Source organism: Artibeus jamaicensis, unplaced genomic scaffold (assembly GCF_021234435.1).
Source record: "Artibeus jamaicensis isolate MK-2021 breed Jamaican fruit bat unplaced genomic scaffold, CSHL_Jam_final scaffold_754, whole genome shotgun sequence".
In the NCBI taxonomy this organism is placed as follows: Eukaryota; Metazoa; Chordata; class Mammalia; order Chiroptera; family Phyllostomidae; genus Artibeus; species Artibeus jamaicensis.
The window spans coordinates 2,622,331-2,910,688 of record NW_026522054.1 but is presented as its reverse complement, the minus strand read 5'-3'; the positions used below and the strand labels follow the sequence as shown (position 1 = coordinate 2,910,688).

General features: G+C 44.1%; 2 protein-coding genes, 2 non-coding genes and 1 pseudogene across 8 annotated transcripts; 1 reads left to right on the top strand and 4 right to left on the bottom strand.

The window, feature by feature from the left end:
* Positions 1–51,284: 51,284 nt before the first annotated feature.
* LOC119044473 (small nucleolar RNA SNORA32) lies at positions 51,285–51,404 on the bottom strand. The gene has a single exon (XR_005081625.2). It is a non-coding gene; the product is annotated as a small nucleolar RNA SNORA32 (small nucleolar RNA).
* Positions 51,405–70,055: 18,651 nt separating this feature from the next.
* CDC42BPA (CDC42 binding protein kinase alpha) lies at positions 70,056–242,280 on the top strand. Of its 5 annotated transcripts, XM_037138820.2 has the most exons (40): positions 70,056–71,402; positions 100,215–100,306; positions 119,474–119,557; positions 123,883–123,978; positions 129,400–129,548; positions 137,289–137,382; positions 145,367–145,567; positions 147,156–147,404; positions 149,664–149,743; positions 152,209–152,375; positions 159,319–159,441; positions 161,979–162,112; positions 167,622–167,864; positions 168,112–168,222; positions 178,342–178,589; positions 182,911–183,016; positions 186,913–187,037; positions 190,530–190,635; positions 191,047–191,195; positions 192,978–193,069; positions 195,319–195,395; positions 196,490–196,537; positions 202,422–202,460; positions 208,746–208,850; positions 212,544–212,627; positions 213,819–213,924; positions 217,176–217,312; positions 217,977–218,116; positions 218,983–219,064; positions 220,864–221,080; positions 221,863–221,925; positions 222,881–223,474; positions 224,975–225,072; positions 227,449–227,533; positions 230,081–230,204; positions 231,155–231,272; positions 235,911–236,096; positions 238,798–238,915; positions 241,493–241,650; positions 241,993–242,280. In XM_037138820.2, exons 1-40 carry the CDS (start codon positions 71,225–71,227, stop codon positions 242,122–242,124), a joined length of 5,538 nt encoding a protein of 1,845 aa, XP_036994715.2. In that variant the 5' UTR covers positions 70,056–71,224; the 3' UTR covers positions 242,125–242,280. The 5 variants fall into 5 exon arrangements, with proteins under 5 accessions (XP_036994715.2, XP_053515538.1, XP_036994713.2 ...); XM_053659563.1 differs by lacking the exon at positions 235,911–236,096 and having other exon boundaries at positions 70,058–71,402; XM_037138818.2 differs by lacking the exons at positions 196,490–196,537; positions 202,422–202,460; positions 208,746–208,850; positions 235,911–236,096 and having other exon boundaries at positions 70,058–70,914; positions 71,159–71,402.
* On the bottom strand, positions 90,854–91,041 carry LOC119044474 (U2 spliceosomal RNA). The gene has a single exon (XR_005081626.2). It is a non-coding gene; the product is annotated as a U2 spliceosomal RNA (small nuclear RNA).
* Positions 179,307–179,414, bottom strand: LOC119044475 (uncharacterized; annotated as a pseudogene).
* A 7,322-nt stretch (positions 242,281–249,602) lies between the features above and the next one.
* On the bottom strand, positions 249,603–287,950 carry COQ8A (coenzyme Q8A). Its single transcript, XM_037138817.2, has 15 exons — positions 287,843–287,950; positions 266,659–266,844; positions 263,082–263,492; positions 262,768–262,834; positions 257,127–257,201; positions 255,576–255,701; positions 253,461–253,546; positions 253,191–253,331; positions 252,784–252,865; positions 252,578–252,671; positions 252,160–252,301; positions 251,839–251,946; positions 251,680–251,745; positions 251,329–251,415; positions 249,603–250,687 (listed from the first exon to the last, which is right to left on the bottom strand). Exons 2-15 carry the CDS (start codon positions 266,833–266,835, stop codon positions 250,403–250,405), a joined length of 1,947 nt encoding a protein of 648 aa, XP_036994712.2. The 5' UTR covers positions 266,836–266,844; positions 287,843–287,950; the 3' UTR covers positions 249,603–250,402.
* Between the last annotated feature and the right edge of the window lie 408 nt (positions 287,951–288,358).

The following is a 288,358-nucleotide window of genomic DNA, read 5'->3' as shown; positions in this document are numbered from 1 at the left end:
CTATGGAGACCGCAGAGAGGCGGGAATGGAGGAACAATGTGATGGCTTTAGGCTCTCTCCCAACAGTCCGTGGCTCCTTGTCCTTTTTGCTTAGGCTGCTTATCTTGTCCCCAAAGCCTTGCTTTTAACCTCTTCTTGTGGTATCACCACAGAGGACAGAAATATTTTCTTGATGAAGGGTTTGAATCAAAGTGTTTGAAGAGGTCCCCAGGACCCCCGAGAGTGGAAACTAGAGTGATTTGTCCTTCACGGCCACCGCACCACAGTCTCCTGAAGAACTGGCTTGAAAGGATGTGCCCAGATGTCCAGACTGTTTGTTCAAGGAAATGACACATTATCCTCTTCCCAACATCTGGTAGTTCCTGAAAGAGCCTGGCCCTGATAATACTGTTGGCTTTCTAGAAGCATGTGCCTTCTTTCCCGAGGGAGGTGGGGGTGAACCAAAGAGGACAGAGTCTATTTTTGGGGACGCCTTGGGGAGGGGGAGAAGGGTCACCCGCAAGCTGTTCTGCTCTGGGAGCCGGGAACTCGGCTTCCTTCCTGTGCAGCCCCGAGCAACAGTCTCTTTCTTAAGTTTCGAATATTCCACAGAGAGCTGACAAGGTTTTAAAATGCCATCTCGGGCCGGAATGGCCTGGCACCAGGGCAGATGGGCTGATGGCGTGGGGAGAGGAGTCTTGGCAGCGCTCGGGCTGCGGAATTAGTAGCAGAGGAGAGGAGAGCTCTGTCAGCCGAGTGGCTGTGACAATGGGCGATAGTGGTTCAGAGGGACTCAGTAGCATCTGGCTGCTCCGTGGCTGGGAAGTGCATGCATGTCCACTCCCTCCAGCCCTACAGCATCCTCTGGAAGCAAAATGCAGAAAGGATAAGAGAGGAGCGAGTGGGGTGCCTTGCTTTCCCGGGATGACTGATCTCACCCAGGTGAGAAGCAGCAAAGCATTGAACTGAATCCGAGGCCACAGGGGCGGTGTCTCTGGACTGACCCCTATTCAGCCTTGAGCCCTGCAGTCTGTCTGAGAGAAACAGTCCTGTTCTCATTAAATTAGCACAGGACCGGGAGTGGGTGGTGCAGGGTGGGGAGGGCACCTCTTTCTCTGGATCGCAGGGCATTTGTTGTGCCAGGCCTTTGTTTTGTTCCAGCCGGGGCACTCTGGTGAAAGCATCCTGGGAATTCGGCCTGCAAACAGAAAGGGCATTTCCTTGTGTGGGTTTCCTGTTTAGGTCTGCGTAGAAACCCAAAGGCTTGCGCGGCCTCATAAATCCTCTAGACATTACTGATGTAGATGCTCTGGCTAGATGCCATGGGAAAACGGCACAAAAATAGAAGATAGGAGGAGGGCATGTTCGCTCTCAGGATTCTGGGTGGGTTTCAGGCCTCATGGCTTGGGGAGTGTAAATAGAGGGGGTTGGGTCGGAGGAGGTGATCATTAAGGTCCCTGCCAGCCTCTCAGATTCAGTTTCCCTCTGAAGGGTCCCCTGGAGTGCGAGCTGTCCAGCTCAGTTAACAAGGGCAGGGGGCGGGGGGGGGGGGTGCTGCTGAGCAACCCAGCCAACTGTCGCAGGACAGACCAAAGTTTGAGGCAAAAAAAACAGGAAGTTGCCCTAGATTATTTTTTGGGCTCCTTCATAGAAAGAAGGTACTTTTGGAATCTGGTAATTCCCAGACTTTCCTAAAGACTCAGTTTATTCCGAAAAGCACAGACGCGGGCCCAAGGGTGCTGCAGGAGTCTCCTGGCTGCGTTTCGGCGTAAAGCGAGTGCACAGAGCCAACCCCGAGCGGGCAGAGAAGGTGTGTGTTAGGAGACATCACCCACGTCGGGATTCGTTTTTACTCCCTGTTCCCCTCAACTTGTGCGTGTGTCAAACGGACGTTCCGACCAGTGGGTTTAGTGTGAACAGCCCCGTTTTCGTACTGGTTCTGTGGCAGGTTGCACCTGGGGTCCGACCAGACATCAGGTGTGCTGGGCAGACAGTGGGGAAAGGACAGGATGCCTAGGGCCAGCCCTGCTTTGTCCCCCTGAGGACGTTCTCGTTGTCTCAAACTGTACTTCCTGTGTTCTCGTTTGTCCTTCACTGGCAGTATTTTAAAAAAATTGTGCTGTAGAACTGTCCCTTTTAGGGAGGGAAGCACTGAAGTGATATTGAGTAACATGAAGTTAAGCTTCTTAGTCTGGCAGTGCAGTGTTCCAGTAGATTAATTGGATTTTCTACTTGAATGTGGATACCAACTGTTTATGTGGCCACATTGCTCAGGACAAGATTGCTCCCTTGGACTCTGGCCTTGCTGGATTCTCAGTTCTCTCGGGTGTGAGTTGTGCTGTTTGTCTATAAACCTCACTCCCTTGGAAAATATTCTCGCAGGCAAATTAACCAGCAGAGGAAAAATTACTTCCAAGGCCCCATTCTGTTCTTTTTGAAATTTTGCTTTTACATACTTGAACTATATCCTCTTTTCCCCCCCGCATTGATCCTGCACTGGCTCTTCGAGAATGAAGTGTGAAGGTAAAGCGATATGACATTCCGAGCTTTCTGGGTCAGTGCCCCTTCGAACACGGGTTCTGGGAAATGTACGTTCAAAGGGGAGTTTTTGCAGTCAGGTGTGTTGGGGAAACGCTGCTCTCTTTGAGGGTCCTGGGGTACCCTTAGGTGTTAAAAGCTCTGAAAATCTATCTGCAGTGAATAAATATGTTCAACTTTAACTCAGCACTTCCTAAACTTATCTGACCAAGAAAATCACTTTTTATATTATGTCTGTAGCAGCTGTTAATAAAGTGGAGGAGTAAGCATTTGGAGAAATGCTCCTATCAGCCAAAAAAGAAAAAGCTTGACCATCCTACGTTCAGCAACTGGGGATATGTTTTTCTCTATATGCTTATTATGTACAATACATCTGTATCTACCTACTGTAACAAGACTATTTCTGCTCTTTGCAGAATTTTAATAGGCAGTAGATTAGGGGGATCATAATTATGAAAACATTGTCACAGAAAAATGTTAGACACACCAAAATTTCAGTTGTGGCTGTTGGTGGCTGACAGAATGAGAGGTAGTATTTTTTCTTTTTTCCTATTTTTGTTTTCCTTCATATTTTTCATAATGAGCATGAATTATCTCTACATTTGGGATGAAAACAAAAATAAGCGTTACTTAAAAGATGAATTAATATGCGAGGTTCTTTTTGTATGTTTGTAAGTTTTGGGAATGCTGGGTTAAACATGGCCACCTCCCTGCAGAAAAGACATCAGGGGCATCCTCCCAGCTTTAGCCATTTGCCCCGTTTGCTCAGGGTTCTGTGGCACTTGCCTTCTAAAGACCTCTGTGGCCTCGGAGCATAGACAGCTCCTTCAGACTGAAGAGAAAATAAAGCAATTCACACACAGTGGGAGGGTCAACCCGAGGGAAGTTAAATGGCCCAATCAAACCTGCCTAGTTTCTCCTGGATCACGCGTCCACAAAAGAAATGTTGGCATACTGGTCAGAGTTCTTGGTTGCAACCAGAGAAAATCTCTTCTCATTGACTTGAATGGAAGATGAATTTATTGGAAGCTCACAGAATCCCTGGGAAGACTAGAGAACCAGGCAATGAAGATGAATAAAAATCATGGGAGGCAAGGCACAGCCAGTATCTTGCCACAGGGACGGTCATCCGAGGATGCTGCCCGTGGTGCTATCATCGCTGGACACTTGCCTTAAAGCTGCCGGGCTCTGCCACCGTGGGCTCTACCAGGCTGCTGGGCGCTCAGATCCACCACGGGCGCTGCAAAGGCTTCTGCCTCGCCAGGGTCCTGAAGTCCCAGATGGGGCCTCTGTTACACTGAGCCCAATGATTAGAGCTTTCTACCCTCTTTGGCTTCTCAAGTAGGGAGTAGTGCCTGCCTTTCTCCTACTCTGGGGTTCCCCCCAAAGGGGAAAGATGTCTAAGGCCTGCATAGGCAGAACAACAAACACACACAACATGTCTGTACTCAGTCAGGGTACAGCTAGGATCCCGGAGAGAGAGGGGCAGATGAGAACTCAACCTCTCGGAGCAACAAAGTGTGGTTTTCTTTCAACCTGGAGAATAAATGACCTCTCCTAATGAAAACTACACTAAATGATAAAATAAGAATTACCATTCTACAGAGGAACCAGGAGGCAACTATAGAATTCCCATCTGATTGTGAGGCTGGAGTTTGTTGCTTACTGTGTGGGGCACTGACTGAGAGAAATGAGGGAATAACAAAGCATTAGAAGAATCTTTTTTTAAAAAAGAACTTACAGTTTAGGGAAGCTTATTAAGTAGATGGGTATTATCTTAGAGAAAGGCCCTGTAAGTGCAGGGAATGGGAAAGGAGTGGAAAGTGTAAACACGAATCTTTTATTGACTTCCTTATTCGGGAACATAGCTTTCTGCTTGCAAATGGCTAAATGTTGGGGTTGAGTCCAGAGACCAGCAGATGAGGTCCAAGGAGAGAGGCAGGGCTTCTGCAGCCGCTGACAGGTTCTCAGATGGCAGCCACGTTCTCCAACTGGACCAACTGTGCAGGAGAAAACTGGGAGGGCTGGCCACTCGGAGCATGCCATCTTGGGACAGAAACTACAATCAGGATTAGAAAGTGATAAAAGTCCCCCTGTTTTGGAACTGGTACAGATAAGCTCAGCTCAGAGTAAGTGAGATATAATTTGAGAACCTCAGGAAGTTGACTTTACGTAATTATAATTTTTATTATAATTGTTTTACAGTAAGTTGCTCCTCTTTTGCTTCTCAATTGTCAGGACCCTTGAATAGCTTCCACTGTTAACTGGGACCTTCTGAGGACGTTCAGTACATTCACAGGGAAGGAGTTTCTGAACTCAGACAATCAATTTCTTCATTTGGACGAGGCCCAGGAATATACCTCAGAAATGCAAGCAAGAAAGCCAAGCAAGTTCATTATTTCTTTGGGTAGAATGTGTCTTGCCTATTTGATGATTTTAATATTCCTGGGAATGCGTGATCTTCCTGGGAGAAGATCAGATCTCTGGCTACGTGAGAAAGTGCCGCACCTTAGACCGTGTCGCTGTGCGCAGGTAGTCAGTCAGTCACCTGAAACTGAATCCCCACCTAGAACTGAATGTCACTGATATGTATGTAAGATTTACTGGTCACTATGCAAGAACATCTAATGGGTCATGAAAACTGAAGGTGTGATTCTTAAGAACTCAAGGGTTCTCTTGGCACTGGAGGTCCATCCACTCCTAGGAATGTCGAGATAGCCACCTGGGGCCCATTCTGCAACCCCAGCATTTTTCCAAGGAAATCTTTTAAAGAAAGAGTTACAAAATGGTAGAATGAAGGATTAGGGCGGAGACAGTGTGGGATGATGGAGGGGATGTTCTACTTTTCACTGCAGAGGCTCATGGGAAGAGATGGTAGGTAGAGTAGATTGGAGTTTCTCATGTCCAGTGTAGGGACAGTGTCATTTCACCTTTGGATGTGTCCTTGAGTGAGTGCACAATGAACAGTGAGTATAAGATCTCAGGGAAGAACTTACTACGGCAAAACTGCTGGAGACCAGGGAGTCTGGAGGCAGAGACGGGGCTCACAGTTCGTCTAACCTTTCAGACCTCTGGTCTGGGTCCAGGAAATAACTTTAGACACAGAAGTAAACCTCTTGCTTCTCGGTTGTATTAAAAAAAATGGTGTCTATAATCAGATGCCTTATATTTAATCCTAGCTCCACACCTTTTGCTAGCTCTGTGACTTTGGAGAAATTACGTAACCTCAGTTTTATCATTTGTAAAAGGTAGAGAAGAATATGACCTGCCTCATAGGATTTTCACGAGTATAAAATACATAATTTCAGGTAAAGTATTTAGAACAGCGACTGGCACATGAAATTGTAATCGAGTGATTGTGTGATAAGCACCAGCCTTCCATGTTATTATTGCTGGTCAGCGTGTGTCAGAATGAGGGTCACATTCTTAATCGACAGAGCTTGTGTGGACATCCAGATCAACTTTCACTTCGATTAGGCTAAGAAAATGCCACAGCTGTTTACTTTCATGTCACTAAAGTTCATCAGTGTCCCTGTGGTGGAAATAATGAACCTACATGTATAGTATTAACAGATCTCTAGTGTTAAAGTTTTATTAGCAGTGAATGCTTTGTTTCATTAAAGCCTTTCCTAGGTGGCAAGGCAACATGGTTGATGTCCTGAGCCTTCATACCGGGATCCTTGAAAATGGGGGCCTCGAGAGGGGGGTTTCCAAGGTTTCTTGAGGCCCTCAAGATTTTGGGAGAAGTTGAGAATTTTAAAATTTATGTTTTCACTAAATGCAACTTCAGTTCCTTAATTCAGTTGTTTCTCGAGCTGGGACCCGTGAGGATTTTTTTTTTTTCATTTCTTGGGTGTTAGAATGTTAATGACATTTGAAGAAGGTCAGTGTGGTGGAAAGGACATAGGCTTTGAAATCAGGTCCAGGTTCAACTTCAGTCTTGATTTGCTTGCTGGGAGACCTCCCACGAGCTGCGTGGCATCTCTGAGACTCATTTTCCTCATCTGCAAAATGGTGACAATAATTACCCACAGTCTTGTTATGAAGAGGGCCTGTAAATTATTATTATTTTTTTTAATTCTAGAAAATTCTCAGCTATTCTTTTTATTTTTTTTGTTTTTGTTTTTTTTTAATTTATTTTTTTAAATTGATTATGCTGTTACAGTTGTTCTATTCCCCCCTTCATTCCCCTCCACCCTGCCCCCCATCCCCACCATTACCCCCCTTTAGTTTATGTTCATGTGTCTCAAGTCCTTTAGGTTCTATATTTCCCATGCTATTCTTGCCCCCCCATCTATTTTCTATCTACTGTCTATGCTACTTATTTTCTGTACCTTCTCCCCCCATCTCCTCCTCCCACTCCCCTGTTGCTAACCCTCCTTGAGATCTTCTTTTCTATGTTTCCACTCCTGATCTAGCTGTCCTTTTAGTTTGCTTTCGTTTTAGGTGTGGTTGTTAATAACTGTGAGCTTGTTGTTCTTTCACTGTTCATGTTTCTTTAACTTCTTTTTCTTAGATAAGTCCCTTTAACGTTTCATATAATAAGGGCTTGGTGATGATGAACTCCTTGAATTTGATCTTATCTGAGAAGCACCTTATCTGTCCTTCCATTCTAAATGAAAGTTTTGCTGGATAGAGCAATCTTGGTTGTAGGTCTTTAGATTTCATGACTTGGAATATTTCTTTCCAGCCCCTTCTTGCCTGTAAGGTCTCTTTTGAGAAATCTGCTGACAGTCTGATGGGGACTCCTTTGTAGGTGATTGTCCCCTTAGCTCTTGCTGCTTCTAGGATTCTCTCCTTCATTTTAATTTTGGCTAATGTAATTATGATGTGCCTTGGTGTGTTTCTTCTTGAGTCCAACTTTTTTGGTACTCTCTGAGCTTCTTGGATTTCTTGGAAGTCTATTTCCTTTGCCAGATTGGGGAAATTTTCTTTTATTATTTGTTCAAATAAGTTTTCCACTGGTGGTTGTGCCTTTCCCCCCTTCTGGTACCCCTATAATTCGGATATTGGAGCGTTTAAAGATGTCCTGGAGGTTCCTAAGACTCTCCTCATTTCTTTGAATTCTTGCTCCTTGACTCTTTTCTGTTTGGCCATTATTTGCTTTCTTCTGGTCCACTCCATTGATTTGAGTCCCAGTTTCCTTTTCATCGCTATGGGTTTCCTGTGGAATTCCATTCATTTCCATTAGTTTAGCCTTCATATGTTTCTCTAATTTGTGGCTATAATCAACCAGATCTGTGAGGATCCTGATGACCAGTGTTTTAAACTGTGCGTCTGAGAGTTTTGCTATTTCTTCGTTGCTTAGATTTATCTGTGGGGCTTTGAGGTCTTCCTGCGACATTTTTGGTCTGTTCTGGCCCTTTAAGTGTGAGAAGCGGCGCCTTGGACTCCCAGGTCGCTGGGTTGTGACGCTGTATGTGGAGGCGTGGTCAGAGCGGGGAAATGGCGGCGCCCTCTACCCGCCGCGGCCGGTCCCACCGCCCACTCCCTCACCTGTCCGCTCTCTGGCAGATAGGCGACCGCAGTCAACACGCAGCACCGCCTCCCCACTGTCTCCTCTGCAGTCCCTCACCTGGTGGGTTGCTCGGTCGCTCACTAGGTCCAATCCTGCGTTTGGAACCCGTGCGTCTGGATTCGCACGTCTGGATTCCACGCCTGGGTCCGTCCGACCGGAGTCCTCCTGTGCAACACCTCACCAGACTCCGGCTTCGTCCCTTACCGGTCGGGCTGAAGAATTTGTTGTTAACGGACTTCCGAAAAGTTCAATTTTCCGTGTTCTGGTTGTGTTTTCTGATGCTAATATTTAGTTGTCCCTAAACTTGGTTGTGTGAGAAGGCACGGCACATCCACCTATACCTCCATCTTGGCGGAAGTCCGCCTGTAAATTATTTAACACATAGCGGAGACTCAGTAAAATTATCTCCCATCCTTTTGCCCATTTTCTTCTCCCTTAAAGAAAAAGAGAGTAGTGATTCTGCCTCCTTGAAGGAAAGTAAAGAGAAACTCAACTGAGATACTTAACAGGTTTGTACTGGAGACCCAGCGGTTGAGATGGTGGTGGTGTGGAGGCTGGAAAATGTGTGCGTTACCCCCCAGCCCCTCCAAAAAAAAGATAAATGTGTTCTCACCCCTGAAACCTGTGATATCATTTTATATGACAAAAAGGACTTCACAGATGTGATTGAGGAGAGGACCTTGAGGTAGGAGCCTATCCCGGATTCCCCAGGCGGGCCCTCCGTGCAGTCGTGAGTTCCTCAGACGAGGGATGTTTGAGCGCAAACAGAAGAGGCCAAGGCGACGTGACCGAGGAAGCAGAAATCGCAGCGACGTTGCCACAAGCCGATGACCACCAGCAGCCGCCAGCAGCTGGAAGAAGCAAGGGATGGACTCTCCCCTGGAGACGGCAGGAGGGAGCGTGGCTCTGTCAACACCTTGATTTCAGACTTCAGAATCAAGCCTCCAGAACCGTGGGAGAACAGAGCTCTGCTGTTGCGAGCCGCCATGCTTGGGGTAAGTGGCCACAGCAGCCCTAGGAGACTGGTACTGATGGTTGGCTTGACTCCATAAGGGCAGAGTAACAGGGAGATGGGATGAAAGTGGATCGTGCTCAATGGCAGAAACTAAGCGCTCTCAAGCAAACATTTCCATTCTCTGATCCAGTCGTTGGCCGCAAGGCCAACAGACATGCAGAAGAGAACATTCATTTTCATAATGTTTTGCACACTGCGGGTTGAGACAGTGAGGACAAATACAAAGCCTGACGCTTCGTGCCCCTGTCATTGTGAACCGTGTGTGTTCCCACGCCTTCCTGGGGGCAGCCATTGCCCATGGTCCCTCCTGCAGTCTCGTTCCTTCTCTGGCTACTCGGTCAGGGGCCCTCTTAAGCGTCCCCATGGCACCTGGTGCTGTCCTTCACTCGGGTTCTCCCCAGCTCGCAGCACGTACAGCTCGCCCACCCGGCAGGTACGGCAGGTGCGGCAGGTGCGGCAGGTGCGGTGTGAGTCCTCCTGCGTGGCAGGCCCCGCCTGCTCTGTCTGTGTGCCTGTCTGCTGCTCACTGGACAGCCGTTCCTCTCGGGGACAGCGTTTTAACTCTGTCCCCTCACGCGGTGCCCAGCACACTAAAGACCATGTTTATGACCACGCTTACAGCTCTCTGTGGTTATAAACTGTGGTTTTGGTTTTTGGAATTACGCTTTTAAACAAATTCAAGTGGTAGCTGGGGGAAGGTGACCGGGTAGGAGCCTGCCAGGTGTAGGCAGGGCGTTGCTGTGCAGGTACACACAGGCCTGACAGGCATGGACTTTCCAGAAGCGTGGCCATAGAAATCCCCCAGGTGGGCTCTCACAGTTTGGTAGCCCTTCAGCGCATCTGAACACAGTCTCTCTCCTCCCCAGCTCACCCCTTGCCACAGCCCTGACCCGTTCTACGGAAGGAATCCCTTGGCTGATGCAGAAATAGGAGGAGTGCTTTGTGAGCCGTGGGGGTGGTCTGGACATCCAGGCCAGCTGGAGAAGAGAGCCTAAGATGAATTTTGGTCATATGGGAATTTTTAAAAGTAGAGAATGCCTTACGTTTCCATCCTAGGCTCTTCTGCTAACTTACTGTAACATCCTCGTGTCCTTAAAACATCACACGTGAGAGACAAATTCCAGTCAGCAGTGTCTTAGGCAACAACCGCGCATGTAAAATACAGACGATGGCAGCACTGCTGATTCGGTACAAGGCACCCTCTTACGTAAACCTTATCTTTCTTCCTAAGGCGTTCAAAGTACACGACAGACATTATATAGTTAGTTCCTCAATACTTCCATCCAGTAGGTAGGAACATGTATCACTATTTCCATCTAGCATACATGTAGCCAACATTTCTGGGAATTTTTTGCCCAAAGCCCTGTTGGTGATAAGAGTAACTAGGAAGAAAATGACCGGAGTTGTAATTTAAAAAACAGAACTTCCTGTTGAGGCAACTTCAGGTCACAATACTGGGATATTTCTAATTTCAGGCATTCTTGGAGCACTGGGGCACACAAGGTCATTTCCCTTTGTTTGTGGGTGTATAGGAGGGAATAGGGTAGCAGACACCTCAAGTAAATCAGCTTAACTGTTGGCGCTTTTAAGTGTTCAGCATCTACAGGGAACTTCATACACGTGTCCTTACAATGATGGCAGTGGCGTCACCAAACATGGCCCCATACAGTGGGGCCAAAACCTGGACCCCAAGGGTGATTCTGTGGCAGTGTTTTGCTCTTGGAGATAATTCTATCACAGTGATGAAAACAGAGTTGTAAAACAGAGCTGGCGGGCTGGCTGTGACACCAACTTGCTGAGTGATTTTCGAGCAAATCTCTTAGCATGTCTGCGCCTCTCTCCTGTTTTGGTCTGCAGATTGGGCACAATATTTACTCTGATCTGTAGCTAGAAGGCTAAAAGGAGATCACATATGTCAATTGCTGTATAAGCAGTAAAATGCTATAGAAAAACAAAGTATTATGAAGGTTGGGCCACTAAATTGCAGCCCCTAATACAAGGTTATGTTTTCTTCCTGTGGGATCTATTTGCAATGGGTCGTCAGGGCAAGGAGCATGCCTTTAAATCTATAAAATATTATCTCTCTGAAAAATCAAGAGAAAAGAAAATGAAGAGAGGAAATAAGGCCTGGGGCAATACTTATGTTAAAATGTAAAGAATGTGTCATGTGTGAACTCTCGTCTACGTGGTGGAATTCAAGTATATGTATGCTATAGGGGGCAGGAAGCTTGGAAAAATAAAGCTTTCCTATGCCTTCTGGAATGCGGACCCTCTGTTCAAGAGCCACGAGGTAAAGAAATTCCATAGGAAGTATTTGTTTAATTAACTGTAGCCAGAACTTAGCTGTGGGTAGGCCAGAATCCATCATTCGATGTTATTGCGTCTCCAACCAAGATACATGAATACTTTAACCCAACTGCAAAACCCACAAGATTTGAACTCCTAACCTTTAAAGCACAAGGCAGCAACTTTGGCCACCAGGCATCCCAGTCCTTGTTTACCAGGACTGGGAGTTCTCATCAGACAGAGCCCCATTTATTCCATGACCCCGGCTGAATAACACTGACAAGCCCAAAGGAATATCCATTTTAAATAGTGTCTGTGGCCCCAACAGGATTCCGGGGCTCTGAATCAGCCCCTGACCTCACAGCGAAATATACAGCCCCGCAGAGTTAAATGAGAATCAGACTGGAATGTTCAGGCTTCTAGTTTTCTGTGATGACACATTGTGGGGAGGAAGGCGGTTGTTTGGATAGTCCTTCTAAAACCAGTGCACTTGCAGTGGTTGGTCTTGGGAAACGAAACTTGTCCAAAGCAGACCCAGGGCCCCTGCCCTCTCTGGGCGCTGGGACTTGGGGCCACATGAGCCGCTAGTCCAAGGACTATAATTAAAATCAACAATCATTCTTTTTACTCGGCACGTGTTAGCCTCGCCTCAAAGCAGTCAGAAAGTGGACTTGAGTACCCCATTCTTCCTCTGAAGTAATTTAGCGATACTATAAGAATTTCAATTTTCTGAAGCATATAATCTTAGACTTTGGCCCTAGCTACAAGTTGAAAGAATTTTGTAAGGAAAGAGAGGAAAAGAAAGAAGTGTGCCTGTTCCTCATATCTGACTGTGAAAAATCCACATACTATAACCCGAAAAGGAAAAATAAACATAGTCCTTGAACCTCTGTGGCAAAAAGGAATGAAATGTTCTTTAAAAAAAAAAAAACCCAACAACTGAACTGTATTCTCTGCAGGTTTAAAGGCCACCTTTGCCAAAATCTGCTTTCTGGAAACTTTCCTCTAGACCTGGCTCCCACCGACAGGGCTGGCTGCCGGAGAGTGGTTTGGAAGACTGTGGTTTGGAATGTGTGAATGTTAAAATCAGACATTGTTCCCTTTGCTTTATAACAACAAGTCTTTCGGTTTTGGCTGTGTGTGTGCCGGGTCTCTGGCCCTGCCTTGTTTCCGTCCTTGCTGTCGGTCAGAGCCGTGGAGTGGGTCTTGGTGTTATCAGTTCATTTTCTTTCCCACCCCCACTACCCCTTCCTCACAATGCCATGAGAAGCTAATAGGCACTGTATCCTGCTGACATGAAGAAGTGACTGAGTGCGTATAGAAGGACTTAGGAAAGGCCACACAGCAAGTTGGGAGAAGATTCTGGATTGGAACTGGGGATTTCCACGCCCTCCCCATGTCTGTAAACCTGGTCCGCTAAGCTAAGTTTCTCTAAGACGTTGAAGCTCACAGATGATGCTGATCCCCTGGGTGAGACTTCAACCTGGGCGTCAGCACTCTGCAGAGTGACCAGGTATGGGATACCTGCAAATAGTTATCGCCTGCTGGGGCAGAGTTATTGTAACTTCAAATTGTTGTTTTTTTTTTTTTTTTACCATGGGGTATTCTAATATATAACATGTTATAATTCAGATAGAACAAAGGTGATATTCAACCTAATCCCATCTTTGAAAAGTTCTGCCAAACAAACAACAACTATAAAAGAAATCATAGGGACTGTGTTCTCTGTCATATGTCACATACTTAAGAACAAGACACAGGAAAAACTGGGTCAATGGTTACTGTAGCATGGGAGCGAGGTTTTCAGGAAGCAGTACTCTACAGAAATCATTGGTCCTACTATTTGCTGTGCCTTGTTCTTAAGTATGTGGCGTAGGATATATAAACGACACATCCTAGTAGTCTCACAGCAGAGACGTAGGTAGTCTGTGTAACCCACCATGTCACACAGCGGCTGCTGGGAATGAAAAGGCGGTTCCCAGGAAAAGGACACGTGCAGAAGTCATTTTTACTGGACTTTGGAGGTGAGCCCATCTCCTTACATGTCGGTGGCACGTAGAACCACTCAGGAGGGCGTTGGGAATGTGCGTCGCTGGAACCAGAGAGCATGCTGAAGAGTCTGCTTTTGGGGGCCGGGGGCCACTGAGGGGCTGAGAATCCTCTGAGATCAGGAAATGCTTCCTGATACCAGGAAGGTTCACTGTTAGAGGAGGTCATGGCGCTTGGACTTCAGCTGCCGCGGTCCATTCGAGGGATGATGGGCCTTGGACATAGGGCAAGGTGGACAGACCTGAGAAGTATCCTGAAGATGGAATCAGCAGTATGTGGTAGTGGGTGGGCTCTTGTGAGTGAAGGGGGGGTGGTGGTTTGCAAACATGACTCCTCGGTTTGGGACTTTAGCAAATAAACAGATGGTAGTTCCATTTACTTAGATAAGGAAGATGGGGGTGGAGGATCAAGAGTTCAGTTTTGGACAAGTTAAGTTCAAGTTGCCTCTGAGATAGCCAACAGGCTGTTGGACATACAAGCCTGGAGCTCAGCAAAAAGGTCTGTTGTGGAGATAAAAATATTGGCGTTAACAGTGTTTTGTGGTATTTAAAGCCATGGGACTTGATGTGATCACCCAGGGGGGAAATGTAGAGAGAAAGAGCAGCAGGCTCAGAAGGAGCACTGGAAACGTCTAATGAAAGAGGCGGAGGAGCGGAGGTGGAGCTGGCAGAGAGACTTACACTGGCCTGAGCGGAGGAGAGGGGAGAGGGCAGCATGGCTGACCTGAAGCCGGAAGGGAGGGTGTTTCAATAATGGTGCGAGCAACCATGCCGAGTGCCGCCGAGAAGCCAAGTTGAGGTCTGGAAAGTATCTATTGCATTTGGCATTATCTTAGCAGTGTGCTGAAGCTCACTCTTAACCACCCCCAAAAAACCTATCGTGGGCCTCTCTTCCCAATTCTGTGCTTGGTGATTGACACATTAATAGTGTGAAACCAGCCGCAGTGGGAATATTTACACCATGGAAGTTGGCGAACACTACAAATTGGTCTTTCTTTTCTTGGAGAGATAGTTGTTAGACATACACCAGCATGTCACTGGCAAAATGACTCCATTTGTAATTAAATGAAGGCGAAACCGCCTTCTTTGTTCTCTCTGGTCCCATCAGAAAGTCTGTAGAACATCCCCTTTCATGAAAATGAATTCCCTTCAAAGAAACCAGCAGAGTGTCTGAACTTCCTTTGAAGTGGGCTTCTACCTTTGCCATGGGACTCTCTAAAGTCTTAGGCTTTTAGTCACTAACCTTTGCCAATTTAATGCAGACCAACAGGAAAAGTATTCAGTGTGGTCATATGAATAATTTCTTCCAACTCCGAGATGCTATAATTCTGAGTTGGCTGCAAGAAATTCCAGGAAGCATAAGCAGTAAACCACATTTCATTTACTTCTGGGTTTATTTACTCGGTTAAAAAAAAAATCATTAGGAGATTCCAGACTTCAGGGACTAAGAGATGACATTTTCTTCACTTTGCCTTTTCAATTAAAAAACAAATGCTGGCTAATTTCTGAAAATGTAGATAAGAAAATTAACTGGAAAGTAGAAAGTTTGAAGTTTTTATCCTTATGACAACTGAGTCAGATCATTTGGTAATCGAGTTAATTATTAGATAATTAGGTGTTAAGATAAAATCATTGAAAGAATTATGACATTTTCTTGACATTATTTGCTCTTCTAATGCTTTTGATATTCTTTTAGTCGAGACATGCATTCACCGACTAAATCCTGCTCTTGTCTAACAGGGAACTAAAGACTTAACTGAATGCATTTCGGCCTTAAATTTACTAAAGAAGTTGGCATGCAAACCTAGTTCAGATGGCCCTGAAAGTTTGCTCTTTGACACATCTCTACTCCAGACCCACAGCAATAATAAATGAAATTTATCAAGCTTCAAAACTAAATAAACACTTCTGTGGCCCAGAACTGGGACAGAAATACAAAGCTGTGAGCTAAGCAGAAGCCACAGGCTTACTGAGCTCTAGGTCTGGAACCAGGCAGCGTTAGCTAGAGTTTGGCTCTTCCAGGGTAAATTAAAATGAAGGAGTTTCATGCCGAGATGGGAGACTTGAAGCCAGGCTCACTGCTTGAAGCCAGAGTGAGAGGCAGGCTCCTCCTCCCCCCGAAAAGAGCCTGAAATATAAGCTATTCCTGCCTGGGAGTGCATCTTTTTAGCAAACTGTGGACTTAGGGGAGGACCCAGATACAAACTTGGGACTAGGAGAGCGGCAGTCCATTGTCCGAGTGGGTGTCTGCATCTGTACTGTCCTCATTATCACTGTGGGCTGGATCGCTGAAGCTCTCAGGGATCCAGGGAGCCAAGTGCGAATGAAAGCAATCGCAAAACCACTAAACCAGGAGGGCGAAGCACACTGGGAGAAGCAGGAGGAGGATAAAGAGGCACTGAGACTGGGGGGAATGAAAGCCTAGTCTCAACATGAGCTCCTCAACTGAAATCCAAGGCTGGAAAGACGGCCAACAAAGCAAACAAACAAAGAAGAACATAAATTTAATCCTGTTGAGATGAATTTTATAGAATCATCTCAGAAAAGGTCCACTATGTTTAGAATGCTCAAAGAGGCAAAGGAAAGAATAACTTCCATGAAAAGGAAGAGCGAGACTTTATGGGGGGAAAATGAAAGCATTAATAAAATCAGAATGTGTGGATCCTGAAGAGAATAAATAGAAATCTTGGAAATGAAAAATCACATCATTAAAATAAAAACCCAACAGTTGAGATAAACTCTAGAGTGAAGACAGTTAAAGAGAAAATTAGTGAATTGAAGAATACTAAAGATTTCACCCAGGAAACAGGACAGAGAGACAAGGGATAAAAGATTTAAAAGATGAGGGAGCAGTTAAGAGACAGAGAGGATCAGTGGACAAACTTCGACATACATCTATAGGGAACTCCAGAAGCTGAAAAGGAAAGGAATGGTAGAGAAGGAATTTAGAAGCAGAAATAGCTGAGAATTTCCAGGTACAGAAAGATTAAAGGGTCACACAGAGCTCCAAGCAGGATAAACGTAAATTCACACATCTTAGAATTTGTCTACAACGCCAGAGATAAATAGCAAACTTGAACGAAACCATCACCATCACAGGAGTGCGGCTCTGACTGAACGCTGACTCCGCATGGGCAGAAGCTAATGACAAAAAACAATGAAATAATGTCTTTATGGTGCTGAGGGAAAGTAGTGAGACCCTGAAATCTTATACCTCTTTAAAGTATTATTCAACAGGGAAAGCCAGTTAAAGGCATTTTTAAAAATACAGCAATTAGGGCTCTCATGAAAGTAACTAGCAGGTATGTATTTCAGCAAAACCAAAGGAAACAGGTTGAAAATGGTAACAAAGGTATTGATAAAGTAGATTAGGAAATTTAACTTTTTTTTAGAAAACCCACCATTTTTGCATGTATTGCAAGGATGAACTGAAGACAAAACTCGAGACAAAAGTGAAAAAGCTACAGGGGGTAAGGATGGGAACTGGTTAGGATTATTCAATAGGAAGTTAATGTATGCTAAAGTTGGTGTCATGTCTGCAAAAAGGATAAAAATTCTGAATAACTTCGGCTGTTCTTAGAAAGTGGAATCGTTAAATTATGTCAAAAATTTAAGGATTACTACAATAAATAAAATACTATGTCAAAGCCAGCAGCGGGGGGGAAAAGGGAATATAGAAACTGTTTTTAATGCAAGAGAAGGCAGGAAAAGTGAAAAGAAAAAGCAAAGCATTGTAAACATAAAGTAAAAAAAATAAGCGAGTTAAAAATAATTGCAAATATTACCATTAACCTCGGAAACCATAAATATTTTTAAATTGATTTTTTAAAGTATCAGAATGATAAAAACCAAAATCAGTTATATACTACATACAAGAGACATATCTAAAAGAAAGCCATGTGAAAAAATAAAAAAGGGGTAGAAAATGATTCACAGTAAAAATATTAATAATAAGAAAGCTGGTATAAAAATCTTAACAGATGCAGTAGAATTTAAAAAACATAAACAATTTAATAAAGAGGGAAACTATATATTAACATAAGATATACTACATTTAATAATCATAAACCTATAGGCACCTCAAAATACATAAAGAAAAACCTGACCATATTATAGAGAAACTTAACAGTGCACTGTCATGGTAATAGATTTTAACATGCTTTGATAGCTCAAGAAGAATTAGAATGAAAAATTAGAAACTACCCAAAACATTTGAATGCAAAATTTAAAACTTTGATCTAATATATATATTGAATACAGATAATACTCTGAACTAAGTAAGTAAAGAATATATACAATGTATTCATTTTAAGCATCTATAGAAATTTTACAAATGAAATTTATTACATACTGTTTTAAAAAGTAGTGTCAACAAATTTAAAAAAATCAATATCATACAGACTATGACCTGACTATAATTCAATGAAATTAGAAATCAACATTAAAATATAATTTCAATTTCTACGTGTTTTGGTACTTAAAAATTTACAACCAAATACAACCTTATTACAACCTTAATAACCTGATTAAAAATGAAATCATCCCTGGCTGGTGTGGCTCAGTAGATGGAGTGCAGACCTGCAAACCAAATGGTTATGGGTTTGGTTCCCAGTCAGGGCAAATGCCTGGGTTTCGGCCAGGTCCCCAGTGTTGGGGGTGCGGTGGGGGCGGGGCTCAAGAGGCAACCACACATTGATGTTTCTCTCCCTCTCTTTCTCCTTCCCTTCTCCTCTGTCTGGAAATAAATAAATAAAATCTTTTTAAAGAAATGAAATCACAGTGAAAAATCACAAAAAGGAATCAAGCAGTAGCTAGAGATAAAAGTATAGCATTAAATATATTTTTGAAGAAAACACGATCGAATGTAAACAAGTTGAACATTGCAAGTAGAAAAAAACAATAGAGTGATACATTAAAGAGTGGAGAATGTGGTTCACTAGCTTCCTAGGACTGCTGTAACAAAGTACAATGCCACACACCGGGCGACCTAAACTAACAGAAGTTCATTGTCTCACAGACTCAGAGAGCAGAAGTCTGAAACTGAGCTGTGGGCAGGGCCAAGCCGCCTGCGAGGCGCTGCAGAAGGAACTCTTCCAGGCCTCTCTCCCCACTTCTGGTAGCCTCAGGCATTCCTTGCCTTGAGGGTGCATCCTTCTAACCCTGTCTTCACCTGGCATTCTCCCTGTGCATCCAAATTTCCCTCCTCTTATAAGCACCCTAGTCATGCTGGATTAGGGGTCCCCTCCTACTCCAGTACAACCTCATGGCAACTTCAGTAATTTTGGGGTTGGCCAAAAAGTTCGTTTAGTTTTTTCCATACAATGGCTCTACCAGTGCTTAATTGTCTTCAATGTCATTCGAAACTATTTTGTTAGATTGTACATGACAGCGGTCATATCAGCAGTGCATTTTTAAAAATTTATCAAAATTGGTGACTTTTTTTTACCATTTAAAAAAAAATTTATTGATTATGCCATTATAGTTGTTCTATTCCCCCCTTCATTCCCCTCCACCCTGCACCCCTCTGCCCCCACCAGTCCCCCCCGCCCCCACCAGTCCCCCCCTTTAGTTTATGACCATGTGTCTCAAGTTCTTTAGATTCTATATTTCCCATATTATTCTTGCCCCCTATCTATTTTCTACCTACCGTCTATGCTACTTACTTTCTGTACCTTCTCCCCCCTTCTCCTCCTCCCATTCCCCTGTTGCTAACCTTCCATGAGATCTTCATTTCTATGTTTCCGCTCCTGATCTAGCTGTCCTTTTAGTTTGCTTTTGTTTTAGGTGTGGTCGTTAATAACTGTGAGTTACGCAGCTATTTTAATATTCAAGATGGAAGAAAATATGCAACATTTTCAGTGTATTATGCTTTACTATTTCAAGAAAGGTAAAAACACAACTGAAACACAAGAAAAGGTTTGTGCAGTGTATGGAGAAGGTGCTGTAACTGATCAAATGTGTCAAAAGTGGTTTGCAAAGTTTACTGGTGCTATTGACATTTTGGCCGAATAATCCTTTGCTGTGGGGCTGTCTTATGCATTGGAAGATGTTTAGCAGCACCCCTGGCCTCTACCCACTAGAAGCCAATAGTGGGAGACAAATGACACACTCAAAATATCCAAGTCAATAAAGTTATTGGTGAAAATGAAAAATATGTCTTTTAGTTTATGGAAAAAACTAAACAAACTTTTTGGTCAACCCAATATATCTGCAATGATGCTGTTTCCAAATAAAGTCACATACATCCCAGGTACTGGGGGTTAATGCTTCAACATCTTTTTTGTGGAAAGAGGGACACAGTTAGACCCATAAAAGAACGCATTAATAAAGATAAGAGCAGGAAAAGCTGAAATAGAAGCCAAAATCTTGCCCTGGCCACATAGCTCAGTTGGTTAAGAGTGATGTCCCAATATGCCAAGACAGGCTGCTGGTGGTTTGATCTCCAGTCAGGACCCATACAAGAATCAATCAATGACTGCAGAAATAACTGGAAAAGCCAGCTGAAGTTTCTTCCTCTCTCTCTCTCTCTCTCTCTCTCTCTCTCTCTCCCCCCCTTTCCTTTCTCTCAAAGTCAATCAATAATTTAAAAAAAACAACCTCAAGAAACTAAAACCTTAAGAGTAAGTAAATACAACTAAAAGTTACTTCTTAGGAAAACAATCTAGTATGAATACACGTCCTTTAACAAGACTGTTCAAGCTACAAAAAGGCACATGGCTTTGGAGGCTTAGTGACTGATTTCATTTTCAGTAAGTCTAGGTTTGTTACATTGGTTCCCCAACTGAAAAGCAAAGAAACAAAAAGCACAAGTAAACAATATTTGGAATCATAAAGAGGACACAGCCACAATACAGAGCAGATTTACAAAATCACACATCACTGCATCTGAAAAAAGCACTATGAGTAACTTTAGACCATCCGACTTGAAAATTTAGGTAATGTGGATAATTTTCTTTAAATATGGGTAAGTAATTTAATGCAAAGGTTGAAGACCCCATCTGACATGTGAATTCTTGTAGCAGTCTTTCACTTTGAATTGATCCTGACTAGATGGTGAACTCTATCTTACTAGAGTTCATGATTTAGACAGAGAAAATAAAGCAAAAGGAGGAAAGGACACGCAATGGAATCATGGATCTTTCGGACAAAAGGTAGTTAGTTACTCAGTCAATTTTGGTACCTAGCAATTAACCTCCGCTGGTTAATTTCATGCACTGGTGACAGTCATCTGTGTCTTACTAGATATCTGTGGCCCTAGGTCAACACAGAAAAAGTGGCAGCAGCCTAGATTTAAGGGCTCTTGCACAATTACGGGCACGGATATCAACCATAGATTTATTATATGTTTATTTTGTTCACATTTGTTTTTTAATGCAAATTCTAGAAATCTTGGAGAGAGTAGCACTTCAATCTATTTTTAAAACCTGGGTGGGTAGGTGATCACATAGTATCTCTATTTATAACATTTATGCCTCTTTCTTTGGCTGATATTGACCCTGTTTTTCAGGTTTTAGATGAAGATTAAGGGACTGAGGAATGTGCCCTTAGCCAGTAGGGAACCATGGAGTTAGAAAAGCAGTTTCTAGGAACTTCTCATTTTAACCATTAAATAAATATTTTCATGTGTTCGTATACACAGAGCATATGTTTTTACCTACTCTAATCTTTCTGTGTGGATGTAAATATATAAGTACAAGAAAATGATAGTGGAACTACTGACAGATGCTTTGGTACAGCTGCAAAATGGAAATATTTCTCACTGTATATTCATGTTCATTCAGGAATAGAGATCTACAAACCAGCTGAGCTGGTATTTCACTTATGCACTATTTTCTTTCTGCTTCTTAACAAGAGACTCTACATTCCACATATGAACTATATTTTATTTTAACTACTATGTTCTTGGCTTTGCTCTTTTCTTGTCGACTTTACCCTTTAACAGCCTGGTCAGCAGCGATTTCTCAGCTTCAGATGCTGACTTGCTTTTCTTCCCCCTCAGAAATGTCCTGTACTTTTATTTATTGTTTCCCTGAAGTGTGGCTCTCATTCATATTTTAATGTTGTTACATCATAAGGATTATGCTCATTCTCCAGTTATACTTGAAAACCATATTTAAATACAAATACATTGGCTTCCATTCATTCTGCTTTGCTTCTCATATTTGGTCTAAACTATCAAGACATTACTGAATGAAATCACAGTAGACCCTGGTTAGCCAAAGCAATCCTGAAAAAGAATGAAGCTAGGTGCATCATGCTTCCTGATTTCAAACTATACTACAAAGCTGTAGTAATCAAAACAGTGTGGTACTGGCATAAAACCATTACATATTTAACAAAATAGAAAGCCCAGAAACAAATCCTTGAATATATAGTCAACTGATATTTGACAAGGGAGCCAAGGATACTCAGTGTGGGAAAGGATAGTCTTTTCAATAAATGGTGTTAGAAAACTGGATAACCACATGTAAAAGAATGAAACCGAACCCCTATCTAATACCACTGACAAAAATTAACTCAAAATGAACTAAAGACTTAAACATAAGGCCTGAAGCCAAAAAAACTTTTGAAGAAAGCATAGGAAAAAAGCTCTTAATATTGGTCTTGGCAATGATTTTTTTTAATATGCCAAAACTACAAGCCACAAAAGCAAAAAATAAGTGGGACTACGTCAAACTGAAAGGCTTCTACATAGCAAAGGAAACAAGCTACAAAATGAAAAGGTAACCTGTGTAATGGGAGAAAATATTTGCATGTTATATATCTGATAAGGGGTGAATATCCAAAATTTGTAAAGAACTCATACAATTCAATAGCAGAAAAAATCCTATTAAAAATGGGCAGAGGAACTGGATAGATGTTTTCCCATAGAAGACACACAGATGGCCAATAGGTACACGAAAAGTTGTTTGACATCGCTAATCATCAGGGAAAAGAAATGCAAATCAAAACCACAATGAGATATCATCTCACACCTGTCAGAATGGCTAGCCTCAGACATACAAGACATAACTAGTGTTGGCAAGAATGCGGAGAAAAGAGGACCCTTGTGCACAGCTGGTGGGAAGGAAAATTGGTGCAGCTGCTACGGACAACAGTGTGGAGGTTTCTCAAAAAATTAAAAATGGAACCCCGGTATGATCCAACACTTTCCACCTCTGGGTGCACATCCAAAGGAAGTGAAAACAGGATCTCAAAGAGACATCTGCAGCCCCGTGATCATTGCAGCATCATTCACAATAGTCAAGATACTGAAAGAACCTACGTGTCTGTCAACAATGAATGGGTAAAGATGATGCTATGTACAATTATGTATATTTCAGCCACCAGAAAGGAGGAAGTCACAGAAGCACAGGATGGAATGGTGGTTGCCAGGGGCTCAAGGGGCTGGGAAATGGGGACATGGTGGTCAAAGTGCACAAACTTCCAGTTATAAGATGAATAAGTTCCGGGGATCTAATGTCCAGCATGGTGATTACAGTTAATAATACTGTGTTATATACTTGGAAGTTGCTAAGAGAGTAGATTTTAAGAGTTCTTGCCACAAAAATACATGGTAATTATGTGGTGTGATGGAGGTGTTGGCTACAGTCGTGGTGACAACCATTCTGCAATATGTAAGCGCATCAAATCAACACATTGAATGTACCCCCTGAAACATACTCACTGGCCCATAAAGCTGGGGGCAGGGTAGACATTACCAAAATCTAGCTTTTATTTTTGTGATGGTGGATTTCCTTTGGGAAAACAAAATTTTGGGTATTGTCTTACAATTATGTAATGTCCAGGAACAAGTTGTAACCTAGTGGTATTGCGGTCGTACTTGGGTATTAATTAGACTATTCAGTTTCCTGCACACACACCCTTCTATCACTGCATTTTTGCTTGCATTGGTCACTCCATCTGGAAACTGACTTCTCCTTTGCTCCTCTTACTCAATTGGTAAAGAAACTGAGGCCTGGAAACTGACTTACCCAAGGTCACACAGTTAATTATAGCATAACTGAGCCTACAGATTATCTCTGGGTGCTTGGTTTCCAGGGATTTTTCCACCACAGCCCCATTGTCTTTGCAAGGTTCAGCTCAAATACTGCCTTATTCCAGAAGCATTCCTAAAATCTTCAGATAGAAATAACCCGTCCCTTATTTGTACTTGTATTGTATAATACATGCTTTAATTGTACCCCTGTTTATCATGAGTATTACTTTATTTTGTATTATGCTTATCTGTGTATACATTTCCCCCCTCTAGGTATTAAACTCCCTGAGGAATGGAATCTGCTTTATTCACTTTTGTGTCTCTCTTGTTACCTAGCCTTGTGTTACTAGGTGCTCAATGTACATTTATTGAATTAATTAAACCCCTTTTGGATTTTGGACACCTTGGGTGATGCAGACCCTGGCCTGCAAAGTCTGTGCATTGTGGCGGCTGTGAACAAATTCACACGGACTACAGATGTCCTGTGGAGAAAAAGGGACAGCATGACCGCTCTCTGAGTGAGAGAGGGGGCCCCGACCCCTGCCTAGACAGGCTTTTATTGCTTTTCTGGGTACATTACATGAGGATGGTCCTCATTTACTGTGCACAGTTTCGCTGTGGGTGATTACCTTTTACAGATAACAAAGGAAAGAATGTTGCAGACCAAGGGGAAAGTGGTTGAACCAGTTACACTCCATGCTGCAGAGGTTTAGCAGATTTTAGGACGCTGCTTTAAAGATACACAGTAAACATTTTCTGCCTCAATCCAGGGTAAGGGAGTTTTAGCAAAAGCAAGCCTCATAGCAGCCTAGGTACAATGTAGGCTTGATTCCCCACAGGAAAACCTATCTGTGGGCGTAGGTCCTGTGTGCCAACTTGTTCCCCACTGGCCTTTCTGAGTAGGGGCTGGGCTACATTTTCCATACCACGCAGATAGGTTCTCTATACTTGTGGCCATGGAATGATTACAGAAACCAGTTGGCTTGAGGATTTTTTCATGCTCGGCTCTCCTGCCTCTTTCTTTATACTTCCATGGTTTTACATTTGCCCAAGAAAATTTTCTGTTATTATGGAAATGTTTCACAGCTGCCCTGCCCAGTATGGTCCCCTAGCCATGTATGGCCATTGAGCATTTGAATATGGTGAGATGGAAGAGCTAAAATTTTCATTTTATTTAATTTTAATTAATGTATATAGCCACATGTAAGTAGTGGCTATTACATTGAACAGCCCAGTTCTACATTTTTTTGTTATGCCATTTTAACAAATCTATTGGTCTTGTCCCTTCGAACTCAGTTATACAACTGCCTGCTTGGGGAGAAATGGCAATGTTGTCTTCTAGGCTCTAAGTTCCAGCTTCCACACTTGCCCTTCCTCCTTCCCCACCTCCCTCCCCAGGAAGAAGATGAAACTCAGGGTTGTCCAGCCTGTGGCTCTGGGCCGCATGTGGCCCAACACAAAATTGTAAATTTACTTAAAACATTACATGTTTTTTTTTTGCTATTACATGTCACAATGTATTTAATGTGTGGCCCAAGGCAACTCTTCTCCTTTCAGTGTGGCCCAGAGATGCCAGAAGTTTGGACACCCTGTAAGCTTTTGCTTAGCTCCCCAGTCTTCTCTGACCTTCCTCGCCCCAGGTTCTGACTGTCTGTGAAGTCTGCTGTGATACTTAGATGGGATGGGAGGGTACGTTGCCTGCTGCTGTTTTGCATCTTAGTATTCCCTAAGTAGATTATAAATTATGTAAGTGCAAGGACCATGCATTCTGTATCTTCTGACACCTATTATGGTGCCAATTATACTGTAATATTCCACAAATATCAATCAATCAATTGACGGAAGGTACAGAAAAGGAATCTACGATGAGACAGAGGGGAGGGGCCATGTCGATAGGTTTAGATTTTCCTAGCACCCTAAAAACTAAAGGACTTTTAGAAAGGACGTCTCTCATTCCCCATACTTGTTTTGCAAATGTCCCTTCTTATTATATACTAGTTATCTAAGGAATTCAATTCAAAACCTTCTGAGTACCTTTGTGGCAAAAACTATGGCGTCCGTTTGGAATATATTCCTTCCCAACAGGGTCTTCTATCAAAGGGACTGTCTAGTGCTATTTATGAGCTTCACTGTAGGGAACTTCCTGGGAGATTGAGAGGTGGCTGGATGCCGCAAAACAGCACACGTGGTGGCAGCAGGGTCAGAATTTGGCTGTGTGTTTGTTCCAAACTGCTTCTAGAAGGCAGGGTCTTGAACCTGTGTAATGCTGTCCTTCTTTGGTGGATAAGGAAGTCAAGACAAAGGCCTTGGTGTTGTGTCCAAGTCTATGAAAGGACTTTGGTTTACCTTTCCTTCTTCTGTAAGCACCCAAATTACACTCCAGCATGACTGGGTTCCTGCAGGAATCTAGCCTGTGGCAAAATTCCTGCTGACCACACCCTGTGTGAGACCGCAGCGGGTCTTTAAGGGACTCTGGCAAGAAGACTTAGTAAATTAATGATAGTCGCAAAGTTGAAAGGCCCAACCCTGGAATTCTCTCTCCTGCAGAGCCATACTGCCTGCCTCGGCTCCAACCACTAGCTGACGGTGCCCAAATAATGAAAAGAAAATAAGGAGCCAGAGGGAGTAGTCCTTGTGGAACAAGAATTTCAGCTGGCAATAGTTAATCACATCTTTTCCAGCTATTTTGACGTGTGTTATATAAGGGACCCAATTGCAAGACAGAACAGAAACTAAAATGCTTCTGACTCCTGAAGTGCTAACACAGAGTATATTAGATCTGACTTTTCCTTTTAACTTCTTATTTACATAGGATGGATTTGTTTAAGCAATATTTTTTTACTTCCACCAAACCACAAGTCTAGTATGTTATTCCCCTCACTATCTATTGTTCGTTTTTATTTCTGCTAATTTCCATACGTTTAAAATATGTTTCCAATTTGCGGAAAATACTTATGAATCATATGCACACATGCATATATACAGTAAATCACTTTTATGGGGCCAATCAAATCTGGCATTCTTTTGTACCTCACGGTGGGGTGCAGATTTTCAAGGCCCAGTTTTGAGCTGCAGCTTTGATGGTCGCAGAATAGGTGGGTCAAGGGTAAAGGCTCTGTTTACAGGTCTTTGACCAGACACATCTAGGTTTAGTCTGAGGGACATGGAAAAAACAACATCTGTTTCGTCCCTGTTTATATCAGGACTAATAAAAAAATGCGCTTGGTCATCTGTAGCCACACTGACCGATGCAGAAACAACAAAGGTAGCACTGATTACTGGTGGGCGGCGGTGTGGTTAGGATATAAAAATACCATCAAACTGCCGGTGAATCACTTATTATACTTCCACGTCTGACTTCTCCTCTGAACTCCAAGGTCCTACAGATCATTTTTACTCGAGTGTCTTCTCAAACTTGATTCTTGAGTCCAGACCCCTGAAACTTGTTCCTACCCCAGTCATTCTCATTTCTATTAACATCATCATCATTCACCTGCTCGCTCATTCTGTGAGTTCCGACAAATGTATACAGACAGTCTTGTAAACACACGCACAATTAAGATATGGAATAGTTCCATCCTGCCTGGTGTAGCGCAGTGGATTGAGCACGGGCCTGTGAAGCAAAGGGTCACTGGTTCGATTCCCAGTCAGGGCACATGCCTGGGTTGTGGGCCGGGTCCCCAGTTGGGGGCATGTGAGAGGCAGCCACACATTAATGTTTCTCTCCCTCTCTTTCTCCTTCCCTTCCCCTCTCTTTAAAAATAAAATAATACTATCATTAAAAAAGATATAGAATAGTTTCATTACCCAAAAATGTACCCTTGTCCTACTTTGTAGTTAATTCCTCCTACCTTCAGCCCCTGGCAATCACTGATCTATTTTCTGTTCCTACAGTTTGGCCTTTCCAGCATGTTTTATAAACACAATCACGCAGTGTGCAGTCTTTCTGGTCCTTTCACTTATCATGATACATTTGAGATTCATTCCTGTTGCAGTGTGTCCCAATAGTTCATTTCTTTTTATTACTCTAGTATCCCACGGCTCGGATGGACCACCGTTTGTATATCCGTCCACCCACAGAAGGACACTTAGGTTGTTTCTGGTCATCTTTTGGGTGCTTTTCGCTGATTATTAATAGAGCTGCTATTCACGTATGTACCTTTGAGTGAACACGAATTTCCGTTTCTCTTTAGGTGAATACTGAGGGGTGGCATTGCTAACTTGTGTGGTGAATATATGTGTAACTTTATAAGAATCCGTCAGACTCTTTCCAGGGTGGTTGTACTATTTTACACTCTCACCAGCGGTTCATGAAAGGTCAGTTTCTCCCTAATCTCACCAGCATTTCTGTTGACATTTTAAATTTTAGCTGGTGTAGTAGTGTAATGGGATCCACCGCGGATTTTAATTTGCATTTCCCTGATGGCTAAAGATGTTAAACATCTTGATCTACTACCCATATACCCTCTTTAGTGAAGAGTTCAGGTCTTTTGCTATGTTTGAAGTGGATTACTTTCTAACTGTTGAATTTAGAAAGGTTTTTAGCTGTCTGGACGTAAGACTTTCGTTGGCTGTGTAATTTGCAAAATTTTCTCCCGGTCTATGCCTTGCTGTTTTAAAAAAATATAAACTATTTTATAGAGCAGTTTTAGGTTTATAGCAAAGTTGAGCAGAAGATACAGAGATTTCCTGTATTTTCCCAGCACCGACACTTGCATAGGCTTCTTCCCATTATCAACATCCCCCAGCAGAGCGGCAAATTGGCTACAGTCGGTGAGCCTACACTGATACATCATAATCACCCAAAGTCCATAGTTTACCTTAGGGGTGACTCTTTCTGTTGTACATTCTATGGGTTTGGCTAAATGTATAATGACAACTGTGTCTTGTTCCTGATCTTAATGGAGAAGCTTTGAGCTTCTCGCCATTAAGTATTTTTTATCTGGAGGTTTTTCTGAAGATTTTTTAAATCAAGATGAGGACGTTCTCCTCTAGTCCTGGTTTACTGAGAATTTTTATATGAATGATTGTTATATTTTGTCAAATGCTTTCTGTATCTATTGATATGATTAGGTGGCTTTTCCTCTTTAGCCTGTTGATATGATGGATTGCATAATTGGTCTTCAAATGCTGAACCAGCCTTGCATACCTAGACTAAATCTCACTTGGTCATGGTGTCAATTTTTTAAATATATTGTTCAATTTAATTTGCTAATATTTTATTAAGGACTTTTACGTCTCTGTTCATGAGAGATATTGGTCTGTAGTTTTCCTATAATGTTTTTAATCTGATTTTATTATCAGGGAATTGCTGACTTCACAGAATGAGTCAGTGGGCACTCCCTCTTTCACTTTTGTCTGAAGGAGATTGTGGAGAATTGCTATCATTTTTTCCTTAAGTGTTTAGTAGAATTCACCAGCGAACCAATCTGGGCCTGGTGCTTTCTATTTTTGGAAAGTTATTAATTATTAACTCAAGTTCCTTAAAAAATACAGATCTGTTTGGATTGTTTATTTCTTCTTGTGTGAGTCTTGGCAGATTGTCCACTTCACCCACATTATGAAATTTGTGGACATAGAGCTCTTCATAGTGTTCCTTTATTATTCTTTTGATCTCCATGACATCTGTTTACTTTGGATTTAATTTGCTCTTGTTTTTCTAGTTTCCTAAGGTGGAAGCTTACGTATGATTTTTTTATCTTTCTTCTTTTCTAATATATACATTTACTGCTATAAAATTTCCTCTAAACACTGTTTTCTATTAAAATAGCCTCAAGTTGAGATTCTTTCCTCGGCTGTGCACAATCTTTTAATAAGCTTATCAAAAGGCATTCTTTCTGTAATAGTGTGGTTGTTTTTTAAAATCTTTAACATTTCTTTGTGGTTCTCTCTTAGAGTTTCTCTCTGCTTACTTTGCCCATCTATTCTTGGACACTGTCTACTTTATTATTAGATCCCTTAGCTTATGAATCATATTTGCTATAATTCTTCATCTGATAATTCCAACATCCCTCCCACATCTGATTTGGTTCTGATGTGTGCTGTGTCTCTTCAAACTTTGTTTTTTGCCTTTTAGTACGCTTCGGAATTTTTTCTTGATAGCTGGTCATAATGTACTGAGTGAAAGGAAGTGCTATAAATAGGCCTTTAGTAATGTGGAGGTAAGGTGTGGGGTGGGAGAAGCATTCTATAGTTCTATGATTAGGTCTTAGGCTTTTAGTGAGTTTATTCCTCTTGACTGTGAACTTCATTTCCCAGGGGCTTGTCAGTTCCCCTCCCTCCCCCCTTAGGTGAGACAAGGTGGCTAGAAGGGCCCAGAGTTGGGTATTTCCCTTCCTCAAGTTCAGTTAGGTTTTTATAATAGTCCGGCAGGTAAGGTGCTAGTTATGTAGTTTCTCCCAAGGATCCTCGTCAGACCTGGAAAAGAAGAGCAGGCTGGGAACTCTTCCTCCGGGGAGCACTGACCTTGCTTTTCCCTTCCCCACCACTTCCCCCAGGTGTGTCGCCTCTGCCTTTCTCCTTCCTAAGCTCTGAGGGCCCTTCTATTACCTATGTAACTTTCTTAATAAACTTTCTCTTATAATTAAAATTAAAAAAGGACAGAGTACTCTGTGTTATTTCACAATGGCTTCTTTCCCCTCCCCCTGCTGGAAGCACAGGGGGATTTTTCTCTGATATGCACTGTGAGCACCTGGAGGCAAAACTCACAAACATGTGGGGCCTCCCTATGAGTTGGTCTCCCTGGAATTTTTATATCTGACTTGTTCACAGTGAGCCTCCAGGAATTTGACAATTCCAGTTCAGGTCGTTCCAGCCGGCACTGCTTCCCATGGAGGCTCTTGCTCCTGAGCTTCTGCTCCAGGATGTTGTGATTCCCTGTGTTCACCTGTCCGTCTCTCCAACCTTGTGGGCAGCAATTTGTGCCGTGACCTCGCTTTTCTTATGGATCTAAGAAGAGTGTTTGATTTTTTTTCGGTGTGTTCAGCTTTCTACTTACCGTGGAGATGGAGGGGCGACTTTCATGTTCCTTCCATGTGATTCTGTCTTTTAATCCTCTAAACAGTGTTTCTCAAAGAGTAGACATTCTTCCTCCTTATCAAGTCCAGTTTTTCAATATTTTCTCTTACGCATCAAACTTTTGCATATTATATCTAAGAAATCTTTTCCTAACTCAAGGTCACAAAGCGATTCATCTGTTTTCTTCTAGCAGAGGGATCTTTTACCACGTAGATCAGATCGTACCACTCCCTAGCTTTAAATTCTCCAAGGGTTTTCCTTCACATTTAGATAAAATCTAAACTCCTTTTCCTGGTCTACAAGGCCCTGCAAGATCTCACCTTCTGCTGCTTCTTTGATCTCAACCCCTGCCCCTTTCTCCCTGTTAGCTCCAGTCCAGCCATATTCGCTTTCTTGCTGTCCCGTACACCCTCCTCGGGGGCCTTGTACTTGCTGTAGCCTCTGCCTGGATCACTCTCTTCTGAGGGCTTGACTCACTTTCAACCCTTAGGACTCTGCTCCTTGGGGAGGCTTGATTGTATTTGTGATGATCCTGTTATTTCTCTTCATTTTCTTTCCCTTAAAAATTGTTTTAAATTGATTAGAGAGAGAGAGAGAGACACATCCATTTGTCATTCGACTTATTTATGCATTCATTGGTTGATTCTCACATGTGCCTTTGACTGGGGGGGTCAAACCCATAACTTTGGCGTATTGGGGATGATGCTTCAATTAACTGAGCTACCTGGCCGGGGCCTCTGTATTTCCTTTGTGACATTCGCTGTAATTCCAGGCACTTTGTATCTGGAATTATTTTATGTATTTATTTGATCCCTGTGTTCTTTTTTTCTCCTTTCCTTTTTTTTTTTCTTATTTATACCTTAAAATGTAAGTTCTTTGAGAGCAAGGGGCTTTTTGTTGTGTTTATTACTGTATTCCCCAAGTCAGAAACAGTATCTGAGACAGAGCAGATGCTCAATAAATACACGTTGAAAAACTGAATCACACGTTACTGAAAACTACATCTAACACACTGGGAAACTCGAAATAGGAATCTTAGGATAAGGGAGAGAGCGAGACTGGGACAGGGTGGGGCTTGTTTTGAAGCAAAAGAAGAATGGAAAGTTTCAGTGGGACTCTTTGGAGAGAGGAAGTCTGCTGAGCAAGGGTGGAGCCACTTCCAAAGGACGGTGACCTGCGCGTGACTGGTCACCTAAAAAGGATCCAGAAATAGATCAGTAGCGGTGAAGGTGACGCAGGGTGAAGAAGTTGCCTTCTTCCAAGGCCAGATCTCTCTTAGGACCTCAAGCTTGGTGACACTTTAGGGGCCCTTTTGAGCTTCAAGTTTTACTACCTCTAGTTTAATTATTTGACAGGACTAACCTCCTTCCACCCATAATTACGATTAAAAGTTTAAAAATAGTTTGGCCTAAGAATAGGTGTATAACTCCATGGAGAAAATTAAGAGTTAGTCACTAAACTCTTACATTTATGATCAGTGCATTTTGCAAGAGGACCAAAATAATCCAATGAGGAAAGAATCGACTTTTTGACACTGGAAAAAACCCAGTGTTTGTGCTGCCTGTCATGTACTGAGCCCAATAAGCAGAGACAGGGATAGAATCTTTATGGGCGTTTTATTCAGATGGCCCTTGATCTGAAAAGATGGTGGGTTTGTACCCTAAGGGACTGTCTTAAATTCCATTTTAAATGAACTCTTTTTATAAGGAGAACAAAGTGTCTAAGGGGATTGGAATTCAGAGAAAAGTTAATTGGATTAAAAAACTGCAATATTCCCGCCCTGGGCTGTGGTCTTCAGCTGTGTGCTGGGTGGTGGTCATGGCACCCTGGAGCACAATGGCTCAGATTCCATCTTAAATTGTTTGCAGTCCTCCTGTGGCACAAAGGTGGAACTGCTTCTGGTCTCCTGGAGTCAGGGTGGGTCATACCTTCAGTTCCCGGAACAACAGCTTTTACACCCATTGATTACTAAGCTTATTAGCTGTTACTTCAACTAAGATTTTCCAACTCTGGAGTCCCCTATCACTTTCAACAAAAGGTACTGAGACAACTGGATGTTCACATGCAAGAGGATAAAGTTGGACCCTGCCTCAAACCACTCACAAAAAATTAACTTAAAATGGATCATAGAATTAAATGTAAGATCTCACTATATTCTTTTAAAAGAAAATATAGGGGTAAATCTTTGTGACCTTCGGTTTTTTGATATGATACCAAAGCACAGTGAGAAGAGAAAAAATATATGTATCTATAAATCAGACTTCATCAGAATTAAAAACTCTTGTGCTTCAAAGAACACCATCAATAAAGTGAAAAGAAGAAAACCCAGGGAGTGGGAGAAAATTTTTGTAAATTATATAGCTGATAAGAAGCATATCCAGAATACAGAAAGAACTCTTACACCGCAGCAGTAAAAAGACAAATAATGCAGTTTGAAAATAGCCAAAGGATTTGAACAGACCGTTGTCCCAAAAAGATGGACGAAAGCCAGCAAGCAAGGGGAAAGATGATAAAAATGATTCATCACAACCACAGTGAGCTATCACCGCACACCCAGCAAGATGGCTGTAAGCAGAACACAGGACAACAACAAGAGTCAGTGAGGATGTGGAGGAACTGGAACCTGTACACATTGCCGGTGGGAATGTAACATAGTGCAAACCATTGGAAAAGACTCTGCTCGTCCCTTAAAAGGTTAAACAGAGACTTACCAGAGGACCCAGCAGTTCTACCCCGAGGTATGTACCCAAGAGAAATGAAAACACAGGTTTGCAGGAAAACTTGTCTGTGAGTAAGGTAGCATTTTTCATAAGAACCAAAGTAGGAAAACAACTCCAATGGTCATCAACTGATGAATGAATAAACAAATGTGGTATTTATACAATGGGATAGTATTCAGCCACTAAAAAGGGATGACATATTGACACATGCATGGATGAGTCTTGAAAACCTTACGCTAAGGGAATAAAGACCAGCACAAAAGACCATGTGACTTTCATTGAGATGAACTGTCTCAGAGAGGCCCATTTACGTACGAAGTAGCCTAGTGACTGCCTGGGGCTGCTGGGGGTTAACAGTGGCAGGGAGTTGGAGTTGGGGAGGTGATAGCTAAAGTGTGTGGGATCTATTTCTGAAGTGACCAAAAAATGTCTAAAATTAGATTGTGGTGAAGATTGCACAACCCCGTGAGCTTATGAAAAGCCATTGAACTGCATACTTTACATGGGTGAGTTGTATGGTATGTGAATTATATTTCAGTAAAGCTGTTAACATGTTTTTAATAAGAAATACCTGGTTTCGGTATCGCATTTCTCCACCATTTACTTCTGTGTGCTATGTGCTGCAGTTGCCAAGACAGATACAATCTAAAGCTGCCCTTGAGCATCTGAACTCACAGTGAGGAATCCCAACGCAGAATCAGAGAAGTGGAAGCTCAAAGTGCCGTAGGAAGGCGGCCCCGGTTACTGGGCCCAAGGTTTGGAGAAGGCTTTGCAGAGGGGGCGATGTTTGTTTGATCTGAGATACGATGGACAAGTAGGAGCTTTCCAGACAGTGAAAGAGGAATGGGGGACCCAGGGGGGTTCCAGGCTCAGACAACAGTATAAAAGTATAAAATCATGGGAGAGCCTGGAGTGTTTGGGGAATAGCAAATTCATTTGGCAAGAGGGTGTGTGGATTGGGAGTGGTGAGAGATTAGTTATAATGATATGCAAAGCCAGGCTGTAGGAACCTTGTACGCCATTTTAAGAAACCCCAACTTCACCTTACAGGCAAAGGGGAGCCAAGCGAAATAGACAGTCAGCTTCTGAAAAGGAAGGTACAGTAACTCTTCAAACATTGCAGGATGGAGCTGAGCGAGCAGAGAGAGGCCGGGGCCAGGGAGACCAGTCGGAGGCCCTTGCCGCTGAGATGAGAGGAATGGCGGCTTGGTGGGGCTCAAGAACTGCCTCTGAGCTAGATAACAGAATGGATGGAGTGTGGTTATTCGGATGCAGGAGAGGGAGGAGTCTGAGACGACCCTGGACACAGAGTGGCTGGAGACACAATTCTCCGTGACAGTGATGTCTGTAGGAGGGAGAGAAAGTTTGGCCAGGGGATGCAAACTATTCGGTTTTGAACACGCCATGCTTCTGGTGCCAGCAGGATGTCCAGGTGGTTGGAAATGTGTGTCTGGAGCTCAAGAGAGCTATCTGGGCCTCAGACAGATTTGGGCGTCCTGAGCCTGTGGACACTGAAGTCTTGAAGTAGATGGATCATCCAGGGAAAATACAGGGGTGGGCAATAGCAGGTTTACAGGTGCACTGTGACATTTTTTGAGTTAATAAAGCTATCATAATAACCATAACCTGTACGTCTTTTTCCATACAAAGAACTATAAACTTACTGTTGCAAACCCATGTAAATATCAAGTGCAAGCAAGAAGAGCCGGTGAAAGACAAAGGAGGAACCATCTGAGACAAGAGGGAAGGGCGACCAAGCAGGGTTTGGGGCCATCCCTAAGGAGAGAAAGGAAGAAGAAAGTAAGAGTCAGGGAGTTGAAAACACATGTAAACATGGGCATTGAATGGATCAGGATGGGGGCTGGGAGCAGGAGGGCACAGGCTGGCCACATTGGGGCTGAGCTGAGCCACTGCTGCCCGGGGTGGGGGGGGTGGGGGGTGAAAAAAGTGAAGCAGAGCGGGGAGGTCAGAGCGCACTTGGTGTCTCTGCAACCTTGCCCCGTGTTGGTCTTTTTAAAGCCACAGTTTGAAATTTTTGTTCTAAGAATCTTCAGTGATAAATAAGCAGTCATCTTTTTTTAAAAGTGTTCGAGAATGCTGTAGAAAAAAATGCCTTTGAAAAGGCCTTATTGAACCTCTCCCACTTAAAAAAAAATGTTTGTGTAAGGTAAGAATTACAACAGGGACATTGAAATAGGTCGAAGTATCCTTTTTGTTGTGAACATTCGTCTGGTTGTTTCTCTACCCCCTTTTCTGCTGTCCTCTTCTTCCCGCAAGTCCCTCCACACGTGGGGGGACTGGCTTTTATTACCTTTAATTGTGCACAGCCCGGAAAAGCAGATGCTGCTCACGGAGGTATTTGGTCTTATGCAGCCACACATACGGGCTAAACTGCACCAGATGACATGTGGCAACACTGCTCCGTGTGCTTCCTAAGATCAACGTGACCAACGTGCTTATGGAAAAGCTTCATTTCCAGGAGACTAATTAATTACAGGATTAAGACAGCATCATTTGGGGGTGCAGCAAAAGAGCTGGCTTTTTGTGGCTCAGCTTAGACTTAAATGCAAATTTGCTACGTGACCTTGGCCAAGTCACTGTAACTTTCTAGCGTCAATGTCATTATGTATCAAATCCAGTGGTTGGATAAGAATCAGTGTTTCTGGAACTTTCCTGATGACAAGCATCTCCCCCGGTTCTTATTAAATATGTAAATTCCAGGCCCCAACCCAGACCCACTGGGTCAGAGTCTCTGGGGGAGGAGCCCAGGAAGCTGTATGCTCAACAATTGCTCTCTAAAGTTCCTCCCAGCTCTGCGATTCCATCTTTCTGCGATGCTGGCTTATGTACATCAGGGCAGAAGCCCGAGTGACCGGGAAGTTCCCCTTAAGCCCCACCCGAGTGTCACTGCGGAGAGGCCTGTTGGAGGTGGGGGCTAGAAATACGGATAAGGGTGTCATGTATATGCTGGCCACGTATCTGCATGTGGGGCGCCTCAGTCTAGTGACCAAACAGCGGCTCCTCCATTTCTATCTCCACTTCCTCGGCTAACCTCAGGCACGTGCCCCCTTTGGGGACCTGGGCACTGCAGCATGCAGGGAGAGACTTCCAAAGTAGAGAGCAACGTATTCTAAAGGGTGGCGCCGTGCTTCAAAAACACAGTGATGTCATTCAGTGTTCTCCTTCCAAAGAGAGAGGCCGTTCTGCTGGTATTTCAGTTCATTGAGTACGCTGTCCCTCATTAGGGTCCCCCACAGGCTCCACTCAGAATAGAGTCTTTAAGGACCCACTTGAGGGCCATGAAGCCATTAAAATAGGCGTCCTTTCCACCCTGTCCAAGCTCTCCATCAGGGTGGACAAGCACGTCAAAGGGCAGACAAACAGAGCAGCACGAGAGCGGGAGAAACATAAACAGAGACCCTGCCCAGCAAAGTAACAGGATTTGAAATATCCACCTCCCGAGCAGGGATGAGGTCTTGTTCTTATGTTCTGGGGTAAGAGGGTTGGAGCCAGGCCAGCAGTACGGGACTTACTCCGCTTTGCCAACAGAGATCGGATTATTTCCTCCCCATCCATTCGCGCTGTCTCCAAATTTGGATTCAAGTTTAAGTGTATTCCTAAGCACTTATTAAATTTCTCCTCTTTTTCTAGGCATTACACACCAGGGATACAAAAAAAAATAAGATACTTTTCTGCCTTTGGGGGGGGCTTAGGAATGACAAAAATGGGGGCAATGCAAGAAGAACTTTTCACTGAGAAAATATCAGGGACCTTTCTTATGAATTTGAAAGAACCAAAACTCCAAATAAGCGTGTAAATGTTTATGTCACTATTTAAAATCAACTTGGCCTCCAAGCTTTACCCAGAATTAGTTAAAAGCCCAAGCCAGCGGATTCCATGGGAATTGCCATAATTGTCTTATGGTAAATTAATTGGATTTTTTTTTGTGGGTCAGATGAGTTGATCTCATTTTTGACTGGAGACTGTTTTCTCCCTTTTCTATTTGCAGGAGGCAGCAGGCCTAAGTAGATCAGCCTGGGCTCGTGTACATATGGCTGGCTGATGTTTCTCTTAAAGGCTGTTTAGTTATGAAGGAGTCTGGACGCAGTTCTGCCAGGAGAGTCAAATGCAAACCTTCCCTGTGCCTGCGTTCCGCGCTTTTCTGACTTCAGGGGCCATCTTTTACCACAGCCGGGTCTCCTGTCCGTTGTCTCCTCTGCAGATCTGCTGTGAGAACCGTTAATGAGCCAGGGGCAGCTCAGGTGGACCTGAAGTCCTCAAAACAGCCCCCAAGGACGTAACAGCTGCCACAACCCAACATCGTTAGACCGTCTAATTGTGTTCATGGCAAGAAGCTGCCTACTGAAGATTGGCTGTATTTGGCCGAGGACATGATATAAATTTTTTCCATATGTTGGCTGAAACTTTATGGGCCTATAATTTGATTTTCTGAAATGCAATTTGCTTTCACTTGCTGCCTTGATTCTAGATTTGCCTCACAGCAAGCAGGAAGTTGGGTCTTACCCTAGCCTCGTCTAAAACCTTCTCTAACCCCTCCAAGCTGGGTAAGGTACTTCTCAAAGCTCCCGACATACCCTTTGCATTTCACTATTACTGCCTGTTCTCAGCCCTAATTATCCTAATTCATCTGACTCCATCACTAGAGTGTGAGCTTCTTGAGGGCAGCAGTATTTTATTGTTTACGTCCTCCTTGCTTGGCACGCGGCAGATGTTTAAATAAGTGGTTAACTACATGCATGAGTACATATGTGTATATATGAATGAATGAATGAATGAATGAATGAATCATGCAAGGATACAAGCACCATCAAGCACAATGGACTTTGGAACTTCTGTTGTGCTGCTAAACCCTCTCTAGGGGCAACCGATTATTAGCTGTGGGTGTTAAAAGGGATTTGGATCCCATAGGGCATGTGGTGCTCAATTTGAAAAAGATACACCAACTAAGCTGGTTATGAAGTGAGGTTTTGGATTCTGTGTCATGAATCCTCCTTTGGGGAGGTGAGTTCTGGAGAAGCTCAAGTCAAGGGAGAATGTGTTAGGGCACAGAGTCACACGAAGGGGGTTCAGGCAGAACACTGGGCTTTGGACCCAGTGGGGTTGAGACCTGGGGTTGAGAGTGGGTCAGAGGCCTCAGGAAGCAGTTCAGGGGTTAACGGGGAGGAAAAGGGGTCTGGGAGTTGGGGAGCCTTCTGGAGTAGAGACTCTTGGTTCCCAGGCCTTTGTTGGGTCATTGGAAAAGAAGTAGGTGATTAGGGGTTGGGACCTCTGGAACTAGTCCAGACACACTTGTGCTGGTGCCTGTGGGGACTGTCACAGCTGCAACCAGGTCATGCAGAGGTACTGCCCCTCTGCAGCCTTTCCAGACAGCAAGTGCCTGCCATCACCTGCCACCCAGAACACAGCAATTTCAATCCGCTGAGCTTAATGAAAAAGGAATTTCTCATCCTGAAATTGAGAGCCCTCAGGCAATTATTAGGGATTTAAATCCCTGCTTTGTTTACTCTGTAATGCTGAAGTTTGGCAGACTTTTTCCTTTTGCCACAGGATGAGGAATACCTGCATTAAGAGAAGAAACTACACACTCGGAGTCTCTGACGTCTAGCTGCTTACCCTTGAAACAGTGATTCTGACACTAGAAAGAACCTCAATGTGCAAAGAGCAAATATTCGACCCTGAACAAACTCTGAGTGTGTTATGGTCAAGTCCAAACCAGAGAGGGAAGAATGAGGTCTGCTTCTTCAAAAGGACCTCCACTGAGTGAAAATAATTCTACAGGGAGTCCTATGAAAATGGCGGCAATTTTATCCCAAAAGTAAATTATTAGGACAGGTTAAAGCAGACTAAAAGAATCACTGATATCGCGGTTCGATTCCCAGTCAGGGCACATGCCTGGGTTGCAGGCCAGTTCTCGGCAGGGGACGCATGAGAGGCAACCACACATTGATGTTTCTCTCCCACTCTTTCTCCTTCCCTTCCCCTCTCTCTAAAAATAAATAAAGGAAAAAAAAAAAGAATCACTGAGCCTCTAAGGGGCCTGCCTGTGCACGGTGAAAGTATAATTTGACACAGACCAGCGTATGTTTTCTTGTTACGGAGTATCTAGTTGTCTGGGCTTGAAGATTGTCTGCATTTTCATTTTGGATAACTAATTGGGCTCTTCCCTGCAGCTGAGTGGGCTCGTGGAAGGGGGTCAGATTTTATCCAGGGCGGCTGCCTGTCCTCCCGATCGCTAGTTCTTCGACCCCGGTGACCTCAGACCTTGAATCATTCCTGCCACTTTTACTAATAAATAATAGCCGCCCCTGTGAGTGTTTCCGGGCCTTGGTCATCCAGCCTGTTCTCCGTTCCACTTACTGCTCAGAAACCACACTGGGTTTGGGGAGTGCCTGGGCTCTGACGCAGAGAAACCGGTCTTATTTCCTTACATTTTTAATGCCAAGGCATGGGCTGGCGAAAGAGGATTGTGCCAGACCAATGTCATTTCCTTCTGTGCTAGAGGGGCAGGATACTTGGCGCTGGGTGGGGGTGGAGGGCGGGGCAGGGGGTGGCTGACTGTGTGCCTGTGTGTAAAGGGGTTGCTAAGCCAGAAGCTCAGATTCTGGTACCTCTGTTAGCCCATTAAAAATTCCTAAACAGAGATTATCAGCAATTCCATGGCAACTCCAGGTCACCCTCAGGGGTTAGTTCTTTATCAGTGGTCCAGATGAAGATATTGCGGTGTTCGTTAAAGGTAAAGAGGGCCCCCATTTTCCGGGAGGGGATGCTGTCCCCTTGAATATTAGGATTAGAAGGCAATGTGACTTTGAAAAATCAGAAATCTTGCTATTAATAACCCAATTGGCTTTCAGTCCCAGCAGAGGCAGGTGCGCGTTGACATCTTTAGGTGTCACGAGTGCAGGAGGAAGTGCTTCCACGTCAGAGTGGACCCCAGAGGGAACGAGTTAGCGATGCAGTCAGATCATTAAAACAATTTATTGTGCCGCAAGGATTAATGAAAGGGAGCCCTCCCAAAGAAAAGCCATCATCTCTCCAGGCCGTGTTGTGTTATTAGCACGTGGAGTCCATTCCTCAGTGACCCCACTTTTAAGGAGCAGACATTCTAGAGAAGCACACACAGGGCGATGACAGCAACGACACCCAGGAGTAAGAGGAAAGTGACAGCCCCTCACATCCGAGGTGCTGCTCTCGCTTCCGCGTCTGTTACGTGGGGTGGCTCCGGGGGACCCACAGAGGTATTTTGGGGTCTCCTTGGCAGGGCCAAATTTTACAACTTCGGAACTCGCTTTTCCTGAGCAATGAAAAACTAGGTAAGCTGACGGGCTAAAATTAGCCGCTAATTATTTGCGAGGCGCTCCTCTCCCTGGTCCTCCTCCTGCTTGCCCGACTTTTCTCCGTCCCTCACTGTGGAGACCGTTTATCTTTTCAAACAACTGCAGAATCACACAGCAGCGCGTCCTTGGCCTGAAACTCAGGCTTCTTTTCTAGTGTTTCTAGCCAATGACGGCTCTTCTCTAGAACGCTGAACTGTATATAAATAAGGCAGGTCGCGAAGCCGAGGTTCCCAGCCAATACTCCTGACAGTTGGGTCCTCCCAGAATCGCTGTTTGAAGTCAGTGGGGCAGCTGAGCTGGGCTGCGTGCGGGCTGCCTCTTTGGGCTCCGCCCTCCGCCACACCTCTACGACGCTCTCCTATTGTGCTGTGCGTCAGGGATTCCGGAACATTCAAGTCACCCTGGGGAATCTTGCTAAAATCCAGATTCTGGTTTAGGAGGTTTAGGGTAGGGCCTGAGAGCACGTTTCTGGAATCGTCCTGGGAGAAGTCAGTGCTACTAGTCCTGTGGAAAGTGCTATCAACTCTGATAGCTGGGGAAAGGTCTTTCGATCTTGCCTGAAAATGTTTGTATTGATTGCTTTGAGAGAAAGGGAGAGAGGTTGATTTGTTGCTCCCCTGATTTATGCATTCATTGGTTGATTCTTATATGTGCCCTGACCAGAAATTGAACCTACAGCCTGGGCATATCAGGAGGGTGCTCTAACCAAGTGAGCTACCTGGCCAGGCCTCTTTATCTTAAAAAAAAAAGCAACCCAACAACTTTCTACTGAAGCATGGCATACATTTAGAAATGTGAACAAATCATCACAGTTTGGCATATTTCCAAAAAGTGAGCACTCTTGTATAATCAGCCCCCAGAACAAAAGTTAGACACGGCCACACACCCCAGGAGCCCCCTCGTGCCCTCCAGGGACTCCCTTTTCCCAAAAGGAGTCGGACCCCTTTCACTCGAGCTGGTACCTCCAATACTCCAATGAACACACTGGTACGTGTCTGTCTACCCATGTGTGCGTGTTTCTCTAGGTAGCTAACTAGCCCCTTTCTGATTCTATTGGTGGAAATGGCGGGCAGAAGCATGGGTGCTTTGTGTCTGGGTTGGGGTGACACACTTTGCTCTTCGGATGTCTTTTGTCTGAGGTGCCAAAGGCTGGTGAGTGATTGATAAGTGCTGCTCATAGTCTTACGTTGTGTTGCATTGTTTTCATGTTGAGCTAAAACAAACAAACAAAAACACTGGGATCCGTGCCCCTCCCATGCCTGAAGCATGTTTGTTCTTCACATTAAGTCTAAATTTAGAAACTGTGACCCTATTATTTGTTGAAGACAAACAGGCCTGGAGTCTTGGAGAAATCTCCAGTGTGCTAGTTTATAACATGGGGACTAGTTTCTTTCTTTATTTTTTTGTATGAGGGTTTTTTTTTTTGCTTTTTTAAATTTATGGCTTTTAAAAATATGTATATATAATCTCTATTAATTCTTTTTCCGTTACCATTTAGTCCCCATACACCCCCTTCCCCACCGGGAGTATTTCCTGAAAATGGGATGGACAAATCCTGGTCTGCATTCTCAGGGGACATATTCTCCTATTAATTAGGGATAATAATTTGGCAAGGATTAGGATTCATAAATCAACATAGAGTTTAAATAATTCCGATGGCAGAACTTTTCTGCGGATTTTCCGATTGGGTAGCTGATCAGCTGCTAGGGCTCCATAATCTACAAAGGAGTGCCCACAGTTGTGGGAGTGCCCGAGTTGAAGACAGCAACTTGTCTAGTTCAGACATGATGTCTGCGCTGATACCTCTGTTGAGAAGAGGTTTACAGTGAACTCAGTGGCCCAGAATCTAATCTCACCATGATCTGTAACTGTAGGTTACAGAGTCTGTTATCATCTGATTCTTTGCGGTAATAATTAGGTTTTTTTAAAATTTTTAATTTATTTATCTTTAGAGGGGAAGGGAAGGAGAGAGGGAGAGAAATATCAATGTGTGGTTGCCTCTTGTGGGTCCCCTGCCAGGAACTGGCCTGCAACCCAGGCATGTGCCCTGACTGGGAATCGAACCTCGATCCTTTGGTTCACAAGTTGGCATTCAATCCACTGAGCTACACCAGCCAAGGCAATAATTATCTTTTAAAAATTGAAATTTAATGTGTCTATGGTTGACCTTTGTATATGACATTGTTTATCTCTTTGCCAGGCTGCTTTTGAGGGATTCACTTTTTGGTATGACTGCTGGTATGTTTTTATCGGTCTCTAACTGTGATTGAACTATGCATGGTTAATAGGTTCCCTTTTAATTCAGGTAGTGTCCTTGGAGATGTGACCTGATCTAAACTCTCTCAATAATTTCTAAAAAGTCCACAGCCTTGGCAGAACCATTGCAAACTTTGATGTCCAAGTGCCCCTAAATTAAGATCCTAGCTGGTGGATATTTAAAAGTACATAATATCCAGAGGACCAGCAGTTGCTTCCAGACATCTGAGGGATTGGCGTGCAGATTAGTAACATGATATGTGGGTACGTTCAGGGCGTGTTCATTCAGTGTTGTCAGGAAGCTGGATTAGGGTCATGAAAATGGTTTCTTTGTGTGTGTGTGATCACTTAGAGAAGGTGCTTCTGTTACCAAATGCACCCGGAGTTCATTTACTAATTTTACAAGGTCCCCTGTGTGCATGTCACGTGTCAGGTGCCCTGGCAGGCACCAAGGACACACAGATGACTAGGAGTAGTTCCCGTCCTGGTACGACCCACGGTCCACCCAGGGGACAGACTTGTCGGCAAGCCTTGGCAACTGGGGTGAGAACTGCTTGTCACATTGTGTCCCATTTGTATTAACGGCAGTTAATCCGGAACCTAACAAAGTAATTACTCAAGTGAAGAAGGCATATCCTCTAGATACAATGGTGACCAGAAAGGAATATTTATCAATGCAGCCTGGGCTGGGGTGGAAAGGCCAGAATCAGCAGAGTCTTCATAGAGGAAAAATGTGTATTGCTGGCGTGGGACGCTGATGAATCATAATGCCGCCACCCACCTCCCAATGTTCATGTCCTCGTGTCCAGCGCATGTGGATTATGTAGGTGCCAAAAGGGACTTTGCAGGTAGGAGTAAGTTAAAGATCTTGAGAGGGGGAGAACATCCACAGGATCCTTACAAGAGGTGGCAGGAAGGTCAGAATCAGCAGGAGATGTGAGAGAAGCAGAGGTTGGAGCGGGCCACAGCCGAGGGATGCGGGCTGCCTGCCGAGGGCGGGAAAGCCAAGGGGACTGGTCCTGCCCTGGAGCCTGCAGAAAAAACCAGCCTCCATGACACCTTGAGTATAGCCTGATGAGGCTGACTCGAGGTGTCTGACCTCTGCAACTGCAAGATAATCCGTTTGTATTGTGTTAAGCCACTAAGTGTTCCGTGTCAGCCTACAGTAGCAAGAGGAGGGGACTGCACTGGTTCACTCTCACTGTCTGCAACATGGAATTCCCGTGATGGGGTACACGTGGAGAGCGCTCAGCCAGCTCGCAGGATGTTCCTGGATATTCTTTCTTTTGGTGGTCTCTGTGCTGCTCCAGTCTCCCCTCCCCTGGCTGTTGCTTAGGCTCAATATCACTAATAATTGCAAGCCCCGTATAACTTTCACTTTCAAGACTCTCACTCTGACCAACCACCACTTCCTATTTTTCCGGCACTGTCTCCAGGACCTGAATCCCAGTACCCCTTCTACACCACTGGACCCTCCAGTCCACTGATCCCACTGGGTGGGATCCCACCTGTTCACTGTCCTTCAGCCCCCGGATGACCTTGTTTCCCTCCTGACTCAGTCCGGACTTCTTGGACCATCATTATAAACACACCCCGCCCACACTCCGGGCTCCCTGGCCTCTCGCTCACTTCGACATACCTGTTCGCCAAAATTCTAGTCCTGTTTACATCCAGTTTTCTGCCTACTTATCGCCTGCACTTGGACAGCTGAATGTGGCTGAAGGGAAACACACGACCGGGCTGCCCATCCCCTTTAAACTCACCAGCACTGACCTCCGTGGCCCCAGAGCTGCCGGGCCTTCTGCTCCAAGTCCAGAGTCCACCCTGCGCTCTCTCCTTCCCCTCTCTCCCAACACGCGCTCCTCCGTGGCTCCCACTCTGCTTCTGGTTTCACGGGGGACCCTCACACGCTTCTCTTACCACTCTCTCCCCACCACACCTCCCCCTTCCACCTTCCTGCATTTCTACCCCCTTGCTCTTTCACTCCCCTTTGGTGATTCTGGGTGAACTGTCAGTGTTCCTGCCTGAAGCCAGCCTCTCCACCTGCTGTTCCAGTTCCCATGCTGTCTCCCCTGCTCCTGACATCGTTTTTCTCATCTCCAAGGTCATTACTTCTCCCCTGGGTTTTTGACTCATTCCCACGTTATAGCAATGCTCCTTGAAAGCACCGTCTATTTTTGCTGTCTCTACCTTGGTCACAGATTTATTATAATCTGTGACCAGGGGAAGTAAGTTCAATAATGTGAGAAACAACCTGAGAAAGTAGTCATTACGTGGTTATTCACAGGGGCACTGACACAGAGGAGCTGGGTGAGTGGTGCTGTTAGACAATGGGCCTGCTGTTGGGTTAAGCTTTACAGACGGGGAGAGACTCCCTGTTGAGATCGTTTCCAGAGGAGAACCAGAGCAGCGGTAAATGAAATGGACGGTTTGGAGAAAGAGCGTAGTACGAGGCCACGTTCTGGGAGCAGAGACCTCTCGTATCGTGTGTTACATTCTTTGGGCCCACCTTTTTGTTCTAGCCGTTGCTGTGATGGTGACGGTATTCTGCGGGTGGCTGTCTGGCACCCTGACAGCCAGCACTTCCCTAGCCATGCGCAGGGGTAAGCAGGCAGTACGCCGCCTCTGCTATATCGCATTTCTCTCGCTTTCTGCCCCGTAGGAAGCCACCCAGCCTTTCTGACACATGGCTGTGCACACCTGGCAGCAAGGTTCACTTCCTGGGGCCCTTGACCCAGGGGAGACGCCACACTCCACACGGCCCCTTAGAGAGTTCCCAGCAGGGTGGAGCCCAGTGGCCAGCTTAACAACACACTTTTGTCTGGTTTTCCTCCTTCCCAGTTTACTCTTCCTGGCCTCATTCCTGCTCCTTGGGGATCACTTCCCCAAATAAATTACCTGTGTGCACATCTTTATCTTAGGCTCGACTTGTTATGGAAACTGAGGCCAGGCCATTTTGATCCAGAAGCACCCCAGAGAGCAAAACTGTGGAGTCTTGGCCTTTCACCAGTCAGGGACCCCTGCCTGGTGTTAAATGAGGTGACAGAAATGCCGGCTCACAGCGGCATTCTAGTCATGAAGAATTGACTAGCGATGGGCTGGGCCGAGACGCGGGTAAACCCACGGACATTGTCTCATGCCGTAGTCATGGCGGCTGAATGGTACGGGAACGGCGTGCATCGTATGGACGTGGAGTTGGCTGGGTCTTGCTAACAGCATGAGAAGTCGTGGGAAAGAAAGTAATGCTCAGATGAATCACATGTCCACAGAAGACGTGCTGTGCGGGTCAGAAAGCCTCCACGGTGGCATTTGAAAGACTCTATCTCCTAAACCCCAAGGCCAGGATTTAGTCATAAGGCCGCAGAACCACAAGAGCTAGTGACTGCACAGCCTTGACCAGTCACTTGTGCCAAAGTTAGAGCCCTGATAGAATGAGGGGGCCCCTGGGACACGGGGAGGAGACATGGGGGTGGATGAGCCAGGGGATCTTGAGCCCCCAGACTCCCCGCATTTCCCGGGTGGCAGAAGGAACTCACTATCCCACGCTGGAGGAAGGAAGACTCCTCTCTCCTGGAGACCCTCCTAAGATTTCACCCGAGGCAGTTGCCTCAAAGATGAGTAATCTTTTCCAGATTCGCTCCTGCTTCCCTTCATTGCCTTGAGACCTGGCTGGTGTGTACTGACAGGAAATGGGAAGGCTTATCTAGGAGTAAGTCTTGAGGGAGATGGGCCAGGGAGGCCAGGACCCAAGTCCGCCTGGGTGAGAATTCACTGATATGAGAGCATTCTATAAATAAGAGTTCCATGCCCTGGCTGGGACATCCAGATCACCCCTCCGGTGTGCTGGGCTTGCTCCATAAACACTGACCATGATGATGACCTGCTGTAAATGAGGTAGAGGTGGTGGAACCACTCTCAGATATTGGAGAGGAGGTTAATAGGCTGAAGGAGATGATGATATAGGAATGGATTTATTATGTAATACAGAGAGCCCATTCCTGACCTTGAAGTCCAAAGGACAGTCCCTCCACTGAAGCAACAGCATGTGCGAAGGGGTGAGCCACCAGTGCCATTGAGATGCACAAGGACAGTTGTCCCCGTGGAGCCGAGGTAACCTGGGAGATGGTGCCATGGCGCTGGGCACTCTAGTCTCAGTGGGGCGGGGGCTGAGAGAGCTCTGGACAAGCAGAGCCCAGGTGGCAGCACTTCACAGGCAACAGCAAGGTGGGTGCATCAGAAATGGGCAGCGAGGTGCGAGTCTCAACTTGGATGCCTTCTTTTCCAAAGTTTTGTGACAATGGCAAACACATAGACCATAGCGATGCTAGGGAGGCGAGGTAGCTAAAGTAACGCAGATACTAGTTTACTTACATAACCAGCCAAACTCGAGAGCGTGGTGAGCACAAGGCTGACGTCAACTGCAGAAGTGGAGAATCGTGGCCCCTCCCCAGTTTTCATACCTGAGCCAGCTCTCTCCCCCCCCCCGCCCCCCACACTGACTGAAGGATAAGCAAGGTCTAGTTGAGGGGGAACTCCACGGTGCCCCTATAGGAGAGCACGGTTACTACTTCCCTCATTCCTTTTTCTAAAGGGAAAAGGGGAGTGGCCTGGGGCTTTTGAGGGCTGCTGGATATGGGGGACCCAGGACACCCCCACTGCCCCCCAGTTATAGTAAAGACTTGTGGTACTCAGGTGGTAATTGGATTCCTGTCCAAGTCCGTCTTGCGGTGGATCCAGTGAGTCTGCAGACCCATCTGTGGTTATTGTCTCAGTGCCCAAGTGCTTGATGGGGATGAATATACTTAACTGCAAGCAGAAAGGTATCCTATCCTTGCATAGGGTACCTGATCCATGGAGTAAGAGATATTATGGTAGAAAGGGCCCAGTGGAGGTCCTTAAAACTTCCCTCCTCTAGCCAGGATGGTAAATCAAAAGCAAGAGCATATCTCCAGAAGAACTGTGGAGATAGGTGACAGGATGCAGGGGTAGCAACCTCCTTCACATTCCCATCAACTCACCTGTATGGTCCTTGTGAAAACCGGAAGGATTGGGGCAGGTGGTGGCTGGGGCCACCTGGGCGCAGCTGTCGTGCGTTTACTGGAATATGTCAGCGTAGTCCCGGGTACTTGGAGTGCAGCTGTTGATGTGGCGAATGTGATCTTTCTATTGCCCCCAGTAAGGGAAATATCAGACCTGTTTGCTTTTACAGGGCAGCAGGGTACACAGAGTCACTACATGGCCACAAGGCTGTGCTAACTCTTTCTCTTTGTGTGACAACAGGGACCTTGGCCATTTTGACCCTCTGGGAAAGCAGAACATCAGGCTGCTCTGTTGAATGAATGGCATGGTGCTCATTTTGATTTGGGGAGCTGGAGCGGATGTGAACTGTGGACATGCTGGTGTGAAGGGATGGGAGGCAGACACCTCAAGGACTCACGGATGAAAGTAGACGTAATTGCAAGCTCTGATCATTTACAGCGATCTTCCACAGAGGTCAGGTCCCCTCTGTGGAAGGCTGGGAGAGAGTGGTCTGCAATGCCCTTTCGCATGTTCTCCGAGGGGCCTCCTGGTTTTCAGGGAGGCCCACATCGCTGCTGCAACTAAGGACCAGGGGTGAGAGGCAACAGAAGGCTCTTAGCAGGAGAGATTCATTGGTGTGGTTTTGTGCCTCGTTTTCTAGGAGGAATCTGTCATCTTGTTGGCACCGTCAGGAAACCCACATTTCATGGGTTCCTTCGAAGTAGACAAGCAGCCACTCCTAATGTTGGGAGGAACAAGCAAAAAAAAAAAAAAAGATGCATCGAACAATAATGGGAGCATAATCAGGTGTGAACACGGGCATGATGGGATGGAGGAGAATGCTAGAGTCTGCCCAGGGGAGGCGGGGGTCCCAGGGAAGCGGGACACTTGCAGGAGGGGAGGGAGGGGAAGCGAATTGGCAGCACAAAGGGAAGCAGTGCAGGTGGACCAAGAGCCAGTGAGTGTGGACGAGAGGAAAGGCACGGATGGGGAAGAGGGCGCGGCAGAGTCTAGACGGACGGCAGTGAAAGAACAGGGGAAAAATAATCGAACACCGGTCTGTTTGGAAGGGCAGACTCCCGAGTCGATAGGGAGGAAGACAAAGCAACACGAAAGACTGGTCTCATGAAAAAAAATTATCAGTGCCTGGTGTTGAGGAAATACGGTCACAGAATTCTCCTAAAAACTGCTGTTGGCAGCGACTTTTATCACTTTTTTTTAAAAAGAAAAATTATGCTTGTTCATTTTAGGCATTTTGTAAAATATAAATTAGTGAAACAAAAAGTCACACCCATAATTCTACCACTCAGAATTAATAGCATTAATGTTTTGATGTGTACTGTCCAGAGGTTTGGTGAGCACGTATTCCATTTTAATAAAAATAGGATCAAGCTGCATGTGGCAATTTCTTTTAAAAATGCATCATTTTCATCTTCAAAAACACTAGTGCTTTCCTCAAGTCACATTCAATTTCTGAAAGGACCACCATGAACAATAGAAAATCTCTTCTGGGATTAGTTTTTATTCGAATCCTCAGCATCCTATTTTCTTCTTCCGGGATGCGCTGCATCACTGTACGGAGCCAGGGCCCGGGCGGGCTCAGCCCGGCTTTTCTCCCCCTCAGAGCTCCACAGCCTCCCTCCTATGATATTATTGGTAGCTTGCTACAGCTGACCCACATATTCAATTTATTTTAATAGAGCCTTTTTCTGGAACAATAAAAAAAATGTCCTGGGATATCTTCCACAAGAACATGAAGGACTGTCAGTCTTTGAGAACGGCAGGGCCCCGTGGCCCCAATACCACAGTGGGAATACAGCGGGTGAGTCTGGGGCTTCCGGCCTGTGCCCTCAACTCTGGTCCTCTTTAAACCTAGAAAGAGTAGCTGAATCGGTTTATGAGGCCAGCTAATACAGGGGTGTACGTGATGACTCAAAGTCATCTTGCCTTCTCGTGAACCATGAGATGTGGGGCAAGTCACTTACATTGTCTGAGCCTTGGTTTTCTTTCAACAGCTAATGGGAAGAATACCTACGCCAGGAAATAGTGGCCAGGCTAAATAAGACTGAATGGGTCAAAAACAGGCATTTCTGTAACATGCACAGAAACGACTCATTCCACCAACTTGCTCACCCAGAGTAAGGGTTTGTGGAGAGACAGGGGTCGGGTAGGTTACTCAAAATCTGTGCAACTTTGTACCCAAAGCCCCGCCAATGACAGTAACAACACCCATCCTAATAAAATACTATCACAGTTAAACTTCTCCTCTAAAAGGAAATATTAAGTAAATATAAGACTTGCCTTTAAGAAAAGGTGATGACTGCTTGATGGGAGAGGGAGCAGATAAGGGTGAATGCTGCCCAGTGGTGGTGATGAGGGCAAAACGCACCAAGATCCCGGAAAATGTCCCAGCGAGCACTTCCAAGGAGCAGAAAGGGGATGAATGGGCACCACGTTAAGCACTGGATCACTCCGTGACTTCCTGTGGTTTTCTAAAGCTTATTAAATGGTGTGCACTGAACTGTAAAATATTAAGTGTGCATTGAGCTGCAAAATACTGACAGGCTGGGGAAAAAATCACAGGATCAAAGCGATCTTGATTATATTGCTCTCCCCCTAAGTTACCATCTGTGTATGAACTAATTTGCATTACATCATACGTAGATGCTGGAGCAAAACAGACCATACCTAATAGGGTGGCTGGCTCACGGTGAACCCTCCTTAAATGACTAGGAAGTTATCTTCATCACTGTTATCATACTCATCATTAAAATATTCATCATGTATGCTAATCCTCACTGCTCAGAACTTCCGAATAGAGAAGAAAGTTGACAAACAGAACCAGCATGCATGAGATCATAAGGAAAACTCATCCTAAAGCAGGATGCTGACCCCAGCCAGAGGCTTGAGAATGTTCCTGCTAAAACAAGACCTGGTTCTAGGATGTTGTTGGTACTTTGAGTTCCAGTTGACTATAACATGTGAGAGTAGGACCAGATGGCTTTGGGGACATCCATGTGAAGATCTGAAATTTGTCATTTCCACTCATGGCAAAAGGGTCCTGGGGGGCTTATCTGTTCCAGTGATGAGGCTCTTCTGATTTTATTTTCACCGATTGTCTACTGCAGTGGAATTGTAACAAGGGTAAAGCAAGTTTACTGTCTGTTCTAGAAAGCTTCATGTTTAATCCTTACTGTGAAAGGTCATGGAAAAATAGAGAGCTCACGTTTCAATCAGAACTGACCTTTACGTAAGGGCCGCCAGTGTTCCTTTGCTTTTGCAACAGGCTCCTGTCCTGCTTCCTTATTAGTCAGAAATGTGTGGGCAGAGGCAATAATGATTTGAATGGAATAGCAATACTTCATATAGAATCTCCTTCAAATAGTAGTAAGAGCCTCAGTCTCAGGATCCACTTAGTGCCACATCAGCTCAACTGGGCTTTGGTCGACACGAACCTTTATCCCAGGCTGCACTGGAGAGGCACGATGGCCCAGTTGGTGGCAGGTTGAAAAGACAAAACTTATCATGGCACTTCTCTCTCTCTCTTTTTTTTTTAACGTTCCCAATAGGCTGGATGCTAGCAATATAGCAGAACAAAACCTAGTGAGAAAATGTTTTGTGGTCATGTCCACGGCAACTGAGAAACTGCATTCTAAAAGCCTTGGTAATGACCATGGTACTCGTCTTTATACAACTGTCCATAAGTGGTGTACCTGACAGGGGAGTCCAATCTGCAGCCCCGGGGCCACAGGTGGTCCAGGATGGCTATGAATGTGGCCCAACACAAAATCGCAAATTTACTTAGAACATTAAGAGATCTTTTTTTGTGATTACATATCGAAAGGTACTTAATGTGTGGCCCAGAGACACCAAAAGATTGCATACCCCTGGACTGTAACACAGCAGTGTTATGAATTTAGACATTCAAGAACCAGGAAATTCCAGAGTTAAGCTCCTTATGTTGATTCAGCTATATAGCACATTTAACATGCCTATTATATGCCCTAAAAATACAAACCATAAAGTGTTATGATATTGTAAAACTTTCAAGAGAGAGTGGGAAGAACCAGCTTATGGCTGCGAAGATCAAATGAACATGCTATGAAAATCTTCAGAATTCCTTATTCTTTGATCATCTGTGTCCTAACACATATGCTTCATGACTACATATTTTTTTCTGGGTTAATAAGGTAGAAGGTTTTCCAAAAGAAAAAGTGATCATTTTGCTAAAGTCAAGTCTCTAAATTACAGTTTTTTGAATCAGGAAGCCTTAAGTCAAAGTTCTTCCAAAAACCCATAAAATGTTCTATTTTGTGCTTCTTCTTAAATACATTTAAAATTTTTTTATGACTTTAGATTGGCTTGATTTTTCCTTTCCTCCATTGGGAGTACATTCCTGCCAAGTTGGAAGTGTCTAACAATCATTTTTTGAATGACATAAATGCAAAAAAATCCCAACTGTCTGTCTGCAATAGGAAAAATGATATTTCTTTCACCATTGTTTTACTGCAGGCTTATGAAGCTATTTTTATAAAACTATTTTTTTTCATGTGGGGGAAAAGTTCAGTGGAAATATGTTGACTTAAAACCCAAAGTAAGTTTTTTCTAGGAAGGTCTTCAGTAAATGAGTGGCATAGTATAGTCTTAAATACTACTTTTGATATAATTACTTGAACACCATTCCTTTTTTTTCGGTTTCAATTCATATTTGAATGATGTGGTCAAGGTGACTGGTGTTTCTTAACTTTTTTTTCCCCCCTAAAAGTAAAATTGACTATAGGTTTTTGAAGTAGACTACAGTAACTTATTTGTTGGTCAAGCAAGATTTCCCGACACCTTTCTTTGGTTCACATTTCCAGCCCTAGGTGTTCTTTCCCGGGGTTTCCTGATTCAGGTGCTAGGGAGAGACCTGAGGGGAGCTGGCTGTCTTCTCCACCAGGAGCAGAAACCTGTCTTCAGAAGAAGAGCATAAAATCCAGCAGAGATGTGGAGAAATGAGCAACCTACGGACTGAGGGCGGAGGGTGGAGCTGGGGTGAGCACTCGTGAGGGATCGAGAAAGAACGTGAGACATTCCTTGTCTTCCTTCCAGTCCCAGGAGCCCAGGTCCCCTAGTTCTAGATCAATCCCTTTGATCTTATTAATCCTGAGCCTCATGAACTTGCATGTTCCTTTTTATGCTAAAGCTAAATATATAGTTAGACTTGTGACATTTGCAACCCAAAGGGTCATAATAATGTCCTTGCTGAATGTATTATGTGGGGGTTGCTATAGGGCAGTGGGTCTCGAACTTGAGCCTGCCTCAGAATCACCTGGAGGGCTGTGGCGCCCCATTCTGATTCATTCAATCTGGAGGCCTGGGAATTTGCATTTCTGAAAGTTCCCAGGAGACCCTAAGGCTGTAGGTCCAGGGACCACGCGTTCAGAAACACTGGTGGAAAGGGTTAACACGGACCTGTACTCAGCCAGAGTTCCTGTGTAAGGAACAGCCTGCCTCACTAAGCCACGAAAATATGCAAGGAGCAGCTGGGTGAAGATTTGCAGAAGAGAGTTTGCATTGTGTGGAAAGTTATATTAAACCTCTAGGTCCCTTCTAGTAATCTTTTACGATTCTTTTAAAATTCTTCTAGGTGGGAGCAAGAGAACAGGGGAACACTCCATCTGTTTCTTCCAAGTAATGGAGGAACAGGAAAACTGTATGTGTTCCGGCCACAAATTCAGACCTGCTCAGCAAAGCAAACGCCACAGTGTGTTTCTGTGTTGACTCAGAAATATCCATTGCCATTGTGTGAGACATTCTGTAGTAAATCAGTAAACACTAATTTAGCTCCTCCTCAAGGCTGCTAATAAAGCTTTTTATTATGTCCTCACTCCCTAAACCCAATGTAACAACTCTACAAATCACATACATATATAACTATAGCCAGAGTTTATTTTATAATGTATTAAACGTTTTAACTTGAGAAGCAAGCAATTTCACCAGCTTAGGATTTCAGTTCTGGCACTATTGCCAATAGCTAAGGCTGGTGGTCATTCCACTAGAAATACATTGTGTGTGGGAAAAAAAAAACCTTTTATTTTCTCCTTTAATTTTTTAAAAAGAACCAATTATATGGAAGAAATATAATAGCAAAAATATCATAGCCTTACTGGGCATCATTGTATTTTCATTGGCATGGCAACCACCTCCCAGGATTATTTCTTTATTTCCAGCACAGGGCATTGTCTATTTTTGAACCAGACACCCACGTTCATGTGCAGCTGGTAAATCCAGGACAGACAGACCAATTCTTGCAATGCCTATCATGTACTTTTGCTATATGTTCAATATCACCTCTGAATAACCAGTTTTTAGAAACCATTCTCAAAGGCACAAACCTCAGCAGTAATTCTTTGATAAAAAAAATGAAACAATATAGGTTTTTTATTGTTTTTTGAGACTTTAAAAAATTTAGCCATGCTTTATTAGTCTTAATATATTTTTTAAAAAGAAACTGGCAAATCAACAAAGTCAATATTGCATGCTTTGGGAATCATATGAATAAACTTGTACCATATGGATCTGGCACTTGCAACACTCGTCACTTTGGGGGAATCTTAAGATTCCCCAAACTCCCCAGAGCTCAGTTTTCTCATCTGTAAAATGCAGAGATTAGATCGGGTGTTCTCTACATCCCTGTCAAAGAAAACATTCGTACAGTTGTGGAATAACAGATGACTCATTTACAGTTTTCTTTCAACACATCTCAGTCTATTGAAGTTGCTAGAATTCAGGAGTTGAATCATTCCATGCCTTTGTTTAGGAAAGAGAGACACTGAGAAAATGAGCAGTGTATGACTAAACTCCACAGGGAAAGGTTATTTCATAAAAGGAGAAGACCTGAAACTCCAGAACTAGAACTAGGGGATGATCTGTGTGTCAGATATTGTGGGCAGGTGGAAGTCCGACCCAAGAAGGAGGACCAACACCACCCTTTACTCATGACCTCCCCACCCCCAGAGCAGGGCATCACTGTGACTGCTTGGTGGATTTCACAGGATGCTCTGCATTAGCTATGTTATTAACTCCTTTACATATGGGTGAATGGAAATCAAAGGAGAAAGTCATTTTCCAGGTTTAAATCATATTTAAAAGCTTGAAATTTAGGGGGTAGATTTATAATCATGAAGATACTGTAGAGATAAAGCGTAGGGATAGAGAGTAGGCTCAGAGCTTTGGTGGAGGGAAGTTAGGGGGTGGAGGGATTGAGAAAAAAGAAGAAAGATCTCATGGACATGGACAACAGTGTAGTGATTTCTGGTGAGAGCAGGGTGGTGGAGGTGGAAGAAGGTATGAGGGGATAAATGGTAACGGAAAAAGTACAATAAAAATAAACTATTTAAAATGAAGTATAGAGGGGGAATATTAGCCATTTCCTTTTCTATTAATGTGAGAACTAAATAACTTCAAAATAGTAATTGCTGGGGAGCATCTGTATAATCACTGTTTACAAAAGAAATCACCCAAAGTGCTGTGCAAGCTCACTTCCAACTGCTGCTGAAATAAAAAACCAAACCCAGAATCACAAATGGAATTTGGTATGGTTCAGTATAAATCGGCGCAACTCCTGTGAGCACGGGTACAACGAGGGACGGATTGTGTGTCAGCAAATACAAGAATTTGTGCAAAGGACCGTCTCTGTATACTCAGTCAGAATTTCCTGGTTTGAAAGGGATTAACCAAATTCAATAAAAGAAAGGCCAAAGAAAACATACACTTTATCTGTGGAGAAAATGGAAAATGCTTAAATTTCCCCCTGATGATAACATAAGGCTGCAGGACAAGCAGGTCCTTGTGAGGATCCGCTCTCACATATTCACTTCATAATATAAAACACACCGTCTCCCACTCTGCTCAGCCTGGTGGCATAACTCACTGCAGACAGAAGAAATACATCCTTTGGCAACTTTTAGCTCACCATCCGGAGAGTCTGCTGTTTGATATTTTAATAAAACAGTGAAGCTTGATATTGTATTTCTCCTGAGCCGAAGTATCCCAAGAATGTACGGAGAGAAAATAAATAAGAATATGATTGTGGTGGAGAAATTGAAACAAATGTGAAGACAGAGGAACATCAGAGTAGGGGGAAAAAGCAGAGTCATTTCACATACTGAACATTTTAAGTGACTGGGAATTAATGATAAGTTGGCATTAATTTGGGAGATCATATATTCATAAATCGATAATCAAGAGTCTTTTATATTTTAAAGTAGATTATTAAAATGTGCTTGGATGTCATATGTTGTCATGTTTAGAAACAGATTAATGCAATCATTGTGGCTATAACAACTGTTTCAATAAACCCTAGAGTTTGAGCAAGACAGACAAGGCTAGAGGAAAGGAAAACAGACTGGACAGGTGGGAAGAATTTCAGCAGACTGTGCCTGTTGCCTATGGGATGGTCAGGAAAATGGAAGTTGGAATGGGGCTCTGCAGGCTTTTATCCACACTTGGTAGCACTGAAGTCTAGTATCTTTAAGTCTTCCCGAAGAATGTAGTTGTATTAGTATTAAGTTTTCTTATATTCTGTATTTTTTACAAGCAAATGTTTATTTAGAAAAGTCATATAGGTAGGAAAAGTGAGCCAATGGGCTGCATGGGCTCAAGAAACAAGTTACAAGAGCAAAAGAAGGGCCCTTGGAGCTTAGGGGAGAGAGAGAGAAAGCGAGCGAGAGAGCATGAGCTGGGAAAAGAAGCGAGCGGGGAAAGGCACGGGGAACTGACCCTCCCAGGGTGACGTAATTCCTAGAGATAGCTAAAAACTTGCCTGCCAGCACACCTTTGATATGCAAGCCACACTTCCCAGGCCTCTATAGGCCTTAGTCCACCGTGTCCTTGCTGCAAACCTTCACTTAGACCTTTAGTGATGCTGTGACTGTGATCGTACAGTGAACTGTTTTGGACTGCCCAGCAACCTTTCCAATTCCTTTGAGAAATGAGAAATTAGTTCTCCTTCCCCACATTAGTCCCTGGTTCGGTGCCATGCCTTTCTCTGTGCAGTGGATGGACATGCAATCAAATCAGGTCAGCCAGACATCGTTCCCCTGAATTGTGGTTCTTGCATCATTTTATACAAGGATCAAACATGTTGGATCCAATTTATCCTGTCACTGGCACTTGGAAGAAATGGTCATTAGTTCTTGCTGCCTGGATCCTACAGCAGTCCTGGTGGTTCTGCCTTTCCTTTGATTTTGTGAGTTATCTCTTAAGCTTCCAGCAAAGACGTTAAGTCAGAGTTGGTTTTTGTAGCTTGCAATCATAAAATCCCAGCCCAGGCTCATGAATACAGCATATAGACACAATTTATACAAGCTCGACTGTTCAAGTAAATTCACAGGGATTCCTGGAAGTTCAGAATGTGTTAAGAGAGTTTGTGCATGAAAGCATTTTTATAAATTGTCCACTGGTATATATAGCATGGGTTTCTAGTCTTCTCACTGGTCTTCTTCTTCACCCTACCCTTTCCTATACACCAAAGGCTAGTTTGGGTACAAACATACAGGCTTAAGGACAATTGGTTGGGTGCTATATATTTCAGTGGATGGAATTGGTGTGCTGAGCTGGAATGTTTGGTATGCAAGGATGAGTTGGTTCTTCTTTGGACCCTTCTTCCTAGAAAGCTAGAGAGTGAGATAAAGCCTGAATCTCCCTCCTCAGAGCAGGGACTCACCCAGGGCTCTCTCACCCCTCACCCAAGGGTGAGGCAGCTAGTGTCAATGAGCACCCATTCTCTTCTTTGTCTCACCACCGTCTCTTTTGCTGTCTGTCTCTTTGCATCTTTTGCCTCATGTCTGCTGGATGTGACCTGCCCATGCAGAGCAATGAAGACATCTGAGATTCAGGCTTAGGTTTCCAGTGCAAAAACGTGAAAAAACTTAAAAAAAGCCAACTGGTCATATAATGAAAATGTAATAGAAATGATGGATTCGGAAACACAAGCATCGCCTTCGAAGTCATGGTCATGGCATACATCTTACCACTCTTGGTGCTAGACCTCAGGTAAATTCCTCATGCTTTTGACTTTCACTTTCGTAGTTAGCAAAATAGGCACAACAGTCCTGGTCCATTTGAGACTTGCTATAAGCTAATCGCATATCGCTCAAAACACATTCAATATATATACAAAGTACTAGCAGCTAAGGAGAATACATTTTTTAAAAATATTTTATTTATTTATTTTTTGAGAGAGGGGAAGGGAAGGAGAAAGAGTGGGAGAGAAATATCAATGTATGGTTGCCTCTTATGCGTCCCCTGCTGGGAACTGGCCTGCAACCCAGGCATGTGCCCTGACTGGGAATCGAACCGTGATACTCTGGTTCACAGGCCCGTGCTCAAGCCACTGAGCTACGCCAGCCAGGACCTGAGGAGAATACATTTTTAAAGAAGAATAGCTTAGTAAATATATCACCTAAGGCATGAGTGTCCGCAAATTAAAGTATTATTGAAGAAATAATCAGGTAAGAACACAAATGGTCAAACTGAATCAATGGTAAAATATTAACTACTGTAAAAGATTTAATCTTATGTTTACACAGAAGCCAGAAGAGAAATATGAGTTATTAAAACTTGCAATAGAAGAGTTGAAAGAGAGGGGCACTAACAGGGTGTCCAGCACAGTAACAGCTAAGAGTCAAGTTTCCAGACAGACTTGCTTAGCCACCCATTAGATATGAACTTTTTTCCTGAAATAAAATGGATAATTTTTTGTCTATGCCACCAAATTTCATGATGTGTATTTTATGATATATGTGTACTTCATATACATAAATATTTATATTCTGATATTTTCAATATGTTTGATTATGAAAAACATTAAATAAAATTTACCTTCTTAACCAATTTTTAATTTATTTTATGTTTTCTTCACCATTTAACCCCCATATCCTCTCCCACCTCCACCCCCGCACCTCTTAACCATTTTGAAGTGTGCGGGTCAGTAGTATTAAGTATATTCACAGTACATTCTGGTGAGCTCTGACCCGTGTGGTTCATCTGCTCGGGCATCGGTCTGCAAAGCGAAAGGTCACCTGTTGGATTCCGGGCAGGGCACATGCCTGGGTGGTAATGAGAGGCAACTGATCGGTGTTTTTCTCCCTCTTTCCTCCCTACCCCCCTCTCTAAGAATAAATAAATAAAATCTTTAAATTGTACATTCTGGTGACTTTTAAAGAATTAATGACAGGTGAAGTTTTACAAAAGTGAGAGTATCAGAAAAATATCTTAAATATTTTTCTGGGTGAATGCATGGGAGCTTAAGACCTTCAACTGCTGTGTCAAAAATGTGGCCACATGGTGACTCTTATTTTGTAGGAGGACTGTCCCTGGGAATGTTTACGCAGAGGCTGCATGACTCCTGAATTGGGTAAGATAATGATTTTTCCAGTTCAGAAATTTCACTGCTTGCTGCTTTGAGTCCCGTTCATGCGTTCCATAATGACTTACTCAGCCCCGAGTGTGTGCCAACACACTGTTCAGGACCGGAGCGCCAGGCCGAATGAGAGCGGTCTGCTGGGACCGCGGGCCCTCCGACTATCTCGCTGTGGTTCCCTTTTACGGCCCGCCTTTGTTCTGGCAGAGGGCACTTATTAAGCAAGCTGGCGAGGTTTCTCTTGGGTTTGTCATCGTGGACTTTGGTATCAGACAGCCTGGGTCCTAGTTCAGCCCCGTCACTTACTTGCTACACCTGTTTCCTCATCTGGGGATAATAACACTGCGTCACTCGCAGGGGTGTTGTGAGGATCGAAGAATACAGCGAGAAAAATGTTCAGGATAGACTCCCCGCTAAACGTTTCCTTTGGTTTTTACTTTCTCACTGCCCTTATGGAGTGTCCCGCACACAGAACTTTTCTTCATCCTTCTACCTGTCATGAAGTATCAGAAAAAATTACGTCCCTGTCGTTCACTTCCCTTAGCCCTGGCTCTTCCAGGTAAGGTAGTTCAGATCTATGGAAATGTGTTAACAAGTCTAACTTCATGTTACTTGTCTCAATTATGCCCTTAACAGGAGCTTGCTTTCTTGAAAGGTTACTTTCCCCCCACTGAGATTGGTACAGCCATTAAGTACTTTTAAATGTCTTTTTATTTGTTATTATGAGATGTTAAGGGAAGTGAAGACGGTGGGAAGGAAAGTGAGAAAAAAGGGGACAGAGAGATGGGGAAGGCTGGGAAGAAAAAGGGATGATAAAGAGGGAGGGAAGGGAGACAGGGGAAAAGGAGGAAGATGTTGATAAACAGAAATGGCTACGGAAAGACACGTTAACAAAGATCGGAGTGAGCGTGAAGTAGAAACAGAGGAAGAGAGAGAGAAAAAAGGCTGGTGAGAGAATTGTTTGTATTCTCTAAGTTCACAGAGACTGGAAGGACCTAGCACAGTGTCAGGAATATAGTCAGCGCTCAACACATACGTGGAATGAGGGAGAGAGTGGAAAGAGGTAGTCGGTAGCCTCAGTCTATCTCCATCTGATTGTTCTTTGAGCTGAAGATCTTATACCTTGGCCAAACCTAACAACTTTCCTTTTAAAAGACTGATTTGATCTTAAACCACGGTTCATAGCACCACAATTGTTTATTACTTAACCTTCAGGAGTTCCCTCTGGATAGGATCAGTACAGCAGCCAATTAAGGGAGAAATCAATATCTCTATCTTAGTTCCAGGGCTCAGAGGAATAAGCATCTGTGCACTAGTGCTCAGGTCAATCCAAGCTTTAGATGATTGTATCCAGCCTGTGATAGGTGGTCCCCAACTTGGCCTTAACCTAAAGCAGTGGTCAGGCAGTTGAAGGTGTTAGGCATCGGGGTTGGGTGTTGAGGGAGATAGTTTCAGGGAGATGGCATCCATCCGTGGCTGTTTGAGCCGGAACCAGATGCCCGCCAAGAGGAGCCTCAGGCTCCATTCCTGTAGGCTCCAAGCAGGCAAGCCTTGCCTTAGAGTATATTCCATCAACTGTGCCCGTTGGGCGGCAAGGCCTTGCAATAGGCCCTTGCTTCTGCACCTCAGGTCTAGTGGGCCCAAAGTGCCATTTAGCTTCTAACCCCCCCCCCCCCCGAGAGCATCTACCTGACCCCTACTGACCCCTATTCTATCTGGTCTCCTTGTATGTCAGGCTTTGCAACTTGGTTTTGGGTTTCTGTTCCAATTCCCTTCTGGAACTAGGGTCCTTAGTTTCACGAGACCTGGAACCTCTCATGGGTTTCTGCCTATGTATCCTCTTCCCACATCTTTTAGCAACAATGCCATCCTAACCTAGAAAGACCATCATCATCTATAACCCTGGCACCCACCCAGTTCTCTCACTGCCTCCTCCCAGAAGTGGCTCTGCCCAACCCTGTCGTCATGGAATTGGCCACTTGAGTATTAAATCACCCACATGAGGGTTCAGTTAGCCATGCTTGGATTTGTTTGTCTGTGTGTTTGTGTCCCTGCACGGAGGGGTCCGATTCTTCTCTCCTGGCTTGCTTTTTCCACAGCATTGATATTGGCCTTTTTGTTTGTCCCTATTTGGAAAAATCTCCTCCATCTGCTCTGTTCTGTGAGTAGGCCAAAGCTTACCAAAAGGTACATTCTAATTCAACTTCTCAGGGAACTTTCTCTGCTTTATCACCTCCTATGACCAACCTTCTTCTTCCAATCACAGGGACATTAACAATGTCGTATTACCTTTGCTTACAATTTATATCTTCGGGGGTTAGTACAATGAAGGTCAGTCATTATCCACTTACTCTTTTTTTTTTTTTCCACTTACCCTTTTTACTCTGTTCCTGATACAGACTGGGAGCTTGGGAAATGACCATTGTTGAGTGAAAGAATGAATGAGTGAAAACAGCTTACTATGGCGTAAGGATTGGGGATGGTTGCTAGTCCTTGTGAATGACTGACTAAACTTTTGTGAGATAGTTAATTCCATATGCAGCATGAAGTATTAATAAGGACAAAGTAGTAGTTTTATCACTGCCTAGATCATTTATTTTTAAGTACAGAAAGTATTTTTTCATAGTCACACATGTTACCTTGCACTGCGGTTAGTCATTAAGTATTTTATGCTCTTTTGATAAGGCAGGGTGAGCAGAAGGCTGTGGACAGGCCTCAGAAAACTCAGCTCCATCGCTGTGAAAGCAATCTGCGAATACTTAATCGTTCGTATAGGATAACATATTACAATTATGAGAAACAAAGTTTCAAAAAAAAACCCCAGAAAATCTAATGTTACATTAAAGAAAAAATACTTAATTTCTCTCTTCTAATACCATTCTCTAATATTATTCTCTGGCTTTTCACCCCGACCCGTGCCGCGTTCATATCTGAAGAAGCGGTCGGAGGGAGTCCCAAGTTTTACTGCTTACAATTTTTATATTGCTCCTTATCTTCTGCATGAATTTTTGCTTGTATTTTATAATGTTGGGGCCTTTCTTGTTTCAGAAAAGCCCCTCCCGATAGCTCAGATTTCATTTTCTTGTATTTTCATTTCCCTTGTTCTCATACATGCCCGGGGTGCTCCAGATACCATCCTATTTGGGGATTTATGTCTTGATACTTTTATTATTATTGTTGTTGTTCTATTTTTTGCGGTAAGGAACATTGCTGACAGGGCCCTATTTCATTTGGCCGGTAAATGCTGATGCTGCTCTTCTCTGGGTCTCAGAGGGGTCACAGAGAGGTCACAGTCTGTTCTAAAACATAGTCGCTGGCTCCGCCATATGACTGTGGGTTTAATTAGTCCCCCATCCCGGCGCAGAAGCCTGAATCTTACTGAATGGAGCCTGGAGAGTGCATCTGTTCTGGTCCCCTTACCTGCTGGCAGGTGGAGTTTGGAAACTCTTCAGGGGAGATGGCCGTTGAAACTGAAATGATCATGGTCAAGATCTTCAGAGATGGCAACTCCGCCACACCTCTTCGTGTCTGACTTGGGGGTTTACCATCCTGGTAAGTAAGAGTTTCTCTTTCTGTCTACGTGAAATACACTCCATTCTAATAAACTCCATTCTAACAACAGCTGTTGTTCTGGTTTTTTTTTCCTTCTTTGTATGGAGAACAATTGACCAAAGCTCCTGTGGGAGAATGTCTTCCGTGCTTCAGGGTCTAATGCGGTCATTTTAGTTTCCCTTCTTTGGGTTAGAAAAAAGCATTAGTCTACTTATGAATCAGTTCACTGATATTAGTTGTTCTCAGTTTGCTATGAGGTTGGTTAGCAAAACATTTCAGCACGCAGGCTTTGGAACGAGTCTCACCTGGGTTGAAATCCTGACCCTACTACCTGTGATCTTTATAACCTTGGCGTATTTATTTAACCTCTCTAGTCCTTCGTTGTTCTACATGAAAATGTCACCAAACGAATGTTTGTATCCCCACAAAACTCGTAGGGTGAAATCTTACTCCCCAATGTGATGGTATCAGGAGGCGGGGCCCTTGGGAGGTGATTCCGTCGTGTGGGTGGCATTCTTGTGAATGGGATTTGTGCCCTTATCGGAAGAGCCGGGAGAGAGCTGGCTCCCTCTCCCTGTGCTTGCTGCCGTGGGAGGCTGCTGCGAGAAGAAAGGCCATCTGCAACCCAGGGAGGGCACCCTGACCGGAACCCGACCGGTCCGCACCTTGATCTAGACCTCCTCACTTCCAGAACTTTGGGAAATAAATGTCGTTCAAGCCACCAAGTCTATGGTAATTTAATACAGCAGCTGAGTTGACAAAGACAGGACATAATAATAGTTTCTGCCTTATATAGTTCTTAAGAGGATTCAGTGAATCCTCTTAGTGCTTAGTTCGGTGCTCGACATAGAAGATGCCCAGCTAATGTTATAATATTAGCTTTTTTTTTGCTACTTGATGGCCATTGAGCAACAAAGGACATTGCTATCACGTCCCATTTAATCAAACTTAATAATTTACCTAAAGTCCGCCCCCCTAATATTTTGCAGACAAACCATCTATTACCTTTCTCAGAGAAAAATGTGTTTGTTACTTTATGCTTTAGGAATTTGTGGAGTTTTATTGTTAGGATGATAGGATTCTAGAGACTATTTTCTTGGGGACACTTGATGTAACTGTCATCAGTGAACTCCTGCAGAAGTGGCAGCATTACTGTTTTCTTAGGGAAAAAAGTGTCATATTAGCCAGCTCAATGAGGGGCCTCTTTTCTTAGAGAAAAGCCTCTTGTTTCCCTCCTGGTTAGGAAAAGGCAGTGCCTGCTTTTGGCTCACTAGGTTATTTGCAGAATATAGACAAATTCTGGGAGCAAGTGGAGCCTGAGCTCTGTTTGCTAAGTTGGGTAATGCTACAGCATTTTACATCTACCTTCATGGAGCTTACAGTTTAGTGGAGAGATTCAGGCAATAAGCAAGCATTCAGCAAAACCACAATGAAACCCCATAGTGCCATGTCGATCCGTGTAATGAAAAAGCAGGATAGATGGAGAGAGAATGGCAGGACGGAGGGCCGCCGTTTGTAATAGCTTGTCCAGGAAATGCCTCTCTGGTGAAGCGATGTTTGAGCAGAGGCTTGAATGAAGTGGGGGATGTGCTCTGTGGGTGTATGATGGGAGAATGGTCCAGGCAGAAGGAATGTCACGTTGCAAAGACTTGGGGGCAGGCATGTGGAGTGTTTGAGAAAGGGTATAGGGGAGAGTGTGGATGGAACACAGTTAGTTGGAGAATGGGGAGTGGTAGAAGATGAAATCAGGGAGACAGCCAGAGACCAGTTCAGGGAGGGCCTTGGAGGCTGTGTAAGACTGTGGTTCTTATTCTAATGGGAAGCAATGGAGGGTTCTGAGCTGCGGTGTGAAGGCAGCAGTGAGGTGGGAAGACGTGGTCACGTCTGTTTTGACTGATCAGAACCCATGCCACTCTAGTTATTAAATATTTTGAATTTACTCCTGCTTTTAACATAGAGTGGGCAGGGTTTGCTAACAGGCTGGCCATGCCGGGTTAGAGAAAGTGAAGGGGTTGGGTTAAAGTCAAGGAGTGGGGTAAGTGAAGGTGCTGTTTACTGAGATGGAGAACTCTGCAGATTCACAGATTCTTTTGTTTTGGGAGGGTCAGGTTAAAAACTTCTATTTTGAACATACTGCCTTTAAACAAGTGTCAAGTAGGCAGTTAGAAAGGTAAGTCCGGAGTTTAGGGAAAAGGTCAGATCAAAAGCATGAATTTGGAAATTATCAACACTTATTTATTATTCTGGCTGTTACTTCTGCAGAACAAATTGCCTCAAAATCTAGCAGCTTAATGCAATTATTTTATTATTTTCATGGAAGCTGAGCTCCAGAAATTTGGGAAAGGCACCGTGATGAGGGCTTGTGTCTGCTCCACGTGCCTGGGGCCTCAGCTGGGAAGACTTTGGAGCCTTGGTCAAGGCGACCTGACTTTGGGGGGCTGGCATCACGTCGGGCAGTCGGTGCTGCCCGGAGAAGCTGCCCGAAGTGTCTAATTGTGGCTTCTTTGTATGGCTCAAGTTCCCTCCTGCCATGGCAGCGCTAAGACCATTGAACTTTTTTTTTTTTTAACAGTTGAACTTCTTACATGGCAGGCAGGGTTCTAGTGACAGTTTTCCAGTGAACAAGGAGAGGCTGCATGGCCTTTTATGGGCCAGCCTGGGAAGTTAAACTGTCATTTTTGCTACATTTTATCTGTTACCAGGGAGACAGGAAGATTGGCCTCCCTTCCAGGGGAAGGAATTCAGCCTGTCAATGAGAGGAGTGTTGAAGAATTTGTGACCTGATTTTCAAATCATCACATCCAGCATCTGAATCATTAAGACTAATTGAAATCACCTAAGGAATGGGTGTCTCTAAAAAGAGAAAAGATGCAAAGGCTGAATCCTGGTTTACTCCAATTTTTGGAGATCTGGGAGACAAACAGGACCTAGCCAAGAAGCCTTAAGAAGACGTGGCCGGTGAGGTAGTAGGAAATTGGGAAGAGCGCAGAAGCCAGGTGAAGAAAAGTTTCAATGAAGAGGCTTGATCAGGGCTATCAAATACTGCTGAAAGGCCAAATGAGATGTGAACTGAGGAGAGCCAGTTGGCTTTGACGGTGTGGGAGTCACTGGTAACCTTGGCCGGAGAGATTTCTAGAGTGTGTGGTAACTGGATTCTTTACTTCTCCCTTCCTCGGCGACCGACCCCTGTGTCCTGGCTATGACACCGCCAGCCCCGTATCAGGACCCAGGGAAACCCGTTGGCCTCACTGTCTCGGTTTTTGCCACCACACGTGGCCATGGAGTCTTTTGTCAAATGTTTCAATGCTGCTGGCGTGTATAAAGGTAATGCCGCCTTTCTTTTTTATTGTTCAAATTTACTAACTAGCTGTAGGAGAGGACAATATCTCTATTCTAATATTTGCCCCTGAACATGTTTTTGAAAATTCCACATATACTAGAGCTCGTCTGCGTAGAGCTTTAATGAGAGATTAAACGAGAGGTTTAAAGATAGGACAAGATCCGGTGATAAGCAAGTGACAAATAAGAGTCTGTGAACCTCAGTCTGTTTCTCTAAGTGAATGAGCCCTAGACACAGAGGGTTTGTTTGGATGGTGTCTTTAACCTTTCTGAGGGGTTAAAAAAAAAAAGCAAAATAAATATGAAGAGGAAGGAGTGAAAACCTCTCCTATGTCAAAATCATACCACTTGAAAATCCACTGAATGTTTGTTCAGAGATAAAACCTTTGTTGTAATGATTTTTTTATTCCTTGGGTATAACTGGAACTGGGTTGATGTATGTATGACAATCCTTGGACTATTTGCCTTGACAGCCACCCCTCACCTGCCTCTCAGCTCTGAATCTCGGGGGCAACACATGCAGCCTCTCTCATAAGCTCCGTGTTAGCAGCAAATGGTGGCAGAGTCAAGGTAGGGGCTTCTCCTCCCTCTGTCTCCTGGGGCAGCCTCCCTGGCAGCCCTGGCACCTCCGTTGTGGCTGCAGCTCCAGCTCCCGCCAGCCTGGGCCAGGGGCTGGGGGTAGCAGCTGTTCCTGCTTGTTGTTTTCGGCTCTTCCATCACCTGTGTAGCCGTCTTCCAGAATTAAGGTTCCTCTGGTTTAAACACACAAGTGATTTCTGTTTTTCATGTCTGGGCTTTCCTCTTCTGCCCCGATGTCCATTTCTAATGCCCAAATATGTGAGTTAGCAACTAGATCTCACCGCTTCCTGGTTACAACAGGAAGGACAGGGTGGGTTTATGGAATTTCATAGACTTTCAGACGTCATTTGCGTGGTGGTGAAAACCTTTGGCCCTGGCTTGGGAGAAGCTTAAGGATGTCACTTGCTAGCTATCGCCCCCAAATTCTCTAAGCCGTCTGTCTCCTCGTCTGTGATGTGGAGATGATAACCGCGCTACTTCATACATTTGTGGTGATTGAATTGAATGTTGTGTTCGAAGTACTGAGGACAGTATGTACACACTGCAAGTGTGCTGTGAAGAAAGCAATTATTCATTGCAAAGTCTCCCTTTTTCATAAGTAAATCTTTGCAGTTTGCATGACTCATGTCAGGAGCCAGACTTGAAGTGAGGACAAGCATCTGCTGGCATTTTATCCTCCGAGGGTACCAAACCAAGTCATTCCCTGGTAACATCAGGGCGTGGCTGCAGGCTGAAAGGGGAGGTGGGGAAATGTGACTACACATGAAGCCCTGCCACAGCATTGACCTTGCTTTTGGCCCCGTTTTCCACCATTGAACCTATAGTTATTCTGGGGTAAGACGCAGGAAGGTAAGAGTGGGCCTGGTTGGTATAAATATCAGTTGATTAGTTGATGGATCGATTCTCCTGCTCTCAGGCCAGAAGTGTAGGATTAGGCGAACTGAACGAAGGGGACTCGCTTTAAGGACTTCTGTTTGCCTGATTCTTTTCACTTTCCTGTCTTCGTGTTCTCTTTCTTTTCTGAAAGGTCAGAATAATTCCTAGCACCTTCATAAAACTTTCTCTGTTTCAAACAAATTGTGTTTGCAGTGGTATACATCTACTCTCCAGGTCCCCAGGTCCCCAAGCAGAATTTCATAAAAAAGACCTCCCCCAGGCTCCTTTCCCAAAGAACACCCTGCCACGCAGCACTGGGGAGCTATTGGGCTGAGCCTTTCTTTGGCTTACGACGGGTTTCATTAACAGGCATGTTCACACTTCCACCAGAACATTTAAAATAACACCCGCACAATGTGTTTAGTGTCTAGTTAATTATTAAGTCTCTGAGCTTGAATTATTCAAGCAAAATTGATTGGGTTCAACCTTCTTCCTTCTCTTTGTGTGTGTGTGTGTTTAAATAAAGATAAGTTCTCCCCTCTACTCTCTAAACAATGTGGTAAAGGTTATTATACAAACATCAATACGCTGGACTGTGGGTGGTACCAAGTGCTAACAGAATAGGTAGGGAAAGGACTGGCAGCTTGATTCTTTTATTAAGAAATGGATCTGTATCTCATTTACTGTTAATTAGCATTTATGGAGACCTAACACATTTAACGTTTTCTTTTTTAAAGTCCTTTCTTATAGTTACTTCCAAGTTGGATAACTAGGTATCTTGGAGCCAGTTCTGTGCTATAAAAGCAGAAGGAATTGCTTCTTTTTCTGCTACCCTGCTGTGTGGTCAAATGAAAGTGTGAAATTGTCTTGGCTTCACTGTTAAAAACCATGTTATAGAAGAATATTTGTTGAGAAGATGTTCATAATATATTGCTAAGTGAAAACGAGGCTATAAGACTGTCTTATGTATCATTTAATTAAAATTGCATAAAAAAGCCTTGAACAAGGAACACCGAACTACTGTTTATCTATGTTAGGATTCAATTTTTCTTTTTGCTTCTCTATTACTTTTATAATTAGACAACACACACATAAAGGCATCACATCTAGAAAGGATTGATCTTTTGTCTGAGTCTCCGTATCAATCATGTGTCAGGAGCACGTTGGAAATAATGCTGTCCTTATTTAAGCCAGGTGAGTGTGTCCACGTGGTGAGTGGAGATTTTGCAAAAAAAAAAAAAAAAAATTACAATATTTTGTGAATCATAGCAACTTGAATAATTTGTTAGCCTTGATTTTTAGACTTCGTTTCTAGACCTTCATTCCTAGTTCTTCCTCAACTTTCATATTGTTAAGATGTGAACAGATGCACTTGTGGGCATCAACATAGAAAACTGCGTGATTGGTGTTGGAAAAGACTAGAAAATAATTGTATTATGGAGAAAGATGGTGAGGGAGGTGACAGTTTTGAGGAAAAGATAGAAATGCAGTGACCTAGTTTAGTAACATATTTAAATATGGGACCTTCCACAAGAAATTTGTAAGAGAGCTCTTCTAAGACCAAGATTGGAAAAACCTGGGAGGCCTAAAACGCATCAGGGTTGGATGATTTTTGCCTTCGCTGCCCGGTTTCTGCACTGTGCCGCTGGGTTGGGGGGAGGGTGTATGCCAGCGCAAACAGGGGACGCAGGTTTGCTCGTTCTGTTGAACTGTCCTGACTCCCATTGACTGATTCCCCTGTCGGTGGTAACCTTGGCTGGGGATAAACAGGCAGCAGCTAGAATAGTTCCGGAGAAAACACGGTGCTCCACGTACGGAAACTTTTGGGAATAGAGACGGGGACATGCAAAATTCCCTTTGCATTCACACACTTACGACTTGGATGGCAGCGCGTACAAGTCTGTCGTATTTGTCCTGCGAAATGACACAAGAAACGGTGTAATTGGACACCCAGGAAATAACTCTGGAGTGCCTGGGAACTGAATTTGGGGGTGTGGGTGGGGAGCAGGTAGGGGCGGCGAGAGGCACAGTCTTCTACAGATCTGTCCGGAGTGTAAAGCCCTCGGCCTCTGGGCCCCCTTCACAGACGTGCGTGCAGGTGGCGTCTCCGAGGGGGAGGCAGCAGCCCAGCTCTGTGATCCGCACGAGCCGCCTCGGGAACCAGGGAGAGCGGCGCACGCAGCGGTGGCGCAGTTCCCAGCCCGCTCCCTGTTCGCCGCGGCGGCCTCCCCAGTCCTCCCGTATCCCTGCATTCCTTGTTGCCGCAGCCCCAGCCTCGCCGGCCCAGGCGGTCCCCACCCTCCCTGCAGGGCAGCGCCAGCGCCCGCACCCCTTCCTGGGCCTCGGCTCGCTCCGCGAGGCCACAGACCGGCCTGGCCGGGCTGCGGGCAGGGGCGGGGCGGGGCGGCGTGCGCGCGCCGGCGGGGGGCGCGGGCCGCCATATTGGATCCGGGCTCTGCGCGAGCCTCCGCCAGCGCGCAGCGCACTCGGGAGCCTCGCGGAGCCCAGGGCGCGGGCGCGAGAGGACCGGGAAGGCGGGGGAGGGGTGGGAGGGAGAGGAAGGGAGTGGCTGCGAGCCGGGCTGCCGCAGCCTCTGCTCGCCTCGCCTGCGGCGGCAGACCCTCCTCCAGCGCCTCGGCCGCTTCCCTGATCGCCGCGGAAAGATGCCCTTAACCCGGGGGTGTGAACTAGAGGGAGAAGTCGCCGCCGGAGCCGTCCGCACCGCCGCCGCAGCTGCCGCCGTCCGTGTCCTTTGAATCCCGGGAAGCACCCCCGCTCCAGGGCGTAGGGAGCCTCGGCGGGCGGCCGCGGTGCGGGTGTGGGGAGACCGGGCTCCGTGCCCGGTGCGGCCCAGGCCGGCCGACCAGCGACCACCCGACATGGGGCGGGCTCGGGCGGCCAAGTAGCCGCTGCTCCCGGAGCCCGGCGCCCAGTGCCGCCCGCAGCCCGCGTTTCCAGCCCCGGCCGCTCCGCCAGCCAGGCCCCTGGGAGAAGCCGGGAGAGAAATGAAGAGTTGTCCTCCGAAGCCGTTGGAAATGGGACTAACTGCAAAGCCTTAAAAAGCAGGAGCTCGGGAGGAAAAAGGAAAAGGCTCCTCCGGGCAAGACTTGGCGTGCACTGGGCCGAGGGGGCTGCTTCAGGGACTCGCCCCCTCCCTTCCCCCTGGAGAAATTGCCGCTGATGCATCATCCAAGCGGTGGTTGGGAGGATTTGCAGCCGAATTTTTGGTTTTCCCTCCCCCTTACATACATTCTGGCTTTTTCCTGCCTTTTCTGTTTTCCTTCTTCCTGGGAAGTGAATTGCTGATGCAGATCGGACTTAATTCATTAATGATGCAACCGGATTCGTTTCAGGATTATGTTGCACGAACTGAATTTTGAATGAAGGAGAAGAGTTCCCCCCGCCCCCCTTAAAGAAGTGTTGACTCTTTGGTTCGTTGTACTTTTAATTATTATCTTATTTAAACATACGATTTAATTGTATTCTTTAAAAATGTATCAAATATATATTTTATGGTAACTATCCCTCAAAATATATGTATATGTGCGAAATCGAAGACGCTTCAGTTAAGTGAGGGTACCGGTGTGTTGGATGTTTAATTCAGCACCGGCATTGCATGACAGTTGTTTGAATAACAAGTGGTTTGTTTTTAAAACCACACTTTTTAAACTTTAGGTTCAAAGAATCATAGTAGGAGTCATTAATAGTCATTTAAAGGAAAACCAGCAGAAATCGGCCAACATGTCTGGAGAAGTGCGTTTGAGGCAGTTGGAGCAGTTTATTTTGGATGGGCCAGCTCGGACCAATGGGCAGTGCTTCAGTGTGGAGACCTTACTGGACATACTCATCTGCCTTTATGATGAATGCAGTAATTCTCCGCTGAGAAGAGAGAAGAACGTTCTTGAATACCTAGAATGGGGTAAGTTTGGATTTAAAAAAAAAAAAAACTCTTCAGCTCGACATTGTGATTTAATTGTTAAAGCGAGTTACCATGAGTAAACTCTGAGCACATAACCATGTGTCTAATCTACAGTGTGTAATATGTAATATAGTGTATTATCTTACCATAATAGGTAGTGTGTGGTTTATATATATTTAAATATAGATTCAATAAAAGAATAGATACCAATTATTCAAGATTTTTTCCCCTAGTTTTTAGTAAATATTTCCCAACACCATAACCAGGCTGCTCAAAGGTACTGTTTAATGTGGAATTTATGAGAAAGAATTTAACGCTTTTAGGTCAGCAGTAAGAGCTTATGAATGATTCTGTGATAGGCAAAAATGGATGAATACTGGTGGTATAACAGATATGCAGTGGAAAGGTATTTATTAGTGGAAACATTTGTTCTCAGACTCTGGAGATCACTCTGGAAATGGGAGGAGATATTAAAATATCTTACGTCAACAGGAACTTGAAGATGGTTATCAGTGGGTTTTATTTCATCTCCATTTAGTACAAGCGGAGGAACTAGTGAACATGGACTTGCCATAAATTGTCATGTTTATAAGATAACATGACATAAAGGTTTAAACATTTTGTGATAGTAGTTGGGAAAGAATGCTTGGAAGCAGCTCCTGCTTGCAAACTTGATTTGCTCTGCATTTAATGAAGATCTACAATGGTTAGAGTTTTGTCTTCATTCTCCTAAATATAGAAGTGATTTGGAAGACCGACCATAGTGCAGTGGATCAGTGACGAGAGCAGACGCTCCCATGTGACCTTCAAGCTCCAAGGCTTGGCTTGAAGTTCTGTATCCGATGTTCCAAGTCCATTTAAACATCCAGCTGTTTTCTGTTGGAAGAGTGCACGTCATCACCCACACCTGTATGGGTACCTTGGCTTTTGAAGGGTATTAGCCAAAGGAGTACTGCGTTTTGTGTCTTTGAATACTAAAAATTTTAGTTTGTTAAAGAGTTCTGATACAAAAATGTCTTGGTTCTCCAGTAAGCTTTATTTTCCTGAACTAAAAGTCAGTCGGTGATTATTTTGTGTTTTTTAATTCAAAATTTATTAAAAATTAGCTTGTCAGGTAAATCACTTCATTTAGGATTGCTTGCATTTATATATATATGTGTGTGTATATATATATATAAATGTATATATACAGAGTGTGCATATATGTAAAAATATGAATAGTATGGTTTTTTGAAACAGACTACCAGACTCACTGGGAACCTAAGAATCCTAGAGTGTCTTTTAAGCAATTTCTTTCTCAAGAGTGAGACTTTTGTACTTTTGTACTGGTATTGTTATGTCTTTTATTATGTGTGGAGTAAAATATTTTATAATGTTACATAGTTTTACATCTCATGTTTTATAAATTTAGAAAAAATTTTGTGGTTTTTGGAGATTGAAAGAAAAGTTTCTGGTTCTTGTAGAGTTTCAGTTCTTGTATTGTGGTTTGAGAAGTCTACTCTGATTTTGATTGTCATTTCATAACTATTCCTTCTCACCTGAAAAATGATGACAAGAGAAAGCCGTATGTTCAATTGCCTTTTGGTATTAAGAGTTTACATAGTAGTTTTATGCTGTGAGATATTTTCCTATATAGTATTATCAGAATAATTTATGTATATTTTCCACTGAATATGTCTCCTTGGGTTTTGTTTCTTATATATGTATTAGAAAATCCCTTGTTTATACATAGTTAATTTAAGCCGAATAAGCCAAAAGTCAAATAAGTATTTGGCCAAATGCACTTTATTTTTTATTACTATACTTTAAGTAATTTCAAATCAGGGACTTTTTATAATTTAAAACAAATTAGGTTTCAGTAGTATGCTTCCACATTTTATCTTTCCAAAAGTCTGCTAAGACATAACAAAAATGCACACTCTTTTAAGTAAACTATTGTTTTCTCACTGGTAGAGAACAAGAGACTGGCATTTTAAAGGAATTACTGTGCACACTTTGGGGGTCGGCAGTGTGCTACGTCTCAGGCATTTTTCAGTTGGGAGTATGAGATTTTGAAAGTGGGAGTTCTTAACCACAGAAGTTTGGATAAGGAGAAAGGAAAGAAATGTAAGAATGGGAGAGAGAAGCTGTTGAGAGACGTGCCGTGAGTTGTAGTACTTCCACTGTCTAAGTTATTTGAGAATTTAGGTTTTTGAAGAGTGCCAGTCTCTTCGGTTCATTTAAGTATTGCAGTAGATCAGCTGTGCTCCACATATGTCTGCATTACTACATTTTGGGGAAATGTCCTATTTTTTTCTTGCCACCTCACATTATAGAAAAAATTAGGTTAAGGAAGTTTCCATATAATGAATGGCCCTCAATTTAATTTTTGAAACATTATTATTATTTTTGGTGTGAAATGAAAATATACAGGGATTAAATTTGATCATTTAGATTTGCCGTAATGCGATATAGTTCTTAGTTTGAGTTTTGAAAAACCCAATATTTGCAACAGGAGAGCAGTAGTAGTCAAATACTCTGTGATGTATGCTGTATATTTCTGTTTGATCCTTATGTTAGTGAAAGTGTCATCTAGATATTCCTTGTTTTTATGCTGATGATAGGCTTCTTTTAAAGGAGGAGTCAGCCAAGGTTCTGTCTGCTTTGCCTCATTTCCATCAATTTCACTTTATTTCTAATTATGGTCCATTTCACTTTTACATCGTTACAGTTAGTGTTTTGTTCATACAGTGTAATGATAATAAGAAAACTGACGATTCAGAGTGAGGCATATGTATTTGGTAGCGTTCCTTGCTCCTGGTGCTGATGGCGTGAGGGAGCAAATGACGGAGCTCTGGAGAGGAAGAGAGGATTAAGCCAGTGAGCGACAGAGCACAGGGGTCAGGCTTCCTTATGGCCATAGGTCACTTTTAAATTTAACAGTGTGTTTTCCAGTTATATCTAGTAAGAGTAGAGCTATGTTCTGTCTTCTCTGTTTTTAAGTTGTTGAAATGATTATGGTTTGTATGTTCATAAAATTAGAGTTTTGATGTCCACAGTATAGCACTAAAATGTTACAATACAGTTGTAGAAGTAAAAATAATTTTTACATTATAAAATATTTTGCTAGTAATAACTAAATGAGTACATTATTCATTGACTTGGCTGCCCTCTACTTTGAAATGGGAAGTTGGGATTTTAAGTAACTCTCTACCAATTTACTTAAAACATAGATGTTAAAGTAGTATTACTGAAAACAAATGAAGCATTCTGCTTATCTCTGTGTGTGTAGCTGGTTTTGGTGCTTCCTGAATCTTGGACTTTGTAACATTTCATTTAAATTAACCCTAAATAACAGTAATTTTATACCTTATTCAGTGTATACACCAACACATACACTAGTCTGAACAATTAATAAACCTGTTACTAGAGTACATCACTAGGTACTGTGGTTTAAACTTTTCCTTTCATTAGCATACTTTTAAAGATTATTCACACTTTTTCCTTGTGTGGGTTGATTAAGTGAGATGATGTGTTCGCTTGATTAGAAGGCTCTGTCTTTTTCTAGGGCACTTTGGTCTTCTGCTGTTCCTTATTAGCTTTTCCTGAGAACTTAAATCGTGCCCAATGGTCAACATGTTCAATTAATACAGATGATTAAGATTGTTTTTATTGCCCTGGCCGGTGTAGCTCATTTGGTTGGAGTGTTGTCCCTCTAAACTGAAGGGTCACGGGTTTTTTCCTCCCAGTCAGGGCGCACGACTGGTTTGGAGGTTTGGTCCTTATTGGGGTGGGTTGCGTGTGAGGCAAAGGATCACTGTTTCTCTCTCACATTGGTGCATCTCTCTCCCTCCCTCCCTCTGTCCCTCCCTTCCCCTCTCTCTAAGATCAATGAGCATGTCCTCTGGTCAGGATAAAAAAATTTTTTTGAAGGTTTTTATTTGAATTCCCCATTAGGATCTTTATAAATATCATCAGAAATGTAGGTTGGGAACTTTATACTGTATTTCCTTTATACTAGCCACCTAATATTCTCTTTTAAGAAAAAGTGAATAAGTACAGTGATTTGGTTTAACATAATGTTCTTCTTAAGAATCTGTTGCTCTGTGAGCGAAAATGAGGAGGTCAGGGTTAACACTGAGAAGTTTGGCAGTTTGTTTGTTTTACATGTAAATGTAGGGCATACTTCACCATAGCAGTCTAAAAACAGATAGCATAATATGTTGCAAACTTTATGAAATGTCCCATGCTTCCTAGAATTTGATTCATATTACATAGTAATCCCAGGTTATTTTATGGTAGAATAAGTGAATTTGGTACAAATTAATACGTTATTGTACTATCCTATGGCAGTCAAAACATTCTTCTAAAACCTTTTCTCTTTGGTGTACTATTGATGGTACCTTGTATAACATACATAGCTCATTGTTTTTCATCCTTTTGGTTTTGATTAGTTTGAAAGTCCAATCAGCATTTAAAAAATTAAATAGAGTAGAATAGAAAATGTCAAGTACATCATGTGCAGAAAAAGTATTGTTACATACAACTCGTGTTTTCTTGTAGTTCTTACTGTAGATTGGGATAAAAAAAGTTTGAAACTCTTTAGCATAGGTGAAGCTAAAATATGTTGACTGTTTTAACAGTGAAAAGATTATAGACATAGGTCCTTTTCTCAAAAAGCACAGACTGGTGGATTTCATGAAGAGGAGGAGGTTAGGCAGGGACAAGAGACTTGTACAGAGGGAATGTAGAAGGGAAGAGTAAGAACACTGTTTTCCTGGGTTACTACTTTGGTCTGATCTGTGAACAGTTGGGTGTTTTTCATTTAGAAGAACTTAATGGACAGAGGAATTCATTTCACCCCTTTGTATTTGATGCCTCATTTCCTTTTCTGACTCGGGCTCTGGGTAGCTGACTTCCATTGATTGTCAGAGTTGTGTAAGCTTGACTGTGAGAAATCACCATATGACCTGTAGGCATTGGTGGTAGTTTTATGGTTACATCTTTTAGTTACTCCTCATGAACTAGAGTAGATGTAAGTGAGATGCCATGTTTGCTAGTTCCATAGATTTTTCTCATCCCTTGTTATTCATGAAACTGCCATTGAGGGCAACGGAGATTTTGGTAGCCTAGACCAAGAATTGCTCAGCTGTTTGACTGTATCTGAATGAGTCATGCAGTTCTTTCCACAAAGATATTTGTTTTTGAATGACTCCACTACTGGTATAGGTTATCCCAGACGTATGAATGGCTGACTTTTGTCGTCACTGTTTTCCAGATCTTGGGGATTTCTTTTTCTTTCTTGCCTGTTAATGCTGATCAGAGCTCTAGAATTGCTCTTCCCAGCGAGGTGTTCCACACTTCCTTTCAACAGCGTCCACTTTTTTTTTTTCCAATTAGTAGGTGGGGGAATGGCCAGCCCTCTGTTTTCTAACACCCCTTCCGCACCCCACATTCTGGTGCTGCTTTACCTGCTGCTGCAGGAGAGGGCACATCACTTTGACTTGCATGGCACCAGGCAGAGGTTTCAGGGTAGAAGTCCTGGCTCCCCACTTTGTAGTCTCCCTATTTGCCCCTTAATTCTTCCTGGTGTGAATGGTTTCCTTCTATTTTGGAATCAGGGCTTCTTCACTCTAGGTCTCTCTTTAGTTTCAAAATGTGTTCTGGAAATCCGTGGGATATTAATAGGTGTCTTGGGGAAGAGGGTGAGAGAGAAGGTTTACAAGGCTAAATAAATTTGGGAAACTAAACAACACTGAACATTAAAAATACTGCAGGTTATCTTGGAATTATGAAGTTTATATGATTATTATAGAATCATATTTTTTTTTTGCAGAGTATCTGGAACATGGTTGGCAATCAGTGCCCCACAGAAAGTCCTTTGAGAAATGCCCTTTCAGTAGGTTGTGGTGTTCTTTTTATCAGAATTCTGGGAGTGAGTTTTGAGGGAGACTGGGATACTGTGTGGTCTGGAAGGAGAATCCAAATCTGAGTAAGTTATATTTTACTTAGTGGTTGTGGGTTTTTAGCTGTCTCCTGTGTGATACTCAACGTGAACTGAAAAAATAAACTTAATCACAGCAGAGTAGTAGCACAAGAGTGATAGTAGTGAACATGGTATTTAGGAGAAGCGCCCTGTAAAGTAGAGCGAAATTGGATATAATAATGAGCCACTGCTATTAACCTATAAAATCTTTGGAGTTACTGAGAAGTCTGTCTCTGACCCTTTCTTGCTCTAATTAAACTTTTCAAGTATAGGCTAAGTACAGAGACTTTCACTTTATTGCTTTAGTTACTGTTATTGTAACATGTTGCAAAACTATTGTCTATTTGAAACAATCTTATTCATTCCTTTTGATAGTTAAGAGGAGAGCATCATGGGCTTATGCAATTTTAGAAAGGATTGTAGTGTTCACTCTTATTTTTAAGGTTACAACTTTTTAGCTAAGCTGTTGTTTTCAGACTTTCCCCCCAGTGTGGGAACTTTACTGTTATAACATTGTATCTGTGATGCTATGGGTTTCAAGTGTCAGGACCTATTAAATGTTGCTACAGGAACCAGAAAATGCAATCCTTTTATGAAAGAGAAAAACCATGTATAGTTGGTGCCGCTTCAGCACTTTGTGAGCAGTTAGAACTTGGTGATGACTATAAACTTCTCTTGTGGGTATTAGAGTGGCAGATGATGATAATAGAGGTAATTCAAGTTCATTGTTTCAAGACAAAAGCTTATAGGGGGATAAATGTCTTTTTCTCTTTGAAGATACATTTATTGTTCTTTGCAGTTCTTCCCTAGTACCACTATTCCTCTCACTCCCAATCTAACTGTGCTCAAAAGTGTTACTTGTGTGGATGAAAACATCTTTTAAAAATACACATGAATTAGCCCTGTCTGGTGTAGCTCAGTGGACTGAGTGTGAACCTGTGAAGCAAAGGGTCACCGGTTCGATTCCCAGTCAGGGCACATGCCGGGATTGCAGGCCAGGTCCCCAGTGGGGGTCACATGAGAGGCAACCACGTGTTGATGTTTCTCTCCCACTCTTTCTCCTTCCCTTCCCCTCTCTCTAAAAATAAATAAATATTTTTAAAAAACACGTGAATTAGTTCAATCATTTAACTCTCGGTTTTCTTTCACATTGCTTATTCATCACTGTAGGCTTAATCAATGAAAAAATAAAACCTTCTATTCAGCTTTATTCCTAGTGATAAGAATTAAATTTACACGGAGTTTCCATGGTGAAGATCTGTAAGTGGAAAACCTCAACCTGATATATTTCTGTTCTAAATCAATGTAGTGGTAAAGAGTGGGGGCTTTGGATTCAGACGGACTCCGACTGTTAGCTGGAGGATTTAAGCAGGTTACTTAACCTCTTTTATCATCTGTAAAAAAAAAAAAATGGACATAATAGTAGTAGCTTATTTTGCCAAAAGGTTGAGAGGTGGTTTAGGATTATTCCTTTTCTGGTGATTCATAGTTGTATTTTGTCAGTTTTGTTCCCCATTCTGTTTTTTAAGTTCTTGTGAAGCCCTATTTTTTGGTAAAGTTTAGTTGAAATGTGTAATGCAAAGATGTAAATAACTTTATTTCACTTAAAATAACGAAAAGTTGGTGATGTGTCGCCAACTTTGGACTTTATGGACTAACAATCACTCAGTATTCCTAAGTGCCTGTTGTGTGGTCTTACAGTAAGTGTGAAGAAAATAAGCATTGCACACTAGTGTTTTCTAAACTGTATATTTCACGAGATAAAAATGAATATTCTGAGAATTAAGAGTTCAGTGGATAGGAAAGACTGAGAAAAATAGCTCATTGCTTCCCTCTGGATATTATTGCACAAAGCACATTACCATAGTAAAAGTTTTTGTAAAGTTCTGCAGTATAGAGACCTCTTTAACTTTGTTTTACCTAGAATTTGCCTAAGTCATTTGACCTTCTGTAAGAGGAATGGCTGGTTTGCAAAGCTGTTCCTGCTCTCACGTAGTGATGTTGTTTTCAGTGGAGTGTGATCGTTTTCAAACCCAGTTGCCCCTCTCATGGAGCTGTGCAGAGCTGGAGGGAGAGAGGCGGTCCTGGCTGTGAAGTAGAGCCCAGTGAACTAGGCTTCGCGAGGGTTTTGTAAGAGCGGTGCAGTTGTTCCGACAACCAGAGTCCCGTCCGCTGGTATCTGGCTGACTGGGAGGGCAGTGCACCAGGTTGACTCAGGTATTGCTAAAAGCCATCAAGCTTTACTTGGAAGCACTCTGTCCTATGCTTAAAAAAAACAAAACAAAACAAAAAAACTTGTTTGCAAAGATTAAGAAAAGCCCCCAGTGGCCAAAGCCCGGTTTTGAGACTGTATTGCTAGCTAACTATTGGCTTTGCCCTGACCAAAAATTGTAACTAAGAAACGTTTAAAAACAGATTCAAAGCTCAGGTATGTGGTGAGGCTGAAATATTGATATGATTATCATAAAGCTTTTCCCTCTTCCATACTTACAAAGATTTTCCTAGAGTGTATGGTTTAAACCGCAATAATATTTGCAAATGTGGTGTTTCTGTTGCTGCCTTTTTGCTGCACGCCTTACCCATTTCTGACTGATACGTGATAAGCTGCCAGTTTTCTCCAGGAGTCATGGCCGTGTTGCATTGCTTGAAGTTGTGATTAAGTAGTCATGGAAAACATATGTAAATATATATAATATATAAATATATATAATATATATAATACACACATATATTATATAATATATATATTTTTGCCTGTGTTCCTGTGGGAATCCCAATTAAGTGTAGCAGCTCTTGGTTATCCTGATTTTACTCAACCTCTGTTTGCTTGTGGCTCAATTGATTTGTCTGTATGAAAGGTATCTAAATGGGTTACATCGTTCCTGGATTTTATTGGCCTTATTAATCATGCCCCCCCCATTACTGCTATGTAATCTGTAACATCATTATATGTGCCCGTCAAGTGAAAATATTGTGAATCCTACATATCCAGTGCCTTTGTTAAGTAGAAGGACTTTTACTAAACGTGATCCTTTGTTCATGTCAACATCCTGCCTAATATCTTACTGATAGGAGTTTAAAATGTCATTTAAACTTCTAAGGGTGGCGTATGCATTGTTAATGATACAGTGCTTGTCTATTTCCCTAATCTTTTTCTTTATTTTCAGAAAATAAATCTAAAGTTGACAGAAAACTTGCAAGTACGATACAATGTTTCCCCTTCTGAACCACTTGAGGGTGAATTGCCTCCTTGATGTCCTATCATTTCTAAATGTTTGTGTGTATTTTCTACAGTCCTTAGATGATCATGTGCAGCTATAAAAGTCAAGAAATTCCTTCGCCGATGCATTGCTATCATCAAAGCCTTAGTTCTAATTCAAGTTTGTTAGTTGTCCTGATAATATATTTACAGCAAAGAATTAAGATCAGAATCACATGTTGCATTTGGATGTCATGCCTTAATGCCATTCATTCTGGTCCAGGTCTTCAGATTTTCCTCAACTTTCATGACTTTGACACTTTTGAAGATGGCAGGCTAGTTACTTTTGCAGCAAACCCTAACCCCAACCTTCTTCCAGGTGGGGGGAGGAAGAGAAGTGGCTTCTATAACCCTCTCAAGAGGAACAAGACGTTTCCTTTCTAGGAAACACTCAGAACATCTCCTCCCCAGTCTCAGTGTGCACAGTTGGGTCTCACGTCTGCCCCCGAGCCAGTCGTTGCCGTGGCGGGTGCTGGGATGCAGCGGCTCTGTGAGGGAAGTGTGGGTAGCAGCGGTAGGGGTCTGTGTGAGGTGAGGGAGTGGGTTCTGGGTGGACCGCACGTGGCCTCGCTGCACTTGGCATTGCAGTTTACAGTTCATTCGTAGCACTTCCCTTTAGGAATTGTTAGTGCTACAGTGAAGTTTTATGGGGTTCTCATCTTTCCCCTGACCACCTTTAAGGAATGCCTTTCCTACTATGTGGCTTTGATTTAAATATTCTGAGCCAGCATTATTGTGTGGAACACAGAAAGGATGCATTATAGATAGCTTTAATTCAATTTTAATTTTAAAATTGCAAATGATCATTACAAAGGTACTTGTCTCATCCATGCCATCTTTTGTTGGCTTACCCCTCCCTTAATGCCTGTAAACTTTGTTTATGGCGTTCATGTTTGACAACTAATTGACTTATCTTGGATTATTAATGATCTTTTCATATATGTCATACCAAGGATTATCTCTTATTTATCTCTGATGCAGATTCCAATGTATCTTTATTGCTAGTGATATCTGCAGAGGTGTGCGTTAGGAGGTCCGTTTAAAGTCAATTTAATAAATACTTAATGTGCACAATAAATATCATGTGTAATGGAGTGTGCGAACAACAAAGACAAACAGTGTGGTTCCTGCCCTCCAGGAATTCAGCGGAGTTTAGTAAGTGTATGAAAAGGGGCACAGGGGGAAGATTACTGTTGATAGAGGAGAGTGTGGCGTGGACGAGGATCAGTCGTGGAGGAGGCGTTTGAGCTGTTCCAAGGACCATAATGTTCCATGAGTCAGAGATAGGAGGGGGCACTGTAGATGGAAGGACAGAGTGGAGGGCAGGATGGAGGCAGTGAAACTCAAAGGCATGTTGGTGGAGCAGAGTGAGGGAGTGACCGGCAGTGCAGTTGGAGTGGAGAGTTGGGGCATTTCAGCTGGCTTGTTACATCATTTGCATTTGACTCGGAAGCATTGGGAAGCCACTGAATAGGTATTTGTTTTTAAAGCAAGGAGACTTGGGAATTGCTTTCTATGGAAGCACAAAAGCTTTAAGATTTGCGGTCTTTTGCTCTGATAGAATGTTTTGTTAGTATACACATTAATTTATTTTAGCAAAGGTTGATTCTGTACCTTTTCTGTGGTAGGTACCAGTTCCTGGAGTTACAGCAATGAACAAGGCAGGCAGGGCGTCTGCTGTCACGGAGCTCACGTCCTAGTTTGGGAGAGTCAGGAAATAAACGTGTAAATAAATAGGATTGTTTCGGATATTTGTAACAACCATAAGGAAAATAAGCATATGACATGACAGTGTTTGGGTGGCAATTTAGATTCATCAGTTATGGGACGAAGCCTGCGGTTTTAGCCCAAGGAACCAGGTGAATAACAGCATGTAGCATTTAGTATTTATTTCGTTTCAGGCACTGTCTAAGCAGTTTTCATGGCTTATCTTACTTAATCATCACCCAGAGAAGGTAGCATTATCCCTGTATCACAGGTGAGGAGACTGAGGCACAGCTCTGCATTCTCATAGCTAGTAAGTGCTGGTATCAGGACCCGAATCATTTGATTTTAGAGCACACAGTCTTAGCTGCAGTCTCAATTGTACTGCCACCGCTGACGTAGAATTACGTGATGGACGGCTGCAGGGGGTGGGGGTGAGAATTCAGAACTCTGCTCTGGTCGTGTTAAGTTTGGGTAGTAGGCAGGTGATACGCATCTCTGAACGTACATTAGCTGTTGGTAAGGTTAGGACTAGAGATACACATCTCAGATTCATCAGCTTATAGATAGGTGTAACCAGGGGGCTGGATGAGATTTCTTAAAGATAATGTGTCATTAGGAAATAGAAAAGGGCCAAGAGTTGGAGGAGGAGCCGGAATGGAGAGTGGCCAGTGAGGGGGGAGAAAACCAGGAGAAGATTGTCAGGAAGCAAAATGAGTTTCAGAGGAAAGGAATATCACATCCGCTGAGTGTGTCTAAAATGCAGGCAAGAGCCAAGTGGAGTCGAATGAGGAGCAAATGGAAGCAAAGTGAAAGCCACGTAGCTGGCTCTTTGGAGAGGTTCGTGTAATGGGGAACGGGGGAGTTTGGTAGCAGGTAGGGGGAAGTAAGGACCTGAATTAGGGAGGTTTGCAAGCGTGAGGGAAGATTACGGTTGATGAAAATGATGCAACAGGAGGAAGAAACTTAGGAAACACACAGGGGTTGGCTTTGATTGGAGCAGGGTGCTTGCTTTTTGTTTTGTTTTTTATAGTAGAGAGGCGGAGGACAAGGTTAGAGTTATAGGTAAGTTGGTAGATTCTGTGATGGGAAGATAACACAGTAATTTCTGATTGCTTCTATTATTTCAGTAATTTTTAAGACAAAGTAATTTGATGAGAGTGGTGGGAGGTGTTGAGATGGCTGGAAAATTTTTTTTTAATTTAATTATTTTATTTATCTTTAGAGAGGGGGGTGGGGGGATTGTCTCTCAAATGTGCACTGTCTGGGGACGGGACCTGCATTCAAATTCAACCCAGGCAGGTGCCCTGACCGGAATCGAACCGGCCACCTTTTGCTTTGCAGGACGATGCCCAAACCAACTGTGGAGATGTGTGTGTCAGGGTTCCCGAGACCACCCCCAGTTAAGGTGTTTCACTGGGAGGCCGAGGGGCTAGGGCTCTGAACCTATTATTAAAATAATAATGTTCAGAAAATTACTGTTATTATCCTAAGCAAATCAGTGTTGTATTTCTTCATTCGCTCTGTGTCAGCAGAACTCTTCTCTGCCCTATGGCTGTGGTGCTACCCAGAAGCGGTGGGTTCCCTCCTGGCCCCTTTCTTACTAAGGGTGTGTCCAGGCCAGAGTTGTTTAAGTTCGGGTCTCCTGAATGTCTGCTCAGTGCTCCGTCCCAGTCTTTTTTCACCACCTCCCAAGCTGGGACACTTGCAGAAGCTTAACTCTGGGAGGCAGGTGGGGGGTGTTCAGAGACAGAACTTGCCTGGTGCTCAGGGCAGGGCCAGAGGTGTTGCTTGCCCTGGCTCAGTGCAGGCATTGGGTGTCTGCCACAGGGGACTCACCAGCTGGAGGTGGGCAAGCCTGTGAGCTCTGGCCTGCTTGTAGGGGTCCTGGGAGAGCTGCTTTTGAGGGCCTCATGCCTATCGGACATTGGGATCCAGGACAGGAGCTCTCATCCAGCATCATAAAGGCTGCGACGAGTCTGGTGGCCCTTGGCTGGCTGACTTTGTCCTGAGGTTGGGGAACTTGGCCTGGTGATGCCCTCAATGAGAAGCCCTGGAGTTCCCCAGGCCTGTCTGGGCTGGGAAGTAAAGACCAAAAGGTAGGCTGAGGGCCCAGGCCTCAGAAGCTACGACCTCCGCCAGGTTCTGGGTTAAAACCAGAGCAGCCAGTCAGGAGAGAGAGTTCTAATGATTCAAAGGACTTTTGAAAAACTAAAGAAAGCAAATTTAACCACAGCATCAAAGGGGCAGGGCACCAGGCTGACCGCCCTAGTTCGGTTTGGCCTGAGTGCTCACAGGGTTCCGTCTGTCCACGCCCCACATGCTGCATTGGTTTGAGGTATCGAGACTGGGATTTGGGAGGTGCGGCGAGGGGGCCTGCGACAGGCCTGGCCCTGTGTCACAACTGTGGAATAGGCACTAACTAGACAGCTACTGATGACGCTTGGCCACCAGTAGCAGCAGGTCTGTCCTAGGGGACTGCAGAGGCAGTTCTGGCCCGGAGAGCCGGTTCTGACACCCTGAATCGCTGTGCTGAGATCCACTGCCGGCTGGCTTACCTTAGAATGAGGGGAAGTGGGGGAGGGCCCAGAAAATGAGAAATGTGACCCGGCCAAGGCTGCCCTCCTCACACGGTGCGGATGGTCCCTGTTTGAAAACAGCCGCCAGGGCGGAGTCCCTTCTCATGGTGTCATCCTCCACGCACACCGGGGAGTCAGTTCATGAGAATAGGATTAAAAAGTTGTGTTCCAATACAGAGGTCAGTTTCATTTTGAAAAAGTCTGTTAAATCTCCCGATTATGCTAAGCTAGTGTAGTAGCCTTCAGACGGAGTCGTCTGTACAGTGCACGAAGACTTCCAGGGTGCGTGGGCTTGTATGGGAATTGAACTCCTGATTCTCAGCTCCGCTGAGTACCCTCTCCGAAACCCAGCTGCAGAGAGCACTCAGAAACCTGCTGACTTGCGTTTCCACTCCCATTTCACAGTTGCCCACCTCCCACTTTACTGAACAAAGGCAGACTTCTTAGGGGTCTCACAGCTCGCCCTGGTGCATTGCTACCAGCTGGGAACTCACCTGGGGGCACCACAGGAGGGGGCGTTGGAGACCGAGTCCCTCCCAGGGCTGGGCCCGGGGAAAGGCTCCTGTGAGATGGAGCGGAGCAGGTGCTGCCGTAGCTTCCAAACCAGCGGTAAAGCTCTGTTGTCTGTCTTTCCGAAGCCTCTGAAACGGCAACTGTTGGTGCTGGGCTGTGTAAGAACACATTCACTGGAATTAAAAATTAAAGTCAGACTCTTTCTAACAGAAAACAAGTTGTATTTTTGCTGATTGGTTCGAGAGGACTGGCTTTGCCGTTAGATTATATGGTGGACATTTCCCATAAATTTTCATAAATTCCAGGTTTTAATGGAATTCTATTTAAAGCACATACGCAATATGAAATATGTTGGAAATTACATCATTTACAACCATGAAACCTATAATTAAATATTTGAGCTATAATTTAAAACTGCTCAGGGGAGTATGTTGTTTTTCCGAAACCTTTGTAGAGACAGTCTGTGAACAAAAATACTTCGTGACCACTGCCCGAGTGCTGTTCGGGAAAAGCTGGGTCGCAGGCTTCGTCGGACGGGGTCTGACTGTGCATCTCGTCCCCGGCTGCCTCGGCTGTGAAAGTCACTTTAAAAACCACTCAGGTTTTATCCAGCGTATCTGTTCCTAGTTTTTTAAGAGGTTTTAAGTTTCTTGTTACTGTACTATAAGTGAGGGTAGAATTTCATCTTTGTTTTGCATTTGTTGAGGTAATCATAGCATTTTTCATCTTTATTCCATTAATGAGATTGACATTGAAGTTTGAACATTGAATGCGTCGTGCATTCCTGGATTAAACCCGACTTAGTTGTGATAGGATAGATATTACGGGCTTGATTTACCAGTGCATTATGATCTTTTGCATTGTGTACGCAGGAGAGATTGGCGGTAGTTATATGGTCTGTGGAAGGTTTTAGTTTCAAGAATATGCTGGCCTCATAAAACAGTTTGGAAGGTATTCTCTCACGTGATGCTGGTACCATTTCTACCTTAGATATGTGAAAGTTTGGAAGAATTCAATGGCAAGTTTATCTCGTCCTGGAGTTGTCTTCTGGATACTGGCTTGGTCAGAGGTGTGCGTTAACATCCAGTGTTTCTGTGGGGGTGGCTGTTGCGTCCCTGTCCGACAGACCCGGCTGGTTGTGTAGGTTGTTCGGATTGTCACCTACTTCACCTGTCAGTTACGTAAAGGGGTATGGAAGTGACCTGCCTTGATGGGCTGTTGGCCACTTTTTGCACACAGTGGTGTCAGTTTTTGCCTGTTGTGCACTTTGAGGCTAGATTAAGTGGGTGCAGTGTTGGGGTGCTGTGTTTCCCTGATGAATCGTTCCTTTTGGGTGATGACTGTCACCTTCCAGTGAGGGTGTCTGCCTGCGAGCTCCCCCCTTCTCCCTTATTAATATAAAAATGCAGCTTTATTTTGGTTATTTGTCTGGCTTATCTGTTTTCTTTTATTTTCATTCTTTGTGTATTTGTGTTTGGATTTTTTTTGAAAAGCATATAACTGGATTTTTCTCCCTCAGTGTGAAATCTATGTATTCTCACTGTAGTGTGCAGGCCATTTATATTTATTGTAAATAGAGATTTATTTGGATTTACTCCTACCATTTTAATCTTTTTTTTTTAACTTTTAAAATATTTATTTTTTTAATGTGTTTCCACTAGCTTTAGGATTAATTTAGTATATTTTTCTGAATCATTTTTCCCCTCTACTTGTTTGGATGACATACACTCTATTTCTCTTCCTTTGGAGGTTAGCCAGTTGAAACTTCCGTGTTAGTTATCTTCTTCTCCCAAGGGTCCTCTTTTGTGATCCTGGTCTCTGTTTCTTTTAATTGGGAGGTTAAGCTTGAATCAGACACTGCCTTCTAGATCAGAGCTGTTGTAAGGTATGGGGAAGGGGGAGAATTTTAGTAGCTGTCTGGCCATTGGGTTCCTCTGTATTACTCTTTACACCCCCTCCTGGACCACACATTATTGACTTCCGTTACCACATACTAATGACTTTACAAGAACAGCACAGTGCTAGAAACCCAAGTATATCTAATCCCACAGACGTTCTGTAACACTTCTGTCACAGGTTCACAACGGGGGCTCTCTGCCTCCTCCTCCTCCCCCTCCCCTCACTCCCTCTTCACCCCGGTATTTTCTTCTTCCCGTTCTCCCTCTCCTCCCCTCCCTCTTTTGTATGTGTGCATGTTTGAAACCTGCCAAGGCCAGTTCCCCACCCAAATGGTCTGCTCTCTGTGGCCATGCAGTTCCAAAAGCTTGGGGTCATGTATGCCTTTTTTCTTGGCCTCCATTACGCTCACCTCCTTGAGAATTCCTAGGAAACTTGGAGAAGTGCTTTCAGTGTTCCACCGTTGGAATGAACTGTGCCCCAGGAGTGAACGGAGGTTCAGGACCACGGACAGATGTGTATGTGCCACCTGTCTGTCTCACATCCGCACGGTTTCGCAGGCTAAGACATTATTCTGAAGTCTCCACTGTTCATCATTTTTTTCATTTTAGGTTCAACTCCTCCCCATTTTTATCAATTATCTTATAACCACTTCTTGACTTTTTTGAAGTTTTCATCTCATCATCTTCTAAAGTACTTATCTTAGCAGTAGCTTTGAGTTTAATAAATCGTTTTGTCTCCATAAAGAAACTAAGAATTAGAAAGGTTGGTACATATACACCATGGAATTTTATGCAGCAGAGAGAAAGAAGGAGCTACTACCTTTTGCAACAACATGGATGGAACTGGAAAGCATTATGCTGAGTGAAATAGGCCAGGCATTGAAGGACAAATACCATATGATCTCACCTTTGACAGGAAGCTAAAGAATAAAACAAACAAGCAAACAGAATAAAAACAAAGACGCTGAAATAGAGAACAAGTGGGCAGTGACCAGAGGGGAGAGGGAAGGGAACTTAAGGGGAAAAAGGGGGAGGGATTTTGAGGAACAAGTATGAAAGACACAGAGATGAGGACTGGGGGGGGGGGATGGGAGGGAGGGGGGAGACCGGGCGGGGGGGGGGGGAGAGAAAAAAAATGTACTTAAAAAAAAATACCTATAATGTAGTTCACATACAATTTAAAAAAAAAAAAAAACTTCTCCTACCGTACACAGCAATTCAAGTGTAATGAGGTTTGGAAGTCAGGTTTTTCTGACTGTGAAGACAGAACTCTTTAATTTCTTGATATACTTGATTTAAGGCTTTTTGTGTTTTATTTTTAAAAAATATTTTATTTATTTTTAGAGAAGAAAGGGAGGGAGAGAGGGAAACATCAGTGTGTGGTTGCCTCTTGTGCTCCCCCTACTGGGGACCTGGCCTGCAACCCAGACATGTACCCTGACTGGGAATCGAACCAGTGACCCTTTGGTTAGCAGGCTGGCCCTCAGTCCACTGAGCCACACCAGTTAGGGCTTTAAATGTGTTTCAAATCAGGGTATATTTAAAAATTATCTACACACTTGCCCCATTTCTGTTATGGTGTTCTTCTTTCTTACTACATTGCAAGAGCTCTTTGAATTTTAGGGATAGCAACCTTTTGGCTATTATACTTTATAAATATTTTCCCCGTTTGTAATTTATCTTTATTTTAAACTTTAATACAGTAGTTAAAAAAATAAAACTTTCACAATTTTGTTAAATCCTCCTGTCTTTTCCTTTTGGAGTTTTGCTCAAAAGCAAAACTGACTAGACAAGTTCTTCCTCATCCCTTGAACATAAAAATATTCTATTCTGTTACTCTATGGTGTACTTAGATTGTTTTTTAGATAATCTACCTATATTTGAACTGATACTTTTAAAGCACATGTTAGTGGCTTGTAAGGCAGATCCTTCATATTTCTTTTTAAAGGTTTTCTTGGCTCTTCTACATTTATTCTTACAGATGACTTTAGAATCATTTTGTTAATTTTTTTCCCAAAAATCTAATGGAGCAGAAGTACTTTTTGAAAAAAAAAAGTATAAGTGGCTAGACTTTTTTCACTTTTATCATATTTTAAGAATATAGAATAGTTCATAAATACCATGTTATAATGGTATTCTCACCAGCTGCTGAGTGGAAATAAATTTATATAGTATCTGTGTTTTTTGTCTTTCTTTGAGTTTTATTTCCCATAGAACTTACGTTGAAATTCCTGTGAATACATTATCAGTAGTGGTGATAACAAGATACCTGAAAGGAGGTATGTGATGAGATCAACTCCGTTTCCCATTTCTAGCACAGTAGCTGGTACTGAACAGGTACTTAATAAAGAATTAAATGTAGAGTTAAATGATTAATAAAGACATTATCTTGGTGAATTTATGAGTCTCAACATTATAGGATTGATCAAATTGGGGCTGTTAATATATTCATTAATATCATATAAGAGACAAGACAGATGAACTAGAGTGCTAGTTCAGCAATTTATGATAAAATATCTATCAAGCATCGGAGTCATTTGTGTCAGCCCCACTGGTGCTTTTTCCCCTGCAGGAGAAGTTTTATCAGAAGCTTGGAACTGAAGAATACAGTTGGGGTGAGGGTAGTTCCTCTGCTTGGTGTAAGTTCTGGTCCACGATAGGAAGGGCGTGGCAGGTGGACGGATACTCCGCTCACTGGTCAGCGCCCCCTCCGTGTGCCTGAGAGACTGCCACTACCCGGGCTTCTCACTCACAGATACTCTCCGTGTCCTCCTTCCGGATACTCTTCCTGTAGCTGTACAGTGATTTTAGCATCAGATCTTGTCCTGAATGGGAGCGGTTATTTTAAAATTTACAGGTTGTTTATGGACACGTTAATTTAAACCATTCAAATGACATAGAAGTATACTTAACATTTTTTGAGCCTTTGCATATGCTGGATGCCAACTATGTTCTTATATAATTGTGAGACCACCCGTTGAGGGACTGGGACAGACACGTGTGCACCAGAGTTCGTAGCAGCACTGTTAACAGGAGCCGAGAGGAGAAACCACCCCAGTGATCATTAGTTGGTGAGTGGGTGAAAAGACTGCGATAGATACAGTGACTTCGAGGTCATACAGCTAATACGTGACAAACCTGAGCCCTGAACCCAGGTTTTTCTGCCCTCAGACTACACATTTTCAACCAAATATTTCTTTGCTTTCAGTAATAAAAGTAGAAGTCCCTCCTTTTCAGATCCCTGATTTCATTCTTGTTCACAGAAGTTGGCCTCTGTCCTTGTAGGCCTTTTTCCTGTGCATTCACTGAAGTATTTGTATCCATGTACAATGTGTACCACTTTTCCTCCTCTTTTTTTTTTTCACATAAACGCAATGATTTTCTTCTCTCTCTTTCTCTCTCTCTTCCTTCCCTCCCTTTCTTCCTTCTCTCCCTCCCTCCCTCCCTCCCTCCCTCCATTCCTCCCTCCATTCCTCCCTCCATTCCTCTCTCCCTCCCTCCATTCCTCCCTCCCTCCCTCCATTCCTCCCTCCCTCCCTCCCTCCATTCTCAGAAGTACTACAATACTGGGTCAGTGCATGCAGTAGATGGACCAAGCTATTCCATTTCCCAGCTCCCAAAATTCATAGAATATAATGTCCTTGGATAGAGGATGTATCAGATATTAAACTGATAAGAACAGACATTACATTTGATCTCAGCCAGAAGGCTGAAAAGTGATCAGGTGACATTAATTAATCCACAATGTTGTAGAGCCACCATCATTTCAAAAAGTTTTTTTTTATCACTCCAAAAAGATGCTCTGTACCATTAAACAAGAACTCTTTATTGCCCCTCTCCCCCTTTTTTCCAGCCCCAGGTACCCTGTCATCTAGTTTGTATTTGTGTGAATTTGAGTATTATGTAGGGGTGGGCAAACATAGCTTTACAGTTGTGAGTATGCACGGAGTTAATACAGAGTTAGTAAAGTTATTGTAATAATTATGACCTGCGTGCCTTTTTCCAGATGAACAACTATAAACCTACTTTTGTTTACCCCTGCATTTCATATAAACAGAATTATACATGGTTTATTTATGCCTGGCTTGTGTCATTTAGCATAATTTCTTCAAAATTCTTCCATTAGGAACATGCATCAAACTTTCTTTTTAAGGCTGAATCTTACGTCATTACATGTATATACTATATGAGGTTTATTGATGATGGACAGTTGGGTTATTTCCACCCTTTGGCTATTGTGTATGATGCTGTTGTGATTACTAGTGTACAAGGATCTGTTTGAATTTCTCTTTTTCAGTTCCTCTGGGTCTATGTCTAGGAATGAGATTGCTGGGTCATAAGGTGAATCTATATTTAGCTTTTGGAGGAACTGCCAAACTGTCTTCCAAAGCAGACGTACCACTTTACATTCCCACCAGCGATGTGCGATGCTTCCAGTTTCTCTACGTCCTTGTTCACATTTCTGTTTTCTGTTTGATTCATTGATTGGTAAATATCATGAGGATAGAAAGTGACGTCTTACTGTGGTTTTGGTTTGCATTTCTCTAATTTTTGGTGATGTTTAGCATCTTTTCATGTGCTTATTAGCCTTTTTAAAAATCTTTGGAGAAATGGTCGCCCAAATCTGTGAAAGCTCATTTCGGGGTGTCTGTTTTGTTCTGTTAGTCTGTGTGTGCATGCTTACGCCAGTGCCATGCTGTTTGGAATTACTATAGCTTTGTAGCATCTTTTAAATAAGAGAGTGTGGGGCCTTCAACTGTGTTTCTTTTTTTTTTTTTTCCTTTCCTCAAAATTGTTTTGGCTCTTCAGGGTCCATTGGGATTCCGTGTGAATTTTAGCATGGGGTTTCCTATTTATGTAGAAGATACCGCTGGGGTTTTTGCAGGTATTGCAGTGCGTGTATGGAGCAGATAGGGGTTGTGTTGAGCCTCTGCAGACACACTGCCGTCTTGACGGTGCAGTCTTCAATTACAGATACGGGGCGTCTTTCTATTTACTTAGGTCCTTCATCTTTTAGCAGTATTTGTAGTTTTCAGTGAATAATTTTTTTATCTCTTTAGTTAAATTTACTTCTGCTTTATTCTTCTGATGTTATTTCAAATGGATTAAAAAAAATTCCTTCCAGGTAGTTCATCTCAAGTGTACGAAATTACAACAGTGTTTTTTGGAAAGCAGATTTATTGAGATACAATGTGCACACCATGTAATTCAGCCATTTAATGCACAGTTTAATGTTTTTAGTGTATTCATGAGTTTTGCCACCATCACTCCAACTTAATTTTAGAGCAGTTTTATTACTGCCCCCCGGGAAACCCCATGCCCATTAGCAGTCGCTGCCCTTCACCCTTCGCCTCACCTCTAGGTGACAGCTGCATCTCAGTAGCTTTGCCCGTTTCGTATAAATTGGTGGAATCATGTAGGAAAGCAAAAAAAAAAAGCAACTGATTTTTGTTTAATTTTATATCCTGCAACTTTGCTGAATTCATTAACTAGCTCTGACAATATTTTTTTGTATATTCCTTAGAGTTTTCTGTATGTCAGATCATGTCATCTGCAAACAGATCATTTGCCTTCTTTCTTTCCAATTTGGATGCCTTTTGTTTTTTTCTTACCTCCTTGCTGTGGCTAGAACTTCGGTGCTATTTGGAATAGAAATGGTGAAAGTGGGCATCATTGTCTCGCTGCTGATCTGAGGGTCAGAGTTCTCCATCTTTCCCCACTGAATATGCTGGTAGCTGTGGGGTTTTCATGTGTGGCCGTCATTCTGTTTAGGAATACTAGTTCATTGGTTTTTTAATCGTTAAAGTATGTTAGAAAGGTGGGTGTTTAATTTTGTCAGGTGCTTTTTCGGCACCAGTTGAGACGATCTTGCTCCTTCATTCTGTTGTAGCATGTTGTCGCTCACACTTGTGCTTCAGGCTTTTTGGTGGGTTTTGGCAGCTTGCTCTGTCTGCTCTCTCTTCCTCTGCCTAACTTCAATTTGTGAGGTCAGTGCTTGATTTAATGCCTTGGCTTTAAGATTTTAAACATTATTAGGTGGTATGAACTAGAGCATCCTTAAAACAGACTTCAGCTCATCAGTGATCAGATAGATTATTTCTGAGAATGTAAGTGATCTTCTCTTAGTTAAAATCTTAGTACAGTTGATAAACAGACGAGAGGAAGTTAAGGAACTTTTTTAAAAAAAAAAAAAGATTTTGCTTTCAGATAGAGGGGAAGGAAAGGAGAGAGGGGGAGAAACTCATTGTGAGAGAGGAACATAGGTTGGTTGCCCCCTGTCCATGTCGACCACTGACTGCACCCACAATGCAGTCAAGTGCCCTGACCAGGATCCGACAGGAGACCCTTCCCTTTGCAGGACGATGCCCAGCCAACTGAGCCACACCCGTCAGGGCTCAAGGAACGTTTTTTCACATGTTTCCTGTAAGTACTGTAGTCTCCCTCATCCATAGTATCATTTTCTGTGGTTTTGCTTTCTAGAATTTCAATTACCTGTGGTCAACTGTAGCCTGAAAATATTAAGTGGAAAGTTCCAGGAGTAAACAGTTTGTAAGTGTTGAGTTGTGCACTGTTCCGATAGTGTGATGAAATCTTGCCCCATCCACCTGGGATGCGAATCATTTCTTTGTCCAGTGCATTCATGCTCTGTGCACAATGTATGCCACTCGTCTCCGAGGCACCGAGCAGCTGTCTCGGTTCTCGGACTGACTGCAGAGGTTACAGGGCTTGTGTTCAGATCACCCTTACTTTGTTTACCAGCGGCTCCACAGAGCCAGAGTCCTGGTGGTGGCAATTCAGATGTGCCACAGAGAAGCCGTCAAGGGCTTCCTTAAAGGGGAAAGAAAGCTCACAACCTAATAAGGCATTTTATCATCTCACATGAGCACAAGAAGGGGGAGTACAGTGCAATAATATACGGGCTCTGGCACAAATAATGCCCCTTTTTATTAAAAAATCTTTAATTACAAAATCATAAACATGTGATTCTGTAACAATGATATCACACTCAAACACACCATATGACAGTTTAGGTGAAACGTGCAGATTGCTGTCCCTCTCGTGTGAGACATTACCGCACGCTACCAACCACTCAGTGGCGTTACTTCTGCTGGACCTGTATTTTGAGAGACCACATTTGTATAACTGTTGTTACAGTACATCGTTACAGTTGTTGTGCTTCATCATTAGTTATTCCCCTTTCACTGTGCTGATGTATAAATTAAACTTCGTCACAGGCATGCACAGTATGTAGAGGGAAAACAGTGTATAGAGGGTTCGGTGCCTCCATCCACGGCTCCAGTGTGTGCGAAGGCCTTCGAGCCTCTGGGCGAGGGGACGGGTGCCGCGCATCAGCACCTGGTTTCTCCGAGTGACCGCGTCCTCCACGGTGTCTTTGTAGGACTCTTGTCAGCGTAGCCCATTTAGTCCTGATGCAGTGAGACATAACATACATTTAATAGAAATTCCCCCACTTGTCCCAGTAATGTCCTTTACAGCACTGTTGATTTTCTCTGCTTGGTTACAAGGTCCAGTCTGTCATTACACATTGTATTTCGTTGTCATGTCTCTTTAGTCTCTTAATCTGGGGCAGTTTTTCAGACTTTCTTTGTCTTTTAATGTCCTTGTCATGTCTTGAAACTTGTCACTCCACAGGTCAGTCAGTTGTTTTGTAGTTATTCCTCAGTTTGAGCTTGTCTGGTTATTTCTTTGAGGTTAGATTCAGCCTTTCTGTTTTTGGCAGGCATGTGGTCACAAAGTGATATTCTGTTGATTCTCAGCGCCTCGTGCCAGGAGGCGCACAGTGTCATTTTGTTCAATGTGGTGATGTTGCGTTGATCACGTTAGTTGTCACTCCCAGTAACCTAGTTTCCTTTTTATGGAAACTGGTAAACAGAAAGCAGTACCTGGCTCACACTGCTGCTGAGATACTTGTGTGCGTGCTTCAGGGCTTCGGTGTGTTGTGTGTGTGTGGCCACGAGTTTATGGCGTTCAAACGTTCAAACTTCACACCAGAGGACTCCTTCCTCTATTTGTATCTTTTCATACTGGGAGTCTAGGCTCCCAGCAACAGCTGTATAGTATCCATTTCTTTAACTACAGTGCACTCAAAATGCAAGATAGTTTCAGGATTGCTACTTAATATTCCAAACAGCAAATCTAAGGGAATTCAGGTTTCTTAGTATCCTTTTTGTTGTTAGACCTGAAAGCATATATTCAAAGTACTTCCTTCAGAAGTTATTTAGATTAGGGTTTTTTTTTTTTAATATAGCTCCGTGGTTGTGTTATTCATTTGAAAGTCCAAATTATACTGGAAAAAGTATACTAAGTGTCACCATTATTTGTTATCTCCCTGAAAACATATATGTAAAAATATGTTCAGACATATTTTTAAATTGTAGTGTACTTTATATATTATTTTGCACTTCTTAATATGTCTCAGGAATCATTCCATATTAGTCAGTTTATACAGATCTTTCTTACTCTTTTCTCTCTTTTTAAAAGCAATAGCTACATAGTATTATTCCATTATGTGTTTTGTGTCATAATTGATTCAGATATATTTCTCCATGTTTGGGCATTTAGGTTGTTTTTTTAAAAATAATTTGCTGTTGTAAGTAATAATGTGTGTATTTTATATTGTTGGGAGTGTGTCTTCAAGGTAAATTCCTAAGAGTGAAACAGCTGAATCAGAGTGAAAACGCTCTTGTGGTCTCATTAGACGTGGCCTCATTAGACGTGGCCTCGCTCCCGTCCGGAGAGCTGTTACCGCTTTGCAGCGGAACTGGCCGGGGAGGGTCCCCCCAGCCTCTGCAGGGAAGTGCGATGTAAAGCAGTTGAATTTTGTAGTTATTATAGGTGAGAAGTGGTATTGCAGAGCAATTTTAATTTATTTTTTTACATTGTATTTTATTGATCATGCCATTACAGTTGCCCTAACTTTTACCCCTTGCCCTTGTCACCCAGTACCCCCCACTCCCTCAGGCAGTCCCTACACTGTTGTTCATGTCCGTACAGTTCTTTGGCTACTCTGTTTCCTGTGCCGTACTTTACATCCCCGTGACTCTTCTGTAACATTTGTACTTGTTAACTGCCTCACCTCCTCACTCTTAATTTATTATTAGTATGGTTTCAGTGCTGAAGTCTTCAAAGGTTCTTCTGTTTTCTACAGAAACAAAATCTAAGGCTATGGTATAAAAAGAAGAATTTTATGTGGACTGTTTTACTCATTTGCTGCATTACTAACAAAAATTATTCTCAGTGAATTAGATATCTTAGTAAAATGACCTTGAGTTTGGGAAATTGAAATATTTTTCGAGTAAATTAACTTACTCTTTTAAACTGTTGGCCTACATTTAAGTTTTTTATGTCATTATTTTACAACTTACTGGAAATACATGAGTCCTCATTGATTTTTCTCTGGATCTTGCCCACAAAAATACCTTAAATTTTCACATTAATTGATAAAAATATTTGTCACAAGCTCACCTGATTTTTAACCTCATGGCTGGGGAAACAGAATCAAGAGAGAGCAAGACAGACAGACATGGAAAGCTAGATCTAGAGATGTTATTTAGCTTACTTAGACCAGACAGGACAGAACTCACAGATTCAGCCTTGGGGTTCATCACTGACACCCCTTCACTAAGGGGGAAGATAGAAGCTGTATTTTGTCAGAACAAGGTAACATTTGCAAGGCACCTATCGTATTTTCCGGACTATAAGATGTATTTCTCCACCCCCAAATTTGGGAAGAATAATGGTTGTTAATACTGCTGTTGAGTTCTGTTTACATTTACATTGATGGAATATTATGTTATTTTTTTATTAAATATATTACCACATTTTTTGCTTCAAAATTTTTTTTCTTGTTTTCCTCCTCTAAAACTTCAGTGTGTCTTATGGTCCAAAAAGTATGGTATTTGGTTTGGAGATGAAGTATTTATTGCCTTTAAAAAAATTGTACGGTTGCTTACCTCTACCTTTTCTTTAAATGTTCCTACATTATTATGGCTTCCACCTTCCTCTTATGGTTTTTTTCCCTAAAATCCAAGTATGATCAATTTTGCCCTAGTAAAAGAAATAGGGTGACTTAGTAATTATAAAAACATACGGTAGATGAATTCACTTTCACAGAAAGGAATTATACATTAGGGGTATAAAATTGATTTTTAAATATTTATTGTAACAGACCTATTTGACACTCTTTTTATTTTCCCAAGGTTGCCTCCTGAAGTTGGTATTTGCTTAGAGCAGTTCAAGAGAATGGTTGGAAATATTTTAAATATATTTCTGAAGAAGCAGGAGCAGTTGACTACTTGTGTTGGCAATTAGGTCTCCAAAATTAATGTTTGTTGTTTAACAGTAGAGTGGGACAGAAGTGTATTATCACAGAAGGATGTAAAGGACTTCAAGTAAATCTTTCTGTTTTAGCTTAGAAAAAAAGTGTGTGAGATTTTCTTAGTTTTTTTCTTTTTTGAGATTCCACAACTTTCTTGAATCTGTAAGTTTGTCTGTTACCAATTTGGATACTTTTCAGTCTCTATTTCTTGAAGTATGTTCTGCCCCATGGCCCCATTCTCTCTGTCCTCCCCTTTGGGAGTCTAACTGTCCTTCGATGTTGTCTCACAGACGCCTGAGACAGCCCATGCTTGAGGCCTTTCTTCTTTGATTGTTTATTTGTATGGATATATTTTCAGGTTCATAGGATCTTACCTCATCATTTTTTTCTTTTTTTTTTTCATTTTCATTTTGCTCTGAAGCACATCCAATTCTACAATTCCATTTTGTTCTTTAAAAAATACATAGGTAGATGATTGACTCACTTCCTTTGCTGAGATTCCTCTTTATTCATTCATTGGAAACCTTGAGCATATCTGTAATAGTCTAAGGTCTTTGCCTGCTCATTTCCGATAATTTCAGTATCCCAGTAATCTTTGGGCGGATAATGAGCAACTCATCCTAGGAATCAAACACGTTTTGTGGTTGTCTTGAAGATAAGGGAGGCAAAGATCGAGTTAAGTTGATAGAGGCACTTAATGAGATGGCTTCAGTTACAGCCTTTGGCCTGTTTTAGATTCTTTCTCAGGTGGACAGCTCTGGGTTGATGGAGATGTCAGATTAGATCAGTTGCAATCAGAAGGTGAGAGGCCACCCACAGGTATGTCCTGTTACAGCAGGCAGACGAGTAGAACAGTGAGAAACTCTTGAACAGTGCCTCTTGAAAATATGTGTATAGAAAATGGTTTGGAACTAAATAATTATCAGTAAGGTTGTAATTTTTCTTGAGGGATCAAGTTGCTTGTATCATGTGGTAGGTTGAAGGACCTATAATCATTAAGAACCATAAGAATAAATAACCATTTATTCTTCTCAGGAACATATCTTCAAAGAACTTTTATTTTTGTGAATAATACTACTAATAATGGTTTCTCTTATTTCTAAAGTTGTTCACACTTCATTTTTTTCCCCTGATCAATTGTTTTCATCTAACTTGATCACTGAAATTCAAGTTACATTGTCAGGCTTAGTTAAGAACATCCATACTTTCTCAGATTTGAAAGAGTATTAAGTTGTGAAAAGATTCTGACCAAATAACAAAAATTTTGAGCTAATCATTTTTATTAAAGTGAATATAGTAGATTTATTCACATGAAACAAGTTTTAAAATTTTCATTAAAATGCTTTTTTTCTTGTGAATTTATAAATATAAATTTAGTTCAAAGGACAGTAAAATTGATGTGCCTGCACCGTTTTTACTTTGGCTTAAAGACGTTAACGGCATCTTAGAAACCCCTGTGTGTGTGTGTCTCTTTTCTCTCAAGAATAAGTCACCACCAGGAAATTGGCTTGCTTTCCTTTATAGTTTACCATTTTTATAAGTATTTCTATAGAATATGTTTATTTTTGCTTGTTTTTAAACTTCACGTAAATGAAATCGTACTATATATTTCTGTGACTTCTTTTCCAGTATTTTTCTTTGAGATTTTCTATGTTGATGGAGTGACTGAACCACAGTTTACTTATTCATCTTCATTAAGTGTAGATGTATTTCCAGGTTTTCATGATAATGGGGAATGTTGAATAATACATGTCTTCCAGTTCCCGAATGAGAGTTTCTCCAGATGCTGTTATGTATCTGGGATGGAACCTCTGGGTTGCAGGACATGCACACGTTCAAGTGAAACGTAGACGGCGGACTTCAGTAAAGTGGTTGTATTAGTTACATTCTCAGTGGCAGTTGACAAGATATTCTTGCCAACACCTGGTGTTATTGACTTTAAAATTTTTGCTAATTATATGGGTGCGAAGTTGTATGTCACTGTGGTTTTAGGTGCATTTCTGCGATTGCTGGAGAGTTTGGGTATCGTTTGCCCTGTGAATGGGCCATTTGTGTCGTCTTCTCTATGAAGGCCTGTCTTGCCTTCCAGCGAATGCCACCCACCATGCTTTGCGCAGTGTGGACTCCTGCTGCGAGTGTGGAAGAATTGTTAATTTGTTTGGCAGGGATTGCTGAAGCCCTCTCTGGTGCCGTGAAGCTTGCTTTTACCTCTTGGACTTTTGTATTAAAATATATAGCTAGCATTGAGAGTTAGAGTACACAGAATGTTTAACATGACAATAAACTCATCTCACTTGTTATTTTGCATTATTTCATGTTATTTGGTGTTTAAAGATATTTTCTTCTCTAAAATGTAATTCATATATAAGAAATGAAGGAAATATGTTGTATTATGGTAATTATAAATTCATCCTCAATATAGTTTAAAATTATCAAATACTGTGGCTTTATTCTTAATCATAACTTGAATTCTTATTGTTTAAGAAGTACCATTATTTATGTTGATTGGCATCACACTTCATTAAGAAAGTAATTGGTGTTGCTTTTTGTTTCAGCTAAACCATTTACTTCTAAAGTGAAACAGATGCGGTTACATAGAGAAGACTTTGAAATATTAAAGGTGATTGGCCGAGGAGCTTTTGGAGAGGTAAGAGACAGAGAGTTAATAGAAGGTCTGCCAATTGTTTTGAAAGCTATTTTATACAGCCTGAAAAAAATTTAACTGAAATATTATTTACTTCCTGATGTAATTGATATGATCGATCAGAAGATATATTAAAATTCTGAATGAAATACTTCTACATGGAATTTCTTCCCCCCAGACAGTTCTGCCCTTCCCGTGTCATTGTAAGTTTGAACTGTGTCTGCACTCTCTTCTGTTTCGTTGGTCTGTCCGTCTCTCTTTGTACCAGTATGACACTGTCTGAAATTACTCCACTTCAAGTCTTGATATCTGGTAGTATATGTACTGCAGCTTCTTCCCTCTCTTAGTCGTGGGCCCTTTATGTTCTCGTTTAATTTTAGAAACAGTGTTTCAGTTTCGACTTATCCTTACAAACCCACACTCTCCCACCCACACATCTGTTGGAATTTTGGCCAGGACTACACCGAAACTAGAATCAGTTTGTAGGTCATCGACATCTTAACGATATCGAGTCAGCCAATTTATGCCCGTGGTATTTTCTCCATTTATTTAGGGCTTTATAAATTTATCTCACTGATGTTTTATAGTTTGTGTTTAGTAGAGAGGACTTCTGTATCTTCCAGCAGACTTAGTCTTAGGTATGCACTATTCTTTGTTATTTTAATTGAATAGCAGAAATAATTAAAATGTCATATTTTTTGTTTTGCTCAAAATACAATGTAATTTTTAAATTTGATTTATAATGTTTTTTGATCTTTAGAAGTTTATTGCTCAATTTCTAAATATTTGGAGGGCTTTCTACTTCTGTCTGTTCCTGAGTTACGATTCTAGAACAGTCAGAGAACGTAAACTGTGATTTCAGTCCTTTGAAATTGGCTGTGCAGTAGTCTATAAATATCATTTAGGTCAGGTTCATTCATCTTGTTTAAATCTTCTACATTCTTACCTTTTGTTTTCTCTGCTTGATCTGTCATTTCCTAAGAAAGGATTTATTTATTTTTTTATTCTCATTTTTCGGTTTCACTGATTACAAATACAGAGTTATTATATCTTTCTCTTTCATCATAATGGAATGATCCTTGTTCTCTCTAAATAATGTTTTCCAGTGAAATCTTTCTTAATCTGATGTTAGGAGAATGATTTGAGCTCTGTTTGCATTAGTGTTCGCATCCTTTCAGCCTCAGCTTTCTATGCCCTTACGGTCACTGGTCCGTAGACTACAGTTAGTGTTGCTCGTGTTTAGGTTGGGGAAGTTTTCCTTCTACTCCTGTTCTGTTGGGGGTTTTTATTATGCATGTGAGGTAACTTTATCGAAAGCTTTTTCTAGATCTGTTTTGATGATATGATTCAGTGTCTCTGTTAATGTGAGACTCACACCAGTTTTTAACGTGAGATTCGCACTAACTTTGAAGTGTACCAATATTGCATCATTGTACAGGTCTCACTGTGATACATCGTTTAAAAATGTAGCTGGGCTTGATATGTCGTTTTGTTACTATTGTTTTGGTTATGTGTGAGAGCAAGACTGGTCTTTAATTGACCTATCTTCTAATTTCTTCATACTTGTGACTGCTATGCTGAGCCTGTAGACAATTTGGGAAGTGTTCCTGCTTTCTTCATTTTCTGTAAGAATTTGTGTGAGGCTGGTATTCTTTCTTTCTTTAAATGCCTGGAACATTTCACCAGTGAAGCTGTCTACACTAGGAGCACAAAGTTTTTTTATTTGTTTACATCTTTTGAGTTAAATTTTACACATGTTGAAACACACTAATTGTGTATGTACAGTCCAGTGAGTTTTGAGAAATGAATTCACCTTTACCAAGACAGAGAACGTTTACATCATCCTAGGAAGTCTCCTTTCCCGGGCAGTTCCACATGATTTCCACCGAGTGGACACTGTTAGAAACTCATATGAATGGAATTATACTGTATACTCTTGTGTCCGGCTCTTTTCACTCAGAACACTGTGTGTAAGATTCATCCTTGCGAGTGAATGTGTTAGTGCTTTTTATTGCTGAGCAGTATATTATTTCATCAATATATAACAATTTATTTTTTCTGTTGATGAATATCTGGGTTGTTTCTGCCTTTTTTGGCTATTAGGAATAACACTGATGTGAATATTCTTGTAAGCATTTTTATGGAAATTGTCTCCATTTTTCTTGGCTGAATACATAGGGATGAAGCTGCTGTGTTAAATGGAAGGTCATGTTTAAATTTAAAAGGGACGGGTAGACCTTCTGCAGCGGGGCTGTACCATTTTACTTCCCACCGGTGCCACGCCCTCACCAGTACTTCCTGTTGTAATTTTAGCTGTTCTAGTGGGTGTGTGATAGAATCTCACAGTCTTAAGTTGCATTGTCTTTTAAATTTATATGTATAGCAACATAATGATTCACCATTCTTGTATATTCCTTTGTGAGGTATATGTTCAGAAATTTTGCTGATTTTAAAAAATTGGTCTATTTTTTATTATTAAGTTGTAAGAGGTTTTTATATTTATAAATGTCCTTTGTCAGATATGTTTTGTTCATATTTTCTCACAATCTATGTGGCTTGCCTGTTAATTTTCTTGAAAATGTCTTGACAACCACAAGTTTTCAATTTTCAGGGTATCATTTTATAAAATATTTCTCTCTTACGTTTATTATTACCCCCCCCCCCAAGAAGTCCTTCTTTATATTCAGGTCACAGGGGTATCCATCTGTTTATTTTTATTTTCTAAAAGATTTTATTTATTTTTAGAGAGAGAGATAGGGAGGGTGAGAGAAACATCAATAGGTTGCTTCTCAAACATGCCCCAAACCAGGGATTGAACCCGCAACCCAGGCATGCACTTGACCAGGAATCGAACTGCTGACATTTAGCTTTTCCAGGAAGATGCCCAACTAACTGAGCCATATGGGTTGGGGTTCACCTATTTTTTTTAAAGCTTTATAGTTTTAGCTGTTATGTTCAGGTTGGTGATCCATTGCAAATTCATTTATGATGTGAAATGGGGATTGAGGTTCATTTTTAAAAATAGTGTGGATGTCCATTGTTTCAGGGGTATTTGTTGAAAAGGCCATTTTCCATCTATTGAGTTACGTTAGCATCTTTGTCCAAAAAAAAAGACCAGTTGACTCTGAGAGTGTTGAGCTATTCCAAAGCTGAGAGTCAGTGATGAAGTGTGAGCACAAGTCCTCCTGTGTTCTTTTCAGATTGCTTTAGCCATTCTAGGACTTTGGCATTATTGTGTAAGTTTCAGAATTAGTGTGTCAGTTTCTGTAAAAGCCTGTTAGTATTGAAATTGAATTGAATTCATCAGTCAGTTTTGGGAGGTCTGACAGCTTAGTAATGTTGACTGTACTTGTTAGTCCATGATGTTTGTCTTTGTTTTTTAAGGTCTGTTTTAACTTTTCTTAAGATTGTCTTATTATTTTAGTGTACAGGTCTTGTTCACATTTTGTTAAATTTATTTTTAAGTACTTTATTTTTTATGCTGTGGTAAATGATACTTAAAACAGTTTTGTATTCATACTGTATGCTGCTGATACGTAGATACAGCACTGATTTCTGTATCTGACTTTATGTCCTAAGTTTATTATGAGTGGTTTTATGTTGTTTTGGGGGCTTTGTTTTTCTAAGTAAAACGTTGTATTGTTTGAGAATAGGGACAGTTTGGTTTTTTCTCACTGCTCAGACTTTGTACCGTTTATTTCTTTATCCTATTGTACTGGTTCGGACCTCTGATACGGTGTGGAATAGGTGTCATAAGGGTAGACATCCTTCCCTTATTCTTGAACTTTGAAAGAAAGGATTTAAAGTTTCACTGTTAAGTATATTATTGATTGAAGAAATTGTCTTCTGTTACTACTTCGCTGAGAATTTAAAACAATTAACAGGTACTGAATTTTTGTTACATGTTTTTTCTGCATCTCTTGAAATAATACTTTTTACTCTTTTATTCTGTTACTAGGTGGGTGGCCTTGATTGAACTTTTTAAACACTTTCTTTCCCTTTCCCCTCCCCTCCCCTCCCCTCCCCTCCCCTCCCCTCCCCTCCCCTCCCCTCCCCTCCCCTCCCCTCCCCTCCCTCCCCTCCCCTCCCCTCCCCTCCCTCCCCTCCCCTCCCCTCCCCTCCCCTCCCCTCCCTCCCCTCCCTCCCCTCCCCTCCCCTCCCCTCCCCTCCCCTCCCCTCCCCTCCCCTCCCCTCCCCTCCCCTCCCCTCCCCCCACCCTAGTGAGCATTTCATGAACTTCCCTCCATGTGGCTTTAAGCTACCAGGACATAGGCCCCCAGCAGCGCCCTTAATTTTCTCGCTCAGCTCTTCTGCTGGAGACTTTGACCTTCACCATGACAGGACGCTTTAGGAGCGCTCTCTCCCCAGCACTTTGTGGGTGCCACATCAGTGCTGGGAGCAGCCTTCTTCTCGTCTCTGCTCCCTGACCCAGGGCCACAGTTTATTGAGGTTGACAGTGGGGCAGAAGCTCTGGTTCCTCTTTGAGTGGTGATGCTGCCTCACACCGCCCTTCCCAAAGTGACCTGGGGGTACTTGTTGACATTGGTCCAAGGAATGTGACGGGTTCGAGCCACCAGCATTCCTGGGCCTTCAGGGGGCTTCCTGTGCGTGGCCATGGCCAGTGGCTCATGTCCCACCAAAGCTCCTGGTCTTCCTCAGTCTGGGTGGTGCATCATATCGGTGGCTGAGGTTCAAGAGCAGTCGACTTTATTTTTTAAGGCAGTTTTAGGCTCATAGCAAAATTGATCAGAAAGTACGGAGTTCCCATATACTTCTTACCCTTGCGTGTGGCCATTCTAGCAGGTGTGTAGTGGTATTTCATGGGTGGTTTAAGTCGCAGTTTTCTAATGGTTGGCGATACTGAGAATCTTTTCTGATGCTATTTGCCGTCTGTAAGTCTTCATTGATGAGGTGTCTGTTAAGATCTTTGGTTCATTTTTTAAAGGGGTTTGCTTTCCAGTTGAGTTTTAAGAGTTCTTTGTTTATTTTGGATAACAGTCCTTTATCAGATGTACCTTTCATGTAATTAGTAAGTTAGAATTGTTTAAAATTCTGGCTTATCAGACAGTGTACTCTAATTCTTCAATACTTTTGAGGTTTATTAAAGTTTGTTTTGTGGTTATAAAATGGCCTATCCATATATACACTTCATGTGCATTTGAGAATAATTTTTATTCTATCTTTGTTGCTTGCAGTCTTTCAGAGAGGGGGTTATTAAAGTTTTCAAACATAGTTGTATGTCTAGCCCTCCTCCTATAGTTTTGTCCAGTACTTATGCTAATTATTAGACTGATTCTAAAGTTTATTTGTGAAAATAATTAAGAACCATCAGAAACACTCCTAAAACCTGGAATAACGACCGAGCCACCGCGTTGTAAAGTTACAGAGCCTCAGCTGGTAGCACATGGATGAGAAGTTCAGAAATGGTCTCAGACACGCATAGGAATTCAATGTCTGCTAAAGGCAGCACCTTCAATTTGTGCACAAGAGATAGAATATTAATAAATGGTCTTGTGACCACTGGAAAGCAAATTGGAAAAGTCCTTTTGTGGATCCTAAGTAGTTCATACCATACATGAGGTCAAAGTACAGATGACTCAAGTGTTCAAGTGGAGAAAGTAGGACAAACACGGCACCCACACCCAGTGGTAGGTTGCGTAACGGCGGCAGACCCTCCCGGTGGAGCGCGCAGCCGCAGTGAAGGAAAGGCCTGCTGTTTACCCGCGGAGAGCTCCAGGACGCGCTGTGAACTGAGTTACACGAGCCACAGGGTGCGTGTGCAGAGTGCTGTCTTCTGTTAAGAGGAGGTGGAAACACTGTGACTCATAATTGGATTTTCATAAAGTGACACCTCACAGGGACAGGAGGGAATGGGGCATGTGTAGACAGGACAGGAGTGGGAGGGACACTTCTGCGTGGAAGCCTTTTTTTGTTTTGATTTTTAAAGCATGCCATGTATCATCTGTTTAAAAACCATTAACTCATGTTTCCAGGTTGAGATATTTACCCTGCAAGGTCTGTGAATCACTTAAGGAAGAAGTGACTGTGAATTTAAAGTCCCCCAGATGGTAGAGAAAGAGCGGTCACTGCCCTGCGTGTTTCATGTGGCTGAACCCGGACAGTATGTGGAGTGGAAGGGGCCACATAGGAAAGGATGGACAGGACGCGGTTTTTCAGCCGAAGTCAGGGTGTGGGTGACCTGGCGTCTGTAGTGGGAATGCGGAGGTCGAGGTCCAGGAGGGGCCACGGCGGGCGATGGGGGGGAGGGTGCTGGGCAGCTGCCATGCTGTTTCTGAACAGATCTTAGTTACATGTTCACTTTGCCCGTGTGTATGACTCCTCAGTGGTTTTATTTCTCATGTTGTAATCAGCTATAAATGTCTTAAAATAACTTTTAAAAGGAGCTCTAATAATTGTGGAATTTATGTTCATCTAACAAATTAGCTTTAAAGTGAACAAAGCGACACCCGAGTAGAATGCTTAGGGGATACGGGAGCTTTCACAGTTCAAGGTCATACTTTCAACCCTCCCTTTTCAGAAATTGGCAAGTCAGGCAGGTAAAATCAAGACTGACAAGTGTTCATTTTTTTGAAGGTGGAACTTTTTAATGGCATAGTTATCTCATACTGTGTTCAAACAATTGGTAAAGCAGTGGTTTTTAAAAATATTAAAAACTGGTTTCTCCTAAACTAGTTTTACCAAGGAAACAGAGGTCACTGAGATCTTGATCTATTAGGGACCTCCTAGTTTTGTTTTAAACTATTATATGGGGACTTACACTCCGCAACTAGCGCAGCAATTCTAGACAGTGTTAGAATTGCTTATTCACATGATCAGTCCAGGTTCATGGCAAAAAAATCTTTAAAAAAACCACGCTGCAGGAGGAGGTAGTGAAGGTGAGCCGCACTGGAAGGCACAGCTGCTCAGGCCCCAGGACGAAGTGGCTCTTTTCAGTTACGGGACTGTCCTCACTCTCTCCTCCTCCTCCAGATCTAGAGAATGACTGCTGGGTAAGGGCTACTGAACGTATGTGAGAATTTAAGTCCTTGTTGGGAATCCCTGTTTTCATTCCCTTGGAAAACCTGGCAACGCCCTACAGGGTCTCCCTCAGTTTTTCGCTCTAAGGGGGCCTGGCGGGTCTGGAGGTGGGTCGTAGCAGCCTCCGGGCAGCAGGAGCTCCGTGGAGCTCGTCGACGGGAAAGTCCTTATTAGGAGATTTAAAGGGCTCACTGCCTGTGAGCAGTGAGGATCGGTTCTCTGAGGAGCGGAGATGTAGCCAGGGTTTGGGGTTGTTTCTGTGTAAGAGAGCTCTGTTTAACCCAGAGAAAATCGACTTAAATAGTGGACACAGGTTTGGCCTAGTCTAGTTAGTCCTTCACACCCTAAAGCACACTAGCCGTTGTCTAAACTGTTAGATCTTATCTGAACTAAAAAAAATATAAGGAATTTTCACCCCTACCCCAAGTTTAACGAAACTTGCCATATTTAAAAAAAAAAAAAAAAAAAAGTATGCCAGACCGACTAGATAGGTTATCATGGGGCTAAAGCTGTTTTTCCAGTACTGATCAGGATGGGAGATTTTCACCACCATCTCTCTGATTCCACAGTAGCCCTTTTCTCAGAGCCTTTGAAGAAGCAACTGCTACCCCGGTCAGTTCTCTAGTTGACAGCCAGCTAGTAGAGGGTGGCGTTTTCTACTCACCTGGCCAGGACAGAGAGGGTGTGGCCTCCCTTTGTCTTATGTTGGACCTCAGGCTTGGACTGTACAGGAAGTGGGCGAACACAAGTGAAGACCTCCCTCGACTGGGCCATTCTTGTGAATATCAGTTGTAACCATCGCACTGGAAGGGGCGCAGTGGACATGTACCTGTAGTGCTGGTTGTTTTTGTAGGAAGGAAATAGCCAGGCTCACAGGCCTTGCTGAGCTTGGAAGAGTCTCTGTACGTCCATCACCTGCTGGCTGAGACCTATCGAAGTGGTGCGCACGTGGGCGGGGGCGTGTGGGGAGGGGATGGACTAGGTTCTGCAGCTCACATGGGAGTTACAGAGGCCACTGGAGACCGACCAGGCCTTTCTTGGTCCAGAAACTCCAGGCCCCAGAGAGAAAGCCCCCAGACAGCCGTCTCTGTATTACACGGGAGATGAGCCGGTTTCGGCAGGTGTCTGCACGTTGGCATTCCCACGGCGTGAGTGGAGGCCTGATCAGAAATGGTTTCCATGGCTCCAGACACCCGGTAAGAAATGTAGGGACCCTGTCAGTGATGTCCTTTTAATGTTCTGACAGTTCGGTTGCTTTTCCCAGATACCAAAGTTTTCTAGGCAGATCCCTTTTCTTAGCCAACGGAACTCTCTGAGGGAGCTTAGGTCTATCCAGGGAAGCCTCACACAGCCCATTCAGCTCATGGGCTCATCACGGGGGCTGAACAGTTCATCCACAGGGTGCGGAACAGGGCCTGCATGGGGTAACAGGCAGCACCACCAGGCAGAGGGGGGCTGCTAGGGCCCAGCACACTTGGGGGCCTGGATCCGGGGCTTGCCAAAGCTGTGGGTCCCTGAGCCCGCAGTTGCTGTGTCCAGTCCTGATACCTGGTTCCTGGAACCCACCGCCCCATTGTTGCACCGAGACAACAGACGACATATTTTGATGATATGATTGTACTGAATCTAATAGATGAGTGTGGGATTCTACATCTAGCAGAGAATACACACTTTTCCTAGCCTATACAGATCATTCTTAAAGTGTATCTTGTTCTAGGCCACAAAGGGCACCTGAATATCTTCCCAGAAAATCATTACTATGCACACCATGATGTCTGACCTTAATAAAATATAATTGGAATTTAATATCAGTAAGCAAAGAAAATGACCTGAAAAACATAGATCATAAGGGAAATTATAATATAATTAGATAGGAATGGGAATGCTGCATTTCAAAAAGTGTGAGATAAATAGAGCTTTTCAGGAAACAAGAAACTTTGGTAACGGCTACAGGCCGAATCGTGTCTCCCTTCCATCTTGCTCCAAAAAATAATTCACGTTGAAGCCCTAACCCCCAGCACCCCAGAATGTGACCCTGTGTGAAAATAGGGTGTTTACAGAGGGAGCTGACCTAAAAGGAGGTCATCAGGGTGGGCCCTGATCCAATGTAACTGATGTCCTTAGAAGAATGGGAAATTTGGACGGGGCCCGGGCAGGGGGGGTGCGAGTGAAGGCACCGGAGAAGCTGCCCATCTCGAGCCGAGGAGAGAGGCTGAGTCAAAGGCAAGGATTGAATTTTGATTTATTATACTCAGTGCTTAGCACATTGTTTGTAAATGTACTAAATTTCCTAATCCGAGATTAAAAACAGAAACATGAAGTTTTTTTCTTTCACGCATTTCTGTTTTCACTAATGAAAGTCGTAGTTATTAATCGCTATAATCCAGCACGTTCCACACCCTGGTTTTGGGTCACGGTCTCACCAGCGAAAGGTAGAGGGACACTCACAGCATCGAGACGTGTGATTTTGAAGCATTTCTTTTCAGTTTTAGTTCTAGTCATAGGCAATAAAATTGCAATAGTTTTATAAACTTTAATATCTAACCAGCTTTTCAAATAAAATGTTTAGTCTTTTTCCCAAGTGTTGAAATATTTCTTCATGAACCAACCTGGTTTTTAATGGCCTCATAAAAGCTCATGATGCAGATGTTTCTGTAATTTATGTAACACTAATGTTAAGCTAGAATGTGCGCTCGGAGTGTAAGGGTTTTCCTCCCGCCTTCCCAGCAGCTCCGTGGCACCTGCAGCAGTGTCTGGTACGTAGTAGGTGCTCAGTATGCAGGGGTAGGATAAAGGGATGAAATATTTCAGTGGCTCTGTTTTTCTGTATTATAAATAATGTCAGTAGTGCTCTACAAAGAATTTTTGTATGTAATGCTCTCATGTTTCAAATGATTTTCTAAATTCTTCCAGAGTAAATTTCTGGAAGACAACCTTGATGGTTGAAAGGATAGGGGCAGTTACGTGATTTTGGTTGGTTTTGTTTTCGCTATGAAATGATACTAGAAAATTTTATACATTTTATATGATAATTATATTCTACAAGAACCAAAGGTTTTTCTTCTTTTTTTTCTTTTCAGTGCATTTCTCTTTATTCAGGGAGCAGTTAGTGGTCTTGTGACTGGAATAGAGGATGTTGCTGTGGGTGAAAGGTCACTTGGGAAAGCAGTCCAGGGACTGGGTATACGCAGTGGAAGGGAACTCAGCGCTGGGAGTCCTCTCAGATGGTAGTGAGCATAGTAGGGATACAGTGAGACTTTAAAAAAAGGTAACGCTGGAGTTGGGGTAGGGGAAGGATTAGACCTAGAAGAGACTCCAGGCAGGGAGACCTGGATTCCTCACTCTCAGCCCTCCCCTCCCCTCCCCCCACCTAATCACTCATCAACTTTTACATCCTGAACACCCTAAGTGTCTCTTGAATTTCTTCCTCTTTCTTCCCAAGTTAGAGCCTCAGTATCTTACACCTGAGCTGCTACTGCAACCTTCTCCTCTCCTCCCTCCCCCGGAACCATTCTCCAGAGACCTGGTCTGGCTGAAGCCAACTCTAGAGGATGGTCCCTGTCGTCTGCATTTTAAGGTTCTGGTTGATTACCATGCACGCTCCTCCATTATTTGGATCCTTCAGCTTCATTTCTTGCTACTCCCTGCTGGAAAGGAAACCTTTCCTAGGAAAGAAAACTACTTTTTGTCCCCGAACAGTGTTACCCCCCACCCCCATGGCTATTTCTTGCTTCTGTGCCTTACTCATATGTATATTCACGTATCACACACCTCCCTCCTCCGCTCCTACCTTTTGGGTCAAGGATCTCTCTTTTTTGCATTTTATAGGACCTTCTTTTTATTGTTTCTTTTCATGTTGTGCTGTAATTATCTGTTGAGGTATGTTTCCCACACTGGACTGAGATTTTTGAGGGACAAGAACTCATTCATCTTTGTATTCTCACTAGTTAGCATAACACCAACCATACAGGGAGGTGGTAACAAATGAGTCTGTTACCATTTTTCAGGTGAATAGTGAGGCTTGAACGAGGCCAGTGGCAGTGGGAAGGGAGGGTGGATGGGTGGAAGAGAGTGGAAGGAAGTCGCTTGGGTGTCAGTGATGAGTTGAAGGTAGAAGTCCTATGAATGAGGTGCAGCTTGAGTAAATGAGTTTCGTATATAGGTTTTTCACTTGTTAATTTTGGGATTTTGCTGAACATTCTAGAGATGACTAGTAGGCATCTAGAAATATGGGCTTAGACATTAGGAGATAAGGACTTAGGAGTCATTGCCATCTAAGTGTTAGTTGTGACATTTGGAATAGATAATACAAGTCAGGAAGAAGATATGAAAAGGTGGAGAACGGATCCTTGGGGAACGACATCTAACAGGTTATAGGAAAAAGAAAAAGGAGCAAACTGATGGTCACAATGTCCAATAATGAAGGGATGTTGAAGTGGGTGTGAATTGAGAACAGTATGTTTTCTTTGGAAATTAGAAGGTTATTATTAATCTTTGAGAGGATAATTTCAGTTCGGTAGAGTGAAATGGAAGTAGATTGAAGTAGGTGATTGAAAGAGGTTGAGAAGCAAATACATGATGAGCAAGTGGAAAAAGGAAGCGCGAGCCATTTAAAAACGTGCTTTGTGGAGGGATGATGCCTTACGGAAAGTGATGTGATCTCAATTCTGTGAAGGCGGGGTGGCGGTGAAGTGTTTGTTTTGATTTTTGGATGGGAAGTGGTCTTGGAAAAGCTTTCAGTTGATATTCAGGAGCCAGAAGAACGGACACTTGAAGTCCAGAAACAGATCTTTCATGGGACAGGGGCAAGAAGAAAAAGAGGGGAGGGTGCAGGATAAAGATCTCAGATGGTAGCCTTAGCCTTGAAAAGTGGGCGGGACACTTCTTCCTTGGGTTCCAGAGGAAATGAGGAAAGGGTAAGTAGCAATGTAGAAACATTTAAAGGTGGCATGAGGGAATGAGAAGGGTCTGTTTTTTATAAGGTAGGCGACCAGGTCATTAATTGTAGGTAAGAGGTGGCTAGTAGGAGAGGGGTGGGGTAGATGGTGGTGGCAGTGTTTTGGAAGATTGGAAAAGGACAGAGAATTAATGGTGGGACTCCAGGTAGGTTTTAGGGCTCAACTGAGATTGAGCTATGAAAAAGAAGAAGGAAGAAATGATAAAAAATACGTAAATAATCCTTTTTTTTCTTTTATAAAGGGGACTAGAAGAAGAAGAGGCCCTGGAGAATTACTCGTAGTTGCTTACTAGGATTGTGAGGCTGATAGCTAGGGGCAACGGTGTTTGTTCATCATAAAGCTAGGAAGGATTGAAGATTGGGGTGCAGGACTGGGGAGTGGGGTGCAGGGCCCATCAGCCTGGCCATCGGGTGACTAGGAATAAGGAATAAGTCCTCCTTGGTCCCAGGCCAGTGCAATTAGACCTCTAGATTCAACTCAGTATCTAAAGCATGACTGATAATATTTGAGATTCAGTATGAGAAGGCATCTTTTTTTTTCTTTTTTGGTTTGGTCTTGCTCTATATGTGTATTGATTAAAATATGTAAAATTAATGCAACAAACAGAGTGCTGATAATTTACTTTGTTATTTTAAGACAGTGAATTTTGTATAGAAAAGTAGTATTGGCTGGATTACAAGCTCTTGAGCTTGGTTCTTCATTCCTGATTAAAATATTTCTGGTGGCCTTACAGACCCCGTGGTATTTATTAACTTACAGATTTCTAAATGTAAAGACAACCCTAAAGAGATAATGATTTCCTCCAAGATATGTCGTCTTCCACCAGGAATTTGTAAACAGGTATACAGACCCAGTGCATAGGCTCACCTCCCCAGTGGGTGGGCTCACCTGTGGTACGGATATCTGATAGGAGCAGCATTCCTATAAATTATGCTTTTTCTGAAAAAATTAAAACTATGAAAATAGAGCATAATTATGTTACTCCTACAAGACGTGCATAATTCATGGGAAACAGTAAAGGAGCAAGATATAATCGAAAATCAACAGCTCTGCGAATTAAGAACCTTCTCTCTACGACTCAGTTCTTGTCAGTTACTGCTTAACTTAACGCTGGGTTTTCCTTTTTGCTTTCAGGAAAACCTTTAACTTACGCCCCGGGTGTTGCCTGTCCACAGTTTCCTGGTGGCTCACCGCTTCTGCCTGCTCCAGCCTTGCTCCGGCAGCTTCAAGGCTTCTGGGCTTCAGAGCTTGTTGTGAAAGCTTGCTGCTTTGGCCTGCTACCCCTGCTTCAGGTGTCAAAAGCTTTTAATTAGCTTGCTTCCTCTAATTATTATAACTAGGGCCTGTGTGTCTGCATAACCCAGTTCTAGGGTCTGAAGGAGAATTATTTTTAGCCATTTATTCTTCCCTAGAAACCCTTGTACCTTGGCTCTCCTGGGATCAAGGGAGAGTAAAAGTTTGAAGTCCATACTGCATGGTCCGCCTTTGACAGCCTCTGCACACACAGGGCGAGTCTTCAGTCCGTGGGGCACACCGGCACGGGCATGCTGTATTTCCATGGCCAGTGTCTGTTCTGACTGGCTGATGCCCGTGCTGTACCAGTTCTTAAGTACTGTGACTGTAGCTATTCTCTAGATAAATCACGTCTCCATAGAGAGGCTGCTTGTAGCTGTTTAGTAAGTTCTTTGTAGTGTTTTTAGTTTGCTTGTCACAGGGACTTCATATTTTTTTCATTTAGTACAATATTTTGAACACAAACTGATCACTAACAGAGGAGTTTACAAAAATAATAATTTCCATACATATTAACAGTGATCACCATTAACATGGCAGTAGCTCTCAAGATGATAGGCGTGATGCATGGGAAGCTGTCTCCTGGAACTGGAGAACTACTCAGGTCTTACAGTGGTGGGGACCCCGGGTCCGTACGCAGCCGGTGGGGACTGGAAAACCCGCTTTCGAGTGGCGTTTGGAGTAAGGAAGGTGACGTGCAATGTGCTTATTAGCCCGGTGCCAGGTGCAGGGAGAGGTTCTGTGAACAAGAGCTGTTTGTTATTTTATTATTGTTAATAATAAATCAAGGTAGAAATTAAACAGGGGAGGTAAAAAGGAGACACAGACATGAAGCAGTAAGTAGGGGGCAGTCACAACAGATAGTAAAGACCAAGTTGCGAAGGCCAGACTCGAAAAGCCACGTGTACTGTTTAAATGCCGTGAGCTGGGCCAGTCTGTTACACACTTAATGAATGTTAACATCCACACTTGTGTCTCCTTTTCCATAACCGTGTTTTTTAGATTCAGTGTCGATGCCGTACCCTCATGTGTATCTACCTCCATGGATTACAAATCACCCACTGTTTATTCAATAAAACTTGTTAAATACCTATTGATTGACACTCAGATAGATTATAAATCATTCACCATTAATTCAGCAAATATTTATTGAGTACTTATTGATTCTCAAGCACTGGGTATATATTAGAGAACAAATGAGAATAAATTATTCCTGTCGTTGTAGAGCTTATATTGTAGTGAGGCAAACATTAAACAAAATACCTCAATAGGAGAAATGCATAGCTGTTAAATAACAGGAGGGGGGCATGGGGGAAGGGCAGCAAAGAAATGGGATGGAGAGTGTGAAAGGGCCAGTCTGGGAGAGGGCAAACCACGTGGCTTCAATGGGGGAAGACTGTTCGAGACCTAGGGAGTAACGGTGCGTGCAAAGGCCCTGAGTTGGAATGAACCAGATGACTAACACTTGTGGCGCAGAGCGAGCTCGGGGGAGAGTGGTGTGGGGTCTGAGAGGCTGGTGAGCCGGAACATGTGGGCCTTACAAGTTACAGTAAGGGCGTTGACTGTTCTTGGAGACAGACTGGAAACTGGGAAGTTTCGGAGCAGAGGCGTGCCTGGACCTGAGCTGTGTCTATCCAGGACCGCTGTGGCCGCCGTCTTGGACGGTGGGGAGTTAGGGCAGAAGTGGAGAGGCGAGGTAGGACAGTCCAGGTAAAATACAGTGGTAGCTCGGCGTGGGTGGGCCAGAGCGGGAGAGTGCATTCTGGATGCATGAGATGTGGAGTGGATTTGCAGAACTCCTTGGCATCTGTTTATTGGGTATTGAAATTCTGTTTAATATAGTGCAGTCAATCCTAAATTATGTATTATAGCTATAGTGTTAACAACACATTTCTTTACACGTCATCTACTGGTTCTTTTCTGTAGTGTTTGCAATGTCTCTGATATCATAGTGTTTTTTAATATGAAGTCTTAAAGGCATCATTATATTTGTTTTAAAAAGATAACTTTGCTATGTGTTAAATGTATAACCTTGCAGTCGATACTAAAAGTACTTTCCATTTTGGTCAAATTAAGTAGTGAGAAAGGACGTTTTCACACACTTCCCTCTTCTATCTCAGTTAGGAATAGTTCTTGAAATCTAGAACCTGAAGTTAGACTTTTCGGGAAATCATTTTTTAAGTTTTCTTCTCCTGAAATGAACATGCAAATGATCTGTAGGTTTGACGGAGAAAAGCAGGATCAGTTTTCGATTTGTGACTTCATTGGCTTCATGTCTTTTTTGTGTCATCTTGTCATCAATTTGAAAATTCAAGAATATTTCCTGAACTGACATTTTTATTTCATCACACCCCACCTTTTTCCAGAAAAGTTTTTAGGCAACTCACGGAACTGTTACAAGATGGCTTTGAGAATTTTTTCCAGCAGCCTGGCACTTCTGGTTCCCACACAGATGTGCAGAACGGGTCTCATTTGGTTCTTACCAGCTGCACGGCAGCACTTTAGTAGTAAGTGCTAATCATGTGACCAAGGTGACCTGGTATCCACACTATCCAAGTCTGCATCCCATGCTCCAAACTTTGCATGCTCCATACAGAAATTTGAATAGAAGTCATATTACCTGGAAACACCTGGTTTTGTAAAATTTTGTTGACTTTCTCGATACACACACGGCATAGAAATGTATAGGCATGTATTTTATATGTCTATATAAAAACAATCTACAGACTTCACTAAAGTTCTTTTAAACAGATGTTGTGAACTTTTCCCTATTAAATAGTATTCTTTAACAGTATCTTCAAGAATATGAATTTACAATAATTTTGTGATATATCCTATTTAAGCAGTTACATCTTTCACAATATTTAAGTTTCCATTATTTTACTATTGGAAGCTGCACTGTGGTAAACATCATGGCATAATTTTTATTTGTATGTGTTTTCAGTGGAGGATTTTGTGGCTGTGATTCTGTGGATATGGATGTGTCACGGGTCACAGTGATGGAGAGTTAGCAGTCGAGGAGACCACAGTCTCTTGTTTTATGGGGAAGAAGTCGAAGTGACTTCTTAACGTCTGCCGCCTGTTAGTGGTGGAGCGAATGGCGGTTAAGAGATCGGGGAGGGTGTGCTGGGTTCCAGTCCTGACTCCCGGTAGTAGTAGGAAGGCTTACTGAACTCTAACCAGGTGGCAGACCCTGTTGTAAGCAGTTTGTACTGCTATTAATTATTTTAATCTTTACCACAACTGCGTAAGGTAAGTTCTGTTATTAACCCTGCAATAGTGTGGATAAAACTGAACTTTTGAAATGTTAAGTTACTTGCCCAGCGCCACGTAGCTCGTATCAGAGCCAGGAGATAGCGCCAGCGGCCTGACACAGTCCACACCGCCAGGGCTGCCCCGAGCAGCCCTGGCGAGTCTGTGTGTCTGTTTTGTGTTAGTTTGTTTCTGCTGCGCAGCGCTGCAGTCCAGGGGTGGTTTGGGTTCCAGTAGTTTTGGGGTTCGAGAAAGATTATTTAGTGCATATATTCTATTTTGTTTAACAGTCCTGTTGGGGTTTGGAGCAGTATCTCATGAGCATGTTTGTTTTTGTAATAAGTGAGACTAAAAATCAGAAAAATGGCCAGAAGGGAGTACAGGCAGCTGAATGGGTTGTCGAAGCCTCTGACGCCCAGCATTGCAGGCAGGGGGTTGTGGGCCTGCACAAAACTCTGGGAAGGAGAGAGCCTGGCATTTAGAACGCGCGTGTCGGTGAATCCTGCTGCTTCTGGGAGTACTCGTCTTCAGGCTCATACATACCATCCGCGTGCGGCACTGGCGCGTCATGCGGTGCCAGGTGTACTCTCCTCACAACATGACGTCCGCGTTCCCTGATAGCCTTCTGTGTCTCTCCCAGTGCTCCTGTCCGTCTGTCTGTCTGTACTCCCAGTTGTGCAACATATAATTTGAGTCCAGAGTAGCTGGACTCAGATTTTCAGCCTTTCAGAGATCTAACTGAAATAATGTTTCACGTTCTCCTTCCCCATGAATACAGCAGCCCCCTTGCTTTACTTCTCCATCGCTGTGGAGGGATAACTGACACGTAACATTGTGTGGCATGAAGATTTACAAACTGATGGTTGGGTAGATTCTGTGAGACGGTCCCCACAGTAGAGCTAACAGCTCCACCCCATCATGCGGTTACCTCTTCAGTGTGTGGTGAGAACACTCGCGGTCCTCTCTCTTGGTGGCTTCGGCGGCTTTGACGCCTTTCGTGCAGCACGGTTAACTGTGCGCCCCATGCTGCGCTGCACGCCAGACTCCCCAGGCCAGCTCATCTCCTGACCGGAGGTCTGTGCCCTTGACCGACCCCTCATGTCCCCCAACGCCCAGCCTGGCAGCCACTATCCCAGGGTCTGCTTCTGTGAGTTCGACCTTTTCAGATTGCACTTGTCAGTGAGATCCTTCGGTATTTGTATTTCTGGGTATGGCTCATTCGAATTGGCGCCATGGTCTTGAGCTTCATCCACGTTGTCACAACAGCAAGATCCCCTGCCTTGCTATGGATGAGTAATATTAAATAACTAACATTTTCTGGATCCATCGATCCATCAGTGGACATTTAGGTTGTTTTTGTGTGTTGTAACCCCCCCCCCCCTTTAAAAGGCAGGAACCTTCTAGGAGGATAACTAAGCCCCTCATTTCTGCAGCTTGAGCAGATGTGACTAAGACTAAAGCTCCTGTATTTGAAAGTGAGACATTTTCTCTTTCTTCCTCCCCTTTTAATCGATGAAAAGCTATAATCACAGTATTACAACCATTTATGACAGTTACTAAGGAATGTTTCAGTGTATATCATAAGACACTGATTTTAATTCTATGGTCAGTTACTTTTATTGCCATTTGATCCACATATAAACTTATTAAATGACCTTGATATGTTCATTTGCTCTTAAGATTAAAAAAAAATTGGCACGTGAGTTTAAACCTGTCCTTCATCTTTGGAAATGTTCCTTTGAACTGTTGGAAGGTATGTGGTATATAGTCTATTCTCTCCTTCTGCATATTAGGGTCGCACGTGTTGTCTTCTCCTCCAGCCTCCAATAACTGCAAATACCCTTTGTCTCTCCTGCTGCTTTAGTTTGCTCTCAGCCCTTCAGCAGTGAGCTGGAAAGGCCTTCTGAGGTTACCTAGTCTAACCGAAGCAGAGGAGCGGAAACAGAAATGTAATCTGTTTGTGGAGGGTGAAAATACAGGCTCACTTATTTGTATCTGATAGGCTTTTGATTCATAACTAAAATACAAAATAGGGAAATAGCTGTTCCATTTTTTGTTGTTGTTTGAAAGGAATTTGTAAAACTCTAGTTTGTAGAGCTGTTAGCCTTAGTGGATCTTTAGGGTGTGTGTGTGTGTGTGTGTGTGTGAGAGAGAGAGAGAGAGAGAGAGAGAGAGCTGGGGGTTGTGGTATAGTGGGTAAGACTATGTGGTGTGAAAATTATCATTTTTAGTTTATTTCATTTTGCTTGATCCTACAAAACAGATTTGTGTTGGAATTTGGCATTCAGTATTTAATAAGCTCTAGTAATTTTGTCGTAGACATTTTGGTAAATTCCTTAGTGATAGTACATGTCAAGTTTAAATTCCAGGGCAGAAAACTTGAAAAGGATGATGTGATATATAATTACCGACATACAGTGTTCACAGATACAGTTATTTGTTTGGCACTTATTCATTAATGTAACTTTTTCAATTGATGATATTATTTGATTTAGGATCTTAGAATTTGAACTGCATGGAAATCATTGATAATTTTGGTGTTTATTTTTTTACAGAGAGGAAAAAGGAAAATGGATGACTGGAAAATGTATTATTTGTTGTATTTTAAAAGTTGTATTTCCTTTTCTAGGTCGCTGTAGTAAAACTGAAAAATGCAGACAAAGTATTTGCCATGAAAATATTGAATAAATGGGAAATGCTGAAAAGAGCAGAGGTAAGATTCAAATTACTGGAATGTTTAATATTTTAGGATTTTTTTTAGAGAAACTATAAAATTATAGAGAGCCAGCGGATTCTTAGGTATTATTTAATATTTTTATCGATGCTGATATATTCTAAGGCCCAAGACAAATTCAGTAGTTTACAATTGTGATATGGTTATGATAAAAGTTATAATTCATTGGTTGTAATTTAATATTGTCTGAAAACCAAATGGAAACCCTTGTAATGTGGGGCTTACCCATTTATGTTGAAAGGATGTGTGGAAAATAGTTTCTTTTATATGAAGAAATTTAGTAATGATTGATTTTTAATTTGTCACAAGTCGTTTATATCATTCTGTATTTATCTGTATTCTGCTCCATGCAAAAGTCAGCAGGAGCTTTGAATAGGCGCTCTGAGAATTGTTTATTGCTGATCATGCAGTTAAATTTGTTTTGTTTTACATTATTAAAAATGGTAGTGAAATCTGCTCTTGGAACAGTCATTAGCATGTTTGTGTTGGTGCCAGATTTGAGGGGCAGAGTGGTTGGCACGATACTAAAACCATCTCTGGTGGTGTGGCAGGGTCAGAGCTGACGTCACACATGGGCTGGGGTGGGGCTCTGTGCCAGTTGTGCCCTTGGGCCTCTGGGAAGCAGTGCTCACTGGTACGGAGGCAGTTCAGCCCTCGGACCTGTGGAAGGTCCTGCTGCTGCCTGTACTAAGCATTAGCCCTGGAGGTTAGCAAAACCTGTAAGGATGCTGAGCAGTTCACCCTTAGAAATCTTTCTGTATCTGCCAGTGCTTGTAGCAACCTAAAGAAGAACAGACACACAGGGAGAAGCAAAAAACTTTCCCATGGGATGGATAGAGTGGTAGTGAAAGCCAGTACTTCACTTGTTCCTTGTTTTGGGAAATCTGAAAAATACCGCAAATACAAAGGAGAAGCTAATCATTTGACTCCCATCACCTAAAATTAATCAGTAACATTTTTGGCAAGTTTTTGCTTCCAGTTTTTTGTTGGATGCATCTACTGGAAAAAACTGCACAAGTGAAATACAGATACATTCTTTATAAAACAAATTAATAGCGTGTAACAGATAAGGCTGAAGTACTCTTTGCACATACCCCACCCAAGTCCAGCTCCTCTCGGACTCCCACAGGAAGTGACTGTGTAATAGTCTCTGTTTAAAAAGTATCTGGAAGCATTTATGGCACTTTCCGGCCTATGTGCCAGTGCCCACTACATTCAGTAACTTCAGTCTTTACTTTGGGATTTCCCTAGGACTGAATTGCCTTATTGGCACTGCTCAATTTTCCAGGTAGTCAGCACTGAGACTGATTTTAACATGCGGTATATTTCTCGGGGAGTTCGTTTGGAGTTGACACCTACAGGAGGGGAAAGTGGTGGAACATGGTGTGCCAGGGAGAGGTCAGCCTGTCCCCATAGCCTCTGTCGGTAGAACAGGGAGCCACGGAGCAGAAATGGTCCTTCAGGGTTGTCCTGCATTGGGCCAAATGACTGGCTTTTATTATGCACCTGCCTCAGTCAGTTGCTGGTGACTGGCTGCAGTATCCAGTATCCACGTCCAGAAGGACGTGGTCTTGGACGAGTAGGCTCTCTGCAGCTGAGGGCAACCTGAAGGAGCTCGGCAGTGTTGTCAGCCACGAAGCCACAAGTCTTAGTAAGAACTAGTGCACAAGTATGTTGTGATCGTTTCATTGAAATCATAGTTGTAGTTAATTTAGGATTGCAGAGTTAGTACAACTCAAAACATTGAGTTTGTGCTTTCTATAAAGTTGGGTATGCTGGGGAAGAGTTGTGAAAAGGAAAGGTAACTGGGTTAGCTTTCATTACTGATCGGAAAAACTGGCAAAAGCGAAGATAAAAAAGAGACAATTGGCAATTAAATATTGTTTTGTGGAAATAAAAAACATTAATATATTCTGTTTCCGGGGCAAGATGGAATGGAAATTCTTCTCCCCATCCCTTCCATTAAGTACAGCTAAAGATGCTGCACATGAAATATAAAACAAGCGTGAGGAGACTCTGCAGGGCCGAGAGAAGAAGGTGGACCAGCCTGGGGCCCTGGGGCAGCACTTCCCTCTGAAGTCAGCGGTGCATCAAACTAGTCATGCCACCGCAGGAGGACGTGCAGTGTCGAACGAATAGAAATCAAAGGGACCGCGACAGGTGGCGGTCAGGGAGGCTGCTGTTGGCGGCCCTGCAGCCCTCCAGTTCCTGATTTTAAAGTAGTTTTTATACCGGGGGGGTTGCATGTTGTGCTGGCTCTAGAATTGATCTGCCCCTTCAGTCCTGCCCCTCAGTAGGGGAACTCCCGCCTTTGGAGGGCAGACAGGCAGCAGACTTGGGAAGCTGTTGCCAAATTGTCTTCTAAAAGTATTGGGTCGGTGTATTTTTCACTCAGTAGTGTGTAAATGGGTCTGTCGTCTCACTCATTTGCCAATTCTAGATGTTACCAAGTGATTTCTCTTTTTTGAATTATGTGAAAAAACGTTGTTGTTGAAAAATAAGTTCAAGAATGACACATCTCATGTTTGATTTAGCCACCAACTGTATAAATCGATGTCTTAGTGTACAAGAGGTGATACTGAAATTCTTGCATTTTGCACTTTAAAATTCTACTTCTCCGTTCTTTTTTTATGGAAAAATTCGGCATTTCCTCCTCAAATATTAGAATAATTCAGTTATTATTTGAAAGAATTTTTCTGTGATAACATTTTACAGGTGATAGAAGTCTATATAACTAATAAACGAGAAGCCGTAGTACATGTGATCAGGGGTGGATTTTCTTGTTTTAACACACGATTTCCAGGTGTTCAGGGAATTCTGATGTGCTGGGTGGGAGTGTGTAGGAAGAGCGTTTGTCTGATGAATGTGTACCAGTGGGCCTGGGGGGAGAAGCATGTGACGGTTTCACAGAATTATTTTTCTTTATATGCAGTCCATGTTAACTTCTGTTTTCATTGTGGGTATTCCTGTTGCTGTGTCTCTTTAACCAATAGCCCATTCAGGATAAAATTTAAACAATATATAACTGAGTATTAAAAATAAAACACTTGAAAACAGTTAAGACCATCACTGCTGCAAGCAGAATGTTTGGTTGACTAGAAACTGAGTGATGATAGAATCTGAAGAAGTTACGTGATCTCCAGTAACCCCTCCTGCATGTTTACTGCATCCTTACAGACTTGAATATCCTGTTTTCAAAGGGAGATACTTAAAAAATTTGAGTTTTTGAGACATTCCAAAAGATAGTTATCAGGTAAAATGGGCAAAGGGGAATGAACAATTCAACGAGAAAACTCAGATGGTCAATAAACATTTATAAAGTCATTTATCTGCACCTGTAATTAGGCATAAGTTAATTAAAAGAACAGTGAGATATTATTTTACACCATGGGGTATGGGAAATGTGGCGTACGGAGGTATTACTTTACACCTATCATCTTGTCACATAAAAGTCAGATAATGCCAAGCACAGTTGAGGATGTGGGGAGAAGGTAAAGATCATACACTAGGGTGTGGGTAGCGTCAGGAATTGGTGCAGCACTTGGGAGGGAAGTGGCTGTGTGGGGTACAGCTGAGAAGGCTTCTGTCCAGCATTTCTACTTTTAAGTGTGTGTAGTAGAGAAACTCCTGTACATTTGTTCGGGTATATTACTGCAACATTGTAATAGCACAAAATTGGAAATAAATGTTTCCATGATCAGGATGGTTGCATAAATTATGGTGTAGTTAAACAATGGACTACCGTAGCAATTACAAGGAAAACAAGTCATGATTGAGTAAAAATTAATCAAGTTGTAAAAGGATAGATAAAATCATATCATTTATGGAAATTTTCAGAATACAAAACAATTCTGTTATTTTGAGTCACAGTCATGTGACCAAAGCATATGATGGAAGGAATATGTCCCAACTTCAGATTAGTTACTATATCGGGGGAAGAACGGAGGAGAGTGGGATCGAAGCAGGAAGGCCGCAACTTGCATCTTACTTTCTTAAAAAGATCAGAAGTAAATGTGGTAAAATGTTGACACGTATGTTATCTCAGTGGTAGGTTTGATCGTGCTTCTTGAATGATGCTGTGTATTTCCTGGTGTTTTTGAACTCTTAATGTACTTTAAGTGAACTATTCCAGTTGTCTAATTCTGACTGCGCTTTAAAACTTGTTGCAACTCATGTAATATTGGACAAACTGTTTTTCCAGAACAGAAAGTGTAGTAAACATATTAAGCAATTGTTTGCATAATATATGTATTTCCTCGTTTTACATAGTGTCATCTATCTAAAATTTCTTTTCCCCTTTTCAGACAGCCTGTTTTCGTGAAGAAAGGGACGTGTTGGTGAATGGAGACAATAAATGGATTACAACTTTGCATTATGCTTTCCAGGATGACAATAACTTAGTAAGAATCGTTTCTTCCCACTTTTATTGAGAAATAATCGACATGCATAACTGAATAATTTTACGGCCTAGAGCATGATGGCGTGATTCATGTGTGTTGTGAAATGATGACCACAGTGGGTTCAGCTAAGACTGTCTGCTCATATAGATGCACTAAAAAGAAAAGAAGAAAAGGGAAGTGGGAAGAATTCCCCAGGTGTTGAGAGCCCTTCGGACTTACTCTCTTCACAGCCTTCCCCTGTGTCCTAGAGCTGTGTTGGCTGCAGGCGTCGTACTGAGTCCTTCGTGCTTATTCATCTCAGGACTCGAAGTCTGTACCTGCCGACCACCTTCCTCCTCCTCCTCCCCCCGCCAGTCCCTCACTCACCTCTGGTGACAGGTCGCATCTCTCTCTGAGTTTGGGGTCTGAAAGGACGAGGGCCGTTTGAATGAGAGTGAGGCCAGTGGGATTAGTGTAGCATGAAGGGGAGAGAGACAAGAACTGAGGCCTCCAGATGTGGGTCGTGCTGAGGGATTCAAAGTGGGTTTTAAGGAGAGTGTGATAAAGTTTTATATTTTACATAGAACATCCCGGCTGCAGTGCGGAGGATGGATTTCAGGAGCAAAACTAGAGAAGGAAACAGTTAGGAGACTTGGACGGCATTCAGGTGACAGGTTATGAGGGCTCGCATAGAGGTGATGGTATCCTAGTAGGGATGAAGACGGAGGGCATGGTTTCGGACACTGTTCAGGAAATAAAATAATTAGAACTCTGTGTTTGAGCGGAAGTCGGTGGAGGAGAGGAGTCAGGGTGATTCCCAGTTTTCCAGTGTCTAAGTTGTGGCCTTTGGTGGTTAGTACTTGATGAATTGAGTTGGAGAATGTAAGAGGAAGAGTATTCATTTAATTTGGTGTACGTCAGGCCTGAAGTACCACGTGGCCCATTTAGTGGGTTAGATCCACACCTGGTGCTGCTAAGGGCGAATGAACAGCACTGCGTACCTGGGGAGCTTACACGCCGGAGCTCGGCAAACTATGGCCCACAGCTCGCACCTGGCTCTACCTGTTTTTGTGCAGCCTGCAGGCAAAGAATTGTTTCATATTTTTTAAATAGTTGAAAAAATTAGAAGAACATTTTGTGAATGTGAATATTGTATAAAATTCAAACTTCAGTGGCCATAAAGTTTTACTGGACACAGCCATACCCACTGATTTATGCACTTTGTCTACGGCTGCCTTTGAGCTCCAGTGACCGAATTGACCAGGAGTGACCGAGACTGGCACGGTGACGGAGGGGAACACACTCTGTGCCATGCTGTCACTGCTTCGCACTGCGGCTCAGCAGATGGCAAATTGCAGTGACAGTCCCCTTGAGGGCACCGTGGGTGCTGTGTGTATTGCCCTACTGTGACGTCCCACTGTGTCTGTCAGTGGGGCACATGCATCATGGCAGGCTGGGGAGGGGAGGGTGCAGCTCCACCCCACCTGTCCGGGAGGGCGCAGCAGCTGCTGCGTGGCCACACGAGCACTGGTCGCTGCAGTCAGTAAGGTTGGAGAGTTTGAAACAGCATCTCATCACGGCAGAATTCCCACATAAACACGTGAAATGAAACGAGGCTGTGACTCTGGGAAGTTCCTTCAGAGGCTCGTGTGTTAGGCAAGGAAAGCCATTCACCGGTGTTGAGACGATTAAATCATGCTTGATTGCAGCAGCCAAAGAAATGTGTCCACAGAAAATTAACTTGTCTGGAACTATTAGCCTTTTGGCAAGAACAGTTGCTCCAAGAGTTGAGGAAATTGGGAGGAACATCAATGCTTGATTATAAAATCAAGGAAATGATGTTGAGTGGTTTTCTTTGACCTGAGTTGAAAGATGTTACTGATTTCGCTCAATTCTTGTTATTTGAAGAATTAGCCTGTGTGAATAGTTCGTGTGGTATAATTACAGTCAATAGTATTTTCAGAGAAATTCAGAAAACACTAATTGGGCACAAACTGAATTGAAACGTGCTAAGATGTAGTACAACTGGGCGTGAGGAAAATAGGTGTGAAACAGAAGGAGACTTAGTTGGATGAATATGTAAATCATTAAATATTAGGTGCTTAATGCCTATGCATATTCATTGTCTTACTAATTGAAAGGTAGGTAGTTCACAGCGAATATTTGAACCTCTCATGTGTAACTCGATCAGCGGTACTGACGCTGAGCTTCAGCCAGTCTCGTGGAGGCATGTGTTACCGCTTTTGTGGACGTCTGCCGAGTCAGAGCTGACGTCCTGTGCAACGCAGCTCTTCAGTGGTTTTCCTGATGGTAACATATCACTGCAGTATATTGAACCAGGGGCCAAGACTGAAATGTTTGGGGAAAAAACCATCCTAAACATTATTGTGAAATACTGAGTTACTGTGGAAATGAGCTACTCCTGTAGGCTTGATGTGTTTTTAAAAATAAATTTAACCTAAATTACAAGGCAAAACAGCGCTTACACGCAACACTTACGCTATGGTGAGTTCATCCTGACAGCTAACGCTGTTTGAGTCACACATAATGTCAGGCTGCTTTACCTACTTCCCTTGTTGTCAAAAGTAGAAAGAACTGAGATCTCCATTCTCACACTGATTTGCAGCAGATAGATCTTTTGAGCTCAAACCATAGTTCTAGCATTAATTTTGGGACTTGGTGTAAGAGAAAAGGAAAGGTCCATAGTTCAAAATCCATTTAGCTGGGCATTTGAGGGCTTCTGCCTAACCTTCAGTTAGAAGTGATTGATCTGCAACGTAATGACACGCTTAAACACAAATACCAGGAGAAAAATCTGACAGCATTGTATAAATGCCTTCCAAGGGAGCGAAATGTCCAATTAAAATTACGTGCTCCATAATTGTTCTTAGTGTATGTTAGTGCCTATCTTTGTGAATAGACATTTTTACAGATGAAACACATGAAATCTTATGACAGTTACAGCTCAGCATTTACAGAGAAGTATTTACAAAAGACTTTGATGGCAGGAAACACCCGCCCGAGCCCCAGTTAAGCAGGTTGCTATACTGCCTTCTTCCCACAGAAGAAGCACATTTTTCTCATTAGCAGACAGGTATTATACCCCCAAATTATACTCAATTATTATTATTATATTTTGAACTTTGCCAATAAAAGGGCGTGGGAATTTGTTTTCTTTTATTATGTAAGTACCTACATAATACTCTTGATTTTGCCTCTTGGCCTGCCAAGCCCTGAGTCAGGGCTCTGCTTCGGCAGGAGTGGAGTCCACTGCCCGGGCAGGAGAGCCCCTCCGGTGCGGGGGCCTTTCGCCCCTCCGTCTCCTGGCGTCTGTCCGTGCCCCAGAGGTCCGGATGGGCACCTAGTAAATGTTTGTGGAAGGAACGAGTTATATTTCTGACTTGCTGTGTAGAGGTATTAGGTTGCAAATTTAATAGCAGACTTTTTTGTATTTAATGTGAAAAGTTTGTGTTTGCTGCTCTACTCCAGGTACTTCCTTCTAAAGTAAGAGATGTGCGTTTCTTCTCCACCATCCATTGTCATTTCTAGCGACATGTTTATGTTAATACAATTTTATTACATTGAATTACTTTGTTCCAATCTTCATGATTAGAGTTTGTTAAGCATTAGTCCTATTAAAAATAGTAAGTAAACCATAAGCTGGTGTTTGAAATACATTGTTTCTCTAACTTTCAAAGATTTAAAATGTGAAACTAGTTTTTCTTAATTTTAAAGAAATTGCCCATGTTTATAACTTGAATGTATAGTATTGAGAATGGATTTTGTCAAGACTCTTTAGGACAAAAAACTATGACATCGACTATACTCTTACCAACCTAGAGGTAATGTCTGTGAACTTTCGGTGTATATGTCTCTCTCCTTTTTTTGCCACAGACACACTGTGAAGGAACACTACTGTTTTTGTTTACATTACACACAGTAATACTACTTCCCTTCTACAATAACCATGTGGGTTTTCCATGCAGGAAGCAATTCTGTGGCCAGCAGGGGGTCCCACAGTATAACTCAATTCCGAAACTACCTGGACAGAGCATCAGGTCCCACAGGTTAAGGGTCTGGTCTCACGGCCTGCCCTCTAGCCCCCAGGCACAGGTCCAGGTTGTTATTTGGGCTTCTGACCTACGGGCTGTGGATCGGAGATTCCCTCCGGGGGTTCTGATCCACAGTGAGCTAGCGAGCGCTGCTCACAGAACTCAGGAGAAGGACCAGTGCAGGGCGGGGCTGTGGGAAGGGACGCAGAGCCTCCACGGCCTCCCGAGGCGCACCACTCCCTCCTCCTCTCCACCTGCGGGCTCACCCAGAGCCCTCCAAACCCCGACCTTCATCACATGGGCAGGTTTGGTTAAATCCCGGGCCAGTCGGGATTGAAGCGATCTCCAGCCCCTCTCTTCAGTGGGTGGGACTGAAGGTTTCAACTCTAATCTTGGTTGGTTTCCCTGGCAGCCAGCTCCCACCCTTAGGTTATGTAGGAGTTTTCCGAAAGTTGGCTCAGAACACCAGCTCTGGTGTGATTGAAAGGGGCTTGTTATCAGTAACGAAAAATATACCTTTATCTTGTCACTTAGGAAATTTTAAGGGTTTTCAGGAGATCTGGACTCGATGCCAATATGTTTTTTTCTTATTATAAATTATAACATCAGACACACACATAATAGCCCACATCTAAAATCATTTGGCTTCAGTTTATGTGTACCCTAGAAAAGTCCTTTCCAGTATTGGTGCACTATCAGAAATGGGAAGAGAAACTTACGTCTGGTGAGAGTTTTTGTATTCTGTATTACAGTGCTTTTTGGACGCTTAGCCAAGTGCTGGTTACACTAAAGTTGTTACTGGTGCCAGATAAAATAGGGAAAATGTAGTGATGTTAAGATCCATTTATTCAACAGAAAGGACTATCTTATATTCTGAGTTTTGTCAAAAGTCCACTTTGGAGAGTTAAAATGTTCATTCTGTGAAATGGTGGTAAAACTGTGGTCTACTGTTGTAGGTGATGACGATATTGCTACTTTGTAAAATACAACAAAAACTAACAACACTGTGTTGTTTCCTTCCCCAGATTTTAGAAATTTATTCTACTCCTTTATGAAATTTATAAGTTTGTAATGTCTCCTGTTGATAATCTTTTTTTAAAAATATTTTGTTGACTTTTAGAGAATGGAAGGGAGGGAGAGAGGGAGAGAAACATCAGTGCGTGGTTGCCTCCCGTGTGCCCCCCACTGAAAATCGGACCGGCAGCCCTTTGGTTCGCAGGCCAGTGCTTAGTCACTGAGCCACGCCAGCCAGGGCTGTTGATAATCTTACGTATCCTCTGTTAATTAACAATGATATTTTACCCAGTGCTATTTGACCTCGGGTTACATTAAATATACCAATTCTTACCCTTTTTTATTTACTGAGTACCTTTCATTGTTTCATTCCCAGTATCTGGTTATGGATTATTACGTTGGCGGGGACCTGCTGACCCTGCTCAGCAAGTTTGAAGACAGATTGCCTGAAGAGATGGCTCGGTTTTACTTGGCGGAGATGGTGATAGCAATTGACTCGGTTCATCAGCTGCATTACGTGCACAGGTGAGCGAGGTGTTCTTTTGTTGCCTCGTGTGATATCTAGAAGCAGAAGCCTACTTATATCAAATTTATTAGTTATGGTCTTGGATACACTAATCATCAACCAAAATACTTATTCTCAGATGGTTCTGCTCATTGTTTTGCTTGTTGTTGTTACTGTCATTTGTCAGCATTACAGAAGTGATGTTCCTGTGAATATATACACGTACAATACCTGTTTTTAGTTCCAATCAGCATTTCTATGGTATACTTCTAAGAAAACACTCTATTGAAATGTACGTAAAATTTTCTTTTCAAAAAGTGTGTTCCTTATAGGTGACATAGAAAATTACTGATTTTAGAAACTCGAACAATAATTGGTATGATTTATATTCAAGTTAGGAAGAAACTTGAATAATATTTTTATATTGATAATGTAGAGATTTTACCTCTTCTAAACACTTCTCTTTCCATGTTTTCATTGATTGTGAAGGTTAAAGGAAGGTTTTGCCTTCATTTCCCACCTCCTACTTCCTCTGTTGATGATACTTGGTATCTGGCTGGCTGGTTCACCCCTCATTTGCAAGATGGTACTGGCTCAGAGTGGGTCTGAATGCCAGGTGCTGTTTTGCCTCTTATATCAGAAAATAGAGTTTTGCTGGCCTTTTGTTCTGTGTACCCCTTGCCGTGTGACATGTGTTTTCCCGAAGCAGGCACAGGGACAGGCTGTGCAATGCAGGGTGCGTCGGGCACTGACCCCTGGGGGGGGAGCTGGCGGAAGCAGGATTAGGCAGGGGAGCAGTCAGGCTACGCTGCAGGCCCAGCCTCAGCCAGCCCCACTCGGGGTCCTGGAGAGTTTGTGGCCTAGCGGGGCTATTGCTCATTTAGTCATAATGGCCAAGTGTTTCTTTTTCTGTACCAGTCAGTGGGTAGGGGCTGCCCAAGGAAGACAGGACTTTTGGTGAAGAGGCTGTCTGCAGTTTTGAACGAGCTGACTGTTAGGGGCCAACATTGGGGCCAAAGCCCTGGATTGAAGGAGAAGGCAGCACACTTATGTGTCCACCGTAGACCCTGAGATACAGTGACTAGTGCAAAACAACAAAATCGCCCACGAGTCTGCAGTCGCGCAGAACCAGGCAGGGACTGCTGTTTCGCCTGAGGTGAAGTGAATCATCTGAAGCTGGAAGTTGGCTCTCAAGACGGCTCACTCACGGAGGGTGGAGTAAGGGATCAGTGATGCAAGGAGACTTGACCTGGGGCGTTGAGCACACAGCACAGTGAACAGGGGATGTGGAACTGTGCATGTGAAGCCTGCATAATGTTCTTAACCAGTGTCACCCCAATACATGTAGTAAAAATGAAAAAAAAGGTGGCGCACTCACATAGTGTGGCTCCTCAGCTTGGAGTTGAGCCAGGGCTGTAGGCCGGGGGCCTTTGTTCTTTTCCTGGGCGGCTCTCCAGGGCTGCCTGAGTTTCTTAAGCAGTTGACCAGCTTCCAAGTGCAAGTGTATGTCAATATGGAAGTGTAACCATCTTCCTGCCTAGTTTACACTTGGGGTCTCTTTGCATCTTGTGCTCCAGGGAGAACATTCTCATGAAGCAGTGAGGAGCATTCTTCACTCAGAGGATGGCCGTTGGTCAGCAGGTGCACCCACACCTCCCCGACATCTGTGGGGGTGCCATCTGCAACCTCTGTCTCACTCTGCCCTTGTAAACTTGGAGTGCAAGGGGAGCCGGGGCTGGCTCTGCGAACGCTGGGCCCCGTTCGAGGCACATTCCGTGTCCTTTCTCCTGGACGTTTTTCATTTGTCCTCTGACATTAGGTTTAGATGAAAATGATAGATGATCTGGAAGGAAAAGGGCAATTGCAGAAGGTCAGGCTGCAGTCTGGATGAAAAGGAAGGAAGGGACATGTTTTCCTCGTTTGAGGTGATAAAATGTATGGACTCAGGTAAATTTTAGGCCTCCTTTGTGCACAGAAATTTAGGTCACATTTAGCATCAGCTCAATGGACAAGTCATTTCCTCCTTCCTGTGAGTCCTTCAAGTTGTACCTCATATCAGTATCATACTTCATTCCCCGAACAGAATAAAGCATAAATATGTCAAACCCAGCAGATGACTGGAGGGCTGATTCATGTCCTCCTGAGGTCTTACTCAGAACAGCAGGAGTGTTTTCATCTGCTCCAGAGGGACATTTTAGGGACAGACTTCTTTTTCAGCCACAGGATAGACTGGGTGAGTTGTGGAGTGAGTCAGCAGGCAACATACCATGTATATAAAGTGTATCATTGTGCTTCCTGTTGCACAGAGGCCAATTAGTGTTATCATTAAAACGTTACTGTGTTTGTGATCTTGATAGCTATTAATTAATTGTTTTGACTGAAAATATTGTTGACTGCAGATGATCCTAGGGCTTAGTCAAAATATTGTCATATTCTTGGGTTAAATGACTCAGATGTTATACAGATGTATTTTGGGGTTTTAATTCATTTTAATCAGACAATACCTGCATGTAAGTAAAACAGAACTCAGCTGGTATAACAAGATGACGTTGAAAAAGAGTCCCCTCTCCAGACCTCTTACGCCTGCCTTCCAGGGGCAGGCGCATTAACTCCACTCAGCTCTTGGTTTGTCGTTATTTTACCCCATATCTCTAATATCTCGGTGTCTAACGCCAGTGTTGTCTCAGTATTGATTTTAGACATATAGTATTTGCATTTTGGAATTGATCATTTTCAATCAAGAGGAGTCGTTGAATTTAGTGAATATGTTTTCAGTAAAACAGGACTAGGCGGATGCTTCCTTAACAGGGCATGTGTGTTAGAAGTCGGCCTCAGTCTGGTGCCTCAGAGATCAGACCCGTGCTTACTAGGTGACATTGCTGAGGTCGGGACACAACAGAGACGTCCAGTGTCACCAATGCTATTTACATTGTGCTGGAGCTGCCAGCCAGGCTGTTCGGCAAAAGAAAAAACTTAGAAGTGTGAAAAGAGTAGAATCATCATATTTGTAAATGTTATACAAAGAAGATCAAGGAGAACTAACCTATAAAGTACAAGCAGGTCAGAGGTCAAAAAGGACGTCCCTGGTAGCATTTGTGGTCTGGTTCACGGGTGAATATTTACTGTGCGTTCTGCAGGTCAGGCTCTCTTCCAGGTGCCGAGAGTCTGGCGGTGAACAAAACTGGCAAAAGTGTCTGTTTTCGTGAAGTGGTTTCTAATTCTAGCAACAATCAGTAATTATAAAAAGATACAGAAAATATTCTGTAATATCTTAAAAATACGGAATACTTACGGATGTATTCATTAAGAAATACCTAGCATGTATGTAACTATACAGTGAGGAAGACTGTCCCTATCGGATACTAAAATGTCTTTAATAATAAATGCACTTCGACTGTGTGAAAAGTAGACTAATTGAACAGAGTTGAAAGTCTCGTAATAGACTCAGATACTTACCTGCACCAACCAGGTGAAGGTTGCATCTCAAATCGGAGTTTGAATGGTGCGTGGGAGAAATAAAGTGAGGTCGTGCCTGTCGTGGTGCACCAGGAAGAATTCCAGACGGAGTAAGCACTGAAATGGAAACAGATTAAACTCACAGTGCTCCCATGGAATGAGACATTGGAGAATTCCTTTGCAATTTCACTGAGGATAGATGAAGCATTTCTGACGGAGTTAAAATCCAGAAAAGCGTAAAAGAAAATTTTGATAAATTCAGTACACAAAAGAGTGCATGAGATGAAAAGTCTGAAGAAACCCAGAAAAGAAATGTTCACTGGGAAGGAAAGGTTTATAACTCCTGTACTTGGCAAAGGGGCGGTCTTCCTAATGCATAGAATGTTGCAGACCACAGTGTGGTGGACCAGGGGCATTTCACAGAAACAGTAATACGAAAGATACTAAGTACATGAAAAGGTGGTCTCTCTGATGATACAGGACATGCAAGTAATAACGTTAGTATAGCTTTTCATGTGTGAGGTTGACCAAGTACAAATACTGACAGATGGCTGTCATATGAAGCTGCAAGGGGACTGAGCGCGCACACCTCGTGCTCAGGGAAGTGTGAGTTCAGCTCAGACGAAAGGCCATCTCGTGCATCTGTCAAAACTTCAAATGCATGTGTTCCACATCTAGATTTTTAACCCAAGACATCATCACGTATGTGAAAATGACACGCACGGAGTTGTTCATGCCAATATTGTTTATAAAAGGAGAAGCTTGGGGAAAACTCAACTGTTCAGCAGCAGCTGACTGGTTAAATCAAGTCACAATCATAAAGTAGGATACTGAGAAGAATGGTGAGGCCTTTTCTGTTTTGATGTAACTCCAAGATTTATTATAAGTGAAGAGAGAAATGAGGAGATTGATGTGCACATCCCAAACTTTGTATGAAAATTAATATATTTGTGTTTGCTTATGTACACAAAGAACACTCTGAAAGGATAAGTAGGAAACTAATCACAGTAACTACTCAGGCGGTGCAGGGGCTGGGTGAATGGGAAACAGGTGTGAAAGGGAACTATTTCAGACACATGCTTTTTTTATATTTTGTATTTTCAACAAAATGTTTTACCAATCCAAAAGAACTAAATCAGTAGAATTAAATCAAAACAAAACTAGAAAGTAGTACGTATGTTTTGAAACTTTGAAGTGCATTCCTTGTAAGCATGGCAAAGAGAAAAATCACAATGGAAATTACAAAATATTTTAAACAGAAAGTAAAAGTCCTACATATCAGAACTTGAAGATTTATAGTCACTTTCTTCTCTGTAATCCAGGTTTATGTTGCTGTTCTTTCCTTGAATCCTGAGTTAGAAAAGGCTTATGTCACTTAAAGATATTTTCTTTTCATATATATTTGTTTAAGATTGGAAAGTTTCAACATTAGAATATCTATTAGTTTAATATACCTAATACCTTTAGCAATTTGAGGGTTTCTACCGAAAGTCTAAGGCAGAGATCACACTTAATGGTGAAACATAGGAAACGTTCCCATTACAAGTGGAAGCAAAATGAGAATGATTGTTTGAAGAAAATCTTTAGCACAGTAGCAACAAAACTGCGGCTGACCTAGGACTGCAGATAATACCACATGTGGAAGCTCTCATGGAGAAAGCCAGTGTTCTTGAAGGACATGTGAGAAGACCCGTGAGTGTAATGTATACAGGATGGGAAGAGTCATCTTGTTAGATCTCCGTTCTCATCACATTAACCTACAGAATCACTGTGATTCCCATCGGAACCCCAGGATGTGTCATGGAACGTACTGACCCTCGCACCCATCTGGAAGAGCCATGGCCATTTACAAACTTGGTCTTCTGGCACAGGGGTGAACCAGCTCTCACCGTGAAGACATGCTCTCGGTCCAGGTGCAGGCACACAGGGAGGGTGACCATCCTTCTCTGGTTGTGTGGGGCATTTCCAGTGTGTGCCTGCTGTCCTGGGAATTATTAATAGGCTCTCTTTCATTCTGAAAACTGCTCAGTAGAATTGCACAGGAAGTCCTGAGACAAATCCACTTCATTGATGAGCGTGTGGTATTGTAAGTCAGGGAGAAAGGATGCCATTCATTAAATGGCATTGGCACAGAAGGGAATATCATTGGCCTTTATCTCACACTACACCCAAAATTAATCCCACGTAGATTGAAGACTGGAAGTGAAAAGGAAAATTTTAAAACTTTAAAATACAGGACACTGTGCTTATGGCCTGTGGAAGCAGAACGTAAGGGAGATTTCTGAGGACAAAGAGCGCAGGTTATGAGAGTCGAGTGGGGGCCACCAGGTGTGTGAGCAGTGGGGGACAGGTGGGCAGGAGAGGACGAACCTCAAGTTGTAAGATCAGTGAGATCCAAGGAGCTGATGTGCGACAGGGTGTCTGTAGTTAAGTGGTGTCTTGTGTCATGGAAATTCACCAAGAGTGTAGAACTTGTGTTCTCAAAAATAGATTGATATGTGAGTTGATGGATGTATTAACTTGATGGTGGGAATTCTTCCATTGCATGTACATAAGTCATGTTGTATACTTTAAATATATCACAGTTCGTCAATAAAAAACTGAAAAAAGTGGGAAAAGGATAACATTATAAATTATAAGACTACACAACCAATTAAGACTACATTAGTATTAAATGGTTTTTTATGAATGAGAAAGACAGTATAGACAATGAGGAAAAACAAGTCCATGTGCTGGAAGAAGAGATTTGTAACAAACAGAATTCTGGGTTAACCAGAATCAAATGACATATGGTACATACGGAGTATGAAAAAATGGGAAGATATTAACTGTCATTTTACAGAACAGGAGTCTGAGATGACCACTAATAACATAAAAAAGACTCTCGAGCTCACTCGCGACCCTGCCAGTGAAGTGGGAGCGCACGTCTCCCGTCTCAGCAGGTGCACGTCTCCGTGTCTGGCGGGGAGAAGCGTTCTCATCTGAGCACTAGGAGACATTTAAAATGTTCATCTGGGCTTTTTGTGTAGTAGCAACATGACAATCTAAAGTTGTTTGGAAACAATCTAAGTTCCATAAGCCAGAAAATTGAGAAATAAATTTTGGTATATGAAAGTATTCCACATAGAAATTAAAATTAATGAACTAGAGTAAAATGTATCAACATGGATAAATTTTAAACATAATACTAGAATAAAAGCAAGTTGCAAAACACTACACGTAGTTTGGTATCAGCTATGAAGTTTAAAGACATTCAGAAAAATACATAGTCTGTGGCTGCATCTGTGTGTACTAATAATAAAACACATGCGTGGACGGTGGTCTGGATTTGGCCTACGGGTCATAATTGGCCAGCGTGTGAGGTATGACACACAGAAATTACTGCAGTAATTAAGGGAGTACTGTTATTATCCCTGTATTACAGGTGGGAAAATGGAGGTTTAGAAACCTGAAGTGGCATCACTCAGGTTAAATTAAAATAACCTTACTGTTCTCTTAGTAACCCCATGCTATAGACTTTTTTTTACATACGGAATGCTTACTGAGGATTCTTTTTCTTCCTCTGAAAGTGGAATGAATTGTGAGGGCCTAATCTCACGTTTTTTCACAACTGTAATCTTTAGAGTATGTTTAGAAACTTTCCATTGCCGGGTATTCTTTACAATTGATTGTATGATTTTCTCAAGGTTTGCAACATATTTCATTGTTCCCGTGGAGAAACGCATACAAAAACTGTTATGTTTTAGTTTATTAGTTAGATTTGGATATCTTACAAGACATTGACTTAATAACATCAATAGATAGCTTAATACAGTGGTAGAACACTATTAAGCAGTTGTTTTCCAAAATCAACTTTACAAAGCAGTGTCTTTGTTTTGTCATGACTTGCAGTAATTGAGAATTTATTGATCTACATTTACAGTCAGAGTCCATGAAGTATATTTTTCCCTGTTCAATTTCATGGGCTAGATAGAGATTAGTATGCTTTGTAGGTTTTGAGTAACTGGCTCTTCTCTGTGTGCAGAAAGTAGGGACTACCAGGACTGTGGTAGATGTTGGGGTGTGTGCAGAGTCAACAGTGGGATGGTAAGGTTATTTAACTTTTTATCTGGGAGGAGCTTGAAATGACCTGCATTTTAGAATGTTTTAATATGAACCGAAGTCAGGATTTAAATCAATAAAGTTGTCAGAGGTTTCTAGAGTATTAATTTTAAAATAATTTAAGATTTTTAGATGGAGGCTATCTTACCAACTATCTGACTATGTCTATTCTTTTAAACTAAAAATAGAATATTTTTTTTCAGAGACATCAAGCCTGACAATATACTGATGGATATGAATGGCCATATTCGGTTAGCAGATTTTGGATCTTGCCTGAAACTGATGGAAGATGGAACCGTAAGTAAAGATACATTTTAAATTATTTTACCCACAGCCATTTGTGTTTTTTTTTTTTTTGCTACTTGTCTTCTTTTTCGGTCTAGAAACCATTTATTTATATTATTCATCTGTCCATCAGTCATTCTGTGCTTCACTTTCTTCCACAAAGGCATTTAGGCACACTTAGTACGTCTCGTCTGTAATCACGCCATTTCAGCTGCGTATTTTAACGATCCGAGGATGGGTCCAGTGCGCCTGTTATGAGGCCCTTGTTTGTTCGTTGTTTGGCTGAACTGTTTATTATTGTACTTGAGATATTTTTTCATTTCCCGATGGATAAAGAAAATAAATCTACATAGAAAAAGAAAATATGACTCCTTTGCTTTTATTTTTTTAATCTTTTTTCCCTAGTTGTCCGATTTTCCTGATGGACTGTGTTCATAAAATGAATGCTTGTTATCAGGAAGTCATCTAAGTTGGTTTAGTTTCATGTTACCATTTGCTTTAGTTGTTCCAACTCTAGGCCTCTCAGTTGTTTTCTTTCGCTTACTTAAAGTTTATATGCCCCATTTTTATTCTCTGGTTTGTTTTGGGTTTTGTTTTTACTTCGGTTTTTTGGCTGTACAGCAGAAGTCCAAACACATATCCTTTGAATTGGGAGAAATGTTTTTAGAGATCAGTTTAGTAAAATACATGCTAAAGACAATGAAAATGTGTTGTACTGGACTAGCAATTTGACTTTTGAAATTTTATCCTAAGGAGGTAACTTTAAGAAGATTATATGACCTCTGCCTCTGGCCATGATGCAGGGAGTAATTGGTACCAAATTGTCCTCTCACTGTAAACAGTAAAAGGGGACACAGGATTTGAGACGACTGTTTCAGGCAGTGGACAGCGGGCAGCACAAGACTTATTTCTGAGAGACTTTGTTACGTCTGCCAAACAGTTTCCCAGCACTGGGACAGTGGGCTGTTTCTGATGCAGGGAGCCAGAGTTAGAGCAGAGCAGAGTAGTTCTGCAGAGCTGGGGAGGAGGAGGTCAGACTTGAGTTGTGGGCACCTGGGACCTGCAGGGCTTGACGTGGGAGGGGAGGGAGTTGTGTAAACCTGTCTAATAGCCTAATTCCAAGTCGTAAGATCCACAGAGTTTGAAAGTGGTCCTCCAATAAAGGGACTTGAATCATACATAGATTTGCTGTGAATCTGTGCTTGAAGAGTATAAATCCAAATCCATGTGCAAGGAGATAAGTGATTTTATTTATTTGCTTAAGCAAGAATTAATAGTCCAAAGGAAGATAACCGAATTCATACTTTCTACAGAGTCTTACGGATAATGACCAGTATTTAATCAGAGATCACTAGGCCAAACAAAAGTGGAGGGTAGAGTGTGGGCTGTGGTACAGAGTTAAAAAACAAAAGTTGTCGGTAGAAACCGAAGTAGCACAGATGTTGGGTTTTAGCAGACAGACTTAATGAAACTTCATAAATATGCTTTAAAAATCAAAGGAAAATACAGTCTTAAAGATTATACAGGTAAGGAATTTCAGCAGAAAAATCAAATGGACCTTTTAGAAGTTGAGAAGTATGCTGGTAGAAATAAAGAATTCACAAGAGGAGGGTCACTGAATTAGAGGTGAGAGAAGAAAGAGCCAGTGGATTCAGAGACAGAGCAACGAAGATTCTCCATTCTGCAGAATGGAGAAGATTGAAGCAAACTAAAAACAGGCTCAGGGAACCCTGTAACTGGAATCGTTGGAGAAATGATTCAGTGTGGTTGAGAGGAAGGAATTGCTCAGTCACGTTAGCAATTCGGAGTGAGATGGGGGCAGAGGAGATATGTAGATTGATGGCTCAGACTTGCCAAATGTGATAGAAAACACAGATCTAAGAATCTGGCGTATTGCAAGCTTGTAAAAGAAACCACACCTAGCCACATCACAATTAAATTGCTGAAAATTAAATATGTATATATATTATATTGAAAGCAGCCGGAAGAAAAAACACATCACATACTCCAGAAAAATGGTTAAGAATGGCCAGTGACCTCTCATTGGAAGTCATGGAATGGTATTTTTAAAGGGCTGGAAAAACAAATCTGCAAAATTTCTGTATCAAACAAAAATATTCTTCAAAAGTAAAGGTGCATTAAAGGCACTTGGTGATAAATGAAAGATGAGGTATTAATCTCCAGAAGGCATAGTAAAAAATGTTTTTCAGGCCAAAGGAAATGATACCATTTGGGGTCTTAGATCTGTAGCATAAAGAATATTAGTAGGTTAAGTGGATAAAGAAAAAAAGACTATATTACCTTTCTATTTAAATTTACATACCAAACATCTGCTAAAAGCAAAAAGAATAACATTGTAACGGGGTTTATGACACGTAGAAGTAAAGGTAAGACAGTGGTCACACAGACAGTGCACGACGGGCACGTGGAATTACCCTGCTGCAAGGCGTGGAATTACCCGTGTTGCATGGGGGGTGGATCGGGCCAGGGAACGGAGGAGTGTGCTCTTCATTGGATTAGGGAATTTTCTGTTTCTGATCACTGAGTCTGTTGTTCGGGTTGTTATGGTTGTAATCAAATGATTTTTTCTGCATCTACTGAAAAGTGACAGATTGTCCAAGTTAAATCACTCCTGCTTTGGATCAGCATAACTTTATCTTGACATTGTGTTGATGTATCAGAACAAATTGCTAGATTGGCTCTGCTAAAATTTTGTGTTAGACTGTGACCTGAGATTAATCATGTTTGATATAGCAGTATAATTTTCTTCTCAAATTGTTCTTGTCTGATTTTTGTTTTTAGGTTATTTTCACTTTCTGAAATGTGAGGGGGGGGCATATCTCCTCCCCTTCCCTATTTTTGACTCTGGAACAGTTTATATAATAACAGGTTTCTGTTTCTTACATGATTGGTACAGCTCACTTGTAAATCACCTTTCCTGGTGTGGTTTTGTTTTCTCTTATTTTGTTTGTTTTCCAGATGGATTTATACTGTTCATTCAAGTTTTTTAATGTTAGATTTAAATAATGTTAGATTTGTTCTTGGGCACATTGTGGATTTCTTCTTTTTGCATATGTTGGGGGGAAGCTATTATAAATTAACTTTTTAAAATTTGCAGTTTGAAAAATAAATAAAATTTGCAGTTTGATAGCCTGTTGCTGTGTTCAATGATTGTAGGTCTCTTAGGTTTTCTATTTCTTCCTGAGTCAGTTTTGATTAAGTTGTATTTTCTTCTATGAACATTGCCTATTGTCAGTGAGTTGTCAGTTTTATCCGTTGAAAGTTGTTCAGGTTATGCTCCTAGTTTAAAAACTGTCACATGTGTAGTTTTGTCCTCTTTTCATTTCAAATGTTTGTGCTTTTCTTTTCCTTCATAATTTTGATAGAGAGCATTTTACTTTTTTTTTTAGTTCCAAATAGTTTCCAAATTTAGTTAAAACTCTGCTGTGGACCATTAATTATTATTTTGCTGTATGACTTTCAATATCTAAAATATTATATTCACTTATTTATTTGGTTATTCATTTCTAGTTTTATTTTAGTGGGGAATGGGTCTGTTTGATACCGGTGTTCTGGCATTTGTCAAGATTTGCTCTTTGACTTTGTAACAGCCTAGTTTTTATAAGTATTACATGTTTGTTGAAAAGAATACATTTTTTATCTAAATTTTGGGTACAGGCTTCTATATATGTCCATAAGATTAAAGTTGTTAATTTGTTCAAATTTTTAATAATCTTACCAGTTTTTTCCTGGTGTATATTCTTTCATTTTTAAATCTTTACTATGATATTAAATTATTAATTTTTCCCTATAATTATCAATATTTTTACAACTCTTTTGTAGCTATGTTGTTACATATTACTCAGAATTGCTATTCTGGGGTGTGTTCTTATATAATTAACAAATTTTTAAAAATCTTAATAATGAGTTGGCCTTAGAATCTCTTTGACAGATATTAATATGGCTTCCTTAACTTCACTTTGTTTAACATCCGCCTGCTGTGTCTCTTCTATTCCTTTTACCATTGTAGTGTCTTCCTGTTTGGGTGCATCCTTTACAACAGATTACTGCTGACAGTCGTAAAATATGTTCACTTTGGTTTTATGGGCCGTGCAGTGTGACAGTGCTGCCGTTTAATGGGGGAATTTGTGAACTTCATGTTGTTGATGTGTTTGGCTATATTCTCGTACTCTATCTTGTGCTATTTGTTACAGGTTTATATGCTTGTTTTTCTTTTTTCCTTCTTTCCTGCCTTTTATTGGCTCAGTGAAGTTTAGTTTTACTTCCGTTTTTTACTTCTTTGGAAATGATGCATTCTATTTCAAATATTTTAATGTTTATCTTAATTTTTTTCACATTCATTGTTTACATGAAGTCTGGAGTTAATCAGTTTTTCTACCATATTCCTAATCAATGAAGAATCTTAGCATATTTTACACCATGTACAAAAATTAACTCAAAATGGATCAAAGACCTAACTGTAAGAGCTGAAACTATAAAACTCTTGAAAGGAAAACACAGGGGAAAGTTTTTGATGTTGGATTTGGCAGGGACACCACACAACAGGCAGAAAAATAAACAACAGATGAACTGGGCAGCATCACCCGTGAAAACTGCTGTGCCCCCAGGTCACAGTCCTTGTAGGGAGAAGGTGACCTGTGGGATGGGGAAAAATAGTTGCACATCATATGTCTGGTAAGAGTGTTGTATCCAGAATGTGTAAATAACTCCTACAACTCAATAATAAATAACTCAATTCAAAATGAGCAAAGGACTTGAGTAGACATTTCTTTTAAGAAGGTACACAGATGACCGACGAGCACATGCAAAGATGCTCAGCATCACCCATCATTATGGAACTGCAGATCAAAACACGGCGAGATACTGCCTCGCACCCATTAGGATGGTTCCTCTGAAGAAGCACAGAAGGAAGCAAGTGTTGACAAAGGTGTAGACAAATTGGAACCCTTGCTCACTGTTCATGGGAATGTAAAATTCTGTAGCCTCTCTGGAAACGGTACGGCAGTTCTTCAAAAAATTAAAAATAGAATTACCGCATGATCCAAGAACTTCACGTCTAGGTGTGTACTCCACGAAACTGAAAGCAGGGACTTGGAAGGATGTTTGTACACCCATGTTCAGTAACAGCGTGATTCACAGTAGCCAGGGGACATAAGCAAATCTGTCCATTAACAGATAAATGGATAAATAAAACGTATGTGCATACACTGGGTGTTATTCAGCCTTCACAGGAAGGAAACTCTTAGATGCTGCAGCGTGGATAAACCTTACAAGCATTATGCTGAGAGGAATAAACCAGACAGAAGAGGACAAATACAGTCGGTTTTTCTTATATGAGCTCCCTAGACAGGTCACATTCAGTGAAAGTGCAGTGGTGGCTGCTAGGGCCTGGGGGAGGGGACGAGGGACCAGTTGTCCAGTGGGGACAGTCTCAACTCTGCAGGATGAAGAGAGGTCCAGAGATGGATGTGGTGAGGGTCGCACAACAGTGTACGTGTACTCAACGTCCCTGAGCTTGACACTGAGAATTGGTTATGGTGGTAAGGTTGATGTTATGAGTATTTTACCACCATTAAAAAGAATAATTAACAAGTAAATAAGATAAATATTTTTTAAAAAAGAAACTTAGACCACTTCAACCCTAATGCTCCCTTCAGAATTTGTTACTGTAACTAGGATTTTGGTTTCACCTTCCTTTCCAGTCTTCAAGTAGTTCCTCCTCCTTTGCCGCCTCCTTCTCCGTCTGTCCCTCCTCCTCCTCTTCCTGCTGCTCATCGTCCTCTTCCTTCTCTTCTTTGTCATTACTGCCTTCTTTGTTTACAGTTGCATCCGGCATCCCGTTCTTCCTTCTGGATTACATTTCTTGTTTTATGAACTGTGTTCTTTAATGCTTCTGTTTACGGGACAAGGACTGGGTATGGTAGTTCCCTCCATCCTTGTGGGAAAACATCTTTACTCAATCCTCATACCTGTGTTGCAATTAGGTAGGTAGGGGCTATAATTTTGGTAATTATTTTGTCTCGTTACTTTGAAGAAGTAATTTTCTTTTCTTCTGGCTGCTGTTAGCATTAATAATTGCTCTGTCAGTCTAATGGTCGTTCTTGCTTGGTAATCTCTTTAACATTCTTAATCTCTTTGCTTTTGGTACTCTAGTTTTTAACTACAATGTGCATAAATGTGTATCTGGTTTTCTTTACCTTTTCATACATTTTATGTATTTACTACTTTATTTCAATGACTAGGTTTTTTTAAACTTCTGGGACTTCTGTTTGATTTGATTTTTTTCATTTCTTTGTTCTTATGCTTTTAATTTTTTTAAATGTCTAATAAATTGAAACATTTCATGAAGTAGAACCGTCAGTTGTTAGGAGTCTAATTATATTGTTTGTTCGGATTTCTGGCTTTTGCTCATGACGTTTATTTGTGTAGTTGATTATGGGATTGTGCGCTCACTCACCTTCGATGGGCTTGCATGTGTGGGAATTCCATGTGGCCAGGTGTGAGCATGAGTGCCCAGAGCAGCTTTGAACTTGATGCTAGGCTTTCTGGGGCATCTAACTGGGGCCAGTATTTTTGCCAGTTTCTTGGCTTGAGAATTTCTGGGCCATAGAAGTTCTGTGAATTAAAACCCTAGATGGTGGGACGCTGTGACCTAAAGTTAGGGATTTGTAGCGGAGGGCGTTTTCTTCACGTATCAGCTGCGAATCAGGGTAGACAGAATGTCTGATCCTTTCTCCGCTCAGTGGCAGAGTTTGGAAATTCAACTTTCTGTTTACAGAATACCATCGAGGGTAACCGTTAGGGTAAAGGTTACATGGGGCAACCTCTCACTTCAAACCTCACATGAGCTCAGGACCTTTCCTTTGTCCTCAGTGTTAAAATCCAAGAGCCTAGGAAATGGAAACTGTCAATTCCCTAATCCCACTTGCACTTCAATGCTTCCCACCCCTGGTTCTCAGTGAGCTCTTCATCACTGGCCCTGAAGAGTTGTTATGTTTTAGAAAGTTTATATTTTTATTAAAAAAATGATCGTTTTTATTTTATCTGGTAATTTTAACAGTTTGGAATGTATGAGTTTTCAAAGTACTTAATCTAGGTATTGCCAAAGAGGAAGTCTGTTCTAGTGATTATTAAGAATGGTAATTTAGTTTGGAAAATTCAGAATATTAACCATTATTCTACCCTGAGAATGTCCATTTTATGGTATGTTCTTTTCAAACCATATAAAGAACCAGTTTTCTTTTACTTTAGAATATCTTACAAAATTTGTTCCCAGACTCTTTTTTCGCTATAATTTTCTAATGTATATCTAAGTTGCCATAATTGTATGCCCCAATTTTTGTTTATTGGCCTTTTATTTTTTAAAGAATATATTTTTCCTCTTTAATATTTTTAAAAATTAATAAGTAGTTTGCAGGACATTGTTATCATTTATTTCCTTAGGCTTCCATTAAGTATTTAAAATAATCTCCAAGTTGCTCAGAAGTATTAGCCATGTTTTTTCAGGGTTTTATCCCCATAACTAATTGTAAAATTTTCACAGTCCCAGTTTTTTGTGTGTGAGATTATCAGTAACAGTGTTCTAACAGTACCTGATGAAAGAAAGGCAGATAGATACAGGTATATATTAATCAGTTGTGAATTAATTTCAATGCAAAAAATAACAGTTTAGAAAAAAGTGTTCAAAACTCAATATTCAGTTTTGTGGTTGTGGCGTTTAAATCATATTGTTACCCTAAATGTGTCAATTTAGTAACAGCTGTAATAAAGGTTCTATTATATTATGGAACCTGGAGAACTATTAGTGTGGAGATTATGTAAAATTTAATTTATATGTTCAAGGAGGCTAAATTCAGATACTGACAAAGTTGTTATAAGATACTGTTTATTATATAAGTAAATGTAAATACTTTCAACTTAAAATTACTTGTTGCTGGTATTTATAGCAGAGTACTAAAAATATGAACTTCTTCAGGTCCAGTCCTCAGTGGCTGTCGGAACTCCAGATTACATCTCTCCTGAAATCCTTCAAGCCATGGAAGATGGAAAAGGCAGATACGGCCCCGAGTGTGACTGGTGGTCTTTGGGGGTCTGTATGTATGAGATGCTTTATGGAGAAACACCGTTTTATGCAGAATCTCTGGTGGAGACGTACGGAAAAATCATGAATCACAAAGTTAGTATACGTGTCTGTTTTTCATACTGATGGGAAATAATACGTGTAGTAAATTTAACGTGATTTAAAAAGAAGATATTTTTCTGAAAACAGTGAATAATCTAATTTCTACCCTAATAGGGGACGTGACAGGCCTGAATAATCAAAAGTCTATCATTATATGTAAAAAATTGCTAGTTTTAACCTTCTATATTTTATTAGAGAAGGTAATAAGTAGGAAATGAAACAGCTTCTACTAGAATAAACAGGTTGTTTTCAGTCATCACTGCTACAATGTAACCATGATTGAATGCATTTAAAAGATTCTCAGCCTCAGCAGTAATAAACGAAACACAAATTAAAATAAGCATGAGATACTTTTCCCCTGTCAAATTGATAAAAATGAAAAGAATAATAGTACTCCATACTGTGAGTAATCCAGTGCAATAGACATTATTGATAATATAAATTGATATACTCTTCCATCAAAAAGTTTCTAAGTATGCATCCAGAGTCTAAAAAATGGTAGGAACTCTTGATTGAGCAACTCCAGCTGTAGGAATCTACCCAAAGGAAATCTTCAGTAGAACAAAGATGTACGTACCAGAATACTTCTTCCAGTATTGTGATCACAAAGTGCGGGGAACAATGCGGATGCACAACAGGAACGAGTTAATAAAACTTTAACCCCCTCAGGACAAAATGAGGTGGAAATAGATGGTTCATAACAAAAAAAAGGATGGGTTTGATTGCTTGGTCTCGGAAAGTTATGAGCAATTGGAAGGATCTGGAATGTGACTAGGAGTATCCCATAAAGGGCCAGTCTGTTCTTTTTAATTTGCCCCAGTGACAGTTACGATTACTTGCTTCACACATACATAAATCAGTTTTACGGAACTGATGCTCTTCTCCCTGGTTGCAAAGATGCTCTACTAAATGGTGATGAACAGTCGAAGGATAGTAAGTAGCCACAGAGTGGAAAGCATGTAAAGCATTTCAGAGAGAAATCACTGTGCTGTAATGATCGTGCAACACGATTGTTCAGAGCACAGCTTCTGGAGTCAGACAGCTGCCGTCGAATTCCCAGCTCTGCGATTCCTGGGTGTGTGGTCTCGAGAGAACTGCTGAACTCTGTGCCCTGTTTCCACTTCTGTAGAAGTCAGGGTGGTAGTAGTACCTCCCTGTGCTGACTGCTCTGAGGCTCGAGGAAAACTCTTCCAACAGTGTTAAGTCCATATCACATTCTTTCAAAATGTTTATGGTTATCACTTAATCATTAGTATGTGGCTTCTGTGAACCATCCGTGCTCTCCAAATATTCAGGAAAATTCTATTTTAATGAATATTCTTGATTTTGACAGTAGTTTAAGGTATTTTAGCATTTAATTTATTATCTTTACAGTACATGTATGACTGAGTCAAATATGAAATTGAAAGTTTTTCACATAGACATTCTTTACTCATGCCTGTATTTCCTTCAGCATCAGTATTTTGTATCAGTCTAAACTTATTAGATATTTTAAAAATAAAATGTATTTTCAAGACAATAAGTGTTAAGCAACTTGGTAAGTTAAATACTGATTTATATCTGTTTCTTTTATTCTGTTTAGGAAAGGTTTCAGTTTCCGCCTCAAGTGACAGATGTATCTGAAAATGCCAAGGATCTGATTCGAAGGCTCATTTGCAGCAGAGAGCATCGACTCGGTCAGAATGGAATAGAAGACTTTAAGAAACATCCCTTTTTCAGTGGGATTGACTGGGATAATATTCGAAACTGTGAAGCACCTTATATTCCAGAAGTTAGTAGCCCAACAGATACATCGAATTTTGATGTGGATGACGATTGTTTAAAGAACACTGTGAGTATGACAATGTGAAGTTCTGTCCCTGTTCTTTGTAACATGGTTGTGGAGAAACGTTATGGACCATCTTATCAGTGATCAGACAGTAATGGCTTCTGGTATTTATTTTCTCACAAGTTCAAGAAATTGAGAGAATGTGCTGAGCTGAACTTAGTTATTCATGACTAGGAGCAAAATTAAGATTCAAAGGTTTACTTCTTAGATTAGTTATGCCATTAGAGTTCCTAAAACGTGGATTTCATGATGGCAGCATGAAGCGGCAAGCACATCTCTCCTAAAACCACCGTGAAACTGGACAAAATGGTCACAGCCATTTCAGGGCTTGACCAATCCACCATAGTAAATAAATTGAGAAACACCTCCTCATGAAAAACCACTGAACTTTGGTTAGGAACAGCTCCCCACCCCCTTCGCTCTGCGTGGGCGGGGCCGCAGAGCTGCCAGCCTGGAGCTCCAGCAGTTCTGCTGCCCGAGGGGCTGATGGGTCGGAGAGCTAGGGACCCGGACCCAGTGGTGTCACCGCTAAAGACCGCAGACCTGGCAGGGACTGAGTGGGCAGAGAAGACCTGCAGCGGGACCAGCCGGAAGTTGCAGCCCTGTTGGGGGCAAGTGGCAGGCCGGCAGGTCAGCCAAAAAGCCAAGTATTTTTAGCTCATGGCCAGTGTGGTTTGTCAACCTTTGCCCTAAACCATTACGTCATATCAAATTAGAATTTAGAAAAAAAAAAAAAGACCATAAAGTTTTTATGTTTTTTGCCTTTTTAGCCTTCTTAGTTTGAATTTTCATTGTAATTATTTTATTCTGCACTAAGAATTTTTATATGAATTTTATATCCCCTTTCACTGTTTGGTAAGTAGGTAAAAGAAGGCAAGTACGATATGATTTCACTTATGTGTGGAATCTAATGAGCAAAATAAACTAACAAAATGGAAGCAGACTCGTAGAGACAGAGAATAGAATGCCAGCTGTCAGAGTGGAGGGAGCTTGTGGGGCTGGGTGGAAAAAGTGAAAGGAATAAGCAAAAAAACCCCAGTCCTCCCTAAACGCCCCCTCCCCGAAATCATGGCCACAGACAATATGGTGATTACCAGAGACAACAGAGGGTGGAGAGAAGCGGGGGGGGGGGGGGGGGGGGGGGGGGGGGGGGGTGAGAGGGTGAGGGGTGGATGGTGATGGAAGGAGACTGGACTCAAGGTGGTGAGCACACACTACAGTATACAGATGACGTGTTACAGACTGCACACCTGAAACTGTACGTTTATTAACAAGTGTCACCGCAATAAATTCAGTAAAAATTTAAAAAATAACCCCTTATACTTTCCTCTCTAAACATCACAAAAAAGAGTTAGACTTTCCTCATCAGTTTTCTATTCTAGGATTATATTTACCATTAACAGAAATTGTGAATCATTCCAAAGTAAATACACAGTGCAGTCAGTTATTATTTATGGTAGTTATGGTTGATGACATTGCTGTGAACACTGTTACTGGAGAATAGTGAACCATTGCCCCTGGGGAAAATAGGTGCAGGTTCCTGTGAGCCTGTGGTCAACACATTTTTATCAACCGATCAGTATGTAACTTTTTTCTACGTGTATTTCTACTTAAAGACAGCTTATTTAATAGATATTGCCGATGCGTCTGCGCTGAGCTCACGCCCAGCAGCACTGTAAGTCATGCTGAACGGGCGCGCCGCCGCTTTCTGTTCGTAAGGCACACCACAGCCTTCCTGCGCAGGAACAAAAGACGGCGCGTTGGCACCGTGCTTGGGGGCCATGTAAACAGAAAATCACCCATAAGAAGCACGGAGCTGCAAAACGTGGTACACTTAGACCCAAAGAGCATACATTCTGCGCGGTGTGAGAGCCGACACAAGAAGGCAGGTGTCCCTTGTTCAGCTCCAGCCGGGAGCGTGTGTAGGGCAGCCCAGAGTTTGCTTTGCTCCGCGCCTGTCTACTGAAGTGCTGTGAATACTGGTTTTGGGTTACAAATAAATGTCAGTGACCAGGCAAATTTGCAGATATGGACTACGTGAAAAAGGACTGTACGCTCTCTGTCAGTCAGACTTTTCATCTTTCATTTTATTCGAATTTTACGATAGCAGTGTTCATGGTCTAAATATATCACTGACCATCTGTACCAAACTTACCAGTGTTTCCGAATTGAACATTCGCATGTTTCCCCGTTGGCAGTTCATTTTTACAGCCGGCAGGCCGCAGGTGTCCAGTTCTCACCAGGTGTTTTTACGTCCTGTAGGAGACGATGCCGCCACCAACACACACGGCGTTTTCTGGCCACCACCTGCCATTTGTTGGTTTTACCTACACTAGTAGCTGGTAAGTTTCAGACGTTGACATAATTTGCACAATTTAAAGAAAATGAAAATGAATTGTGGTTTAAAAGTATATAATGTGTAAGAGAACTTTGTAAATCAAAAATTAAAAATAGCCTGAAGCTACTGCTGGACTAAATTAGACATTTCAAAATGAATAGAACAGAGAGAATCGTTACTCTTTTGGGGGGAGAAGGAATAGGACAGATGGCTCAGAATCTAACAGCAGTGGGGCGGGAAATAGGGGCGTCCCCTGCTGTCGAGTTAACGCTCTCCAGACGTCAGGAGACAGAACTTTCAACTTCTTCACCTTCTTTAGTCTTCACCGTCTTGTCACTGACCCTCGCTCCACTCGTCCCTTCTCTGTCCCCCTCACCCAGGTCAGATTTCCTGGACAGTGACTGAGGTATCTCCTTGTGAGTGTCCCTCAACTACTCAACTGTCTTTTTGTCCCACTGGCTTTGCTAAGTTGACATTCATTATTACAATTCAGTATTCTGCCTATACCTGTGCAGTTCAGTGTCTAGGAAAAGTATGTAGCTGTTCTTACTGGCCTCACCTCCAGTCAGGATCACTGACTCCAGGTTCCTTACACTGCTGGGCAGGTCACCCTGTTACCCTAGTGCCTGTTCACGCCTCCACTGCCCTGGAGGCTGTTCCGGATTGTGCTCTTTCCTCCCAACACAGTCGTCCTCACTCTCTCCTGACCTCACTGCCTCTCCCACCAGAGGACGAAGCAAACCACAGAAACTTCCACAGCTCCCATCGCCACGTTTACGTCCCGCACACGCCTGGGCCCACATGCTTTTCTTGTTACGCGTGAACTGTGAGCTGAGGCCCCCCCCCGCCCCTTCCCTCCCCCCCCCCTCCCTGCTCCCTCGTCGATTTTTCCCCTTCTCTGTCATCCGCACGGTCCGATCATCCGCATCAGCCCACCAACATGCAGTGCTTCCTCCCATTTTACAGCCAAGTGTACACTCTCTCTTAACCCCACTTTCTTTACCTGCTACCAGCCATTTCTCTGCTCCACATTACAGCAAAATTACTTCCAACTGTTGCCTGTATTTTGTCTTTTTTCCTCACTGTTTTTTTCTTGACACCACTCCAGTCAAGTCTGTGCCCCCATCACCCCACGCAGACTGCTTTTGTCACTCTCACCACCGACCTCCATGTGGCTAAACTTAGTGATCAGTTCTCGGTCCGTCTGACTGGCCTGCTCTCATCTAATTTGTCCTGACTCTTTACCACTAAAACGCGCTCTTCTCTGGGCTTCCAGTGCACCCCCTGACTTCTCCTCGCCTTTCTGGTCTGCTGCCTCCCGATCCGCCTTGTCCCGCGGCTTAGTCTTTGGGTCTTTCCCACTCACACTGCCCAGTGCTCTCACGGGTTCTTACTCACGGCTCCTGGTGTGCACTTCCAGCTGAGACCGCCTCCTCTCTCCTGCTTCAAGTCTCTCTCCCCCACCTACTTCACATGTTCATGGCTTGGGTTCTTACTTTCTCTGCACCTGGCTGAGTGATCCTGCTAAAAAAGTTAGGTTAGATCATGTCATTCCCCTTCTCAGGACCGCCCCCACCGCCCCCACCTCTGGTGACCTTGGACCCCGACTCCAAACCAAAGTTCTGACAAGGCCCTGCGTGGCTGTCTCACGTCACTTACCTTCCTGATTCTGCCCACTACGACTGTTCCCCTTGCTCACCCCATGCCAGCCACACAGGCCTCCTCTCTGGCCCATGAATGTGCCAGACGTACTCCTGTTTGCAGGGTTTGCACTTCTGTTCCATCCGCCTGGAATGCTTTTCCCCAGTATTCCCAGAGCCCCCCCCCTCTGGGCTCCAGTCAGAGTTACTTTCCGAGTGACGACTTTCCTGACCACTTTATCTAAATTTTTATTTCCTCCCTCTCAGTACTTTATTTCCCCCTTTCCCTCACTTGTTTTTTCTTTAGCATTTAATGTTATGTAATGTACTGAATATTTTACGTATCTTGGTTATTTTTGTCTCTGTCACTGGAGAATGAACTCTACATTGGGCACGTTTTATTCTCACTATTGAGTGTCCAGCACCTCAAATATTTTTATTTAAATTTTGTTACATTGAAGAAAGCATCTCACCTTTGAATTCTGAGTTCCAGGGAGGAGGACCATGGTGGTGCTTTTGACCACCAGTTCACTGAGATGGTTACGTTGTTTTAAGCTGCCAAAAATCCCTCAGCAAACTTCATTTTACAATTTTTGGTTATTAATATAAATGCAGGGTAATTTGGGTTAAATCGGTTTTCATTTTTTAAAAATGCTTCTAAAAAGTCGTTTATGCTGATTTTGCAAAGAAGAAAAGTTCCACTGTCATTCTAGATGGCTACCTACAACGAGGTATTCAAATCCACGTTTTAAACAAATGGTTTCCGAAGGTTACCTTTCTTCTTTAAGCTTTGTGTTCCGGTGTAAATGCACGTTTCCCCTCTCCCCAGCGTCCTTTCCGACCGGAGCTGCTTGAGAGTCAGCGCTGGCCCTGCTTCCCTGGATCTGGACGCCAGCGTCCAGAGGACCCTAGAGAACAACCTGGCAACGGAGGCTTATGAAAGAAGAATTAAACGCCTTGAACAGGAAAAGCTGGAATTGAGTAGGAAGCTGCAAGGTGAATATAGACAATATGTTTCCTTTTTGAATTGGACTCAGTGTTAGGGGCTGTCTATTATAAGTGGTTGCTTTATCTTGAAAATAATTTTTTTTATGAAGTAGAGAAAAATCAGGTTGTAGAAATTTATGCAGAATACAGTGTAATATTTATGTAAATTCACAAAATCAATAGGAAACAAAATGGCATTGGTTTCCCACAGGTATCTGTGTGTACGTGTGTAAACACACACACAGGAGTGGGCCAAAGTAGGTTAAATGACCAGCCAGTAGTGCCTAAAAGGTAAACCATTAGTATGGATACAAAATAAGGAGATAAATAATACAAATAATTTATACAGTAAGTAATAATAATAATACGAGGAAGAACTCTGTTTTGTGTACTCACAATTGTACCCCTACTTTTGCTCACCCCTGTATAAAAGATGGGTGGGAAAAAATGAGACACAGACATTGATTTGTTGATCCATTTATTGATGTACTTGTCAGTTGATTCTTGTATGTATCCTGACTGGGGATCGAACCTGCAACCTTGGCATAGCAGGAGGATGCTGTAACCTCCTGTTTCTGTTTACCTTTGTGGGTTGATGGTTCCCCCTGATGACACGCTCATGCCTCCCCCTCCTTTTGTTTTATGTCTGTACCCCAGATTTTTGCTTTGTAGTTACACAAGGGTTACGTAAAATGTCTTATGGATAGTCTGTTTTTTCTGCTGATAGTCCTTTATCTTCATTCACCTATAAAAGTTCCGTCTTTTATTCCCCCCTTTTATTTCCTGATGTCACAAATTCTCTCTCTCTCTCTCTTCAGTGTCAATTTGTTACCAAATTGTAGTAGCTATAGTTATTTTCAGTGCTTTTTTTTTCTTTGACATTTGTTCTATACTAAGAGTTTACCACTATCCTAAAATAGAGCTACAGTTTTTCCTAATTCTGGCTGTCATCTTAATCAGGGTTTTGTGTACTTTCATCTTTTCATTTTAGGTTGCAGAGCTCCTGTCACCATTTCTCCTAGGTGAGAAATTTCCCCTCCGCTTTTGTTTACCTGGGAAAGTAAACAGAACTTTAGGTTTTGTTCTCCTTAGCAGCAGAGGAAAAATTTACTGGCTAGCGTATTCTTGGCTGGCCATTTTTATCTTTTAATACTCTGAGAATGTGATTCCACTCTCTCCTGGACTATAAACTTTCTGCTGAGAAATCTGCTTATATCCTAATGAGGCTTCCTTTGTGGGGTTTTTTTTTCCTGGCTTCCTTTAAAATTAGTTCCTTATCATTGACTTTTGATCATTTTACCTTACTGTATGTTGGAGGTCTTTTTGCATTGAGGTGATAAAGTGTTCTATCAGCCTCTTGGACTTGGGTGTCTAATTCTCCCCCAGGTTTGGCGAGTTCTCAGCTATTTTTTCTTTAAGCACGCTGCCTCCTCCTCCCTCTCTGATCCTTCTGATACACCCGTTATTTATATGCTGGCTTCTCTGATGGAGTCAGACAACTCTTGTAGGCTTTCTTCACTTTTTCCAAAATTAATTCTCTTTCCTTTTCACCGGAGTCATTTGTAACACCTTTTGTACAGCTTGCTCTTCTCCCTCCCATGCGATCTGCTCTGTGTCCAGGACTCTGTATCTAATGCATTCTTCATCCCATGTACTGAGTTCTTCAGCTCCAGAATTTTTGCTTGGTTCTTTTATAATTTCAGCCTCACCGGGAAATCATTTATTTTGTTCATTAATCTTATTCCTGAGTTCACCGAATTGCCTTTCTAAGTTTTCTTTTACTTTGTTGAATGTCTTCATAGCATCTATTTTGAATCCTCTATCAGATTGCAGTGTTCCGGGTCTGGGAGTTTGGCTGCTGAAGAGCCGTCATTTCCTTTTCTTGTGCTGCAGCACTGTGGTCCTTCAGTATCTTCCTTGTTTAGGGAGGGAAGACTTGGTTTGCTTTGATTCGAGCAGTGGAACAGCTTGGCAACCAAAAGCCTTTCTTTGGCTTCTTTGGCTTTCCAGAAGGTGGCGATACAGCACAAGGTTTTGGTCACTCTTAAGGGAGTTGACTTTAAATAGGCTTAAATGCTGGCGGCAGAGTTAGTCCGAGGTGTGTGCTTAGCACCTGCTACTCTGGGTGTGCTCCCGACCTGGTAGGGGGAACCTCAGGTTGGGGAGTCCCAGAGGTCTGTGGGCGGACAGCGTGCAGTTTAGTTCTCTTTGTCTGCCCTCTCCCCGGTCCTCCCCGGTCCTCCTCGGTCCTCCCCGGTCCTCCCCGGTCACCGAGGTCTCTCCTCAGAAAGCCAGGTGCTGCTGAAGAGCACAAGGCTCCCCCCAGCGGCAGCGCTCTGGGCCAGGCAGACGTACTCACTGTGCTCACTCTCTGTCTCCCCTGCTAGAAAGGGCTCTGCTGCCACCCCCCCCACCGTAGCTCCCACAGCTCTGGAGCCCCCCCAGGTCAGGTCCACCCACCTGTGGGTCTGCGGTGGGATGGGCCTCTCGGGTGCACTGGACCGCTGCACAGGACGCCTGTGTCTAGTAGTGGCTGTCCAGTTAGGTGCAAGTCACGGGAGATAGAGGAATGACCCATGTCACCGTGACGCTGCTGTTACTCTGTTTTGATTTTTAAGTGGTGTTATACATACAGCAAAGTGTGCATAAATGTTCATATATGTGCAGTCACGTAACCTTTACCCCAAATGTACAAGGCAGTCCTAGCTTAGCATAAAGCTCCTCCGTGCCCTCTGCCCTTTAGTTTTCCAGCACTCAAGTAAACACTGTCCTAATGTTTTGTTATTAGTTAATTTTATCTGTTCCTGAACTTCACATAAACTGTATCATATAGTATGATCTCATTTGTATCTGGCTTCTTTCGCTCAATGGGTTTTTCAGATTCATCTGTTATGTATTTATCAATAGTTCTTTTTTGTACTGCTGTTTAGTGTTACATTGTACATTAATACTAAAATCATGTTTATCTAATGTCTTAGTATGTTCTGGCTTGAATAACCAAATCCAACATATTGGGTGGTTTAAAAACAACAGAAGTTTATTTCTCACAGTTCTGGAAGCTGAAGTCCAAGGTCAGCATGCCCCCATGGTCACGTGAGGGTTCATAGCCAGTGTCTCCTTGCTCATCCTCAGCTGGCAGAAGGGCCTAGGGATCTTCAAGGGCTTTCTTTTATGAGACCCTGATTACATTCATGAGGACTCCACTGTAAAACTCAAGTACCTACCAAAGGCCCCATCTTCTAATAACATCATCTTTGGGTAGATAGAATTTCAACATATTAATTTGGAGACGGGGCACAAACATTTAGAACATTCCATGTGATTTGTTGCTGTTGAGCGTTTGGGTTATTTCCAGATACTGACTTTTATGCACCTAACTTCTGAGAATGATCTCTCTCTCTCTCTCTCTCTCTCTCTCTCTCGGTCATATGTATTTATTTCTCTTGGACATCCAGCTAGGAGTAGGATTTCTGGGACATGGGGTAGTGTGTTTTCAGCTTTTAGCAATTCTGGTGTCTGTATACTAGAGTAGGCTCTGATTTTAATTTGTGTTTCTCTAGTAAGTAATGAGGTTGAGTGTCTTCATATATTTGCTATACATTTGGATAGTCTTGTGAAGTCCCCATAGAACATTCTTCCCCTTTTTTTCTGTTAGGTCTTCATCTGTGTTTTTCTAAAAAATAACTTTTGCTTACCACTTCACAGACAGCGTAAAACCTTGCGACAGCCCTCTGTGTGATTGTCGTCATAAGCTTTATCTCTACGTTGTAAACCTTTCAGTGCGTTTATGTTCTTGTTACTTTACATTATTTCTTTACCTGTTAATTTTTTTAAAACATCTTTTTATTTACCTAAATATTTACCCTTCTAGTGCTCTTTATTTCTCCCTGGTGATTTGTTTCCATCTGGAGTTGTTTTTCTTTAATCTGAAAATGTCCTTTAGTATTTCTTTGGATGTATGACAAAGCCTCAGGTTTTGTCTTGAGATGCCTTTGCCTTCACTTCTGAAGGACCTCTTGCTGTGTTGGACGTCTGGCCTTTTCTGCCTTTCATTGCTGTGCAGGGACCACCCTGCTGGTTTCCCGCATCCACTGTATGTGAAAAAACAGCTGTTCACCTCGGTTTCTTGCATGCGCACTGGTTTTCCTTTCCTGGCTTTTAAGCTTTTCTCCTTAACTTCAGTTTTAAGCAGTTTGACTAGACTCTGCCTACGTACAGTTTACTTTGTATTAATATAAAATCCTGTGTGGGATGTGCTGAGTTCCTGGAATCTCAATTGACATCTTTTATCAATTTTGGAAAACTCCCAACTGTAATCTCTGTGGACACACATATGCGTGTGTTTGCCCCATTCACTCCTCCCCTTCTGGGACCCCACTGGTGTCTGTATGTTGGGCTGTGGCCCACATTTCTTATCCTGATCCTCCCATTCTTAGTCTCTTTGTGTTTAATTTGAATATTTTCTATTGACTGGCCTTCAGGTTCATTACTCCTGTCTCCTACTGAGTCTTAATTTCAGGTATAGTCTCTTTTAGTTCAGTAATATCCATTTGGTTCTTTCCTACGGTTTGCATTTCTCTGTTGAAAATGTTCATCTTTATGTTTTTCTCTATTTTTTAATGTCCTTGGGTGATAATTCCAACCACACAATTATTTGTGGGTCTCACTGTATTTTCTGGCCTTTTCTCCTGATTATTGATCACACTTTCATGCTTTTCAGATGTCTCACAATTTTTACTGAACGACAAATATTATGGGTAAAAGTAACATATAGATGTTTGCGTTATTTTTACTCAGATAGAGTTTTCCCTTTCTCTGTTCTGGGCTGCAGGTAGTAGGGTTCCTAACCAATATGGGTTTATTATCTCACTGAAATCAGAAATAGGTGGGTTCAGTGCTGATCATGGGGTTGGCTCCGTGGTCGTGCTGGCCTCCCCTCACGGTGCCACAGTGTTGCCGAAGCTCTAGACGTCATGTGTTCATGCATCCACAAACCCCAAAAGAGAAGTTCCACTTTCTCTCATTCATGTCTTACTTAATGGAGATTAAAGTCTTTCTGTGAAGCCCCCTAGTGGACTTCTAAGGTATACCCAGGTCGCATACCTAACTCTTAACTAGTACTGGTGATGTAGAATGGGATTACCATAACTGGCTTAAACCGCCCACAGTTTTGGCTGGGCCCACTTACCTGTGCACACTGAAGCCTGATACCTGAGCTGGTTTACAAGCAAAGAGAGAGGACTAGCTGCTGGGTAAGAACCCGACAGAGTCTGCCACCGGGGCTGTGTGTGTCTGGGAAGACACGGGGTTGGGTAGATTGTCTATTCTGACGTTAGGGTCACTAAGAATAATAGAGTTGTAATGGGAAGAGGGGCAGCAGACAGTATGTAAAACTGTTACTCAGAGAAAGAGTAGCACAGCGGGTAACTATATAAGCAGGTAGAGGGCATCGTAGCAGGCCTGGGACTTACGGGGAGGGCAGCGATGACAAAAATGAGCAAGGACACCCCCCATGCCCACCCTGCAGAATGTGGGGTGTCGGAGGAAAAGTAGCTCCTGCTAATGTCCACTGGGTATTTTTATGTCTCCTCATTCTTTTCTCCCAACTTAGATGTCTTTAAAATAAACAAAGAGTATTTTTTTTAAAAACAATAAAATACAAAAAGCATGAATTTCCAGCAAACCCAAAGTTGAAGAAACATGTAAGAACTTCTTATTGGGCATAAAATATCATGATTGGATGCACAGTATGGTTGTATTTTAACCTTTAATTCCAATTAACAAATATTTATTTACCATTGTTCATAATGATGATGATGGTATTCTCTGTAGAGGTGGTGAAGATGAATTAGAAAAATCTGTCCTCTGAAGGTCACAGTCGTTTGAAGTTTAATCAGTTATATGTGTATAATATAGTTGAGCAATTACATAAATTATCTAAGTAACAAATTCCATAAAGCAGCATATAAATAAGTACAATCATGCACCATCTAATGACGTTTCAGTCAACAGTGGGTCTCGTACACCATATACCCTGCTGGTCCTGTAAGATTATAATGGAATTGAAAAATTCCTTTGGCTTAGTGACACCGTCGCTGTCAGAAAGTCGTAGAGCAACTCGTTAATCGTTTGTTTGTGGTGGTGCTGGTGTAAACAGATCTGCACCACCAGTCACGCAGCAGTGTGGCACGCAAGTCAGTAGGTTTGCTGGGCGCGCTCCGTGATGTTTGCGCTTCTGACGACCGGGTGGTGTTACGTGGTACCTGACTGGTGTAGAGCAGTTAGTGGCATTTACGCCAACAAAAAGTTGGGGTGAGGTAGAGACTTACTATTTGGGAACCCTCTATGAGATAGCAGAAGAGCAATTTTAGGACAAGTGGGGTTTCATTTGACATAAATGGTTTTAAAGTTTTTTTACTCCATATTTTTTGATACTGTCAGGAATAAGCCTGAATCGAGTTAACATTTCTGTAATACCTTGCATCTTCTAACTAGAACCACAAGGTCAATAATCTCTATTTTAACCAAACTGTGAGCCAAAGCCATCTGTGGGTGGGCCTCAACTTTCACAGATGAAACTGGAAGGCCAGCACTTTTGCACACCCTGGCGAGAAACCGTTAAGAACAATAGAGTTAAGTAAACTGGGGGATGAGCACCCCCAAACCTTCCCTCATACACCGTCTCCATTTTCATTTGTCCGACAGTGCTTTGGGGGTGTCACATGATGGTGCTTTCCTGCCCCCGCTGTGTGTTTTCATGTTAAAGACAAGTGCAGGGGAGTTTATGACTTAAAATTAATGTGTTTGCAAGCTTTTTTCCCCAGTAGGTAGATGTTTTGATTAGTAGAATTATATTAGGATTTCTCTAGAAAGAAATACATATGGCTGTTCGTTGTAAAAATTTCAAGTGTGGCCCGATTCCTTACTCTCTCTTTTACTGACCTGTTTTAAGAGTCGACACAGACCGTCCAGGCCTTGCAGCATTCCACTGTCGACGGCCCACTGGCGGCGAGCAAAGACTTAGAGATCAGAAACTTGAAGGAAGAAATTGACAAACTAAGGAAACAAGTAAGAGGTAAATTTCTGTTCATTTTAGTAGATTTTAAAAAAATCTTTTATTTGCACACAAAATGCTTATTGTTAGTCACATGTTACATGCTTCGGGCTGTGTGCCAGTGAGGGAAGCGAAGTAAGACGGGTGTCTGCTCTCCGGGAGCTCACAGTTGGCCTGGGGAGGAGACAAACGAATGGTTTTTGCCAGACATGTGTGCGGGCTGTGGGGAGAATAAACACAGGAGGAGCACCTAACCCAGGTTTTAGTTATGAAGATGACTCTTTTGGAAGACCTGTTAGTTTAGGATACTCCGTTGGAATTCGTCTGGCAAAGTATACATATGAGGAGGGGAAAGAGTGTTAGGAGTGAGGAAGGAAGGTCAAAGGAATGCCACCTGTACAGGCGTTAAGGCATGTTAAACTTTATTTTCTTTGTAACAGTTTATGTTTCAGTGTATTGCTGAGATAGATTAAAAATAATTTTGACAACTCTCGATATACCTAGTGTATCCATTCATTCAACAAATATTTATCGAGCACCCATTGTGTGTTACCAGGTGTGGTTTTAGGCCCTGGGGATGCTAGAAGGCACAAGTGCTTAAAGACAGCAGGATAAGAGGAGTGGGTCACAAGTGCAAGAGGAGGAGTTTTTACATGTTAAGCCGGGTCGTCCAGGTAGGAGCCTCACTGGGAAAGTGACACGTGAGCACAAGCCTGAAGAAGGGAAGGGGTCTGGCCATGCAGTTGAATTGGGAACTTGCATTCCAAGCAGAAGGACCAGCCAGTGCAAAGGCCATGCAGTCAGAATGGGCCTCTTGAGTTCAGATGAGATGTGGAGGACAGTGTGGCTGGAGTAGAATGAGCAGGTTTGCAGGGAGGATGGAAGGGACAAACTGGGCAGGTACAGGGCTGGAGAGGGCCTGGCTTGATCAGTGGGGTCTCACTGAGTGTTTTAGGGACTTTGGATTATTTCTGAGTGAAATAGGAAACTTTTTCAGGGTTTGGAGTCATCTCTGTCCCCTTCCAGCCCCTCCCCTAAGCTATGGAAGTCAAGGAGAAATCTAGGGAGTGGATAGAGGCACTGGTCGATGCTGTGCCCCTCAAGATGGGAAGTACAATCCAGCTCCGAAGAGCTGCGCATTATTGTAGGGATAAGGGCGTAATGGAAGAGCTGTGGCAGTGCTCTCGTGAGTCAGAGACCCTCAGACCGTTCTCCCAGTCCCCCCGACTCTGTCTCAGCCCTGTGCAGTTTACCCAGTGCAGCTCCGCAGACGATTCTCGAGATTCTAAAATAAACTATGCTGTCCATGGCAGCATTTAGACTTTCAAAACCCCAAAGATGGATAAACTTTTATTATTAAATCTGTGACTTTAGGGCAGTAAGTATTAGTTATTGAATTTAAGAAATCTGGAACCAGTGAGTGTGTGACACACTGACACACTTAAGTGACTCTGTCGGACTAATGTATTATAAACACTTGGTTTGTGGACAGCATTTAACTCAACAATGCACAATGGTGTATGTATTTGCGCTCATACCTTAATTTGCAAACAAGTCACCTAGGAATCTTATTAAAATCCAGGTTCGGCTCAGTGGGTTTGGAGTGGGGCCCGGGATTCTGCATCTCTGACAAACTACCAGGGGGAGCTGACACTGCTCGTTGGGAGTAACGAGGCTGAAAAGAGCAGGAAGTGCCCCGCACAGAGTTGTCAGCGAATGCGTTTCAGTTTTTCTGTTTTCAGTGGCTTGTTCTTTAAATATTATCAGGAACATTTTATTTCCACTTATTATTAAATATCATTTAAATATATACTAAAGTTAATACTTTTATTTTATTTTGTAATTTTTAACTTATCATGCTAAACATTATTTAATATCATTACTTTCTAAATTGGAGAGGTTGATGCAAGAATTTCCGGGCTCAAAGAAAACAGGGGAAAAAAAGCCCTTCTGTGCCTTGAGTCTTAGCTCTGATACTCAGTCAGCCCCGTGACCCTCGTCTTTTTATCTCAAAAACAGAGGTACTGATTTCTTTTTTTGTATTTAGTTATTTTTCAAGTACAGTTTTTTGTCTATTTCTCTCATCCCAGCCCCCCCATCCCATGCTCCCCACTTCCCTCCCATCTCCACCCCCCCAGCTCTCTTCCCTGCGTCCTTCACATTTGTTCCTCCAAATCCCTCCCTCCTTCCCCCTTAAATTTCCTTCCCTCTCCAGAGGAACTGATTTCGATGGAAGGTTTTCAGGTACTTACTTTCAGAAACCAAAGTTTCCTCTTCAGTCGTCACTAGTGAAACCAGGTTGGGGGATCTGGAACCACAATATTGGAAGCAAAAGCATCTTACAGTGATTTGACTGACCTGACTGCCTTGTTCATTTGGCTGGTTTTGCTCTTCTTTGTTACTTTTACTCTGTTAATTGGTTCTGAAGGTACTGTTTTTAGAAGTATGGTCTTTTTAGTCTAATAGCTATTTAGGGCACTTTGTACATTTTCACATTGGCATTAGTTCCTCAGCATCTTTTATACAAATAGTAAATGAAACATTGTCTTCTCTTTCAGAATCGAGTCATTTGGAACAACAGCTTGAAGAAGCTAATTCAGTGAGGCGAGAGCTAGATGATGCTTTTAGACAAATCAAGGCTTATGAAAAACAAATCAAAACATTACAGCAAGACCGGGAAGAGTTAAATAAGGTAAAAACATAGATTGTTAAAGGCTTTTCTGAATTCTTAATCTTGTTTAATTTGTGTATTGAAAGCATTCATATACAGTAATACTAATGCATTGTAAAAAGTTGGTTTAAAAATTTAAGATTTGGTGTATATCATTTGATTAATAGCTAGTAATGAAAAAACATATTCAGGCTTTAAAATTCAGAATCTTTTGTTCTTTTGCAAAGTTAATATTCAAAGGACTGATTAAAAATGAAATTTATTGAAAAAGAAATGTTATCAAGAAATAAGAATAATAAAAATCAGTTTAGTGTCTGTACAAATTAAAGATACAGGCACATTTTCATTGTGACTTGCTGATATCAAAATTCTTAAGATTATATTAGAAAATTTCTTTAATGCTTTAATGATTTTTTAAAAATGTCAGTTTATCTTTTACAGCATAGGTGAACAAACTAAAATTATGTTCATAGGAGCTCTGTGCAACACTTGAACAGCGTTATACACATCAACAAAATATATTAACAGCTGGGACACTGTAATGCAGCTCAATAGGGAAAATAAAACTAAGCACTAGAGAAAATACTTAGCTTAAACCACATGTTGTGTGTACCTTGCCTTTCACTGATGGATATTTTAAAATGTTGGAATTAATACTAGCCAGTGTAATAAAGAAATGAGTGGCTTATGGTGCAGTATAAATTGCATTCAGTGATGTAGCATATGATACATTGAAAATGCAGAAGGAAATCCCTCTGCGGGGAATTTATAAGTCTTGCTTTCAATAAAGAAATAGAGGTAATTAAAAATAAAACAAATAACCTTTTGCTGATGTGGCTAATAACAAAACACTAATAGAGAAATCTATAAAGGTTAAATTGAATTAGGTTAGTAAATTGAATTTTTACTTTTTTCTTGATGTAGTTTCAAGCAGTGTTGTATATAGATTCATTTAAATTTATGGCCAATTTAATAATATTTGGAATTTATGGATGTTGTGTTTGTCTTAATAATATTGTAGTAATGTTAGTGGCTACTGTTAGGTATTTAAAGGTAGGACTACTCAGCTAAACTTAGTTAACATAACAAGATGAGAAGCTGATATCCAGATGTATAATAACGGGTTATTAATTATGGTGTATTTGCTAATACACTGTTAATGTTAACATACAGGGTCCGGCGGAAGTAAGGCTTTATTTACTTGAGTGTGGTTGGTAGGGTGTGTGAATGTCTCACATTAGATGGACAGCAGTTTGAACATTCCACCTAAAGTCACATGGTGTGCTTGAGTGTGGTGTTTGTTATGTTACAGAATTACATGCTTATGATTTTGTAATTACAAAAGATTATTTATGCTGGACCCTGTAAAATAATTATATACCACATAATTATATAATGTATAATTTATAACAACTATTAACATATAGGTTAATAACACTATATTTTGAGGAGAGAATCATGCTGAAAAGAAACAGATTATACGCATAGAGTTTTAAATGATTTGGTTAATATCTTATAGGCAGCAGATACTCTTTAAAGATTTTCTTCACATTGACTGGTGTTGCTCAGTGGATTGGGTGCTGGACTGGGAACCAAAAGGTCTCCAGTTCGGTTCCCAGTCAGGGCCCGTGCCTGGGCTGTGGGCCAGGTCCCGGTTGGAGGTGTGTGAGAGGCAACTGGATCACATCACTGTTTCTCCCCCCTCCTTCTCCCTGCCTTCCCCTCTCTCTAAAAACAAATAAGTAAAACCTTTAAAAAATCCCAAGGACATTAAAAAAAGTTTTTTCATTTGATGCACATGAAAGAATAAATGTAACATTATGTAAGTTTTAATGTAGTCAAATTTATAAGTATCTTCATGGTTCATGCACTTTTTGGCTTGTATAAGAAATCCGAATTAAAATAACAACTGTCCTAAAATTTTATCTAGAAATTTTTAAGTTTGGTCTCTCATATTTAAATTTTAATGCACCAGAAGTTACTTTTGCGCATCATGTGAGCTAAGGATTGATTTCCATTCTCCCATGTGGCCCACCAGGCCCCCGCGCCCCCCCCCCCATGCCCCGTGACGTGCAATGGCACCTCTGCCCTGCGTTCAGTCTCCCCTGTGCCTCAGCCTCCCAGTTCTCTGTTGCTGGACAACTGTGATGGGATTTGCAGTACAATTATGTTAAGTCTGGGGAGCAGTTTCGGGAGAATTGACATCGTTATAGTATTGAGTCTTTAAATTCTTACTGCCCCTATTTATTAATATTATACTAAACGTACACGCAGACTTCAAGAACAGAGCAGATTGTTGTGATTTACAGTCGTCCCCCTGATCCACGGGGTGTGTTCCTAGACCCCCAGTGGGTGCCTGAAACCGTGGGTAGGGCTGCCCCCCCGTACATATCAAGTGAAGTAAGGGAGACTTGAACATGAGCCCTGCGGTGCCCTGACAGAGGGCCAAGCAAGCCGGTAAGTGACTCACCACCGTGCAGTGGCTGTAGCCAGGACACACCGGACCAAGGGGTGACTCTCACCCCGGGCAGGGCAGAGCATGATGGCGTGTGACTTCATCACACCATTCGGAAGGGCAGGCAATTTAAAACTTCTAAATTGCTTCTTTCTGGAATTTTCTATTTAATGTCTTCGGACCTGGGTTGACTAAGGATAACTGAAATCGCCAAAAGGGAATCCATGAATAAAGGGGGAGACTGCTCTACGTAGAGCCAAAAATAGCTACATGGCTCCCTGGGTGTCGGTCTTGCTTTGGGGCAATGCATTGATTGCTGGGCGGTTAAAACCTGACCCCCACACATGCAGAGTCTGTACTGTAGCTTAGGAGCTCCGGGAAAGTGAATTGGCACGTGTGTAAATAGAGAAGAGAGGCAGACTTCCTGCCCCCCCCCCCCCCCTCCGCCCTTCTGAGACTCTCCTGGAAACCTAAGGAGACGGATCCAGGACACTTGGGAATATTTGAAATAAATCACTCAAGTGGAAAGGTTTGCCCAGAGTTGCCAGCTTTATAAAGAGGGTCTGTCCCTGGTCGGGCTCTTAACTCTCTCTCTGCTCCTTTTTGAAATGGGAACACGTCCGGGAATTAAATGTCTTTGGATTTTCTCACTATCTAAATTATACATAAATTACTTTAAAAGTCTTTCCCAAGTCTCTAGTTTCAGTAATATTTACTTAGAAAGACCTAACTGTATAAAAACATAAAAGTATTTTCTCTGCATTTCATAGTCTTTTTATCTACAAGCATGCCCCATGGCTCCATATCTTTAAATTCCTTTAAAATGTTTTTCTGTAAAATTGTATACCGGTCCTGTTTGCTTTTTCTTGAATTTATTATCCTGTCTATTTTTTGGTATTTTAGATGGTATCTTTAAAAATTACGTTTTTCCTGATTTTGTTCTAGCAGTGTTGCTAAACTCTCACTAACTGTAATAACATACTTAAGACTCTTTCAAGTTTTCTGCAAATAATGACAGTTTTGTTTCTTCCTTTTTTATTTTTACGGCTTTTCTCTCCTTCCCTTTCTTACTGTACTGGTGCAGACCTCCAATGCTATGTGGAATGGAATTGGTGATAGCAGACACTCCTGTCTTATTCCTGATTTCAGAGCACGGGTCTCTCGTATTTCACCACTAATGTTTTCTGTATGTTTTTGGTAAATACTTCTTATCAGGTCAAGGAAGTTATCTTCTGTTTGTTTTGTGCTAATCATTTTGATCAATAATGGGTATCAAATTTATTAGATGTGCTTTTTATGCACACTGTTGTAACAAGTTACTAGGACTTACTAATATTTATTAACGGAATTATATGATTGTTCTCCTTTAATAAGTTCATGTACCGAGTTACACTTACAGACTTTTTAACATTAAACTCTTCAGCCTATCTGGGTTAAATATAAATTGCCCATCTCTTTTCTCCTAAATAAAATGAGAGTACAGGTAACACATAGCATCAGTTCTAATAGCATTATTTTAAGTGCTCTACATATATTAGATCATTTAATCTGTGTAAGTATCCTGTGATTCTCATTTTACAAATGATAAGACTGCGCACAGAGAGTTTAGTGCATTTGTTCAAGATCATAATAGAGCTAGAAAGTGATGGGGCTGGAATTTCAACACAAGGACTCTAGTTCCAGAAGTCATGCTTCTCACTTCATATGTCGCTGGAACCGATTTGGTTAGGATTTTTTAAATTTATTTGCATCAGTAAGATTAGCCTGTAATTTGATTACCCTTACCTTTCTGGTCTTTTCTTGATACTCAAGATTCTACTGGTCTCATAGAGTGAGTTAGGTAGCATTGCCTCTTTTTCTGTTATTCAGAAAAGTTTGTATAAGAGGAACATGTCATACCTTGAAACACTGGAGGAATCAACTGCAAAACCACGTGAGCTTGGAGATGCTCTCCTGCCGGGGGTGGGAGAGCTTTATCTATTTAGCTCTTTCAGTTGTTACAGGACTATTCAGGCATTTTATTTCTTCTTGAAATACTGTTGGTAAACTGTACATTTGTAGGCATTTGTTCATTTCAGGAGTTAACAAACTCATTGGCATGAAGTTTTTCCATGTGTTCTTTTATTATCTTTTTTGGTCTCTCCTAGATTTGTAGTTATAACCTCTTTCCTAAGAACTTCCTTGTGCATTTATTCCTGCTCTGTTTGAGCTCATCAAATGTTTGCTGTTTTATTATTTTTCAAAGAACCAGCTTTTGGTTTTGTTGATCCTCATTATTCTCACATGTCTTTTTCATTCATTTATGCTCTTTATCTTCTCATATTTGGAGGTAAGAGTTAATGTGTTGCTCTAGCTCTAACTTTTTATGTGGAAATTCATCGCAAGTCAAGCATTTTTTTTAGTTTCAATATAAGTATTTCAGGCTTATAAATTTTCTGCCAAATAGCCCTCCTACTGCAAGTTTTACAGTGCACTAAACATTCTTAGTTTTTAAAAATACTTAACTATTTTTATGATCTTTCTTTTTGACTGAATTGTGGAATTTTGTCTTTTTATTTTTGATTTCTCTTTAAATGGTAATGTTATTAATAGTACTTGATCTGTGTAATATCTGTTCTTTGAAATTACATAACTGCTTTATGGCTTATGCTGTTCCATTTTAAGTGTTCAGTATGTACGTGAGAAGAATGTGTTCTCAGTATTGGGAGCTAGCTTCTACATATGGAACTTGTTAATTGAGCTTTTCAGGTGTTATTTTTTATATGCACAGATATACATTAAATATCATAAAATCTTTATTTTAACCAGTACATCTTGTATTCCTGTGCTCTTTATTCATTTGTAGAAACCAAGGTACCAGCAGGTTAAATACGCTGTTCCTTTGCATGAGGCATTGAGACCATGAACAGGGCGGCATGCTCTCAATAGCTGTTCCAAAGTAGTTTCTTTCTTTTTAATGTTATCCTAAGGTGAATAATCTTGGCTCCTCTTGACTTCATGATAGCAACTTTGACGGGCAAATTTGGCCCCCAGGTTGCAGAATTGGTAACTTATATTCTTTTTACAAAACTGTAGGAACTAGTCCAGGCTAGTGAGCGATTAAAAAACCAGTCCAAAGAGCTGAAAGATGCACACTGCCAGAGGAAACTAGCCATGCAGGAGTTCATGGAGATCAATGAGCGGCTCACAGAATTGCACACCCAAAAGCAGAAACTTGCTCGCCACGTCCGAGATAAGGAAGAGGAGGTGGACCTGGTGATGCAGAAAGTTGAGAGCTTAAGGCAAGAACTGCGCAGAACAGAAAGAGCCAAAAAAGAGGTTAGTAGTCAGGCCAAGTCTCCAGTGTCCATGCGGCAGCGACACAAGCTGCTTTTTACGGTGAAATACTACGTATTGCACTCTTTAACTTCTGAAAAAGGTTGTTTTTTTAGTTTGGTAATATTGTTTAATGTGAATTTCAAGATTCGTGTTATCTTCCTGTTACAAGGTAAATGCCCATGGGGAACCCGTATTATTGGAAAAGCAATTATAATGGTAAATCTGCTTTTTTCATTTTATGTTAAAGCTGGAAGTTCATACAGAAGCTATAGCTGCTGAAGCGTCTAAAGACAGGAAATTGCGCGAACAGAGTGAACACTATTCTAAGCAACTGGAAAATGAGTTGGAGGGACTAAAGGTACCGTTTGATTGCATCTTTATGAAGCTGAATTAATTTTCTCTTCTTTAGGCCTAAGTGGAGTGTTAGTCATGTGCTCTCTTGGTGTAGAGTAAAAATTAGCTACCCTCCCAACCTAGTGCTCTTAATTCTCATTTTTACCAGTAGAAAGCTGATACTGACTTCCCATTCTTGGTGGAAGGAAAGGAGGATGGTGTTTAGTGGGAAGAAAAAAACCTATCAAGAAAGAGTTCAGACATTTATGCAGGACTACATACCTGGACAAGACCTATTGGTAATTTGCCTGGGAGGCGTGGTTAGATATCCAGCCCTCTGTCTCGTGAATGACCTAGGGGGGCTCACAGGTAGCTTTGTAAGTACTTGGTTAGGGGAGGCAGATCACAGTGTGCGTGGACTAACACATCTCAGCAGAAGCGCTTAACACGGGAAACCGGTGCCAGCTCTAGAGAGTCGGACTGCCTGGTTTCCGCCCCTAGCCTCCTCAGTTACTGGCTCTGTGATGCCACACGCAACACTGAACCTCTCTGGGCCTTAATTTCTCATCTGTAAAACCCTGCCTCATTTGCTTTGTGTAAGGAGTTCATACATATGTGTGTAAGTTGACATATCATAATTGCTCTGTAGTTATTACTGTAATAACGCGTACTTCAAAGGGAGAGCATTGGGATTAAATTAACATCGTATTTCTACAACACTAAATTATAATCTGGATGTGGTATGTGCCCTTTCTCGACTCAGACCTTTGCGTATCCTATTTCTTCTGCACTGCCCGTCCCGCCTCCACCCACTCCTGGTATAACCACGCCCAGTCCAGAGTTCTATTCATCCAGCAGATACAAGATCGAGCATGATCTCAGGAAGTCTCGGTATTCCTTATTCTGTGCTGATACAGGACTCTGTTCATAACTTTAGCGTGGCTCTTGCCCTAGCCCAATGGCTCAATTGGGTGGTTGCGGCTTCAGTTCCCAGTCAGGGCACCTACCTAATGTGTGGGTTTGTTCCCACGTACAGGAGACAACCAATCAATGTTTCTCTCTCGTATTACTGATGTTTCTCTCTCTAAAGTCAGTAAACATATCCTCATGTAAGGCTTAAAAGAAAGTTACACTATATATTGAAAAAGAAATCGACCGTAAATGGAGCTATGCAATTCAAACCTGTGTGTTTGAGGGTCAGCTGTAGCTGTAAAAGCTCTCAAATCAGTAACCTAACATTTAGCTTATGAAACTAGAAAGAGAAGATGAAAGGGAACTCAAAACTAGCAGAAGGAAGGAAATAAAGGTTACAACAGAGTTTTAAAAATGAGAATAGAAAAATAATAATGAAACCAAGTTGATTCCTTAAAAGAGCAACAAAATTAACAAACCTTTAGCTAGACTTATAGATAGAAGGATTAAGCAAATAACATCAGAAATGAAAGTGGATACATTACTATCTGTTATCAGAAAGCAAAAGGATTTTAAGGCAATACTATGAATAGCTCTGTGCCAGAAAAGTAAGTATGCTAGATGAAACAGACAAATTCTGGAAGCACACAGGCTACCTAAACAGACTGAAGACAAAGTAGGAAATTTCAACAGACCTATAACAAGTGAAGAGATTAAATCAGTAATAGGAAAATTCCTGACAAAGGAAAGTCCAGCACCAAATGGCTTCATTAGTGACGTAAACCAAATATTGAAAGAAGAATGAACTCTGATTAAACTCTTACAGATAAAACAGGAGTAGGGAGCACTTTCTAATTCATTCTGTAAAGCCACCCCCACTCTCATACCAAAGCTGTATTAACAACATAGCACAAAAAAGAAAATTATATGCTAGTATTTCTAAATATAGATGCATAAATTCTCAACAGAATACTAGTAAGCCAAATCCAAAACTGTTATTAAAAGGATTACACACCGTGAGAAAATGAGGGTGGCTCAATGTAAGAAAATAAAGTGTAGTGTATCACATTAATAAACCTAAAGAAAAAGTACGATCATCTGAAGTGATCCGTATATGTCATTTCAGAAAAACCAACATCTTTTCATGATAGAAACTCTCCGAACACCAGGAATAGAAGTGAATGTACTCAATATGATAACAGGCATTTATGAAAAACTCAAAGCTAACATCATACTCAATGGTGAATGGCTAAAAAAGTTTCTCCCAAAGACTAGGAATAAGATCAGGATGCTCACTTTTACCACTGCTATTTAACATTATACTGTAGGTTCTTGCCAGAGGCATTGAACAAGAAAAAAATGGAGAGACATTCAAACTTGAAAGAGAGAAGTAAAACTATCTCTATTCACAAATCACATTATTCTATATGTTTAAAAATCCCTGAGAGTACTACTAGCTCCGAGTCGAGCATATAAGAAGCTTGGAAGTCTCCACTGTGTCCTAACAAGTAAAAACCTGAATGGAGAAACCCACAACTCTTCTTAGATCTGTAGAAATGACGTCACAGAAGAAACCATTGCCCCCAAATTGGAGAGACTGCAGGGCAAATACAGAGAATCACAACTTACTTAGCAGAGCAGAGGACTTTGTAGCAGTCATTGCCAGCGTACGGAGACCTGAACTGTAATGGAGAAAGGGCTGGAGGCACCAGTGTGAATAAGACCGGGAGTGAAAGGCCAGGGGAACCCAGGTGTCAGGGACCCCCCAGTCTTTTGATTTTTCTCTCCCGGAGCTCCCCGAGGTTTGCACAGGGGGTGTCTGTGTGCTCACAGTAGGGGAACCATTTCCACAGCATTTTTCTTCACAAGGTCTGTCCTCAGGAGAGACTCTGCAACCAGAACCTGACTGGTGGGGGTATATCAGCACAGAACTGCCTGGAAGGAAGGGAAATAAGCTAATCACAGCCCACCCGAGCTGTCGTGTTCAAACTAGCGAGAAGGGAGGAGAAAAACTGGAAGAGTCCTCTGAAGTTCATAGTCCAGAGGCAGAGGCTCTGATCCATAAATCTGATCTTAGGACAGTTTACTACCACATCATTAAAGCCTGTTATAACAAAATACACACAAATGTACGTGGGGAAAATTACACAACTCTGATGAAAGAAATCAAAGGAGAACTAAATAAACGGAGAGATATTCCACATTCACGGATAAGAGACTCATTGTCCTCAGATGTTAGTTCTTCCCAACTGTGGATGTGACGCAGTCCCAGCAGGTTCTCATGTGGACGTCAGCGAACAACCTCAAGTTTACATGGAGAGGCAAAATCCCCAGCGTAGCCAGCACTGCACTGAAGGAAGAGGACACGGTTAGAAGACGGATACTGCCTGACTTGAGGACTTAATGCTGAAGCTGCGGCAATCAAGACAACGTGATATGGGCAGAAACACACACAGATAAGTCTGCTTTGACGGAGGAGCAAGGGCAGTACCGTGGAGCAGAGGTGGTCCTTTCAACAAATGGTGCTAGATTGGGGAAATTCTCCTTTATTATTTGTTCAAATAAGTTTTCCACTGGTGGCTGTGCCTTTCCCCCTTCTGGTACCCCTATAATTCGGATGTTGGAATGTTTAAAGATGTCCTGGAGGTTCCTAAGCTTCTCCTCATTTTTCTGAATTCTTATTTCTTCATTCTTTTCTGTTTGATCATTTTTTTGTTCCTTCTGGTCCACTCCCTTGATTTGAGTCCCAGTCTGGCAAAGGAAATAGACTTCCAGGAAATCCAGGAAGCTCAGAGAGTCCCAAAGAAGTTGGACCCAAGAAGGAACACACCAAGGCACATCATCATTACATTAGCCAAGATTAAAATGAAGGAGAGAATCCTAGAAGCAGCAAGAGCTAAGGGGACAGTCACCTACAAAGGAGTTCCCATCAGACTGTCAGCTGATTTCTCAAAAGAGACCTTACAGGCAAGAAGGGGCTGGAAAGAGGTATTCCAAGTCATGAAAACCAAAGGCCTACAACCAAGATTGCTCTACCCAGCAAAGTTTTCATTTAGAGTGGAAGGACAGATAAAGTGCTTCTCAGATAAGACCAAATTCAAGGAGTTCATCATCACCAAGCCCTTATTCTATGAAATGTTAAAGGGACTTATCTAAGAAAAAGAAGATAAAAAAGATGAACAGTGAAAGGACAGCAAACTCACAGTTATTAACAACCACACCTAAAACAAAAACAAACTAAGAGGACAGCTAGATCAGGAGCAGAACCGTAGAAATGAAGATCACATGGAGGGTTAGCAACAGGGGAGTGGGAGGAGGAGAAGGGGGGGAGAAGGTACAGAAAATAAGTAGCATAGACAGTAGATAGAAAATAGATAGGGGGGAGGGTAAGAATAGTAGGGGAAATACAGAATCTAAAGAATTTGAGACACGTGTTCATGAACTAAAGGGGGAAATGGTGGGGGAGGGGTATGCAGGGTGGAGGGGAATGGAGGGGGGAATAGAACAAATGTAATGGCATAATCAATAAAAAAAGTTAAAAAAAAAAACAACGGTGCTAGAAAAACTACACATCTAAGTGAAAAAAAGATCTAGATACATGCCTTCATAAAAATTAACTCAAAATGGACCCATGATACATGTAAAATCTACATTTTTTACTCCCACAAGATAATATAGGGAGAAAACCTTGATAACTGTTGGTATGGCAGCAACTTTTCATATATAGCATGGAAGGCACACAAAATCAAACAATGGGTATGTTGGACTTTGTTGAAATTGAAAGACGCTGCCAAGAGAATGAAAAGATGAGACGTAGACTGTGAGAAAACACAGATAAAAAGACTGTTACCCAGAATTTACGAAGGACTCTTAAAACTCAGCAATGAGAAAACAAACGAGAGCAACAGGGCTGCCGGATCACCGCATGATAATTAGTTGTGTTCTGTGTGCCGGCGGGGGGCAGTCCTCAGAGGAGGTTAAGAAAGCACTTCCAGTTAATAATAGCATCAAAAAGAGTAGGTGCCTCAGAATAACTGTAACCAAGAAGGTTGATGACTTGTGTGCCTAAAGTTACAAAACATTGCTGGGAAAAACTAAAGGAGACCTTAATGGGTATCCTTTTGTGTGTGAGTTGTTTCACTTATCATAATGTTTTCCAGATTCACCCATTTTGGAGCATGATCAGACATGCAGCTTCATCCCTTTCTGTGGTTGAAAGATACCCCATTGTCTGTACAAACCACATCTTGTTTCTCCATCTGTTGATGGGCGCTTGGGGCTGTTTCCACCTGTTGGCTGCTGTGATACTGCGTCAGTGAACTCTGGTGTGCAAGTGGCTGTTGGAGCCCCTGCGTACTGTTCTTTGGGGTACGGACCTAGAGTTAAATCGTGGGTCATGTGACCTGTGTGCAGTGTTGAAGAACCGCCGGGCTGTTTTCACATCCTTGCAAACACTTCCTTCTTTTTCCATTTCTTAGGTTTTAGCCATCCTAGTAAATCTAGAGTGGTTATCTTGTGGTTTTAATTTCATTTTCCTAATGTTGCACATCTCTTTTTGTGCCCATTGGCTGTTAATATATGTTTGGAGAAATGTCTATTCCAGTTATTTGCCCCCTTTTTTTTTTGATTGGGTCGTAGGAGTTCTGTATATATTCTGGATATCAGACCCTTATCAGGTATTTGATTTGCAAGTAAGTAATTTCTTCCAGTTTTTAGATTGCCTTTTCCCTTTCTCAAAAATGCCCTTTGACACAGTGCACTCAAGCTTTTATTTGATGGGGTCCAATGCATCCAAATCCAGGTGTTGGCAGGGCCGGCCCTTCCTTGGCTATAGAAGTACCTGCTGGGTCCCTGCCTGGTCTTCACTTCCAGTTCTCCCGGTGTGCGTGACCTTGAGTCATTGTAGGGCCCGCTCTACTGACCTCACTTTTGGTTGATTAACTCTGTAAAGACCCTGTCTTTCTTTTTTCCAGCTTATTGGGGTACAGCTGACAAATGAAAACTGTCTAAGATGTAAAACATGATGTTTGGATATATGTATATATTACAGTCATTTATACCCGGATGAACTTTCTTAATCTTTTTAGCAAATTTCAGGCACACAGTACAGTACTGTTCACTGTAGTCACCCTACTTTACTTTAGGCCCAGAGAGTGGGTTCATAGATGAGACTTCACACCCTGACCAGTGGTGGCCCATCCCTGCCCCCCGACCCCCACATCCCCTCCGCCCTGAGCATCGGCCATTCTTTTGCTTCCAGGAATTTGACTGTTTTAGATCCACATGGAAGTCATAGAATGCACTAATTTTATATAATGACCCTGTTTTTAAATGTGGTCACATTTTGAGGTTACATACTGGTGGTTATTGCTTCTACATAAATTTAGGAGGGAAAGTTCAACCTTTAACATATACTTTTCACTCATTATTACATAATTGTCACAAACATAATTTTAATGATTACAAAGGAATATCCATTTATCTAGTTCTCTAATATTGAATAATTATACTTTCACAATGTTACAATTACCATGAACACCTTTATACAATGCTTTTCAGTATCATTTTCTTAGAACAAATACCTGAAAATGAAGTTGTCAGGTCATTGCAAGACCTTGAGTCAGTGCCACAAACACTTGCAAGTGTAAGAGGCATTTTCTGCTTTATTAGTAGTTACTTTATGAGGCATATTTTCTCTGTGAAATCTCTCTTCAAATCATTTGCCCATTTAATTAGATAGTCTTAATTTTTTAAATAAATTCACATAAACTCTTTGTATAATTATACTTAGATTTTCTGCAACTATTTTGTCACTTTCATTTGGCCTTTAACTTTGGCCTTCTTTTTCAAATTGTAGAAGATTTGTTTTTATTTTCCTCAGTTGGCTTTTCCTTCTTTTTCAGAGTTTGCTAAATATGTAATTCTGCTTTTTCCTGGATGTTTTTATTTTGTTAAAAACTATTTAACTCCATTTTATTTGGAGTTTGTGTTGCTAACTTGTATGATGTGAGAATCATTTTGTTCTTGTATTGCTGGTGGTTCAAATGTTGTTAATCACTGCCTTCCTCAGTGACTGAAGTTGTCTCATATATTGAATTAAATTATTTGGGGATGGAGATATATTACAGTCATACTCTATTAAAGATTTGTAGTATGTTGCCCTGGCTGGTGTGACTCAATGGGTTGAGTGCTGGCCTGTGGTCTGAAAGGTCACCAGTTCAATTCCCAGTCAGGGCACATGCCTGGGTTGCGGGCCAGGTCCCTAGTTGGGGGCATGAGAGAGACAACCAATAGCTGTTTCACTTACACATCATGTTTCTTTTTCCCTCCCTTCCTGTCTTTCTAAAAATAAATAAAATATATTTTTTAAAAAACTAAGATTTATACTAGGTTTTAATATCTGAAAAGAATATTGTCCTCTCCCTCTCTTTATTCTTTTTCCTTTTGCAGAATTTTTTGGTATTTCTGCCAGTTTATTTCTGCCCATGTACTAGGAACATTTGTCTCCATCTTCCACCCCTGCATCACTTCCCACATTAAAAAAATGCTTTATTAGCTTTAAAAGGAAGATAATTTGGGACATACTGAATATATATCATTTAATCTTCCCATTAAGAAGAGTTCTTTAACAGAACTTGATATTTTTTCCTGTGTTGTTTCAAGTCTTATTTTTATAAAGACTTGTAGTTTTTTATATAATTCAGAAAAATTACTTACTATTGTTATCCTTTGTACACGTTTATTAATTTCTAGTTAATTTTGTTTGGTTGTTTTTTTGTTAACAGAGAGACTTCTTACTATTTTCTTACTGCTTATTCTGTGGTCCGGAAGTACTGATGGTTAGTGTTTGTCTAATGCAGTTGCTTTACATCATCAACTCTGACACTTTCAGTGGGTTAATTTGCATTTTCTGGGTGAACAGCTATATTAAATGATAATGATTTTATCACTTTTTAAAGATACTCATTTCTTGTAACTAATACTTCACATGTTTCTTGGTCAGATCATCTAAGAACTAACATTAAATAGGGGAGATGATGGAAGACATCTTTCCTGTCGTTAGTGTTCCTGGATGTATTGTGTGTATGTCTGGTGTTTTACCAGCGCTGTGTTGTCTGGTAACTTGAGAATGGACGATGTTTAAGGTAGCAGAATCTGCGCTTCTGTTTTGCTTTGACTCGTGGTGGAACTGGGAGTAGTGTTTGGAATGGGTGTTGGATTTTGTCGTGGAGTCTTAGATGGGGTACCTACTGAGATTGTTATGTGGTTTTGTTTTAGTTTAACTTACTGAAAGAAAGCATTTTTTGCACACGTACTAATACATTTGCTAATATTAAATTATTTTAAATACCTATAGCACAACCTATTCTTTTCCCATATAGTTTTCTTTTTTACCTATGGTTTTAATTTGTTTGTCACCATTTCATTTGGCTTTTTACATCCTTATCAATTAGTGACAAATCTGTAACATTTTTAGGGCATTTAGGGCAATTTTTCTTTGGAATTTCTACTACATGCTGTTACTATCCCAGCAGCCAAACTACACTAACCAGAACAACAAACTAAAATTGTTATTCAGGTGCTTAGAAAAATGAAAGAAGAGCAAAGTAGTTCCCCTTCCCTGCAGGGGATCAGTTCCAAGATGCCTAGCAGGTGCCTGAGACTGGATGGTATCGAACCCTATAGTACTGTGTTTTTCTATACATTTATACCTGTGATAAAGTTTAATTTGTGAATTGGGCCCGGTAAGAAGAGGTTAACAACAATAACTGGCTCTGAAAGAACAATTATGGCACTGCACGTACTGAAAGTCCCGTGGATGGGGCCCTCTCGGTGAGCACTGGATTGCACGTGCCTTGCTCCTCCTTGTGACACACCATGACACAGGGCCAGGTGACGAGATGAAGGGAAGGGAATACTGGGCACCGAGACACAGTGTGAGGCTGCCGTGAGGGTGACTTGAACACGAGCCCTGCGATACTGTGACCGCCAGTCTGATAACCGAGCCGGCGAGGTGACTGGGGGTGGGCAGCGCATACAGTGTGCGAACGCTGGCTGAAGGGATGATCGCGTCCCAGTGGGACGGAGCAAGCAGGGTGCGCAGGGTTTCATACTGCTGCTCAGAAAGGCATGCAGTTGAAAGCTTCTGCATCATTTGTTTCTGGGAGTTTTCATTTAATATTTTAGGACTACAGCTGGCTGCAACTGTGAGTAACTGAAACCATGGAAAATAAAACCACAGATATGGGAAGACAAGTGTATAGATAGATAAGTGGTCAGGGCTGCAGACGCCCATGTAGGCATTATTGTCATGCAGCTGCACGAGAGCGAGAATCTGACTTGATGTGGCTCTTCTCAGCTCCAGCAGGTCTTTGCACGCCAGGCTGCCTCCGCAACTGCGGGACAGTCTGTGTTGTGCAGCTGGTAGGCGCTTCCTGGGTAGTCTGTGGGTAATGCTGGGACGGTGCAGTGGGTAACCCAGGCACGCTTCTGAGGCCCGCACTGATACCGTTTGTTTATTTATTTTTTAAATCGTATACCTCAAATGGGAAGAAGCTAGCATGGTGGATTTTTTTAAAATTTAAATCAGCTATTGTTACCAGTTCAGCCCTAATACCACTTTCAAAAAAGGACACATCTGCCAGAGCTTGGTTTCTCATTGTCATTAATCATAGCCCATAGGTTCTCTGGGTTTCTCAAGTTTCGTTCTCAGTTACTTGGGAGAGTAGGTCACAAAGCTCAGGAAATCTCACAGTCACAGTCTCCGTGCTTCTGTTCATCCTTGAGCCATGACTTGGAAGGGGCTTCAGAGACCACGTTTTCCTTTTCCCTTGTTACTAAGAGTGTATTTTAACCTAATTTGTAAAAAGATGGCTTTCAACCAGATTTCTCCTTCTTAATACCCTCCCTAAATGCAAGGAGTCCTGCTTTTGTTTCCTAGAGTGAGCATGAAGGTGTTAGATTAGACCTTTGTCATTTTAAGTACCAACAGAAAATACAGATACCTAATCTTGGTGTGAAGAAGACTGTAACATACACAATAATAAAGGCATATACACTGAGGAAAAAAATTGCGGCGTATGGCAAAGACTAATATCCTGAATAAAGAATTATGTTTATGTGATAATATACAAAAATAATATTCAGCTATATGAACAGATCTTTATGTTACAGAAACAAATGACTTGTTTTATTATTCTTATAGATGAACTAATCTTTTATTCTCTTATAGCAAAAACAAATTAGTTACTCACCAGGAGTGTACAGCATAGAACATCAGCAAGAGATAAGTAAACTAAAGACAGATTTGGAAAAGAAAAGTATCTTTTATGAAGAAGAATTATCTAAACGAGAAGGAATACATGCAAATGAAATTAAAAATCTGAAGAAAGAACTACATGATTCAGAAGGCCAGCAACTTGCTCTGAACAAAGAAATTATGATTTTGAAAGACAAATTGGAAAAAAACAGGAGAGAGAGGTAAGAATCAAGTTATTTAAATGTTTAATATTTATTGAATGCCTAGTATGTGCCAGGGACTGGAGATCCATAGGCAGTAAACGTATTCCAGTCCTCGGGAGACCAGAGTCAAGATGGAGAACAGAAACTTGCAGTCCAGCCTGATGGGGACGCGGGTGGGCTGTGTGGGGGAGCGCGTCGTAGCAGAGGCACACAAGGCGACTTCGTACGCCAGGGTTTCTTGGACAAAATGATTTGTAAGTGAAGACCCGAGAAACAGATGCTGGGGAAGAGTGTCCAGGCGGAAGCAGCAGAATGTGGTAGGATCTGCAGGGTAAGAGGAGCGTGGCACCCTCAGAAAATAAAAGCCGTTCATATGGCAAAAACATGAAAAGAAAGATGAGGGTGGTGAGAAATGAGGCCGGAAAGGAAAACAGAGGCACGCTCATGACGGACTTTAAGGAACTTGGACTTTATTCAAAGGCCCTGGCAGGGAAAGGGCATGATTGCATCTATATTTTTAAGAGATGTCTCCTGCAGCCGTGTGGAGAGTGGGCTGGCGGGAGCGGAGAGAGAGGAGTCAGGGTGACAGTGAGGGACGTGCAGGGGTTTCCCGAGAGGACGGACCGAGAGGACACAGTGGCCGGAGGGGAGGAGTGAGAAACAGGAGGGATTATTGGTGATGCCCAGGTTTCTAGACTTCAGGGTGAATGTGCGTTGGTACCATTCTCAACCTGTGTTGGGAGCCTGAGTTTATTCAGTTCGGTACATTGACTCAACAGGAGTATTTTAAACTGATAAGAACAGATACTACACTTGATCTTAGCCAAAAGGCCGAGAAGCAATCAACAGGAGTATTTTAGAACCTACTGCCTGTAAGTCACTGGGAACATGGCAGTGGAGAGACAAAAAAATCTCTGTGCTCATAGAACTTTCCTTTAGTTATGGTGAAAGACTACAAACAATTAGTAACATAGCAAACATATTGGGTAATGGTAAATGTCAAGAACAAAAAATAAGGCAGAGGATGTGAGCTGTGAAGCGTTACGGGGAAGGATTTAGTTGCATCGGTAGGATGGCCAGGGGAAATTGTACTGAGAAAGTGACTTCTCAGTGAGGGCTCAGGACAGTGGGGGAGGTGTCACTACAGATGTATGAGAGGAACATTGCACGTGGTGCACCCCACAATAGTGACCGCTGTGGTAAACTGTGGGGTTTGATGACGACGGCCAGAGCCGATGTGGGTTCATTGTCACATGTGTACCACTCCGGGCAGGGATCTTGATAGTGGGGGTCAGCGCTTGTGGAGGGGCAGGCGATATCTGTGACATTTTGTACCTAGTTTTGCTGTGAACCTAAGGCAGCTATAAAAATAAAGTTTATTTAAAAACAATAACAGGGAGGTCCATGTGGCTGAAGTAGAGTTAAGGGGAAAGAATAGTCAGAGATGACCATGACAAGCAGTAGGGGCCAGGCTTTGGAAGTCGTGTTCAGTTGGCTTCCGGTTGTTTATTCTGAGTAAAACCATTGAAGAGAGGCGTGACAGGGTGCTGAGCAGAAAATTAACAAATACTGACTTGTGTTTTAATAGGATGGCTTCTGACTACTGTGGTAAGAACGGTCTGAATTAGATAAGAGAAAAAGCATGAAACCATTTAGAGAGCTGTTGCAATAATCTGGGCAAAAGATGGGGCCCAGGGTGGTGGGCAGAATCGGTGGTAAGAAGCGTTTTCATTCCAGTCTCCTTTAAAGGACAAGATAATGGCATTTGCCGATGGAATAGATATGGGGCGAGAAAAAAAGAGGAATCAAGGATGATACCACGTTTTTGGCCTCAGCAATTAGGAGACCATAGAGAGGAAGACGATGTGAGAAGCAGCTTTGGGATGGGAGTGTTATCAGGAGCTCATTTTAAACAGCTGACGTTTGAAAAGCTTGTTAGACATCCAGGTGGAGACGTCAGCTGGGCCACGTGCAGCACGGCCTGGGTTTCAGGGCTCGAAATGACGTTCTGGGAGTGCTTACCGCCCCAGGCTCTCTAAACTGGTGAGACAGTAAGAGGTCACTGAGGGCAGGAGTACAGACAGAGGAGAGACTCTGGGGCCGGGCGCTGGGGCAGTCCAGTCTTTGGGGCTGGGAAATGAGGAAGGAACAGCCAAGAGAAATAGCAGGAAGAAAACCAGGCAGATTTGGTGTCCTGGAATCCACGTGATGAAATCATATCAAACCTGTCTTCGCGTCAGATGATATCATGTGTTTATCCAACAAAATGAGGTCCAGGTGATGGCAATTGAGTTTAACCATGTGCAGGTCAGTGGAACAGTATGGGTGGGACCCCACAGATCTGAAGACTTGAAGGCAGGCAGTTGGAGACAGAGCGTAGATCACCCTGCTATTACTTGGAGTCTTATAAAAGCAAGCAGTGCAGTGAGGTAGTGGCTGGAGGAGAAAACTATCTCAAAAGAAGTTATTTTGCTTTTTGTTTTTAGGTGGGAGAAATAACACCAGGCTTGTAATCTGATAGAGAATCATTCGGTACATGACTCCGGGGAGAGGAGCAAAGTGCCAGAGCAGTGCATTCTCACTGGGATGGGAGCGAAGGGGCTGGGCCCCGATTCCACCTGTAGTGTGAGAGGAGCAAGCAGAGTGTGGGCACAGGGGACGGCAGAGACGGTGCTGGGAACGTGTTCTGTGCTGAGCTCTCTTATCGGGCATGTTGAACTTACGGTGCCTGGAGGACATCTTTGTGGAGATGGCAAGTCAGCAGTTTGAAGCCCAGAAAAGCTCCAGATGTCAATTCAGAGCTCACCCGCATAATAGACAGTAACTGGACTCAGTAGTGCAGTGGCAGAGATAGCGTGGGGGGAAAACGTGGAGAGAGAGGAGTCGAGCCCTGGGACTGCATACGGAGGAGCACTAGCACCGCGGGGAGGGCACCGGGAAGTCCAGAAAGGCAGCTGAAGTCAGGAGAGCATGGAGTCACTGCAGCCAGGAGAAGATGACGTTTCAGGAGGAGGAGTGGGCAGCGCGGGCAAGGGCAGCCGGCGGGTTGGGTGTGGCGACAGGACATGGTGAGTGTGGACAGAGCAGAGCTTTTTTGGGGTGGTAGTGGTAGAGGCCAGATTTTGATGTGGTGAGGAGCGGCGAGGTGTGTAGACAGATTGTGCGGGGTTTCAGGGTGGCTGCCGGTGAGGGAAAGACGAAAGTGGAAAATGAAGGGTGACGTCGGGTTTGGGGGAGAGTTTGCTTTAATATGGAAGAGACTCGAGTTTCATTTCATGCAGATAGGAAAAAACAATGGTTCTATGTAGAAATTTTACTCAGTTTATTTGAACACATATTTTTCTGAAGAAAGGCTCTTTTGTAACTTTTCATGTTTTTGTCTGTTTTGAGTTGCTACTGAACAGAAAGATTCTTAGACACAAGTAAATTGACATTGTGACGATAGATAATAAGGAAAGTGTCACGTTTGCTGGGACACACTATGGCTTGTTTTCCTGGAGTTTATTATTTAAATTATAATTTAATTTATATTCAGTAATGTAGTGGTGCTAGGGATTTTTAAGATTACATTTTTAAAATCAAAATTATGTTTTTTTAATCACATAAAATTACCCTCAACTGATGCACACTGAATTTCATTTGCTGCTAGCTAGCATCCCCCCTCAGACTGCTACAGATGGAAGCAAGTCTACTTAAATGCAGTTTTCTATCTCATTATTCAAAAACTGATTCCCCTCTCTCCCTTTTTGTAAATGTCTGTGAGAACCATGTTTACCTCTTAGCGTAGACATTTCTGCCCCCAGGACTATCACTTTAAGTAAGTTTTGTAATACTAACTTGTGTTGTATATGTATGTGTAGGTAGCAGGTACTTAGGTGAGAAGGAAGGAGCAGAGGAAGGCCGAGTGCACTGAAAGGACAGTTGGGAATGTGACCGTGAACTTCCGGGCTCCGAGGAGCCGAGTCCGAGGAGCTGAGTCCGAGGACCGGTGCCGTGGCTCGTGAACCTGCTTTCCCAGCCTCCTCACCTCCCGGTTTCCTCTCGTGTACACACAACCATTTAGGGGCCCCCAGCCCAGGGGCCCACAAAGCACAGGTGCCTCCCTCAGATTTCCAAATGAAAAACAAAGTGCATGTTGTTAAGAGGACAAGTCTGTTGACTATTTAAAGGAAGATGATTGTTAACTTTAAGGGAAAGGATTGGGGCTTGTATCAATCAAGATCTAAGTGGCTTTTCACAGTAAAGCATGTGGCGCAATAGCCCATCTGGGACCATAATTTTACCTTTAATTCCACTCCTTTTCTTTTTCTTTTTCTTTTTATGTTTCAAATTGTGTTAGTCAAAGTGAAAGGGAAGAATTTGAAAATGAGTTCAAACAGCAGTATGAACGAGAAAAGGTGTTACTAACTGAAGAAAACAAAAAACTGACAAGCGAACTTGATAAGGTGAGCGATTCATCCTCATTTATACTCATTGAGCACGTGCCGTTCAGCCCTGTGGTAGAAACTGGCTGTAATTTTGTGTGTGGTGCACATGTGTTGTGTAATGTTGCTCTTTCTATGCAAGGATTGCTTGTTGGTACAGGCACTTTCTCCTGGTGCCCATCTGTACAGGAGTCTCTGGAAAGAGGTTTTGCTCATCTTATTCTTTGTCCTGTTTATTTTTTTGAGCCTCTGTTCTGCACTTCACTTTTCGTCTATTCTCTTTCTTACACTTTGCCTCACATTCATCACTTAGCTCTGCCATAGCTAAGTTAAGGCTGATCCTTGGCAAGAGCAGGAACAGTTAGGCCAAACTGGAGAAGTTTTGACAACTATAATAACATATTCATGATGAAGAACTGGTAATTGCTAGACATAATATTGTTGTTCTATAAGAATCCAAAGAAACCAGCTCCGCCTAAACTCTGTAGCTGGAATAAAGAGCAAAACCATAGATTAAGTTCGTAAGTAGTCAGATTGATGAACAAAATTTCAAATGCTTGAAGGGATTTTTCTCTCTAATAATCTATCGGATTTCTTGAATGGTTATCATTCTGCACTTCTTATGCCATCTCTTAATAAACAGTTGTAAAAATCCTAATATTAACCAGAAGTTTCAATAATTTTATTTACATTTAAATAGGGTTTGGGGAATTGTGTTTTATAATAATTTCTAGGATTTTCCTCCAGTAAAAGTATTATGTTCAATTGTTAAGAATTCCAGTAGCAGATTGAAAGACCATGGTTGAATAATCATAAAAAGAGTCTCTTTATTTTATCTCGGTTTTCCATTTTGTCCGTATACCTTTATGTTTCCTTCAATACTTTGCTCAGGATTATTTAGTTTTCTAAGCACTCAAAATTGACTGTTTGGTTGAAAACAACTTGAGAAAGAGTTCTATTAGTTCGTTTTGTCAGTTTTGTAGAGCTCATGTGCACAAGCACTGGCAGGTGGCCAGAGTAGTGCAGATGGATTGTTTCAGCTGCAAGTCATGTTAGAGTCACGTATGTCACGTAATTCTTAGCTTCTGCCGCTAAAACTAACAATATTTGAACTTTATACAAATAGGTCACATAATTGTTATTTCAATGTGTTTGACTGATGATTGCAGAATTAATCATTATTATATAAAAGGCAGAATTTTAAGATTCTGTTAAGAGTTACCTTGAGGTAAGAAATGTAATTAAATTCTAGAAGTCAAATTCATGTGGAATTTTTAAGCAGATTACCTAGCAGAAGATGGCATTATAGTTTAAGACAATTGGGGTTGAGAAATAATCAAATTGAATATATATCAAATCTTGTTTTTATCCCTTGGTTTTATTTCATTATTAATCATGAAATTCTGCATTTACCAAAAATACATATTTAGATACAATTTTTAAACAATACTTGATCCTGCTGAGACCTGAAGGATAAAAATCAAAACCTATCTCCTAAGTTTATATAAGTATAATATTACCTTTCTCCTAAACTTACGTAAGTGTAATACTACTTTTCTTCCTAAATTTAGAGTTATGATGAAGAATGAGTAGAGCTTTGAGAGCGAATTCATATGGTGGGCAAGCACTAATGACAAGTGATAACAGGGAGATGTTTATTTCTGGAGAAATAAAGAAGGATTTGGGGTTTGCTTTCATCCGAACTTCATCTTTGTTCCTTTTTAAATTCTCCACTGAATTCTCAGTCCGCCCAACGGCACACCTGCCCTGCTTCTTTCCATGTACTCGCTTTCCGATTGGGTGTGAACTGGGTGTTTTCCCCACGAGGGACAACCCACAAGTACTTTGCTGCTTCTGCTACACCAGCTGTTCCCCTGGGAACCAGCTTGAAGAGAACCGAATGCCTTCTCAACAGTATTGTAGATATCGGAGCCAAAAAGCAATTGTTCTGTTAATTTTGAAACTTAAATAACTTTTATAACTAATACATTTTCACATTTACATTTTTTAATCCAAACATTAAAAAGGCAGTAGAAAAAAGTTGATGTTTTCAGAAGTCTACAAGCTTCGCTTTTTCTTAAAAGATAACTTACCACAAATAAAATTAGCCATATATTCCATGGAGTAAAAGTAAATGGTTTTTAGTAAGAAAACACATCATTTATATCTTGTTTTTATTTTACAAAAAAAAAAAGCAAAATTACAAAAAAAAATGTGGAAAATACTTAGCGTAAAAGGTACCCATGACCTCATCACCACAAAAACAACTATTTTAATTTTACAGGTTTCTTTTCAGGTTTTGTTTGTATACGTATTATTATTACATACTTGCAAGCATGTATACATTTTATTTTCTAATCTGCCTTTTTCACTTAAGATGTTAGGAGCATTTCCCATATTTCCATGCAGTCTTACAATTTTTATGGGCCAGATACATTAGTGTACAAATAGTAAAACCTTCTCATTCCCAAACATACAGAATGAACTAATAGGTAAAATTTACTAGTGTGCCGTCTTCTTCTGAGTTACTTTGTTCAAGTCACTTCTCACAACACCTCTCTGAGGTATCCGTCCTGTTCTCACATTTTATAGAGGAGGGAGATTACGCTACTTTCCTATAACCACAGATCTAGGAAGTGGCAGGATAGGATATGAAGGCAGGCAGTCTGGTTCCAGAGTGCACACTTTTTAAAAGTTGAAAAAAGATGAGCTTTTTCCCAAACTTAATTAAAACTAATTGTGCGTACTGTAGGATGGCAGAGCAGAGTCTGCATCGCCCCCACTTGCAGGTCTCTCGCTGGAGCCCAATCATACGATCTGGAAGGGCTGTCAAAAGCAATGGCAGTCCAAAAAAAAAAAAAATGTGTTGCAGGAATTAGTGAAGACACTGCATCTGTATCTGCAAAAAACGTTGTCACAACGGCCAGTAGACTTCTGGCTATGCTAACATGAGGAATTGGTCAATCTTCTCAAGAAAAAGTTTGAAAGTAGACACTTGTCAGAAGCAACCGTTTCACAGCTCTTGGAATTAACCAGAGGAAGACAACTACAAAACCTCGCTGAGCTACATTAAGGCTCACCCGTGGAGACACATGCCATGTCGATGGGTTGGGCTCATCTCCCGGGCTCCTCTCTGCAGGGTCTTGGTCAGGCAAGTTGTGGCCATCTGCCTGTCTCCCCAGTGCCTCCCGCAGCTGCTTGCATTAGGAAGTATTCCTACAGTAAAAAGAAAACATTTTTAATAGGAACCTGTGAATAAGAGACTTGAAAGATGCAACACCCGAATTAAGCTATGTTTACTGTTGGTATGATGATTCAACTTAACAAAGTTTTCTGATATTTTGAGATAAACGGAAATTTGAACAGTTACTACCTATGTGAAGATATCGGGAACTTGTTAAATGTGTTAAGTGTGATTGTAGTGTAGTTGTATTGAAAGAGAGCCCATTTTCTGCAGATGTCTGTACATGGAAATTCATATAGATAACATAATACATGTCTGGTATTGCTTTAGAATAATCCAGGAGGATGGGCAAGAAGACAGGAGTACCAAGAATTAACACGGACGTTGTGGTGATAATTGTTGAGGGTGGGTGGTGGGCTCGTCCATTCTTACATATGCTTCAAATTCTAAGTTTTTTTAAAGAGGTGACATAGAAATGTTTTCAGACAAAAAATGAGAGAGATTGTTACCAGCAGAACTGGGGAGTTCTTCAGGCAAATGGAGACTATTCACAAATGGAACTGATCCAGAGTGGGAGGGAAAAAAGCAAAGGCTGAAGGAGAATTTAGGGAGTACCCGATGTTTCCAAATCAGTGACCAGAGGGAACAGGGTGAATTTAAGATTTAACAAGAGGCATCTGACACCTGAGCTCCTGTTTCTGAAAGTAACACGTGCCTCGGAACTGCCTTTCAGCTCACCACTCTGTACGAGAACTTGGGCGTGCGCAACCAGCAGTTAGAAGAAGAGGTGAGAGACTTGGCGGACAAGAAGGAGTCAGTGGCACATTGGGAAGCCCAGATCACAGAGATAATTCAGTGGTGAGTACTCCCTTAAATGTGCTTCTGTGGGTGATCTTGCACGTGCGCTCAGGTGGGGATGGATTCCAGGAGGCAACTACCGAGTTACCTTATTTTTTGCTGTGCAAAAGTTACTGTAAAAGCACAGTTTTATTACTGGCATGTTATTTATTACTGATCTGCTCTCTCCTGTGTTTTCCATTCTGTTCCATAACTCCAACAGATACCCCATGTCAGCCTTTACATCATTGCAACCTGGTACTTCTTTCTGAGAAGAGAAACTGCTTTTCTCTCCTAAGACTATTAGTCCCTAAGGACCAGAAGAAAGTCATTCACTAGCTATAGATGTTTCTTTCTGAGGTCAAAATCGCTGTATTTGTGATTATTGTAGGAAACAGCAGTTCTGGAGAAATGCTGATAAACCAGAGATGTGATGCTGTCACTTTCTCTCATGATTGTGACAGATCAATTCACACGTGGCTTTCTAAAAGCCTTCAGTGGTGACAGTGTAGTTTTATCAACTGTTCTTTAAATTGAGCTCTTTGGATTTAATGTGGAATAAGTACTTTAGTAACCTTCATATTAATTTATTCACTAAAATGACTCTGATATTTGTAAATATTGGTATATTTTTATAATATATGAAGAAAGTGGAATCCAATGGGGACTTTATTTTCTAATGAAAATAGTTTAACTTTTTATATTTACTTTCTAAGTGTTTTACTTTTTGGTAAATCATGGCTGTGTATCTGAAAACAAGTTGTTCATATATTTATAGCCCAGTCATTTAGAGGAAATTTTAGTTTCTTATGCTCTTATTTTGGTTCTTAACACATTTTCTCCCATCTCCTTACTTACCCCACATTAATAGCCCCCTTTTTCAAATTAAAAATGAATAAACACTTTTTTCAAGAAATCTTAACCAGGTGACTCAAGCATCTTGATATTGGCTTAACTGTGGAGCTGCTACGGTAACTCCTCTTGGGCTTAATAATGTGACTGTTCAGCGACAAAACAGCTACAGGAAAAGGTCCCACCGTGGAAACATTGTGTTCGAATCAGTGCAGTTAAATGGTTTGTTAGTGTTTCATTTGTGTCCTTCTCATCATATCTACATTTCTGAAGCAAAATCACTTTTACTTCAGCCAAGTTTATATGAAAAATTAGGACCATTTATTTGTAACTCCCTTTTTAAGTAATCAAACTTATAATTAAGGAATTGCTGAAAATGACTTGGTGGAAGATGAGCCAGGTCTGACCAGAGCCTGAGCTCCTAGGCTGCTGGCCCTTCCCAGTGACCAGCCTGGTGGGTCTGGGTGGGATGGAGGGGTCCCTCCAAGGGAGGGGCTCTGAATGTGGGCTCTGAATGTGGACGGATCGGAGACAGGATGAAAACGAAAGTTTGTATGTACTCCAGAAAATACTCTTGACATTTTTCATATCCAAGTGAAATACATAGAAGAAATCAGGAATACAAGGAAGTCACTTTGCTTAAAAGCTGATATTTAGAAATGGTCTTGTATTAAATTATTGAATAATTAATAGGCTAAAAGAAAAATATACACTCCCTGTTTTCAGAGTTCTCACCTACTTGAAAATTAACTCTCTGAGATATTCCGTTCAAGCTTAAAGGTCAAGAGACTCAGGCTATTTACATTTTTTTTTTTTTTTAGTGTGGTACATTTAAAAATGTACCACAAAACAAAGTAACGCCAAAACAAAGCTTTGGAAACTTGTAATACGCAGCAACCCCCACCTACCTGCAGTTTTCCTTTCCATGTTTCACTTACCTGCGGTCGGCCACAGCCTGAAACTGTTACATGGGAGATGCCACAAGGGAACAGTTCCTAAGCCATCAACCGGGCACTGTCTGCACCATGCGATGGCCCTTCACACGCGCTGTCTGCTCCATCCCGTCTGGGACAGGAATCGTCCCCTGACTCCTCAGGAGTCCGAGCCTAAAGATGCTTAAACCAGGCTCAAGATTTAAATTTGTATCCTGTCTACGTCACAGATGCATATGAACTTTCCTGAGATATAGTTTTCTCATAGCTATTTAATGGCCTGAATTTTACCTTTGAAAACAACCAGCCTGCACAAAGCAAAGAGTCTTCTACAAAGTGTGTTAGAACATACTTCTGAGCATTGTGGATTTCAGCTTTTTTCTTTGTGGCATTTTAGCTTTCTGTATACAGATGATTTTCATTCTTGAGAACAGGACGTTTTGTAGATTTTCATATGTTGGCACTCCCTGTTCCTGGTCTTCCCCTTGTTTTGGAAGAGATATAACAAAAAGCAAACTTCCTCTTGAGGGATTCTAGTATGCGGAATTTGTTTTACGGAATATGATTTGAAAACATTTCTATCTAAAATCATAATAGTTGCACCAGCAAGATGGTCTTAAGGCAGTAAATAGAAACTGAGTTTCAGTAAACTTTTCTCTTTGGTTATTTACCATTTTAGAAAACAGAGAGCTTTATTACAGTATGACTTTGAGTTTTGCAGAGTATGCTGTTTTAGACTAAACTTTCTAAATGTAGCTTACTTAAGTTTTAAGAAGGGTGTGCTATGTATTTATAACGTAAACTGGCAGAATCTAATTAATGAGAAATCTTAATATCCTTTGGAAATCATGAGGGGGGAGTTTAACATTAGATAAAACAATGTTCTGTGGCTCATGGGTGAAGTTTTACTAATTTATCATATATAACTAATTTGGACTTTCTTAAACATGGCCAGCTTTAATTTGTACATAACTGAACAGTTCCATAAACCTCTTCCAGTTCCTGAGAGAGAGTAGTATTGAGTTGGCAAAAAAGGCTATTTAGGGTTTTTCTGTAAAATAAAACACACATTTTTTTCATTTTTACCATTAACTTTATTAATCTAGATATTTTGAGTATGTCGGCTGTCTCCTGCTATTGGCTTCTAGTGGGTAGAGGCCAGGGGTGCTGCTAAACATCTTCCAGTGCATGAGACAGCCCCACAGCAAAGAGTTATTTGGCAAAATGTCAATTGTCCCAAGAAACTTTGCAGATCACTTTTGACACATTTGATCAGTCACAGCACCTTTTCCACACACTGCATAAATCTTTGTTTGTGTTTCAGTTTGTCTTTCTTGAAATAATACAGCATAATACACCAAAAATGTTGTGTATTTTCTTCCATCTTCAATATTAAAATGACTGCACAACAATTCACCAATTTTAAGTTTTTAAATGCACTCTGAGATGACAGCTGTCACAATACAATCTGACAGAATTGTTTTGAATGAAGTTAAAGACAACCAGGTACAAGTAGAGCCATCATACAGAAAAAACTAAAAAGACTTTTTGGCCAACCCAAAATACTATGGTAGAACTTTTGAAAGCAGGTATTTGAGAACATCTTTAAATTTCCCTCACTTGTAGCTTATTTCTTTATGACGCTTTAAAATAATGTGTATCTCACTGAAAATTTTCTTTTTGTTTTACTTCTGTACCTTATCTCTGCCCTTGTATGTATGTATTTTAGGGTCAGCGATGAAAAGGATGCACGAGGATATCTTCAGGCCTTAGCTTCTAAAATGACCGAAGAGCTAGAAGCGTTGAGAAGCTCCAGCTTGGGCACGCGAGCCACAGTAAGCTGCCTTCTGCGCAGGCTTGTCGTAGTGGGGGCGGGGGAGGCGCAGGAGCACTGCAGCCAGTCTGGGCACCTGCGTCAGTGTGTCCGGGCTTTAGCCTCATGTAAAGCTTCTCGCGAGAAATCAGTTCAAGTCTGTTCCAGGCCAGGGAATTATAACACATAGCTGCTTAGCTATAATTTGTATGGCTAGCTGTTATTGGTAGTAACTATAAAAAATAAACTAGTTTATATGTGAATCTACAGTTATTTCTGAATTTAATGAAAAATATATTTTTACAAGCAGTGTTTTTATTCTGTTTTGTTGTCAGAGAAAGATCATGCTTTTAAATGGTTTCCAGCTTCACTTGGATTTACTAGACTTAACATAAAAAATAGAATGGAGCTAAAAAGTCACATTATTTTGTAGGACATGCCCTGGAAAATGCGTCGTTTTGCAAAGCTGGATATGTCAGCTCGACTGGAGTTACAGTCAGCTCTGGACGCAGAAATAAGAGCCAAACAGGCCATCCAAGAAGAGCTGAATAAAGTCAAAGCGTCCAACATCATAACAGAATGGTGAGGCTGGGCCACACGGCCCTGTGAGAGCTACTCCTGCCCTGGTCCCCAGGATTTGCAGAGAAGTTACATGTTTGCTTTCCTGTCGCTGTTTTCTTAAAAGTGATGACCAGAGAAAATCATGCAGATTTGAAAATGAACAGATGGTTTCAAACCTTTCATGCAGTGAAGGGATTGTAACAGAGCCTTGTCCTCTGGCTTGTCCATAAAGTGGAATTAATAGTACTCATTAGTATTCTGTTGTTTACCTTTTCCCTGTATTTGTAAAATTGAGTTGACTCTCAGACTTCATTCCATTAAAACCCTACTTCTCTCATTTTCAAGAATATATATTAGTATAAAAATGCAATATGTAGTCAAAAGCAAAATATAGTCATCTGAAAATTCTGGCCTATACCCTGAATCTTTTAGAAATGAAAATTCTGTTGATGGTAAATTTCATAATGGTATAATATATTTTGATTGTTATGTTCTTTTATGTGTAAAATGTATAAATAAATAAAATATATTTTAAAATAAGCTTTAAGATATATAATATACATTATATAATATATAAAAATAAATATAAAATATATATTTCCCAGAGACCATAGTCTCTGGGAAAGTTAGCTAATGAATACGATCCCTAAATTCTTAGTGCAAAGTAAAGCATATTGCAGCCCGAATAAATGAGAACGTGAAAGCCAAATTGGATTAGATACAAACATGGTTCAAGAACAAGTTAGTGTAGGTGACATAGAGGAACAATAAGAAGTTCATGCTGCAAATGAAAACTAAATTCTTTTAATGGTCAGGATACCCAAAATTCCAAAGGTGTTCAGTCATAAAAAGAAGTATAGTCCCATGAATTCAATTTTTAATAGTGTGAAGCCTTAGTGTTTAAACTGTAGTCATTAATGTCTAATCAAATCAGAGGCTGGGTGCATGGCAGCCCAGTTGAATCATAAATTTTTGTTTTAAATGATCCAGACATAGATTAAGTATGCTTTACTTAGTGTGCTAGTGTGGCAGGAAAATGGGGAAGAAACCAAACTTTTTTTGGAGAATATGAATTGGATCCCAGCATAAAGAATGTCATTCTCTGTGTCCTAATGTAGAATAACTCTGATTTTCTTCTTAGGCCTAAGACGTATGAATTTGTTCATAAATTGGGGGCATGAGTCAAGCTGAAAATTAGAAACACGTATGCTCTACTTTCGTGTTTCTCTGTGAAAGAAGTTAACAGAATTCTAAAGTTAACTTTTGATTCTATGACATTTTTTAATTAGCGCAGGGCCAGCAGCTTTTTCTCTCAAAGGCCAGATAGTAAATATTTTTGGACCATACTGTCTCTGTCTACTCGACTTTGTTGTCATGCCAAACAGTGTGCAACCCGACGAGCCTGGCTGTGTCCCCGTGGAACTTCAGGGACAAAAGAGTACACGGCAGGCCCTGGCTGGGTGGTGCAGTCGGTTAGAGCGTTGTCCTGAGACACCAAGGGCGCGGTTTCCATCCACAGTCAGGGCACAGACAAGGACCAGCCAATGAACGCATAAATAAGTGGAAGAACAAATTGGTGTCTCTCACTATCTCCTTTCCTCTCTCTTTCTAAAATCAATCAATAAAAAAAGACTGTACTTTTAAAAAAGTAGACGGTAGTCTAGATTTGCTCTTCCTTAGAGTTTGTATTTTCCTAATTTAGCATGGCTGACATTTGAACCAAATAAGTCCATCTAAATAATGATGGCTCACCAACCAGCAACAAAAATAATGACATTTTCCCTTTTCTCCCCCTTATTTAAGTAAACTAAAAGATTCGGAGAAGAAGAACCTGGAGCTACTCTCAGAAATCGAACAACTGATAAAGGACACTGAGGAGCTTAGATCTGAAAAGGGTATGGGAATGTTTTTGCACCAATCAGAACTTAATACTCTGTTACGAGTACATGTTATTACACAAGAATAATAAGCTTGTCCTGTAGGTGGAAGAATTGTTTGACTAAGCAGTTCTGGCACCCATTTATGTTGTGTGTGGGTGTGAGACACACACACACACATATGTTTGGCCGAGTCCTTTTGTTTTTACTTAAGTTACGTTGTTTAAAGATTTGGTTGTAACAGAAGAACTCCCTTGCCATACCTTTAACTCTTTTTGATTGCCATGTACTATTTCAGGAATACAATTTTTATGATCTGAAAAAATTATTTTATAATATACTGTATACTTACTATTCTTACATGATGTAGGGGATTCACTCCCAGGGCAGTTAAGGAAACAATGTAGGAAATAGCAAAGCTTAATCTAATCCAGTATTATAAGAGCAATTCAAAGATAAAGAACTATTTTGGCATTTCAGTGTCATCCAAGTTTGATACTTAAATTGCTGGCCCTGTGAATGTCCCAGGATCTCTTCCCATTTTCTTGAAAACATCACTTAAGCATTTTTTCCTGCTAATGTGAAGAGCAACTCAAGAATGCTTGGTAGCTTTATTATATGCACTTAAACTTTCTTTCCATAATGTGAGCATTAATAAGGTAAAGCTTTAATAAAAAGAAATTCAGAATGTTTTGTTAATGAAGGGATCTGTCATATGCAGTTATGAGAAATTCATTTTCCCAACAAAGTCAGTAGCCCGGCCTGAGTACTCACCCAGTTAGTGGGCTTTGCGTTACACTTGCCTGCTTCCCTGCATTTCCCACGCTGTGACACGCACTGACGTAAAGCCCGTTAGGTCTGACCATCTGCAGTAAAACTGTGGAAGGAAGAAGGTAATCACGTAAAGGGATTGACGTGGAAAAGCCATTGCAAGTAGTAGATGTACAGTAAATACTTGTTGACTGAAGTTCCTGGTGGACAAGAAAAGAAAGAACCCTGACAAAGTGAATTGGGAACTCAGATTAGGAACACAGGGCATCGTGAAGATGTGAGAGTCAAGCAGTGCTTCATACGGCAAGAGCGGAAGGGAACTGAATTATTTAGTGAGTAAAGGAGAAAGAATATGCGACATGAAGGACTTGTGGCCCTAAGACAATTTATGTGAAAGAGACAAAACAATGCAGAGTGTGACTTAACAACACACCAATGACATTGGCTGTGTCATTTTAGAATAGACCTGAACTCGTGAAAGGAAAAATTAATCACATTGCTCTCTTTTGAAAAGATGTTAACCTATAACTTTTTCTTTTGATTTTGAACTTGTAGACTATAACATGTTGCTATATGTGTTAACATAATATACTACTTAAATAATATAATGTGATATTTACATAATGAGGACAGGGTTCCTTTCCTGCTCCATTTATTATTATATTCCTAGTATCTAGACGGACTGCATGTGCTAGGCTCTCCGTAAATAGAGCCTGCTATCCCTGTTTGTCCTTAAATCTGTTGACTGACTGAATTCCCGAACATGCTGCCTTATCCGGCAGCTGTGGTGTGATATTAGAAAGTGATATGAAAGGCAGGAAAATCAGTCGTTGTCAGTTCCTGAGGATATGGAAATCCAAAATGTGTACTTGGTTATTTCTGCTTTTTCCTTTCTAGTATTTATCATTATACATATATTTTAAGAATTTTGGGAGGAATTATGCATTTAAAGTTAATATCATAGCCAAGAGATATGCATGCATTCTGTCAGTGAAACAATACCTGAAATCAGATATTAAAATCTAAAAAAAAGTTTTTTTCATTACTAAATACATTTGTTTTATAACTGGACTATTTTCTTATAAAAGATTATTTATGTTAGTACATACTAAGTGCTTGATAAGAGGATTTCAGTATGTTGTTTGGTATAAACTATCTCAGAGAAATCAGCCATATTCAGTGCTCTGTGTTTGAAATTCTCTCAAGACTACCAAAAGATTTCATGTGTTTATTTATAATGTACTATATGGGAAAAGAAAGAAATTTAAGAACTCAAGTCAAGAAATGTGTCATGGAGAATGATATAATTTAACTATTAAATGATATTCCAAGAAACATTGGTATAATTTGCTTTTTTGAATATGTAGAGCTAATATTGACCAGCTTTAAAATATGTTAGTTTGCAAACAGCTTTTAATAGATTTAGACAGGAAAGGTTATCCATGAAAATTAGCTTACTTGTTCTAGTTTTAAGAAAAGTTGCTGCTGTCTTCTAGGTATAGAGCACCAAGACTCACAGCATTCTTTCTTGGCATTTTTGAATACGCCTACCGATGCTCTGGATCAATTTGAAGTAAGTATCAAGCTTTTTAGATGTCCATTGGGGTCAATTTAAAAATCACTTTGTGATTTGAAATTCACTTGTAATAAAACTGTTTTACTGCATCCCACCTAAAGAGGACCTAGACGTTTATATATTTAAAAACATATTGGGAAAGGAATATGTTCTGAATTTTTATGTAAACTGCAATTGATTTTTATTTAAGAAAACATGTAAGAAAGGTCAACATGCGAAAGTGATAGGATTTAAAAGCAGTTTTGCCTCTTCCCCTGAGAAAACCGCAAGTGCAGAATAAATCCTGACTTTTGAAATAATTTGACACTTTTTTCTCCAAAGCATAGAGTTGCGGTAGAAAGCCATCGGAAATGTCAAAAGTTCACAATAGGGCAATGCTGGTTCTAGTTCCGAATGAGTTCAGTTTTTCAGAAGTGTGTAACAGGAATGCTTTTTTAAAAGTATTATATAGAATGTATTAGGCAGTTTCCATTTTAATGAAATAATGATTATATGACCTTTTTAACCATTCCTTAATACTTAAATTCTTCGCTAAAAAAAAGCACTTTATGATATAAAGTATACTTTTGCCTCAGAAAATTTAAGTTAGAGATTATCTCTTTATTCAACAAGTAACTGCTGGTCTCTGTGCCAGTCACCATACTTGATGCTGGGGATACAGCGGTGACCACGCAGGCAAAGGCCACGCCCCCAGACAAGGCCACGCCCCCAGAGCACTCACGCTGCGGGGTGTGGGGGGCGGGGCAGGCAGAGGCAGAGATCGCCTCTTTCTTTCAGTCATCGCCTTGGAAGATGCTAACATTGAGTTGGATGGCTGATCTGCCATGCGCTCCGTTGTATTACAGTTTGGACACCGTATATGAAATGTATTTCATTCCTTCAGGAATGCAAATAAGAATCACTTTAAAAAGCAATTAATGAATTTCTGAGTTTCTTGAGAAACAATGACAGTGACAGCTTTTTCATTTATTTGTTTGAATTAATGTCATTTGCCTTTCAATTGTTTTGCAAAATTTTTGATTTATTATTTGTTCTTACTGAATTGCTTCATCCATATTTTCTATTTTTTTATTGCTGTATTCGTTAAATAGGATTCCTTTTCTTCTTCCTCATCTTCACTGATTGATTTTTTGGATGACGTAAGTCTTTGATTTTTCAAACCAATGCATCCTTCAGTAAAAGAGATCAGTGAATTGATATGAAGAATTTGCCTAATGCAGACAGTTGTAGAAATATCGTACTTGATGATTTATTTGTGAGCCATAATTTGCTTCTTTTTTATCTTAAATGTAACTAAGAGTTTATCATTATGAAACATAATAAAGTGAAAATGTACTTTGAGAAGTTCTTTGGCCATCAAAGAACCTGCATGTCTCCATTCGTGTGGCGGCTCTGAACCCAGAGTGCGTGTTTCATTGTGCTCACGATGCAGGTGCACACGCATATGAACAACTGCTCACTCTTATTTTTCAGGGTGGTGTCTATTTCACATTCCCCATCTTTTTTCAACACTTTAATTTCTCTGTTAATTAAAAGTAAACCTCTGGTGGTATAAACAGAAAATATGACAGGTTTTCTTCCAGTAGATTTTATAGTAACACAGTAATTGAGCACAAATCAATTTTTAATGCTGACAGTTTCTCTTCTAATGTGGGAAGTGACTTTAGTTCAGTATGTACTGTATGCACTGCAAATTGACTACATTATCATTTTCTCCTAAATTCTGCACATTTAATAATTTTGAAGTTCCTGATGTATATCATTCATTCTCTTTACAGAAACACTTGACATAAATACTGTCTTTGTTCTACGTTAAATGGCACAGTAGTTGTTGTCATAAAGCATTTTACTATCATGTTAAACATTCAGTTTTTCCAGAAATTGGGGAATCAAACTGGTTCATATTCAGATATTGTACATAAAATTATTTTTTTTTAACTAGGGGAGAGTCTTTAAATGTTTTATTTTTACATTTTGTTAAATATAACTATTATATTCAGAAGAATATTTAGCATGATTTTCCACTAAAGGAAACTCTTGATCTAGACTTTTAAAAATTATTTTTAAAGGGATATTTGATATCTTTGAAATATTTATACCAACGCATGCACCTTTGCCCTATAAATGGAAATTATTTACTATTCTTAAGACAAGTAATAGTTCCAGTTAAGTGTGATAAAAAGAGAGCTCTCTTGATGTGCAATAGTATTGCTTGTTATAATCTGGTGTCTGTTTTACTATCCAAAAATACTCACTATGGTATTTCCATGTAGCTATCATTCACCTTTAAAAGAATAGGAAGTTTGAATAAACTATTTTAGTTCTTCCACTAGAAAGTCATTCTCATTTTTCTTTCTGACGAGCTCTTCTCTGCATCTCCTCTGCCCCACGGCAGTCTCTGAGGGAAGAACACAGCAGCAGTGCGCACTTTGGGAGACAGGGCAGCTCTTCTCCGCAGAAGGGCCTGCGGGAAGGAACGCAGGCCTCAGACCCCCATCCTGCCTCTGCTCTCAGTGCTGCCTTCCACCCCCACCCAGCTGTAGTCACTGCTCCCCCGTTTCTCCCAGGAACACCCTTTCTTATCCTTCATCTGCAGCAGAACTCCTTTCAAACGTGTGGCTAGATGTTGAAGCGCTACAGAGGGACTGTGTTGATAAGGAAAAAGTTGAGTTCACAGTGGCTGCTGAGTCTTGATCATTCAGGGTCCAGCTCTTAAAAGGCATAGTTTTCTGTCATTTGCTTCCTAAGCTCTCTTCTCCCAGTTTATTTGTTAAGCACATAAACAGACTCGACTTCTGCCTTTGCTACTTTTTCTAGGTATATGATTTGGAGCAAATTACCTGACCTTTGTTTGCTCAGTGGACAAACAGGGATAGCAGGAGTACTAATCGCATGTGGTTGGTTGAGAAGTTTTTAAATGCGTGTGATGTTCCAGTAATACTGGTTGTATTTCTTACTCTTCATAGGTCTCTCCCCCTCCCTTCCTGTGTTGGCTGTAGCTTCCGTCCTTGTCCCTCAGGTCGGTGTCACGTCAGAGCTTTCTTAGCTCTTCAGCTCACAGCCCTCTGCCCCCGCCCCTTCCTCCGCCTTGCTGGGTCTCAGCACCCCAGGAAAGCAGGTTTCACCCGTCAGGGCAGCAGCAGGCTCCTGTTTGAAAACACATTTTGTACTCCCAATTTGTATTTTATGGCATAAAGCTCTTGTCTCTATTTATAGTTCTATATTATGACCACCCTCCCCAGAATGATGGTGCTTGATCTTTGCACACTTGGGTTCTGCACCCAGGACATTCAGTACAGCAGTCTGCTCTGTAGCTCCCCTTCTCTTAGGCGTTTGAATTCTTAAGGAATAAAGCACACTGTGATCGTTCGTGTGCCCAAACTCGTCAGGCTGTGTGCGTGACGCCTGCAGTGCGTGCCTGTCCTCCAGAGGAAGGAGACTGGAACTTGTTACTGACCCACAGGACACAGCTCCCAGGTCACCCTTTTCTGTGTTCTGTCTCGTGCTGTAAAAAGAGAAAAATTACATCAGTGACCTAAAATGTGAATCACAGCTGAATCTTGCAGGTCTAGGAGGGAGCGAGGCTAGTATTAAGCAAAATCGCAGCAATCAAGGTACTTTTGGTGCCCACACCTCTCCGACCTTCACCTGCCCCCAGTGGCCTTGCGCCCTCTGCCTGCCCTCCAGTTCTTCCCGGCTCCAGGGCCCTCCTCCAGGCCAACTGTCCCCCAACCCCCCGGCCCCCCACACTGGTTCACTGAAGCTGTAATCCCTGTACTTGACACAGCTCGTACACTCCCTCTCCTGCCTCCCATGTTTCCTCAGTGTGTGTTGCCCGTTAATTCCAAATTCAAACGGGCACTAGGATTTGGGGCAATCTGGGCAGATGTTTGGAGCAAGATGTCTTTTTTTTTTTTTAAGTTATACCGAACAGTGTAACTTTAGAAAAGAGATGTTCAGACATCCCTTCCTGCGTAAGAGTGGCCTTGATGGAGCAGCAGTTCTGACACTTGACACCCGCCCGTTCCTCCCCTCTGATCCGGACAAAGCCGGCAAAGCAGGCCACGTCCTCCACAGTCTGTTTCTGTGTGTCAGGAGGACTGAGGCCTGTGGGTTTCTGGCATGTGGAATGGCAGGCTTTTGAAGGAGCCTTAGAAATTATTTAGTCCCGCAGCTTCAACCACTGCTTGTCCCAACGCTCTCCCGATAGTAAGAGACTCTCTCTGGCTTTGGGAGAGTAGGGAACTAGTGGCGAAGGGTCTGTACGTGACATTCTTCATAGAGCAGATCAAGGGGGTTGTAGTTCACTTTGAAAGTCCCTTGGGGAAGGCACTCCCGCATGAGGCCTTAAGGCAGCGGCAGAGTAGGCACCAGGGTGCCTTCTGCTTTGGAAACTCCTCCCCGCTCTGCCCTCGTCCTTTCTCAGTCCCACCTGCCTGGGCCCAGACTGCCCAGCGTTCTCTGCAGTTCTACGCTCTGCTGGCTCAGGCCAACTTTACAGAAGTGGACGTTAGCTATTTCACGGGCAAACGAGAATGTGCCAACTTGCTTTTTGAAGGTCATCTTACTCTGTGTTCTGAGAAAAGAGTAAATCGAGGACGAGGACGTGAAGCTCTGAGTGTGAAGGCTGAGCCTGAAGGAGCAGAGACACACTTAGGGTCCAGCCACCTGGTCCCCGGCATTGCTTCCTTTCCTTCAATTCTGTCACACGAAGAGGAGCCGAGTTCTGCTCTTGGCTCGGCCTCATGCAAAATCTCACCTCGATGTTCCAAAATGTTTCTTCTCAGTCTTGGCTCCTAGCTTCGTTCATTTGTCTCTTGCTTTTAACATTGTTTTCTCCTGTTTCATACTCTGTCTGAACCGGTCTCAGAAATGGAAGCGTGGCAGCGTAGGGGGAGCTGTCTCTGGGGAAGCTGGTTGCGTGTGAGAATCAGTGGAAGACGAAGTTTAAAACAGACATGGCAGAGGTTTTTCAATCCTGTGACCAAAACGTGGCCTCGATTCTTCTGAGAAATGTCATTCCTGAATTTCCTCCTTCAATTCCTGTTTTTTAAAACTTTCATCCACATATTAAACATAACCTGACTTGAAATTCTCTTATTTCAAAAATTGTCATTTGCAATCCTTTTGTAATTTAGTCAATATTGTATTGTATATTATTTTATACATTATTATACATCTTTTTATTGCTTATCATATATTGGAATATATTTAGGCAATGGAGGGGAAAAGAATCATGACTACAGCATTTTTTGCCTTGTCAGTATTTTTAGTAAATATGATTCTAGAATTCATTAACTAAACCTTAAAATCTATTAGCCAAATTGTATGTCCATAAGATAAATGATTTCTTTTGGTTTCTTCTTGTTTGCTTACTTCCATACTCAGCCTTAAAGTTTTGGCAGTTTATAGACCCAGATATAACTAGTTTTAAGTTTGATATAGTTGCATGCTGAAACAATGTGTTGGTTTCCAGTGTTTGCTGTGAGACCAGTTTCATGTTTATAGAAAACCATGGTGTGTGGGTGTGTGTATGAAAGTGTGTGTGTGTCTCTAATTGCACCCCAAGGAAAAACTATAACTTGCCCTTTTCTATTGAAAACACAGAAGCAGCTACCTGATTTCTAGGAAGGCACTTTGGAAAGAACATCATTACTGTGGGGGTTTAGCACCATTGCTAGTTTTACACGTTGCCAGCTTAGAAAATGTGTTGTCCTTCATATGCAAAGATAATTTTGAGAGACTTTTGCCTTGTTAGTCTGGTGGTAATATATTTACTTGGAGCTATTCATGCTCTTTTTCGCGGAGGGTGAGACAGGTACTTCCTGTTAATAATTGAGGAACTAAAACTGGCTTTACATCTGAGACTTAAGATGGACTGACTGCACTAATGAACAGAGAAACCTGTTTAGCACCCGCAGGCCTTCTAATTCTGGTTTGCTACTAACACTGTGGGACAGTGCTCAAGTCACCTGCCACTCCAGTTTCCTGTAGAAAGAAGCAACAGTTTATCAATCTGCCAGAGTTATGGTACAAATAAAACCGATACTCTTGAGTGATGTTTCTTATCCTTGTAGTTTTCTCCAAAATCTTTTGTAACTCCTGTCGACTCAGTTTATAAATGCCTTCCTCTGGGTCCCTGTAAAAATCTTGCAGGTCCCTCCTCCAGGTTTCCACGCAGACTTTGTACATATCTCCATTGTAGCATTTACACACTGTTGACGGCTGGGTGCCCCCCACCGGTCTCTGCCCTGCCTCTTTATTCTTGAGAACCTGATGTGTTGCAGCCCCTCAGAACGTTAGTTTGAAGTGGATGGGAGACACTGCCTGAGTGGCTACAGCTCATGTTTGTGAAGCTCTACTGCTAAGCATTGCAGTTTCAAAAACTTGAAAAATATTTTGATGTAATTGTTACCTACTTATCGTTATTGTTAATTTTGCCTAATTACTTAAGTCTTTAATTCCAGAAAGGTGAAGGTCTCTCTTCTGTCTAAGCCTAATGTCTAGTCAGAATGGACGGTATTGTTGAGGTAACCTTTTGTTTTAATCCATTATTAAAATTCTGAGGGCCTTATTTAGCTTCCATTTTAAAAAGTCATCTTTGAAAAAAGTAAGAATTTGGTCGGTAAAATGTCTGAGTCAAGACTGATGAAACATTTTATTAAATACTTACCATTGTAAATCTGAATTACTGAGATCCTTTTTGTTCTAACATTTCAAGTGCTGCTACCAACCTTCTAGAAATTGTCCATGACTTGACGATGTGGCATTTTGTGGGTCACTGTTTGTACAAGGTCCAGTGAAAAGTCCGTGTCACTGTTACACCTGGTCTGAGCAAAGGTCTCTTCACTGTCCTGCCCTCCAGCTCTTCCTGAACAACATGTCCTTTCAGCCTGTTAAAAACTGTGTCTCTGTGTGTGTGTTTATACACTTTGCCTGTGAGCGCGGTGGTGTGCAGCGGTGGTCACCGAGTCACGTGTGTCGGCACTTGTAACACTCAGTCTTCTCCTCTCTCTGTTGAAGCGCTCTCCGTCCGGCACTCCAGCTAGCAAAGGCAGACGTGTAAGAGACTCGCGCCCTTCGCGTCCCCGCCCCGGTGCCCCCACCCTCTCTTGTCCTCTTTGCCTGTGGTCGCAGAACATGCTGGCGTTTTTGTGACGTGTTGTTACATCTATCGCATGCTGCGTGCTGCTGCTCCTGCTGGTGCTGTTTGCTTTTCTGTGGGTTTTTTCCTTTTTTGTTGTTTTTGTTATTTGGCTTTGGCCGCAAAGCTTTAGGAATGTTCATGTAAAGTTCTGTAACCAAACCACTAAAATTACAAGGTATGTTTTATTTTGATTGTGGGGAAAAGTGATCCTAAAGTATGCTTTCTAAATTGATTATATACAAAGTAAGCGAGTTCCTAAATTAGAATCTGATATAAGCAAATATGTAGAAATTTCTCAGAGATTTTCATTATATAGAAAGAATGATAATTCATATGCAGATTTCAAAAAGGATTTGGGACAAGTTACAGATCTATAATTTTATGTAAATCAGTTCTGAAGAAATCTTCAATATTTTTATGTGGTCCAAAGGAAACCCCTATTTCACATTTATAGACTTGGAGAACTAATGTTAATAAATTTTTACGTTCTAAGATATAGCCGAGATGTAGAAAGTAGTTGTCACATTCCTTATACATGACTATAACTATCGACGTCCTCCTGTGCTGTGGCCGGCCCGGTGTTTCTCAGTCTGAAATGGGCCAGTCACCTGCAAGATTCTCAGATGCCCGGAGTGGGGAACGTGTTGTGGAAAGGTCTCAAATGTTTCCAAGCCGTCCTGCACCGCAACACCAGTATACATGTATTCTCTCTCCTCAGTGGAGAGGCGGTGGGCTGGCTGCCATTGTTGGCCCTGGTTTTCATGTGCCTTGTAAAATAGTAACTCTGAACAGGGAAGCCTGTGACAGAGACATATTTTTTTACTTTCACCTGTCAGCCTTACGATCATTGGTATCGATTAACACCTTAAATCCAGAATTCTTGGGTTTGGAAAGTTCTAGATCAGGGAATTAGTAGGGTGGCCCACTGCACCCTGGACTCTTTATCTTTCTGGTGTGGTGGAGAGTCGGTGGTAAAATGAACACAGCGAGCTCTGATGTAGCACAAGTTTTCAAACTGCAGTACAGTGATGAGTTAGCAGCTCAGATACCGCACGTCCGTGTCTAGAACCAACGCTGTGGAGCCGGTTCTGCCAATAGCTCCTTCATTAATGGTGTTTATGAAAGACCGCTGGCTCAGCTGACTTCTGGACTGTTTCCACATTCGGGCATTTGAATTTATCAAATTAATCTGGGTATATGTTAATTATACCCTGTCTAGGACGGAAGACCAAGATGTTGTGTGCTCAGTTATATTAAGTTCAAATCAGCCTGTGAATTACCTAAACTTTAACTATTTGTTTTTGAATAAGGTTCTAATTCAGAGAGGTTTTGTTTTTCTGGTTGAACTTATTATAGATTAGTTTTATCTACTTGCCTTTTCAGACTTTCAGGGGCCTTGGCCACCCAAAAAATTTCTGCAAATCTTGAAATAAGAAAAAGATTTTGAGGAAAATAGCCACAATAAGGTCCCTGATATTTAGTCTTTATTTTTATTCTATAGGGTAATAATAAGCCACACTTGACCAGAACCTGTGGACTTAAAATTACACATTTTAAAAAATGCAGGTGTGATAGGCTTGGTAATTTGCTCTCCAGGCTGCCTTCAGTTTTTCCTGAGTTGAGTGTCTGACAGATGAAAAGTCAGCCAGTGCGAAGTGGAACATGTGTGAGGGAAGCATGTGTTTGGAGAAGTTCCAGTTACCCAGCAGGTGATGGAGACATTTCAGTAGAGCAGCGAGGGGCTTCACTAGTCCCTGGGAAAGTCGGTGTGTCATGCAGTGTAGGACACATGCATGTAGTGACCGTCTCTAACAGCGGCTTTGCATCTAATAGTAGCATGCAGTTTTCCGTTATATGCCATGTTTTTAGACAAGCAAATATGTAGTACTTTTATAATTTAAAATTCTTTAAATGACTAAAATATATGAGGTATATACTATATTTTTATTTTCAATGTGTTATAAAGCCTCATTTGTAATTTGCCTATTTATGTTCTTTATAAGCAGCAGTATTTAATTAAACATAGTATAAGGAAGATTTGTTATTAATACTAATATATTAATATAAATGGTTTTGGAACAGTCTACATTGTTTTCATTAATAGAAACACTGAGTGTCTCATTTTTTTTTTCATTTTAAATTACTGTAGAGTTTGAAGCAGAGATTATAAATAGACAACATGTGGCTTAACTTTCTTCTATATTTTCTTAGAATATTTTTGTAAATTCTCCAGAGTACATATTCAAATCAATATATTGAAAATAGCTTGAGAAGTTTTCGTAAAGAGAAGTTACAATATTGGTAACTAGTACCAATATTTGTTATACTACAACTTGTACCAATTGTTATAATCTTTAGTAATGTATGAGTTGTTTAAAAATATATAAAATATTATATTTACCATTGTCCAAATGATATAGTTAGTATTTTCAGTAATACTGTTTTATATCATAAGCTTAATTAACAGAAGCAATTGCATTGCTAAAAGTTTGAGGTCAAAAAGTATTTCTGAATATAAAAAGACTACCTGCCACTTCGTTCCCAAAATACTTTTAGCAGGAGGATAGAGAAAATTAATAAAAACTGGATATCTTTCTTAACTTAAAGTTTTATATCTCCCAATATAAAACAACATGTTAGATTTAAGCTATTTTTAAATCTATATTAGCTCCATATCAGTCTTGGTGTCTTTTACTTTAAAACCAGGTTTCTTAGGAGAATGTTTTGCTATTTATGTTTGTTCAAATCTGTAATTATTTTTGGAGTAGAAAAGACCCATTGATACATAGTCAAGATGAGTAGTTTTAGTTGTTATTATTTATAAGAAGACCTACTGCATAATTTGAGGAATTCTTATTTGGTGAGTCATCTAAAAATCAAATCTAATCTGAGAGGGGTGGGGGGACTTTTGGGTTTTACTGCTCTATAAAAACAGGTATTGTGGGTTATTCACTAGAGAAATCCTGATAGATTCGGGAAATATTAATGGACTATTTACATGACAGTGTTATGCATTGTGGACAGCATTGCTGATACTCAGTTTTTCTGCTTTTTTTCAAACAGTAGAGCAGTAAGTAAAAATACATTGGAGTATAATAGATGTTTCTAATGCCAGTTTGTCAGGATAACTACTTAAGGTATGTTTAATTAGAAAAAAGAATGTTAACCAAAAAGAAAAAAAATCACATTTATATATTTATTTTTCTCAGTAGATTATAGTTTAGAATATTGAGTGAATTGCTTATACTATTTTGTTAAGGTTTATTTTTAATGTTTTTCTTTGGAGACTATCAAAATATATTAATGTATTGGTATGTTAATGTTAGGTATATATTTGCTAATTAATTGATATTAACTAATATTAGCTATTGCTTTTTAGTATCACCTCCTTTTTATCATCCTTTCCATAATTATAATCCCAACTATTAAGATATCTCTGCATTTGATACATATCATATTTATTAGCTTTTCCTGCATTATTAATTCAAGTTATTACATTTAGTGCTTACATTGATTTAATTGCTTACATTATTTTTTATAATATCATTTTTTAACTTCTATGGTTTAAATATATTATTATATTTGTTTTAAAGGTGAAAGTAACTAATGTACTATTAATTGATTTGCTACCATTTTGAATCAATGCCAGTTAATTATTAAAATTAATTTTAGGCAATCTGTAAAACCTGGCATATAGTCATTGAGTATTGTGAAAGTTTTCTAAAATTAATTGCTGTTTAGTGGCTATAATAATCATTAATTAGAAATGCACTGACAAACATTTAATTAAAAAGAAAATCAGTAACATCTTCATAATCTCAGTCCTGTTGGTGATAATTAACACTTTGATAAAGAAAATCTGTAAGTGGTATTGTGTTTTTCTTGCTGTTAACCCTCTTTTGAGATATTATTTATAATGGTAGTTATCCAGAAAGGAAACAAAGTACAATCTATTAAATAGATCAGCTGTTAAATTCTAGGAGAATCTTTTAAAAATAAATTTCTTTTCAAGTTTGATATTCAAAACTTTTTTTGACATGTTTATTCATCTTTACCGAACTTCTTTCCTGTTTTTATAAGAAACATGCTATTGGAAAATAAAGTGATAGTTTTTCCACTTCACTGATGTATTCATGTTTTTTGAAAAAATTAGAGTATCATTGTAAATGGCATAGTTTAACTTTTTAATATGCTCAGTTAATGCCATCTCAAAATCTTACTCCAGTGTAGTCACTTATTTTACTTTTTTTAATTTACAAAACTTGATTTTATTTACTGTCTGGAATTTGATTTTACTCTAAGAGCATACAGCTCTAAGAAGCTAGTATGGTAATTTTCATTGTTCTTCTTCAGCGATTTTCGACCTTTTTTTTATCTCAGGACACACATAGCGAATCATGAAACTCTGTGGCACACCAAAAAGTATAATTTTTGTCAGTCTGAAACACTTATGTAATTTTGATTTTCCCACCAGAGGGCTGTTGTTGTGCTGTCTGTTGTCATTTTCTCACTTGACAACTTCAGGGGGAAGAGGTCGGTGTCCCTGGCTGGTCTCAGATGCTGCATGTTTTAAAGATGCTTGCAGGCTGAAAATGGCTGTTCTCTTGTGTTACAATGTGACATTGGGTTATTGTTTTTTTAACTTAAGTGTTTTTTACTTTTGAATAATCAGTTTTGACCTCATTCAGCTTAGAAATTTTATTTTAAAATCTATTCTCATTATAATTGTTTTATTTTCATTGATGAGTAAAAACTTGCTAGGAGAAAAATACTCATACATGACAATAATTCTTTAGATGGCCCAAGAGATACGTGTAAAAAGCCTCAAGAGTTCTTTGAGTCACTCGTTGGTGTAATTACAGATTAAGCTGTGATATAGTGTATTTTTTCCTTTGTCCAATATCACACTATTAATAATGTCACACTTTAATCGGGTTGTGAAACATGCTGATTTTAACAGCTAACTATGGGGTGGAGGGCCGATTGTAGGGTCGATAATTTTTCATGTGCAGCCCCCACAGCACCAACCTGATGTCTCAGGACAGCGTGTTCTGATTCTGGCCCCAGACTGGGTGAAACCGCATGCCCGCCTTCTGTCACCATGTGCTCGGGTGGCTCACAGAGCAGGCCTGCTGTAGAGTGTCAGACAGGACAGCGGGAAGCGGCAGGCCCTGGATGTTATCGTTTTTGAAGAGTTTTTAAAGGAGTGGGGCCCCGTGCAGGCCTGGTTACAGCACTGTCCTTCACATGGGACCACCAGCTTCCATGTCTTCAGTCAGGCCGTGGGCTAAAGGCTTTTGAGTGGCAGGTCAGAAACTTAAGTTTTCTTAAGAAAATTTTTTGGCACATAGAAAATCTACTTGCACACTTCTTTAAAATTCAGTGAGATAGTTAAAATCTGTTTGAAGTTATTAGTGTAAAATGGATCAATACTTTGCCTATGAATTCTATTTTAATGGAACCCCCTTCCCCATGGACTCTTATTCAGCTTACAATTTATAATAATCTAGGGAGGAGGTGTTTAGAAAGTGAAAGACATTTCTGCCTTATTCCCAAGTCAGGATCATATTTCAGATTCATAATTTAAACTGATTGCCTTCTCTGTGACTGCCCCTGAGTAAAGTTCTGAACTAGGTAAAAATTGTCTTGAGTCCCATTTTCTTAGCTTTATTCTCCTGTTTCTGGTCAGAGTTCATTGTCAGGGAAGGAGATGGTGTAGCGCAGCCTCCACGGTCATAAGCTGCTGTGCGCACCGCCTCTGCTGTGGAGGTGCCACTGGTCCAGTGGGAAGACTGCTGCCTCAGGAGTCGAGACGGGACCCAGGCCTGGCTGTCCCATGTCAGAGCTGTACCAGTTCTATGAAATTAGCCACAACACACTCGTGGAGCTGGTGCACAGCTGGCAGGCCCAGTGGTTAAAATGCTGAAATACTCTCCTAGCTCTTGGTCCATAGCTGCTGCTCCACGTCCCATTAACACAACAGGAGCATTTTGCTCATTATCATCTTAACCTTGGTTTTCATTAAAGCTAGTGGTTATGCTTTTGTCTAGTGACACACCCCTCGTGCAGAGTCAGACTAAAGTTGGTCATCCTCCTTCCTCAGGAAATGTCATGATCATGCCTTCCAGACACCCAGTAAGAGCTGGACGTTGTTGAGAGTGATTTCCTGGGGTTTTGTTCTTCCCGACTTACTTTCCTAGACCCATCCCACTGAGAACACGCATGTACGGAACCCGAACGTCAAGTTTCACATCCACTGCAGGCCCCCATCTCCTTCCACAGCTGGTGAAGTTGAGCCAGTGAAGGCGCCTCACTGGAGCAGTGTCGCCCCCCAGCTTTCCACTTGTGCCAGGGAGGGGGGGCTCCTTCTCACTGCGTATATTGTGCAGTAAGTCACAGTGTGCTGGGATCATGACATTGGACTGATAATGTCAATAGGAGCACAAAGCTAAAGCAGAAAATTGTCCCCCCAAAACTCAGCTGGGAATGTATTTAGCCACGCAGGTAGTCTTATTTTCAGTGGAGAGCAGTGTAGGCCAGAGTTACGTGAAGGTGGGGCCTCCAGACCCGCAGGTGCACGGCAGTGTCAGGGGCAGTTCTCGCGTCTCTTTCTAATAACTCTCACAAGACACGATGTGACTGTCACTTCACAAATAGACCTTAAAGGGAAAATTGCCTCTGCTGGCAACTGAGTAGTTTATTCTAAGTGCTCAGTAATAGGTGTTCAGTGAAATCGTGCCTTTTAATAGTGCAAAATGTCGTACTTGCGTCTTGTGTCAGTTGCTGGTTTTAAACAGCTAATTGGTTGGTTTTCTCAAGATCATTTTCTCAGCAAGTCAGAGGATTGTAGCTCAGGGAGGGCCCTCCTCGATGGGTGCAGTTCTGGGTCCTCACTCCGCGTCCACCTCCCTGGCTGCTCCAGAGCCGTGTGTGGCCTTCCGGCAGAAAGCCGTCGGGGTGTGAGTTGCACTCGGATTCTGACAGGGGTGTTTTCCAGCCCTGTGAGAGACCACCTCACACTGGTTGATGGATCTGCTGCTTTTGACGTTTTATTGTTTTAATATTTTAACTTTATTTTAATGGCCTGAACTTTTATTTTAATGTTCAAGTACTTCCGTCACACAGAGTATAATGACACCCATGCAGCCACCATCCACAGATGTTAACAGATATGAACACTGTCCTGATTTTTCAAAGTTCTGTTCGAAAAAAAGAACATAGTTCAGGCAGTTCATTTGAAATGCCCTTTCCCGTACCATTCCCTGTCTCTTCTCCCAGACGTGTCTGAACACCCTGAAATCAAATCGTATCCTGTCTTCTTGGTTTTCCATGTTCATTTCATTTGTCTCTATAAACAACAGATGTTTGTTGTGTATATGAAATTTTACACAAAGGTTCTTTTTATTTTGTTGAAACTTTTTCATTCAGCCTGCTTTTGAGGTCCATACACGTCCATTCATTGTAACGACCGCATAATATTTTATTGTAGGAATACACCACAGCCATTTATCCATTCTCCTGTTGGGGATGTAGAGGCGGTTCCCAATTTTTTTTGTGACTACAACCTATGCCGAAGTGAACATCCTAATAGCTACCTGCTTTTGCAAATGTGCAGTTTGTTTAGCATATACACCTGTAGGTGGAATGGCTGGGTTGTGTGCTGTCTGCATTTTCAACCTGAACTAGATCTTGCCAAGTTGCTTTCCATGCTGGTTGCACCAGTTTTCACTCCCACCAGCACTGTGTGAGTTCCCCATATTCCCACAACCCTGGTGCTGTCAGAGACGCGCTTTGGCCAGTTGGGTGGGTACAGGGTGGCGTTTTTGTTTTCATTTGCGTTTTCTGATTTCAAGTGTTACTGAGCCTCTTTTTATATGTTTGTTGGCCATTGGCGATTTGCCTGTTCATGCTTTTGCCCAATGTTCTTTCTATTGAATTATTTTTCCTGTTGTCCTCGAAGTATTCTTTATACATTCTAGATATTAATCTTTAGATGGCTATATGCACTGCAGATATTTTCTTCCAGTCTATGGCTTGTTTTTAAATGTTATTTGTGGTATCTGTTTGTCTTGCAAGTTTCTACAATATTTTAAAGTACCCATGTTTATCAAATATTTTTCTTTATGTCTTTTGCTTTCTAAAACATTTCTTCTTTTCACAGCAATTAATGAAGATTTTTGTTTTCTTCTGAAAGTTAAAAAAATTTTTAGATTTCAATCAAACTGAAATTTATCGTTACATTACTATGAAAAATGAGGTTCTCATCTCTTCTTCTCATATGAATAAGCAATTCTCCTATATTTCCCCCATTGACTTACAAAGCTGCCCCTGCTTTATGGAAACGGGGGTGTCGGGGGTCCACTGTTCTCTTCCACTGTTCTTTTTGTCTCTTCTGCTCCAGCGTCCCGTTAACTACTGTAGCTGTGGAACAGTTCCGGTGCCTGCCATCAGCCACACCGGCCCCCACCCACCTTCGTCTCCTTCCTTTTCTGTTTGACCCTTTCGTTGTACGCACGACGTTTATGGTCAGCTTGTCAGATGCCACGTGGGCCTTTGGATTGGATTTGAATTGATAGATTTATCTGAGGGGAGTTGACATCTTCGTGATATTAGGTCTTTGCATACACGAACATGTACACTATTAACGTGGAATATTTAGATATTCTTTTATTTCCTTTAAGAAGGTTTTATTATTTTCTTCAAGGGTTATTCCATATTGTTCGTTAGGTTTTTGTTCTTTCAGGCCTTTGTCGTTGCGGTGCATGGGCTCTTCTCTGAAACGTATTTTGTAAGTGAGGCATTGCTGGTCTTTATGTGCTCTGTCTGTGAGCTCCCTTGGTCTTCTGTCCAGCACCCTTGCTTCACCCCTTTCAATTCCAGAAACTCCTCTTGAACTTTTAATGTGAATTCTAGTGACAGTTTTGTTTCATATGCATTGTTTCCTCTTAACTTTCGCAAAGGTTTTCAGTGTTCTTCTTTTTCATATGTATGTCTTTAATGGAAAATTATAAATTGAATTCAAAACTTTCCCAAGCTATTTACATTTAAATTAGAATGAAATTAAGCAGAAAACTGTGAGAAACTCAATGGAATTCCACTTTAAGGTTATAATACATATAAAATATTCTGACTTTGGAGGTTATACTTTAACAAAAGCAAACAGAGTCCATTTACTTTTTTCTCTTAATGTTTTAGTATATTCTATACCTTTATACAAAGGTAGCTTTTTCCTCTTGTTTGCTTGCTTTTAGCATCCTAATAGGAAGTCATTCTTCATGTCTTTTTTTTTCCATTTTGCTAATCAAGGTATCTCTTTTTTCCAAAGTAACATCACTGTTTTCTTTTATTCAAAGAAATATCTTACAATAATTCCCCATAAAATAAAGATATGATTGTAGCTAAATTTGTGTGTAAATTCTGGATCCTGAAAATAATGATCTAGCTTCCTTCTTTAAAAATTAATTTCTGCACAAACTCCCACAAATCAGTCGATTGATCAGTCATTCTCTATATACGCATACACAAAAATCCACAGAATTATGTTCCATATACGTATGTAGTATACATTCTGTATATAGAAGTCAAGGAGTTAAAAGAATCTTCTAAATATTTTGATTATAAATCTTGCTAAAAAACTCAGATACTTTTTTAGGATTAATGTGGCGTTTTCAGATGAACTTGAAAATTAATGCCCTCATCATTATGTAGGCTACGTGCTATATGACATTTTTTGTGTTCTGTGGATTCTCTTTTCCAGATTCTTCATTTTTGTACTTCCAGACTGAAATAAGTTTTAATAACTGAACAAATATTTTACTTGTAGATATTGCAGGCAAAATTTTAAACTACCAACAGCATGAGAATTTTAGTTTCATTGAGAGATATTTTGCCTTATTGATGGGTTGTTTTGGCTTTATTTACTTTGCTTTATTGCTAGAGATGTTTGAAATGGTTTGAGTTTTTCCTAATACTTACTCTTTTTTTGCCCCTGGATCCAGACCGTAGACAGTGCTCCCCTCCCAGCTCACACACCAACCTTAAAGAAGAAGGCCTGCCCTGGCTCAGCCGGCGCCCCCCCCAAGGTACTCAGTCTGGTCGCACAGCGTGGTGTGTCCCGAAACAAAGCTGAGGGTGAATTTCTTCCGCCTTCCATTTCGCCTGTAATGTTTGTCCACTACGGGTTTTCTTAAAATTACAAGCCCGAAAGCTTGGAAAGAAAATAAATTCTGTATGAAAGGCAGTATCCGCCACAGAGAAAGGTAGGGGGAGTGGCCAGACTTTGCTTTGTTTTGTTTTTCTTGCCTTTTACATTTAGTGTCTGAAGTCTGTTCCAGTGAGGAGTAGTACCTTGGGGATGCATTATATCAAGGTAGTAGGTTGAGGCCATTTGTGGAAGAATCTAAGATTGAGGCTAATAAGCCACCAAAAAAGGAGAAATATTTAATTTAAAAATTCACGTGAATTTTCTTTTTTCCTCCTATTCAATGTGACTATGACTGAAATGTTGTATATGTTACAAAACGAAGATTTAGTTGCTTATGTCAAGCTCCTAGAAAGAAGTTCTAGAAATTGGAAAACCGAAGTGATCTTCCTGTCCAGAACATAACCCTTGAGTAAACCACAGAATGAGAGAGAGAGAGGCTGATGCCTCTGAGAAACCAATAAAATACACAAAAGTGTAACGGATACAAAAGAAAGCAGCACATTGGGTAACTCGTATTAGGTAAAGCAAATTCTGATAATTTATAAGTGCTCAGTGTGAAATAAAGAACTCCGTAGAAGGCTTTCATAGCAGAAGGAGCACACCAGGTCTGGCAGGGACATGGGTTAACGACATGGGAAGTGTGAAGGCCAACTCTGTGGCAGAGGCAGTGTCCATATCTGCACAATGGTTCTGGGTACTGAAGCGCATTACATTCCTTCATGTCTATAGGTGTAAGTGCGTAAGGTTCACTTAACTGCTAAAGAATAGTTTGAAGAAGTGATAAAAAAAATTCTAAAAGGTTTTGAGCCCAAAAAAGCTGGTTTATTTTATAACTTTTCAAGTGTCAGTTCAAGAGCAGTTGATGATTACTTCTCATTTTAGTATAATCCAGCTCAATATTGCCTAATAAAAATATTTATAAAGAGCATGGGTTATAGAAATACATGGCGAGAAAGGGAAACAATCCGTTGTTCCCACAGCAGCATCTGGTGGCCGGTGTGGGGCCCAGAGACTCACCGAAAACCCTGTAAATAATCCGTGTTTGTGTTTGTGGCCGTTTGTGTTGCAGCGCAAGACGCACCAGTTCTTTGTGAAGTCGTTCACCGCGCCCACCAAGTGTCACCAGTGCACCTCGCTGATGGTGGGCCTGGTACGGCAGGGCTGCTCCTGTGAAGGTAAGAGCCAGATGGTGAGGAAGTGCCGCTTCGGGGCCCTGACGTCACGCCCTCAGTCACAGTCACGGAACTTCGTGAGGCAGATGAGTGTTTGTTTTACGCAGGCATTTGCTTGTCTTCAGATAACAGGAATGGAGACGAGAAAATGAGCACCTTGCTAACTTGGTTTAATATTGAAGAAAGTAGACAGATAGTCCCCAGAAACTTTTTTCAAGGGAGATATATTTAATATGTTTTATTTCTATATTTAATGTGTTTTATTCAGACGGCTCTGTGGTTTAGAAAAACTGTGACCTGTGTGACAAGAGAGATGAAAGTTACCCTTGAATCTATTCATTTGATTTTAACCTCGGTTCATTGATCAGAGAAATCGTTACTGGAAAGTAGGTAATGCAGTACCTGTTACTGTCCCTCACAAGACACTTTTTCTCAGCATTTGTAGAGGAGGCTGTCCCTGCCATTCCATCGGTGGCTGCCCGGCGCCTCACTGCACTGGGGCTGGGTGTGGCCTTGGGGGGACAGGGACCCGCCCTCGTGGGGCACACGTTCGGAGAGGTGAGAGAGCAGAAGTCGTCTGAACAGAAAACAAAGTAATGCGTTTGCACACCACTTTATTTTTCCTGTGACTTCGGAAAAGGATTTAAATTTTAATAGGATATAGTATTTGCATATATTTTAGAAATGCGCTTGCTTTTTTAAAAAAATCACATGAGACTTGCAACTATAACAGTGCCTCATATAATCTACCACTATATCTTATTAAAAAGATAAGAAAATAGTTGCTGATCGGGGTCTGATATTACAGTGGTCCCCATTTCTTGCTGTTCGGGGTGGAAGGAGCCTTGCAGGTAAGGTGGTCAGTCTGCAGTACATAGATATGTTCCCTTTGTAGAGGGCGCTTGTAGTTGGCATGAAGTTCAGTGCTTTAAATAACAGGGAAAGTAATAGTGTCCAAGGCAACACATTCTATGTTGGTCAGTTCTCCCAACCAAAGGACAAGCTCAGTTGCATTATTGCAACTAGTTTGTTAGATGCATGGATTTCAAGACAAAGAAAGTGGTCAGATTGGAAAGTGGAGGCTTGAGAGTTTTGAGTGAGTGGAGTGATGAATATGAGTGACATCCAGGAGGCACAGGTGGAAACAGGTAAAGATAAAGGGATCTTAGAAGGAACAGATTGTACCATTGACCAGAAAGGTGTTTCGGAAGCCAAACAAGGAGAGAATTTGTACACTTTTTAAGCCTGTTCTCGTTTAGGACCTTAGCCAGTATCGTTCACCCTCAAACAACATGGGTTAGAGGCACCAGCCAACCCTGTGCACAGTCGACAATCTGAGTGTAACTTAACTACTGAGAGCCTGCTGTTGGCCTGACACCTTACCAATAACATACAGTCAATTAAGACACACTTCATATGTTATGTGTATTACATACTATATTTTTACAGTAAACTAAGCCTGGAGGAAAGAAAATGTTATTAAGAAAACCATGTGGCCAAGAAACTACATTTACAGTATTTATTGAAAAAAACTGCATGTAAGTGGACCTGAGCAGTTCAAACCCATTTTGTTCAAGGGTCACGTGTACTCATAAAAGCCATTTTAAATATTAGAAAGATTCCCGGGCAGCTACTTGGCTGTAGGTTCCTTACTGGTTTTTGTGCATCAGAGTTACTTGTGATTTCATGGTCGGGCTGTTGGAGATCTCCTCCACTCTGGCCCTGCCAGAGTCTTGTGTGCCATGAGCTGGAGTCTGTCTTCTCTTCCTTCTCCGTAGAGCAGTGGGGACCCGGGAGACTCTGCCCGTGCGTCCATCAGTGTGATGATGATGTGCTTACAGCCTCTGGAGAGTCCCGTCACTTCCACTTCTTTCTGGGTGTTTGAAATGACCATATCTTTCGGACTATAAGATATACCCCCCCCTTCCGATTTGGGAGGAGTAATGGTTGTTAATGCTGCTGTTGAGTTCTCTTTGCATTTATACTGGTGAAATATTATGTGATTTATGTTATTAAATATTTTACCACATTTTTTGCTTCAAAAAATTCTTCCTATGTTGCTCTAAAACCTAGGTATGTCTAATGGTCCAAAATTACGGTAGGTCTGTTATTGGATAATTATTTAGTTGCTTCCACTGCCCTTTAGAGATGAGATTTTTGCTCACTGAAACAAATTACAACTTGTCAGACAGAAGTTCGGGTAGTTCTGGACAGTCGGCACCAGCCCATCTGGCCCTGTCGGTTCTACAGATCCCTTTGTGACGCACAGTGCATTTTACCACGTGCGCGTGCTCCCACGTGGAATTCTTTCAGTTTCTCTCGTTTTCTTCCCCGGGTACTCTCCAGGATCCCACTTAGAGCAGCAGTTATCTGATGGATATTCTTGGTCTGGAAGCCCTCCCCACAAGCTTGTTCCAAGTATCTCAACCTTTAATTCTCACCCGGCCAAGTCTCAGTGAAATTTGTGGGTTTGGTTTTACTTTATCATTTGGCCTTAGAGTCTGAAGGCCATCGTGTGAGTGTCACGAGCACCTGGCACTGTGTTCAGCAGTTAGGTGGGCGGGTTCTGGGCTCAAAGACCTGGGCTCCGGCCGCAGCAGGGTCACGTGCAGGTCCTGGGCCCAGGGCCAGTCCCGTGCAAGTGGGGGCGCCGCACCTGTCTCAGGTCGTTAGAGAAAAATTGAAAACACTCAGTGAAGTTAGCTGTTGTTTTTATTATTACCTTAGTGAGAATTTAAGTATATACAGTAATATCAGTGACTCCCAAAGTTTATTCTTAATTTTGCCATTTGAATCATTGAACAATTCTGTTTTCAAGAAGAGGAATGGGTAGAGTTTGCCAAACATCGCAGAGTGTCAGGTAACATAGCGTCTGTTAGTCTTACGAGAGAAATGGCAGAGCATGTGTGATGTCACAGTAGAGGAAGAGGTCTTGGGGGCACCAGAAATTGCTCTTCCAGGGATTCAGAGTTTAAATCAGCCATTTTATTCACAAGATTAGATGTTTTTCTGTTTGTTTTGCATTTTCATCACTAATGTTAACACAGAACATTAATATTGTAATAATGAAAAATACTATTTCTCATTGAAATTCTTTTTGCTAAGCAAATGAATCAGCTCTCCAAATGACAAAATCGTTTTTTAAAGTAAAATCAGAAGCATTCATTACCTTGCATGTAATGGATGATCAGTGGACTTCCTTTTTGTAACATGAACTTTTAATGGACATCATTTCTTTCTTATCCCTCCAACAGTGTGTGGATTCTCGTGTCACATCACCTGTGTCAACAAAGCTCCCACGGTGTGTCCGGTTCCCCCTGAACAGACCAAAGGCCCCCTGGGCATAGACCCTCAGAAAGGAATAGGAACGGCATATGAAGGTCATGTCCGGGTAAGTGGCGTCCGGTTTAGGTTAATCTCTTAAGGCCCACTAATGAATTAAAATACAGTCCATTCACCTTACAAGCACCGTTGTTGACAGATTAGGTGAATAAAATGTATCTGTTCATTTTATTTCATCCAAAGTAATGATTTGAAAGCAAACACCTAGTCTTTGCTTGGAAATTAATTCCATGGTGTGTCGCAGTGTTCGGTGCTGTGTTGCCTTGCGATGGACAAGTGCTTAGAGAGCCGCCAGCACTGGGTCGCGCTGGGGAGGTGGGGTGCGCTCGGCAAGGGACGTACTCCCGCAGCGTGATCTGACTTGTGATCCGGAGTGATACTCCAAGTGGAAGCTGCATTTCATCTCACTGCCGAATTTGACTTTTATTCTACTTAGAAAGAAATCCATGAGTGTTATTTTAGTGAACTTCCAGCAAACGTTAAAAGGGTACCATTTAAAAATACTTCATCATAAAAAGCTGTTCCATGACTGAAGACTGTATTCTCACATGCCTCTCAGACGTTGTTAGCGGTATATGTGTTCCATCGGCCACTCCTCCAACCAGGGTGGCAGGCCCCCGACGCACCGTCTTCCCGCTTTCACCGTGTGGGTGCTTGTGTGATCGAAGGGGCTCCTTAGCGTGTGCGTCATTCTGTCTGTGCGTGTGCTTCAGATCCCGAAGCCCGCCGGGGTGAAGAAGGGGTGGCAGAGAGCGCTGGCCGTGGTCTGCGACTTCAAGCTCTTTCTGTACGACGTTGCCGAGGGAAAAGCGTCTCAGCCCAGTGTGGTCGTCAGCCAGGTGATTGACATGAGGTGAGCTCTCCAAGGTGACAGTATTTGTGTCTCTGCAACATGCGAATAAAAAGTGTGTGATTTTTCTACTAATCATATTGCCATGATTTTACTTAAATCTAATTTCATGATAATTTTCGGATAACCAATATTGCTATGTAACATAGTTAAAAACAGGTAGTTATAGGGAAGGCGTAGTTATAGGGAAGGTTGACATGGGGGGAGGGGGGCCTGGGGTCAGAGAAAAGAAGCTAATCTTCGAATCCAAAGGGCCAGTTGAATGGTCGCTGGGGTATTATCGGAAGTCTAATGTGTGGTATTAATATCATCACCTAAAGGCTTACAGTGTAATTTCCACATGAGGAGAGGAAATAAAAGTCTTCCAGTCAGACAGGCACTTGGAATATACAGTATACCGGTAGACACTTCAGTGGACGCACCTCGAATGTTTCTGGCCCCGTTCTGCAGCCGCCCCCCCCCCCCCCCCCGCCGCCCCAGCAGCTCTCCTTGACCTTCTCTTGTCCCTCCAGCCACGATCCCCGAACTAAGGACTGAAGCACAGTGGAGCACATCCGTTCTAGGTGTTGAGGGAACAGTAAAATGACACACGGGCCCCGGGCCACCAGCATTCAAACGCCAGTGCGCACGCACAGGGCTGGCCTTGGGGCTCCGGGCAAGCCAGGAGTGACTTCTAGCTCTCGTGTAAGGTGCCAGTGCGAAGTCACAGCTGCGTTATTTACCATGGGCACTACCCACAGTTACAAGGAGGGGAGACGCCGGCCGTGTTGCTTGGTCCGTTAGAGGATCGCTTCCTCTGCGTTCCTTGGACAGGCGCGCAGGACCACACCCCCCACGCACTGACTCTCAACGTCTCCCTTGCCCTTCAGGGATGAAGAGTTCTCTGTGAGTTCGGTCTTGGCTTCTGACGTTATTCACGCAAGTCGAAAAGATATACCCTGTATATTTAGAGTAAGTATGTGTGTGTGCTGTAATCGATCACCGGATTGTCTGTCTTTAATTAGTATATGTTTTGCCTGTCTGTTGCGATCACAAACTTAGCAGGAACAGGCCCAGACCCCACATTCATTCCTCCATTCACTCCGTGCCGCCCGGCACTCGCAGGCGTAGACAGTTAATGCTGGGTAAGCATTTAGTTCTGAAAAGCCCGCAGAGAGCATTAGTATGTGGCTTCTAACTCGGGTTTCCTCTTGGACGATTTTTTGAGTCACAAATGAATCTGAAAATACATACTGCCACATGGAAAGTAGATTAAGTGTGAGGTTTCTCAAGTTTTACAAAAATGGAAGTTTTTTTTCTTCTAAATCTGATTTTAAAAATTAACATGTTTTTCAGTTTTAGTGCTTTGCAATAACCACTCCAGACCTTAGTGGCTTAAAATAACAGGGATTTGTTTTTTCCCATCCTGTGGGCCAGCTATGCAGCTCCGTCAGGGTCGACTGCACTCCCTCCTGTGGCTGCGTTCAGCTCACTGGGGGCTGGAATATCCAGAAGGACCCGCCCTCACCTCTGTGGTCTGGTGCTGGCTCTGCGCTGGGCACCCCCAGTTCTCCCTGCAAACTCCGCCTGTGTGGTCTCCAGTCGTTCATGGGCTGGCTGAGCTCTCCGTGGCTGGCCTCCAAGAGAGCAAAAGGAGCCGCCAGGCCTTCTAAAGCCTAGACACCGTCCCCCAGAAGAAAAGGCATCATAACCCTTTTGTAGGCTGTTAGAGCAACTCATGAGGTCAGCCTGCGTTGAAGGGGAAGGGAATAGAAGAATGGCATTCCATAGGAAGAAGAGTCGGTAGCCACCTTTGGAAGCTGTCCACAGTCCAGCCTTGAATTGGTGCATAAAGTAGGTAAAAAGAAAGGAGAGCTGTCCCAACCTTATGCCCGTATGCTTAGTGTTTGTCTGTGAGTCTTGTGTCCCAGGTAGGTCTGACAGTGACGATACTTTGTCTCAGTTTCTGGACTGACAGCTGTGCTCTCTGTCCAGCCCCCAGCAGAGCCTTCCGAGGCCCATCTGCTGTAACTCATAAACCTACTGGGATTTTATTGTCGTGCGGCTTAAATTACTTTGCTAAAGTGTTCACTTACATAAAATTTAAGTCTGCTCTGTTATAAATGCTGTTTGCATAATGAAAGCTTCATTTAAAGAGTAATTAAAGTGGTTCTGATCTTCTCTGAGATGATGTGAGTTACTGGTATGAAATAAGAGAGTGTATTTCTGAGCACTTCGGATCTTTTCAATAAAACATGTTAAAAATTGATGTGGTGCAGTGCTTACGAGCACAGCCATGGGACCCCCACTCTTGCCGTGTGCCCTTGGACGTGAACTTCTGCAGCACAGTTCTTGCATGTGTAAGATCAGGATGTAGTAACAGTACCTGTCTTTCTGAAGATGTTAATAGGGCGAGTTAATTAATATTTGTGAAGTCTGTGATCCATGCACAGGGCCCAGTGATTACTCAGAAATGTCAGTTGCTGTTTTATGAGTGAGTGTAATGCATTTTTAGTGATAGTACTCTGGCGCTTGATAGCAAAGAAAATAAAATGATGCTGACATTTGGAATGGCATCTGCTGCCTTTGCTTTGCCATGAATTCCAATGCTAAAAGCTAGATATTTTTCCGATTAGGAATAGCTGACCTCTGCTCAGGTCACCCCTGATGAACACTCACTTTGCAGACCAGTGCTGAGCAGGCTAACCTAAGCATGAAACCGACTGGAAGGGTGTCTGTTTTCTAATACGAGTTTGATTCACATTTTCTAGGTCACCACTTCCCAGCTCTCAGCCCCTAATAACAAGTGTTCGGTCCTGATGCTGGCGGACAGCGAGAACGAGAAGAGCAAGTGGGTGGGGGTGCTGAGCGAGCTGCACAAGATCCTGAAGAAGAACAAATTCAGAGACCGCTCAGTCTACGTTCCCAAAGAGGCCTACGACAGCACACTGCCCATCATCAAAACCACCCAGGCCGCTGCGATCATAGGTGGGGGTCCTCAACAGTGCGCCTGCGTGGCCACTCACCTGCCTGGTCGGCGGGGCTGGCCTTCCGCTGGGGGTCCCCAGTGTCCAGCCTGGTGTGTGTCATGTCACAGGTGTTCGGTGCGTAGTGAGCGAGTCAGGCCGTGTGAGACGTCATCTCTCAGTAACCACGAATAAGCACACTTTCCAAATGCGTTTTCTTCTGACAAGGCAGCAGCACTGGAGTTTCACTCTTAGCCTATCTGTTCCCTGCTTGTGTGACTGAGAACAAGTTGTTTAACTTCTTAAAGCGTACGTGTCCGTGTAGAATGTAGACGCTGGTCACCTCACAGAGGTTGCGGGGACGTTGAGAGGAGGCATAGTACACAACAGAGTGCCCCGCACAGAACACGCCCCCGGAGACGGCCACTCCTGTGTCGGAGGTGTAAATTTTCGCTGTGTTTTTATGTGCAGGTCTAACTCTTCTGTTCCTTTCTGGTAAATAATGGAAAGGTCAGTGAGTGGGGTTCAAATGCCTTTCACAAATTTGCCCTCCCAAAACAAGAAATGGGACCTCACTCAGGGCACTCTCAAGTGAGGTTTCAATTTTTTCACCTTTCAGTGCATAAACATTTCCTCCTCTTTGTAAATATTGGTGTAGATATTTTAAAAGACATGAAAGAAAATTGAATCATAACATGCTATTGCTACTTTTATTTATTTAGGGTTTTTTATGAAATATAGTTATTAGTTTTACATGGTTTTTACCCAATAAAAGTGTTTCATGTTTGTTTATGTCTCACATAGATCATGAAAGGATAGCTCTGGGCAATGAAGAAGGGTTATTTGTTGTGCATGTCACCAAAGACGGTAAGAGAAACAGCCATCCTGAATTCCGAAATCTACACGGATGTGTTGTCTTGTTGTGTAACTTTACTTAACCGTTCCCTGAATGAACTCTGGTTGTGTTTCTAAAGAAGGTACATGAAAGAAAATGCAGCTTCATTTTTCCGTTCTAAAAGTATTAGAAGCAGTGACTGTCATTAAGATACATTTATTATTGGGGTTTCCCCCCTAGTTTATTACAAATAAAGGGTTGTTTTTTTTTTCTCAAGAGAAATTAAATACTGCCTGAAATAAAAAGAGACCAGTTTAATTTAGCATTCTTTTTTTAAAAAATATTTTATTTATTTATCTTTAGGGGGTAAGGGAAGGAGAGAGGGAGAGAAACATCAATGTATGGTTGCCTCTCGTGAGTCCCCTGCTGGGAACTGGCCTGCAACCCAGGCATGTGCCCTGACTGGGAATTGAACCGCAATTGTGTGGTTCACAGGCCCGTGCTCAATCCACTGAGCTACGCCAGCCAGGGCTTACTTTAGCATTTTTGAATATAGTGTTATATCAAGTTAGGTCATGGGGAAAATGCATTTAAACTTAATTAGTTTATTACCCACACAAATACTTACAGTGAAATATGAGTTACTCATCTTTTAAAAAATACGAACCCCATGGTAAAAGTTTCCTAGAACTTAGTACCAGCAAAAAGGTGGTTTGCGTGTTTGTTTAAGATCCTGCCTTACCACATGGCAATTCTTGGCTGGGGCTGGCAGGAATCTCAGTGCTAAATTTAACAGTTCACACTGGGTGTGTCAGGTGGTCTTGTAATGGGTGTATTGGTTCCTCTTCCTCCCTGTGACTTCTGAGCTCTTACTCTTCTGTGTGTGGATCTGTGTTTATTAGAGGTTGACTTATATGTATAATTGGGGTACAGTGAATAAATAAGCAGAATGTCTTGGATCTGATTTATCATGATTTCTTTGCGTAGAAATCATTAGAGTTGGCGACAATAAGAAGGTGCATCAGATTGAGCTCATTCCACACGACCAGCTCGTTGCTGTGATCTCAGGACGGAACCGTCACGTACGCCTTTTTCCCGTGTCAGCCTTGGACGGACGAGAGACGGAGTTCCACAAACTGGCGGAGACGAAAGGGTGTCAGACCATCACCTCTGGGAAGGTGCGCCACGGAGCCGTCACGTGCCTGTGCGTGGCCATGAAGCGGCAGGTCCTGTGCTACGAACTGTTGCAGAGCAAGACCCGGCACAGGAAATTCAAGGAGATCCAGGTCCCGTACAATGTGCAGTGGATGGCAGTCTTCAGCGAGCACCTCTGCGTGGGCTTCCAGTCGGGCTTCCTGCGGTACCCCCTGAATGGAGAGGGGGGCCCGCACAGCATGCTCCACTCAAACGATCACACACTGTCCTTTATTGCGCACCAGCCCACAGACGCCATCTGCGCGGTCGAGATCTCCAGTAAAGAGTACCTGCTGTGTTTTAGCAGCATCGGGGTGTACACGGACTGCCAGGGCCGGAGGTCCAGGCAGCAGGAGCTGATGTGGCCGGCAAGCCCTTCCTCTTGCTGTAAGAGTCTCTTTGCTTTCGGCTGTCTTATCTTTCTGTCTCTGCACTTTTCCTTCCGCTTCATCTCCTAGATGTATTTATGGGTGATAAAAGGTTACCCTTAAGTCATCCTTAGGGTTTTTCCTGAGTATTACTGGCAATTATGTTGTTTATGTAAAGTAACCATGCGTAGTTAAGCCTAGGCCAACTTAATATGCAAATAATCTTTCTATGGAAAATTTCACTTAGATGGATTTTTTTAACCCATGTTTTTATACTCTGAAATAACTAAACAGTTATCTTTATGGTCCTCAAAAATACAGTGTGATTATTAATATTTGGTAAGACTTCTTCTGGAGAAGTAGTTACCAAGTGAATTAGTTAATCAGGTATGTGAAGGTAAGTGTAACATCTTACTCAGTTTTGCATTTCTATCTAGATAGGTAGACATTCACAACAGCTCATCACACCCTTTCGAGAAACATTAAGACATTGATAAGGTTTAGATACTCATTGTGTGCCATGTCACTGCTAGGATATAGCAAGTAGGAGGGCATCCAGCCCAAAATGCTTTGTGTGTGGTCGGAGGCCCCTGAGCGTGTTGAATGCCGAGGGGAGGGAGCCACTGGGGTGAGTGTCAGCACTGGCGTGAGCTCCCCAAGGAGGCCCGAGAGGAGGGGATGTGGAGCCGGGGAAGAGAGGGCAAGGGGAGGGGACCTCTTCCCCGGTGACAGGAGGGGAGGGCGCCGGGGATGCGGTCGGTGCGGTTTAAAGCTTCAGTGGGAGAATGTTCCGGAGAGCTGTATACACTTGTTACAGAAAGCGTAGAAAATCTAGATAAAAAGAAGAAAAGAAAAATTCCTCTAACCCTGTGAACCCAGACTTAACTATACTTAACGTTTTATTTCTTTTGAAATATATACTCTTATCTATGGCGTCATGTTTAGAATGAATGCTGTTTTGTAACCTAGTCAGATAATAATTTTCAAAGTTTGACTTGTAATACGGAGTAAGAATTGAAATATCTGGCTTTTATGAGTAGATCAGCCAAAGTTTAATTCATGACCTTAGTGTAGATAAATCATCTAAAGTCTCTTTGCTTGTATCAGTTTATTCTTCCAATAAGTACGTATTGAAGATCTACCCTATTTGTGTGACTATGCTGGGTGCTTTATCATGCGTTCATAACTGGGACTGGAAAGTACTCCTACCTGAAGGTTTCTCTCCTTCCTAGGTTGGTTTCACTGTCAATTGCGTAGACACTTTAGGAATCCAATACTTTACAATGTAATGAAATTCCTTCACAGACCTAGTATTGGGCAAGGGAATAGTGCACCCTAGGTGTCAGCAGAATCCTTCTGTATTATATGGCTGTAAAATATCTTTATGTTCCATTTACTTCAGAAAGGTTTTGATGTAGTTACGTGATAACAGTGGGATCTGGGTGAGATTGCACTCTGTAATTATGTAACATGGCTCTTTCTGAAGTGTCCGGTTTAACAGCGCCGCCTCCTTCCCCAGGTTACAACGCACCCTGTCTCTCGGTGTACAGTGAGAACGCGGTTGATGTCTTCGATGTGAATTCCATGGAGTGGATTCAGACTCTCCCGCTCAAAAAGGTAATTTAACGTGAGAACGTGGGCTCAGCGAATTACTGAGTCCAGGTAAAGCTCGAGTATGACTGCGACTATTTAGCTGTTTTTCACTAATTGAGCAGTTTCCAGCGTATGTAATTGGTAATCCAGGGTTTAGTTAAGGGTGAAAAAAAATGAAACCAAGCTGCTTAATTTTATAAGTAGCTCAACTCCATACTATTTGTATTACATTTAGTTTCACTGTATTAAGTATGATTATTTCAATGTAGAACTAGAATATATCCTACAACTAAAATGTCAGCATTACCTTTGGCTATAATTTAAGGAGCTTTGAGAGTGTATATTATTCTTAACTATAACTGTTTTTCACATAATGGTACGCAATTTAAAAATCCTTTGAGGGTAGATTTATAGGCTAGAAAACTGGTTAAAATTAGAATCAAAACAGTGTTTAAGCATCTCATAATCAAAAAATAAAGTTTTCACATATTCATCATAAAACACAGTATTTTCCTTTAACATTTCCCTGTGATAACGTAAAGTTTCCCTGTGAGAAACTTTTGCAGGTAGTGTAGAACAGTTACTTTGCAGAAGTGAAGAGTAATAGTTTTGTATAGATATATGATACACGTGTCATTAGTTAGGGGCAGGGTTTGGAAGAATAAATAGAAGAAAGTAGCCAAGACTGTATTTCAGAGTCTTCCTCAACTTGAACCACATCATAAGTGAATAAAGCTCTGGTAAATATTGCCGTATTGTGTAAAGCTGCTAAGTACAGTCCTCCAGCATGTAAATTTTGGCTGATTACAATTAGTTTTTCCTTTTCATTTTATCATGTTAAGTTTACACTGTACAGGAAAGAATATATGGCCTTTAAGAAGCCTAACAAAAACCTGATCACTTGTGAACACACCTAACTCGAGAGCCAGAACATTACCCCTGTCCCTGCCTCTCCTGTGTCCCTAACTCCTGTCTCCCTCCGGGGGAATCGCAGTCCAGAATGCGGTGAATCATTTCCTTGCTCTCCTTAAATACTCCCAAGCACTATATTGTTCCGTTTTGCTTGCATTTGAGGTCCTCTCTCTTACTTTACGATTTGCTGTTTCTAAGACTCATCCGCGCAGCTGTGTGTTCCAGCCCCCGTGGTGTTACATGTGGTTCTTTGCTCTCACTGTGTGACACACTGTACTGGGTGGACAGACCATAACTCACCCGTTGTCTGATTAGCGGCTTTCTGCTGTCGCGAGCAGTGTCGCCTGCGTCTTCCGCTGCGTGTGTGCAGGGGTTTCTCTAAGTCCCAGGCCCGGGGATGGAATTGACGGGACATGGGGAGTTCGAATGTTCAGCTTTACAAGCTAGTGTCACTTTATTTTCCCAAGTCATTGTCCCAGTTGCCACTCCGCCAGCAGCATGTAAGGGTTTTTGCTGAGCCACATCCTCTCATGCTTGCCGTTGTCAGGATTCAGTTTTATAGCTCTCATAAATGAGTAGAAAGTGGTAATTCATTGAAGGATTAATTTGCATGTCCCCAATTAACCGTATTGTTTATAACCTTTTGTGTGCTTACTCTTCATTCATATTTTCTCTTTTGTGAAATATCTAGTCATACTTTTTGCTCATTCTTCCATTTGATTAGTCATCTTTTTCTTAGAGGTTTATTGAAATTTTTTATATACTATAGATACAGGGTTAGTAATGGCTGTGGTGAATTTGTTCTCTGTTTATGACCTACCTAACAATTTTTATGTTGTTCTATATTTATAAAATAATAATAGTATTTGCTGAAATTTTGTTACAAATTTTATTATAGTTATATATATCATTCTTATCCTTTAGATTTCCTTTCACTGTTGTTTAGGACCTCTCTAACTCAAGGTCATAAAGATATAACCTGTGTTTTCTTTGGAATGTTCCGCCTATTACATTTATGTCTTTAGTCCATTTGGATTGAGTTTTGGTCACGGTGTGAAGGAGGGACCGGGCTTCCTTCCGTCCACGTAGACAGCCAGCTGCTCCGTCCCTCCCAGGCGTCTCACCGTTTGCCTCTGTCCCCTGTGTGTTCAGCGCAAACGGGATTGGTCAAGTGGCTGAAGTGGAGGTGTCTGCGTGTGGTCACTGGGTCCCTAATAGCTTTAAGAAGTCAAATTTAAGGTTTAAATGTAGTTCTACTTTTTTTTTGGTCCAGAACAGTCTTCGTTTAAAATGTTATTATAATTTTGTTCAAATTAATTTTATACCTTTCCAGTCATATGAATGTTAATTTTTTTTGTTGATTTTCTAAGAAAGCTATATTTTAGAGGGGAAGGACAAACTAAAGGTCTTTATAAATGGGCCAAAAGTTTTATGATTTAATTTTTGAAGGTTTTGTTGAAATACTAATTTTAGTTTCTATTATTTTAGGCTCGACCTTTAAACAGTGAAGGATCATTAAATCTTTTAGGCTTGGAGACAATTAGATTAATATATTTCAAAAACAAGATGGCAGGTAAGCAAACGCACACTAAGAAGAGCGTGTCCCTGGGACTGTTCTCTCTAAGCCGACTGCCTGGAGATAGCACGGGGCAGACCCCAGCATCGAACTTGGCCGTGTCTCACCCCAATCTGTGGCCTTAGCCACTGTCCACTTACTCTCTCAGTCGATGAGGGTTCACTGCTGGATGAAAAGCCCTCTGTTCACACTTGCGTAGCTAAGTAGAATGTTTGTTTCTGGCCTACTGTGTTATTTTTCTGGGGAATACCCAGGTAAGTAAGGAGAGTAAGACTGAATGTATTTTCTGTACTCTCACTGCTGTGGAACCTGCCCAAGACTTGTACTAAAATAAGAAAACGCATCCAGAGTCCCTGGTTGGGACTGTCGGGAAACATCTTCTGCTGGTCGATGTGTTAGTCTCGCCTAGAGTCTTGGAGGTGCTAGTGACAGCATAGGTGGCAGAAGCAGGGACAGGGGAGTCGCTGGGACGCGCAGTGGCTGGAGAAGGGGTGAGAACCCTGGGCGGTACACAGTGGGGGAAGAGGGCAGTGTCCGAGGTGGGGAGGTAAGTCCCAGCCAGGGGACGGTCCCCAGGGAGCTAAATAAGTCAGGGGCTTGCCAGTCGCAGTATGCGTGAACAGGTAAAACCTCACATTATTATAATATATTATTGTAGTGTTCTATACAGTAAAGTAAATCTCATGGCTTAGAAACACATTTCTGCATAACAGAGGTATTTGTCAAGTTATGGTGTTTCGAGGTAGACCTGTTTAGTGAAGATGTACTCATGGTAGCTTAGTATTTAAAATGATTTCAATCGATTTAAATGCAAAAAACATGGCATTGAGAAAACACATTAAAATGTTTATACCAGTTTTCTCTGGGTAATGGAATTAACATCTTAAGTTTTTCTCTTTTCCCCTATTCTTCCAATACATTTGTATATTCTGCTATTGAAAAAGAAGACAATCATAAGTTTGTTGTTTGGTGGTAACACTAAAATACACACGCAACCTGGCTGGCTTCAGGTGTGCTGCCCTGGTGCGTCCTCGTGGCACCGGAGGCCTGAGGCACAGCGACTGGTGACTCGGGGGCAGGGGCCACGGTGTGATGCCCCGTAGGCCTTGGGGAGGGCGGTCAGGTTTAGCTCATTTCTGAGGCCCTGCACTCAGTTTTGTGTCTGTTTCTTAGAGGAATCCCACACATTTGTCTGAGTTGGAGCCTACCCCGTCCTCGCCACTCGAGGCCGTGATGATATTAATGTCCCTTCCCCAGAGTGTCCACTGAGTGAGACCTCTTCCACTGGGAATTTCTCCTGTGCCGTCAGCTCTCGGCCCTCGGGCAAGGAGCAGATTGGACTTAAAGAGGGAGAGCAAGACCTTCCGTGGAGTTGCCGTGTCCTTCGGAAGGGGAGGAAACCCTGTTTCCTAAAGACCCTTTCTCTTCCGGTCTTGCTTCCTACCCCATCTCGTAGGGGCTCAGGGCGCCCCTGCAGCCGCTGGCTCTGCAGACTCTCCCACTGCAGCTGTCCCTCAGCACGACCTGCTTCATCCCCACAATTCTGAGTTTAAAATTGTGTTTCACATTCTCACCTAATTTAAAAATGATGTCCTTTTTCATGTTTGTTGCTAGGAAAGCTGCCTGATTGAGAAGAGGGGACAGTTCCTTTTGTACTAATCTTACTTGGTTCGGTCTCACCCACCCATTTGGCTTCTCCCCACTTTTTTCTTGCTTAAGCTTTTTGGGTATAAAGACCGTGTGAAGGTTGGCTTTTCTCTTTTTCCTGGTCTCAGAGACGGCGTCCATCATGCGTGCTATCAGTCTACTTTACAGCCTGTTCACACCCCCGCAGGTGTGGGGGCCCACGGCTGACAGTTGTGTTTACTTCTGGGAGTCAAAACTGAAGTGGAATAAGGTGGGCACTGGCCTGCTAGTGTCTGTGATCAAGTTTCATCTGCCCTGAGATCAGAAGAGTAGAAATAGTGACAGTTTCCTGCCTCTAGTAAAGGTGGTGGTGGGAACACAGCTCCCTTTCCTGACTGTACACCTCTCAGATTGCAAAGAAAACAATCTTGCATAGAAAGCGCTTTAAGATGTAAAAATAATGGTGGTGGTTTTCATTTACATGAATAACTTACCATTCATGCCTGGTTACTGTGCAGGTTAGCAATAGCTCTTTAATGCCCCGAGCCATGGAAACCAGTCCCCAGGAGAAAGAAGAGGGTGCAGTTACTGGGGGGGGGGGGGGGGGGGGGGCAGAGTGACAGGACGCCAAGGCAACTGCATTAGTCCTTTTTCTTCTAGTAAAACAGTGCAATTTTATGCTTATAATAAAATAAAGTATACTTTGTAAGATACGTTTATCTTCAGCATCTGTTTGTTTATATATGTTCTGAAAATTATTGCTTACTTGCTACGATCAACACACAACTTTTAAAAATCAGAATTGCATGTACTATACTCGCCCGGTTGGTTAACGTTTGTACTGTCTTAGAGATGAATGGGTAGAAAGCGTTTTATCACTTTAAAAAACATCCTTGTTCTGTATTTTTTTTTTAACAGAAGGGGATGAACTGGTAGTTCCTGAAACCACAGATAATAGTCGGAAACAAATGGTTAGAAATATTAACAACAAGCGGCGTTACTCCTTCAGAGTCCCAGAAGAGGAAAGGATGCAGCAGAGGAGGTAGGGACTTCGTTTCTGCGAGTCTTCCGCGTGTGCTTGTGGCGTGGGAAAGGCTGTCTGCTGATGATACTGCATTCGACTGAAAATCTGAGCTCTCAAAATCTGTCCTTCCCCTGTAGTGTTGAAAGATGAATGTACACCTCAGGGCAGTTTTAATTAACACTCTCCAAGATGTGTGAACTAGATTCAAGTACCATATTTTGATTCATTTCTCTATGTATATGGAGTACTGACAGTTTTTAGAATGCGAACCTTGTTACAATATAAACATAGAACCTACCTGTGCATAATAGTAAACCTGTGTATATTTAAGAACTTCATATTAACTGTTCTCTTTATGAGCAAACAGAAGGAGGCTTGTGGTATTTTCAGTTACATATAAGAACATTTCTAAGTGTTATCAATTATTTTAAGACATACGTAAATGTTCAGAATTATCTGTAAAATAGAGCAGAGCTTCTTTGATGTCTTTGTGCTAAAAGAATCCTTTCCATTTTCCCACAAAAAAATTGTAAGATCTTTTATTTAAAGTGTAAAACAAATCTAAGTAAATTTTTTAAAGATTTTATTTATTTTTATAGACAGAGGGAAGGGAGGGAGAGAGGGAGTGAAACACCAATGTGTGTTTCATGCCAATGAAATCACACCAATGTGTGTGATTGCCTCTTGTGCGCCCCCCACTGGGGACCTGGCCCATAACCCAGGCATGTGCCCTGACTGGGAATCAAACCAGTGACCTTTTGGTTTGCAGGCCCATGCTCAGTCTACTGAGCTACACCAGCTAGGGCCTTCTAAGTAAATTTTAATTGAGTATATTCTGTTATTTTAATTCTATTTGTATTAACATGATTTCACATTTGTTTTTATGAAAAATCAAGTATCTGTGATTTGTTTCTGGAGTTATATAGCTTGATCATTAAAAGTGTCTAAACATGCGTTTTCTGTTACAGAGAGATGCTCCGAGATCCTGAAATGAGAAATAAACTAATTTCTAACCCAACCAATTTTAACCACATAGCACACATGGGCCCTGGGGACGGAATACAGATCCTGAAAGACCTGCCCATGGTGAGAGGCTTGGTGGGGGCATGGGAATGAATTGGGGTCAGAGTGAAGAGGGATGTGTGTGTGTGTGTGTACATGCTGTATGTGCTTAGATATATACAAGGCTTACTTAAAGGGATATGTTAGGATAACGAGGAAATGTTTATCTCAGTATATCACAATGTGTACAAAATGCATGATGATGTACCTGATGAGAAAAACCTAAGATTCGGACATTTATCAAAAACCAAACACAACATGTTCTTGTTTAGTTGCATCTAAACAAGATGCAACTATAAACTTGTCCCATACCCAGGTCTACTATTGCTGGTAAAATAAACTGCCAGATTAGGATTCGTACCACGATTCAGAACTCGGTTACCAACTCACTGAAACTTCACTGAGGTTTAGCAGTTGAGTACACAGAGTTGGCCCACCTCCACCCAGAGAAGCGGATTGGCCTGGCTGTTAATGGTCACATCCGTCAGCTGATTGTGGTTTCAAACCATTTTCCTTTGCCTGGTGGTCAGTCTTACATTAAAAAGGCAACATGGTGCTTTTTTAACAACATAAAGATTGGATTCTTGGACCTATTGGGTTGAGATTAAAAATATTAGTGTACTCTCTTTATATTTAACATTTCAGGATCAGAGTGTTCGCGACACATTATTGAACCTTTAGCATCACCCTGTTGATCAGTGGTGATAACATCTAGATTTAGCACAGAATTTTAAGTGTGGTTTATATACTGTGGCAATTTGGGAGATGGTCTGTGAGTTTTGATCCACAGCTCTATTAGGCAGAAAAAGTGATAGGTAATATAGTTCGATGTGCAGTCAAATTTTTTAAAATAAAAAAAGTAAACCTTTAAAGATAGTTTTGCATGTATTTCATGGGAGAAACAAAAAAATGGCGTGCATTCATTCGGGCCCAAGTTCCTCATTTTAGATATCCCAGTTAACCGGTTGGCCCTGCTTGTGAATGAATGAATGTGCCATTCTTACTTACTGTCGTCGTTTTCATCATCACTAAGACGTTGTTACTTGGCTGCAGTAATGCTCCATTAGGGAGTTCAAATCATTCATAAGTTATTTATCCTTTTGAAAGGGGGATTTTTATTAGCTCTGCTGGGTCATGTAAAGAAATTATACAAGAAGAGTATAGCTAATTTTCATATAGTAATTAAAACTAAAAAATTTGAGGCTGAGCATTAATAGTAGGCTAAAAATATTAGACATAAATAAAGGCTGGTCTAAATATTAAACTGTTATATTTAAAAGCTATACTGCCCTGACCGGGTGGCTCGGTTGTTGGGAGCATGGCCCCATACACCAAAAGTTTGCAGGTTCGATTCCTGGTCAAGCCAGATACCTAGATTGCAGGTTCAGTCCCCAGTTGGAAGGCAACAGATTGATGTATCTCTCTCACCACCCCCCTTCCTCTCTCTCTAAAATCAATAAAAACATTCTTGGGTGAGGATTTAAAATTTTTTTTAAGCTATGCTGTTTTTTGTTTTTTGTTTTTTGTTTTTTTTCAGCTTTTTCCTGGGGCTGAGATTTCACACTTCTCTCCGTTCTTTTCCCATCCTGAACATTTGCTTACAGTCTTCGGTCTGGTTTTCCTTTATTCTCAGAAGGAAACATAACGTAGCTGCACAAAGCCTTTCTCATTTTTCCTTCGGAAGTTACCTTACCGGGCCAGGTGCAAAAAGTACCTTAAGGGAGGGAATTTGTTTACTTATAATAAACAGTTGAAATGTGACCATATTTATAGCTTCAATGTGATAGATGAAGTGGCATGTAGTATTTTAATGATCTTTTAAAATTTAGTTATAGTTTTTCAACACCTCATATATAGTAGTTAGCATTGTGGAGGGATAGGAAGATACAAATGTTCAACACGTGCTGCAAAGCAGCACATCAGCAATACAAAGTTCAGTGCTTAACAAGACTTTGGTGGGCATTGTCTTTTGAAATTAATTTCTTCCACTTTTGCTTCATTTTGGTGCACAAAAAAGAATATAGTTTTCCTCTTGTATTTCAACAGCATAGCAAGATGAAAATTTTTGAGTAAATAATATTCTACATATTACAGTATTTTTCTTAAGGTGAAATAGTTTTAGGACTTAATAAAATATTTTTCTGCTTGGTATTTTTCTGCCAGCAGGTGAAAAATCCATTTGTTAATGTTCCGGAGTTGTTTAGACCTCCATACCCCGTAAGACTTGGTCCCCGTACACCTGAATCAGCACACCTATGCGGAACGTCGGATTCCCAACATTGTACGAACCTTTTTATCAGAGCTCACCTCCTCACTCCACGTTTCTTTGGGAGAGAAATGTTTCCCTTTTTTGTTCCAAATAAAGCCCAGACTTTATTACAAGTTCAGGTCTCACTTCCCAGAGGTTTGCCCCCTGACTTGGGAGCGTGTGGCCTTCCAAGCTGGCCTTGCGCTCCCATCAGACCACTCGATTTTCAGGGTTTGCTGTCACCAAGTCTGTGGACCCATGACTTCCTCATTGGTGCTTTTTGTCATTAATACCAGTGACTTTTTGCCCTGGCAGTTTTTAATGTTCCTCTCATTCCTTTCCTGTTTTCTTGCCACATATGCACTTCTGTATTTCCAGGACAGGAAGCTGGTGTGAATTTTTGAAACTTGTTCACCTATACACGTATTGCATCAAAGATTTTGTGTGAATTCCTGTGTTTTACAGCAATGTCTCATTTTACTTTCACCTGGCTTTTCTGCCTTTCACTAGCAAAGGGTACACAAGGTGGGTCTTCCATAGGCATCCACTTGCTCTCCTGGCACGTGTTTCTTGACACATGTCTACTCAGAGCCGTGCTCGCCTTGGGGTAGATGGGTAAACACGACCTTCATGTGCATGCCTGGGCCTGCCTTTACTGAAAAGCATGCATACTCTCATATATTCTCAGAATTCAGTATGTTCTTTCTACTGAAATGGGATTACGTGTATTAACGAACTCTTCACAAAAATGGAGATGGATCCATAGTGTAACATTAGCATGTATAAGAAGAGTTTTCAAATACCAGAGCTACGTATTGGCATCCAAGTAAAAAGCACACACCCAGACGTTTCTCTGTTTTACTTGTTCAAATTGGTATCGCTTCCCTATGAAATACTTAGAAGCTTAGAGAGTTTATTGGATGTCTTTGAAAGCTTGATTCTGTTTCTTTTCCACCAAAATGATTCTGAACTAGGGTTGTTTGCCTTGTGAATGTAGAAGAGATAGTAAGAGTCTTTTTTTTACCTTCTGTATCAGATGTGAGCCTTTCATGTGTACCTTAGTGAGACAAGAGAATATAGTCAAAACAGCACGTATGTCTTAGAAGTATGTACTGTGTTCATTTTTCTTGAATCCTTTTTGCCAATAACCTTTTTTCTTAAGTGGATACTGATAATAAATGACAAATTTGTGTCCAGTTGAATGCAGTAAGAATGTTTTACCTCTAGAAGATTTAACACGTAACATCTTTCTTACCCATTCCTAAAGTTGACAATAAATGATATTTCTAGCTCAGTGACCTCATAGAGCTCTAAGAAGTAATTTTGTCCCTTAAAATTAAAGTACATTTACATTATTAGTTTTTTTTCTTTTTGGAAATAACCTGAGAAAGTACTGATATCACTCACATTTCTAAATTTAAAACCATATCCTTTGTAGGACCTTTTTTTTTTAAGCCTACATAATTTACCAGATTTTTTTTTAAACAAAGCAAGCTTATGTCAACTCATGAGAACAGAAATTGAACATTTTCTCCTGCAAGTCACCCAGCCCCTACCTTGAACTAATAAGGAATTGTACAGTGTTTTCTGGAAACAGTTGTTAAGCACTGAATCTCCAAACTCCCATTAGAGAAGGCAGCTGGGTACTGATAGCTCCCAAATATTCAGAAGTTGTTTCATCTGAAAAACTAGAGTCCTTGGCTCCAAAGGCTTTTTTCTGTATGTCTAGCTTTACATTACTTCTCAAATGCACCTGAACATTAAAGGGAAGATTTTTTCCTGGTTAAAAAACAAACATTCTTTTGGGTGTCTACTGGAGACAAACTTGAGCTACTTCGAGGTAAACCAACAATTGATATGTTCCACAGCTACCATTTTTACTATAGGAAAACAAGACCAGGAAAAGCAAACTCGTATCACAGATATGTAAAAACTAGGAAATGGCCTTAGGTTTCAAAAGAAACAGTTTCATAACATTTCCAGGGAGAGGCTGGTTGTTGATTCACTTGTTCTTTTATAATTTCTTGCTTTTTCTGTCCTTAATGTTTTTGGTAGACTTTTGCCATGTTTTGATTCTGTCACATAAGAAAATGCTGAAGTAAAATCTGAGTCTCCTTATGACTCCGAAAGTCTAGTTTCTACTCACTTGACAACAGTTATAGAAGAGAATGATTTTATAGGGCGAATGAATTTTTTTTTTTTTTTTTGCAAATTAGCTATTTAAGTACCTGGTGCAAGAGTATTACAAAATTTAACTCCCTAAGAACTAAAAGTATTTCATTAAGGATTCATTTCTGATGTGATATGCTTACTTCATTTTTTTCTTCCATGCGTGTTGTCTGAAATGTCACCTGTAACCAGCAAATCCATTTCATTACCTTGTCACCTTTTTCTCCTTCCGGTTGTTTTGATAGCCAGGCTTCTCGTATCCATCCCCTCACCGTCACCCTGGTCTGATCTCCTCTCCGGTCAACTTTGAGCACATCTATCACATGACTGTTAATTCTGCTGAAAAATTTCTCTCTCCTGACTCCATAAACCCCGAACACCCCCTGTGTCTGCACTCTGTCCCCGGCACACCCAGCCTCACAGCTCTGAGGGTATGAACCACTATGTCAGGTGTCCACTTGTACTAACCCGTGTAGCTGTCCTCTGCCTGCTGCCTCAGTAACCCTGCCGAGGGCATGTGCTCTCTGAGCCGTTCCCTCTAGCCAGCTTCCCTCTTGCTGGACTTCTGTTCTTCCTCCTCCTCTTCTTTCAAGTCCTATTGTCTTTCTTCGTTTGAAGAAAAAGATGAGGACTGGGAAGGATGTGAGTTTTCTTTTTGAAATTATATTGAAGGTTTTTGTTGTTCTGTGTTTATTAGAATCCTTCCCATCATGGTATTTTCCATCACAGAGACTGTGATGAGAAACAGCCCCCCAGGGGGTCTTCATTCTGTCCAAACAGAAAGGGGCCCCAGCATTTTAAAATTTTTCATAACTCATTCAGAGAGGTGTTTTCTATTTAGTGAAATTAACATCTGTAGTGTCTGCTATTCACGGCTACAATAAACTCCTCTCAAAAAGCTTTAAAATCTCCAAAACAAAAAATATAATACAACAGTATTAATGGATAACAAAAATTACAGTAAAAGAAGCTAGTCTTACAAATCCTTGAGTTGCTGGTATGCCTTTAATTCCAACCAGGATCCAACATAAGAGAACTAAATTGAAGAGAAAAGTCACTGCCTGCACCACATCCTAAAGGTCTGTCCAACGGGGCACCTGCCAGCAGCCCGTCCCCTCGGCCTCAGGTCTTCATAACCAGCGGCTTTGCGGGGGCCAGGGGCCGGCACCCATTACCGCTGAGTATCCATGTTTCCACCAAGAGATATATGTTGTACTTCTAACTCCAAGGGAGCGTTTTCTCAAGTTAGTGTTACAGATAAAATGTTTGGATCAGATCACACAAACCCATCCTTCATAGTGTCCTCTGGTGTCAAGAAATCATGGCATCAGCTTTTTATTTGTATATGTAGTAAGTTAATTTTCCAGTAAAACTAGCTGTGGGATGTTTATTTTCATACTTTTGTTTATATTTTAAAATTATTCTAAATTATGTTTTAAACATTATTGACCTAAAAGTATAATGTATCTTATTTAACAGAATAATTATTTATGACAAAATAAGCCTAAGCCTTAGTTTGGAAGCAGATTGCAGGCAGTAGATCCTAGAACAATGTTGTATAAGTCAGTCAAGAATTTTTCATGTAAAAAAAATGGTGGAAATGTTGCTTAACTTCATCATTTATAAATAGAAATACTGCTGGTGGAGGAACTTTTACCCTGATCTTAATCATATTTGTACATGAAATGAAAAGGACCAGCAGGTTAGGTTTCGTATCACTTTATAGTGACGTTGAACTATAGCTGAGTGAATGATAAACTGTTGGGATTTTTAAAAATAAAACATATCTTCTGTGTATCATTCTTTTATTACTTCCACATTCAGTGTCACTAAAGAGCTGATATATTTTTTATAGGCTTAGTTTTTTGCCCTTTGCTTCGGGGCAGGTGTGTTTTGTAGAAAAGGATGGCACCAGTGATCTAAGGCTGGTAGCCAGAGTGGTTAACGATGCAAGGGCTGGAGCCACTAGTCCCCGCCTCCCATGCTTTCCTTTGCTGCCTGGCGTGCACGTCATTGGTGTCTTGCGGGGATGCTCCAAGATGCGTGAATGTTGAAGTAATTAGCACTGTTCCCATTCACATTTTTTTTATTTTTTAGAGGAAAAAAGTAAAGCATTTGCCTTTAACAAATAACACTAGGAATTACATGGACTTTGCAAATTTGATACATGAACCAAAACCACTGTGGTTGAATTTGGGGCCAGCCAGCCAGCCCTCCAGCCCTCTAGCCCTCTTTCAGTGTGTGATTCTGCAAAATGTGGGATTTGGAGTTTTTCAAGTGGTGTTAGTGCACTTGTTGTAGGGCTGGCTTTGGCTCTGTATTACTTGTTTTGCCATGATCTCCTACAGCTGTCATCCCTGACAGCCCTTCAGGTTTCAGAACGTTGGAGTTGCCGTGGAGGCCACGGGCTTATGTTCCCAGCCGTGTTCAGGCAGCTTGTCCCACACACCACTTCTCGGGGCAGGGGGGGAGGGGCCCTTCCCGATCACCCTGTGGCCCATTTACCTACCTTGGACACCTTGGAAAAACCATTCACTAATTAGATGGAAAACTTCTCAAACCAGTATTCCAAAGTTAAATCACTTCACGTAAGCCTTGGTTGCTGTAAAAGTTCTGTGTATGACTCGATTCTGTTCTGTTTGTGTGAGGTAGCAAGAATGCCTGGTGACTGGGGCTGGGAACATGTGAAGGCACGTCTCTCATGCCAGTGAAACATTTGCTTGAAGAAATGTACTCTTAATTGATTCTCCTCCAAATGGGATTATTCAGCTGTTGAATTATCCTAAGCAAAGAATCTCATACGTAGTAAAAACTTTGTTTTACTCATCTGCAAATGTCCTTGTAATTCTACCATTCACTGTCACTTCTAACCAAGTAACTGTTACTGTTCTCCCAACAAAACAATTTATTTGTGGATAAGTGTTTCAGTGAGCATAAGGATCAGCACTTCTTGTCTGGGCCGAGGTGCCCTTCTCTTTGTTAGGGCTTCAGTACCTTTGTGGGCAGAAGGGGTTGTGTTCTGTGTTGCTCTGGTCAAGATCATTTTGTTCTTGAAATTACAGTGAAAAATAGACATGTCTGCAGAACATCAGCTTCTGTCTGCTTGAAGAATTTTCTTTCTCTTGTTTGTAGAACCCTCGACCTCAGGAAAGTCGGACAGTATTCAGTGGCTCAGTCAGTATTCCATCGATCACCAAGTCCCGCCCTGAACCCGGTCGCTCCATGAGCGCCAGCAGTGGCTTGTCAGCAAGTAAGTGCCCCCAACTCAGGAAGGTGGGTCGCACCCTGGGTCGCCCCTGTGCATCCAGAGGGCCCCAGCGCCGCAGTCCCAGCTGGCCATGCCCAGTCAGCACAGTGTGGGTGTCATGCACGTGGTCAGGGAGCCCTTTTAGAGCACAGGCCACCTCGGAGACAGACCAGTCGCCCTGCAGAGTGTGATAATGGGGATCACACTTCGGATCACTCGGGGAATAAACGGGGTGCAGCAACAGAGCCAACCACGGGCAGCTGTCGGTGTGAACTCCTACCGGGAATTGGGAGAATCGAGTCCCCTTCCAGGGGTGCAGTCACATTTCAGTCCTGTGTGATGGACAGAAGGCTGGGGGGCAGGGGGGGCCCTGGTGGTAGTTGGGAGTGATAGAAGCTAAAGCACACGAGGTGGGTAAGTAGGTCAAGCAGGGTTTTGGAGAACAAGGGGAGATTTTTTTTTTTTTAAAGGATCATAAAGCCTTTGAAGAATTTTAAGTAGGGAAGGACCTGTATCTATATCCACTTTGCTCCAGGCTGCCAGACCGAGAGTGGGCTGGCGGTGTGCGTCCCCAGAGCTTGCTGGCAAAGCAGCCAGGTGCGCTGAAGGGGGCCTGAGACCCATGGAGGAGGAGGAGGAGGAGAGGAAATGGTCTCCAGATAAATTTCCGGAGGCAGAAACACTAAGACTCCTGAGAGGAACTAGCTGTGGGAAGGCAGGCGAAGGGAGGAGTTAACGATGCTCTCCTGCCGAAGCAGGGGCTAGAGCAGGCTGCAGGCGCAGGCGGTGACAGGATCTCCTGCCACTCGGGCCGGCCGCATCCCGTACCTGCACAAAGGCCCCAAAGCCCCCCCAAAACATCAGCCTGTTTGAGTAACTGAGAGAGGGTGGGGACAGGTTCAAGAATCTACCCTTTTGCCACAGAAGCAAGATAAGATTCATCATTCGTCCAGTAACCATTTTTAAGGACCTATTAGGTATCAGCTCTCCCGTCAGGGTGCAGAGGGCAGCGCCACCCCTGACGAGTACTGCTTCCAGGCGCTCGCGGTGCGTGTCGTCGGCATCTGTTTTCCACTCTGAACGGCAGCGACTCTTCTTGGCCTCTGTACAGAAGCCTGAGCTGACGGCCACGGGAGAGGAAACGGGCTCCATTACGTGCTCACGTCCAGTGGTGGCGTGGGAGCAGCTTCTCCTCGTTCCTCCGGGAGGAAGCGGGGAGGGTGTGCCGCAGGCACTGTTCGTCCGAATAGAAGGACACTGGCCGCGGGGAGGCTGCTCACCTCCGGATGAGAGGAAGGTGCAGCCGGAATACTTGGCTGACTTAAAAGTTAGCTTCATGTCGCTGAGTTCACTGAGGTCTTTGGTAATGCCTTGGTCACGTGCAGTGATCGTCAGGGTCACTGTCGATTCTAACTTGGGGGCGACTCTTCCGGGCCCAGGACTGCTCTCCGCCTCTTGCTCGGAAGCAGCGCTGCACCGGCTTAGAGGTCAGAGAGTGTAGCTTGAGGTGGCGACACACGCGCAGCCCGGAGTCCCAACAGGTGTCATCATAACTTGAGTGAAACCTCTTCCTTCCCCACAACTGGTCTGTGAGAGGATCGGGTCGCACCAAGTGCCGGCTCACATTTAAAAGCCAGTCAGTCGACAACCATGAGTGTTGCTCATGTCCTTGGATGGTGGCCCAGCCGAAGCTTCCTGAGGCTGCGGCGTTTCCTCCTGCGATGGTGGTTGGTCAGGCAAACACTGACGTCAGCACCCGCGCGTGCGCAGCTGCAGCTGCCAGAGGGCGCCAAGGACGGCCCTTCGCTGGGCGGGTTTTCCTCCAATCACGAAGTGACTTCAGTATTTTGGTGGCCACTGGGTGCATAAGCTTTATGAGTCGCCTTTTGACATTTTTATTGAATTCTTATTGGAAAAAACCCACGAAATTGGGGTTTGTTAAATTAGCAAAAAGTTAAAATAGTTTGTGTCTGAACATAGTCTTGTGTGACTGGTCTTAATATTGAAGCTCAGCAAGATTAAAACATTTTTAAGCAAAAAATTTTAAAATAATAGGGAGTGCTAAGTGCTTTGTATTCCGGGATGTTGCCCTGCAGGATGAAATTGCCTAGGTTCCTTTGCTTTTTTGTGAGCATTCTCTAGAAGCGAGGCGACGGTTATGCCTCAGGTGAGGTGGGGTGGCCGTCATCTCGGGGAGACGCGCTGTGCTCTCCCGTCGCTCGGCCTGTCATCATTGAGCACCTGCAGTGCGCCGGGCCCTGAGCTGGCCCTGAGCGGGCCCTGGCGGGGCGAGACCGAACGTGCGTGAGGAGGAGGCGGGACCCCGGGTCCATGGCGCCTGCGCCCTGAGAGAGGTGGCGCGGCGTGAAGGACTCGAGGGCTGTCTCGTCTGAGTGGGGACCTGCAGGGCTGATTCCGGGGCCTTGTCCAGCAAACTTCCCTAGTCCTGGCGCGGCCAGCACGCGCTCGCCACTCCCCGGGTGTCCGGACGGCTGCCGCGGGGGAGGCCGCGGTGGGGGGCGGGGACCTGGGCAGCCCCCGCGGCATCGGTCGAGCCCCCTCCGCGCTGTGCTGCCGCAGGGTCGTCCACACAGAACGGCAGCGCGCTGAAGAGGGAGTTCTCCGGCGGAAGCTACAGCGCCAAGCGGCAGCCGCTGCCCTCCCCGTCCGAGGGCTCGCTGTCTTCCGGAGGCATGGACCAAGGAAGCGACACCCCGGCCAGGGACTACGACGGGGAGGTGAGTGCCGCGTGGGGGCGCCGTCCGGGGCGGCCGCAGCGCCCCTGTGCCGGGCCCGGCGTGTGCACCGTCAGCCTCCGCGGCAGAGTCCCCGCTTGGTCGCAGACTCCCGTGGTGTCCCCGAGGCGCTGAGACTCCCCATGGCTTTGCGTGAACGTGACCTGCATCCCCAAAGGCCCGTGGGCGTTTGTCGTATTCTGTGCCTCTTAGCTCAGGAAGGGGGCCTGTCCCGACAGGAGAAAAGTCCCACGGGGTCATTCGGTGCGTGGGGGTGGGAGGTGGTCGCCCGAGGCCCTCCCGCCCCTCCCTCGCCTGGCGCTGACGCCGCCTCTGGCCTCGCAGGACTCCGACTCTCCGAGGCATTCCACCGCTTCCAACAGCTCCAACCTGAGCAGCCCGCCCAGCCCGGCGTCCCCGCGGAAGACCAAGAGCCTCTCTCTGGAGAGCACAGACCGCGGGACCTGGGACCCGTGACCCGCCCCAGCCCCGACGGACGGACCAGAGCCGCTCCTCTCCCTCCGCCTCTGCCCGCGGCGCCAGGGCCGGCGGGAGTCAGAGTGTGACTGTGGCCCCCAGGCCCTGCCCCTCCGCTTCACAGCAACAACCATAAAGGCAGACGTTCACGGAACAGCTTAGACTAACCTGACTTCCTTTCATACCCTTAGAGTTGCTTTCCATAGTATTCTACCCGCACCCTCCTCCCTCAACGGTAGCTTCAGTAGACCGATGACACAAAGCGGTAAGCGCCAAGGTAGGATTAGACCGACTTTGTTTTCGCAGCCGTCTCAGTGCAGTCCCCCCGAGGGCGCACGGGTTCTCCGGTGGGTGCTGGAGCCGCTGCCAGGCTCCGGTCCTCACCCGCGGTGCGTGTCGACCCAGTTGTTGCCAGTCAGCCCTTATTAACAAAAACAATGCCTATTTTACTACGACGCAGAGTTTAAAGAAGTACACAAATGTAGAGGTTAAATACTGAATGTACATAGTGAAAAGAAGCATCTTGTATTCAGTGAAAGATGGATGCATATATAAGAGAGCATTTAATTTAAAGAAGTGTGTTGTTTCTTGTCTGTTTTCCAGCTAAGTAATTTAAACAGCAGAAAGGCCTCGAGCTGACGCTTGCGGAGAGAGAGAGAGGAATCAGGGTTCCCTTTGGTGCCTAGTCCTCGAGCTGAGGCAGGGCCCAGTCTCCTGGGAGCTGCAGGGAAACGTGCAGACTTCAGTGTTGTGGGGTTGCTGTATGACTGGGCACCAGACTTTTGATATTTGAAGCCTCTTTAGCAGCAGCATCACAAGGCAGATTTCCTTCTATCTAAGACCTTTCTTTTTCTAGTAGAATTGAGCCACACTTCTCATATTTGATATGGTGGTACCTTCTGCAGATGAATGTAGAAATGCAGTTTTGTTACCTTCTGATCCCTTCCATCCGGCACAAGGAACTCGGTGGCTTCTGAAGGGCCATGAGAGGGTCTTAGAAGTGCTTTTCTTTCTGGGCCAATCCCATCCCCTAGTGGCAGTGAGGTGTCTGTCCCCGAGTTGAGCCAGTGTCTCAGGGAGGAGTCTGTTTTGTGTGGTGCCAGCTTCCTCAGATAAGCCTGGGAAAGGGGTTTAATTACCAAATAATAGAAAACCTCAAATGCAAGGACTTGAACAGCCTTAACCAAATATTCTTTCCCATACGCAGTGGGTAATGAACGTGTTCACAGGGCACGGGCAGGAAGTCTGCCCAGCGTGGGCATAGCATGCCGCCTTGACTAGATAAGCTTTCCCCCCTCATTTGCTACATTGTGTTGTTAGTTACATTTCTGTTTGAATTCCTGCTGTTTTAATTACCCCAAGGAAATGATGCAGAACCAGAACTTTTTTCCTTGTGATTTCACCAGTTAAGCACATGAGTAGAGAGATAGAAATAAATGAATCTCATGGAAGTAAAGAGAATTCTCTCTTTTTATCTAAATTTGAGAACTAGAAACAGGATTTTTTTTCCCCTCTCTTTGAACTTCAACTAAAGTGGAAGAGTTTGCCTGCCGCTGCAGGGTCAGAACGGTGTCAGTCACCCGGCGTTCACGTCGCCCTTGGCAGCTGTGCCCACCTTTCGGAACACTGCGGGCCACAGGAAGCCGAGCCTGCTTCCAAGTTGATGCTGCTCTGTGGGGAAGGTCACTGAGGTTCAGTGACAGGAGGAAAGATCCTGTTTGGGGATTATATCACAAAAGGCTACAGTAGAGAAGTTAAAAATAATGTTAAGCTTTGACATTTAGATGTTCTGAGCTAGGGACTCAGATGTGACGGTTTTACTTTGGTTGGGCCTAACTTACTTCACGGTTCTAATCTCCCACATCTTTTTGCTTTTGGAAAAGAAGTGTCGTGGAAGACTCTTTTGTACCTCTGGTATCCAGGGTTGGACCTTGAGTTGGGTTATTGCCATATGATTCTGGTAGCTCCTTAAACTTGGCGTTTCCCAGGAGAGGGGGGAAGCAACCAGCCAGCCAGTGTCAAAGTGCCTGGCCAGCTGCCCCCTCCCCTCCCTTTCCTCTCCATTCCTTCTTCTTCACGTCGCCCCCACCTGCTTCTCTTCACTGGGACTCTGTACTAAGTCATTAGTTTATCTCTTGAACAACTAAGTGAATATTTGTTGCCTGTAGGTGCTTACTTTTTAAAGGATGCTTTTAGGATCAAAATATAACCCTACTGAAGCCTGGACCCCACTAGTGAGCCGTACCCTTCGGCCTCCCAACAGGGCAGACGAGAGCGAGCTCGTTCTGGCTGCTGGCCTCCCAGGCTGTCACTTTCCTGTTAACCTGGTGGGTTGCAACCCAGCACTTGCGCTTTGTGTAGCAATCGTACGTGGTACCGGCCCCGTACGTGACTAGGTTCTAACAGCAGGACTCGGGGAAAAAACATGACAGGGCTCTAGTTCGGCAGGTTCTCAAGGTAGTGACCACCCTACCGGTTTCATCCCCAACACGAAGCGGGCACCTTCAGAAGCTTCCAAGATGAATGATTTGAAGAGATGGGGACGAGTGCCAGGGAAATGGGAAACAGTGATCATTCTAAGGGATCAGTAGCCCGGATCATGGTAAGGTTTCTGTGTCGTCTGAGGTCACCCTTGTTTTTGTGGAGGACACTTTAAAACGTACATGGCAGCAGGAACTCAGTTCTCTTCTCAGCAGAAAGGAAAATAAATGAAGGGACATTTCTGACATAGGCTGAAGTGTTGGTATTTGGTGCTACTGACGTCCAGCCAGTTTGTTGTCGACCCTTGAATTCTAATTTAATCTTGTCATGTGCTTTGGGTGTATGAAATTATGTATATACATATATATTTCTTTTTACCAAAAACAAACCTTCCTTCTTATCAAATAAATATTAAGGTATATTTCACTTCTTTAATGATGTGTGAACACACACAGCACACACCCTGGTAACTTAGTGACTTGCTTTTCCAGAGAGCACCGTGTTCAGGCTATAGATACACAACTGAAAAGGGTCTCTCTCTAGCTTTCCAATCAGTTCTTGTACCCAAGCTTCAGGGAAGACTCTGAAATTCATATTATGTTTACAGCAACAATCTGCCATTCCCTGGCTGGCTCTCAGCCTTCCTCTGCTTTCCGCGTTGTTAGAATCATGGCATGTTGTTTCTCAGTGGCCGTACCTACTTCTGTGAGAGCCCAGTTGGCATTTATGTGGACTCAGGTACCTTAGAGAAGAGCCAGAGCAGGGCTAGGCGGACATCCTCTACCCCCACGTACAGCAGGGCCCTTTCCTGCCTTTGGCTGTGATCGCACCCTGTGGTCTCCGCTGCACGGGGCCTTAGGATGCTCCCTGTCCACTTTCTGGACCGAGTGGCACACTCAACAGCGGTCACACTTTGCCACTCCCCAAATCCGCTGGGCACAGCAGGGAAGCAACTGGCACTTCCCTCCCCCCCTCCCCACACCCAGCCTCTCAGGACATTTTCTTGAGCCCATCTCTAAAACCCTTTCCTTGTTATGACTTCAGTTGTCACTTAAGTCCAGCATTTTCTAAAGAATCCCTTGCTTCACCAGAGCGCCATCTCCGAGCCCGGCACCAGCCAGCAGGCCAGGCCTCTCGTCCTCCCCAGGGGCAGCCCTGGCACACAGAACCTTGTCCCTGTCGGGGGGATAGGGGAAGTTGACAGAACCAAACCAACCCTGAAATTTCATGAAAACAAAATGACCTGCGTTTTTATTTGATAGTGTAATATCATTTGTTTCATAAGTTCTTTAGGGCTTTTTCTCATTGTAATATTATTGTACAGTTTTGCATGGCCTAGGTGTAATCATTTTTCTGTTTAGAGTATATGCTGACGACAAATGATGTGCACATGGAAGGGGAAAAGCTGCTGCTTTGGCCTTTTATCACTTCCTCATTTCATTTTGTTTGGTTTTCTGCCCTTGGTGTCTTAGGGAAGTTTATGAGATTCTCTGCTACCAAACAGTGGTGTGGATTCTTTTGCACAGAAATATTTAAGATGGGATAGTCAAAAATGTAACAGAAGACTCCTCGCCAATATTTTATGTCGGTATCACTTAATATTAACCAGACTTTGATGTATTGCAATAAAACGGGGAACTGTTAGAATTGAGTACTTTGTCTTTTTTCCCCTGATTACAAAGTCTGAGGAATGGAGAAAAGGTGAGCAGCTCTTTCATCTTGTAGGGTTCTGCTCCCTGCAGGTCCCCCCTGTGCCCAGGCTTCCTCTGCACACTGCGGGAGGACATGGGGTTAGTTTAACCCAGGACTCTCCGTTCCTCCCACAGCTCAGGTAAGAGTTGTGTGCAGTCAGTTCTCGTGCAGCTGTCGAGTCCTCTCTTTCAGTCAAAACTTCCTACTACGTGGATCAGCTGGCACGGCCACATTGCTTCTGTGTCTTGGCTATTACTAATAATGCTGCAGTGAGCCGAGTGTATGTATCTTTTCAGATTAGTGTTTTGGATTTCTTTGAATAAATACCCACTCTATTTTTAATTTTTTGAACAGTCTTGATACTGTTTTCCATCGTGGCTGCACCAATTTACAATACCACCCACAGTTTACAAGGCTTCCCCTTTCTCCATGTCTTCACAAACACTTGTGTTTCGTTGATTTAGTGATGATAGCTATTTTGACAGGTGTGAGGTGATACCTCATTATGGTTTTATTTTGCATTTCCCTGATGATTAGTGACAGTGAGCATCTTTTCATATGTCTATTGGCAATTTGTATGTCCTTTTTGGAGAAGTGTCTATTCAGGTCCTCTGCACATTTTTTAATTGGATTGTGTTTTGGTGTTAAGTTGGTTATTAACTCCTTATCAGACGTATAAGGTATTTACCAATTAGTGAATACCTTCTCCCAAGCAGTAGGTTATCTTTTTCTCTTAATGGTTTTCTTTGCTGTACAGAAACTTTTTAGTTTGACGTAGTCCCATTTGTTTTTCTTGTTTCCCTTGCCAGAGGAGACATATCCAAAAAGATACTGCTAAGAGTGATGTCAGAGTTTACTGCCTGCACTTTCTTCTAGTTTTATGGTTTCAGGTCTAAGCCTTTAATCCATTGTCAGTTTATTTTTGTATATGGTGTAAATAAGTGGTCCAGTTTAAATTTTTTTTGCGTGTATCCTATTTTCCCAGCACCACTTACTGAAACTACTAGCTTTTCCCCATATGGTGTATCCTTCCCTCCTGTTTTGTATATTGACTGTGTAAACAAGGATTTAGTTCTGGGCTCTCTATTCCAGTGATCTGTATATCTGTTTTTATGCCAGTACCATACTGTTTTGAATAATATAGCTTTATGGTATACTTCGATAACACAGCATGTGGTACTCCCACTGTTTTTACCTCAAAATTTTTTTGGCTATTCAGTGTCTTTTGTGGTTCCATATAAATTATAAATTTTAGCATTAGCTGTTCTGAGAATGCCAGTGGTATTTAGATAGTGATTGTACTGGATCTGTAGATTGTTTTAGGTAATATAAGGACATTTTAATGATGTTAAGTCTTCCAGTCCATTAGCACAGCATATGCTTCCATATATTTGTATCTTCAGTTTTTTTCTTCAGTGTCTTATAGTTTTGAGACTACACGTCTTTCACTTCTGTGGTTAAATTTCTTCATAGGTATGTTATCCTTTTTGATGCAATTATAAATGGGATTAGCTTAATTTCTTTTTGATAATTGCAACCAATTTCTGAATATTAGTTTTATATCTGGAATTTATTTTTCAGTTCTAACAGTTTTTTAGTGAAATCTTTAGGATTTTCTGTGCTATACTCATCAACAACATTGACCTATAATTTTTTAATTTTTATTTTTGTAATGTGTTTGTCTGGTTTTGGTATAAGGGTAGTACTGGCTCTGTCGAAGAAGTTTGGAAGAATTTCTTCCTCTTCGGTTTTTAAAAAATAACTTAAAAAGCGTAAGTATTAATTCTTCTTTGATTGTTTGGTAGAATTCACCTGTGAAGCCATCTGGTCCTGGACTTTCATTTATTGGAAGTTTTATTACTACTTAAACTTCACAACTAGCAGTTGGTCTGCTTAGATTTTGTAGTTTTCCTAGTTTGGTTTTATCAGGTCATAAATTTATTTCTTCTAGATAGTTAAATTTGTTGGCATATAATTGTTCCACAGTATTCTTTAATGGTCCTTTGAACGTCTGTGGTGTTGTAATTTTTCTTTCATTTATGATTTTATTTTTGCTTTTTTCCTTGATGAGTTTGCCTAAAGGTTTACTCATTGTATTTATCTTTCAAAGAACCAGCTGTTTTGTTTTTTTCTGTTGTTTTTTAGTTTCTATTTTATTTCTGCTCTGTTGTTAACTATTTCCTTTGGGTTTTGTTTGTTCTCTTTCTAGTTCCTTTCGGTATAGAGTCACGGGTTTTCTTGTCCTGAGGCTGGCCTGTGTGACTGTGAAATTTCCTCTCTGAACTAAGTACTTCTGCTGCCTCCCAGAAATCTTGAAAAGTTGCATTTGTTTCAAGGTAGTTTTTGATTTCTTGTTGGATTTATTCTTTGAGCCTCATTGGTTGTTTAGGAGCATGTTGTTTAGTTTGCAGTTTTTTTCCAATTTTCTTTGTGTAACTGATTTCTAGTTTCATGCCGCTGCAGTTGAAAAAGATGCTTGGTATGACTTTAGTCTTCTTGAATTTATTGGAACTTGTTTTGTGGCCTAGTATGTGATCTATTCTGGAGAATGGTCCACGTGCAAAAAATGTGTATTCTGCAGTTTCCGGATGAAAAGCTCTGACAAGGAATCGGCAGGTGGCGCTGAGCACCAGGGCTTTCCCTCCAGGGGCAGCAGCTGTCAGGGAGACCACCCAGACCACGCCATCCTGCTCCAGAGCTCGGCGTGTATTTCATCAGTGCAAAATTTCAGAGAGATTTTCCTTTAAGAACCCTTGAAACCTATAGAAGAACCTATTTTGGACCAGTGCAGTCTCTCCAAGTTATTTACCTCAGTGAACTTTTCAGGGTGTTCACAGTCTGTTTGAAGGGCCTCTACCTAATGTTCAGACTGCCCCCCTTACCTGGGAATTCAGGCGCACAGCAAAAGCCACTTTTTAGGAAGTGCTGCTCAGCTGATCTCTTAAAGTGCTATCACTGTAGCTCAAGCCAGTGTGGACCCACTGGGAGTGGTTGCCAACATTGAGGAGGTACAGCCCCTGAGAGCTGTGGCTCTTCTGTATGTGCGGAGTAGGGCCTCGGAGGTTCGCAGCGGAGTGGCTAGGGTGGTGGCGCACCGTCCCTTCGCCTTTCTCCTCCCCGCACCGCTCTCTTTGGTAAGGAATGTGCACTAAGCCTTCCAGGTTCATGCACCAAAAGCCTCACACTGGAACATGTACGAACCTTGCAGGGAGCCCCTGGAGACAGGATGGAGTGTGACACTGACCTTGGACTCCTCACTGTCAGCTCAGAGCCCTTTACGAATGACAGGATTAATGCCACAATGGTAGGATGTTTTGTTTTTATTGAAACAAGTAAATCAGACAATTACAAGAATTTTACAAAAAATAACAGAGCCTGTGAGGGCCCCTCACGTCTACCCAGGTGACGTCTGCACATTCATGTCTCACACCATCCTATGGCAGGTGCTGGAAGACAAGAGCTGGCCCTTTGCCCCCTTCTGCTGCTCCTGACCCTACCCACGGGAGGTGGCAGTTCTCAGAAAGTGCAGTGACCAGCCAGAGTGCAGGCGTGAGCATCCCCAGGTTAAAAGGACTGGTTGGCACACTCAGGCCTGACTTCTCCCAGCTGCAGGTCACAAGCTGGAGAGAAAAAAGAGCAGAAAACACAAATCTCATTCTAGAAACATATACACACACAAACCTTGTATACTCGTTCAGTAGCATCCAGAAAGGCTTCTCAGTTGTTTTTGGTGGCAGGGATTTGGAGGGAGTAGCCTCTGTTTTCTGATTAACATTCACATTAGGTAAAACCCTGTTACTAAAAAGGAAAAGGGAGTAAAATTGCCTTTTTATCTTCATCTAGAGTATTTGAGAGGGTGAATAAAACAACTGTTAGGTTCTGACATAGTAGTTGGGGTTCATTTTCATTCTGGCACATCTCATCCCATATCCTCTTAGCAATAAAAACCGTGATAAGCACTGGTAACGGGGCTCCAAGCAGCGTCCCCTCCCCATCGGAGCCAGCTACCCTCTCTCCTTGGGCAAAGGGGTTGAAACGGAGTGTCACCACCACCGGCTTCCTACTGGTTTCAGCTGCACAGGAGCAGAGAGTTTGCACTGAGTGGCTACTGCTCGGCCCGCCTCTTGCAGTAGTTGCTGTAGGCCTCCTCAAACATGGCCTTGCAGGGGAACTTGGCCTTCAGCTTGGAGCAGATGAGGAAGGAGCCCCCCATCTTCCTGTGCAGTGAGTAGGTCTCCTCGGGGGGCGGGACAAGCCGGTGCTTGAGCATGACGGGAATCAGGTTGTGGATCTTCTCGGTGGTGCTCTGGGTGCCGAAGTCGAAGGGCTCCTCGGAGGCGAAGGCCTCCCCCAGGATGAGGATGGCGTCCAGATGGGCGTCTTCCATGGCCTGGAGGTGGAGAGGGAGGGGGAGCAGCCCTGAGCACTCCCTGAAAGCTCAGTTTGGAAGTCGAGGAGAGGGGGCCAGGTCAGTGAGGGTTTCATGTTTAACTGGACTGTACACTCAAACCAACAGGGGCCAGGAAAGTGGCATCAGGGTGTGTGCTGGGCTCCACGTGAGACCAAAGGGACAGTGCGCCCAGCCTGGAGGCTCTTAGATTCAGTTTGGACAAAAGCAAGTCTGGAGTGCTGCGGTGATGGGTGCAGGACCACCAAGGGAAGGGCTGCTTCTGGAAGATGGGGACACTGCCCGCTGCCCCGCCAAGCCCTGAAGCTCAGTGTGACTGATGCAGATCTCCAGTGGTGAGGGAAGGAAAAACGAACTTCATGACAAGTCCCTTCCGTACCCAACTTAACGCAAGCACTGGGCAGGCCCGGCTTCCAGATGCCACAGTGGCTGCCACCTCTGATTTCATCCATTTGTAAACTGAGCTTCTGCTTAGGATTTCGGAGGAAAAAGGAGTCCACTGCCCACACACAGACCCATGGGGGAGGCAGCCCACCCAGCAGACAGCCCCCCTCAGGCCAGGCCCCTGGGAACTGCGCCTGCAGCAGCAGGCCTGTGGGCCTGCAGCGTCCACAGGAGCTCACCTTGACCTCGTAGCCAGTGAGGAACTTCATCTCTATGGATTTCTTCAGCACGGCCTCCCTGTCCCTGTCTGCAGCAGCCTTGATGATCTGGTCAGGGGCACCGTGGGCAGAACAGAGGAGGTGCTGAGGGCCAGGAGTGCCCGCCTGGCCCTCTTCCCCCAGGTGCTGCTGACCCCTGGCCTGGAGGTCCCAGCCAGGGCTGTGAGCCTGACAGGGCCATGGCCTCACCACTGTCACCACACTGAGCACAGGCGGGGACACGGCGGAAGCCCGGTCGGCCTCCCTCCCACTCCCCACACACCCTGCCCCAGCCTCAGGACGGCACAGGCCAAGGCCAGACCCTGTTCCTACCTCGATGTAGACATCAGTAAAGGACCTGTCAAACTCCCGAGTCGCTCCGAAGTCCAGAAGAGCCACCTGGGAAGGGGTGGCGCCAAACGGAGGTTTGCAGGTGGGAGCGGAGACCCCAGATCTCAGAGCCCCTGCACCTGCCCCGCCCCGGGGGCTCACCTTGTGCTGCTGGGGGTCGTAGAAGAAGTTGGACCAGTTGGGGTCCGTCTGCATGAAGTGGAACTCGAACAGCTCCCTCAGGCACAGGACCAGGATGTTGTAGCAGATCTGGGGCAGGCGGGGCGGCCTGGTGATGGGGAGTCTGGGGCTGGGGGGCCCGACTCCCGTTTCCCCCCATCTCCCACCCAGCCCCACTTTCTGCCCAGAGGATACTTGATTCCAAGGGTACCGCCTGGGGCGGGGGGAGGACACAGTAGGCCCCTGGTCCCCTTCGGCCACACAGGGAGCAACTGGAGGCTCCAAGGCAAGTGGCAGACGCACCTCGTTGCGGATCTCCTGGCTCAGCTCCTCCGCCTGGTCCAGGGGGAAGCCAGACACCAGCTCTGTGGTGAGCACGCGAGGGCTGCAGAGCTCATCCACGATCTCGGGCACGTAGAAGAAGGGGTGGTCCTTCAGGAGCTCCCTGGCAAGGGCGGGAGGTTATACTGGGGGCCCAGCTCCTCCCCACACCCACCCTGGGGACGACACATGGGGTGACAAGGAACTGAGCCCACCCACTGGGTGGGTGGGATGTGGCTGTGGCCCCGGTTCTGAGCACAGCCATGTGCCCCTCAGAACCCTCCACTCCTCCCCCACAGATGAAATAAAGATCGTCCCTCTGTCTCCCACTGTGGGCTACAAACAGGCAAGGGGCCCAGAGCCCAGCCGCCCCACCCCGGAGCCCCGCCAGGAGCTGCACCTGAACTTCCTGGCACAGGCAGCCTCTCGTTCGTAGTTGCACTCCAGTGCCAGCTCCCGCCTCAGCACATCAATCAGGTGCTCGGGGAACAGGCCTGGGCCAGGGAGGGGGGTTTCAGGGTAGGCCGACGGCTCCCCAGGGAGGGCCCCTCGGGTGCCCAGAGCCCACCCCAAATGCCTGCCGTCAACCACGAGCCAGCCCCAGACCTTCTGGAAGCATGTTGCTCATGTTCAGCACGGCCATGAGGTTGTTGACGTCACTGTTGATGCTCTGGGCCACACCAGGGTACTGTGGGGGAGCAGAGCGGGTGTCCCACCAGGACCCCACACCTCGGGTGAGTCACAGCTGTCCCCTCTGCCATCCACCCAAGGCCCCAGCCTTCCAGCTCAGGCCCAGAGGAGACAGCCACTGTGCCCTGTCCCCACCCCACCCCACCCCACCCGAGCTTGCTGGGAGGCTGTCCGCCTTCCACAGCCACTCGGCAAACACCTTCTCAGCACCCAGAGCCGCCCCGGTGCTGGGCCAGAAACAAGGGCGTGGGCGCTCACACTGTAGGGCCCGGGCTCTGCCCTCGCAGCCCCTGTGGGGACCACCGCACGCACCGGGAGCCTACCTGGATCTTCATGGCCACCTCACGCCCACCCTTCATTCGGGCCAGGTGCACCTGCCCGATGGAAGCAGCGGCGAAGGGCCGTTCCTCAAAGTACTCCAGCTTGTCCCGCCAGTTGGGGCCCAGGTCGTTGTTGAGAGTTTTCTGGAGGGAGAGGCCGGGGCGGGGCTGTGAGCATAGCCCAGCCACGAGGAGCACCCACAGCCCACCCCTCCCACGCAAGGAGCAGGAGCGCGGGAGGACCCAGATGCCCCTGTGCGGGGCCTGCCTCACCGTCATCTGTTTCAGCGGCATGAAGTCCGCGCTCTGCCTCACCCGCTCAAAGATCTTGGCCAGGTGGGGGTTGATGAAAGCGTCATCTGGAAGGACCAGAGAAGTCAGAGCAGAGGGCTGACCCCTGAGAAAGAAGGGGCACAGGCCAGGAGCCGAGCGGCCACCGCGCTCACCCTGCCGCAGTGTGGTCTCCTGGGAGAGGCTGCTCTACCTGCCCGCCCCCCACAGTGGAAGCCCATGTTCAGAGACGACAACACGTAGGCCCAGCCTCAGATCCCTCCTGGCATCCTGGCAGCGTCTGCCCACCTGGCACACAGGTGGGGGAAAGCTCCAGAGGGACACAGGCCTGGGTGTGCTCACTCCCGGGGCACTGAGACCAGCCGCACCCAGCCCTCTCCCCCGGGCACTGGGTGAGCCTGTGCAGCACAGGCCTGGCGCTGAGAGACCCACAGACTCATCCAGCACCCTGAGAAGGTAGGCTGCTTAGAAGTAACAGGTCTGGCTTTTTACGGTTATGAAAGAACAAATTTAGGAAATACAGGAATGTTAAAAATACCCACATCTGATCCCCCGCAGACAACTATTTTTCTTCCTGACCGTTTTTCTGTTTTTCTGTAGCAGGAGCCACACTGCCTGGAGGCCGCTGCAGCCCCCTCTCCGTAGGGACAGCCTCCCCCAAGCTCGCTCTCAGCTGTCGTGCAGCTTCCTGACACGTTCGAACAGGCACTGCAGCTGAGAGCCTCACGTCCCCCAAAGACCCGCCACGCAGCCGCTGCTAAGGCTTAGGTCAGCTCCTGTGAGGAGGCGGGGACCCCGCGGTGCCGGGAGCTCACAACTCCTTTCACACCGTGGCCGTCCTCACCTCGGGGACAGTGTGTTGTGCACATGTGTGCGGTGATGCTGGTGCAACCAGTCGCATGAAAGTACAGCAGCTCACACTTGATCAGAAACTGGTGCTGGTTTAGGTCTTCACTAGTCTTTCTATCACCACTTGAGAGTGGACTCTCTACACTTACTTTTTTCAAGTTTGCCCTAAAACAGTGGGGCTACCCTACCCCAGCTGGGTAGCTCAGTTGGTTAGAGCACCATCCAAAAACACCAAGGTTGCAGGTACGATCCTTGGCCAGGGCAGGGATCAACAAAGCAAAGTTTTTCTCCCTCAAATCAGTAGATAAATAAAACTTCAGAAATAAATGAAACAGCACGCCAACCGCAGCCTCGCCCCTCGTGCTTTCATCCCCTGCTGACCTGCCGTGGTGTCACCTCGTGCGGGAACGTGCCCGACAGCCTTGTGGCCCAGGTGTGCGGTGGGCTGTGCGTGGGTGCGCTCGGTGCTGTCGCACACTGGCATCACCCGACGGCACACCTTTCAGAACACGCCCCTGTCGTCAGGTGGCATGGGACCGAGGGGGTGACGGCCGTGGGTCCTGCACTACAGCTCCTCCCGCACGGACCCGCGACCGCAGCGCGGAGGCTCCCCTTCTGATAAGAAACTCGGTGCGGAACTCCCGGGGCGTGTGCGGCGCAAGACTCCAGCTGTGAACTGTTGCAGAGTCTGCACACTCGCAGGCCACGCGCGTGCCCCCGGCCTGCCTTACCTGTCAGCTCCTGTCTGACACTTGGCCGGTTCAGCGCGTCCATCTCACTGCTTCTGAGGGGACCTCACTTTCAAACGCTCCCACTCGGGAACTCCCATGCAGGTGGGAGGGCACCACTGGGAGTCCCGAGGCTCCCCCAGTCTCCGCTCCGCTCTCGGGGCCACAGGGCCAGCCTCCTGTTCCACCACCTTCCCCGTCCCTCCCTCCCTGGAGCCACGTGCCCCTTGCCCCAACATCACACTGCAGCAGGCCTGTGAGCCCCTTCCAGCTCCTCCAACCGACACGGCAGGTGGGGGGAGCCAGACAGCGGCCAGACTTGCGAACTTCTGGGAGGCCAGGGTAACCTCTACATAGCTCAAAACACCCAGAAAGGAGATGGCTGCGGCCTCCGGTTTAAGACACGTCATAAACTTCCCAGGCTGGTCACCAGCCAGGACTCAAGCGAGAGGAGCACTGGGCAGAGGGAACCCCACCCAGGCCCCCCCAGAGCCCGCACACCAATCGGGGCCCCACTCACCCTGGATGCTCAGCATCTGGCCCAGCTTGAGCGCCGCCCCGCGCACCTTGCACAGTGTGCTCACTATGCGCTCCGCGTTGGCCTCCGACAGGAAGGGGCTGGAGTCCAGCACACCCTTCTTACCCCCTGTGGGCAGAGGCCAGGTCACCACGGCACCCACCCCCGTTCTCGGTGCCTGCTGATCTCAGCCAAGTGGCAAGAGGAAGAGGCCAGCAGCGCTGGAAAGTGGCCCCTGGGAACATGGCACAGGTGCATGGCCCAAGGACCCTGTAGGTGCCCGTGAGGAAAGGCAGTTCCTTTCTAACTGGGGCTCGGGGGCCCGAGTGCAACTCAGCCCACTGGGCAGGGGTGAGGGGAGGTGTGACCCACGGGCAGGGGGGCCACTCCAGGATGGCTAGGCCTAAAAGGGTTCCCTGATCACACCTTTACCTAGGTCACCGCCTTGGGCGTGGCTGGTTCTGAGAACAAGGGGGGGGGCACCCACTCAGGAGAGAGTCTTCTAGGGCGGAGTTGGAGCCAGGCTGGCCAGCGCCCTCCAGGCCCTGAGTCCCAGAGCCCGATTCCAAAGCTGGAGCAGAGCTTGGGGGCCACCCAGGGCCATCCCACCCTGGCCTGAGCCCCAGGTCCTATGGCTCCCGGGCCCCTGGACCCCCAGCTAGGGCCACCACTTCCCTGACAAAGGGTACCAGCTGTAACCCGGGAACCATTTCAAGCCTCTTCCCAGCTTGGATGTGGTAAGACAGAGGACAGCCAGCTTCGGTGGGGGGGCCGGTGGGGCAGGAAGAGGTCATGCCCAGGGAAGGCTGGCTTCATTTCCAAAGTGTTTCCTCACCAACACTAAAAATACCCTCGCTAAATCCTCTCTGTCCTCCAGCCCCTTCCAAGCACACGCAAGGTGCCCTGTGCCCCGCCCCCCCATACTCAGGGGCCTGTGGGGACAGGCTAGTGCCCTCTCTGCGGGAGGCCCCTCAATCCCACAAGGGCCATGCACGTGCCTGGCAGGCCCCAGAGGAACCCAGCCCTGAGCCAGCAGCCAGACCCACGTGGACAGGACATGGGGTGTCACTGGAGGAGGGTCCCCACAGAAGGGAGAGGAGGTGTCGGGTACTGGAGTGAGCTAACATCTGAGGGGACCGAGTGCTCCAACCTGACTCCTGGCTGACCTCTGCCTCAGAAGCGGAAGCCCCGCGGGGGGCTCTCCCAGCAGCACCGACACCCCGAGCTGCATGTGGAGCCCTGGGCACCTGACCAGCCAGGCTGACGGGCCCCAGCAGCTCGGGACAGCAGGGGCAGCAGGGGCAGGGCCGAAACCTCCGCTCCGCTGGGGCAGTGCAGGCGCGCCAGCCGCTGGAGGGCCGGGGAGGCAGGGTGGGCCAGGGCGGGCCGGGGATGGAGCACGGCAGCCTTCGGGCCTCAGGTAACCCCAACAATGCCATTTACCCAGAACGCAAGGTGAACGTGCCCCTAGAGGTGGGTCACGAGGTGACCCCAGGAGGCCAACACTGCAGCCCCAGGGCCCACCCTACCGTCTCGGCCAAGGGCCCAGCTCACCGGAGGCTTCCTCCGGGCGGAGGGTCTTCTTGGCAACTTCAGCCAGTGCTCCAAAGCCCAGGCCCACGGCCAGACCTGCAAGGAGGAGACGGAGGGCACTAGGCACTCCCTCGGGAGCCGGGCTGCTGCCCACCGGCCTCCACCCACAAGCCCCCAACACACCCACCTCAGCTCCCAAGGGACCCCGAGGCCACTCCAGACATTGTGAGCAGACAGATGAAAAGGAAGGAGATACACGTCTCTTGTTTTCAGAGACCTGGCAGGTGGTTTTGGTGAAAAAGCTTCACCCGCCCCCACCCCCATCACCTTTGCTCAGACACAGGCCCACGGGACACACCGGGACAACGTGCAACCAGGAAACACAAGGGGGGAGGGGCTCGGCACAGTGGGAGAGGACCAAGAGTGGGACACGCCCTCGGAATGCAGCCCCCCATTGTGAGTGTCTGAGAAGAGCCTCCAGTCCCCTAGGGTTCTCTGAGTTCCTGCAGCTGGAAGAAAAGGCCCCACCACAGCGACACGAAGCAGCGGTCATCGGAGCAAGTCAGGACATTTTGCAAAAGCAGAAGGTGGGGTGTCCCCAGGCACAGCCAGAGGGACTCCCAGGAGCTCAGGCCACCGTCCTCACTCGGGCACTGGCAGCCGTCTCAAGACGGGTTCCGGCCCTGTGCCCCCTTCTGCGGTCTGTCTTCTGCATCCAAACTCATTAATGCCACGCTGACCCAGAGAAGGGCGGCGGGTGATGCCGACCACCCAGGAGAGGCCCCAGCAGCCCAGCAGCTGCCCACGAAGGCCACGCCGAGAGCCCAGGAGTTTCCTCTGCTTCCCACACGGTGCTTGCTGGATGAGGAGGTATGTGGGGCGGGGGACACACACCGGCACAGAGAGAATGAAGAACATGCGGCCAAGCACACTGACCTCTGCGGAAGGAACAGCAAAGACCCAGGGAAGGCACTAAAGACGCCCTGAGACCAGCAGCCCCCGGTCCCAGAGAGGGTCGACTCACACCGGGCGCTGTGATTAACAGGCAAGGAAACCTGCATGCACCGTCCCGAGTCCCTACAATGATTACATAGTACTTCTATAAAAAATAAAAGTTCCTGCCCCCTAAGTCATTGTGAAGATCGGACAACTGAATAAAAGCAAAGTGCGTGTGGTTGGTTCCGACACAGGCACTGCTGTGAAAGTGTTTGCCAATCAGTCCCCCTGTTCACAGTGGGGACCAGTCCCGTCCGAAAGAAGTTCAGTGCCAGCCGCCTGCAGCGTCCAGCTCAAGCAACGCCCCCTTCCTGACACCACCTTTTATCACAAAACCATAAGCATGTAATTCTGCAACATAACTATCACACACAAGCACACCATATGGCACTTAGGTGAAATGTTTAAATTACAACTATAAATTATTACACCCATGTTACTACCTTACCAGCCATGCTCAAGTGAGTGTTACTTCTGCCAGAACCTATAAATAATTTTAAATTATCTAGTAGCTACGTTTTAAAAAAGCAAAAAACGTGAAGTAAATTCTGATCATGTATTTTAGTTAACCCAGTATCTCCAGAGTATTACTTCCGTACATACTCAATATGAGTATTAGCAGAGACATTTTACCTTTTTCTGAGCGAAGCCCTCACAACCCAGTGCGTTTTTCCCTGAGGATGCCTCGGCTCAGGCCAGCCTCACTTCCGGGGCCTGCGCCCCACGTGGCTGGCGGCTGGTGGCTGCTGCAGGACATGGGAAGGCGTCCCACAGGGCCCAGAAGGCCAAGCTCTGGCAGCGCAGGAAGAAGCCACCGTCATCTGGAAATGGCCCTCGGGGTGACCCCAGGGCTCACCAAGGGCACCTTCGGGTGCTGGGACGTAGCTGCCAGGACCTGCTCCCCCCGGAGGTCCCTGGGCACAGAGCTGGGAGCCTCGGCTCCAGGTAAACAGTGACCTCCCTGCCCACGCCTGCCCCACCCAGCACACACATTATCTGACTTAGCAAAATAAATGATAATACTAACTTTCGAGCTCTAGCAAGTTTCACCAGTGTCTCTCTGCATCTAGATTTCTCTCTGCCTAGATCAAGTCCAAAGACAACGGCATCAGAGGTCATCCAGCCTTGGGAACAGACACCACAGCTGGGGCAGGGGGATGGACAGAGCCCCTCCTTCTGCAGGCAAAGGCACCCCCCGCACCTCCAGTGCCCCCCCCCCCCAGATGCCTTGTCAAACTGCTCTCTAGCCATCCGTAGGCTGCAGGTCAGGGTCAAAGCTCTCCAAGGCCAAGGGCCTGTCATTAAATCATTAACCAAATGAACATTCTAGAAAGGAGGCCTCAGGCTCCTCCTATGGCCCTGCAAGAGCCCTCAAGACCAGCCCAGGGCCAGGCCCAGCCAGCCCCGCAGCCCTGACCCTGGCCCCGCCATTTCCTACTCTAGTAAACGGAGAAGACGGGCTCCCCTGCCATCCCCCCCTCAGCCAAGCTTGACGCGATTCCCGGAACACTGTTGAGCGGAAAGGCGGGGCCCAGCTGGACTCCTCTTCTCTCAGAACCTGGTGGCACCTGGAGGCAAACACTGGAGGGTCGGCCTCTGCCCCAGAGTCACCTCCAGGTCCTGGTGAGGACACCCAGGGGCCCACGTGTGCTCGCTCCCGGTCACCTGTGGCCCATCAGTGCCGCCCCCAGCAGCGCTCGGAACAGCACGCCCGTCCGTGTTCCGATCCGCACTCGGGCCTGGCCTGGCCACACAGTCTGCTGGGAGTCCCGCAGGAAGGCCCGCCCTGGAACCTGCTCTGCGGCCCCCAGAGGGCGGCCTGGCCGCCATCCCAGCCTGTGAGGAGGTGCCAGGAGCTTCCAAGAAAGCGCCTGACATTCCCGTTTCCTCCACAGAGGTTTCAAGTCGAGAAATTCGGGGGGGTTGGCGGGGAGCAGGGCCTTGCTCCAGGGAAGAGCCCCTTAGGGTGGTCTGGGAGCTTAGGCCCCCGGCCCCGCCCCTGCCCCCCTGAAGTCCCCCTGGAGGTCATCAGAGCCAAATGTGGCCCCCCTGAGCAGCCACTGGGCTTTCAGCCAGGCAGGCACTGGGGTGAGGGAAAAAACTGAACACCTTCTAACAAACAGCACCATGAGTACGGAGACCTGGGGAAAGGGGAGGCCCGAGGCTGTAAGGAAACGTTCCTGCGGACCCTGGGGACGCTCTGTGGGACAGCAGGGGCAGAGGGACAGCTGCGAGTGCGACGGCCACCAGGGCGCTCGCCCGGCGTCGAAACCCAGGTTCTGGCGGCACACCTCCCGGGCCCAGGTCCCGGGCGGACAGAAGGGCCCACAGAGGCGGCGGGCGAGGATGCTGCCTCTGCTTCCGGGGTCCTGAACCCCGGTAACTCGGCCCACTTTCTCTGCCGTGCACGCATCCTCCACGCTGCCCCCGGGAGAAGAGGGACAGCTCCGGAGGAAGGGGACCTGGAAGGAGGAAGCTCCCTGTAGTGTGTTCTGAAAGGCTCTCTGGAGCTGGCCCTCCGTGCCCAGAACTGGGCCACCGGGGCAGGGGACAACTCCTCACACAGCTCCTGTGTCGGCTGCAGGGGACAGGGGACCAGTCTCGGCAGTGGGCTCGGACTGCCATTTGGGATGGAGGCCCCCTGGGCTCTGGCTCCAGTGCCAGCACAAACACGCATGTGGCCCTGGGCGTGGAAGGCGGCTGTGGCTCAGCTTCCTCACTGGCAGCTGGAGACAATGACCAGGGCCCTCACCTCCTGCAGAGCTTCTAAGGGGGGAAAACAGACAGAACCTCCTCTTCGGCTGGCTCCTGGAAAAGCGGAAGCCCTGCTCCCACACCCCTGCCAAAGGCGTGGCATTTGTCGCACCAGGACCTCAATGGAAGTCAACCGCCCTCCCGGCCAGTGTTTGTTTGGGGGGGGGGGGGACACAAAAGCACAGGGATGGGGCACATAACCCCAGAGAAAGCTCTGTTGCTCATGTATCAACAGTACACCCAGGGGTGTCAATCTTCAGAAAATGAAGCAACAAGAGCAAGCGACTCTGCATTTCAATGCACGCAACGCCCGTCTAACATAAAACGCTCTCATGCTGCTGTGCCCCTTATCAAAGCCAGTGGAGTCTTGTGAACTAGTTCCCAAAGTCAGGCATTCTCCCGGAAGTGAGGGCCCCGAACCTCTCGCCTTTCAGAAGCAGTGAGCTTTCGCAGTGTCCAGTCCCTCTGCTCTTCACTCCTGACCCACTGCTTTCTCATCAGCCTCCGAATTAAGCACCGTCCTTCAAAATCCTCCCTAAATGGGACCTAGACAGCCCCCTCTCTTCCCACTCCCCGCTGCGGTCCCCTCGCCGTCTCACTTCCCTCACTCGGTGCCCCCTCCCTGCGGCCTGGAAACCCCTGGGCCAGGGTCCTCCCACCGCCACAGCGCACACTCGACTGCACACTCGACTGCCCTCGGCGCGTTTTCTGTGGGGCCTGCTTGCTCTGTCAGTCCCATTTCTGTCATCGTCCCTATCTCCCCCACTTCACAGGTGCAGAGGAGGCGAGACCAAGGCACAGGGAAAAGGAAGGGAAACACAGCAAGGAGTGGAGGAGACGCAAGGAACGGAGGGGAAGGTCTGTGTGGGGACCGAGTCCCAGGAGGAGAGGACGGAGGACAGGCTGGACGCACCATGTGAAGAGGCGACCGGCCGAAGCCCGCCGGTCTGCACCCCAGAAGCACCTCGCCCTCAGAGGGGAGGGCACGGACGGACGGACGGACGAGGCAGGCAGAGCCCAGCGGTGCGCGGCCGTGCCCGCTCCGCACCGGCACCGTCAGGGGCCGAGCAGCCCTCTGTGCCCCATGGCCCTGCAGGCTGCCCCTCGCCAGGGCTCGTCCGTGGGGCGGGGGCACCAACGGTGCCGCCTGCAGAACCCACGGAGGACCGGCAGCCGCAGAGAGACGTGCTCCCGGGCAGCCCGTCTGCCAGCCCACGCCACCACGGAGGACGTGGTGCTCGCCGTGGGAGTATATAGTCAGTAAATACACAACAGACATGAGAACGCGGTGTCGTAAAGGCAGGCGCAGCTGCGGGACACCGTCACCATAAAATGGTCCTTCGGCTCTGGCAAAAGCACAGGTACGCTGGGCACAACAGCTACTCAAACCCCCAAAGAAAAGTACAGATAAACCCCACGATGCTACAGCGTCTTAAAACGAACTTTAAACGACGGCAGCAGCTCAGGGCCTCAGCACCGCAGTATCACTGCCGACGCCCCACAGGCCTGTGGGATCCAGCAGATGGCTCCCCGAATGGCTGGCCCCAGGGGCAACACCCATCCTGGGGAGCCACGCTCACTCCCGGCCTCCTTCCTGGGGGCGAGGCTGAGGCAGGAGGAAGAGCTGACACGGGCCCCCCCAGCGTGGCCCGGGAAGCGAGCCGCAGCTCCCGGTGCACCATCAGCCACACGCCGCCAGGCGTGGGCGGAGGCAGAGGGGAACCCAGTAGCTGGATCACCCGCGCTGGGAAAACACCCGGGATCCAATACCAGACTCCCCCGTGGGCTCCACCCATGGGCCCCGCCCTCCTCCATTCCGTGCCGGCCCCAGGGCGGCCACAGCCCCGCCCAGCCCGGCCCGGCGTGCCTCCGCAGGGGAGGCGGCACAAGAGCACGCAGCCAGCCACCTTACCTCCAAAGTTGGCCAGCCGCCCAATCCGTGTCACCGGCACCTTCCGCTCCCGAGCCCGCTCGCTGAGCTGGAGGGAGGACAGAGAGAGACCTCAGGGAAGTCAGCCAGTGGGGCATGACCGGCCTTCAGAGTTTCATGCGGTCCCCTAGACCCTCTCCCCAGCCCCAAAGGCAGCAGGTCTGCCTAGCAGCACACTCCAGCAAGAAGAGGCCTCCCTCCGTGTTCCCAAAACTTCCCACCACACGATCCCCGGAGGGGCTGACGCCCACGGGCCCACCGCGGGGGGGGGGGGGGGGGGCGGCTCCCAAACGCACCATCTGCTTGTGGGGCTTGCCCTCTGGGCGGGCCTTGGCCTGCCGGGCCTTCTCAATGTCCTCGGCCGTAAGGCCCCCCACAGGGGACTGGTCCTGGTGGAAGAACCGTCGCTGGAGGCCAGCGGCAGAGAAGGGGGCTCTGGCGTCTACGAGGAGCCTCCCGTTCACCCTGCCCAGCGGGGAGGCGGCCTGGCCTGGGAGCCCCGCTTCCCTGAAGGGTCCACTGTCAACGTAGGTAGAGGCCGGGCCCCTGCTGGCGCCGTGATCGGGGGATGGAGACCATGACTGGTCTTGGAAGGAGTCTGCAGAGAAATCCGCAGAGGCGCCCTCGGCCCTCGGCCCTGAGAAGTGCAGCTCTGATTCTGGGTCTTCAAAGTTCTCGACAACGTGAGGCTCTTCATGCTTTGGACCCTGCAGGGAACAAACGCTGGTGTGAGAGGAGCAGGGGCCAGCCAGGTGACCCCCATGTCCGTCCCCCTCTGCAGAAGACAGCACACCCCTTCGGTCCTGACCTCTGGTTCCCCAGAGGGCAGCATCCATGGTTCCAGGGGCCTGTGGTGAGTTCTGGAGGCGAGCGGCACCTCCCTGCCCCGGGGCCAGGGGGCCCAGATTCCAGCCCTGCCTCTGCCGGGGCCCTGCCGTGCGGTCCCACCGCAGTGTCTGGGAACCTTCAGGGACTGTGTATGGGACGCAGCTGGGACCGGCCAAGTGACTACCGCTCCCAGCAAGCTCTTCACCTGCTGACTGGGGCTAAGGACAGGCCTCCGGGGCCTTGGGGAGGCTAAACCAGGGCAAAAGACAGGACACTCCGGAGAAGCCAAAGCATAACCCCAGACCAGGAGGGCAAGGGCAGCGTGCAGCCGGGCCGCCCCACCGCTCCAGGCCGGCGCCTCACCAGAGACACGGCTCCACCAGGCAGCCACGGCGTGCCCTTCGGAGGCTCCCACCGGACAGCACGCCACCGTCAGGGCTGGCCTGGCCACCCTTGGGAGTCAGGGGTACATGTTTTCCTGATAACAGTTGTGGAGATCTGACCTTTGCGCTCAGGTTCTCTCTACTTTTGAGCCCTGAGTGACCTTGAGTGAGTTTCTGACCTTCTCTGCTACTTCCTCATCTGAAAAGGGGACTCCCCACGGTCACGGGGTTCCGTGGGGACTGCAGACAGGGCCAGAGGGACCGTGCCTTGGAGGCTGCAGCTGGGACAGCACTGACTCCTGGAGGGAGGTCGCTGTCCTGGACTCCCTGTCCCTCTGAAACGGAGCCAGCGTGCACAGCGCTGCCTGCAGCTCCACAGTCACGGCTGCAGATCCCCCGCTGGCTTGCTCAGCTTTACACAGCACTGGGGGACCTAAGGACATGAGACTTGCCTCTGGAGGAAGGAAAGGGACTTGGCTATGACTCTCGTTTCACGAGTAGGAAACTGAGGCTGAAGTGACCTGGTAAAGGCCCAGCAGTGACCAGTGGCAGAGCAGGGGCTCCGCGCCAAGGCTTGTCCTGCTGGCCGCCCCACAGCACTTGTCTCAGAGCAGAAATAAACGGCACTGGGTCCTGGGGGCACTTCCCACGATGGCCGGGAGGCCTTAGGGTGACGGGACGGGAGCCACAGGCTCCCCCTTCTGCCCTGTGACAGCTGCCTGGCCCTGCATCACCACAACCTGTCTGTGTGGCTGTGAGGCCCTGCGGACACAGACGGGGCCTCAGGGCCGCAATGGGACCAGACGTGGTGTCTGCTGTAAGAAGTGACCAAATCCTGGCGGAGCTGGAGGGACGGGCTTCTGGGTGTCTGCACCCGCACCCCATTCCCTCAGAGAAGGAGGCACAGGGATCTAAGTGCTGAGGGGGAGAATGGGAGCACGGGCCAGGCCGTCGCCCCGCTAAGTTGCTCCCTCCTACCTCCAAGGGACCGTCCTGCCTCTCCGAGGAGCCAGAGGAGCCAGAGGAGCCAGAGGAGCCGGCAGGAGCCGGCGGGAGGACCCTCTCCCCTCTCGGGGGGCCTGTCCAGGTCTCACACACTGTCTCACCCGCACGAGGCCCCAGTGAGCTGGGCAACTGCGCCTCCTGAGTGTCACACAGGCCAAACACCCAACAGGACGGCACCGAGTGGGGGGCGGAGCCACAGCCCGGCCTCAGCAGGGGGAGGGGGAGGGCAGGGCGTCTTACACCGGGAAGAGGACACACGAATCTGGTCCTGGCACCGAGGAGTCACAGGCCGTGCACAAAACTTGTGCAAGTCTCAGTTTGCCCATCTGGGAAAAGGGGGGAGCACCCAGGCCTGCCCCCTTCCCCGGGGCAGCAGGGGGGCTTGGATGAGGTCTCGGGTGTGAAGGCTTCTAGAAGTACAAGGCTTTGTGTGGAGTGAGACACAGTCACATACTGCCACCAAACCCTCAGAGAACAGCGGGGGAGGGGCTGGGAATCCCCAGACTACAACTGACCGGCCTGCCGGCTGCAGGCTGCGATGGCCTCGGCCTGCGGGAGCGCGAGTGCCCTCTGTCTGTCCGAAGGTCAGCCAAGCAGACAGACACGGAAGCAGAGGCGGCAGGGTGCCCTCTCGGCATAGCTCCCACCCAGCACACAGGTGCCCGTGCACACAGAGGCGTGCGCCCATCCCCCTGGACCTTGAGGACAGGTACTGGGGACGGCGCAGGGTCGCACCATGGTGAGCGGCCCTCCGCTCTCTCAAGCCTGTTCATAATCACCTCTCCAGCACTCCTCTGTGCTCAGAACCTTCCCCCTGGATGGCAGGACGCAGAGGCTGTCCGGACCATGGCACAAAGACAGCAAGAGAGACGGTAGGATGGCGGGAGGCGAAGCTGCCCCGGACGTTCACCAGGAAGGCAGCACAGCCCCACCACCGGGACCCAGAGACCCTCGGAAAACAGGGCAGACCCCGGGGAAGGCCAGCTGACGCACGGGCTCCGGTGGCAGCCCCACGCCGAGGGGTGGTACCCAACTCAACACGTTTCCCAGCCGGGCCGTGTCCCCACTGAGCCTGAACAGTGGGGGGCTTCCATCACTCTGCACAGAAACCAACCCAACGAAGAAACACTAACGCAAATCAGGGACCAGGGAGAGGACGCTTTGTCTTACTGAAAACGTATCTGCTTCTGGGAGGACTCACGCACAGTTCCTTTCAGCTGCCTCCCTTAGAACACTGGCGAGTGTTACTTTCTCCTCTGTGATGCTGTTAATTCCCCAAATTAAAAAGGCCTCTCTTCAGTACCTCAAGACAGGCCCAGAAACTGGCGGTCACCCTCGATTCCCCTGCAGCAGGGCCCGAGCCTGGCGCCCACGCCCGCCCCCACTGGTGGGCGCCAGTGAACTGCTCATCTACCTAGTGTGGGGGCTGTGTGCTCCTGGGGCTTCTCCCCAGCTCCCTGCAGCCTCCTGCGGCTGGAACTTGAGTCCCCCAGCAGCCCCCCACAGGACCCCTGCCCCACCGGGGAGGACAGTGGGGTGTACTCACCAGCGGGCTCTCTGGCCGCAAGGAGACCAGCCGCCCTGCCATGTCCTGGTCTCACCTAGAAGTCCGAGCGTGCCCCCTCCCACGGGCGCCCCTCCTGGACCGCCCGCTCACCTGCGCCATTCCCAAGACCACGCCGATCTGCTCCGCAGCTGTGGACTGGAGGGCCCTGGCCGCCACGAGGAGCTCCCCGCCGAGGCCCAGGTGCTGCAGGTGGGTCTCCACGGCCGCCTGGGCCAGCTTGGCGAGGCCTTTGACCAACATGATGGCGTCCCCCAACATGGCAGCCATCCCTCAGGGCTGGAAGAGAGCAGGCTGAGTCAGGGCGGGGGCGCCACACCTCACACGGGGTCACGCGCACACCAATCAATTCCACCCTAAACTCTGGGCAGAGGGTGACTGGTTTCTGCTGCCCTACCACCCTTCTGATCCAGGCTGACAGAGAAAAGAGAGAAAGTAAGGGCCCAGGGTTCAAGGTCAGCCCGGGGCACGCCCCTACACTGGAGGGCCCTGAATGCAAGGATCCAAGGGGTCAGGGCTGCGCACCGGCATATTCTCACTGGTCTCACAGCCACCCGATGCCACACCGGATGGCACAGAGAGGTGAAGTGATCTGCCCACGGTCTCCCTGCCACCAAGCGGCAGAACCGGACTTGAATCAGAAATGCCCGAGTCCGGCATTCTTTCCCCTGGACCACACCGTAGGCTGCAGCGGGCGCACTTGTTCCCAAAACAGTTCCCTGCGGGCCCAGGGCCCCGTCCCCAACCCATCAGGGGCTGCCTGTCCCTGCCCGGACACCACTAGACACACAGAGAGAGCCCCTCCCACCGAGCTCAACTATTTACCAACGTTTTCAAACTGCAGTCCAGCATTAAAAACAGCAGGACGTGAATAGAAAAGGAAGCACCCGAGGCTCCGTGGGTAGAGTGCCTTACGAAACATGTTTCCCTGTGCGTGAGCACACGTGAGCTTCTCGGTCCCTTTTTTCTCTACCAGGTCACAGTCTAAAAAACTGTGTTTCTTAATGTAGGTCAGGAAAGCCAGGGCGCACAGTGGTGCCTCGCAGGGCGGGGAGCGTGCTGCCGATCACCTGTGTTTCTTAACAGCTGCTAGGGGTGTGTGCTGGGAGGGGCAAGGCAAGGTCCTGCTAACAAACTGGGGCTGAAGAAAAGCCACAAGGAGGAAAGGAACAGCGGGGTACCCCACGGAAGATGCGCTCTGGATGCCGCAGGGAAGAACTGGAGTCTGCTGAGAGCCTCGGAGAGGAGATGGGAACCAGCGAGGAGGGGGGCACGGGAGGCACTGCAGGCCGGGAGCGGCGTGAGCAAACACACAGAGGCTGAGAAGGGCCGGGCGCACCTGGATGCAGGGCGTGCACCAACGAGAGGCAGAGGGCCGTCCACCTGGTGGATTCCCTCTGCTCATCGCACTAATTGACAGAGGAACGTACTGGAAGGTCAGGTAACAGCGCTGACTAGGGCCTCAGCCAGAACCCTGGCGAGCTCTGAAGGTGGCGGACAGGCTCGCTCCCACCTGTCTGTCACTGGGGAGCACCCAGGTCAGCCCAGAATCCCTGAAGGAGGCAGCCCTGCTCCTGCTGAGCAGACCCTGCTTCCGCCAGACCAACAGACGTTGCTCAGAAACAGCCGGTCACCCGTGAGCGTGTGGATTCACATGCCTGTCTCAGAGCCCCGGCCGGCGCCACACTCCTCGGACAAAAGTATTTACCTAATGATCCGGGCCCAGACCGGAACCTCCCACGCGCTGCTCTGCTCAGTACACAGTGCCTCCTTCACACTCTGATCAATAGCAGGTTTAGTGTGGATTGGTTTGGTTTTGCAAAGGAGTGTCTGCCCGCAAAAAAGCAGGGGCAGAGAAGGGGAGCATCTGCCAAAGGAAGTATCTTTTCAGAGCCTCTCACCTCCTAGTTTTCAGAGACTGGGTCCCATAAATCCTACTTCTCAGGCCCAAACCCCAGCGTGACTCGGGATCCAGCTACTGGAACTGGGGTGTAGACCCCACCTGGGAACACACAAGGAGCAGGCGCCCGGCTGCAGCAGGAGGCCTTTTCGTCATGACCTCAAACGACACTGAAAGCTCCCAAACACGGTTACTACACAAATTAAAAATCTTATCCTCACCACGATTCCATCCATAAGCATTAGAGCCCTCACTTCACCCTGATTCCTCCTGCTGGCCCTCGAACAGGCTTTCAGGGCCTGGCCTGGGAGTAACACAGGCGGGGAGGGTTCAGGCTCTGCCTACCTGGCAGCGTGTGTCCCAGGGGCCTTGGTGCCCACCTGCTCTCCTGGAGCAGGGAAAACCCGAAGCGCAGGGTGAGCACGAACGGTGGCAGTGCAGGACGAGTGATCACACTGGGGAGCGCCCACGAGGCACCAGCACCTCCCGGGACTCTGGGCCAGCCTGTGCAGGTCCAGGAGGAGCCTGCCCTCGGCCCGGGGTGCTCCCAGCTGTGGTGCACGCACGCACATCTACCATGGGCACGGACGCCAGCGAGACGGCCAGAGGCCAACCGAGGCTCTCATGCCAGCATCAGGAGGTGGCTGACCAGTGGAAAAGCCTGTCAAAGAGCCCGGACACAGGGTCCCAGCTCCGCCACTTCTGCTGACCCTGAGCGTGCAACGCGCCTCTTCACGCCTTTCAGTAAGAGGGCACCTTCACTGGCTTGCCAGGCTGTCTCTTGTCCTGACATGCTAAGTGCTGTAAAGGAAGTAAATAAACATGTTGTCTTGAGAGAGAGCACAGCAGAACACGTGCAGCTCGCCAGTCCCCAGGGACAGAACCTGGGACAGACGCACCAGTGTGTCCCCGGACGGGGGAGTCCTCAAGCTCTGAGAGGAGGTTTTCCTGCCGGCCCTTCGCTCCCTGACCTCCCCCAGATTCTGTCTCACCTCTGGTGGAGAAAAGACTCACAAGGTGCTGCCCACGTAGCCAGACACAATCATGTGCGGCAGCAAGAAAACGAGTTGGGTTCTTGCTACAAAATAAATAGAAGAGGCAATTCTGAGCGGCATAAAGCAAAGGAAGGCATCACATGCTTTTCCACTGAGGACCCACACGGGATACTTATTTTGCAGGGAGGGTTCCCATACACACCCCCAAATCCCCCCTTCACAACCAGAACTCACTCTCTGTCACTTGTCTGTCCTCACAGGTGACAGCAAGCCAGAAACAGCGTGTGAATTTACTAACCCATTGTTCAGTCCCCTCTGTGGCCATGCAGTGGGGCCTGGTAAACCAGCTGCCATGCAAGCAAAGCGGTGGCATTTGCACCTCTGAAGCCAGCTGCCCCCCTCTGGCCTCTTCCCACCCTGAGCTGCCCCCACAGCCTTGGGGTGGCTGCTGCAGAGCCATAAGCTGCACAGAAAGGCCTTTGTCGTGAGGAATGTGTGAAGCCCACGGAGCAGCTTTCTCCTGAGCAGGCTTTGCCCAGTGGCATGTGGCATGAACGTCACCACAATGTCCAATGGGCATCGAGCCAGCCTGTCCAAAACTGATCTCACCAGTCCCACCACACCCTCCCTGGGCTCCCCGGGCAGTGAAAGCACCATGCACTTCTTTCCAACCCTCCCCTCCCCGAGTCTACCTGCAATGCCCTCAGCAGCTGCCCCCAAGTAGTCTCTCTGCCCAGCCCCGCCCACTGCTGTCCTCTGCCCTTGCCACTGCTACAGCAGTCACTTCAAAAGGAAAGTCCTACCAAACCACCTCCAGGCTTCTTGACCTCTCTGAGATTCCTAAGAGGCTGGAAGAACCTCCAGGACCTAGCCCACCCCTGCCTCCCCAGCCTCATCCTGCCATGTTTGATCCACTAACTGTGCTCCAGCTGGGCCACCCCAGCTCTGCTGCAGGCCTCTGCACCGGAACACACGGGCTTTCCTCTCCACTGAGTCTCAGCTCCAACATCGCCTCTTCGGGGAAGCCCTCCTCAACATACCCCACCCCTAAACCCTATCCATGTCCCCCTAAGGCACCCTGTTTTTACCCCATCCTAGCAGTGACTGTTCCAAATCTGCTGCGTTACTATCTTTCTCCCAGACCAAAGGGCAAGGACCACTCCAGCCTTCCACACCCTGTATCTCAGCACCTAGGACTGTGCTCAACACAGAGCGGGCAGGCAACATACCTCTTAGAAGAAAGGAACTCAAGGACTTCCACCAAGATGGAGGTGTAGGTGGAAGCACTGCGCCTTTTCGCACAACTAAGTTTAAAAACAACAAAGTTTTGGCAACAAAAACGCAGCCAAACCACAGAAAATTGAACTACATGGAAGTCTGACAACAACAAACCGTTCAGCCAAACCAGTAAGAGGGGCAGAGCCAGCAGCAGAGCGGGGTTGGGCAGGAAAGATCCACCAAACCGACCCGGATGCGCTACCCAGGCACGCAGGCAACCGTGGGTGGATCCCAGGTGTGGAGAAGTGGGCAGACCCACTGAGGGTACAAGGCGGTGCACCCACTAAGGGCTGACCAAGGTCACACATTCACATGCAGATAAACCCGGGAAGGAGCGAGCAGTGAGATGAACCACACAGGCCCCAGCAGCAGGAAGCAGCAGAGGGGACCACCACTGTCCCTCTCTGACCCCGCCCCCACGTACAGCGTCACAAACCAGCGACCTGGTTGGCCCTTTCTGACCACGCCCCCACATACAGCGTCATAAACCAGCGACCTGGGTAGCCCCACCCTGGTGAACACCTAAGGCTCCGCTCCTCATACATAACAGGCACGAACAGATCAAAACATGGCTCAAGACGAACTCAGAGCCCCAGAGCCAATAAATCTAAGCAATGAAGAAATAGCCAAACTTTCAGATGCACAGTTCAAAACAATGTTGATCAGTATGCTTACAGAACAGGTTGATTTTAGTCACAAATCAGAGGAACATATGAAGGCTAAACTAATTGAAATGAAGGGAAATGCACAGGAAACCAATAGTAATGGAAAGGAAACTGGGACTCAGATCAAGGGAGTGGACCAGAAGGAGGAAAAAAATGACCAAACAGAAAAGGATGAAGAAACAACAATTCAAAAAAATGAGGAGAGGCTTAGGAACCTCCAGGGCATCTTTAAATGCTCCAACATCTGAATTATGGGGGTACCAGAAGGGGAACAGGAACAGCCACCAGTGGAAAACTTATTTGAACAAATAATAAAGGAGAACTCCCCCAATCTGGCAAAGGAAATAGACTTCCAGGAAATCCAGGAAGCTCAGAGAGTCCCAAAGAAGTTGGACCCAAGAAGGAACACACCAAGGCACATCATCATTACATCACCCAAGATTAAAATGAAGGAGAGAATTCTAGAAGCAGCAAGAGATAAGGGGACAGTCAACTACAAAGGAGTTCCCATCAGACTGTCAGCTGATTTCTCAAAAGAGACCTTACAGGCAAGAAGGGGCTGGAAAGAAGTATTCCAAGTCATGTAAACCAAAGACCTACACCCAAGATTGATCTATCCAGCAAAGCTTTCATTTAGAATGGAAGGGCAGATAAAGGGCTTCTCAGATAAGATCAAATTCAAGTTCATCAACACCAAGCCCTTATTATATGAAATGTTAAAGGGACTTACCTAAGAAAAAGAAAATAAAAAAGATGAACAGTGAAAGGACAGCAAACTCACAGTTAGTAACAACCACACCTAAAACAAAAGCAAACTAAGAGGACAGCTAGATCAGGAGCAGAACCGTAGAAATGAAGATCACATGGAGGGTTAGCAACAGGGGAGTGGGAGAAGGAGAAGGGGGAAGAAGGTACAGAAAATAAGTAGCATAGATGGTAGGTAGAAAATAGATAGGGGGAGGGCAAGAATAGTAGGGGAGACATAGAATCTAAAGAACTTGAGACACGTGGTCATAAACTAAAGGGGGATGGTGGGGGAGGGGGTGTGCAGGGTGGAGGGGAATGAAGAGGGGAAATAGAACAACTGTAATGGTATAATCGATAAAATATATTTAAAAAAAAAAAAGAAAGGAACTCAGCTGGCCTCTCCGAGGTAGGAGAAAGCCTGCCATTTCTAGGACTAGCTCTACCTGCCTGCAGCTTTTAATCTGCACGGAAAATCAAAGGCCTCGCAGGAGCCAGGTCAGAGGCAGGGTTCTCACGCTTTAGTGGGCATGAGAATCACCCGGAGGACTTGTTAGAGCACTGGTTCTGGGCCCCACCCCCCATTTCTGACCCTGTAGGTCTGGTATGGGGCCTGAAAACCTGCATTGCTAACCAGTTCCCAGGGGCTGCTGTCGCTGATGGCCCTGGGAACGGCCCCTGAGAAGGCTGTTCTGCAGGAAGGGGGAAGAGAGCATGGGGACCCCCACCCGAGCCCAGGCAGGACACGTAACCAGAAGCCCTTTACTGAAAGTTCCTTCCTGCTACCCCTCCCCAGAAGTCTGGCTTTGCCCTTAAGTAGAAGCCTTCCACCTGCCCCTTCCTTTCCCATTCCCAGTCAAGAAACTGAAAACAGACATGAAAAATGAACGAGCTTGAAGACAATGACCCACGCAGCCAGCCACCAAGGGACCGGGAAGACAGTCACTGCCGGCATCCTTCAGAAAGGACTGTTTGATGATTTCAGGAGGCCTTGGGTAGGGGCTCCCAGCGGCCTTCTGCCCCACCCCCAAGTCGAGAACAATCTTTTTGGGGCATGAACATTCTCCATTTCTAGCCTGCACAGGCCCTCAAAAGTTCCTTTACCTGCTTGAAATTTTTCTCTACCCTTAGAACAAATGAAACACCAACTGACAGTTTCCTCCAGGGAATCAAGAATGTATGTGTTAAGGAAAAGATGTAGACATCTGAACCGATCCATAAATCTCGATAGATGTGCTCTTCACCTTGGCCTCTAAAAATCACTCAAACATCCCAGGCAACTCCCAGCCTCTTATCTAGTGAGGTCTAGCCTCCAGAACTCTGTCAGCAAGTTCAGAAATATCCAAATATGCTATCAGTTTTCAAAGGCAACTCGGGACACAAAGAAGAACCCAGGGGAAGGGACAGAAAAACACCCCCCAGGGTTCCGTCCGTCTGTCAGCCCCAGCCCAGGCCTGGCGAGTCAGGTCTTCCCAACGGGAGCCGGCCCACCAGAGCCACTCACTGCCCACAGGGCGGGAAGGCCCCAAACCTGCCTGCCTACAGGAAGTCCTCCTTCCCCATCTGCTCCCCAGGCCACCCTGCCTGATAGTTCTCCAAGAATCCTGACAACATCTGTCAAACTGCATTTCCTTTTAAAAAGTATGTATGATAATTTAGTGACAAGAACGTAAATCACAACACTAAGATGATGTAAATAGTGGTATAGCCATAGGGTCAAATGGTATGTGGTCATTTAAATGACGCTGTGAGAATGTTTACTGACAAATAGGAAGGTGTATTATATATTCCCACATGAAAAAAAAAGCAGATTAAAAACAGTATCATCCTTCCTCTTGGAGCAGGTGGGGAGGGGAGGGAGGGGGGAGGAAGAGGGTGGTGGATAGAGAGTGCATGCCAGTCAGTGGTTTTCTCTGGGTGGTGGTCATGGTACAACCTTTTTACTTTCTTCATTTTCTTTATTTCTATTTTCTAAAATTTTCTACAAAGAATATGCACTACTTACTAACAGAAAATATCTAAAATAATCTTGAATATTAAAATTAAAAAAAACCAGCAAACACACGTGTGTGTAATTTTAAGAAACTGTTCTACGCCCTAAGTATCTGCTCCAGAAGGAATGGGCAGAGGGTTAGAGAGCGGATCAGAGCGCTATAAATAATGCCTCTCCACACCCGCGTTTGGCCACCGCACACCAGCAGAAGACAACTGTCCCTAACAGGCCACCAGGCGATGGAACACAGCCCCTTGCTCTGGGGCAAAAGGCCCAACTGCTCGTCTCAGTAAGCAGTGGGAGAACCGCCGGGCATGGGCGGCAGGTCTAGGCCCAGTGCTGGGCCCTGTGTCAAACGACAAGTAATTAATGGGAAATCCCCCCACCCCCAAGAAAAGTACGGGCCCTCCTTCAGAACAATGTAGCAAGTACAGCGACCACATTCTTCTGCGCCGAAAGTTAAGACAGGTACCGTGACTGGTGCCCTTCCAGGTCAGTCAGCGAACCAGGACCACCTGTCAAGTCCAGCCCTGCTCATTCATTTATGTATTGTCTACATTTCATTTATTTACATATGTATTGTCTATGGTTATTTGGGGGTTTTATTTTATTTTTTTTTTTACTATAACACCTCAGTTGAATATCTGCAAAAGAGACCTAGAAAATCCACACAGCCTAAAATATTTACTATCTGGCCCTTTATAGAAGAAAGTTCGTTGACCCTGTTCTAGGACAACAGAGAAAAATACAACCAGAACTGCCCAGGGAAATCTGGAAGGCCACCAGAGTTGCATCGGAACAGCCCAGCAAGGCTGGGACCTCCGTCACAGCTCTGCCCTCATCCCCAGATGGACCCGCCTCACCAGACACAGAGCTACCTGCCCCCGGAGGCTTCCGTACCGGAGGCTTCCGTACCGGAGCCCGACAAGGACAGGGGCTCTGTGCTACCCACCTTTTTACTCCACCGCCCAGCTCAGGGTGGCCCCTAAATGCTGCTCATGAAGGGGTCAGATCTGGGGGCTACAGGGGGTGCCGACTTCCTTAAAATCTCCACTTCCTCCTGCTGTTTCAGGAAGCTCACGGCCATTCCCTTGCCTCACTCTAAACTGACACATGCCACTGTCATCAGCCCATATATGCACCCACCACCTAACCAGTCCTTCATCCCTGCACTTCCGCTGTGTCACTAACAAGAGTCCCCCAGCCACAGCAGCACCAGGAGTGTGCAGTCCCCACAACTCAGGTTTGGCTCAGAGGCACAGGCAGGCAGGGCCCTACCTTGCTGCCTCCACCGTTAAGTCCCACACAGGGCCCCTGCTGCAAGGTGCGGAGGCCTCCAGGGGAGCCACACGGCTCGCCTGCCTGCCCTGGTCCACATACGGACCCCGCACGGGTCTGAAATAAAGCCCATGGACGACCCAGTGGAGTCCTGCCTTGTAAGGGAAGAAGTTAGTTTCTGGGACTCCAGATGTCTTATAGGTTAATACAATTTCATGTTCCTATAAAAGCTGCTACCGCACTACTGGGGTTTTTCTTAAAACTGTTTAAAAACTACGCCGTTCTGTGCTAACATACAAGAGCCTCTTGGACAGCAGACACTCGGACACTCTCCCCACATTGAATTTAATCAGTTCCCCAAATGCTTTTATTTTGTGAGAAGTAGACCAGCATGGGGTTGGTAATAACCGCAGCAGCTATTATTTATCATAAGTTTATTGAAACAGTCAAGATGCTCTAGAGTTAGTTCCCTGCATTCAAATCCTGACTCTGCTGCTGACCTAAGTCAAGTGATTTAATCTGACCTTTGTGTCTCGGTGTCTTCATCTATTTTCAAAAGTAGTGCATTTTATATTCCATCTAACAGTACTACAAGTGCCTGGCACACAGTAGGTGCTCAAAACTATAAGCTGATAAGATTACTATTATTATAACGACCACAAAGACACTGAATGAGGTTCAGATTCGGGGAGACCAGAGAGAGCACGAATGGCATCAGTATGCACAGTCCCTTCACTCGTTCCTATCCCAGCACTCAGGCCTGGCAGGGCGTCACGTCCGACACACAGGCAGGGCACCAGTGTGGCTCATCTGTGCCGGGGAGTGAGGCATCACTGGGGAGAGGCCGTCCAGCGTGCTGGCGGCCTGCTTGAAACACCTAGAAACGAGCAGAACATAAATACCACTGGTATTCCTTCCCATGGTTGATACCACGCAGAAGAGAAAATAGCACGGAAGGCTTCCTTCAGTGGGGCGAGAGGTTCCCCTCTGACCACCATGAGCTCTCTGTCTCCAAGCCACAGCACACTATGCCCCTAGATTAATCGTCCCCAAATTCATTTCATCATGCTAAGCCGTCACTCAAATGGCCCCCAGCTGTCTCCAGAAAAACGCCAAACCCTGGGCCTGAGGTTGGAGGTATTGACCCGGTCAACAGGAGGTCGGGCCCGGGCCTCCTGTCCAGCCTCTGCTTACACCTGTGGGTGCTGCTCCAATCCCCCCGGCAAGCAGGCCTGCCCCCCACACCCAACTTCCACCCAGCAGCCGTGCAGAGAGGCCAGCCCCGCCTGTGAGAGGCTGGCGCGGGGCCTGGGAATCAGCTCTGCCTCCACCAGCCCCCAGCCTGCTCCAGACCTGCTCCTGAACCACCCTGTAACCTGTTTCCTCACCTGGAGATTACGGCATAAATGCGTACTATGTCCCCTCTAAGTAGGCAGTGGAAGTACTTGGAAATGTGTGAACATACCGTGTACATCCGAGGACGTTATTTCTGATCAGGCCCCGACTTGACTCTCAGTTCTTAGGAATGTCAGTCTTGCCGTCAGCTGATCCGAATCTCCCAGTGCTGGCCGGCTCCCGCCCCGTGCTTATCAGTGGCACGTGCACCTCTCGCATCTTCAACTAAACTATTAGCTCCTAGTGGGAGGTTCCCGTCTCAGACACCTGACTCTTTCCTCACTTTCCCCCACCCACAGACTGACCCTGATCACATAAACAACAAGTGTGATCTGGGCTGTCAAAAAGGAAGGTGAATAAGGACCTATCCCTTGGTGGGGAACCCTGGAGCTGGAGCTGAGGGATCTCTGTTAAAGTGAAATGAGAAATTTAAAGGGTCGTGTTTAAATTTGGCCAAAATCCTGTGGCTGGCAGTGGTAGGCTGTGAATAATGTCGGCCCAGAGATGTTCACGCCCTAATCCCTGCAACTGGTGAATGAATACGTTACCTTGGTGGTAAAAGGGACTTTGCAGATAGGAGTAAATTAAAGATCTTGAGATGCGGGGATTATTCGTAGGTACTTATGAGAGGAGGCGGGAAGGTCAGAATCAGAAGACGGGAGAGAAGCTGAGGTTGGAGGGACGCAATAGTGAGGAAGGAGCCACGGCCAAGAGATTCAGGCCACTTCCAATGCAAGGGGAAGGGTCCTGCCCTGGAGCTTGCAAAAAGAACTGGCCCAGCTGACACCTTGATTTTAGCCCAGGAAGACCCACTTTGGACTTCTGACCTACAGAATTGTAAAGTAATAAACTTGTGTTTTAAGCCACTAGGCTCACGGTAATTTGTTACAGCAGCAACTGGAAACTAATATGGTGGCTATTTTTTAAAAGGTAAACCACTGGGTTGGGAAGAAAGTTGGTATTCTGGAAGCACTTCCAGATCGCCTTTCGAAAATAACTTAGTTTGGCCACCACCACCACTGCTCAGACAGTACTGAGTGCCAACCGAGTGCCAGGTGCTGTGCCAGGGGCTGGAGTATCCGTGGTCTGCTCAGAACGTTCTATTCTTGTTCTTGATGACAGAGCCCTGCTGGCGGCGTTCAGTGCGAACAGGCCCCATTTTCTGCAAGCCTCCCTTCCAAGCTGAGTTCGACTTTCAAACCATTACGGAGCATTTATTACATGCCAGGCACTGGGCACAGGCTGTACCACAATGTCCAGGTCGGTGTCCCCACCCTGAAAACGCCATCTTCTGAGTTTTCACATTCTTAATTTTTCAAAGCATGCTCATTTCAGATTGAATGGTTGCATGAAACAGTACTAGTAACAAGAGCAGCTATGTTATTATTCCCACTGTGTGCCGGTCACTTCATGTAACTCCTAATCCCGAGACAACCCTGTGAGGTATTATTATCCCCCTTTTTTATGTGTCATTTTTTCAATATACTTTATTGACTATGCTATTACAGTTGGTCCCATTTCCCCCATTTTATTCCCCTCTACCCTGCACATCCCCTCCCACCTGCATTCCCCCCCTTTAGTTCATGTCCATGGGTCATAGATGTAAGTTCTTTGGCTTCTACATTTCCCATACTACTCTTGCCCTTCCCCTGTGTATTTTCTACCTACCATTTATGCTACTTATTCTCTGTACCTTTTCCCCCTCTCTCCCTGTCCCACTCACCCACTGATAACCCTCCATGGGATCTCCATTTCTGTGATTCTGTTTCTGTTCTAGTTGTTTGCTTAGTTTGTTTTTGTGTTTATTTTTTAGGTTTAGTTGTTAATAACTGTGAGTTTGTTGTCATTTTACTGTTCATATTTTTATCTTCTCTTTCTTAGATAAGTCCCTTTAACATTTCATATAATAAGGGCTGGATGATAATGAACTCCCTTAACTTGACCTTATATGGAAAGCACTTTCTCTGCCCTTCCATTCTAAATGGAAGCTTTGCTAGATACAGTCATCTTGGTTGTAGGTCCTTGCCTTTCATGATTTCAAATACTTCTTTCCAGCTCCTTCATGCTTATAAGGTTTCTTTTGAGAAATCAGCTGACAGTCTAATGGGAACTCCTTTGTAGGTAGCTGTCTCCTTTTCTCTTGCTGCTTTTAAGATTCTCACCTTAACTTGAATCTTAGGTAATGTAATTATGATATGCCTTGTTGTGTGCTTCTTTGGGTCCAACTTCTTTGGGACGCTCTGAGCTTCCTAGACTTCCCAGAAGTCTATTTCCTTTGCCATATTGGGGAAGTTCTCCTTCATTATTTGTTCAAATAAGTTTTCAATTTCTTGCTCTTTCTCTTCTCCTTCTGGCACTCCTATGATTCAGGTGTTGGAATGTTTAAAGTTGTCCCAGAGGTTCCTAAGCCTCTTCTCATTTTCCTGAGTTCTTGTTTCTTCATTCTGTTCTGACTGAATGTTTCTTTCTTCCTTCTGGTCAAAACCGTTGATTTGAGCCCTGGTTTCCTTCCTGTCATTTTTGGTGCCCTGTACATTTTCCTTTATTTTACTTTTCATAGCCTTCATTATTTCCCTTTGTGACCATATTCAACCAATTCTATGAGATTACCAGTGTTTTGAACTGTACATCTAATAGGTTGGCTATCTCTTCACTGCTTAGTTGTATTTTTTCCGAAGTTTTGATCTGTTTTTTCATTTAGGCTTTTTTTTTTGGGGGGGGGGTCGTCTCTGCGTGCCTGTTATGTAGCGAGGGGCGGAGTCTTAGGTGTTCATAGGACCATGCAATCCACGTGGCTGCGTTGTGACGGTGTATGTGAAGGAGGGGTTCTAGAGGGAACAATGGCACTTGCTCCACTCTCTGCCGGTTTTCAGTCCCTTCCCCCACTGCCCACAAGCACAGTGGGCCCTTCTGGTGCTGATTCCTGGGTGGGCAAGTTTGGGTACTTTCTGGACCCTCTGGGTTTCTCCAATGGACTCTCCTATGAGGCTTGGAGTTTCTCCCGCTGCCGCCACAACCCCCACAGGTGTTTTCAGTCAGAGGTTTGAGGCTTTATTTGTCCTCATTGGGTCCCTGGGTTGCATGGTCTGTCTTGCTCCCAAGTTCCTCCCAGTTAATCAGCATATGGATGCGGGACCGCCCAGTCTGCCAGCCACAGCCTGGCCTCGGGTCCTCTCCACCCCACTGCCTGTCTCCACCCATCCTACCGGTCTGGATCAATGTTTTTTCTTTAACTCCCTGGTTGTTGGACCTCCATACAGTTTGATTTTCTGGCAGTTCTGGTTGCTTTCTGATTTTAAATTTGTTGATGTCCTTCTTTTGGTTGCGTGAGCAGGCACGGTGTGTCTACCTACACCTCCACCTTGGCCAGAAGTTCTATTGTCCCCATTTTCTGATGAGATAAAACTCAGCCAGGTGAAGAAATTTCTAAATCCCAAAGCTTTCAGGTGCTGGCCTACGCCTGCCTGTCTGATGCCAGGCTCAAGTCCTTTCCTCTTACTGCCTAGGAAGCTAAGAGATAAGGAACATGTCCCCAGGTCAATAACATTTTTTAAATCAATACCCAGTCTCCTTGACACAGCAAAGTCTATGCCCTGAAAAGGGTGTGCACCTGGCTGCAAAAAATTATGAGTCATAAAAGGCCTGGAGCTGGCTGGGCTCTCAAAGGCCACCTGTCCTAACTCCCTTCTCTGGAAAGCTCCTTAGCTACCAGAGCTCCTAGAGAGGGGGGAACTCTCCTACCCCGTTCTGGATTCCCCACGGGGTCTGGCGCTGTGCCTCACCCACTCCAGGTGTTTAATACCCAAGTGCATACAGGGTGCTCCCCAGCTTATGGAGCTCTCCCATCTAGAATCCAGAACCAGAGACACACCCACGGGTATGCAGCATCAGGGAAATGTGGCTTCTGTCCATGACCACTGTGAGATGCCCCGCCCCTCTGGGGGTCCTGCCCCTCCAGGCACAGTCACAGACAGCAGCTGCAGCGCCCCTGTTTTAACAGGTGGGAGCAGAAGAGAGAGGAGTGGAGGAGGAGTGACTTCCATAGGAGCAGGGCCAGGGCGGTTGGGAGCCGGCTCGCACACTCAGGCACCAGGACTGGGGGCGCCACACAGGATGGGGCACTTCTACTGCTTCCGCTGCGCCGCTCCACTCACTTATGAGAGGACTGAGAGGGAAGGGGGGAAGGCGGCGGGCCTGGCCCATCAACAGTGTGCTCCATGCAGGCTTGAGCAGGAAACACAGCAGGCCTGGCCCCTGGTAGGACGGTGCCCAGCCCTTTGCTTTCCCAAATGCTGGCTGTAAACGTGTTCCAGAGCAAGAGCCACACACTTTTGCCTTTGAATCTTAGAAAGATATATTTTGCTCCAGCGCCTGTCAAACAGTAACCACCTGTGGTCACAGTGCAGTCTATTCTTACTTTCACCCTCCTCCGAGCCAGGATCGGTGCCAAAGAGAAAACATGCCAGGCAGAGAACAAACAGCAGGCCTGACCTAGGCTCTGGACTTTAACTTAAAAGCTGTGTGTGTGTGTGTGTGTGTGTGTGTGTGTGTATGTGTGTGTCTATGAACAGTCCCCAGGACCTCTCGTACATCCCAGCAGATGGCAGGAATGTTGCCACCAGACCCTCTAGAGTCATGTGATGAGGGCTGATGGGATGAACGGCAAGGCCTGGGTTCCGGGCCTCCTTTGGGCAGCAGCCACGTGTGCCCTCGGGCACACCAGCTCTCCTCTCTGACCCGCATTTCCTCAGTGCCTCAGGTGTGCAATGAGGTGACTGACCTGGATGATCGCCCATTCCCAGGAATTAGCACGCTGCCATTTATCCCTTGAGTGCAGAAGGTTGACAAGGAGAGCATAGCACAGGGCTGTTCTGAAAACTGGGGTTTAACGGTGGTCTAGAGAGAATAATGCTCAGAGGAATTCAAGTACTGACCCTTCTAGACATTCTAGAAAATAGAAGCGGGGAGGGCAGAGCCTGCTTCTCCTAGGCAGAGAAGTGGAGGCCATGCAGCAACTCTTAGGGAGCACAGCTCCGGGGAAGTCCCCAGGGGCGGTGCACAGGCAGCGATGGAGGAAGGGGCTGGCCGCTCCTCACCCAACCAGGAGATACCTCCCTCCTTCTCCTCCACACTCACACTGGCTCACCTACTGGGAACAGTCACCTCCTCAGCGGCTGGCAGAACAGGGCCTCAAGGACACCTAAGGCAGGACACCAGCCTGGCTTTCTCTTTGAGCACCGCGCCCAGCCCGCCTGCCCCACTCACACCAATCAGAGGGCCGCACGCTCTAGAGCTGAGCTCTTTGTTTCCCTCCAAAACAGAGGCAATCAGATATGAGCACCCTCAGACCCTGGCCCCGCAACGCATGCCACCCCCAGGCTCCCCTCCCCTGTCCCATCTCCTCCCCACACTGACCACAGCCTCCTTCTCCCTCCTCCACCAGGACCTTGCTTGCCCCTCCTCTGTGTTTTTCTTGTTCTCAATTTCTCTTTCCACCTCGTCCCCTACAAGCCCACGAACCTCCTCTTAGGTTTCCCACACCAAATACATGGTCCGGCACAAACAACACCCCTCTTTGATTACAAACTCTTTTCTTACAAAATCATAAGCATATAATTCTGTAACATAACAATATCACACTCAAGCACACCATAGGACATTTTAGGTAAAATGTTCAAGTTAAAACTGTAAATTTTTCCACCCATATTATTACCCCCAGCAACCACACTCAAGCAGGCCTCACTCCTGCCGGACCCTGCGTAAGAAAACTCCCGTTGACCCTCGCTTTTCCCTCCTTCGGCCTCGTCCTAGCCAACGCCTCCAAGGCCAGAGTGTACTTCTCACCTTTCCTTCTCCCCCAGCACATGCTGTCTGGCCCCACCTGTAGCCCTCCTCTCTGTGACACTCATGACAGCCACCTGATGGCTCAGTACACCTGAGGCCACCCCAACACTGCCTTCCTCAGCATTTCCTGTGGGCCCCACACATTCCCCTAAAAGCCTCTGCTTGGTTCTCATGACTTATTCTCACCGCTCATCTCAGCATCCTTCACCAGCCCCTCTTCTCCCACCTGCTGCACAGCAGAGTCCTGACCTCCCTGCTTATCTACACTGTCCCCCGGGCTGCGTCAGCCTCTCCAGAGGCCGACAGCGTCCCCAAGTCCATGCAGGCCACCTCAACCACTGAACCGATTCTGGAACAAATCCAGTTTATGCACCCGCCACATCACCCCTCAAAGTCCCACAGGCACCCCCAAGGATGGCGCCCAGGAGAATGTGGGAGGTGGTGGAATGTTCTATACCTTTACTGTGGTGATGGTTACATGACTACACGCATTTGCCAGACGACACAAGCTCACACTAGAAAGGGTGAGTTTGCTGAACGCAATTATGTCTTAATTAAAAAGCATGGGAAAGAGTTCCACAGCCGCCTCAGGCCCTACCTGTCTAAAACCAACATCACCACTTTTCCCCAGAACAGCTCCTCCTCCTGCACCTCTGTTTCCAGTAGTGACACCAACCCCCCTGCCACACGCCCCCCAAAAAGCTCCTCCCCACAACTAGAACTCTCAGCTGGGTGGCCAACCGGCCACAGCCCAGAAACACTACCTGCACAGATTTACACTCTCTTCAATCTGTGCCCTGCATTCTACCTCCTCGCCCACCACCTGGGACTCAGGCCGCCCTGACTTCTCACAAAGTGCCTCCCTGGGCTCCCTCCTTGTCCACCCTGACCTGCCTTCGACACTCTGCACACTCGTGCCGGCCAAGTGCCCTCCCCGCAGCAGTGCCTAGGGGGCAGGCCAGGCCTTTACAAACCCTGCTTGGGCCTCAGCTCTGGGGCCTTTCTCTCCCACGGAAACCTCACTCATCCTTCAGGCTCCAGCACCCCAGCCTCCCAGTGTAGCAGGCTGCTTCCCTAGCCCTTTTCCATCAGAATCAGCGGCACTCCACCTGGTTTCCCACAGCGGAGAACCTGTGCAGTCAGTCTGCCCTACAATCTTGCCGCCTCCCGGGCCGACAGTGCACTTACCGGGGCAGGCAGCCACCTCCCTCGCTCTCCCAGAGCCCTCCACGCAGCAGCTGCACTGGTGAGTGAGTGGTGGGTGCTCAGGAAGTACTTTCTAGTCTCCCAGGCCGACAGTGCACTTACTGGGGCAGGCAGCCGCCTCCCTCTCTCTCCCAGAGCCCTCCACACAGCAGCTGCACTGGTGAGTGAGTAGCTGCACTGGTAATGTTTAGCCTACAGTTTAGTTCAGACCAGAAAGTGCTTCCTGAGCCACTTTCTGGTCTGAACTAAACTGTAGGCTGAACATTACCAGGAAGGATACTGTGCCGAGCCCGCCTGTTCCCTGACCCCACTGAGCTAAACTCACAGTCAGAAGCACAGCTGGCAGCAATGCTGCTCAGAATGACCTAAACCGCTCAGGGAAGATCATACAGGCTGCTTCGCCCCAACTTGCCCCAGAGTCCGCCCCCCCCCACTGCTCCCCTCATACCCCCTACCCTCCAGCCAGACTGCACACACCCCTGCACCAGGCACTCACCCACCCCATTGCCTCTGTTCAAAGAGCCTGCTGCCTGGACCAGTGCTACTCAGAGTGGCCCTTGGACTGGACTGCCATCCTCAATAACAGGAATAAGCATTTAGAAACCTTTACAGCGATTTACCCTTGTCATGAAGCTCTTCCTGGGTCTTCAAAAGCACTGGTCTGTAACGAATTGGGAAAAGAATAAAACCTGCTCCTTCACCACAGGGAATCTGGGAAACACTGTCCCCTCACCCCCACCCCTCAACTCCCGCCTCTTCCTGCTGAAATCCCTCTCCTCCTCAAAAGCCCAACTCCGTGCCTTCGCTTCCCAGAAGCCTTCGCAGTCCCCATCGGCTAGAAGTGGTCTGACCCAAAGCCCCTCGTCCCAACCACACGAAGAGCAGTGAGGTGGCATCTGCACACCGCTTCTGAAAACTGCCTGTGGCCAGGGACCCCAGCCCTGCTCATTTTTACATTCCCGACGCCAGGTTCAGGCAGCTGTGTGGTCAAGGGGGAGTAAATCACCAGATCCACAATCTCAGAGTCGGCTTTGCCTCAGGGGCAGGGTGTGGGGGGCACCAACCCTTAGGGCACAAAGGGATTTCCCAGGTTTGGGCCGCTCGCCATCTCCCTCAGCCTACACAGGGACAGGAGGGCCTGAAACGAAGCCAGTCAATGGCTCTCGAGACAAGAACTCAGTCATTATTCAACCACAACAGATCCCACAATATCCTGAAATTGGAGGGAAAACACCCCACGCACACACTAGAAACCAATCACACCCAAGTATAAAGAATAAAGAGATTCTCAGGGTCATTTTCAACTGTCAATATTCTGTGGGGCTCTGACCTCAAAACTAAGGGTGTAGGGCTCAGGAGCCTGTAATCACACCATAAACGATGTGCTCGTGAACAGACCGATGGACAGCCACTCGGGTTTGCAAAGTGCAGAGAGATGCCCCTTCTCAGATGCCACCAGCAGACCCTACCCCTGCCACAGCCGAGGCGGGGCCGCGCACTCCCCACTCCCCCTGGCTCTCCTCTCCTGGCCGCTGTAGAGCAGGAATGCTGGGACTATTTCGAGATGCCACTGTCAGATCAAGACAACGCTCTATCTAAATATTCCCGTCTAATTCTGCACACAGCTCTTGTTACAACTGACAAAGATAATGACACAGTGTCCGTGGCTCTTGACGGAAAATTATCCTGCCAAGTTTGGAGCTTCCCAATAAGGGACTTCTCTAAACTCTCTGAGAAAAGAGGAGTGACCTCCCAGTCCATATTCTTTTCTACAGACAACAAAGGCACCCAACAGACCCCCTAACTAAGCCAGGAATGTTACGGGAAAATCCTGATACGTCCACCACAGGGTGGACAACACGAAAGGGAAACTCGTGGTAGGCACTTGGAATGCTTTTTCCTGCCCTGCACAGTAATCGCTGCTTTTCAGTTTTTGTGCAGCCCATTCGTTTAGGGCTTTGAAGTTTGGGGCATAAGTTCTGCGTCATACTGAAGACAAACTCTGGACTCAGAATTAAAGCATCTTTCTCTGCACGAAAAGAAAAGCCTCACTGTCTTTCACACTGATGCTTCGATCAGCTATACAAGAACTGCACCAGTGCACTCTGGGGTAGCCTCTCCCATGCAGGGGCACATGCACGTAAACAGTCCTACCTATTTACCATGCAGGTAAATAGACCTACACGTATGTTTGAAATGTGGCCAGAGACTACCTCCCTGCAGATGCAAGCCTGTCGCCCTGCCATATCACAAGATACAAGGGATGTCTCCCCCCAAAGCCAAGATGTGTAAAACATCACCTTGGAAGAGCCACCTGCGGATAACTGAGTTGGCCTTTCTGCCAGCATTCAGACAGCTTAAACTTGTTTGCTCAATATTTGACAACTGCCACATGGGTATTTCATATGCATATCCCCATGGTCTTGCAAAATCCCCAAAGATAGAAACCACCAGTTTTCTGCTTCTTTTGCACTCCAGGCCCAGCCAGTCACTGCCGTGCATGCAGCAGGCACAGTAAAAACCCGTGGGTTCTACCTTCCTCTTCTCTTCTACTCCCCCCGGTGTGGAGGGGTGGGGGTTCTCCTTTAAAGCCCAATCTCCATGGTTTAGAGCAGGAGGATACAACACTATCCTGTTCCCTGTTACTCATGGTAAGTCTCAGGGGGCCTCTGGAACGCCTGGGAATACTCTGGTTCAGTTTTACCTCAGTGGTTCTCAACCTAGAGCAATTTTTGTCCTGTAGGAGGTATTTTTGGTTGTCATGACTAGTGAGCTAGGGACCACTGGCATCCAACAGACACAGGCCAGGGATGCTGCCACATGTCCTCTAATGCACATTTCAGCCTCCCCACAGCAAAGAACTGCCGGGTCCAAAATGTCACTAGTTTAAAGGATAAGAAAACCCTGTCTTAAGTGACATACAGGGAAATGCTCATAGCACTCGGTTCGCCTTTCCTGAGTTGCCTGAGGCCATGGCAAGAATTATAACAATGCTGCATCGTCTGCATGATTTGGAAGGCTGAACAAAACGCCCAAAGTCATGGCCAGAGTCTTAAAGATAATGCTCCCCTGAACCACCAGCACCCCTTTGTCTCTTCTCAGGAGCAAGGCCCGCCTCCCATGATGACCCACCCATCCACAGTGACAACTGGCAGGCTGGCATTAATGCACACTCAAATCCCTTGGCAGCACAGTAGGCCTGGCATGCCCAGCTCTTTCTTCAGTCTTGGCCCGACTGAGCAGTGAGGGTGGACAAGTTTCCAACAGGCTGCACATGGGTCTCTCGCCCTTCAGGAGGCTGCCATCTCTTACCCAAACAGGCACTCCAAGCATCCAGTCCTGCCCCTGAAATATTGTCCCCCCACCCCCACCCCCAAGGCATATGCAAGAACTAGCCTGGGAGCAGGCCAGAGCAAGGCACGAGTTTAGGCAATTAAGCCCAAACCACTCACAAGACCCCCAATGTGTTCGAGAAGCAGAGGAAGGACCACAAGGGCCCCTCTTCCCAACGTTGCCCAAAATCCCGACCTGTGAAACCCTGTTGGCTCAAGTCAAGAGAATCCAAGTTCTGGCACAAATTGGAAGCCTGGGGCAGTCAGAGCCGCAGAAACAGTGCAAAGAGGTCTGGGAATGAAGAGAAATATTATCACGAGAAAGCGAGGCAGGAAGCTGTCTTTGTGACTAAGAGAAGCGGCGTCTGACAGCCAGTCGCGGAGGTTGCAAGGTGCCTTCAAGAACCCGAGGCTCGGCCGGAGCCCTGGTCCGCTCTCAGCGGCAGGCCCAGAGGGTCGAGGAGGGCACAGGGGTGAGCGACATCTGCAGGGCCCCCACCCCTCATCCTGAGATCACGGCCAGTTAAAGTCTCGAACGGGAAGCCGTGCTGTCATTAAGAGGACGCAAGAACTGCCCAGGTGGGTCACAGCCCGTCTCTGCCCGAAGGCAGACGGGTGCGTGAGCACGCGGTGGGCGACAGCCTTACCCCGGGGCAGGAAGCTGGGCCTCGGTCACCTTCGCGCCGCCTCCGCGAGTGCCCCACAGCCAGCGACTGACACGCGCTCGGGATCTGTTTACCAACTCGCCCGCGCCCGGAGACTTAGCGCCGGGTGCCCCGGCTGCCCCGCCCCGCGGGCTGCTCCCATTGGCTACGCAGCCGTAGCAGGTCGAACGCTGTAGGGAGCGGAGGAGCGTGCTCGATCCGTGCTCTCGCCAGCAACCAATCAGAGCCGAGGGCGGAGAGAGAACAGCCAATGGGAGGCTTCTCCAGCGCGCCTGGCCCTTTCCGTCTTTCCTTCTCTGCCCTTTCCCCTAGTTAGGAAAGCTCTGGTTTAAGGCCGGGCGGTGGGCGAGGGGGAGGTGGGCGAGGTGGGCTTGCGCGCTTGCGGCCCAACAAGAACTGGTCCTTCCTCGGAGGCGAAGCCACGGATGAGGTTGCAATGGCCAATGTTTTGCCGTCCACTCCTTGCGGTGCTCGCCCGGCCTCAGATCGGGCCTGGAA

Bases quoted from the DNA above. Each gene is read 5' to 3' on its own strand.
- CDC42BPA (XM_037138820.2), top strand. From the start codon at position 71,225: ATGTCTGGAGAAGTGCGTTTGAGGCAGTTGGAGCAGTTTATTTTGGAT. The intron at 183,017-186,912 runs GTGAGCGATTCA...ACTGCCTTTCAG, and splicing joins TGACAAGCGAACTTGATAAG to CTCACCACTCTGTACGAGAA. The intron at 193,070-195,318 runs GTATGGGAATGT...GCTGTCTTCTAG, and splicing joins GGAGCTTAGATCTGAAAAGG to GTATAGAGCACCAAGACTCA.
- COQ8A (XM_037138817.2), bottom strand. From the start codon at position 266,835: ATGGCTGCCATGTTGGGGGACGCCATCATGTTGGTCAAAGGCCTCGCC. The intron at 253,547-255,575 runs GTGAGTGGGGCC...TGGTCCTTCCAG, and splicing joins CCAGATGCTGAGCATCCAGG to ATGACGCTTTCATCAACCCC. The intron at 252,672-252,783 runs GTCTGGGGCTGG...TCCCTGGCCCAG, and splicing joins GAGCAACATGCTTCCAGAAG to GCCTGTTCCCCGAGCACCTG.